Genomic DNA, 280,615 nt, shown 5'->3' on the forward strand with positions numbered 1-280,615 from the left:
CTTCACCCACCAGACCCTCAAAGACCCTCAAAGGGGGGCACGGTGGCACAGTGGTTAGCACTGCTGCCTCTCAGCTCCAGGGACTTGGGTTCGATTCCCAGCTTGGGTCACTGTTTGCACGTTCTCCCCGTGTCTGTATGGGTTTCCTCTGAGTCCTCCGGTTTCCCCCCACAGTCCAACAGACGCGCTGGTTAGGTTGATTGGTCATACTAAATTGCCCCTTAGTGTCCTGGGATGTGTAGGTTAGAGGGATTAGCAGGGTAAATGTGGGGCTACGGGGAAAGGGCCTGGGTGAGATTGTTGTCGGTGCTGACTCAATGGGCCGAATGGCCTCCTTCTGCACTGTAGAGATTCTATGATTCTATGATTCCATCCTATGACTTGATCAGAGTGCAGGCACTCAGCTGGTCCTGTAGCCCGGGAGTGGCTCCGGGAAACACACCAACCTCACAGATCTCACACAACCATTAGTGGGGGACACATGACAATACTCTTTGTCTCAGGGAGACCTTCACATCACCATCATCACATCTATTGTGTTGCTCCCATTCCATCGCTTGGCCTGACTGGAGAGAGCTCACCACACACAGGGGGTGTACAGCTCACACAACCTCTGATCACATGCCTTTCTTTCATCTTTATACAGGCAAAGCTGAAAGGAGGAGCGCAGACCGGAAAGGGACAGCTGACATCTTTGCCCTCCCTGAGTTTGAGGAGGCTGTAGCCAAGTTTGCTGGGGGGAGGATAGGGCTCGCTCCTGTGGGGAAAGGGAGATCAGCCTCTCCCAGTAACTTTGTACAGATCACAGCTCCATCATTTCATCAAATCCTGACCATCACACTCAGTTACAGGCAGTCTTGTATAGTTTATGCTCATCCACTGAAACTCTATTCTCTAGTTTCTAGGCACCAGCAGATTGAGGTCCACAAGGTAGCGATCCGAGCCCCCAGCTTCTCCGCTGTATGGCACTGTGACTCTAATGTGAACCTGAGTTGAACTAGTCACTGCATCCTTGTATGATGTCAGGGAGATAGTTTTCATTCATTGACAGATGTAGGTGTCATTGGCTAGATCAGCATTTATTGCCCATCCCTAATTGCTCGAGAAGATAGTGGTGAGCTGCCTTCTTGAACCACTGCAGTCTCTGAGGTGTAGGTACATCCACATGCTGTTAGGGAGTTCCAGGATTTTGACCCAGCAACAGTGAAAGAACAGCGATATATTTCCAAGTCAGGATGGTGAGTGACTTGAAGGGAACCTCTAGGTGGTGGTGTTCCCAGGTATCTGCTGCTCTTGTCCTTCTAGATGGTAGTGGTTGTGTGTTTAGAAGGTGCTGTTTCAGGGTCTTGGGTGAGTTGCTGCAGTGAATCTTGTAGATGGTACACACGTTTGTTACTGTGCGTCGGTGTTGGAAGCATTGAATGTTTGTGGAAGGGTTGGAATCAAGCCAGCTGCTTTGTCCTGGATGGTGTTGAGTTTCTTGAGTGTTGTTGGAGCTGCACTCATCCAGGCAAATGGAGAGCATTCCAAACTACTCTTGATTTGTGCCTTGTAGGTGGTGGACAGGCTTTGGGGAGTCAGGAGGTCTCTACACCCCAGCTATGACTGTAACAGTGTATTCTGCACTCCTTTCCCTCTCCCCTATGTACTCTATGAATGATATGTTTTGTCTGTATAGTGTGCAAGAAACAACACTTTAAACTGTATACCAATATTTGTGACAATAATAAATTAAATCAAATGAGTTAATCACTACAGAATTCCTCACTCCTGTAGCCATAGTATTTATATGGCTGGTCCAGTTCAGTTTCTGGTCAATGGTAACCCCCCCAGGATGTTGATTGTGGGGGATTCAGCGATGGCAATGCCATTGAATGTCAAGGGGTGATGGTTAGATTCTCTCTCCTTGAAGATGGTCATTGCCTGGCACTCGTATGGCAGGAATGTTAATTGCCACTTGTCAGTCCAAGTGTGGATATTGTCCAGGTCTTGCTGCATTTGGACATGGACTGCTTCAGTCTCTGAGGAGCCGTCAATGGTGCTGAACATTGTGCAGTCACCAGCCCCCACCATCCAATTCCGGAGTCTGTGTGCATCCCTGTCCAGTTAGAAATGTGCTATCGCTTTGACCACCCCTTTTTTTCAGTGTTTTATGCACCTTTGTTGGGCTCCAGCTTCCGACACCCCAGCCTACCCTCTGACTTCTATTGTTCCTCCTCCACTTCCTTGGGGTGGCACGGTGGCACAGTGGTCAGCACTGCTGCTTCATAGCGCCTGGGTCCCAGGTTCGATTCCCGGCTTGGTTCGCTGTCTGTGTGGAGTTTTCATGTTCTCCCCGTGTCTGTGTGGGTTTCCTCCGGTTTCCTCCCACATTCCGAAAGGTGTGTTGGTTAGGGTGCATTGACCCGAACAGGCACCGGACTGTGGCGACTGGGGGAATTTCACAGTAACTTCATTGCAGTGTTAATGTAAGCCTTACTTGTGACTAATAAATAAACTTAACTTTACTTTGCTGCTCCGCTTTCTGCCATAACCGCTTCCCCTCTCACAGCCCATGCACAATCTCCCACTCCCATTGCTCCCTGGTGTTCGGATCAGCCAAAGATGAACCACAACCCCTGTTTACAGAGGCACAGCCCATCCCAAACCTCTTCATACATCGAAACATAGGAGCAGGAAGAGGCCGTTCAGCCCTTCGAGCCTGCTCCACCATTCATCACGATCAAGGCTGATCATCCAACTCAATAGCCCAATCCTGCTCTCTCCCCATAACCTTTGATCCCATTCGCCCCAAGTGCCATATCCAGCCACCTCTTGAATACATTCAGTGTTTTGGCATCAACTACTTCCTGTGATAATGAATTCCACAGGCTCACCACTCTTTGGTGAAGAAGTATCTCCTCATCTCCGTCCTAAATGGTCCACCCCGAATCCTCAGACTGTCACCCCTGGTTCTGGACTCCCCCACCATCGGGAATATCCTCCCTGCATCTACCCTATCTAGACCTGTTAGAATTTTATAAGGCTCTATGAGATCCCCCCTCATTCAGCTGAACTCCAGTGAAAACAATCCTAACCTAGTCAATGCATAAACCATTTAGAATTTTAAAAGCATCATTCTCTTGAACATGTGCTCACCAGCAAGTTTGGCAACTGTGGGCCCACCTGCTGATCTTGGGGTCAATTCCAGTGGGGGGCAGTCTTGAGCCCATGTCCACGGGAATGGCATCTGGAGCTCAGATTCAGCAAAACCCATAAGTCGTGAATCTCGCTGACGAGATAGAGATTTCCAATTTTCATCACCCCTCGCCGGCGACACAATGCCCACATTGGACTGTAACTGATTTCAATATATTTCCATACATTAGCTGTATATTGAGCCAGAGGGGTATTTGTAAACTGTGCCGAGGTGTCGTGAACCTTTGTGGCAATATCCAGTCTGTTTATCACCGGAACCAACACTGCCGTATTTTGATAAGATTTTGCCCTTTGATTGCCTCCTGGGTGAGAAGGCAGTTTGCTCTGAGCTGCACATATGGCTGCACTCTGTTTCCTGACTTACACCGAGCTTCCCTATGGCTCGTTTGGCTAGACATGATGTGGAGATGCCGGTGTTGGACTGGGGTAAGCACGGTAAGAAGTCTCACAACATCAGGTTAAAGTCCAACAGGTTTATTTGGTAACAAAAGCCACTAGCTTTCGGAGCACTGACCCCTCATCAGGTGAGTGGGAGTTCTGTTCACAAACAGGGCATATAAAGGTACAAACTCAATTTACAAGATAATGGTTGGAATGCGAGTCTTTACAGGTAATCAAGTCTTAAAGGTACAGACAATGTGAGTGGAGAGAGAGTTAAGCACAGGTTAAAGAGATGTGTATTGTCTCCAGCCAGGACAGTTAGAGAGATTTTGCAAGCCCAGACAAGTCGTGGGGGCTACAGATAGTGTGATGTGAACTCAAGATCCCGGTTAAGGCCGTCCTCATGTGTGTGGAACCTGGCTATCAGTCTCTGCTCAGCGACTCTGCGTTGTCGTGTGTTGTGAAGGCCGCCTTGGAGAACGCTTACCCGAATATCAGAGGCCGAATGCCCGTGACCGCTGAAGTGTTCCCCAACCGGAAGAGAACACTCTTGCCTGGTGATTGTCGAGCGGTGTTCATTCATCCGTTGTCGTAGCGTTTGCATGGTCTCCCCAATGTACCATGCCTCAGGACATCCTTTCTTGCAGCGTATCAGGTAGACAACGTTGGCCGAGTTGCAAGTGTATGTACCGTGTACCTGGTGGATGGTGTTCTCACGTGAGATGATGGCATCTGTGTCGATGATCCGGCACGTCTTGCAGAGGTTGCTGTGGCAGGGTTGTGTGGTATCATGGTCACTGTTCTCCTGAAGGCTGGGTAGTTTGCTGCGGACAATGGTCTGTTTGAGGTTGTGCGGCTGTTTGAAGGCAAGAAGTGGGGGTGTGGGGATGGCCTTGGCGAGATGTTCGTCTTCATCAATGACATGTTGGAGGCTCCGGAGAAGATGTCGTAGCTTCTCCGCTCCAGGGAAGTACTGGACGACGAAGGGTTCTCTGTCCACTGTGTCCCGTGTTTGTCTTCTGAGGAGGTCAGTGCGGTTTTTCGCTGATGGGACATCGAAACTGTTGATCGACGAGTCTAGCGCCTTATCCTGTTCTTATGAGGGCATCTTTCAGCATCTGGAGGTGTCTGTTGTGATCCTCCTCATCCGAGCAGATCCTGTGTTTACGGAGGGCTTCTTTAGGGGATGGCTTCTTTAATGTGTTTAGGGTGGAAGCTGGAGAAGTGGAGCATCGTGAGGTTATCCGTGGGCTTGCGGTACAGTGAAGTGCTGAAGTGACCGTCCTTGATGGAGATGTGTGTGTCCAAGAATGCAACCGATCCCGGAGAGTAGTCCATGGTGAGTCTGTTGGTGGGATGGAACTTGTTGATGTCATCATAGAGTTGTTTCAGTGATTGTTCACCATGAGTCCAAAGGAAGAAAATGTCATCGATGTATCTAGTGTATAGCATCGGTTGAAGGCCCTGTGCGGTGAAGAAGTCTTGTTCGAACCTGTGCAAGATGATGTTGGTATATTGAGGTGCGAATTTGGTCCCCATGGCTGTTCCGTGTGTCTGGATGAAGAACTGGTTGTTGAAGATGAAGACATTATGGTCCAAGATGAAGCGGATGAGTTGTAAAATTGCATCTGGAGACTGGCAGTTGTCAGCGTTGAGTACTGTGGCAGTTGCAGCAATGCCATTGTCATGGGGGATGCTGGTGTAGATTGCCGAGACATCCATTGTGACGAGGAGTGCTCCTAGTTCAACTGTTCCATGTGGCTGATGGGGACAGTGTAGAGGGAGATTTACTCTGTATCTAACCCCATGCTGTACCCGTCCTGGGGGTGTTTGATGGGGACAGTGTAGACGGAGCTTTACTCTGTATCTAACCGCTTGCTGTACCTGTCCTGGGAGTGCTTGAGGGGACAGTGTAGGGGGAGATTTACGCTGTTTGGCAGCTGGTCTGCGTCCTGAGTGCAAGTTGAGAATATGGACTCTATCTTGGTTTCCAGGATGCGGCGTTTGCAGTGGAGGTGGTGTACGAGGTGGTTGAGGAGTGCGAGAGAGGTGCGACGGCAAAGTCTCTCAGCGTAGTCTGTGTTATAGGTTGACCTGAGTGGGTTCGTGACCTGTCGTACAACCTGTGCTTAACCCTCTCTCCACTCACATTGTCAGTACTTTTAAGACTTGATTACCTGCCAAGACTCGCATTCCAACCATTATTTTGTAAATTGAGTTTGTGTCTTTATATGCCCTGTTTGCGAACAGAACTCCCACTCACCTGATGAAGGAGCAGCGCTCCGAAAGCCAGTGGTTTTTGCTACCAAATAAACCTGTTGGACTTTAACCTGGTGTTGTGAGACGTCTTACTGTAGAATTACACAGCATAGAGGGAGAGCACTTGGCCCATTGGCTCTGCTCCAGTCCTGATTCTGGAGTGTTTCATTACACACGCTCCCACCCCTCCAGCCATGGGTCACTGACGTGTCAAGTAGCCAACACCTTGCTATCATACCCAGAGTCCTTTGCACTCCAGAAACCACTCTACCCACCACCAGCACTAACCGGACGGACCACACAAACACCATAGCCACATTACATTGATAGTGTTGTGATGCTGCACTATTGTGGGAATGGCTGGAACATTTGCACACCGGATATATGGGTTATTTACGTTTCATCATGTGGGGAGCTTTCGAGTGTGCTCTGTACTTGGGATTCAAAATCAACAGATCAGCCTGAATCTGGATTGTGTTCTTTACTCGGATGGATTGCTGCCCTGAACAAAGATCGCCACCTACAGGAGGGGAGTGAGATGCAGCCGGGCATCTTCACCACCTGGGCACAGGATTAAGCAGCGTCCAGAAAGCACGTCTGCAAGACGTCTGCATTTGTGACACAATCTCCGCATGTCCCAAAACATTTCACACACAATAAAGAACTTTTCTTTTTGAAGTGTAGCCTTTGTGATCATTTGGGAAACTCAGCAGCCAACGTAATGCACAGCACGATCCCATAAAGAGCTAATTTTTAAGGGTTGAGGGATAAATATTGAGCATTCCCAGAGGGAATGTTCCTGCCCTCCTTTGAAAGAGAGCAGGTAGCGCCTCCATTTAATGCCTTCTCTGAAATTTACAATGCAGCGCTCTCCCAGTCACGGCACTGGGATTGGCAGTCCGGATTACATGCCCAAACTTGAACCCCGATCTCTGAATTTGAGGTGGGAGTTCCACCCACTGAGTTCACAACTCCATTTAGCTCTAAGCTTAATGGTACACTCCTTGTCTAGATTCTCCCCACTGGAGAAATATATATCCTCTTGTACCTACCCCTTCAATTGTTCTGATCATAGAATCACTACATTGCAGTAGGAGCCATTCAGCCCATCGTCTCTGCATCGCGTCTCCGAAATAGCGTCTTACCAAGGGTCTGCCCCGTAGCATATTTACCTCATTAATCCCCCCAACCTACACATCTTGGGACACTGTGGGGCAATGTATCATGGTCAGTCCACCTAACCTGCACATCTTTGGACTGTCAGAACACCCGGAGGAAACCCACACACACACACAGGGAGAATGTGCAAACTCCACAACAGGCAGTGACCCAACGCTGGAATCAAATCCAGGTCCCTGGCGCTGTGAGGCAGCAGTGCTAACCAGTGTGCCACTCTTACATGCACAGAGATCAGAAGAATCATAGAATCCCTACAGTGCAGAAGGAGGCCATTCGGCCCATCAAGTCTACACCGACCCCAATCGCACCCAGGCCCTCCCCGCAACCCCACATATTTACCCTGCTAATCCCCCTGACACTAAGGGACAATTTAGCATGGCCAATCAACCTAACCCGCACATCTTTGGACTGTGGGAGGAAACCGGAGCACCCGGAGGAAACCCACGCAGACACGGGGAGAATGTGCAGACTCCACACAGACAGTGACCCGAGCCAGGAATTGAACCCGGGTCACTGGCGCTGTGAGGCAGCAATGCTACCTTGCTATGCCACTCTGCACAGAGATCAGAGGTGTTGTGACTAAGTTATAAGTGCGTGAGGAAAGTTGTGAGACGTTGCGCATTGCAATGAAACAAATGCTCCTGGAAACTGGTGAGCGGGAAGTGCCTTGTCCAATCAGAATTACAAAATACATTCGTAAGAAAATGACACATTTAATTTATTTTTTTTAAAAAAAGCTTCAAGCTTGACTTAATACCTGCTGTTAAAACAGCTACACACAAAATGAGAAAAGGAGGTAGGTTAAAAAACAGGAAATTACATAGATCAATCCATGACAACACTCTAATCCGTAATCAGCCATGCCCCGCAGCTATTTAAGGAAAGAATATTCTTCACATCACTCAGGTCAATCAGAACCATTTAGACAGATACACAAGAGGGCTCTATAGAGGAGTAGAACTCATCAGACTCCCAAATAACACACACTACGTTGCCACTTTTGGTTCCTGCCCCTCCCCAACCCCTTCCCACCCCGCTTCATTGGGTGCCCAGAAGGAAAAGCATTGACATTTGGAAATGAAGGGTGCCAGTAAAGCCTGTCCAAACTGGTCTTATCTCCCTTAAAATGCAACTCCAGTATCACTGCTGCTAGTCCAGTTTTGCTGCCTTTTGCCGGGATATGAACATTCCCAACTGCTTTTCCCTCCTGGAATAATTCATGACTAGAAATCAGTTTCTTGTTTTTGGCATCTGCATTTTCGAAACAACCGAAACGCCATCAAAGACGGTTCAAGGCCGGGCACAGGACTGAGTCACGAACATGACCAGCTCCTCGGTGCCAATCTTCAGCCTGCCCTTTGTGCCAGCGATGTGGCCGAGGCTTAACTGTCCTCGGCAATGGCCTAGTGAGCACTCAATTCAAGGGCAACCAGTGGTGGTGGGCAACAATGCTGGCCTTGCCAGCGATGCCCACATCCCATAACACTCGTCTAAAAAGTGTGGGAAATAGCCACACCATCCTGAGGCCATTGGGATAAGTTTAGGATGTGAGCCCTGGGGGTGAGTGGGGAGGGGGGGGTTAGGAGGATAGAGGGCATTCTGGGGAAGATATTTGAAATGCCCCCATTGGTTGGCACTTTTAGCAGCTGTTAAACCTGACACCAACCCTTTCAAATCTTTCACAAAAACTATTCCAGCAAAATAACCCTTCAATACCCTTCTCTTTCTCAACCTTTCTCCTCCCTCTATCCTCTCACTCTCTCCAACCCTTTTCCCTCTCGCGCTCTCCCTCTCTCTAATCCCTCCCAAAATTGATACTTGGTCAAAGGGAAAGGCCCCACTTCCTCATGTTTCCTCACAAAGTGACATTTTGGATTTGTTTGCGACCAGTCAGTTCACCCACAGAGGAAATTCCTTAGATTAAACACCACTGGTCTGGAGGAAACCCATGAACTAACTATCGGCCTGGAACCTAACACTAGTAGTCAAAGTGTAAATTCACTCCCGCGAATTAAGCTGCCCAGCTACAAACTGAGCTTTTCCTCTAAACTAAGGATAGAATTGTTATGCTGTTCCATCAACTTTGAAATTAAGAGTAATTCACCTTTTTACAAATGTCCTTTTCCCTGTTATGAGTAAAAGCTTTACTCCATTGTTAGAATGATCAATATTGACAGCCCCTTCGATCCCACACCAGGTACCTCGCTTTGAATGCTTACAAGGAACCTAAAATTTTTGGAAACAATGGTATGGGTTCATTTGCCCGCTGATACCACCTACACCCAGTGCCCCAGGCTGCTCTCACAGCTCCCTCCCCTACCCTGTATATCAGTAGCACTATACTCTCTCTCTCTCCCTTTCCCTATTCAGTTCTGGTGAGAAGGTGCCTGCGGGAAAACAACCCCACAATCCTCAGGACCTCCTGACGCTAAGAAGTCTTCACAGCTGGTCTCGATGCGGAGGGTTTTCCCTCAGAGACTGTTGCCACGCGCACAAAGTTTACCGGAACGTAAAAAAAAATCATCATCATCATCATCACTATCACCTCAAGAAACGCGACACAGGCTTGTTATATTGCATTAGTCCTTTTATATCCAGAACGTCAAGAGGCATTTTCCTTTGTAAAGGTTAGAAATCACTCTAGGTTGTCGACGTCCGTTGTCTCAGTGCGAGTCTGAACAGGAGGCGTGCTCTCCGTCTCGTTACCAATTCATCATCGAGTTCCTGTTCAGGGTCATGAAGAAGACTTGGCTACTTCCACCCGAACGCACGGATGCAAAGAAGACCTGGGAATGAGAGAGGGTCAGCGTTTGATATACTGAGTGTTAGCAGAATGCATACATATGACTTCCAGGCTGGAATTTAATCAAGAGATTCAGGGATGGGGGTCGAAGGGAGGGTTATTTGCATATAAAATAATAGATTCCCAGGAGTGAGTTTCAGACTGGAATCTAATTGAGGGGTTTGGGGTGGTTTATATATGGAAACCAGATACGCGGGAATGAGTTACAGACTGGAATCTAATCGAGGGGTTCGGAGTAGTTTATATATAGAATAACAGATACCCGGGAGTTACAGACTGGAATCAAATCGAGGGGTTTCGGGGTGGTTTATATTATAGAATAACAGATACCCGGGAGTGAGTTACAGACTGGATTCTAATTGAGAGGTTCAAGTTGGTTTATATATAGAATAACAGATACCCAGGAGTGAGTTACAGACTGGAATCTAACCAAGGGATTCGGGGTGGTTTATATTATAGAATAACATATACCCGGGAGTGAATTACAGACTGGAATCAAATCGAGGGGTTCGGGGAGGTTTATATATAGAATAAGAGATACCCGGGAGTGAGTTACAGACTGGATTCTAATTGAGAGGTTCAGGTTGGTTTATATATAGAATAACAGATACCCAGGAGTGAGTTACAGACTGGAATCTAACCGAGGGATTCGGGGTGGTTTATATTATAGAATAACAGATACCTGGGAGTGAGTTACAGACTGGGATCTAATCGAGGGGTTTCGGGGTGGTTTATATTATAGAATAACATATACCTGGGAGTGAGTTACAGACTGGAATCTAATCGAGTGGTTCGGGGTGGTTTGTATATAGAACAACAGAAACCCGGGAGTGAGTTACAGACTGGAATCTAATCGAGGGGTTCGGGGAGGTTTATATATAGAATAACAGATACCTGGGAGTGAGTTACAGACTGGAATCTAATCGAGGGGTTCGGAGTGGTTTATATATAAAATAACAGATACCCGGGAGTGAGTTACAGACTGGAATCTAATCGAGGGGTTCGGGGTGGTTTATATATAGAATAACAGATACCCGGGAGTGAGTTACAGATTATGACAGTACCTGTGGAGAGAGAATAGAGCCAACAGAAGGGTCATCCAGACTCAAAGTGTTGGCTCTATTCTCTCTCCACAGATGCTGTCAGACTTGCTGAGTTTTCCAGCATTTCCGGATTTGCTACACTCACGTAGACTCACCTGACAGCTATCAGGAGAATCGGACACTGATTCATTCAGGTGTAATTTAACCCAAGTTCAACATAGCCCCCCCCGGGTAAATGCGCGTCCCTCCACTCCTCCCCCACAGGGTGAACGTAGTGCCCCCCCCCCCCCCCCCACCCCCAGGTCAATGCGGTTGATTGCAGTTTAATTTGGAAAACAAAGTTTCTCACCTTGTCATTCCGTTCACAGAGGAATTTCAAGCGTTGAGCTCTCTTGTGCATGAAGACGCCATCGAGGTGTCCCGTCTCCACTGACCGAATCTCAATGGCCTTCTCGCCCCAGCCCATTATCTGGCTGGAATGGATGTAGGCTGTGGTGAATAGACAGAGGCTGCATTATCCAGCTGACCATGAAGGAGGGACAGGGAGACAATTCGAGGAGTTTTCTGTATCCTTACCAACTGATGTGGGCATCTCGCCCCATTGCAGCACAATATCCTTGGTGATTCGCCCATAGGTGTTGACATAGACCCCCTCATCCTCGTAACAGAGCAGCATTTCCATCCCATCAGTTTTGGGGAGAATGATAAGAGCATGAGGTGTGATGTTGGCCTGAATCTGGTTTGAAAAAGTTCAGAAATATTATTAATGGACATGAAAACAGACAGAAGGAAAAACTGACAGAGAGAAAGAGAGTGATAGAGACGGTGCTTCTCCAGATCACTAGGCACTCGTGTACATTGTGCTATTACTTGTCCAGCAATACTAATGTACCAAGCTATAAAGGAGCAATATTAAGGTCTTAAATGTTTGAAGGTCAGAGTTAAGAGCTACTGAGAAGAAATAAAGAGGATGAATATGTTCGAGGCAACTTCGATGAGACTGGAACGAAACACATGACAAGACATTTAGCAAAGGTGGATTTTGTGACCCAGCCCATTCGCTGGTTTGTGTTTCTACCCTCTCGATGCAGAGACTACAGACACTGGGATTGTTCTCTGTATTGTAGAGATGCTTAAGGAGACACTTAAAAGTGTTACAAATTCTGAGGGATTGTGATAAGTAGGGAGCAACTGTTGCCACGGCGGGAGGGTTGGTATGCAGAGGACACAGTGGCACAGTGGTTAGCACTGTCGCCTCACAGCTCCAGGGATCCAGGTTCAATTCCGGCCTTTGGTGACTGGCTGTGCAGAGTTTGCACGTTCTCCCCATGTCTGCGTGGGTTTCCTCCAGGTGCTCAGGTTTCCTCCCACAGTCCGAAAGCTGTGCAGGTTAGGTGGATTGACCATGATCAATGTGTGGGGTTACGGGGTTAGGGTGGAGGATTGGGCCTGAGTGGGGTGCTCTTTTGGAGGGTCGGTGCAGACTCAATGGGCCAAATGGCCTCTTCTGCACTGTAGGGATTCTATGGATAGAGGTTTAGGAACCAGCAGTGAGATTGAAGCAGTGTTTTCTTCCACAGAGTTGTTGTAATCCATGCGCTGTCTGAAAGACATTCCAAAAGGGGACTGGGAAAATATTTGAATTGGAAAGGGAAGGGGAGTGGAAGATGGGCCGATTGGCTCACCTCTATGCTGAATTATTTTAAACTATTACAACACAAAAATTGTAGTCGATATTGAAGGGCTCCCGACCACTGGATACAGAGAATAGGTTAGAAGGCTTCCCTATGGCTGTGTTGGAACAGCTGAACACGACACTTACGTGTGATGGTATATAAATATCATAGACATTCCCTGAATCGACATCAATCACATGGAAACCAGTGTGAGACCCATAGATAACCTTTAACCTTTGCCCCTCTTCCACTGTCAGGTCAACCAATAATGGTCTGTGTTGAAGATCTGCAAAAGACTGTTGAGGGAAGGTCATTATTTTAAACGTTGATGAAATCTTTGAAAAAGAAAAAAAAAAATAGCAAGATTGTGTTGTGTAATGTTTGTACCTTGAAGGCCATGAATTTGTGATAAGGCTTTGGTGCCCAGGCATAAATTTCCACCGCATTCTTCAAAGCGATGACGAGAAACCTAATCCTCTCGTATTTAACTGCAAATTGAAATGAAACAAAACGAGGTGAAGACGTTATTTTCTTTATTTTCCATGGAATGTGGGCATTGCTGGCAAGGCCAGCATTTGTTGCCCATCCCTAGATGCCATGGAAGTGAGTGGCTTGCCAGGCCATTTCAGAGGGTAATTAAGAATCAACGACATTGCTGTGACTCTGGAGCCACTTGTAGGCCAGACCGGGTAAGGACAGCAGATTTCCTTCCCTAAAGGACATTGGTGAACCAGATGGATTTTTAAGACAGACAACAAGAGCAAAAAGGCTGTTTTGAACTTGTGTAAGTATCTTGTTGGGCCTCAACTAGAGCATTGTGCCCAGTTCTAGGCTGTGCACTTTAGGAAGGATGTGAAGGCATTGGAGAGAGTGCAGAAAAGATTCAAGAGAATGGTTCCTGTGATGAGAAACTTTAGTTATGAAAACAGATTGGAGAAATTGCGACTGTTTTCTCCCCTCGCAGGATAATGATTCTGTGGAATTCTTTACTGCAGAGGGCTGTAAAGGCTGGGTTGTTAAGATGTTCATGGCTGAGCTAATCAGATTTTTAATCAGTAAGGGAATCGAGGGTTATGGGGATAAGGTGGAAAAATGGAGTTGAGGATTATCATATCAGATCAGTCATGATCTCATTGAATGGTGGAGCAGACTCGATGGGCCGAATGGCCTACTTCTGCTCCTACACTTTATGGCTGAAGGCTGAGAGGGGATCCGATGTCGTGTGCAGGGTCTGCACAGAATAAATAGGGAGAAATTGTTCCCATTGGTGAAAGGATCAAGAACGAGAGGGCACAGATTTAAAGTAATCTGTTAAAAGAGGAAAAATGATATGTGGAAAAACGATTTCACACAATCAGTGCTCCAGCTCTGGAATGCACTGCCTGAGAGGGTGGTGGAGGCAGGTTCAATCGAAGCACTCAGAAGGAAATTAAACTGTTCTCTGAAAAGGAAGAATGTGCAGGGTGAAGGGGAGAAGGCAGGAGAATGGAAACTCGGGTGACTTGCACATTCGGAGAGCCAGTGCAGGCGCGATGGGCCAAGTGGCCTCCTTCCGCATTGTAACAATTCTGTGATTAGCAACAATCGATGATAGTTTCATGGTCATCATTACTGATGCTATTCATTGAATCTAAATTCCACCAGCTGCTGTGGTTGGATTTGAACCCGTGTCCCTGGGCCTCTGGATTACTGGTCATTAATAGACATTGGTACTCTGTCACCATCTCCAAAGATGTGCGAGTTAGGTGGATTGATCAGGCTAAATTGACCCTTAATGTCAGGGAGATTAGCAGGGTAAATATATGGGGTCATGGGGATAGGGCCTGGGTGGGATTGTGGTTGGTGCAGACTCGATGGGCCAAATGGCCTCCTTCTGCACTGTAGGGATTCTATGATTCTATCTCCCCTGGAGGAATTCGTAAAAGGAACGGGTGAGAGAAGAGATTTTTTTATTGACTCAGTGAGTTATGAGAGGGTTGATGAGGGCAATGCTGTTGATGTGGGCTACACAAACTTCCAAAAGACACTTGATAAAGTGCCACAAAACAGACTTCTAAGCAAAGTTAGAGCTCATGAAATAAAAAGGGTCGTGGCAACATGGATATAAAATTAGCCGAGTTACAGGGAACAAAGAGCATTGGTGAACAGTAGTTTTTCAGGCTGGAGGAAGGTTTATAGTGGGTTCCTCAGGAGCGAGTCTGAGGAATCTGCTCTTCCTGATGTACGTTGATAACCTGGACCTCGGTGTACAGGGAACAGTCTAAATATCTGCAGATGATGTGAAGCTTTGAGGTACTGTGGATAGTGAGGGGGATAGTGTAGACCTTCATAAGGATGTAGACAGCTGGCTGGAATAGGCAGATAATTGGTGGGTGAAATTTAATGCAAGGAAGTGTGAGGTGATTCATTTTGGTAGGAAGGAGGCAGAGAGAGAGAATATAAGTGGGTAAAGTTCAAAGGCCACCCAGACTCGAAACATTGGCTCTATTCTCTCTCCACAGATGCTGCCAGACCTGACGAGAATTTCCAGCATTTTCTGTTTTTGTTTCAGATCCCAATATCTGCAGTGTTTTGCTTTTATCTTGATTGAGATGTATCAAGATTGTGAGGGGTTGGAATAGAGTGGATGGGAAGGACCTATTTACTTTAGCAGAGAGATCAGTGACTGGGGGTATAGCTTAAGTGATTGGTAGAAAGGTTAGAGGGGAGATTAGGAAAATATTTTTCACCCAGCAGGTTGTGTGGATCTGGAACTCACTGCCTGAACAGCTGGTGGATGCAGAAACCTTTGACTCATTTGAAAACTGTCTGGATTTTCAACCTCAAGTGCTGTAACCTGCAGACCAAACACTGGAAAGCGGATAAGGCTGGGTGGCTCCATTTCCAGCCAGTGCAGACAGGATGGGCAGAGTGGCCTCTTCCTCAGACGTAAACTTTCCATCATCCCATGTTTTCCTTGGAGAGGAGAACGCTGAGAGAAGATTTGATAGAGATGTGATTTAGTGGTTTGGATCAGGAATTGGCTAGCTGTAAGAAAACAGAGGGTGGTGGTTGATGGGAAATATTCATCCTGGAGTTCAGTTACTAGTGGTGTACCGCAAGGATCTGTTTTGGGGCCACTGCTGTTTGTCATTTTTATTCATGACCTGGATGAGGGCGTGGAAGGATGGATTAGTAAATTTGCGGATGACACTAAAATCGGTGGAGTTATAGACAGGGCGGAGGGAAGTGGCAGGTTACAGAGGGACATAGATAAGCTGCAGAGCTGGGCTGAGAGGTGGCAAATGGAGTTTAATGCGGTAAAGTGTGAGGTGATTCACTTTGGAAGGAGTAACAGGAATACAGAGTACTGGGCTAATGGTAAGATACTTGGTAATGTGGATGAACAGAGGGATCTGGGTGTCCATGTGCATAGATCCCTGAAAGTTGGCACCCAGGTTGATAGGGTTGTTAAGAAGGCGTACGGTGTGTTAGCTTTTATTGGTAGAGGGATTGAGTTTCAGAGCTAGGAGGTCATGCTGCAACTGTATAAAACTCTGGTGCAGCCGCATCTGGACTATTGCGTACAGTTCTGGTCGCCGCATTATAGGAAAGATGTGGAAATGTTAGAAAGGGTGCAGAAGAGATTTACCAGGATGTTGCCTGGTATGGTGGGAAAATCGTATGAGGAAAGGCTGAGGGGCTTGAGGTTGTTTTCGTTCGCGAGAAGAAGGTTAAGAGGTGACTTAATAGAGGCATACAAGATGATCAGAGGATTAGATAGGGTAGATAGTGAGAGCCTTTTTCCTCGGATGGTGATGGCTAGCATGAGGGGACATAGCTTTAAATTGAGGGGTGATAGATATAGGACAGATGTTAGAGGTAGGTTCTTTACTCAGAGAGTAGTAAGGGCGTGGAATGCCCTGCCTGCAGCAGTAGTGGACTCGTCAACATTAAGAGCATTCAAATGGTTATTGGATAAACATATGGATGATATTGGAATAGTGTAGATTAGAGGGGCTTTAGATTGGTTTCACTGGTCGGCGCAACATCGAGGGCCGAAGGGCCTGTACTGCGCTGTAATGTTCTATGTTCTATGTTCAATGTTCAAAACCATGAGGACTCTGGACAGAGTAAAGAGGGAGAAACTGTTCTCATTGGTGAAAAAAATCAAGAATGCGAGGGCACAGGTTATTGGCAAAAGAAGCAACGGCGGCACGAGGAAAGATACTTCCATGGAGCCAGTGGCATTAACTGGAGTGCGTTGCCTGAGAATGTGGTGGAGGCAGATTCTGTCATTACGTTTGAGAGGGAATTGGATCAAGGTGAGGCAGTGGCATAGTGGTATTGTCACTAGTAACCAAGAGAGCCAGGGTAATGCTCTGGGGACCCCGATTCAAATCCAACCACAGCAGATAAAAATAAAAATCTGGAGTCTAATAATGACCATGAAACCATTGTCTTGAGACCCACAAGAATGTGGTTGACTCTTAACTGTCCTCTGAAATGGCTGAGTGAGACACTCAGTTCAAGAGCAATTAGGGATGGGCAATAAATGAGGGCCTTGCCAGCAATGCCCGCATCCCATGAAAGAATAAAAAAAAATTCAAAAAGGAAAGATTTGCAAGGAAAAGGAAAGTGGTAAAAGTGAATTGTTGCTTCAGAGAGGCAGTACTGACACACTGGGCTGAACGGCCTCCTTCTGACCTATAACCATACTTTGATTATATGATTCCAACTCGATGATTAATTCTCTGTTCTTGCTCTACAATTACTGTGCATTTACAGGTAAAGGGATTGTGATTCACCTACATCTCAAAGAATACAATGATCAAGCAGTGTGTCTCCAATCTGTTACATACCAACTTTGTAGTGTACGCAGCCCTCCAAATCGCCAACAGTGGTCCAGCCCTGCTTCTTTTCTACCTCAGGATCATTGTGCAATATCCTGTTCTTCAGCCAAGACAGGTAATAGACCCTCAATTTATTCTTCTTGCCTGTTCAGTGAGCAAAGTTTAGCAAAATTAAAAGACTGCACATTCCCACAACTCATCTTAAACTGTTTCTTGGGTTTGCAAATGCCGAGGGAAAGCATGATACCGTCAACACTAAAAAAGAACCATAGAATAGAATCTGTACAGTGCAGAAAGAGGACATTCAGCCCATCGAGCCTGCACCAACAACTATCCCACCCAGGTCATATCTCAGTAACCCCATGTTTTTACCCTGCTAATCCCTGGCAATTTAGCATGGCCAATCAACCTAACTCACCCATGTTTGGAGTGTGGAAGGAAACTGGAGCACCCGGAGGAAACCCATGCAGACACGGGGAGAATATGCAAACTCCACATGGACAGTGACCTGAGGCCGGAATCGAACCCGGGTCCCTGGCGCTGACAGGCAGCAGTGCCATTGTGCCACCGGTCCACCCAAAAAGGGCGGGATTTTTCCAATCAATTGACTTTTGGCTACTCTCCAAATTTCCCTTTCCGGCCCACAGTGATTCCTGTCACTGGAGCTTGGAAAGTTCCGGCCAAAGTCGGGAAAATTCAACTGGCAGAAGAAGATAACAAGCAAAGAGCAGTTGAAGGTCAGTGGGCAGCATTGTTGCCTCGGAGTCAGGACATTGTGGATTCATGTCCCACTCCAGAGAATGCAGTGCTCAGTTGAGGCTGGCACTCCTGCACAGTACCCGGTCTTGTACTGTCATTGGTACCAACTTCCAGGTGAGACATTAAAACGCAGCCCCATCTGCCCTCTCAGTTGGTCTCAGAAGATTCCATAATGCAATTTTGAGTTGGAGAGTTACTCCCAGTGTCCTGATCAATATTTATTCCTCAACCAACATCATACAACAAAAAAAAATGATTTGGCTGTTGTGGGATTTTGCTGTGCTCATTTTGGTTGCTGTGTTTCCTACATTATAACAGCGCCTATGCTGCAAAAATTCATCAATTTTGGGATCCGCCGCGATTGCCAAAGTTTCTATAAACATTGGGGGGGCTTAACTGGAACGCTGACTAAAGGTTTCATAACGAAATTCACAAGCAGATGTTTAACCTACATCTGCTCTAGCTGTGGTAACGTCTTGATTTTAACATTCTCATCCTGGTCTTCAAATCCCTGTATCGCTTGACAACAAAAACCAATCTGCGTTTATATAGCACCTTTAATTAAATAAAGGTTGTGATTGAGCAGGGGAATTTATTCCCTTAACCTGGAACGTGCACCTGAAAAGCTGACATTGAACTTGCATAAACGAAATAGTTACAAAATAAAAATAATGCAAACTGGGTCAAAGGGCTCCTGAAGCAGAGAGTAGGATTAACTTCTTAAACTCGGAACTATTAAGCATTCGCCATTCCTTCTGTCACACGCTTTACTAACGGCTGGCCTGGAACATGTGCAGAAGGTGACTCCTTACCCGATATAGTGACGAGGATGTTTAGACCCTCCAGTACGTCCATCTGATGGAAACGTCTGCGATTGATGAGGTTGTAAACCTTTCCCTGGCCACTTCGATCCAATAACATTAAACCATTTTCAGTGCCCACTAATAGGTTCACTCCTGGAAGACAAGCGAAGGCAGGTTTTTATTTATTAGTGTCACAAGTAGGCTTACATTAACACTGCAATGAAGTTACTGTGGAAATCCCCTAGTTGCCGCACTCCGGCCCCTGTTCGGGTACACTGAGGGAGAATTTAGCATGGCCAATGCACCTAACCAGCATGTCTTTCGGACTGTGGGAGGAAACTGGAGCACCTGGAGGAAACACACACAGATATGGGGAGAATGTGCAAACTCCACACAGACAGTGACCCAAGCCAGGAATTGAACCTGGGTTCCTGGCGCTGTGAGGCAGCAGCGCTAACCACCCATACTTCCCCAGCAGTAACACTGCCAACTTGCCCAGTCATGGCACAGATTCTTATCAATTCCCAGATTCCGGGCGAGGATCATCTGGGAGAAGGAGAAACATGGGGAGCAGGACATTGCACTGGCTCTGATGGAGCTCAAGTCCAGGAAGACTCAACTCTTCTTCCAGCACAATAAAACTGGGGCTGAATTCCTGGGTCTGATGTGGATCAAAGCCTTTAACAGACTGCGTATCAAGGATGGAGGGAAAGGTTATGAGTTGGAAGCTAACGCCAGCGTGGACCGATCGCAAAGGAGCAAGATTAAGAGAAAAAGACTCATTGCAAAGAGGTCCTTCAGACAAGTGCTCTAAAAACAGGGATTGTTAGATGCTGGAGCCTGCTGCAAAAAAAACCTCTATTTGCACCAAAAAAAATGCAACTTGCTGGGGAGATGACTATTAATATATTTCGTCTCAGATACATTTGTCTTGTCGTTCTGCTTTTGTGATTTTTTAATTTAATTTTAAACACTAAGAAGTCTCTTTTGGATGACCAATTTTGTTCCGTTAAACTTTATGCATTTCAATAAATTTTGTCATAAAAACTAAATTAGTGTCCTGAGATGCGTAGGTTAGAGGGATTAGCGGGTAAAATATGTAGGATTATGGGGGTAGGGCCTGGGTGGGATTGTGGTCGGTGCAGATGCGATGGGCCGAATGGCCTCTTTCTGCACTGTAGGGTTTCTATGATTTCTATGACTTCTATGATTTCTTATCACAGATTCAAATCAAATCAAATCAAAATCAATGTACAATGGAATTCAGATCAATGTGTGGAGCTAATATGAGATAATGTTACTCAACACATACAGGAGGCCGAGACACCTGGTTAGACCACATAATGTGCTTTCCATCTGGAAATATGCAATAATAGCGCAGACACCCAACCACTCCATACACAGCCACGTAGAATACTGCCCAATTCCTCTGCACCAAATCATCTAACCTCTTGGTATGAGGAGAGCTGTCTGCTGGGAGTTGGTGCGGGATTAGGACTTTGGGCTTTGCCGCACTCTATCCACAGCTGCCTTCTAGGAACCAGAGTGAAGAAATGTATGTGTCAGCTAGGTGGCTAGTCACTCCCCACGAGGAGAACGGGTCTGCTTGCAGCAACTAACTGCTCAGGCCCATCAGTGAGCTGAAGCCTCATGGAGACATGCTAGTTAGCAGGTTGATGCCTCACCCAGCTGAACAATATAGAGCAGCGAGGCCCCAGGCTCATCACCTCAAAGCTCAGTGTGAGGGGGAATGGAACCTGGCAGGGGTCTTACACCATACCCTCCTGCAGACAGCCCAGTGTTTACAAACACAGGTTTAAGGTGGGCTGGGATATGATGCCTCCCATGGCCCAATAGTCTTGCTGCTCACTGTTGATGGCGCCCAAACGATTGATTCTGCTGAGGCCGGGGGGGGGGGGGGGGGGGGGGGGGAGGCAATCGCCAGAGGGAGGGGCTGGGGAAGAGTCAGTGAGGTTCGAGGCTCACCCCACAACGCGGCGCAGAGTATTTCCGAGTTGAATCGCTTCTTGTATTTGCGGATCTCCGGGGTGTCGCTGTGGGGTCGGATGTTTGTGGGGTTCACGTTTACCACGGAGATTTTCCGAACTTCATTCAGCTTGGCCTGTTCCTGTCGCAGCATGTCAGTGGAGAACATCGCTGAAAAAAACACAAGACACAAACTGACTGGAGGATGGTAGACAGGGCACCCAGGAATCTAATTCATCAAACAAGAAGGTAACAGCAATCTCTACATACTCCCTGTGGACTTGCAGGAAATAAGCCCAGTTTTACACTGCAAGATCCCACTGACAGCACTGAAACAACCACCAGATAATCGGGCTTCATGATGTTGCATCATGGCTTCCTATTGGTTGCATTCCGGAGAGTCCTTCCTTAACGTACTGCCTTGGGATTCGTTACTCCTGCTCGAGAGGACAGAGCATCTGGCCCAAAAGACTGCAACTCCGACAGTGTGGCACGCCCTCAGTACTCCATCGTGAGATCAAAGCCCCAAGTTCCTGAAGTAGGACTGGACTTCACCACCTTCTCACTCAGAGTTGAAAGTGTTACGCAACCAATCCTGACATCAATAAACCCTAACTCTGGCGGAGAATGTTCTCCCCTCCCCAAAGACTGCTGACCCTTCAATGGAAGTGTGTGGGGGGGGAGGGCTGTTGCCCAGTTTCTCTCCACTGGAAGAGTGGGGGGGGGTCTCTCTTTATCATTCCTGGAACCCAGCAAAGCAAAAGAATCAAAGAATCCCTGCAGTGCAGAAGAGGCCATTCGGCCAATTGGTTCCGCGCCGACTCTGACAGAGCATCTTACCCAGGCCCTATCCCCGGAATCCCACACATTTACCATGGCTAATCCTGCTAACCTACACATCTTGGTACACCGAGAGCCAATACACCTAAACTGCACATCTTTGGAGTGTGGGAGGAAACCGAAGCACCTGGAGGAAACCCACGCAGACACGGGGAGAACGTGCAAACTCCACAGTCACCCAGGGCCGGAACTGAACTTGGGTCCCCGGTGCTGTGAGGCAGCAGTGCCAACCACTGTGCCACCGTGCCGCCCAGTAAATCAATCTCAACAGATGCCAGTGAAACAATCAGATAGAGATGGACAAAGCCAAAAAGGACCGTTGAATTGTCCAGTAATTGAACAAAGAACAAAGAACAATACAGCACAGGAACAGGCCCTTCGGCCCTCCAAGCCTGCGCCGCTCATGTGCCCAACTAGACCATTCGTTTGTATCCCTCTATTCCCAGTCTGTTCATGTGGCTATCTAGATAAGTCTTAAACGATCCCAGTGTGTCCGCCTCAATCACCTTGCTTGGGAGTGCATTCCAGGCCCCCACCACCCTGTGTAAAATACATCCCCCTGACATCTGTGTTGAACCTTGCCCCCCTTACCTTGAACCCGTGACCCCTTGTGTTCGTCACCTCCGACCTGGGAAAAAGCTTCCCACTGTTCACCCTATCTATGCCCTTCATAATTTTATACACCTCTATTAGGTCGCCCCTCATCCTCCGTCTTTCCAGGGAGAACAACCCCAGTTTACCCAATCTCTCCTCGTAGCTAAGACCCCCCATACCAGGCAACATCCTGGTAAACCTTTTCTGCACTCTCTCCAAAGCCTCCACGTCCTTCTGGTAGTGTGGCGACCAGAACTGGACGCAGTATTCCAAATATGGCCTAACCAACGTTCTATACAACTGCAACATCATATGCCAACTTTTATATTCTATGCCCCGTCCAATAAAGGCAAGCATGCCATATGCCTTCTTCACCATCCTCTCCACCTGTGCTGCCACCTTTAAGGATCTGTGGACTTGTACACCCAGGTCCCTCTGTGTGTCTCTACTCCTGATGGTTCTGCCATTTATTGTATAGCTCCCCCTTACATTAGATCTACCGAAATGCATCACTTCGCATTTATCTGGATTAAATTCCATCTGCCATTTCTCCGCCCAATGTTCCAGCCTATCTATATCCTGCTGTATTCTCTGACAATGTTCATCACTATCTGCAACTCCAGCAATCTTTGTGTCGTCTGCAAACTTACTGATCACACCAGCTACATCTTCCTCCAAATCATTTATATATATCACAAACAACAGAGGTCCCAGTACAGAGCCCTGCGGAACACCACTAGTCACAGACCTCCAACCGGAAAAAGACCCCTCCACTGTTACCCTCTGTCTTCAATGGCTAAGCCAGTTCTCCACCCATCTAGCTAGCTCACCTTTTATCCCATGAGATTTAACCTTTTGCACCAGCCTGCCATGAGGGACCTTGTCAAACGCTTTACTAAAATCCATATAGACGACATCCGCGGCTCTTCCCTCGTCAATCGTTTTTGTCACCTCCTCAAAAAACTCAACCAAATTTGTGAGGCATGACCTCCCTCGTACAAAACCATGTTGGTAATGTCTTTTTGGTAATTGCTTTAACTATTCTGACACCAGGCTTCAATAAAGACAGGGGAGGAAAGATAAAAGGAAGGAAGCAAAGAAATGCACCTCCACAGCTGAAGAAGTATTTTGAAACGTTGCCACTGTTGCCATGTCACTGACATCTCAAAGAAACATGGAAACTAGAAGTAGGAGTGAGCCATTCGGCCCTTCAAGCCTGCTCTGTCATTCATTTTGATCATGGCTGATCATCAAATTCAATATCCTGATCCCCCTTCCCCCAAATCCCTTGATCCCTTTAGCCCCAAGAGCTATATCTAATTCCTTCTTGAAATCACACATTTTGGCCTCAACTACATTCGGCGGTAGTGAATGCCACACATTCACCACCCTCTGGGTGAAAATAATTGCTTCTCACCTCAGTCCTAAAAGGTTTACCCCTTATCCTTAAACTTTGACCCCTTGTTCTGGACATCCCAACATTGGGAACATTCTGTTGGAATCTACTCTGTCTAATCCTGTTAGAATTTTATAAGTTTCTATGAGATCTCCTCTCAGTCTTCTAAACTTCAGTGAATATAATCCTCACCGACTTAGTCTCGCCTCATATGACAGACCTGCCATCCCAGGAATCATCCTGGTAAACCTCCGATGTACTTCCTCTATAGCAAGGACATCCTTCCTCAGATAAAGACACTAAAATTGCACACAATACTCCAGGTGCGGCCTCACCAATGCCCTATACAACCGCAGCAAAACATCCCTATCCCTAGACTCAAATCATCTCGCTATGGAGGCCAACATACCATTTGCCTTCTTTACTGCCTGCTGTACCTGTGCGCTTACTTTCAGCAACTGATGCACAGGGACGCCAAGGTCTCGTTGAGTATCCACCTCTCCCAATTTACACCCATTCAAATAATAATCTATTTTTGCTACCAAAGTGGATAATCTCACATTTATCCACATTATACTGCATCTGCCCAATCATTCAGCCTGTCCAAATCACGCTGAAGCATCTCTGCATCCTCCTCACAGCTCACCCTCCCACCCAACTTTGTATCATCTGCAAATTTGGAGATAATACATTTAGTTCCCTCTTCCAAATCATTAATACATAATGTGAACAGTTGGGGTCCAAGCACAGATCCCTGCGGAACCCCACTAGTCACTGATTGCCAATCAGAAAAAGACCCATTTATGCCGATACTTTGCTTCTTCCAATGTGCTAACCAGCTTTCTCTCCATCTCAAGACATTACCTGCAATCCCATGTGCTTTAACTTTACAGAGCAGTCTGCTGTGTGAGAATTCGTCGAAGCCTTCTGAAAGTCTAAACAGACCACATCCACCTGGTTCTTATTGGTCAATTCTCCAAGGCTTAGGGGTATGGCTTCAGCCCCAGATGTTCTGACAGAGGTCAGAGTGTCAACACTCGAGACCAACACCTCATCATTGTTCTGGAAAGTGGAAGTCTGTGAATCTCTCCTGACAAACTATGACCCCCAAGGTCAAGAGTCATCATTGCCGCTTACCCGCTGCTGATGACTCTTCTTCACTGCCACTTGGTGATGTCTGAAATACTCTTGGGTCCACAAAGGGGGTGAAGGATGACTTTGTGCCCGTACTCCGGCCATACTGCAACACACAAATGCCCCGATTCACTTACATCCTGATGCAGCAGAAATTGCAGCTTACAACAACAACAGTAACAACTTACATTTATGTTACATCCTCAAAAGAATAAAGCATCCCTAGGCATTTCGCAGAAGCATTATTAACCACAATCAGACACTGAGTGACATCGGGAGATATAAGGACAGGTGACCAAACTTTTGGCCAGAGGGATAGGAGGAGGGAGGGAGAGAGAGAGAGCAAAGTTCTCAAATTTCTGTTGTCTTTTGCAATGCATGGTCCCTTTAAGATTGACACATGGTCACACATAGAATCCCTACAGTGCAAAAGGAGGTCATTCAGCTTATCGTATCTGTACTGACTCTCCAAAAGAGCATCTTACCCAGGTCCTTTCCCCTACCCTATCCCATAACCCCACCATGCATTTAGCACGGCCAATCCACCTAACCAGCACGTCTCTCAGACTGTGGGAGGAAACTGGAGCACCCGAGGGAAACCCACGCAGTCACGGGGAGAACGTGCAGACTCCACACAGACGGTGACCCAAGCCGGGAATCGAACCCGGGTCCCTGGTGCTGTGAGGCAGCAGTGCTAACCACTCTGCTCCATGCCACCCTGCTGAGATCCTAAAGAGAACATTGCTTGCACACAACACTGGGCCAGATCATTTTCAACAGTTGCACAGCCAGAAACTCACACAGTTTAGAAGGAACATTGAGAGACGGACAGAGAGATTTAGGGGGAGGATTCTGGAGCTGAGGGTTCAGGAAGCTGAAGGTACACGGACCAATGGCAGAGAGATAGAAATCACGGATTGCAACCAGCCAGAATTGAAAAAGTGTTGGGGTCTCCGCAGGTTGAGGGGAAGAGGTTACAGAGAGAGGGAAGGGTGAGGCAACAGAGGAATGTGAAAGAAAGGGAATTTCACAGTAACTTCATTGCAGTGTTAATGTAAGCCTTACTTGTGACTAATAAATAAACTTTACTTTAACTTTAGGGACCAAGAGTTTTGTGAAGGAGTTTGGTTGTTGTCCAATGTGGATGAGTCACCCAGCACCGTGAGCAAATCAGAAAAACTAAACCACATTGTAGTTTGTGATACATCCAATTAATTAAATTAAGGACAGCAGACAATTGGGGACACTCCATCAGTACTGACCCTCTGACAGTGCGGCACTCCCTCAGTACTGACCCTCTGACAGTGCGGCACTCCCTCAGTACTGACCCTCTGACAGTGCGGCACTCCCTCAGCACTGAGCCTCTGACAGTGCGGCACTCCCTCAGCACTGACCCTCTGACAGTGCGGCACTCCCTCAGCACTGACCGTCTGACAGTACGGCACTCCTTCAGTAGTGACCCACTGACAGTGCGGCACTCCCTCAGCACTGAGCCTCTGACAGTGCGGCACTCCCTCAGCACTGACCGTCTGACAGTACGGCACTCCTTCAGTAGTGACCCACTGACAGTGCGGCAGTCCCTCAGTACTGAGCCTGTGACAGTGCGGTATTCCCTCAGCACTGACCCTCTGACAGTGCGGCACTCCCTCAGCACTGACCCTCTGACAGTGCGCCACTCCCTCAGTACTGACCCTCTGACAGTGCAGCACTCACTCAGTACTGACCCTCTGACAGTGCGGCACTCCCTCAGTACTGACCCTCTGACAGTGCAGCATTCCCTCAGCACTGACCCTCTAACAGTGCGGCACTCCCTCAGTACTGACTCTCTGACAGTGCGGCACTCCCTCAGCACTGACCCTCTGACTGTGCGGCACTCCCTCAGTGCTGCATTGAGAGTGTGGTAATATATTCTGGGCTCAAGGTTGAAATGTTGAACTCAGTGAGGGACATTGCTGAGGTCTCGACCGGATACTGCAGGAGAGAGCGTGTCCTCACCCTTGCTCATGGAGACAGGCTTTATTGCTGGTCAGGGATTTAAGAAACTTTTCCAAAACCGGGGCAAGTGCCTGAAGTTGGTCACCCAAAGTTACTACCCAGTAAAAATGGGAAATCAGAACCCATTGGGAGTGGGGAGCATCTGTGGGCTATTTGATAAAAGAACTGTAAATTCCCCACAGAGTGCAAAGTCTGGCTAAGTATACAATAGGGTTTTCTGTTTTTCTTAGTCACTTGTTTCAGTAACAGTTTGAAAACAGGAACTCATAGGTGGGATAGTCTGGCCCTTCCCCCACCAGCAGAACCTTCCTTTCCCACCAAAGGCCACCACACGGGGCGGATTCCCCGGCATCACTCACACAAAATACCGTAGACTTTGGTGGGAGCAGATGATGCCACTGGCCATTGACGAAGTGTTTGTGCCACTGGAATACTCTCTGGGGGTGGGGGAGACACATGGAAAATCCTGCCCCATTTCATGTTAGCTTTCTTCAACTTGAAACAGAAAGTTTGCTTTTTTTTTGAAGTTACTAGTGTCGACAAAGAGTGTAACATTCTGCACGGCTCAGTTTCTGATTGGTGACCCACTCACCATCTCGGCCACTGGGAGAGGCTCGACAAGTTAAATTAATACTAAATCTTTCAACTCTTGCATTTTAGTCCAGGTCCTTTTGCTGACAGTCAGTATCAGCACTTCGATCTCAATCATAGAATCCCTACAGTGCAGAAGGTGGCCATTCAGCCCATCCAGTCTACACTGACTCTCTCTGAGAGAGTGCCTTATCCAGGCCCTTTTCCCTGCCCTTTCCCTGTAACCCCACACATTTACCATGGCTAACCCCCACATCTTTGGACATGAAGGGGCAACTTAGCATGGCCAATCCACTTAACCTGCACATCTTTGGAGTGTGGGAGGAAACCGGAGCATCTGGAGGAAAGCCATGCAGACACGGGGAGAACATGCAAATTCCACACAAACAGTCACTCAACGCTGGAATCGAACCCAGGTCCCTGGAGCTGCGAGTGAGTCAGCAGTGCGAACCAGTGTGCCACCCATCCAACCCCATTCAACAATGGATTTCTCTGTTGGTACCAGAAAGATTGAAAGGTGTAATCTGCTGCTTTCCCGCACTCTTGTCAACACTCGCAAGGACTAAAGAATGTCTCAGGACATTCCCCCAACCACCAGTTTGCCACAGGACTCACCATGTTCAAAACTGTGAGAGCAACTGACTAACTCAAAGACAGAATTCATCCTCCCCAGGTTTCAACAGCTCTTTGGGAGACAGGGACTGCAGTAGGTTAGTAACCAGGCTGTCAGCGAGTGAGAAAGTTGGGGGGGATCAGAGGACAGGTTGGAATTTAAAAGGAACACCATGTTTTCTAGGCAAGGAGTCAATTTCAAGCAGTTTCCAGTTGGTTTGGACCAGGTTCCAATTCTATGTTCAATTTCAAACTAATGAATGGAATTATTACTGCAGATCCATCAGAAAGGCTTTAGAGAGGGTACAGAAAACATTTACCAGGATGTTGCCTGGTGTGGAGGGTATTAGTTATGAGGAGAGATTGGAGAAACTTGGTTTGTTCTCACTGGAACGACAAAGGTTGAGGGGCGACCTGATAGAAGTCTACAAGATTATGAGGGGCGTGGACAGAGTGGATAGTCAGAAGCTTTTTCCCAGGGTGGAAGAGTACCAGGGGGCACAGGTTTAAGGTGCAAGGGGCAAGGTTTAAAGGAGATGTACGAGGCAAATTTTTTTTACACAGAGGGTGGTGGGTGCCTGGAACTCGCTGCTGGGGAAGGTAGTGGAAGCAGATACGATAGTGAGTTTTAAGGGGCATCTGAACAAATACATGAATAGGATGGGAATAGAGGGATATGGTCCCCGGAAGGGTTTTATTTCAGTCGGGCAGCATGGAGGCTTGGAGGGCCGAAGGGCCTGTTCCTGTGCTGTAATTTTCTTTGTTCTCTGTTCAAAGGAAGCACTGCAGAAAAGAAGGCCATTCAGCCCATTGTAAATGTGCTAGCTCTTTGGAAAGCTATCCACTTAGTCCCATTGTTTGAGTGTTTTAAGTACTTCAGCTGAATTGTTTGTCTGCCAGTGGTGAGCTGTGTGAGAGGACACAGTCCTCCCCACTCTATCGTCCCACCAGCACCTCCACCACCTACCCCAGCTGCTGAGTCCGTTTCCAAAGCGAGTTGAGATGCGGTTCGGCCAATTGCCTCGGTTGGTGTAGTGGCAGGAGACTGGCTTTGCTGCACCAGATCGGGCAGATTGGTGTGGCTGGCAAAACCATTACTGTCAACATGACCAGTCCGCTTTTTGTCACCAGAAGTCTGCAGAGACACAGAGAGACAGATAGATAGATAGATGGATAGATCGACAGGACAGATGGATAGACAGACACAGACAGGAGAAGCACAAACTGCCAGCTTCCATCACCCCAAATCAGCCGGCTTAAATAAAGCCCAAAACCCTGCTCCCACTCCCCTATCCAGCAAAACAAGGGAAGATGGAGGTAAGGATAACATGTAACAGGCTGGGATAATAGCAGGACTGCCAACCCTGGCCAGATGAAAGAAAGAAAGACTTGAATTTGTATAGCGCCTTCCACAGCCACAGGAAATCCAAAAGTACTTTACAGCTTTGAGGTGGAGCCACTCCCACTGTTGTCATGTTGGAAACACGGCATCCACGTTCCACACAGCACACTCCCACAAACAGCAATGTGACAATGAGGCAACAATCTGTTTCTTTATTTAAGAGATAAGTATGAACCCAAGATGGCGAGGAGAACTCCCCGACTGTCCTTCGAAATAAAGGCCATGGAATCTTTTGCACCTGCCTGAAAGGACTTGGGTTTGACAACTCATCTGAAACTCATTTCCAAAAGGCATTTGATAAGGTGCCCCATAAAAGGCTGCTGAAGAAGATTAGGGCACACGGAGTTGGGGGCAGTGTGTTAAAGTGGATTGGGGACTGGCTATCCGACAGGAAGCAAAGAGTCGGAATAAATGGGTGTTTTTCCGGTTGGAGGAAGGTAACTAGTGGCGTGCCGCAGGGATCGGTACTCGGGCCGCAACTGTTTACCATTTATATAGATGATCTGGAGGAGGGGACGGAGTGTAGGGTAACGAAGTTTGCAGACGACACAAAGATAAGTGGAAAAGTGAATCGTGTGGAGGACGGAGAAGATCTGCAGAGAGATTTGGACAGGCTGAGTGAGTGGGCGAGGATATGGCAAATGGAGTATAATGTTGAGAAATGCGAGGTTATACACTTTGGAGGAAATAATAACAAATGGGATTACTATCTCAATGGAAACAAATTAAAACATGCTACCGTGCAAAGGGACCTGGGGGTCCTTGTGCATGAGACGCAAAAGCCCAGTCTGCAGGTACAACAGGTGATCAAGAAGGCAAATGGGATGTTGGCCTATATTGCGAAGGGCATAGAATATAAAAGCAGGGATGTCTTGATGCACCTGTACAGGGCATTGGTGAGGCCGCAGCTGGAATACTGTGTGCAGTATTGGTCCCCTTATATGAGGAAGGATATATTGGCATTGGAGGGAGTGCAGAGAAGGTTCACCAGGTTGATACCGGAGATGAGGGGTTTGGATTATGAGGAGAGGCTGAGGAGATTGGGTTTGTACTCGTTGGAGTTTAGAAGGATGAGGGGGGATCTTATGGAGACTTATAAGATAATGCGGGGGCTGGATAGGGTGGAGGCGGAGAGATTCTTTCCACTTAGTAAGGAAGTTAAAACTAGAGGACACAGCCTCAAAATAAAGGGGGGTCGGTTTAAGACAGAGTTGAGGAGGAACTTCTTCTCCCAGAGGGTGGTGAATCTCTGGAATTCTCTGCCCACTGAGGTGGTGGAGGCTACCTCGCTGAATATGTTTAAAGCGCGGATGGATGGATTCCTGATCGGTAAGGGAATTAAGGGTTATGGGGATCAGGCGGGTAAGTGGTACTGATCCACGTCAGATCAGCCATGATCTTATTGAATGGCGGGGCAGGCTCGAGGGGCTAGATGGCCTACTCCTGCTCCTATTTCTTATGTTCTTATGAAAGACCCCGTGCAGCACTCCCCCAGCACTGTCCTGGGAGTATCGGCTTAGATCTTTTGTGCTCAAGTCCTGGAGTGAGACTTGACCCGATAGTCTCAGAGGTGAGACTGCTGTCCACTGAGCCATAGCTGACCCCTACAACTCTCACCAACTTTTACAGATGCACCATAGAAAGCATTCTTTCTGGTTGTATCACAGCTTGGTATGGCTCCTGCTCTGCCCAAGACCGCAAGAAATTACAAAGGGTCGTGAACGAAGCCCAGTCCATCACGTAAATCAGCCTCTCACCCATTGACTCTGTCTGCACCTCCCTCTGCCTCAGAAAAACAGCTAGCATATCTAAGGAACCCACGCACACTCTCTTCCACCTTCTTCCATCAGAAAAAAGATACAAAAGTCTGAGGTCATGAACCAACCGACTCAAATCCATTTGGCTAAAGGAAGGCAGAGCATCATGGGAATAGGTATGTTGGACAACCAATGATGGGAGTGTGGGGGCAGGACAACTTGACATGTGACAGAAGCTCCAGGAGTTAAGGGTTGATTTGATTTATTATCATCATTTGACATTAATAGGGTGCAGAGCTGGGCCGAAAAATGGCAGATGGAGTTTAACCCTGATAAGTGCGAGGTGATTCATTTTGGGAGGACAAATTTAAATGTGGATTACAGGGTCAACGGCAGGTTTCTGAGGAATGTGGAGGGACAGAGAGATCTTGGGGTTCATATCCACAGATCTCTGAAGGTTGCCACTCAAATGGATAGAGCCGTGAAGGCGGCCAATAGTGTGTTAGCGTTTATTAACAGGGGGTTTGAGTTTAAGAGCCGTGGGGTTATGCTGCAACTGTACAGGTCCTTGGTGAGACCACATTTGGAATATTGTGTGCAGTTCTGGTCACCTCACTATAAGAAGGATGTGGAAGCATTGGAAAGAGTGCAAAGGAGATTTACCAGGATGCTGCCTGGTTTGGAGGGTAGGTCTTATGAGGAAAGGTTGAGGGAGCTAGGGCTTTTCTCTTTCGAGCGGAGGAGGACGAGAGGTGACTTAATAGAGGTTTATAAGATGATGAGGAGGACAGATAGAGTGGACGTTCAGAGACTATTTCCTCGGGTGGATGTAGCTGTTACTAGGGGGCATAGCTATAAGGTTCATGGTGGGAGATATAGGAGGGATGTCCGAGGTAGGTTCTTTACTCAGAGAGTGGTTGGGGTGTGGAATGGACTGCCTGCTGTGATAGTGGAGTCGGACACTTTAGGAACTTTCAAGTGGTTATTGGATAGGCACATGGAGCACACCAGGATGATAGGGAGTGGGATAGCTTGATTTTGGTTTTGGGCAAAGCTCGGCACAACATCGTGGGCCGAAGGGCCTGTACTGTTCTATGTTCTATCACATGTATTAGTATACAGTGAAAAGTATTGTTTCTTGCGCGCTATACAGACAAAGCATACTGTTCATAGAGGAAAGAGTGCAGAATGCAGTATTACAGCCATAGCTAGGGTGTAGAGAAAGATCAACTTAATGCAAGGTAGGTCCATTCAAAAGTCTGACAGCAGCAGGGAAGAAGATGTTCTTGAGTCAGTTGGTACATGATCTCAGACTTTTGTATCTTCTTCCCAATGGAAGAAGGTGGAAGAGAGAATGTCCAGGGTGCGTGGGGTCCTTAATTATGCTGACTGCTTTATCGGAACAGCGGGAAGTGTAGACAGAGTCAATGGATGGGAGGTTGGTTTACGTGATTGATTGGGTTATATTGACGACCTTTTGTAGTTCCTTGCGGTCTTGGGCAGAGCAGGAGCCATACCAAGCTGTGATACAACCAGAAAGAATGCTTTCTATGGTGCATCTGTAAAGGTTGGTGAGAGTCGTAACTGACATGCCAAATTTCCTTAGTCTTCTGAGAAAGTAGAGGTGTTGGTGGGCTTTCTTAACTATAGTGTCGGCATGGGGGGACCAGGACAGGTTGTTGGTGATCTGGACACATAAAAACGTTGTCCCTGTTGATGTAGACAGGGACACGTCCTCCTTTACACTTCCTGAATGGTTCTGGATGGTTCTTGACCATCAGTTACATCACCAGGAAATGTTGAGAATTTTTTGTTTTAGAAATGGTTCTGTGATTTTTGTTTCTCCTGGATTTCCCTGCGAGATTAATCTTCTAATCCCCGGAGACTCCACAACAATCCTGAAGCATGGTAATCCTGAGATAACCAAGGAGCAGAATGCAGCGGGCAGACTGGATTTAAAAACAGTTGCAATCGGATCAGGTGGGTGGCACTCCAAAACCCACAGTGTAGCCAAGAACTTTGGTCCATTTACAGATTTGACTCAGGTGAACCTGTAGATGTTTATCAGCAAATAATTTGCATAAATAACGATAGATGATTGCAGTTTAACATTTGGGAAAGAGCTGGGGGCATCAGTTAAAGTGAGAATGGACAATATATTGGGCAGATTTTCTTTTCCCAGGAAATAGGGGCGGCACGGTGGCCCCGTGGTTAGCACTGCTGCATCACAGCGCCAAGGATCTGGGATCAATTCCGGCCTTGGGTCACTGTCTGTGTGGAGTTTGCACATTCTCCACATGTCTGCGTGGGTTTCCTCCGGGTGCTCTGGTTTCCTCCCATGGAATGTGTGTTAGGTGGATTTGCCATGTTAAATTGTCCCTTAGTGTCAGGGGTAAATGCATGGGGTTACGGGGATAGGGCCTGGGTGGGATTGTGATATGTACAGACTCGATGGGGTGAATGGCCTCCTTCTGGACTGTCGGATTCTATCATTCTAGTGAGTCTCTAGGAATGTGTTCTGGTAACACGTCAGCGCCTTCAGGAGGGCGCTGGATTGTTTCCTAACCGGGACAGAGAGCAGATCCATATGAAAGGTAAGTATTTTTATAGAGAGCATTCTCCTCACCTGGCTTTGATCAGCTGAGGTTATCAGGGAGGGAATATCCAGAGCATGTTTCCCTCCCTGGCCCTGGGGTTCTCTGTCCATCCCAGGGGGTTACATGTTGGGTTGGGTTTGGAAATGTTTAGTCCCATAGTTCTGCCATATGTGGGCAGCAGACCTGATGCTTTTCTCTTGCCCGTACATTTTGTTCTTTGCTAAAATGGCAGCCAAGGCCAGGCACAAGACTATCAAGGGTTTGGGGAAGAGAGTCCGAGGGTCGGGTTCCACCCTTTTTGTCTGGGATTGGTGTCACACAGAATTCACAAACCTGCTCTGTGTGGGGAATGTCACATGGCATCAATTTTCCACAGATAGGCGAATTAGAGTGTGGGCTTGCAATGAAGGATAATGGGTAGGTCAATAGGAGACCTTCCAATGAGCAGTTGCAGGCTGCCTTCCCAGGTAAGAAAGAGAGAGGGTGTCCAAAGTTAGCTCTGATGAAGGGTCATCTAGACTTGAAACATTGGCTCCACTCTCTCTCCACAGATGCTGTCAGACCCGCTGAGACTTTCCAGCATTTTTCTGTTTTTGTTCCAAAGTTAGAGATGTCTTCTCTCCAACTTTTTAAATTCTCAAATTTAAACAATCCCTTTAGCAACCGGGTCACCATCAGGATAGACTGCAGCCCCAGGTAGGTAGGGTAGGCCTCAAAGCCTTTCTGGAACACTGCCACCCACAACACCCTCCCCTCTCACACCCACCACTCCAACCATCAAAACCACACCACAACCTGCAAGTTCCCCTCCAAGTCACTCACCATCCTGACTTGGAAATATATCGCCGTTCCTTCACTGTCGCTGGGTCAACATCCTGGAACTCCCTCCCTAACGGCACTGCGGGTATACCTACACCATATGGACTGCAGCGGTTCAAAAAGACCACTCGCCACCACCTTCCCAAGGGCAATTAGAGATGGGCAATACATTCCAGCCTCACGATGTCCATATCCAAGAACAGATGGTTAAAAATGTTCCTACATTGGTACCTCATGACTCAGCTCTGCTGAACATACTGATATGGTCAAGGCAAGACACTTGGCAGAATGAGTTGGCCAAATGTAGGGGAGAGGTGAAAGGGGAAGGAGATATAAAGAAGGAAAAGCGATAGAATTCACCTCACACCCCAGAGGACAAGAAATCTGACAGCTTTAGAGCCAGGTATTAAGGCCTGTCCTTCGAAAAGGTAACCAATTAAGATGAGGAATGCCTGAGATTTTGGCATCATGCATTCAGTCACAGCAACGTTTCAATGCTACATTTCAAAGCCTCTCTTTGTACATCACCTCCCAACAGAAGGGTATTGTCTTACTACCAACCAGCAAGATCAATCATTGGACAATTTGAGAACCTGGTGCAGTGGCCAGCTGTGGATTGGAGGCTCAAACATTCAGCCTTTGAACATCTGTCAGAAAAGAAACTTTTGTTCATTTCCAATCTGAAGATTTGATGGAAGTGTTCAAAACCAGGAAGGGCCTGACAGGGTAAATGGAGAGAACTTGTTTCCAGCGACTGTGGGGGGTTGGAGGACACAGATTTTAAGGTAAACGTCAAAAGAAGCAGGGGGAGATGAGGAGAATTTTTTTTTTAAACACAGCGAGTTGTTGTGATCTGAAATGTGCTGCCTGAACAGGCAGTGGAAGCAGATTCAATAGGAACCTTCAAAAGAGAATTGGATGAATTCTTAAAGAGGAAATCTTTACAGGCAATGATGAAAGGGAAGGGTAGCAGGACTAATTGGGTAACTCAAGAGCCAGCACACACACAATGGGCCAAAGAGCCTCTTTTTGCACAGAGTCCATCATGTTATGGATATTATCTACATTCCTGAGGTGAAAGGTTGCAACTTACATCATTGCTGTTGGAGCCCAAAATAAGATGAGGGTGGCTTTTACGGTGCCCTGATGAATAAACCCTATAACAGCAGTGACTGTATGGAACCACATTGGAAACTCTACATCTGGCCCATCACATCTCCACTCCATCTGATGAAGGAGCAGCGCTCCGAAAGTTAATGGCATTTGCTACCAAATAAACCTGTTGGACTTTAACCTGGTGTTTTTAAAACTCTTACTGTGTCCACCACATCTGGCCAGGCGCAGTGTCATACTTTTGCCTGTTGTAAAGACAGGCAGGGCCTCCCGCCAAAATGGATATTGCCTGGGTGAACGAATGGTGTTCCCACTGCCAACAACTTGGATTCAGGATGGATGTGATGGATGTGTTCAGGGGATTGCAATCAGCAGAAGCAGTTTTTGCCTCAAACCGTTTTTCCCCACCCACTTCCCACTTCCCTACTCCACTGGACTCATTCTCAAATTCAATCTCATCTCATCCAACTCCATCCAGCCTCAACCAACTTGTTAACTCTATAACTCACTGCTGTCCTGCATTCTGGGCCATGTACCCCTCGCCTAACTTGCTCAATTTCTTCTTAATTACAGACATGAAAAAGTGAAAGGCTGGCTTGTTCTTTTCATACTATATGAAGTCATGTGTTAATGACCTTTTTGTACAACCCTTGCAGTTATGGACTGGATACATACCTCTCGGATAATCAGGGTACCGTCTCCGGAAGTGTTGCTGTAGGGATCAGATGGTAATGCTCCCTCTTGCCTGCCCACCAGTCCCACACCATATTCCTCATTATACTGTTCACTGCTGCCCGCTGTGGAGGTCGGCCTGCAAGGTAAGGACCCAGACTCAAGAGCAGGAAATTAACTTGCAATTCAGTCCATAGCTGCTGAACCAATTCTCCATGAACAACAGAGAAAGGAGAGAGAAAGAGAAAAGAAAGAGAGAGAGGAAAAAAGGAGAGAGAGAAAGAGAGAGACAAAGAGAAGAGAGAGAGAGAACAGAGAGAGAGTAGAAAAAGAGAGTGGAAAGGGAGAGAAAGGAAGGAGAGAAAGTGAGAGAAACAGAAAGGAGAGAAAAAGAGAGAAATGAAGGAGAGAAAGTGAGAGCGAAAAGGAGAGAGAAAGAGAAAGGAGAGAGAGTGAGAAAAGGAGAGAGTGGGAATGGAGAGAAAGGAACCATAGAACCATAGAAAATTACAGCTCAGAAACAGGCCTTTTGGCCCTTCTTGTCTGTGCCGAACCATTTTATGCCTAGTCCCACTGACCTGCACTTATAGAACCATAGAAAATTACAGCTCAGAAACAGGCCAAGAGAAAGTGTGAGAGAGACAGAGAGAGAGAAAGGCTGGAGGGAGAGAAAGGAGTAAAACGAAGAAAACAAGGCTGAAACTTTGATAGTGCCTTTCACAACTTTCCAAAGTGCTTTACAGCAGTTGGAGTATCTTGAAAGAATCATTGTTGTAATGGGGAAACAGAACAATCGATGTATGCACAGCAAGATCCAAATAAAAACAGTAATGTAATAAATGGCCAGATTGTTGTGACGATGGATGGGGTTTCCCAGTCCCCCCTAGCCCCGAGACCAGAAATTCCTGCCCAAGGTCAACGGATCTTTCAACGGTCTGTCAAATCTCCTGTGACAATTCCCGCGGCGGACAAGATTGAGAGATTTACCCCAGGATTTAAGAGTTAAATCTTGGCCATGAAGAACTCCACCGTTCTTCCAAATATGCCGTGGAATTTTCACATCCACCTGACTGGACAGAGAGGGTTATATGCACTAAGACTAAGAATTAGAGATTAGAAGCATAGAAGATGCGTGGCACAGAAGGCCATTCAGCCCATTGTGTCTGTGCTGGGTGATAGTCTAATCCCATTTTCTTCTTGATCTTGATGCTTAGTTCTGTAGGTTGCAGCACCTCAGGTGTTTATGCAGCTGTTTTTCATTTAAATGTGGTGAGGGTTTCTGCCCCTTTCCCCTTTTCAGGCAGAAAATTCCAGACTTTGTGCCTTCTGGGTGAAAGAAATTCTCCTCACTTCATCTCTAATCCTTCTGGGGGTTACTTTAACTCTCGGCCCCCAACTAATGGCCTCCCTTACCCACTCGATCTGAGTCCCTCTTAATTTTCTACACCTCAATTAAAACTCCCCTCAGCTTCCTCGATTCCAATGAAAATAGCCCCAGCCTTTGGAATCTTTCATTGCTGATAAACATCTACATTCCTGGCAACATCTTTATAAATCTCCTCTGTTCCCTCTCCTGTGTGATCACATCCTTACTAACTCCGCACAGACAGTGACCCAATCTGGGAATCGAACCCAGGTCCCTGGCGCTGTATGGCAGTAGTGTGTCCCTTCTGTGGCCCTGCCTTCCCCAAATTGGGATGGGCGGGAATCCAGAGGGAATCCCCTCCACTGCAGTATGGAATTTAAATTCCTCAGCTGCCTTGGTGGGGTTTGAACATGTCTCCAGATCATTGGTCCCAGTCTCTGGATTAGGAATCTGATAACACAACTCTTATACAACCAATCCCAGCTGAAACTTATCCATGACTGAATACTCTTTGTGGACTCTTTAGTTGGATGAAGTGGTAGTTAAGACTTACATTATCCTGGGGATATCACTGACTGGGACGGTCCCATCCTGCGCCTCATTTTCTGCATCTTCTTCCTCCTCTTCCTCCTCCTCCTCGTCCTCGCTGCTTTCCGACTCCTCACTGGACGACGAGTAGTCGGTGACTTTAATCGGAGGCCGGGATGACTCTTCATTACGCAGTTCCCGCAACTCTTTGGCCAAAGCTGTCAAGTCCTAAGGAAATATGGAACAAAAACATACATTAATAAGACTCCTCAAAAGCTGGGAACTCAGCGCACAATCGATAATCACAAGAAACAAAACAAGACAAAGCAAAGCTGTGGCAATCAAAGAGGAAGAACTATTGCTAATTGGATTTTCTTCAGCAAAGGTACAAAGCAAGATATCAGGAAGTGAGCTTGAATTAAGAGTAGAGAGACGTTTCCCCTTCCCTCTTCAGAGGGCCACAAGTTTTAAGCATTCCTCAACACTTTATCCAATTTCCAAGCCCAACTGTTATTTTGGTAGGTATTATTTTGGAAATATTTCTCAGGGGACATTACCGTCTGTCACTGGAGTCATGTTATTTGAATCTTGAATGTCACGTGTATGGGAGGGAACGATGAAGATGAAGATGCAACTGAAATAATTTTCTTTGGGAAAAGATCAGTGATCATGACAGCTACTTGGGAGATCCAGTCAACCAGGGGAGCAATGGGAGAGACAAGTGAAAACGGGCAGAAAACATGGAGCAGGCTACAACTTCTCTATTTGAGCTCTGTGTAACATTCTGTGTCTCGTGTGGGTTAAAAGATAAAAAATGCTCAGTTCCTGACAAACAACCTCCTTCGATGGTACAGTGGTTAGCATTGCTGCCTCACAGCTTCAGGAACCCGGGTTCGATTCTCGGCTTGGGTCACTGTAGACCATAGACCATAAATCCCTACAGTGCAGAAGGAGGCCACTCGGCTCATCGAGTCTGCACCGACCACAATCCCACCCAGGCCTTATCCCCATAACCCCATGCATTTACCCTAGCTCGTCCCCCTGACACTAAGGGTCAATTTCGCATGGCCAATCCACCTAACCTACACATCTTTGGAGTGTGGGAGGAAACCGGAGCACCCGGAGGAAACGTGCAAACTGCACACAGACAGTGACCCAAGCCGGGAATCAAACCCGGGTCCCTGGTGCTGTGAGGCAGTACTGCTAACCACTGTGCCACTGAACTGCCTATGCGGAGTCTGCACGTTCTGCCCGTGTCTGCGTGGGTTTCCTCTGGGCACTCTGATTTCCTCCCACAGTCCAAAAGACGTGCTGGTTAGGGTGCATTGGCCGTGCTAAATTCTCCCTCAGTGTACTCGAACAGGCGCCAGAGTGTGGCGACTAGGGGATTTTCACAGTAACTTCATTGCAGTGTTATTATAAGTCTACTTGTGACACTAATAAATAAACTTTAAAAACTTTAACGTAACCAGTTGCTGATAAAATACATTTTCCCTGCTCACTCTTGTCAGTGTCAGTAGTGGCAGAACTTTAAACCGAGTGCTCACATCACTCTAATGAAATCCACGCCAGAGAAAGCAATGACAACCAACATCGGGGTTTGAAAGGCGTTGGGATTATGCTGTTTGGTTACTCTGTTTCCCACGACCCTCGGGTTACATGCTCCTATGAACACAATTTACCAGTTTAAGCACCGACGTTAGATTCAGAACACCAACTCTACCATGCAAAGTGGAAGGTTCCCTGAGTATTAGCCATGGCCCAAACATTCACATCAAATGCCTGCTAGTTATTTCTTTCATTTTATCCTTTCCTTTCTTGAAGTTGCCTTGATGGGACATTAAAGACTCACTGTTGATCACTGCAGGATATAGTTCTACTCTTGCTGACTGCCCTCCAATACCTTTGATTTTTGATTTGATTTGATTTATTGTCACATGTATTAGTATACAGTGAAAAGTATTGATTCTTGTGCGCTACACAGACAAAGCACACCGTTCATAGAGAAGGAAACGAGAGAGTGCAGAATGTAGTGTTACAGTCACAGCTAGGGTGTAGAGAAAAATCAACTTAATGCACAATAGGCCCATACAAAAGTCTGACAGCTGCAGGGAAGAAGCTGTTCTTGAGTCGGTTGGTACGTGACCTCAGACTTTTGTATCTTTTTCCTGAAGGGAGAAGGTGGAAGAGAGAATGTCCGGGGTGCATGGGGTCCTTAATTATGCTGGCTGCTTTTCCGAGGCAGCGGGAAGTGTAGACAGAGTCAATGGGTGGAAGGCTGATTTATGTGATGGATCTAAAAGGCACTGAGCACATGTGTGAGAGTCAAAACAATGAGCAATGGCAAGCTATTTGACACAGTAAGAGTTTTAACAACACCAGGTTAAAGTCCAACAGGTTTATTTGGTAGCAAATGCCATTAGCTACCAAATAAATCTGTTGGACTTTAACCTGGTGTTGTTAAAACTCTTACTGTGTTTACCCCAGTCCAACACCGGCATCTCCACATCAAAGCTATTTGACTACAGAGGGCATCCTCAAACCACCCCATTTCTGCATCTTTAGTTTCCAGCAATGGTCACTGGATAACAATCATCAGCGGAAATCCTGGATGTTTTTTCCAATGGTTAACCCTGGAGATTCAGATCAATTGCAACATCCTTACGATCAACTGTCTCAACACAGGACAGGAGCTGTATAAATAGAGGGAAATGGTTCAGATTTAATTGCCATTTAGAGACATGAGCTGAATATTGTGGGCGGGTGGGGCAGGGGGCAGGGGTTGGGCCTGTGCGAATGGCACACCCCCTCAATCTCCCAAAGCAATTTAAGCATGGGGCCAACGTGGATTAATGGGGTGGGTTAACGAGGTCCGGGTCCTCCAGACAAATCTCCATCAGTCCCGGCAAAACCAGGAAAGGCATCAGTGGTCACTGCTGGAACTACAAAAGGAAAAGGAGATCAAGATCCACGGATCCATGGAGCAGGAAGTCCAGGGGTCTTGGGCCGGGAGGGTGTGGGTGAGTTTTGGGGGAGGAGCAGGGAGAGGGGGTCCAAAGATGTGCTGGTAAGGTGCATTGGCCATGCAAAATTCTCCCCCGGTGTACCCAAACAGGCGCCGGAGTGTGGTCACTCGGGAATTTTCACAGTAACTTCATTGCAGTGTTCCCGTGTAAGGGAACTGGAGCTGGAGTTGGAGGAACTTAGGATCATTAGGGATGCAGAGATGGCCATAGACAGAAGCTTCAGGGATACAGTTACTCCGCGGAATGAAAATAGATGGGTGACGGTGAGAGGGGCTGGGAAGAAGCAGTCGGTGCAGGGATCCCCTGTGGTCGTTCCCCTTAGCAATAAGTACACATAGAACATAGAACAGTACAGCACAGAACAGGCCCTTCGGCCCACGATGTTGTGCCGACCTTCATCTGAAACCAAGATCAAGCTATCCCACTCCCTACCATCCTGGTGTGCTCCATGTGCCTATCCAATAACCGCTTAAATGTTCCTAAAGTGTCTGGCTCCACTATCACTGCAGGCAGTCCATTCCACACCCCAACCACTCTCTGCGTGAAGAACCTACCTCTGATATCCTTCCTATATCTCCCACCATGAACCCTATAGTTATGCCCCCTTGTAATAGCTCCATCCACCCGAGGAAATAGTCTTTGAACGTTCACTCGATCTATCCCCTTCATCATTTTATAAACCTCTATTAAGTCTCCCCTCAATCTCCTCCGCTCCAGAGAGAACAGCCCCAGCTCCCTCAACCTTTCCTCATAAGACCGACACTCCAAACCAGGCAGCATCCTGGTAAATCTCCTCTGCACTCTTTCCAGCGCTTCCACATCCTTCTTATAGTGTATTCCGCTTTGGATACGGTTGAGGGGGACGACATACCAGTGGTGAGCCGCAGTGAGAGGATCTCCGGCACTGAGTCCGTCCCTGTGGCTCAGGAGGGTAAGGAGGAGAGCGGGAGGGCAATAGTTATTGGGGACTCGTTAGTTAGAGGGATAGATAGGAGGTTCTGTGGCAGCAAAAGAGACTCGAGGATGGTTTGTTGCCTACCGGATGCCAGGGTCCGTGACGTCTCGGACCGTGTTTTCCGGATTCTTAAGGGGGAGGGGAAACAGTCACAAGTCGTGGTACACATTGGTACCAACGACATAGGTAAGAGAAGGGACGGGGATTTAAAACAGGAATTTCGGGAGCTGGGCTGGAAGCTGAGAGCAAAGACAAAACATGTGGTCATCTCTGGTACGCTACCAGTGCCACGTGATAGCGAGTTGAGGAACAGGGAGAGAGTGCACTTAAACATGTGGTTGCAGGGATGGTGCAGGAGGGAGGGTTTCAGATACGTGGATAATTGGAACACGTTCTGGGGAAGGTGGGACCTCTACAAACAGGACGGGGTGCACCTGAACCAGAGGGGCACCAATATCCTCGGAGGGAAATTTGCTACGGCTCTTCAGGGGGATTTAAACTAATTTGTCAGGGGAGTGGGAAAAGGAGTTGTAGTCCGGAAGTCAGTGTTGAAGGTGGTGAGATATTGGGGAAGGTATCAAGGTCAAGGGTGGGTACCGGTAGACAGGAAGATGGGTTGAAGTGTGTCTACTTCAATGCAAGGAGCATCCGGAACAAGGTGGATGAACTTGGGGCATGGATTGCTACTTGGGACTACGATGTTGTGGCCATTATGGAGACGTGGGTAGAACAAGGACAGGAATGGTTGTTGGACGTTCCGGGGTATAGATGTTTCACTAAGTGTAGGGAAGCTGGTAAAAGAGGTGGAGGAGTAGCATTGTTAATCAAGGATAGTTTAACGGCTGCGGAAAAGCACTTTGAGGGGGATATGCACACTGAGGTAATATGGGCTGCAGTTAGAAACAGGAAAGGAGCGGTCACGTTGCTAGGAGTTTACTATAGGCCCCCAAATAGTAATAGAGATGTGGAGGAAGAAATTGCTAAGCAGATTATGGATACGTGTGGGGGTCACAGGGTAGTTGTCATGGGGGACTTTAACTTTCCAAATATTGATTGGAACCTTTGTAGGTCGAATAGTTTGGATGGGGCACTTTTTGTGCAGTGTGTGCAGGAGGGTTTCCTGACACAATATGTGGATAGGCCGACAAGGGGTGAGGCCACATTGGATTTGGTACTGGGAAATGAACCGGGCCAAGTGATAGATTTGGTTGTGGGAGAGAACTTTGGAGATAGTGACCACAATTCGGTGTCTTTTGTTATTGCAATGGAGAGGGATAGGGCCGGACGGCAGGGCAAGGCTTACAATTGGGGGAGAGGTAATTATGATGCGATTAGGCAAGAATTAGGGGGCAAGATGGGAACAGAAACTGTCAGGGAAAGGCACTGATGAAAAGTGGAACTTTTTCAAGGAACAAATACTGGGTGTCCTTGATAGGTATGTCCCTGTCAGGCAGGGAGGAAATGGCCGAGTGAGGGAACCGTGGTTCACAAAAGAGGTGGAATGTCTTGTGAAAAGGAAGAGGGAAGCTTATGTAGGGATGAGGAAACAAGGTTCAGATGGCTCGATTGAGGGTTACAAGTTAGCAAGGAATGAGCTGAAAAAGGGGCTGAGGAGAGCTAGGAGGGGACATGAGAAGTCCTTGGCGGGTCGGATCAAGGAAAACCCCAAGGCTTTTTACTCTTATGTGAGGAATAAAAGAATGACCAGGGTGAGGTTAGGGCCGGTCAAGGACAGTGGTGGGAACTTGTGTATGGAATCAGTAGAGATAGGCGAGGTGATGAATGAATACTTTTCTTCAGTGTTCACTAAGGAGAGGGGCCATGTTTTTCAGGAAGAGAAGGTGTTACAGGCTAATAGGCTGGAGGAAATAGATGTTCGGAGGGAGGATGTATTGGCAGTTTTGAATAAACTGAAGGTCGATAAGTCCCCTGGGCCTGATGAAATGTATCCTAGGATTCTTTGGGAGGCGAGGGATGAGATTGCAGAGCCTTTGGCTTTGATCTTTGGGTCCTCGCTGTCCACGGGGATGGTGCCGGAGGACTGGAGAGTGGCAAATGTTGTTCCTCTGTTTAAGAAAGGGAATAGAAATGACCCTGGTAATTATAGACCGGTTAGTCTGACTTCGGTGGTTGGTAAATTGATGGAAAAGGTCCTTAGGGATGGGATTTACGACCATTTAGAAAGATGCGGATTAATCCGGGATAGTCAGCACGGATTTGTGAAGGGCAAATCGTGCCTCACAAATTTGATAGAATTTTTTGAGGAGGTAACTAGGTGTGTTGATGAAGGTAGGGCGGTTGATGTCATATACATGGATTTTAGTAAGGCGTTTGATAAGGTCCCCCATGGTCGGCTTATGATGAAAGTAAGGAGGTGTGGGATAGAGGGAAAGTTGGCCGATTGGATAGGTAACTGGCTATCTGATCGAAGACAGAGGGTGGTGGTGGATGGAAAATTTTCGGACTGGAGGCAGGTTGCTAGCGGAGTGCCGCAGGGATCGGTGCTTGGTCCTCTGCTCTTTGTGATTTTTATTAATGACTTAGAGGAGGGGGCTGAAGGGTGGATCAGTAAATTTGCTGATGACACCAAGATTGGTGGAGTAGTGGATGAGGTGGAGGGGTGTTGTAGGCTGTAAAGAGACATAGATAGGATGCAAAGCTGGGCTGAAAAATGGCAAATGGAGTTTAACCCTGATAAATGTGAGGTGATTCATTTTGGTAGGACAAATTTAAATGTGGATTACAGGGTCAAAGGTAGGGTTCTGAAGACTGTGGAGGAACAGAGAGATCTTGGGGTCCATATCCACAGATCTCTAAAGGTTGCCACTCAAGTGGATAGAGCTGTGAAGAAGGCATATAGTGTGTTAGCTTTTATTAACAGGGGGTTGGAGTTTAAGAGCCGTGGGGTTATGCTGCAACTGTACAGGACCTTGGTGAGACCGCATTTGGAATATTGCGTGCAGTTCTGGTCACCTCACTATAAGAAGGATGTGGAAGCGCTGGAAAGAGTGCAGAGGAGATTTACCAGGATGCTGCCTGGTTTGGAGTGTCGGTCTTATGAGGAAAGGTTGAGGGAGCTGGGGCTGTTCTCTCTGGAACGGAGGAGATTGAGGGGAGACTTAATAGAGGTTTATAAAATGATGAAGGGGATAGATCGAGTGAACGTTCAAAGACTATTTCCTCGGGTGGATGGAGCTATTACAAGGGGGCATAACTATAGGGTTCATGGTGGGAGATATAGGAAGGATATCAGAGGTAGGTTCTTCACGCAGAGAGTGGTTGGGGTGTGGAATGGACTGCCTGCAGTGATAGTGAAGTCAGACACTTTAGGAACATTTAAGCGGTTATTGGATAGGCACATGGAGCACACCAGGATGGTAGGGAGTGGGATAGCTTGATCTTGGTTTCAGATGAAGGTCGGCACAACATCGTGGGCCGAAGGGCCTGTTCTGTGCTGTACTGTTCTATGTTCTATTAATGTAAGCCTACTTGTGACACTAATAAATAAACTTTAAAAGGAAGGGGAGGCGGTGTTTCAGTATGAGGGACGCCTCACAATTGACAAAAGGCAGCCCCCTAAGACTGGCCCTTCCCTTCTTTCGAACATTAGTTACAAAATGGAGCTCCCCCCCTGTGAAGTGTAGTGGTGTGGGCAACGTATTGGTTTGAGAACAAGCCTGACTGATTCTGAATTATTCATCTGAGATGCTGGGTAAGCTTCAGATTTCAGCGCCCACACGAGCTCCCCCCCTCCCCCAACACCAAAATAAGGTGGTGGAATGGGTGCCACCCTATTTTACATGTGTTCCCCTCCCATCCACCCCGCTGGAAACCTGCAGCACTTGGTTGCAAAGTGACCAAGGTTGGGAACTAAATATTCCAGGGTACGCAATGTTTTGGAACAATAGATGGAATGGCAAGAGAGGAGGGTAGCCCTGATGATAAAAGCTGATATAAGGACATTGGTGAGAAAGGATTTGCCCTTCAAAGATCACGATATAGAATCAGTCTGGGTGGAAATTAGGAATAGTAACGAGTCAGCTGGTGAGAGTAGTTTATAGGCCCCCTAAGAGGAGTTGTACTATTGGATGGAGAATTAAAGAAGAAAATATTGGAGCTTTCAGAAAAGGCAATGGACTTTCATCTTCATATAGACTGGGACAATCACACCAGCAAGAGGGGTCTTGAAGAGAATGTTGTCATGACAATCTCCTGGGCCAATCGGGCTTGTTTCAAATAATTACCCGTTCACCAATCAGGAGGCGTGGGCGTGGTTGTACGATTTGTGGAAGTTTCATTCTGGCTCAGTGGTGCACTCTGGGGTGAGAAAAGAATTCAACAAAGAGTACAGTACTCAGATAAAAGCAAAATACTGGAAATCTGAAACTCAAAACAGAAAAAAGCTGGAAAATCTCAGCAGGTCTGGCAGCATCTGTGGAGAGAGAAAAAGAGTTAACGTTTCGAGTCCAATGTGACTCTTCTTTCGAGTATGATACTCAAACTTTCCTGTGTAATTTGACTGATTCCCACTGAGACAACATGATCACGGTTGGAGCGTCTCTGGGATGAAGGTCAATCATACTGGGCCTGACCTTCCACAGCGTGACAGAGTTCGATTACCACTCCATTCCAAGTCTCCTACCTCGAAATCCATCCAACCCTTTCTTGCCGGACCATCCATCTCAGGCCGAGCCAGCATTGTGGAGGGCAGCAAACCCCTGAGGCCTTCAGCTGAGGTCTGCACAGTCAGAGGTGAGGAGGTCATGACACCCCCCAGTCTTTCTTTTTGTATTACAGCACAACCTGCCATTAAAAACAGGCAAGCTTAAAGGTCCAGTCACCTTCAAGCGGGGAGAGGTAGGTTTGTAAGCCAAGTGGGTTGGATTGGAGGGTGGTTGTGGAGGGAGTGGGAGGAGGGTAGGTCAGGTGGTCAGTGGCAGCCTTGGATTCGGGTGGTCAGGGGGATGTTCAATTAGGGGTCCTGTTCAGATGGAACAGAGGCAGTGGTATTGTCAATGGACCATTAATCCAGAGACCCAAGGTAAGACTCTGTGGTCTGTTTTCAAATCCCGCCACGGCAGTTGGTGAAATTTGAATTCAATAAAAATCTGGAATTAAAAGTAAAAACCCAGCTGTTCACTAATTTTCATTATCTGGTCTGGCCTACATGTGACTCCAGATCCACAGCAATGAGATCTTAGTGAATCTTAGTGAATCTTAGTCAAAGTGAATGTTGGACCCTTGGAAGATGAGAGGGGGGATTTAATAGTGGAAAACGAGGAAATGGCTGAGACTTTAAATAAGTTCTTTGTGTCGGTCTTCACGGTGGAAGACACAAATAGTTTGCCGAATATTAGAGATCGAGAGTTGGTGGGAGGGGAGGTCCTTAATACAATTACTGTTACTAAGGAGGTGGTGCTTGGTAGACTAGTAGGACTGAAGGTAGACAAGTCCCCGGGCCCGGATGGAATGCATCCCAGGGTACTGAAAGAAATGGCTGAGGTAATAGCAGATGCGTTAGTAGTGATTTATCAAAATTCGCTGGACTCTGGGGTAGTGCCGGCTGACTGGAAAACAGCTACTGTTACGCCGCTGTTTAAAAAAGGAAGTAGACAAAAGGTGGGTAACTACAGGCCGGTTAGCTTAACGTCCGTAGTTGGGAAGATGCTAGAGTCCATTATTAAAGAGGAAATAACAGAGCACCTGAATAAGAATAGTTCGATCAAGCAGACGCAGCATGGATTCATGAAGGGAAAGTCGTGTTTGACAAATCTACTGGACTTTTATGAAGATGTCACTAGTGCGGTTGACAGAGGGGAACCGGTGGATGTGGTGTTTTTAGATTTCCAGAAGGCGTTCGATAAGGTGCCTCACAAAAGGTTGCTGCAGAAGATTGGGGTACACGGAGTTAGGGGGAAGGTGTTGGTGTGGATTGGGGATTGGCTATCTAACAGGAAGCAGAGAGTTGGGATAAATGGGTGCTTTTCTGGTTGGCAGTTGGTGACCAGTGGCGTGCCGCAGGGATCGGTGCTGGGGCCTCAATTGTTTACCATTTACATAGATGATCTGGAGGAGGGGACTGAATCTAGGGCATTCAAGTTTGCTGATGACACAAAGGTGAGTGGGAAAGCGAATTGCGTGGAGGACGCGGAAAGTCTGCAGAGAGATTTGGATAGGCTGAGCGAGTGGGCGAGGATCTGGCAGATGGAATATAACGTTAGCAAATGTGAGGTTATCCACTTTGGAAGAAATAATAGTAAATTGGAATATTATTTAAATGGAGAAAAATTACATCGTGCGACTGTGCAGAGGGACCTGGGGGTCCTTGTGCACGAATCGCAAAAACTCAGTCTGCAGGTGCAGCAGGTGATCAAGAAGGCGAATGGAATGTTGGCCTTTATCGCGAAGGGGATAGAGTATAAAAGCAGGGAGGTCTTGCTGCAACTGTACAAGGCACTGGTGAGGCCGCAACTGGAGTACTGTGTGCAGTTTTGGTCCCCTTGTTGGTCCAAGCCCTCCAGTTGGCCTTGGAGGGAGTGCAGAGAAGGTTCACCAGGTTGATACCGGAGATGAGGGGTGTAGCTTATGAGGAGAGATTAAACAGATTGGGTCTGTACTCGTTGGAGTTTAGAAGAATGAGGGGTAATCTTATAGAGACATATAAGATAATGAAGGGGCTGGATAGGGTAGAGGTGGAGAGATTCTTTCCACTTAGGAGGGAAACCAGAACTAGAGGGCACAGCCTCAAAATAAGGGGGGGGCCGGTTCAGAACAGAGTTGAGGGGGAACTTCTTCTCTCAGAGGGTCGTGAATCTCTGGAATTCTCTGCCCATTGAAGTGGTGGAGGCTTCCTTGTTGAATATGTTTAAATCACGGGTAGATAGTTTTCTGATCGATAAGGGAATTAGGGGTTATGGGGAGCAGGCGGGTAAGTGGAACTGATTCGCTTCAGATCAGCCATGATCTTGTTGAATGGCGGGGCAGGCTCGAAGGGCCAGATGGCCTACTCCTGCTCCTATTTCTTATGTTCTTAAATCTAGCATCTTGAATCTAGCATCTTGGACCATCTTAATTAGCCTTGCAGGTCAGTCAGTTCAAGGGCAATTAGGAATTGGCAATAAATGCTGGAAGTGTGTCTTTGGGTAGAGGTCTCAGAGTAACGATTGTCAAATTCTCCCTTGGTGAACAATACAAGTCATGGATCTGGGAATAGGGTACTTGTCCAACTTTACCGCTCTGTTGACAGTCAGTTATTAGTTGCTGCACAGAGGGACGATCCGGTCTCACTTAAGAACTGGGACGATGGGTGCAGCTCACCCAGAAAACCAGACTGACTGAACTATTTCCAGATCCTCCAATCTACACAACTCTGCTTCCAGTTTTCCTGAGGGGGTAAGGCACCGACCAGGTCTTGACGAAGTGAGGTGTTGCCTGGGGATTGATGTGTACTTTAGGGTGAATCTCCTTCAGTTTTCCCATTTCATCCTGAATGTCGTATTTCTTCTGGAATTCGATTGGACTTCAGATTGAATATTTCTCACCAGTCCAATTTTATATTTTGAAGCCAATCTCACACTAAAAGGCTTTGGCCCCTCCCCTTCTGTGACCATCGCAGGGAGCTGAGCTTTCTGCTGTTGGGCGTTGACTGGAACAGCAGCAATGCTCTTGGCACGAATGGGCCCTCTGCTGCAGCTTCTCAGTTTGGCGGACATGCGCTGCACTGTCCTTTCTCCGAGGTATTTGAACATGTGTCCCCAACAACAGCAGCTGAGGCACTGGTGCCCACCTCCATCTGCAGTTGCTTACCATTCACCAGTGCTGTCACTGCAACAGGCACAGATTTAACAGCAGTCACCTGGTACAGGGAGAATGCAGCAGCATCGGCTCGCCAGCTGTCCTCTTTTGTGGCAATAGTTGCCCTCTGCCTCTCTAAATCTGTCTGTGTCCATTCCATGATTCCCTCCACGTCAATAACATGTGTGTATCTTGTCAGGCAAGCTGCAGAGGCAGTGCATCTTGTAGATAGTACACACTGCTATTACTGAGGTGGTGGAGGGATTGAATGTTTGTAGACGTGCTGCCAATCACATTTACAAACATTCACACTGCTTGCATTATTTAGATTTCATTCAGACAATAGGATCACAACTGGCAGACGTTGGAGTGAGTTACCCAACAACCCACCTTGGTTAACATTAAAAATTATTCTAGTCATTGACCGTCAACTGAGATTGATACAGTTGGTGTCACTCCAAATGCGGTCCATTCTCAGGTAGTTGCTGTTCACCTTTTCCCGAATGAAGATCCACAGATCATTGCAACATCTGCAATTTACACTTGATCTCATTGAAGGCTCTATTACCCATGTCCAAACTCCAATCAAGCTCTGTTTAACCATTTCCTCTGTGTGCAAACCTGCACTGGGCTTGACCAGCAAAGCATCCTCACGCTCAGATCACTCCATGGACTTGAACCTTTCTTCCTCTGTAACCTCCTTGAGCCCTGGAGCTCTCCTAGATCCCTGCATCTCTCTGATTCCAGTTTCATACACATCCCAAATTTTCATTGCTCAATCAGAAGCCCCCGAGCTCTGGAATTCCTTCCCTAAACCTCGCTCTCTCTTCACAATGTAACCTAGAATCTAACTCTTTGCTTTACGACACTGTAAGCCGAAGCCCTAATGGGGTGGTACGATTTTTAAACCAGTAAACCTTAGGGTACTGACAGAACTAGCATCATTCAGTTAAATGACTTTTAAAATAAGTTTATGAACTAACAAGAAGCAATTTACACATACGAGATGCAGTAATTGATTTAAATGAATGATTATGATTGTAAAACACATATGCTGATATTTTGAATGTATTATTATTGATTTTAAAGAATATTGTTCACTTTAATCAAAAAGCATTTTCCCGCAAGGCATCATGGTAAAAGTCATTAGGACAAAGCCATATTTCGAGAGAATATTTGGGCCTTGGAAATGTGCAAGTTTTATCAGTAAAGTTTCGGATGGGGGAACATTTAGAACACAATCTTATTTCATGAGCAGGGTTTATTCATTGTCTGGACGAGATGGGACTGGTGTCCAGACGTGATGTCATGAGTTAGTCTGGTTAGATAGTGACCTGTGAGAATGTTTATCTGAACTCTGAGATGAGTGTCTTGGATTACTAGGCAACCAGGGAATGGGGTCAGCGAGGACAGCAGTCAGCTTCCGGACTTCACCGACTTATAAAACACCATTATGCTGAGGGGTGGAATTCGATTGGCTAAAGTATTTGACAGGTATTATTGTTGATTTGTGTATCCTGAAGATGACTGATTTAAAGTTACTGAAAGGCAGGTATGATTGATAAGAAAAAACTATAATTGATCTGTTTTTGATTGTATATATTAGATTCATCAGAGCAGTTTTGCTGCTCTATGTCAGAGCTACTTAACGTTTTGATGAACTCCTGGCGGCAACTGGTTTAAATAAAGTTACGTCTTTAATACAAAGACACTAGCTTTGTGAGTCTTGTCTAAAGTTTGGGCAGTACCGTTTACCCCACCAACAGACACCAATCGTAATTTCCCCTTATGTGGTTTGGTAATGCTCCTATAAAGCACTTTGACTTTACTACCCTAAAGGTGCTATATAAATGCAAATTCTTGTCGTTGCACAAGTCCAGGGCGAACATGCAGGAATTGAAATCCAGGTTTCTGGTCTGATTCATTTCAAAGTCAGTTCAAAAACCTCAATTATTGTCCCAAAGAGTTTCAAATGCAATTCTCCTGTGCAACTCAATGCAAACAGAGCAAAGGCCAGTTGATCATCTTTCATTGTAAACGTCACAGACACACCCAGCATGCACTGCCTTAATGCCAGTGCAGTCGATACAGCACCAGTCAATGAATCATTCACACAACATCAAACAGGGGGTACGGAGGTGAACCCTGGATTGTAATTGGTCCCTTGAGCAGCATCATTAACAAACGGTGTTGCGATTAGCTTTTGAACAATTGCGTGGTTTGGGGGTGGAATTCATGCACAATTTCAGCTCCACAAACACACCCGAAGCGTTAAATGTTAAAGCAGACACAGCCTCATTCAAAGGGAATTGGCCAATCTGTCTCGCACATAAAGCATGCAGATGTTTAGAAGCCAGCATTTGCAAAGCGTTAGTCTTACCATTTCTGCCTACATTAGTGACCGATGGGTCAGCATGGGGAGAGGGTGCAGGGAGAAAGAAACCAGTTGACAAAATGACTACCACAAAACATAGCAAGGGAAAACCTCCAAAGAAACTCAGACAGGCTTATTCTGTACATCTCAATCATCCTACGAATAATCACCAAGTCTCCAGATCAGTGCGACTGTATAATGTCAGACCCCAACAATGAATGATTGTATGACATATGAACTGTGACAGTTAGCCCCAAGAAATTGGGGCATTTAAGATAATGGGGGAAAAAAACCGAAAGGGAGATGGGAAGACTTTTTAAAAAACACAAAGATGGTATAATCTAGAACGTATTGCCTGAAAAAGTGGTGGAAGCAGATTTAATAACGTTCACAAAGGAATTATAATATTTATTTCAATAGGAGAAGTTTGTAGGGTTATGGGAATAGAGTACGGGATTAATTGTTAAAGTTTAATTATTAGTATCACAAGTAGGCTCACATTAACACTGCAATGAAGTTACTGTGAAAATCCCCTAGTCACCACACTCCGGCGCCTGTTCGGGTACACTGAGGGAGAATTTAGCACGGCCAATGCACCCTAACCAGCACGTCTTTGGATTGTGGGAGGAAACTGGAGCACCTAGAGGAAACCCACGCAGACACGGGGAGAATGTGTAGACTCCACACAGATAGTGACCCAAGCTGGGAATTGAACCCGGGTCCCTGGCACTGTGAGACAACAGTGCTAACCACTATGCCGCCCCTGGATTGGACAGGCTGTTCAAAGACAGGTAGGATGCCCTCTGTGCAACATATTCCAAGAACTGATCAGTTCACAGTAATCCTCAAGGTTGTCAGGTTTGACCATAAGATCAACGAGCAGAATTAGGCCATTCGGCCCATCGAGTCAGCTCCACCATTCAATCATGGCTGATATGATTCTCATCTCCATTCTCCTGCCTTCTCCCCATCACCATTGGTCCAAACTGTGGGGACAATCTAAAGGCATTGGAAGGTCACAGAGGTTGACACAATGATGTTGTTGTGTTGTCCAAACTTTACCCAGAAGTCAATGGAAATGTTGTTTGAATTTGAAGATGTCTGCGCCGTTGCTTCAAACCCATGAGGGACAGCTCGATCCCCTCAAATGACCAGAAAGTTGGCTTCTTCAGCAGAATGGTAGGATTGTCACAGCAAAGAAGCAAACTGCCTGATTTACACTTCCCCAAAGGGAGGGCTAAAGACATCTTCAAATTGACTGACAAATCCCAGGCAGAATGGAGATGATGGAGCAATTTTCCCCTTAATTAAACCTGATGTCAGTGCTGCTGTCAAAGACGAGGGTTGAATTTGCGCTGTTACTTTAGAATTACTTCGCTATCCTCCACTCACTGTTTTGCATAGTTTGGTCATGAGTTCAGTTTGCTGCTGTTCTTTGAGACTGTTTACATTCACTCTGCTGATTAATACAGTCTGTTTGTTGTAAAATAGACTTTATATTGTGGATCCTGACAGCAGTGGCTCACCAATTCCAACTCATTGGCTGGCACAATGGTTTCAATTGACTGACCCACATGGAGCTTGAGTCTGGGAGTGGGGCGGTGTTGGATATTGTACAGAACCAGGAGTAATTCTCTGCTCATCGCCAGCGTAGGCTTGAACTTTCCATACTTGGGTCCAGCAGAGTCCAATTCGGTCTTTAGCTGGAAATGTTTCTCTATCCGCGACCCACATCTTTTAATCCGAACCTTATTAAAATGGAGCCTCACCACTGCAGCATGACCTGAAGAGATAGCTAAATATGCCCCAAATGACCACACGGAAGGATTGAAATGTAGACTGAAGCATCATCAATCCAACACAGCTGCAGCTGGGCACAAGTGCTGGCAATATGTTTGATGGATTATGGTTCCCTTTCCAATCAAATAGGATGTGCTGATTGGGTCAGACTACGAGGGGTGGGAGGAGTCTTGTATGGAGCATTGAGGGTGCATCATTCTGTGAATGCTCTGCACTGGGGAAGTGGGTTGGGATGAGAGGGAAGTAACGAGACAAGGTACCTCCTCTCTCATTATCCAAACACCATTTCTGAAAAGTGCAAACGGGGCAGCGCGGTGGCACAGTGGTTAGCACTGCTGCCTCACAGCGCCAGGGATCCGGGTTCGATTCCCAGCTTGGGTCACTGTCTAAGTGGAGTTTGCACATTCTCCCCATGTCCTCCGGGTGCTCCGGGTTCCTCCCACACTCCAAAGATGTGCAGGTTAGGTCGATTGGCCATGCTAAATTGCCCCTTAGTGTCAGGGGGACTAGTAGGGGTTACGCGAATAGGGCCTGGGTGGGATTGGTGTCGATGCAGATTCGATGGGTTGAATGGCCTCCTTCTGCACTGCAGGGATTTTATGATTCTATTCTATGACTGGGACTTTGTGTTTTTCTAACAAAAAATGAACACCCAGGCTTAGGTATGGACAGCGGCCACATGGTGTGAGCAAGGTGCCAATCTCTCCATGGCTGAACTGTCACCAGGGACCCCCTACCCCCACCCCTGAACCCCTGACACCCAACCCAAACCCCTTTACCCAACCTCACCCTCCATCCTCTGTAACACTACCCCCCCCCCCCCCCCACACCTCAGTCTCCTGAGCAACTCTCCCTCACCCCATGAGGAGCGAAACTCTTCACCACCGCACTGGGAAAGAAAGAGAGAGAGAGAGAAGGGAGCTAGTTCCAGGTGGTAAATATTCAAACCGCGGTGGGAGTTTCATTTTCACTCTATGTTTTTCCTGAAAGCTGAGATGAATTAAACACTCGTACGCAATGACCAATTGGAATCTAGAAAAATCTTAAGAATTTTACGGACATTGCACCTTTCAATAATGACAAAGTAAGGAGGCTCACAACACCAGGTTGTGACATAGGAAAATAATGACATCGGAACAGGAGGAGATCCTGTCCACCTCTTAGGCCCATTCTATCATTCAGCTAGATCCTGGCTCATTCCTCACTCCATTTAGTCAACTTGGTTTCCCCATAAACGTCCTCATGCGAGGTCGACTTGCTTTCACTCTCCACAGCAGCTAGCAGGCGTGAGAATTTCCCTGTAATTATGTCAGAATTACAGCCTCTGCTTTGTTCCAAATCCATCAATTTCAATTGACTCCCCCCAACTCAAACATCATCTTTTGGGGAGAGAGTTCCCAGATCCAGATTGTATGAACAAGTCTCCCTGAAGCCACCCCAATCACCCTGGCTATTTTAATGTTTGGCCTCCATGCTCTGGACTAGAGGGAAAAGTTTCTCCACATCTACCTGTTCAATCCTTTCATCATCTTAAACGCCTCAGTTAAATCACCCATAATCCTCTCTCCTCAATGGAATCCAAACAGATTATACAACCTGCCCCATGTCATTTATATTTCTAAATCCAGGAATCATCTTTAGAGAAACAACCAACCAACGACGATCTGAGAAAAATTGCACCATTTGCCTTTCAAAAAATTGCATTAACCCCAGCAATTGCTGACTGCAAAAAGGGACTAAATTTGGCCTGTATTCAGACCTGGATTCCTCTTCCTAAAGTTAAAACATCAATTAATCCAGGATCTGTGGTGACCCCGAGGGGGAACACAACCCATAACAGCAAGCAACATGAATCAAGGGGAGGGGAAGAGTGTGGTGGAATAACTGGGGGCACTCAGCGGTCTACGCAGAGGATAGACGCAGGGGAAACTCAACCCCCAGTGCTGCTGGCAATGTCAACCTTACCCAGAAAGACACCCCCCCACTCTCTCAAATCTCCCACAAACTTTTGCTGGAGATTTACACATTTCTTACAGAACCTCCTCAAAGCAGATGATTGGTTAACATTTAAACCAAAGAAACACTGTTCCTTACACGATACCCTCTAATCCATGCACTATCCATTCCAATCACTACACAGAACACACAGGACGTTGAGTTAGTCAGCCTAGCCCCTCTGCAGGTAGTGTCCACTTTAATCTGTCACACAGGCCAAGGCTCGGTTGAATAATGTTCTCTTACATTGTTACCGAGATCTCTGATGTGCTGTGCTTTGGAAATCTCGACACACACATGTGCACACATGCACAGGAGGGAGACACTGCTCTGGGGCAACCCCTGGAGGCTGTTGTTGGAGTTGCAGTAGCCAAGGCCTGGGACCCAATGAGGGCAGTCACTGTGCACAGAGGGCTAAGCAGGGGGTTGATACACTCCACACGTCAATTCTAGAATATTCCAGGTTGCTCATGCATGACGTCATAACACTGGCTTTCCCAAGCCACCCTCCATTGCCCACTATCCCTCCCACCTCCCCCCACCCTCCTCATCACTTTCACACACACATACACACACACACAGGGAAAGGTTCACACTCACTCACAAAGAAAATCCCTCTTTAAGAAGCACATCGATGAGGTCTTTCAAAAAGTCAACCTGACATTCACACTGGCAACTCCATGGTTGCAGGCAACAGGACAATGAGTGTTCTGCTGCAATTAATGCCCCAGCTCTCAGCTTCATGATGCACTGGTAGTTCTTCCAGGTTAGCAGGTGGGGGGAGTGGGGGGGGGGGCGGTGGTTAGAGAGCAAAGGGATGAGGATGGACAGTTGCATTAATTATTAAAATTAGTGATGCCGTTTCATGAGGTCATGAAAAATCAAACACAGCACTGGCGTTCATTTCTAAAGGGATAGAATTGAAAAGTGGTAAAGTTATGTTAAACCCATGTCGAACATCACTTAGACCACACTCAGAATATTGCAAACAGTTCTGCTCTCTACATTAAGAAGAAGTCTTGCCTACCAGAACAGGTTGAAGGACAGTCGAAGGTTGGATAGTCAGAAGCTTTTTCCCAGGGTGGAAGAGTCAATTACTCGGGTGCGAGGGGCAAGGTTTAAAGGAGATGTATGAGGCAAGTTTTTTACACAGAGGGTGGTGGATGCCTGGAACCCACTGCTGGGAGAGGTAGTGGAAGCAGATATGATAGTGAGGGTTTTAAGGGGTGTCTGGCCAAGTACATGAATGAGATGGGGATAGAAGGATATGGTCCCCGGAAGGGCTTTTAGTTCAGTCGGGTAGCATGGTCGGTGCAGGCTTGGAGGGCCGAAGGGCCTGTTCCTGTGCTGTAATTTTCTTTGTTCTTTGACTGGGATTCTGCTTTAGAAAAGAGAAGCTTGTGGAGAAGATCTTGATAGGAAATAGGAGGCGAAGTGGGCCATTCAGCCCCTCGAGTCTGCTTCGCCATTCAACTAGATCATGGCCGATCTTCTACCTCAATGTCATTACCCACACTCCACCCATATCCCTTAATATCTTTAATAGCTGGAGATCTGTCCATCTCTGCTCTTGATAGAATACCACATTTTCAAAGGGCTAGTAGTCTCCTTATTCCGCCCATCGGAATTTATCACCTCGTGTGTATGTATGACGTATCCGGGAAGTTGAGGCTTAATTACTGGAACTTTCAGAGTACTCCTGGCGGGTTCGTAACCCTAAGGAACCTGAGCTGGATTTGGGAAACCAATACAGCGATGGTGCTGATAATGGGAGGGCTTTACCCTTTCTCTTTTCCTCGGTTTGATTGGATAAATGTCAAGAAGATGTTACCATCTGTGAGTGGGGCAAATCTAGGGGCCCCTGAATATAAAACGATCAGTAATAAATCCAGTTAGGAATTTGGGAGAAACTTCTTTAGCCAGAAAGTAGTAGTGAGAATGTGGAACTCACAGCTAAAGGGGGCAGTCAAGGTGAATAGATGCATTGAAGGGGAAGCTAGATTAACACATGGGAGAAGGGAACTGAAGGATACGCTGATGGGGTGAGATGAAGTAGGATGGGAGGAGGCTCGTGTGGAACATAAACACCAGCACGGACCAACTGGGCCGAATGGCCTGTTTCTGTGCCATACATACTATCCAGTTCCAAGCTGTGATAAGCCAGGGCAAATCACTGTAGGTACACTTAACATTGAGTATTTATTTTGTTGAATATTCAATTTTTTTCCTTGTACAAAACATTGGAGTTGGAAAGGAAAGCTATTCAGGATGACTGAGTGTGGGAGTCACGTAACGAAAACCCTGAGAAACATCTCCAGCCTGGAAGCTAACAATTCAATTTCCTTTCTTCAAAAATAATATTAAAAGCTCACGATGCCATCATGGTTTGTTTCCTGGTTTCACGGTGTTATCTTTCCAAATGATAGATGGCACTAACCTCATCTATTGCTTTCTTATAGCTCTGAGAGGAAGGCAAGGTTAGCCCAGGGTCACAGTCAAAGGGAAGCCGCGAGGGAGAGAGAAACAGAGAGAGAGAGAGAGAGAGAAGATTAAAAGACAAAGGAAGAAAATAGAAATGTTAGTTCAAAGCCATGAATCGGATTAATTTTTAAACAAATTCACACATCAACGCTCTGTATGTTAATTAACTTGAACAAATTGTGCCATTTTGAACTCCACCAGGATTTCACTTGTGGGATGAGGGGCAAAACCGAAATGGTGCCATTGCCAATTCGTGACCCCTACCTCACCTTGCTGGCAGCTGCCCCCTTAGCCAGAGAGGAAGTCAATTTATTCAACATTAACAAGCTGAATACAGATAATGCATCCATGCAGTGTGCGGTTCAGGGACTTGGATTAGGGGTCTTCAGATGGTGGAGGTATCTCACCACATCAGCTAAAGAATCAGCAAGGTTTGCATCCCTCCAATCACAGCAGCCCCGCATTAACTCTCTGGAGAGTGTTAACTGGCTAGAGACAGGGTTTCGGCACGAGCGACGGGTGGAAGTCCCACCTCAGAGACAGCTGTTGGCCAATCAGATTGGCTGGCAGCTCTGTGGTCCCAGCAGTGCCAATGGAAAAAGGAAGTGAGATTAAAAGCAGTCCCCAGGATCTCAATCCCAGAGTCCAGGATCGGGGTTGTGTGCGGGGGAGGGAAGGGGCGAATTTACGCTCACTTAAGGGCCGCATCCTGCTGCTGGTATTTGCCAACCAAATCTGTTGGAGATGCTGATAGGCTCCTGGGGTGGTGGCAGTTTTAAAGGCACTGATTCTCTGTGGAACTGGCAATGAGGGGGTGGGGAGGGTTACCCAATGAGATCCCTTGCCCAAACTGCCAAACCCCCTCAACCTTCTTCTCTTCATGATCCCCCACCCGCCGTCATCACTCACCTGTGTCTGTCTCCATGGCAATCCTGGGTCTTGGCTGGGTGTCTTACCAGTAGCAACCACCACCCCTCTTGGTAATGAGGGCTGCCGGCATCTGATTGGCCAGCAGCTGTAGGTGGGCGGACCTTCTGCCCGCTGCTGCCTAGTGAAATGTCTGATTGACACCTCATTCCACAGGCCGTACTGAACAGAGGTGACATGGGGCAGTCGCCGGCTAGCCAGCTGCTGGCTGGGGCCCTGTCACCTCCATTATGGGCCGCCCTTGGTGCCTGGGTGTGGGTTCAAACATGGGGTTTTCACACCCCCTTTCTGAACGTTTTCAGGATGTATTCATTGAACAAATTAGAGGAACCAAGAAGTTACAAAAAACATGATCCACTTCATTACCCAATATCGGAGCAGGGTGATGATCATACAGCAGAGGATGCCATTCAGCCCATCGTGCCTGTGCCAGCTCTTTGAAAGAAGTATCCAATTAATCCCATTCCATACTCTTTCCCCACAGTTTTCAAATTTAAGCATTTCTCCAGTTTCCTTCTTGAACGTGAGGATCAAATTTGCATCCACTGCCCTCTGAGGCAGCACATTCCAGATCCCGGAGTTCACTCCTAATTGGTTCTTTGCCAATTCTGTTACCAACCCTCCTGTCAATGGAAATAGCTTCTCCCTATCTACTCTGTGAATACTGCTCATGATTTTGAACACCCTCTCCCTGACCTTCTCTGCTCTGAGGAGAACAATCCCAGTTTCTCCAGTCTCTCCACATTCAGTGAAATCTCTCGTCTCTGATACCATTCCACAAAATCTCCTCCACACCCTCTCCAAGACCTAAAGACAGTCATTATGGTGGGAAGGGATAGATCAGCTGTAAAGAAATTGCTGGATAGAGGTAAAAATGGAGAATGTTTTTTTTAAATTCACCTATGGGATGTGGACCTCGTTGGGAAGGGCAGCCATTTATTGCTCATCCCTAATTGCCCTTGAACTGAGTGTCTCACTCAGCCATTTCAGAGGGCAATTAACAGTCAACCACATTGCCGTGGGTCTAGAGTCACATGTAGGCCAGACCGGGTAAGGACGGCAGATTTCCTTCCCTAAAGGAATTAGTGAACCAGATGGATTTTTACGACAATCGACAATGGTTTCATGGTCATTGGTAGACTTTTAATTCCAGATATTTTGTTGAGTTTCCATTCTGCTGTGGTGGGGTTGTTGAAGGTGGTGGGGTGTGGGCAGTGGGTGTGGTGGGGGGGGGGGGGGGGGGGGGGGGCAGTGGTCAAATTAACAGATTGCAGCACAGTACTGAATGCAGCCACTTGAGAGCACTGTGCCCCAAGTGGTCACATAGCCGACAGAGATCACATGACTCAAACAAGCAGCAAACAGAAAGAGATTAGCAAAACGGGGAGACCTCAAGTGGTGGGAAAGCTTTTCAAAACTATAATCCCGAACAAGTGTGGATGCTGAGGAAAGCAGCATTGATTTGTTCAAAGCAAATCATGTTTAACTAACTTGCTGAAGTTTTTTTTTAACTAGAGGTGAGAAAGAGGGTTGATGAGGGTAACATAGTTGATATGATGTATCTGGACTTTCTAAAGTTGTTTGGTAAAATGCTGGGCACAGTGACACAGTAGTTAGCACTGCTGTCTCACAGCGCCAGGGACCGTGGTTCAATTCCGACCTCGAGTGACTGTGTGGAGTTTGCACGTTCTCCCCGTCTCTGTGTGGGTTTCCACCGGATGCTCCAGTTTCCTCCCACAGTCCAAAGATGTGTGGGTTAGGTGCATTGGCCATAGTAAAGTGACCATTAGCGTCACAGAGATTAGTAGGGTAAATGCATGGGGTTACGGGGATAGGGCCTGGGTGGGATTGTGGTCGGTGCAGGCCCGATGGGCCGAATGGCCTCCTTCTGCACTGTAGGATTCTATGACAACAGACTTGCCAGCAAAGTTAGACTCAGGATCCTGGACTTTATAAATAGAGGCGAGAGTACCGTGAACCTTTATAAAACATAGGTTCAGCCTCAACTGGAGTATTGCATCCCGTTCTGAGCACAGGATGTCAGGAAGGAAGGTGCAGAGGATTCACCAGAATGATTCCCGTATGAAGAGGGGATACGAGGGGATCTCACTGAAACCTATAGGATTCTTAAGAGGCTTGACAGGGTAAATGCTGAGAGGATGATTTCCCCCTCATAGAGTCATGGAGGTTTATAGCATGGAAACAGGCCCTTCGGCCCAACCTGTCCATGCCGCCCTTTGTTTTTTAAAACCCCTATGCTAATCCCAATTGCCCGCATTTGGCCCATATCCCCCTATGCCCATCGTACCCATGTAACTACCTAAATGCTTTATAAAAGATAAAATTGTACACGCCTCTACTACTACCTCTGGCAGCTTGTTCCAGACACTCACCACCCTCTGTGAAAAAATAGCCCCTCTGGACACTTTTGTATTTCTCCCCTCTCACCTTAAACCTATGCCCTCTAGTTTTAGGCTCCCCTACCTTTGGGAAAAGATATTGACTATCTAGCTGATCTGTGCAACTCATTATTTTATAGACCTGTATAAGATCATCCCTCAGCCTCTTACACTCCAGGGAAAAAAGTCCCAGCCTATCCAGCCTCTCCTTATAACTCAAACCATCAAGTCCTGGTAGCATCCTAGTAAATCTTTTCTGCACTCTTTCTAGTTTAATAATATCCTTTCTATAACAGGGTGACCAGAATTTCACACAGTATTCCAAGTGTGGCCGTACCAATGTCTTGTACAACTTCAACAAGACATCCCAACTCTTGTATTCAATGTTCTGACCAATGACACCAAGCATGCTGAATGCCTTCTTCACCACTATGTCCACCTGTGACTCCACTTTGAAAGAGTTATGAACATGTACCCCCAGATCTTTTGTTCTGAGAGTCTAGGACCAGAGGGAATAGTCTCAGGATAAAGGGGCACCAATTTAAGACTGAGATGAGGAGGGATTTCTTCTCTCCGAGGATTGAGAGTCTTTGGAACTCCTTGCCCCTCTGTAGGGGTAGAATCCTTCTGTGTATTTGAGGCTGAGATAGATTTTTGATCAGTGAGGGAATCAAGGGTTACAGGGAAAGGTCAGGAAGTGGACGTGAGGAATGTCGGATCAGCCATGATCCTATTGAAATGGCGGAGCAGGCTCAAGGGGCCGAATGGCCTACTCCTGTTCCTGTTTCTTATGGTCCTATAACAGGCATCAGCTACGTGGACTGGTTGGAGAGGCTGGGACATTCTCCTGAGTGAAGACGGAGGTCGAGAGGTGATTTAATCGGGCTGTTCAAAATCATCTGGCCAGAGTGGATCGATAAACTGTTCCCATTGGCAGCTGGATCAAGAACCAGAGATCAGAGACTTATGGAGATCGGCAAAAGAAGCAGCAGTGACATGAGGAAGAATCTTTTAACACAGCGAATGGTCAGGATCTGGAAGGCATGGCCCGAGAACACAGCAGAAGCAGATTCAACTGCAGCATTCCAAAGGGAATGGATAAACACCTGGACAGAAAAAATTGCTGGGCTACAGAGAAAGGGTGGGGAAGCGGCACCAGGTGATTTACGTTTGCATAGATACAACAGGCTGAATGGCCTTCTTCTGTTCTGTAACCATTCTATGATCATATGGAACATTTAAAGAGTATATATTTGAAAAGAAAAATATGTAGCACTATGGAGAGAGAATCGGAAAACAATGGGGGTCTTTCTCAACGAGGCTACAGACACTTTGGGCTGAATGGTCTCCTGTGCTGTAGGTATCAATGATCCATACAGGAATACCGGTGGATAATTAATGACTCATTCTATGAGCAGCACGCATGTCTGAGTAGATATGTCAGTGGGTTTGTGTTTCTGGGTTCCAGTGGTACGTTTGGAATGAGCTCGTGTCGGATACTTACAGCAGGTCTCCCAGGCCGGGTCAATTCGCGCCCCTCTTCCGGTTTCACTCGCGAGCTCTCGTGAGGCAGCACTGGCGATCCTTCAGGCTTCCCTGTTCCTGCAACAACACAAACACTGAAAGCTGCAGAAACAGCGACCTGCATTGATACAGCGCCTTCAACGTAACACAATCTCCCAGGAATCAGCAAACCAACTTGGAGAGGTGCATAACATTTTGGTCAAGAGGTAGGTGTTTAAAGAGTTTAAAGTTTATTTATTAGTGCCACAAGTAGGCTTACATTAACACTGCAATGAAGTTACTGTGAAAATCTCCTAGTCGCCACACTCCGGCGCCTGTTCGGGTACACTGAGGGAGAATTTAGCATGGCCAATGCACCCTAACCAGCACATCTTTTGGACTGTGGGAGGAAACCGGAGCACCCGGAGGAAACCCACGCAGACACGGGGAGAACATGCAGACTCCACACAGTGACCCAAGTCGGGAATCGAACCCGTGTCCCTGGCGCTGTGAGGCAGCAGAGCTAACTGCTGTGCCAGAGAGAGGTGGAGAGGCCAAGGGAGAACATCACCATGTTGGCACTCAGCTGTCCAAGAGATTATTCATTCCGTGGTTTGTTGTGTCCATGCTGATGGACAAAGCTTCACTCAATCACGTTCAGAAGGTCACCTGTGTCTCACTGCTGGACGGAGTAGCAGAGGCTGAGGTGATTTTCCTGTGGCCCACCTCACAGTTTTACACTCAGGCTACCTTCTCCCAGGCCAGCTGGGACGATAAGCAAGCTTTACCATTCCAACTGCCCTGTTCTCCCAGAACAAGAAGGGGGGGGGGGGGGGCAGAACTGGATAACACTTGGCACGGATACAATGGGCCAAATGGCCTCCTGCTGTGCGGTAACATTCGAAGAGTTTCAGGATCTCCAAGGCCATCAGGAGCTCACGATACCATTCCTCATCTCCACAGCAACTGGGGACATTATGCATTATGCACAGGTCACCACTCCACACGGCACCGCCTCCCCTCCCCCACATTTACCTCCCATCCACACCTCATTTACCACCTTGCTGCCAAAGACCTCCCCAAACTTTCCATCCTTTCCCACACTTCCTACAAACAGCACCATTCCCATCCCCCACTCCTTCACCCTGACTCCTCCAACCCCACTCCTCTCCCCCTCCCCTACTCCCCCTCCCCCTCCAATCCTCACTCCTCCTCCAATCCCCCCTCCTCCTCTAATCCCCACTTCCTTATCCTCCTCCAATCCCCACTCCCTGCTTTGTTCCTCCTTACCCCCTCCCCCCCCCCCCCGTGTCCTTCCCCAGTGCTCCTTACCTCGGATTTGGTTGCGTTCGTTGGATCCACTTTGGGATCCGGGCTGGGAGCTGCTCTGGGATCCACTTTGGGATCCGGGCTGGGAGCTGGGAGTACTGGAACTGGACGAACTGCCACTGCTGGTGCGATGTAGGGGCGTCTCCAACAGGTTCTCGTTCTTCCGCAGGTCGGGATTACTGGGGTGAAAGCCAAGGAAGAGTAATCTCAGCACCTTCATTGGAAAATAAACTTCCGGAAACATCCCCACTGACAGACAGCAACTGTCACAGCGACTCCAGCAGAACCCCAGAGAAAATTCCCAGAAAACCCAATCATACCCAAACCCAATCCCAACTATACATCAAACCTGGGCACTACTCACTGACCGAGGGAGATGGCGGGGGGGTGGGGGGTATCCTGGGAGGACGGGAATATTCTGGGAATATGGGTGGTCTGCGTGGATTATTAACTGTTAAAGCAAATATGCGACACATGACCCAGAATACAACCGTAATTCATTTCAGAAGGAATTTGTGTAGCACCTTTCTCATTCCCAGGATGTTGCAAAGGGTTTTACAACCAATGGAACAGTTGTCAAAGCATGGTCACTATGGTGATGCAGGAAACACAGCAGCCTGTTTGTGCACAGCAAGATCCCACAACAGTACTGTGACACTGAGCAAATAATCTGTTTGAGCGATTTTGCTTGAGGGATAAACATTGACCAGGACACCACAGTGAAACCTACTCTTGGGCCTGGCTAAACTTGCCATAAACAGGTCCAGGCAGCAGGCAACCGAGGGGTCATCTGACCCGACTGTCTACCCCTCTACCGTGGCTACATTGGCGGCCAGGTGTCCCTGGAGAGGAAGCATGCGGTGTCCCCGGGCACTATTGAAGGCTTCCGTGCCTGCTGGGCACCGCAGGGGCTGGGGTGTATTATCAACCCCTTTAATCACATTTTAGTTTGATGCTTTAAGTTTCCTTTCCACTTTGTCTTTTGTTTCAGACCGCTCCCTTCTTTTTGGGGGCTGCCCCTTTTAATTTGTCCCTCAGTTCATTTCATTTAGTTTAACTGTTTGGTGAAAAAGATTGACACCATGGTGAATTTTCCTGCTCTTCTGTGAAAAACAGCCATTGGGAGCTGCTACCTCCACCTGAGGGGGGCAAGTAAGGCGTTGTTTACTGTTCCAATCAAAAGACAGCACCTGGGGCAGCACAGCGTTCCCTCAGTACAGCACTGGAGTTGTTGGACTTGGACCTGCAACCTCGGGATACAGAGGTGTTGAGTGAGTGAGTGTTAGCCACCGAACACTTCCATGAAAGCTACTGGTGACGGCGATGCCTTCCCTTTGCACAGTTTTGTTTCAATTCCTTCATGAGTCAACCCTGCAGCTATGAGATTTACTGAGCTAATCTCAAACTCCAGCCCCCAGAACACTCAGCATCACTGTGCTACTGTACCCCCACATCACCCATACTGAAAGCAGCAATTGTAATGCTTTTGTTATGATGCTTCCCAATAGCTTAGAAAGTGAAGTTAAAGTTTACTTATTAGACACAAGTAGGCTTACATTAGCACTGCAACAAAGTTACTGTGAAATTCCCCGAGTCGCCACATTCCGGTGCCTGTTCGGGTACACTGAGGGAGAATTTGGCATGGCCAATGCACCTAATCAGCACGTCTTTGGACTGTGGGAGGAAACCGGAGCACCCGGAGGAAACCCACGCAGACACGGGGAGAATGTGCAAACTCCACACATACCTGGATAGTCACATGAGCAGCCTGGGAATGGAGGGATACAAACGATTGGTCTAGTTGGACCAAGGAGCGGCACAGGCTTGGAGGGCCGAAGGGCCTGTTTCCTGTGCTGTACTGTTCTTTGACAGTGACCCAAGCCGGGAATCGAATCCGGGTCCCTGGTGCTGTGAGGCAGCGGTGTTACTCACTGTGCCACCGTGCCGCCCCAAAACCCAAAGGATTTGCCAGATAGATCCTCCCCTCCTTCCATTACCTTGCTCGTATTAGCTGGGCACTGGGTCTGTTTGCCAATCCACTGCTGTTTCCTGGAGAGTTCTTGCGCCCAGGAGCTGGGGAGATAGATGTTGTCCTTTGAGGAACCTGAGTAAAAAAAATAAGCACCACAATGAGGAATGGAGAGCCAATGGGGGAGGGGGTAATGGTGGGAATAGGAAGAGACAATAATGTGGCTTCTAAATTGGTCATTTAGAGATACATGCTTTGTTTTTTTTTGTTCATTCATGGGACATGAGCGTCGCTGGCTGGGCCAGCATTTGTTGCCCATCCCTAGTTGCCCTTGGAGGGCAGTTGAGAGTCAACCACATTGCTGTGGCTCTGGACCAGGTAAGGACGGCAGATTTCCTTCCCTCAAGGACATTAGTGAACCAGTTGGGTTTTTCCAACAATGGTTTCATGGACATCAGTAGGTTCTTAATTCCAGATTTTTATTTTTATTGAATTCAAATTCCACCATCTGTCAGTGGCAGGATTTGAACCCGGGTCCACAGAACATTAGCTGAGTTTCTGGATTAATGGTCTAGCGATAATACCACTAGGCCATTGCTTCTCCCGTGTGGATCCAATCTTGAGATTGTTGGGTTGAGGGGGTGATCTAATTGAGGATTTTAGAATGCTAAAGGGTGAACTCGGCAGAGATAGAAACTATTTCCTGGGTTGGGTGGAGTTCAGTACAAGTAACGCAACCAGAACGTTTGACCCAGGCCATGAAGGGTGAGGTCAGGAAGCTTTCCCTCACTCGAGGAAACTCACTCTCCTCAAAACAATCTTCGGAACCTGAGGGTCAATTGGAGCTTCCAAAGCTGGGATTAGGCGACCTTAGATTGGGGGATTTGGTGAAAAGGGCAGGTGGAGTCGAGATACAGATTGGCCATGATCTAGTTGAATGGAGGAACAGGCCCGAGGGGCTGAATGGCCTCCTCCTGTTCCTGTCCTATCGCTGAAACTGACTGGAAACAATTTTCCAATATCAGATGGACCAAGCGAGAATATATTTGAATTGAATTTTATACTGGGATGCAGCCTGCTTGGCCTGGACTGATTCATTTTTCCCACGAGGCTGTCCCCAGACTGTAGCTTCAATCATTGAGCGATGTTGAGATGAGACAATATATAGATTTATCTTCACATTACAGCATCTAACCTGCTTCAGAAAGTGCTTCATTCATTTACAGTCAGTCACACTGAAGTACAATAGCTGTTGCTATGCAGGCAGATGCAGCAGCCATTTTGTGCAGAGCAAGATCCCAGAAGCAGCAATGGAATGAACATTTGGTTAACCCGCTTTCTGATGGTGTGGCAGGAGGGGGGAATGTTGGACCTCAGGACAATGACACAACTCCCCCGACTTTGCTAACGGTTTGCGAATGGGATTGGAATTTCTGCTGAAGGCCTTCCACTCTCACTGTAACGTTAACAGTGGACCTCCAGGGAGTCCCAGGGAATAAATATTAATGCCATTTACACAAACTGAACCCCACAGAACAGGCAGAAAGAGCCTGGAGGATTAACATCACGGTGGCTATAAGTTTCTAAACTTTATTTATTAGTCAAAAAGTAGGCTTACATTAACACTGCAATGAAGTTACTGTGAAAATCTCCTAGTCGCCACACTCCAGCGCCTATTCAGGTACACTGAGGGAGAATTTAGCACAGCCAATGCACCTAACTAGCACGTCTTTCGGACTGTGGGAAGAAACCGGAGCACCCGGAGGAAACCACACAGACACGGGGAGAATGTGCAAACTCCACACCAACAGTGACCCAAGCTGGGAATCAAACCCGGGTCCCTGGCGCTGTGAGGCGGCAGCGCTAACCACCAGTCTGCGATAGTGCAGCACTCTGTCACATGGCACTGGAGTGTCAGACTAGATTATGTGCTCACCCTCTGGGGTGGACCCTGAATCCACAACTGTTAACCTCGTACAAGAGTGCCACCTACGGAGCCAAGCCAACATTAACCAGGTTCTACATTAACAGTGGGCAAGCTATCAGGACTGTTGTCGGAGTCATAGAGGTTTACAGCTTGGAAACAAGCCCTTCGGCCCAACTTGCCCATGTCGCCCCTTTCTTTTAACCACTAAGCTAGTCTCAATTGCCCACGTTTGGCCCATATCCCTCTATACCCATCTTCCCCATGTAACTGTCTAAATGCTTTTTAAAAGACAAAATTGTACCCGTCTCTACTACTACCTCTGGCAGCTTGGTCCAGACACTCACCACCCTCTGTAGACCCTTTTGTATCTCTCCCCTTTCATCTTAAACCTATACCCTCTAGTTTTAGATTCCCCTACCTTTGGGAAAAGATATTGACTATCTAGCTGATCTGTGCACCTCATTATTTTATAGACCTGTATAAGATCATCCCTCAGCCTCTTACACTCCAGGGAAAAAAGTCCCAGCCTATCCAGCCTCTCCTTATAACTCAAACCATCAAGTCCCGGTAGCATCCTAGTAAATCTTTTCTGCACTCTTTCCAGTTTAATAATATCCTTTCTATAATAGGGTGACCAGAACTGTACTCAGTATTCCAAGTGTGGCCTTACCAATGCCTTGTACAACTTCAACAAGACATCCCAACTCCTGTATTGTCCTTATGACAATGTCTTCCAGGTAATAGCTGGCTGTTGGTAAAACCTACACAATTACACCCACTTTTTCTATCCTATTTTCTTGAATGGTATCTTCAGCAGCTGGTGGATCCTTCCAGATTGCAGAACACATCTTTCTGAAATTCTGGAATCTCAACAGAGGCTCTCTTTAGGGGCAATTTTAATTGAGATGTTCAGAATCACAGCCTGTTCCTTCTATTCTGAAAAGATGCTGAACTTCAAGTTATCGACTTATTACAGCGCAGGAGGCCATTTGGCCCATCGTGTCTGCACTGGCTCTCCAAACAAGCATCATGACCTAGTGCCATTCCCCTGCCTTTCCCCCGCACATTGTTTCTATTCAAATAATCATCTAATGCCCTCTTGAGTGCCTCGATTGAACCTGCCTCCACTACACTTCCAGGCAGTGCATTCCAGACCCCAAACCACTCACTGTGTGATAACAATTTTTCTCCCATCACATTTGCTTCTTTTACAAATCAAAATCTGTGCCCTCTGGTTCTCGATCCTTTTACCCGCGGGAAGAGTTTCTCCCTACCTACTCTGTCCAGCCCCCTCATGATTTTGAACATCTCTATCAAATTCCTTCTCAACCTTCTTCTCTCCAAAGGAGAACAGACCCAATCTCTCCAATCTAAGTTTCTCATCCCTGGAACCATTCCTGTGAAGTTCTTCTGCACTCTCTCCAATGCATTCACATCCTTCCTTCTGAGCTGTGTGATTCTATAGAGATGACAGCATGGTATAGTCCCCTGAAGGAACAGCTTAAGCAGCCCAAAAAAAACTCATCCAGATTCTGTCAAAGTTGTAGGAGACTGGGTTAACTAAAAATTCAAGGCCCATGTTGTCTTGTTCCTCCCCTGTACAGGCAATTTAGCTCTCGGTGTCTCACTCCTTTAGCTTGTCTGAGTGCCATCCTTACCTCCCACCACTGGATGGTGCTAGAAGAGGATGGTACTGACCAGGTAGCATCACAGTACACAGTAGGTATAGAACCTGTAATGTGTGGTGAATTTCAGACCCTGGCGTACCAAGCCTAGGAACCGAGGAACTTCCCTGGAATCTCCAGGGATTGAAGATTAACCTCCTGGACGCTGTCGCAAGCAACAGTTAAGGAGAAAATAAATGATGGCTTATTTCAAATTCTTCCAACGCTTTCTTTATAAAAATGTTGGAGATGGAGTAGGTGGGCAGGAACCATTTGATTGACAGTCAAGAATGATCTACTTTGGTATGGAAGAATGTATTCACCTTCTAATTAGCTATTGGGCTGTGGGATGGTAGGCATACCGGGAGATGACAGAGTGGAGAGGAGGTGGGTGTGATTGGAGGTTATGTAATGACAGCTCCTGGAATAACATCCAGAGTTGACAGCCCTATTGTTCCCTCCATTGGCCTCAATGCAGCCTTGCAAAGAGACGTGACGCATGACCAGTTGATTACCTTGGGTGGAATGTCCTCCTCTTGCCTGTGCCAGGCGCTGCCCCCAAACTTTTCTTCTCTTGACCCAATGCGGGGAGGGAGGGGCGGGGTTTCTGACGTGGGATCGGAGTTCTGCCGTGGCATTTCGGCGCGATGTGACATTAGCCCCTCTTGTGAATGGAAAGCGCTGGACATACTCTTAGTTGGCTGCTCGTGAAGGGACTGGGAGCCCGTCATGGAGGTGCTGTGGGGTTTCAGAGGAACCAGGTGAGCTACTTGGACCTGCGCAGAAGGAAATTAGAGTTACCTCCCAGATCTGCAAATCTGTACATTACCTCATGGCATCTGCGAGGCCAAACTCAAGGAGTTTGCCGCAAACAGCATGTGACCATCACATGGAACGGAATTTCTGTGCATGAACATAATGGAGTCGCAAACTCTAGAATTATTGACAAATCAGCTGGACACAATGATGATGGAGTGAGTGTGGAGTGGGGAGGGGAAAGTAGGCGCCTTTCCTACCTGTCTTTGAAAGATCTTCTAAAGGTCACTTGCACTTTGACCTTGAATTAAAGTCCTTCCTAACCCCTATCTTACCCGATGCCTCTCCATTCACTTCTCCCATCATCCTGCTCGGAGTTCCTGGGTTCTCCAGGAACCAGCTGCAGTGGATGGGGTGGGCGGGAATAGGATTCCCAGCAGAAGTTGTGCTCGACCTGGGCCGTATCGGACCTCGTGCCTGTAATCTTCAAACTGGTTTTGCACAAGCCCTAGAAACAGCTAGAGGTGCACTGGAGAAAGTGCAAATAGAAGGTACCGGAACCGAAAGCTCGATCCAATCAAGCAAGACCAATCAAACCTGACAGAAGTCTTTAAAATTACACAGGCGCTCAATTTGGTCGAAGCAAAGCAGCTGTTTCCACTTGTTGGCCGGTGGGGGGAATTGACATTCGGGGCCAGAAATATTGTCACCAATAAACCCATTGGAAATTCAGGAGGAAGCTTTTTACCCAGAGAACGGTGAGAATGTGGAACTCACTGCGACAGCGAGTGGTCAAGATGAACAGTATCGATACATTAAAGGGGAAGCTGGATAAACACATGAGGGAGAGAGGAATAGAAGGGTGTGCTCAGAGGATGAAATGGTGTATGATGTGGAGCATGAACGTTAGCATGGACCCGAGTCGCTTTCGGTGTTGTAAAGTTCTACAGAAGCATGCGAAGCAGGCATTGCATCTTCCAGAGACATCATCAAATTTGTAACATTTCAAGCTGCCCCCATGCAAGCAACAGGTGAAGAGTGTAGGAACCTTGGACTCTGCTACCTGGGGCTCTACAGGTCTATGCATTGGTGGCGTTCGTGCAGCTTGTACAGCATTGCTGCTGAATGATTCAGAGCGAGGTGGCATGCTTGGGTCAGACATCCGGTTCCCCATCTTGTGCGGCATCGCCGGGGAGCTCTGACGGTTTAACTTGGAGCGTTCCTCCACCTAAAAGACAAGAGGAGGTGTTGGGGAAGGGTCGTGAGAGAAAAGAAAAGAAATAAGTGTCAGCAACGTCAACAATCCCAAACCCTAAACAGATGCTGGAATCTGAAACAAAAACAGAAAATGTTGGAAAAATTCAGCAGATCTTTGGAGACATAGAGTTAACATTTCAAATCTGTATGACTCTTCTTCAGGACTCTGCGGAGCTTTTCCAGAACTTTCTGTCATTGTTTCACCTTCCAAACCTTGTCTAGCAAACCTCTTTCAACACCCATCTCAACCCAAAGCAGAATACAACATCGGCACGGCAGACAATGGTGAAGAAACCAGAGGGAGGGTGTGGAATTCAGTCCACTTTCTTTCAGATTGGATACTTTCCCTGCAATGACCCAACAAAGCAGATTCTGGATGAGTTGGAGAATAATTGAAATGGGAGGTAATTTTGGTTCATAAAATCAAATCAGTGGATAAAAATACAGAGTTGTCAGGCACCGTACTTTTGACGTCTTTAATGGAATTACGGCAAAATCTCAAATCTTGAGAGACTCTCTAGTCTAAAGTTCCAGGATGTAAGACAGTTGGAATTGTGGATTCTTTTACATTGAAGTCTGAGCACAGACCAAGCATTGTAATGGTTTGAAATATTCTGCTTTTGGTTAAAACGAATGTGCGTCGCCGGCACACGGTTAAAGTTTCCACGCGTTCAAAGATCAATAATGAGACACCAAAACATTGCACACCCAAAGGTCAGGCAAAGTTGATTAATATCTGGTACCAGCTTGTCTGAAGCTTCACCACTCCTGGCATATTTGGAAGTTAACAGACTATAACCAAAAGGCTGCTTGCATTATACCACAAGACTAAAGAACCCTCTGTGACGTTAGCAGAGAATGATTGCCCCATTTGTGGGACAAATCCCCTGTCATCTCAACATTGGTGATATCTACTATTTAAAATGCATTATCATCTCCAATCAAACAGCCAGAGGAGCAGCATGTCAACAAGTTACGTTTTCATCCATTGAGTCACTGCTAGCCTCCCACGTGAAGGGGCTGATAATAATAGAAGGCTACAGTCGAGTGGTATAATTACAATCAGGATAGAACAAAAGGAAATATTAAAAGCAAATCAGAAATTTGAGATCATCTCAGCTTTGGTTACTAATTCCTAATAGCTTCAGGCAAACATTCCCAGATGTTGGGAGATCCAATCAGAGAGAGACCAGCAAATTCCATCAGATCCGCAACCCTCAACAGCCTGAGAGGAGACAGGAATAGGAAAAGGGAAGCTTAAAGATCATAGCTGCACCAGGCGCGACACAAGGACTGTTGTCACTGTTACAAATCGATCCAAATTCAAGAGGAAAACGCTTCCAAACTTGAGGCTCTGGCTTCTAAAAGTGTAAGTTGGTTTCTGAGTGGATCCTTTCAGGTCAAGCTGGGAGGTCCATCAAATCAAGAATCATTCCGGGATAACACAGCAAGCGTCCGGTTATTTCACCATGCATGTTGGGGAGATGCAAGATTCAACTCGGAATGTTTTCTGGATAGTCTTTTGTTTACAGTAGCAAATTCCCAGCAAATCAGTGGCCCCATTGCTCTCAGGAAAGACGAATCTTCATCCAGAAATCACAGCTGAAGAAAGTCGCCTTGCGTCTCCGTTCTTGAAAAGCAGAATAAAGATTTCCCTTTCCATAACCTCACCTAAACAAGCCCCATCATCAGCTTACAGCCCTGCACCCTAAGCCTCTTCACCAGCGGTTAGCCTTACATTCTCTCCACCCGAATTTGACTTTTTAAAATTCTTTCATGGGACGTGGATACAGTTGGCTAGGCCGGCATTTATTGCTCATCCCTAATTGCCCTCGAGAAGGTGGTGGTCAGCAGCCATCTTGAACCACTGCAGTCCACGTGCTGTAGGTACACCTTCAGTGCACTTAGGGAGGGAGCTCCAGGATTTTGACCCAGCGACAGTGAAGGAATGGCAACTTATTTCCAAGTCAGGGTGGTGAGCGACTTGGAGGGGAACCTGCAGGTGGCGGTGTTCCCGTGTTTCTGCTGCCTTTGTCCTTCTAGGTGGAAGTGGTCATGGGTTTGGAAGGTGTTGCCTAAGGAGTCTTGGTGTATTCCTGCAGTGCATCTTGTAGATGATACACACGGCTGCCACTCTATTGGTGGTAGTGGGATTGAATGTTTGTGGAAGGGGTAACAATCAAGCTGGGCTGCTTTGTCCGAGATGGTGTCAAACCTCTTGAGTATTGTTGGAGCTGCACTCATCCAGGCAAGTGGGGAGTATTCCATTATACTCCTGACTTGTGCATTGTAGATGGTGGAGAGGCTTTGGGGAGTCAGCAATCAGTCACTAGATGCTGAATACCCACCGCCAACCTGCTCTTCGAACCAGAGTATTGATATAGCCAGCCCTGTTAAATTTATTCTCAATAATACTCAATCAGGATATCAGTGGTGGAGGATTTGATCATGATAATGCAGCCGAACGAAAAGGGAAGATGTTTAGATTTGTTGGAGATTGTCACTGCCTGGCCCTTGTGTGGTGCGAATGTAATTTGCCACTTGTCAGCCCAAGCCTGGATATTGTCCAGGTCTTGTTGTATTTGGACATGGACTGCTTCAGCATGAGGAGTCGCAAATGATGCTGAACATTGTGCAGTCATCAGCGAACATCCCCACCTCTGACCTTTTGATGGAAGGAAGGTCATTGATGAAGCAGCTGAAGATGGTTGGGCCTGGGACACTCCCCTGAGGAACTCCGGCAGTGATGTCCTGGAGCGGAGATGATTGACCTCCAATCACCACAACCATCTTCCTTTGTGCCGGGTCTGACTCCAACCAGGGGAGAATCCCCCCTCCCACCGCCACCCGGTTCCCATTGACTCCAGTTTTGCTCAGGCTCCTTGATGCCACACTCAGTCAAATGCAGTATTTGACCGAGTATGGCACCAAGGAGCCCTTGAGCAGTGCTAGCCACTGTGGTGCCCAATGCTGGGGCAGCACGGTGGCACAGTGGTTAGCACTGCTGCCTCACAACACTAGGGACCCGGGTTTGATTCCCGACTTGGGTCACCGTCTGTGTGGAGTCTGCACATTCTCCCCGTCCCTGTGTGGGTTTCCTCCGGGTGCTCTGATTTCCTCCCACAGTCCAAAAGACGTGCTGGTTAGGTGCATTGGCCATGCTGAATTCTCCCTCGGTGTACCGGAACAGGCACCGGAGTGTGGCAACTAGGGGATTTTCTCAGTAACTTCATTGCAGTGTTAATGTAAGCCTTACTTGTGACGCTAATAACTAAATAAGTGAAATGATGTCAAGGGCAGTCACTCTCAACTCTGGAATTCAGCTCTTTTGTCCATGTTTGGACCAAGGTTGTAATGAGGTCAGGTGCTGAGTGACCCTGGCAAAATCCAAACTGAGCGCCACGGTGCAGGTTATTGCTGAGCAGGTGCTGCTTGATAGCACTGTTGATGACCCCATCCATCACTTTACTAATGATTGACAATAGACTGGACAATAATTGTTTGGATTGGATTTGTCCTCCTTTTTGAGATGTGAAGATGCCGGCATTGGACTGGGGTGAACACAGTAAGAAGTCTCACAACACCAGGTTAAAGTCCAACAGGTTTATTTGGTAGCAAATGCCACTAGCTTTCGGAGCGCTGCTCCTTCGTTAGGTGAGCTCACCTGACGAAAGAGCAGCGCTCCGAAAGCTAGTGGCGTTTGCTACCAAATAAAGCTGTTGGACTTTAACCTGGTGTTGTGAGACTTTTTACTCCTTTTTGAGGACAGGGCGTATCTCGCCAATTTTATGGGTAGATGATGCTAGTGTTGTAGCTGGACTGGAATAGTCTGGCTGGGCCATGGCTGGTTCTGGTGTACATGTCTTCAGTACTACTGCCATGATGTTGTCAGGGCCCATAGCCTTTGCAGTATCCAGTGCCTCCAGCCATTTATTGATATAATTTGGGGTGTAGCCTGGCATCTATATGCCAGGGACTCAGAATTAGACAGAGATGGATCATTCACTCAGCTGTTTTAACTCACTCCAGAATTCGTGTTTAATATTTAAAAAATGCAGCAAGGAGGAAATTGTTACAAAGTGAGTCAGTTTTAGTTCCAGTACTTTCTGCTCATGCACGGGCTAAGATGACCTTTTTTGGGCCTAGAAATAATCAGGTCGCTTCAGCAGGATAAAGTGGTTTTATGGCTTAGAATTAAAACATTTTCATTTCTTAATCACATCTGTAATGGAAAGCAAAGGTTTAGAGGGATTTGGGCCAAATGCAGGCAAACGGGGTGAGCTTAGATGGGCTTTTTGGTCGGCATGGACCAGTTTGGGCCAAAGGGCCTGTCTCCGTGCCGTAGATTCAAATCCTGGTCTTCCTCTCGCATCTCCATAAAGCTTCCTCCAGCCCTGAAATCTGCCAAGACCTCGGCATGTCTCCAGCTTTGGTCTCTTGTCCTTCCCTAATTTTAATCATTTACGCTCCGGAACTCTCTCCCTCGCCTTTCCACCTTCCTCCCCTCCTTTGGAGGTGAGGCAAATCTATCTCTTTGACTAAGCTTTGGATGCTTGTCTTAATATCCCCTTTACCTGGCTAGGTGTCAGATTTTGACAGTGAAATTCCTTAGGATGTATTACAACGTTAGATGCATTAAAGAATTGGAAAATAGTTATTGAAATGGAAATTGTTTATAATGGATGAAGCTTCTAGATTCACTTCCAGGTCTGATTGAAGGTTTGTATTCAGCTCCATATTAACATGCTGGGAGCGCCATGAAATTCATAGCTCTGACGGCAGATCATCATTCTCAAGTTAGTGTCGCTACTGTTGAAGCACCCAGTGCAGGGGGACTGGTATTAGTACAAAATTAAAAAGGGAAGAGTACAAAGGTGCCATCAGAAATATGTTTATACTGAACAGTCCGAAGATTAGTAGACGTAGATGAGAACTGCGGCAATCTGGGGAAGGTATGTATCACTCGTAACGGAGTTTTTAACAGAATGAAAATAGTGGGGGAAGAAAGTGAATGAGTAATGAAGGGGCCACTGGAACAGTTGCTGAACTAGTGAGGTGAAAATCAATGCAGGCTGCACTCTCGGGTGGGTGTAAGAGATATCTCACTGTATTCGAAGGAGAGCAGGACAGTTCTCACTCATGTCCTGGGACAGTTTTATCCTCAGATGGGGGAGTTCGGTGCGCACACATTGGCTGCCGTACTTCCCCACTTCATAAGGGATTGTCACTTCATAAAGTTCATCATTTGCTGCCAAACACTTTGGGACCTTCTGACATTGTGAAAGGCACAATAAAAGAGCAAGCTTGATCTTTGATGTCCACTTAAGTAGAAACAATGGCAGACAAGGAAGCAGTCGGTGAGGTACCATCAGTTGGCACTTGGCCAAGCATGTCTCGGGTTCAATCTCTATTGTAGCTCAAGTTGGCCAAGGCCACCAATAAGATGCCAAGTAGAACTGGCCTCAGGTGGCCTAGAGATGGAGAGGTGAGGGGTGCGCTCTGCAATGGATCAACATCCAATGGCTTTGATTGGAAGGACCCGCTTGGGCCCGAATGGATTGGGCAGTATACTGGGTGGCGATCCTCAAACACTTTCTGCTTTTACTCGGGGAAAAAGTGAAAGCGAGAGCAATCAGACCAGATTCTCAAAGGAATAATGCCTGATTCAAAGGCCAGTTTGCTCAGTTCCTCTGTCTACTAATCTTCAGATGCCATATTTCTGTTGAATACATCATGTTTTGCAGCAATCTCTGAGTTTCAGGTCAGCCCACACTCTCTTGGGCATCGAAGGGTTTGTGTTGCTGCGCATTTCCACCAATGCTGTTCAATCCCAACCTACTGAATATGAAATAGGTGGAACTCACTACTTTTTCCTACGGGGCTTGGGGGTTTCTTTTGTGACTTAGGAAGTGCTTCGTCCCTCAAGAAAATCTGAAGACTAAGAGTAATTTGTGCTGGTCCAAGTCCGATTATTGCTGATTAATGCAAAGTCTAGGAATATGTATCCTGTGTTATCCTGTTGCATAAACATATTAGAGAGTTTTGAGGAGAGTCGTGTGGTCAGAGAGTGGAGCCGCAGTGATACGGAAGAAAGAAGCACGCAGATGTGATGATGGTGGCACAATGGTTAGCGCTGCTGACTCACAGCGCCAGGGACAGAAGTTCATTCCAGCCTCGGGTCACTGTCTGTGTGGCGTTTGCACATTCTCCCCGTGTCTGCGTGGGTTTCCTCCGGGTGCTCCAGTTTCCTCCCACACTCCAAAGATGTGAGGGTTAGGTTGATTGGCCATGATAAATTGCCCCTTAGTGTCATGGGGATTAGCGGGGTAAATGAGGGTTACGGGAATAGGGCCTGGGTGGGATTGTGGTCAGTACAGACTCAATGGGCCGAATGGCCTCCTTCTGTACTGTAGGGATTCTGTGATTCTATGTCGCTCCACCGCAGCAAGAGAATTATGTCACTTGAGCAGAAGAGCCAATAGAAAGAGGAAAGATCAAAGAACAGAAGCATGTTGTAAAGAGAAATGGGTGGGAATAATCTCACTCTAAATCGAGTCTCTGGTTTCCAATGTGCTCTCCGTGATAGAAGAGGTGAGCCCCAAGGTTTCCTGCTAATATCTGGATTGCTACATCGAAATGGGACACAATAGTGACCAACATTCCAGCCACGGTTTCGGATCTTTGGAGCATTGCAACCAACGGTGAAGTGGGGACACAGGAGAGAAATGTATTCAATCCCATCTCTTCACATCATGCTTCACTGAAATGTGAACACTTACGTCTGGTGTGAGCATTGGAAGGCCAGGGATACGGGGAATGGGCGTCTAGAGCACCAGGAAACACACAAAAGATGGGAAATAATCCTGGGAAGTAATTCATTCCCAAAAATCATCAACATATTTTGGGGGGGGGGGGGGGGGGGGGGGCGGGGCGGGGAGCAAGAAAAGTCATGAGACAGCACATCACATACCCATGGACAACTTGTTTCTTATCCAGGAGTAATATTGAAAAAAGTGCGATCTTGTGAATGCACAGAACATTCAATGTTGGGATTCTACAACAACCCGGGGACTAAAAGGAAGATACCAGAATCCAAAATTTATACTCATAAGTCTGACCAGTGATGGAGAGGTGATGGCGCAGTGGTATTGTCACTGGACTAGCAGTCCAGAGACACAGAGAATGCTCTGGGGACCCGGGTTCGAATCCCACCACAGCAGGTGGAGAAACTTGAATTCAATAAAAATCTGGAATTGAAAGTCTAATGACGACCATGAAACCATTGTCGATTGTCGTTAAAAACCACCTAGATCACGAATGTCCTTCAGGAAAGGAAATCTGTCATCCTTACCCGGTCTGGCCTACATGTGACTCCAGACCCACAGCAACGTGGTTGATTCTGAAATGGCCGAGCAAGTCGTTCAGTTCACGGGCAATTAGAGATGGGCAACAAACGCTGGCCCAGCAGCGATGCCGACATCCCATAAATGAAAAACAAAATGGACTGGAGCCCTCTTCTCTGACCTGATGAAAAGTCTTTAAGATTATGAAGAGGTTTGATGGGGTAAACAGAGAGAAGAGATTTTCATTTGTGTGAGAGTCTAAAAGGAGTGACCATGAATATAAGATAATTACTCATAGCTTCAATCAGAAACTCAGGATAAACTCAATACCACAACGGATTTTTACCACATAGTCAGCGGGAAATTGAGGAGCAAACATGTAAGATTACAGATAGCTCCAAGAAAAATAGGGTTGTAATAGTAGGGAGTTTTAACTTTCCCTGCATTGACTGGGACAGCCATAGTATTAGAGGGTTGGATGGAGAGAAATTTGTTGAGTGTGTTCAGGAGGAATTTCTCATTCAGTATGTGGATGGCCTGACTAGAGAGGAGGCAAAACTTGACCTCCTCTTGGGAACTAAGAAAGTTCAGGTGACAGAAGTGTTAGTGAGGGATCAGTTTGGGACCAGTGACCATAATTCTATTAGTTTTAAGATAGCTATGGAGAATGATAGGTCTGGCCCAAAAGTTAAAATTCTAAATTGGGGCAATGCCAATTTTGATGGTATCAGGGAGGAACTTTCAAAAGTTAATTGGGGGAGTCTGTGGGAAGACAAAGGGATGTCTGGTAAGTGGCACGCTTTCAAAAGTGTGTTAACCAGGGTTCAGGGTAAGCACAATCCTCTTAGAGTGAAAGGCAAGGGCTGGCAGAAGTCGAGAACTCTGGATGACTCAGGATATTGAGGCCCTGGTCAAGAAGAAGAAGGAGGCACATGACATGCATAGGCAGCTGGGATCAAGTGAATCCCTTGAGGAGTATAGGGGGTGTAGGAGTAGAGTTAAGAGAGAAATCAGGAGGGCAAAAAGGGGACACGAGATTGTTTTGGCAGATAAGGCAAAGGAGAATCCAAAGAGTTTCCACAAATACATAAAAGGCAAAGGAATAACAATGGAGAGAGTAGGGCCTCTCAAGGATCAACAAGGTCACCTATGTGCAGATCCACAAGAGATGGGTGAAATCCTAATTGAATATTTCTCATCGGTATTTACTGTTGAGAAAAGCTTGGATGTTAGGGAACTTGGGGAAATAAATAGTGATGTCTTGAGGAGTGTACATATTACAGAGAAAGAGGTACTGGAAGTCTTAAAGCGCATCAAGGTAGATAAATCCCCGGGACCTGATGAAATATATCCCAGGACATTGTGGGAGGCTAGGGAGGAAATTGTGGGTCCCCGAACCGAGATATTTGAATCATCGATAGTCACGGGTGAGGTGCCTGAAGATTGGGGGGTGGCAAATGTTGTGCCTTTGTTTAAAAAGGGCTGCAGGGAAAAGCCTGGGAACTCCAGGCCAATGAGCCTCACATCTGTGGTGGATAAGTTGTTGGAAGGTATTTGGAGACAGGATCTACAGGCATTTAGAGACGCAAGGACTGATTAGGGACAGTCAGCATGGCTTTGTGAGTGGAAAATCATGTCTCACAAATTTGATTGAGTTTTTTGAAGGGGTAACCAAGAAGGATGCTACCAGGACTTGATGGTTTGAGTTATAAGGAGAGGCTGGATAAACTGGGACTTTTTCCTCTGGAGCGTAGGAGGCTGAGGGGTGATCTTACGGAGGTCTGTAAAATAATGAGGGGCATAGATCAGCTAGATAGTCAATATCTTTTCCCAAAGGTAGGGGAGTCTAAAACTAGAGGGCATAGGTTTAAGGTGAGAGGAGAGAGATTCAAAAGTGTCCAGAGGGGCAATTTTTTCACACAGAGGGCGGTGAGTGTCTGGAACAAGCTGCCAGAGGTAGTAGTAGAGGCGGGTACAATTATGTCCTTTAAAAAGCATTTAGACAGTTACATGGTAAGATGAGTATAGAGGGATATGGACCAAATGTGGGCAATTGGGATTAGCTTAGGGGTTTAAAAAAAGGGGGGGGGGCATGGACAAGTTGGGTCGAAGGGTCTGTTTCCTTGCTGTAAACCTCTATGACATGATGGGGCAGTCTATTCTTAGGAACCAGGGAATTCACATTGGGATAGGCCATTGGAAACCATGGGGAAGGGTTTCACTGGCATTACTGAAGACTATCTACCAACTGCTGTGAGCTGGACAGTTTCAGGAGAAAGTGGAAGGTACAAAAAAGTGCAAGTCGGTCTAATTTTGGCTAACATTTGTGTCAGCCAGGGCTCAGTAGGTAACACTCTCATCATTGGCTCAAGATCCACCCCTGAAACTTTTTTTTAATTTTATACATTCATGGGATGTGGGCATCACTGGGCTGGCTAGCATTTATTACCCATCCCCGAGGGCAGTTGAGAGTCAATCACATTGCTGTGGCTCTGGAGTCACATGTAGGCCAGACCAGGTAAGGACAGCAGTTTTCCTTCCTTGAAGGACATTAGTGAACCAGATGGGTTTTTCCAACAATCAACAATGGTTTCATGGTTATTGGTGGATTCTTAATTCCAGATTTTGAATTCAAATTTCACCATCTGCCAAGGCGGGATTCAAACCTGAGTCTCCAGAACATTACCCTGGGTTTCTGGATTACAAATCCAGCAACAATACCACTACGCCACTGCCTCCCCTTGAGTATGTCATCCAGGCTGATACCCCAATGCAGTACTGAGGGGGTTCTGTGCTGCCAGAGATGGGCAGGATTTTGCAGCCCTCCTGTGGCATGTTTTCTGGCAGCAGAGGCACCTTGCCATTGGCCGTTGGCGGAATCTGCCAGTCCCCCTGAAGTTTATAGCGTCGTACGTGGCACACCCGTTCTACCACTAGGGAACCTGCTGCAAGGCTGGGGTCATCTTTGGCGGGACCGGAAGATCCTTACGGGCAGGACTGGAAATCCTGTCCAATGTCTTCCTGATGAGATGTTACACCGAGGCCCTATCGTCTCCCTCAGGTGACGTAACAGTGTACACAATTTTGAAGGAGAGCAGATGTCTTACTCTCCATGCACTGGCCAATATTAATTCCTCACTCAACAGCAGATTATCTGGTCGTTATCACATTGCTGTCTGTGGGATCTTGCTGTGTGCAAGTCGGTTGCCATGTTTTCTACATTGCAATAGCGACTACACTTCCGAAATATGTAATTGGTTGGCTTGAGGCATCCTGAGGCACTATATAAATTCAATTATTTGTTTCTTCCTATTTGGAAAGAATCATCTCTTATGTTGAGTCTTCCCTCTGACCCTAAAAGATTTCATCTCCAAGTCGCAGTTTACAAAACAGGAAACTAGATCTACTTGGCTTTTCTACTCCAGAATACTGAAAGGCCTGGATAGAGCGGACGTGGGGAAGATAGTTTCCATTAGTCGGAGAGACTGGGATCCGAGGGCACAGCCTCAGAGTAAAGGGACAACCCTTTAGAACCCAGTTGAGGAGGAATTTCTTCAGCTAGAGGGTGGTGAATCTGTGGAATTCATTGCCATAAGAAGACTGTGGAGGCCAGGTCATTGAGTGTATTTAAGACAGAGATCTTGATTGGTAAGGGGATCAAAGGTTACAGGGAAAAGGCGGGAGAATGGGGTTGAGAAACATATCAGCCATGATCGAATGACAAGTGTGAAAAGTATCAGATACTCCAGGGTTCCCACGTCAGCGATCATGGAGAAACTTCCTGGGCTCTCTGATCAAAGTAGGAGCTCACCAAGGACAAATATCAGAGCAATCAGAGGGAGAGCCGACACCCGGGTGGGAGAGGTTGTTTAGGAAACTGCAAGTGTCATTATCGAGCGGAGGACAGTCAAACCAGGAGAAAGAGTGCAGGAAGAAACATGAAATAGGGGCAAAGCTCAGAAGAGTTGGCCTTCAGCACAACAAGGCACATTATCAATGGAACTGTGCTGAAACCATTTCGGAGACATTCATGGATATGAGTGAGGGACCAGCAATGTCTGCTTACTCAAAGAGCTGGAAGGCACATGGAGTTAAAGTCTATTTATAGCTCCTGTGTTCAGGAGATCTCTGGGGACACTGAGTTGGGACTTTGAGGCCACTGTTTTCAGAAGCTGAACGGCCGTATCTGGGAGATCCAGTAAGGGACAACTGATGGAAGGTATTCTCTGGACAAGACTGAGAAAAAATGGAAACTGCAGAGTTTTCTGGAGCTCGAGGGCTGGTCCACCAGTCGCCATTCATTGGGTTATCTACCAACTGGGGATATGGATTATATTTTCTCCTCTCTGAGGAATTGTCTGATTCAATTTCCAATCTTAATATTGGAACGTGCCGCATTTCTTCCGTGAGTTCTTTGGGTGCTGGAGATAGAGTTGAGCTATCCATTATTACATGTGGAAATGTGTGTGGCAATTGCTCCAAGGAAGAGTGAATGGCAGAAGCCACGAGTGTGTTGTAATGGTTGGGAAAGCCGTAGGAATGGGAAGACTCTGGGGAATGGCAGGGAGAGCTATTGGAGAAAGCATCATCATGCGGGAAGCTGCCAGGAATGGGAGAGCCACGATGGCGATTGTGTGCGGAATGCATGTCAGCAGAACTTGAGCGATTGAGGTTGGGAGAATCAAGAACAATGGAAGAGGAGGAGCTGAAGTCAGAAAGATCGGGAGCGCTGGCCATCTTTTTTAAAGGCAGCAAGTGTGTGGCCACAGGGACCCTTAGACAGAAGTTGCCCTCACCGGAATTCACTCTGTGAGATGGAAATTGCAACATGCCCGAAAGAAGTGAAGCAGGGGAAGAGCGTGATAGATAGTCCTCGGGAAACTCTGCGGATAGGCTACGAGAAAATGTTGGAGAGAAAAAGACATCAGCAGAAAATGGTGACAATGGTCTAGGCTCTCCCTCATTGGACCATTTATCTACATCAAAATCAGGATCCACTCTGATTCTGGGAGGGTTTGGAACCATGGCTACCATCCCACCTGGCTCCATTCCGAATCTGTAACCTAGGGGTTCTGCAGCTTTATTTGCTGACATCTTGTTCCTTTTCTTAATAACCCCACTTTGACCAAAGGTAAAGATGTATTCATCTGAGTGCACTGGCGGATTCACAACGGAGCTCTTTACATTCTTCTTCACCACTCCATTAGGTCCAAACTCAAAGGTCAGCTCCTGTGACAGCCGCTGTTTGGCCATTAACCGTCCCCGTGATCGTGCCTGCCTGGACTGGTCCTCCAGGGGGGCATCAGTCTTCCGCCCGCCTTCCGCCTGGGTGTGGGCATGGCGTTGATTGGAGTCCTGCAGAGCTTGGTGTGAGCCTCGTCCATTGATCGGGGCGGAGGGAAGGAAACCGGGACAAAGTTGCTGCTGGCGGTGTGCTGGTTGCTGAGCGGGCTGGTTGTCGGAGAGGTCATTGGATGATGGCCACTTAGTGGAATGTGCTCCCTGTTTGGATGGGCGTCGAGGAGAATTACTGAGCGATCGCTTCTGTACCTGGGTTTGGATGACAGAATTATTTGTTCAAAATAACTTCCACCTACCCGAGATAAAAAGCCAGAGTAATGTTAGAACACATCTCCACATATTTCACACTGGTCAGACATGGCTGACACCAAAAACATCACCTGTGATGGGGACACGTTGGTAAACCAGAGGCTTCAAATTGTAAGTAAGAACTCCTTCCCTCCTAACATAGAAGCAATAGGAAGCCATTCAGCCCCTTGAACCTGTTCTACTATGCTAATAGAGCATAACTGTATCTCAATTCCATTTATCACACGGGTTTTAGAGTTCTAAATGCACTTGTGCAACAAAAATCTATAAATCAATCTCAGTCTTGACATTTTCAAGAATTGTAGCCACCAGACTGATACGTTGGTGACCCCAGGGCCATTCTGGGAATTGGTGGGCCCAGGAACTTGTCTGATGAAATGGCCCACAATACTGTCCCATCAGATTTGGGATGACTATCATTCACAGAGGCTCCATATTGGCCTGCTTGCGCTGGGAGCTGCTCACTACTGCTCGTGACATCAGGGACAAGAGAAGGACAATGAGCGATTCAGCTCCTCGAGTCTATTCTACCATCCAATCAGATTATGGCTGCTCTGCACAGCTCCAGATCCCCACCCACTCGTGTCCAGCTGAGATTCTCAGCCTTGGCACGGACCCTCCATTCTTCCTGGCTATGCATCGTCTAAATTCAGATCAACAACTCCACCCATTGATGAAACTTCATCCTCCGTGCTAGGGTTGGTGACCCACCAGGATAAGCCCAGCAGCTCCAAGCATTGAAGACTAACTACCGGGGCAAAAGGGGAATTAATAAAATTAAACATTTTTTGGTATAAACAAGAGTCAGTTTGCTTTCTGATTGGTGGCAGTGCGATTGACATATAAGGTGACTAATGATAGGAGAACACGTTTGTGTATGAGTGTGTGTGAGTGAGTGTGTATGAGTGTGTGTGAGTGAGTGTGTATGAGTGTGTGTGAGTGAGTGAGAGTGAGTGTGTATGAGTGTGTATGAGTGTGTGTGAGTGTGTGTGAGTGTGTGTGAGTGAGTGTGTGAGTGGTGGGGTGTGTGTGAGTGTGTGTGAGTGTGTGTGAGTGTGTGTGAGTGTGTGTGTGTGAGTGAGTGTGTGAGTGGTGGGGTGTGTGTGAGTGTGTGTGAGTGAGTGTGTGAGTGGTGGGGTGTGTGTGAGTGTGTGCATGGGCGGAGGGTTGGTGTGTGTATGTGTGTGTGTGGGGATGTGTGTGTGTGGGGGGGATGTGGGTGTGTGGGGTGAGGGGTGTGTGTGGGTGAGGGGTGTGTGTGTGCGGGTGTGTGTGTGGGGGTGTGTGTGTGTGGGGGGGATGTGTGTGTGTGGGGGGGATGTGTGTGTGTGTATGTGTGTGTGTGGGGGGGATGTGTGTGTGTGGGGGGGATGTGTGTGTGTGGGGGGGTGTGTGGGGTGAGGGGTGTGTGTGGGTGAGGGGTGTGTGCGGGTGTGTGTGTGGGGGTGTGTGTGAGTGTGTGCATGGGTGGGGGGGTTGGTGTGTGTGTATGTGTGGTATGGGGATGTGTGTGTGTGTGGGGAGGGGTGCGTGTGGATCTGTGTGGGGGGCTGTGAGAGTGTGTGTGGTGGGGGTGGGGGTGGTGAGAGATGTGTGGGGACTGTACGAAACAGTTGGAGGTCACGAGATGAAACCTTCTGGAACATATCTAATTAGAATTGACACTGTCCCCCGAGTGAAGAGACGATGATTGTAAAGACACCTTTGCATCTCCAGTCAAAACACATTTAGGACATTTTCTCACCTTCCATCTTTTCCTGAAGCTCCACACGGGCCATCAATCCGCTGGAGGTGGTTGGTTGATGATCAGATGCTGCATTTTGGGTCAATTCCAAAGCTAAAGTGCTCAGGAGAGTTTGAATGTCTGAGTTACAGTAAATAAACTCCCCACACTGGCTCAGGAAGCTTCATTCATAGAGCTACAGACAGCAAGTAAACACAAGCTCAAACTGAGAGCATGAGGGAGAGAGAGCTCAACCCAGTCACTGGGTGGTTCTGGCTCATGGAGAGGGAGGCAGGGGGGGAAGAGAGAGAAAGGAGAGAGGGAGGGTGAGAAATTGAGGGAGGAGGGGAGAGAAAGAGGGAGAGAGACGGAGGAAGGAGGAAGGGAAACTTGGAAGGGGAGGAGAGTGAAGGGGTGGAGGTATGTATGGAGGAAGAGGAGAGAGGGAAGGGGGGAAAGGAGGAGAAAAGGGGGTAAGGGGGAAGAGGGAGAGGGAAGGGAGTGGAAGGGAAGAGAGAGGAAGGAAGGAAGGGAGAGAGAGCGTGGGGGCAGGAGGGTGAAGGCAGGAGAGGGAGATGAATGGGTACAGATAGAATAATGAAAGATTTTGAATGCGAGGAATCAATTTGAATAAAAACCTTCCAAGTTCTGAGAATGTCAGGAAATGCCGATTCCTGACTCAAAAAAATTGGGGGTTCTTTACTGCGATGTAACAAGGTGCCCCTGGGTTCCGGAAAGCTTGTGGTATTTGATTGTGGCTTTATTATCACTGGGTGAATTCTCCCCCCCGAGACCTCATCCACCAAGGGGAATGAAAGGGGCCGAATGGCCCACAGATTGACAACGCAATCAATTCCAATCCCCAGTCCACTGAGCATGCTCATGGAGAAAGTACAGAAAGCACGGACAAACACAGCTCGATCGCAGAGATATCCATCAGGCTGCCTACCTCTTTGGCCCAGGCTGGCTTGTCGGTCGGGTTTAAGCTGTCTTTGTAGTGGTAAAGTGCCTTCTTCTCACCAGCCCTTGGCTCCAGCTGTTGCTGCTGCTGGAGGGAGACTAGGTAAGCGCGTTCTTGCTGTAACTGCCATTGTAGTCGCTCAGCCTGACGCTGTTCCTCCAGCTGCTTCCGTTTGTATTCCTTTCAGATGGAAACCAAACACAAGAGAGAGCATTAAACCTTTGCCACGGTCATTACTGGCAATGGGGGAGGCACTATTTTACAAATGACAGAGACAACCAAACCTTCCAATCTCCTCAAGGCGTGACAATTTCATCCACAATAATCTGGGCAAAGATCAAATGCACACGACAATCTCCTTCACCACTGACAGCGACAGGTCCAACCAGGTTTGGGGCAGTGACTTCAGCGTGAATTAAATTGGAATTTCTATTTCTTTTCTTTCAAAACTGACATTTTACAAAGTTGATTCAAATTTGACAGAAGTTTTGTTAATTTGAACAATCTAAGACACAAAAAAACCACTAAACCCAAACAAATGGCAGCAGCTCAGTGGATTGTAGATTGAGGGAGCGTTTCAGTGTATTGGAAGACAGGGTTAAGCACTGAAGGGATTCATTGGACCACCACATGAATGATGCGGCCTTGACCATCTACTCCCATTGGATAGAAGGGTTAATCCAATATGTCGAGAAGGTTTTCTTGACTCCCCGTCCCGTGGACGATGAGTTTTCAGGTACAGGACAGCCCAGAGTTCCAGGAATGGAGCTTGGTCTCCACTTGCCAGGACATTTCAGAGGCAGAAATGGCCACAGAAGGTTCAGTCTGACATGGTGAAAGAGGATGGTTTACAGGAGGTCCAAGAAGATGTAAAGACGGGGAATAAGCTTGAGGAAGAGTTCAGACATTGAGGGATAAGATGGTTCCACAGTCAACAATAGATTGAAGATGGCAAAACAGGATAAAGCTGGAGTTTCAGTATTTGAGGATAGGCTGTGGTACATTGTTCAAGCAGGTTACAAACTTAGGAGTGAAGATAGCTGTAGGGTTTTTTCTGTACATTCATTCTTGGGATGTGGGCATCAATGGCTAGACCAGCATATATTGCCCATGCTGAATTGCTCCAGAGGTGGTGGTGAGCTGCCTTCTTGAATTGCTGCAGTCCATGTGGTGTAGGTGGACCCATGGTGCTGTTAGGGAGGGAGTTCTAGGATTTTGACCCAGCGACAGTGAAGGAATGGCAATACATTTCCAGGTTAGGCTGGTGAATGACCTGGAGGGGAATTTGGATGGTGTTGCCATGTGTTGGTTGCTCTTGTCCTTCTCGGTGGCTGTGGGTTTGGGAGCAGCTGTTGTAAATGGGGGTAGGGATTTTAAATTCCGTGCATTGGAGGCTGAGGGATGGATAGTCAATACACATCGACAGGGACATGGACTAGGACACAGGGTCAGAATGTGAGTCGCTGGAGATGATATATGGCGGAGTTTCAAAGGCCAATGAGGAGATGTTGAGCCTGGAGACGGACAAGGGTTAATGGGGTCAGGAGGAGGTCAGGCTGGAAACAGGCAATCTTGACAGAACCCATATTAAGATTGAATCATAATAACCCTCCATCTGACTCACTCCAAGATTCTGAATGAGAGTGTTTGACTTTTGATGGAATTAAAAGCAACTGAACAGTCTATTAAATGCAGCAATATTGCCCAGAACGATGCTCATTGCCTGTTGACCTTCCCACAATATTGTTTATTGGCTCTTTTGTCTCATTCCTCCCTATCATTTTGATGTTGTAGCACAGATCAGTATCATCTTCTGTTGGGATAGGCAATGAAAGCAAATCTAAAGTAATGTCCAGCAGCTACATTCTGTCCCCATCAAACATTCCCAGGACAGGTACAGCACGGGGTTAGATACAGAGTAAAGCTCCCTCTACACTGTCCCCATCAAACACTCCCAGGACAGGTACAGCACGGGGTTAGATACAGAGTAAAGCTCCCTCTACACTGTCCCCATCAAACACTCCCAGGACAGGTACAGCACGGGGTTAGATACAGAGTAAAGCTCCCTCTACACTGTCCCCATCAAACACTCCCAGGACAGGTACAGCACGGGGTTAGATACAGAGTAAAGCTCCCTCTACACTGTCCACATCAAACACTCCCAGGACAGGTACAGCACGGTGTTAGATACAGAGTAAAGCTCCCTCTACACTGTCCACATCAAACACTCCCAGGACAGGTACAGCACGGGGTTAGATACAGAGTAAAGCTCCCTCTACACTGTCCACATCAAACACTCCCAGGACAGGTACAGCACGGTGTTAGATACAGAGTAAAGCTTCCTCTACACTGTCCCCATCAAACACTCCCAGGACAGGTACAGCACGGGGTTAGACACAAAAGGAGGACGAGAGCGAGAGAGAGAGGGGACAAAAACAGGAGGAGAGAAGTCATATTCAATCACCTGGTGTAGGCCGCTTTTAACCAGAAATTCTAAATGCATTAAATCAATGCAAGGTCAACACAATGAAAGGATGTGATCCAGTAGAATAAACGTCAATTTGTCTTCCCGCTCCTTTACAAAGCTCCTCCGAGAAGCTAGTGAGGTTTAAGTATTTGGTGATTGCTCTCCAACTGCTCTCAGACAAATATCAAAAAGCACAAACTGTACAACAAAGGAACAACATGAAGCAGGCAGGAGGGTGGAGGTGGGGATGCGGGAGAGGGTTCTGGGTGAGCTTTGCTTTGAATAATATTGGTGATTACCAGTAGGAGGGCCTGTTCCTGCAGCAGCTGTTGTTGCAAGATCTCTAACTGTCTCTGTTCTTCCTCTAACTGTCGCCTTATGTACTCCTGAAGACATCGTGGAGAGAGAGTGGGAGAGACAGAGAGAGAGAGAGAGAGGGGGGGAAAAAAGAGAAAACAGGAACGATTTCAGAAAAGGAGGAGAAAGAGACAGGAAACACCAAGGTTCGATAACCCTGAACCAAACTGAATTTGAGGGTAGTCGCATTGTGCTTTCGTTACTGAACCAGTAATCCATAGCTTGGATTATTAATCAAGAGACACGAGTTCTAATCTCACCATAGCTTCTGGGGAATTTTTAATTCAGAAAATTTGGAAAATAAAGCTCGTCTGATTAATGGTGACTGTGAGACAATCTTTGATGATCAAAATGAATTTCAGAGCAGGCTCAAAGGGCTGAATGGCCTACTCATGTTTCCCATTTATATGATTGTTGTAAAACCCATCTGGTTCACTCATGTCCTTTCGAGAAGGAAATCTGCCGTCCTTACTCGATCTGGCCTACACGTGACTCCAGACCCACAACAACGTGGTTGACTCTCAGCAGCCCATCTGAAATGGCTGAGCGAGACACTCAGTTATACTCACCACCACTTTCTGGAGGGGCAATTAGTGATGGGCAATAAATGTGAATCTTGCCAGCCAAGATTAAGAGAGCCTCCTGTTTGGGTTGCCTTGTGGTGGATTCTGCCAGAAATCCCAATTTCCAAGCTTTGGTTGCCTTGATCTCTCCCTGGGACCATAGAGTCACAGAGTCAGAGGTTTACAGCTTGGAAACAGGCCCTTCGACCCAACTTGTCCATGCCACCCTTTTTTTTAACCACTGAACTAGTCCCAATTGCCCGCATTTGGCCCATTTCCCTCTATACCCATCTTACCCATGTAACTGCTTAAACGCTTTTTAAAAGACAAAATTGTACCCGCCTCTACTACTACCTCTGGCAGCTCGTTCCAGACACTCACCACCCTGTGAAAAATTGCCCCTCCATACCCTTTTGTATCTCTCCCCTCTCACCTTAAACCGATGCCCTCTAGTTTTAGACTCCCCTACCTTTGGGAAAAGATATTGACTATCTCGCTGATCTGTGCCCCTCATTGTTTTATAGACCTCTATAAGATCATCCCTAAGCCACCTACACTGCAGGGCAAAAAGTCCCAGTCTATCCAGCCTCTCCTTATAACTCAAACCATCAAGTCGTGGTAGAGTCCGAGTAAATCTTTTCTGCACTCATTCTAGTTTAATAATATCCTGCAGCCAAGGAGAGGTGTCCTTTCCCAGCGACTGCTGGTGCCATTCCACAGTCGGCCTGCAGGAGGAGGTGCGCACGGTCCCCTCTCCCTCCTGCACTTACCCCCCCAACTATACTGGATGAGGAAACTGGGGTTTGTTTGGGTATTCCAATCACTCTGGCAATGGAAACTGGAAATCCCACTGGAGTCAGGGTCTAATCAACTCCAAAGGATGGCCCCTCACCACTCTGGAGATGAAGGTTTTTTTTTAAACTACTCCCCCTCTTACAAGTAAGACCTCAGTGAATGAATTGATATTTAAACTTTTGGAATTCCCCGCTGAAGACGGTTCTGTTCCAGATGCTGCTCGGGCTGTGTGACCACCTTCAGTTCAGTCTGACTCGGGGCTTCAGTCGCGTGCAACAGCTTTTGTTTTTTTTAAAAAAAACAGGATAATATTTTTTGACAAGCTTTAAAGAATAAAGAGAAATACAACAGACATGATGAGCAGAAATCAAGCCAAAAAAAACTCGATTAACTCCTGTCTAGTGGATTTAATGCAGCATTTGACAATTATGACCCCCTTATCCTGGACAACCTATCACGCAAAGAGTTTTCAGGACAAACCTCAGTGAAAGATATTCAGTAAAGATCAGGAAGCTGTGTGGGGGCAGTGAGGGTTCCATCTTGTCCCAGAGAAAGTCAACTCTGCTCCGCTGCCCAACGGGATATCCCTGGACTGCGGGAGAGATTCACCCCATTTCACCTGCCAAATATTACCACTGACATCAAGTATAAAAAACCTCTGGGTGTGCTGTACAGCTTGATATTCCAACTTTGGGCTTGCACTCACTGGAGTTTAGAAGGATGTGAGGGGATCTGATCAGGGTATATAAATTTCAAAAGCGATTGATATAGTAAATGTAGACCAAATTAGATTCACTAGGTTGATTCCGGAGTTGAGAGGGTTGGCTTATGAGGAGAGACTGAGCAGACTGGGGCTATACTCATTGGAATTCAGAAGAATGAGGGGAGATCTTATAGAAACATATAAGATTATGAAGGGAATAGATAAGATAGAAACAGGGAAGTTGTTTCCATTGGCGGGTGAAACTAGAACCAGGAGGCATGGTCTCAAAATAAGGGGGAGCAGATTTAGGACTGAGTTGAGGAGGAACTTCTACCTGCCAGGTGCAAGACGGTGGGATTAGAAATAGCACCTGGTGTCCTTGGGCTGGCCTGGACAAGATGGGCCGAATGGCCTCCTTCTGTGCTGTAATCTATGGTTCTATGTGGCTTGCTGTCGGGTTTTGCTTGATAATGTATTCATGAAGGGACGTAGTACATTATATAATGTTACAGATACCACACAAATACAGGTTGTTGCCTCAACGGGACACATCAGCTCCGGAACATCTCAACATTTTCGGAAGAGCCACTTTGCCTTTAAGCACCGTTAATGGCTTTCTATTGTGTGACACGTACTTATTAAGGGGAGGTTACTGTGGGGGGGATTATTATGGACATAAATATCTCTTTCACTCTGTACACTGACACTCCCACACAAGTGCACTTCACATTTCCTGTGCTTGGTGGGAGAGATTGTTTAAAATCAAATCTCTGGAATTCGACACACCAGATTTATCCAGCTTGGGTCATGTTGGTTGTCGGGGGGGCGAGGGTGTTCGGGGGGGAGGAATGAGAAGGGGCGGAGTGGTGTGGGTCACAGGACAGTCGGAGGCTCTGGTAAAGTGACAGGAACAGCCCCTTTATCCCTATCGGACTACAGGCCAGCCCACCACACACCTCCGGGAACTAATTTTTTATTAAATTCTCCGTGAACACTTTTGTTCCTTAAAAATCGGACAGGGGAGCAAAATTATATCAGGTTTAGGTACAGCAGACCAGAAAGCAAAGCTGTTCTCATGAGCTGACGGTTCGAGGCCAACATGGACACAGATTTGAGGTTCTGATCAGGAGAATGAGAGGAAGAACATTCTTACCGAGCGTGTGCTAACGGCCTGCAACTTTCCACCTCTGAGGCTGGGAGAAGCAGATGTGATTGATGAGTTTAAAAGAAAATTGGATGGAGGGAAATAAATTTAGTGGGAAGTCTGACAACACCAGGTTAAAGTCCAACAGGTTTATTTGGTAGCACAAGCCACAAGCTTTCGGAACACGGCCTCTTCATCAGGTGAGCGGGAGTTCTGTTCACAAACAGGGATAGAACAGAACTCCTGATGAAGAGGCCGTGCTCCGAAAGCTTGTGGCTTGTGCTACCAAGTAAACCTGTTGGGCTTTAACCTGGTGTTGTGAGACTTCTCACTGTGCTTGTCGCAGTCCAACGCCGGCATCTCCACATCAGGGAAATAAATTTACAGGACAATAGGGAATGGATTGATTGGATTGCTTCACAGAGGGCTGGCACAGACTTGATGGGCCAAAAGGCCTACTGCTGTGCTATGAATGAGGCTCTGAATAGATTATTTGTGACTGTGAAAATCAACCTGAGTGTGATTGAGTCAGCTGTGGGAAGGCAGAGGTTGGCTGCATCAGGTGACCAATGTCGGAGTAGGTGGGAGGGATGATTGTGGGGGGGGGGTGGTGAGAGGTCGCGGGACAAACCACTCAGCACTGGCAGTGGAGACAGTGTGATGTGTGGGCAGAATGGGAACCCTGCTCCTCCACACAGTCTATAGTGTGCCAGTGCCTACTGTTTAAGCTCAAACAAGAAGAGGATGAATATCATTGGATGTGCAATGGAATACAAGATAGGAGGTTAGGGGTTGGATATTAAACAGTCTCTGATTATGCTTAAACTGCGGTCAGTATTTTAGCAATTGGTCTTGGAGGTTGGGGGCATTACGAGGGTTGACAAGTCTAAGATGGCAGATGCTGGGGTCGGGCTGGTTTGAGGCAGGAGGTCACATGATGAGGCCTTTCATTTATTCAGCCATGGGACTTGGGCATCAATGGCTAGTATATATTACCCCTCCCTAACTGCCACTAAGCTGCTGCCAGTGAGCTGCCTTCTTGAATTTCTGCAGTCCATGTGGCGTAGGTACACCCACAGTGCTGTTAGGGAATGAGTTCCAGGGTTTTGGCGCAGCGACAGTAATTTCCAACAGGAAAGTGGGTGAGTTGGAGGGAGGTTGCAGATAGAGATGTTCCCTTACATCTGCTATCATTTTCCTTCAAGATGTTGGAGGCTGTACGTTTGAAAGGCACTGTTCCAGTAGTTGCTACAGAGCAAAATACAGCCACTGTATATCAGTGGTGGAGGGAGTGAGTGTTTGTGGATGGGATACCAATGAAGCGGGCTGCTTTGTCCTGGACGGTATCAAGCTTCGAGTGTTGTTGGAGCTACATCCAGGCAAGTGGGGAGCAATGAATCACACTCCACAATTTAGCCTTGTAGATGGTGGACAGGCTTTGGACGAGATGAGTTACTCTTTGAACAATTCCCAACACTGAGCCATAGTATGAATATGGGGAGTCCCGATAGTTTCTGGTTAATGGTAACCTCCAGGATGCCAATAGTGGGGGATTCAGTCTCGGTAATGCCATTGAATGTCAAGGGGTGGTGGTTAGATTATCTCCAAACAGATTTGGCATTCGAAGACTCAATCTCTCCAAAGAATGTTAGAAATAGGAGATGGAGTCAAACATTCAACACCTCAAACCTGAACCACCAACCTTCATCAGATCGTAGCTAATCTCCTAGCTCAGCTCTTTGGCACTTCCCCATTATCCCTTCATTTCCTTAGTGCCCAAAAATCCTTTACTCTCAGTCTTGAATATATCCAATGGCTGAGCATCCACAACGCTTTGGGGCAGAGTGTTGCAAAGATTCACAACTCTCTGAGTGAAGAAATGTCTCCTCATCTCAGTCCAAAATGGCCGACCCCTCACCCTGATGCTGTGCCCCCCCCCCCCCAACTCCACAGCCAGGGAGAGCAGCCTCTCAACATCTACCCTGTCAAATCCTCAAAGAACTGTGTGCATTTGAATGAGATCACCTCTTATCCTTCTGAACTCTAGAGAATACAGGCCTAGTCTACTCAATCTCTCGGCGTAGGACCACCCTCTCACCCCGGGAAACTATCAAGTGTGTCAGTTATTGAACAACTCTATGCGAGCTCTCGCTGGGCTCCGAGTCCCAGTGACTCATTCCTTTGTTTGAGCTGTCAGAGAAATTCCAATCCATGCTCCTTGGAAAGCTGCTCAGACTTAGTGTCACTCTCACTAATACCCACCCTCAATCTTCCAGCCTCCACGGCCGGGTCGGGGGTGGGGGGGGGGGGGGGGGGGGGGCGGGGGGGCGTGCATGGAAGAGTTGACAATTACAGCTTCTTCTCACCGGAAGAGATGTGTGTATTTTTAACCAAATAAACACTCCTCCCTCGGATTCCTCCTCTCTCAAAAAGAAAGAGACTCCACCCGGAGTAATCATGTTCACATCACCTCAGAGATGGTAATTGTGACAGAGCAGTGGGAGGGGTTGCATCAACGAGATGGCATCAGAGCCAAAAGGGTTAAAATGATGAATCAGAGAATGGGAACAGTTCAGAAGGAGGCCAGTCAGCCCATTATGTCTGTACTGACTCCCTGCAAGGATGATTTAGCTCATGCCACTCCCACCTTTTTCCTGTAGTCCTCCATTTTAGAATCATAGATTTCTACAGCGCAGAAGGAGTCCGCAGCAACCACAATCCCACCCAGGGCCTTTCCTCATAACCCCATGTATTTCCCCTAGTCAGTCCCCCTGACACTAATGGACAATTTAGCATGGCCAATCTACCTAACCTGCACATCTTTGGACTGTGGGAGGAAACCCACGCAGACACGGGGAGAATGTGCAAACTCCACACAGACAGTGACCCAAGCCGGAAATCAAACCCGGGTCCCTGGCGCTGTGAGGCAGCAGTGCTAACCACTGCTAGTGGAAATCTGGAACTCCTCCAAACCTACTCCTAACCCCTACCCCCAACCAAATCTTATCTAAACATATAAGATGGGCGGCATGGTGGCACAGTGGTTAGCACTGCTGCCTCACATCACCAGGGCAGGGACCTGGGTTCTATAGCCGGCTTGGGCTACTGTGTGGAGTTTGCATGTTTTCCTTGTGACTGCGTGGGTTTCCTCCGGGTGCTCCAGTTTCCTCCTACATTCTGAAAGACGTGCTGGTTAGGTGCATTGGCTCGAACAGGCGCCAGACTGTGGCGACTAGGGGAGTTTCACAGTAACTTCATTGCAGTATTAACGTAAGTCTTACTTGTGGCTAATAAATTATGAAGGGAATGGATAAGATAGAAGCAGGGAGGTTGTTCCCACTGGCGGGTGAAACTAGAACTCGGGGGCATAGCCTCAAAATAAGGGGGTGCAGATTTAGGATGGAGTTGAGGAGGAACTTCTTCACACAAAGGGTTGTGAATCTGTGGAATTCCCTGCCCAGTGAAGCAGTTGAGGCTACCTCATTGAATGTTTTTAAGGCAAGGATAGATACATTTTTGAACAGTAAAGGAATTAAGGGTTATGGTGAGCGGGCGGGTAAGTGGAGCTGAGTCCACAAAAAGATTAACCATGATCTTATTGAATGGCGGAGCAGGCTCGAGGGGCCAGATGGCCTACTCCTGCTCCTAGTTCTTATGTTATGTTCAAATGCTGCAGATTCTAGGAGTCAACTGAAGCTTTCAAGATGGTGCTCGATTTGTTGGGTTAGGGTACTGAGGGAAGTGAAGGAAGGACAGGTAAGTGGGGTCCAGGAACAGGTCTGTCCTCAGATTCAAGGTGTGAAAAGGATTTCCTCCTATTTCTCTGACCTGCCCAGGAGATCTTCACAGGAACTTCATTACAGTGTTAACGTAAGCTTACTGTGACGCTAATAAATAAACTTAAACTTCGTGGTACAAAATCCTGATTTCCTGCATCCCAAAGAACACTTACCCGGGGGGTGGGGGGAGGTTTGGCGTTGCTGAAAAATAAGGGAATTACACCTGTGTACAATTCTGGTCATCCTATTATAGAAAGGCTATTATTAAACTAGAAAGAGTGCAGAAAAGATTTACTAGGATGCTACCAGGACCTGATGGTTTGAGATCTAAGGAGAGGCTGGATAGACTGGGACTTTTTTCTCTGGAACATAGAAGGTTGAGGGGTGATCTTATAGAGGTCTATAAAGAAATGAGGGGCACAGATCAGCGAGATAGTCAACATCTTTTCCCAAAGGTAGGGGAGTCTAAAACTAGAGGGCATAGATTTAAGGTGAGAGGGGAGAGATACAAAAGCGTCCAGAGGGGCATTTTTTTCACACAGAGGGTGGTGAGTGTCTGGAACAAGCTGCCAGAGGTAGTAGTGGAGGCGGGTATAATTTTGTCTTTTAAAAAGCATTTAGACAGTTACATGGGTAAGATGGGTATAGAGGGATATGGGCCAAATGCGGGCAATTGGGACTAGCTTAGGGTCTTAAGCAAAAAGGGGCGGCATGGACAAGTTGGGCTGAAGAGCCTGTTCCCATGCTGTAAACCTCTGTGACACTTCATCCCATTAGCCAGGACTCAGAGGTCAACCCTGTTGCACTTAGAGCCATGGCCACTAGGGGGAGGAAGGGAGCAGGGTGCTGTCTTTGTGATGAGGAGGCACAAGCTGGTCTGGGGGGTGACGGAGAACGTGAGTTTAAATCCCACCGGTGGGAGAATTTAAAATTCAGTTTTAAAATGAAAAAAAATGCAGTTTCAGTAAAAATGACCCTGAAGCTGAGAGATTGCTGTGAAACCCAATTGATTCTGTTCCTCTACATCGCTCCAGTCCCACACCAACATCGTTAACTCTTTATCCTCTGATAGGGTCATCCCCATCTCCCCAGGGGGCAACTAGGGATTGGCAATAACTACCAGCCATGCCAGTCACACCCACATCCTGAGAAGGATTTAAGAGACATGTTGGAGGTTTGTTCCCCAGCAATTCCGAGTAATGGGAGATAATACAGATCCTTAAAGTCTTAGCCAATCAGCTTGGAGATCATCAGGGTGACGGGGTTGGGGGGGTGGTCAGGTATCATCTCACCGTTTCCTCACCCACTTCTCCCAACGTAAAGACACTTCCACAGCCCACAGGTTTTCACATGTACAAACCAGTGTCCAATATTGGGCCACACTGTATCATCCAGCCCAGAATGCACTGGGTGAAAATGACAGCCATGGTGACCGAAGGATTGGGAAATACGTGACTCAGCAGACACCGAGTTGAAGAGGCTGTCGCAGAGGATTGCATTCCCCACATTCCTAATTTCTCTGTGAAACACAGGATTTAAATCACACTTACCTGCTCTCGCTCAGCCAGGCGTCTCTCCTCCTCCCGTTTCAGCCTCTCCACCTCCTCGTACCTCCTCCTCTGCTCCCGCTCCTGCTGTTTCCGGTGCTCCCGGTCTCTCCTTTGTTGCTGCAATGCCAGCGAGAGAGAATGATGAAATGTCAGAGGTGCTGGGTTACTGGGCAGGTGTTAACTCTGGCTCAGTCACTGGGTACATTCAAAAAAGAGATTGCTAGATTCCTGGATAGTAAAGGCATCAAGGGATATGGCGAAACATGTGGAAAAATAGCATTGAGGCAGGAGATCAGCGAGGAGGGTGGCGGCGTAGAGGTGTACTCACTGGACTAGTGATCCAGAGACCCAGGGTAATGCTCTGGGAACCCGGGTTCCAATCCTACCATGGCTGATGGTGAAATTTGAATTCAATAAAAATCTGGAATTAAAAGTCTAATGAAACCATTGTCGATTGTTGTAAAAACCCATCTGGTTCACTAATGTCCTTTAAGGAAGGAAATCTGCCGTCCTTACCCAGTCTGGCCTACATATGTCCAGTAAGAAGTCTCACAACACCAGGTTAAAGTCCAACAGGTTTATTTGGTAGCAAATACCATGCTCGGGGGTCGCGTAACTGGTGCATGGCCGTTCTTTGTTGGTGGAGCGATTTGTCTGGTTATTTCCGATAACGAACAAGACTTCTCCGTGCTAAATAGTTACGCGACCCCCGAGCATGGTATTTGCTACCAAATAAACCTGTTGGACTTTAACCTGGTGTTGTGAGACTTCTTACTGTGCTTACCCCAGTCCAACGCCGGCATCTCCACATCATGACTGCATATGTCTCCAGAGCCACAGCAATGTGGTTGACTCTAAGTCCCTCTGAAATGGCCCAGCAAGCTACTCAGTTCAAGGGCAACTGTGGATGGCCAATAAGTGCTGGCCAGCCAGAGATGGCCACATCCCCTCAATGAACAAAAAAATGATCTAACTGAATGGTGAAACAGGCACAAGGGGCTGAATGGCCCACTTCACTTCCTACTGCCCATGTGTCATAAGGTGACAAGGCATCTCGGTTTTTCTGGGACAGTCCCAGGTTTTCATCAAATGTCCTGATGTTCCAACAATGTTCTCAAAATTAGTCAAATTGCTCAAGTTTTCAGATTTTTTTTTAAGGACAACCTTTAAACTATGCCAAAGAGAACAGTGACATAATACGAACTAGGAAGATATAGCAGGCAGGAGGGTGGGTCACGGGTTGGGGGAAAATTGACAGCTGAACCGTGGGAGATGACTCCCAACTGGGTTTGTGTTCTGGGAACTCAGGCAACATCAGTCTGGGCCACCTCCTGAAAGTGGCCATGACAGCGTGTCTCCTAGTAACCAGTAACTCTCTGACAGAGGAGATGTGCAGCTCCAGGTACTCAGATGAGAAAGAGCTCAGTACCACTCTGGAATGGGACACAATCTCACCATCTCCCTTATCCCCCTAACGTGAAACTCAATATTACCCACAGCTGGCTCTCTCTTTCGAAAACCTGGTTATCTGACAGTTAGTGAATTTGATCTGGAAATCCAGCTGTGGGAGACAGTTACAACAACAACTTGTATTTATATAGCTTCTTCAACACAGGAAAACCGTCCCAAGGTGCTTCATGTGATTATCAAACAGAATTTGACACTGAGCCAGATAGAAAGGAATTAGGAAAAAATGACCAGTAACTGTCAGAAATATAGATTTTAAGCAGCAATTTAAAAGGAGAGGGGAGAATTCCAGCGCTTAGGGTCCAGGCAGCTGAAGGCACGGCAGCCAATGATGAAGCAATTAAAATTGGGGATGTGCAAGAGGAGGGCAGGTGATGGCTGAGTGGTATTATCGCTAGATGATTAATCCAGAAACTCAGCTGGGGACCCGGGTTCGAATCCCACCACAGCAGATGGTGGAATTTGAATTCAATAAAAAAATATCTGGAATGAAGAATCCACTGATGACCATGAAACCATTGTCGATTGTCGGAAAAACCCATCTGGGTCACTAATATCCTTTAGGGAAGGAAATCTGCCGTCCTTACCCGGTCTGGCCTACATGTGACTCCAAAGCCACAGCAATGTGGTTGACTCTCAACTGCCCTCTGAACAAGGGCAACTCAGGATGGGCAATAAATGCTGGCCAGCCTGCGACACCCATATATGAATTTAAAACAAGAGGCCAGATTTGGCGGTACACAGAGATCTGGGAGGGTTGTGGGGCTGGAGAAGGTTACAGAGAATGGGAAGGGAAAGGTCATGGAGAAATTTGATAAGATGAGAATGTTAAATTTGTGGTGCTGTTTACAGCCAATGTAATCAGTAAGCACAGGGGTGATGGCTGAGTGGGACTAGACACAGGTTAGCAGAGTTTTGGATGAGCTCAAGTTTACTGCAGGTAACAGATGGAAGGTGGGTCAGGAGAGAACTGAAACTCTTGTACTTTAACTTGAGGGGTTGAATTTAGGGGGCCTGCAAATTTAGGAATAGAGGTGGGTTCATCAAAAATACCAGCGCCTGGCGATGTGCCAACTGCAAATGATCCTGCTGTTGGCAATATTCACCAGGCAGGAGGATGGTGGGACATAAATCCTGCTCCCCTTCCTATTGAGGCTTAAAGGGTCAAGTAAAATATTCGGTTAACTTCCTTATATTTAAGTGATGTAAACAGAAGGGAAGTAGCGTGTCTTTTTAAAAAAGGTAGGATAGTTTATTATTAGTGCTAAGGTTTATTATTTAATAGGTAGGGAAATGGCAGGGCATCTCCATCCTCAAGTGCACATCCTGTAATATGTGGGAACCCCACGATACTGCCCATGTTTTGGATAGCTGTATATGCAGAAAATGTCATCAGATGCAGCAGGTCAAACTCCAGGTTTCAGAGCTGGACCAGCAACTGGCATCTCTACGGCACATTCACGAGAGCTTTCTGAATAGCAATTTTATAAATGTGGTCACCCTACACCTTAAATATATTCAGGGAAAGAAGAAACAGGTGACCACCAGCCTGATGGGCTGAATGGCCTTCTTCTGCGTTCAATGATTCTATTTGACTTGAGGGCACAGGTGCACCAAGAGCTTGGTACAAAGTCTCCAGTTTCTGCTTTCCTCCAATTAGAATTGAACCATGTACTCAAGGGACTGAAGATGTTTCTGGAAAGTCTGGGTGAATGGGCCAATTCTTCGATGCAAACACAATGAGGAATCCACAGTTTACAGGATGGCTGAGAGGAAGAGCACTCAATGTTTTCAAAAATAAGCAAAAGAGAAAAGGGAATAGAAAGATATGTTGAAATGAAGTAGACACAGGAGGAGAGCTGCACAGATGAGTCGGGCTAAATGGTCTGTTTCGGTGCTGCACGTTCTACATAATGTTTTCTGTGGTGTAAATTCTATATAATGCTACATAAATAATATAATGAAATTCTGTTCACTAAAGGTTGAGTGGAATGATAGATCTCCCCTGAGCTCCAGGAGGTAATGGATTCTGGATCAAGAGTTTGATCAAGAGCAACCAATTAATTCTCAGCAAGGGGGCAGCAGCGTACAAGAGTGTACATGTCTTGTTCACTATCTTCCAAACAAACCTCCACCAATCATTTCACCTCTTAACGCATGGGGCGCGATCTTACTACCTGTTTATGCCACGCTCCCACTGCAACGAGGTCAGAGAATTTGGTGGCCAGCGGGATGGGAAAATCCCACCGGCGTGAATGGTGGGAAGGTTCCGGCCATGGTACTTCATTCCATTGTATCCAAAACCAAATATGGGCAGCCATGTTGAAGAAGGCGGCTTTGCAGTTAAGAGTTAAAAATCAACTCATTCCGGTCTCGTTGTCAGAGGGCCTGGAGCAGGGTTGGGGGTGGGGAGGAATTAAACAGCACATGCCTGGCTCTGTTGTGGGTTAGTTGACAGCAATGATCAGTGTCCAATTCCAATTCTCTTCCTGCATCCAGTGGTGCACTGAGCTTTGTGGATAGCAGGTTCATGGATGTGGGTTGGGATTCTCCGATCCTCGCTGGCAGCCAGAACGGAGAATTTGGCGCTCAGCCAAATCTCCATTAACAGCCGTGGGACTGGAGAATCCGAGCCACGGGCGAGGCCGGAGAATTACTTTTGTGGTCACCCTACAGCTCAAATGTATTCAGGGAAAGAAGAAATGGGTGACCCCAGTCTAATGGGGCACACTTTTGTCTGTTTCCATGGCGAGTAATTTCTGGAACCGGTCAGTACTCTGTCGCCAGAGGCTTATAGCTTGAGGCACCACTCCACACCAAGCATGGCGGACCAGGAATCTCTCCCGCTTTTACTGTCAGGCATTGGGGTGTTTGGAAGGATTTACAAGTTGACCCGTCTGACTGCATTATCAATGCACCTTCCTTGATCATCAAGTCCTGGGTTGGGACTTGAACTTCTGGCTCAGAAGCAAGGCCGCTACCCCCTGCATCATAAGTCCTCAGAACTGATTCGTGTAACCTATCCGAAATCTCTATAAGTCACTGGTTAGGCCCTAGCTGGCAGACTGTGGCCAATTCTGGGCGCCACACTTTAGGAAGGACGTTTGGAGATGATGTAGAGACCGACTGACATGGTACCAGGGATGAGGGAGTCCAGTTAATGTGGAGAGGCTGGTGAAGCTGGAGCTCTTCCTCTTGAAACAGCGAAGATTAAATAGATCCCAATAAAATATCGGCAAGATGATGAAGCTGGATCGGGTAATCTGTTCCAAGGGGCGGCAGGATGGCACAATGGTCAGCACTGCTGCCTCACAGCACCAGGGACCCGGGTTCAATTCCCAGCTTGGGTCACTGTCTCTGTGGAGTTTGCACCTTCTCCCCGTGTCTGTGTGGGTTTCCTCCGGGTGCTCCAGTTTCCTCCCACATTCTGAAAGGCATGCTGGTTAGGTTCATTGACCCGAACAGGCGCCGGACTGTGGAGACTAGGGGAATTACATAGTAACTTCATTGCAGTGTTCATGTAAGCCTATTTGTGACTAATAAAATAAACTTTAACTTTAACTTTAGGACGTGGCAGAGGTTCGGTATCCAGAGGACACAAATGAAAGGCAAAAGAGGACCATTGCAAAGAGTTGTGATCTAGAACACACAAAATCAGATTCAATGGTAACTTTCAAAAGGGAATTGGATAAATATTTACAAAGGAAAGTGTAGGGCAGTGAGAATAATTGGGTAAATCTTATAAAGAGCCGGTGCAACAGTGGCACAGTGGTTAGCACTGCTGCTTCACAGCACCAGGGACCCAGGTTCAATTCCAGCCTCGGGTCACTATCTGTGTGGAGTTTGCACGTTCTCCCCGTGTCTGCGTGGGTTTCCTCCGGGTGCTCTGGTTTCTTCCCACACTCCAAAGATCTGTAGGTGAGGTGGATTGGCCATGGTAAATGCGTGGGGTTATGGGGATAGGGCGGGGGGAGGGTCTGGATGGGATGCCCTTTTGGAGACTCTTTTGCAGACTCAAAGGGCCGGATGGCTTCTTTCTGCACCGTAAGGATTCTCTGATGCTAGAGTGCAGGAATGATGGATGAAATGGCCTCCTCCTGTGCAGGTTATAGGATATAAACCTGTTGGACTTTAACCTGGTGTTGTTAAAACTCTTACCAGGTTATAGGAAGCAAGTTAGGTGGACGGTACATGGGTTGAATGTACTCAGAGTTAAGTGGGTCAGAATCTTTGCCCGTGTTCCCAGCGTCGCTTCCACAAGGAGATTTAGTGAAAACAATGAGGACACAAGCTTTGTTTATCCCTGTACACGAGCTACGGGCTTCCCCTGCTCCGGTCTTGGCTGACTCAGCTCCACACATTCACATTCGGACCGAGACAGGAAGCAGCCATTCATTCCCTTCCTGTTAACACAGCCTCATTGAAAACTACAAAACACTTTCCCAAACAAAAGGTAATGTTTCTGTCAAATCCCAAGCCCAGCACCTCACCCGGCTACTCAATCACAACATTCCTTCAGCATCACTGGGGTGTAGAGCACTGACAAGTGCTCAAAACACTCCAATAGGAATACAGGAAATAGCAATAGGAGTAGGCCATTCAGCCCATTGAGCCTGCTTTGCTATTCAAACAGATGATGGCTTATCATCCACCTCTACACACTTTTGCCCCACCATCCCCATATCCTTTGATGTCATCAGTATCCAGAGATCTACCAATGTCCATCTCGAAGATGCTCAATGATTCTGGGACAGAGAATTCCAAAGATTCACCATGAGTCTGACTGCTCCCCACAAACGCCGTTACCTCCTCCAATCTCTGCCGCTGCTCCCTCTGCTCCTCGATGCGCTTCTGCCGTTCGGCCAGCAGTTGGCGCTTGTGCTCCTCGTTCTCCCGCTGCTGCTGCTCCTGGAGTTGTTGCCTTTTGATGGCCTCTGACCTTTCCTTGTTGGCCAATTGGAGCCGCAGGAAGTCCCGGCGAAGGGTTGACTCTCCGGGCAGGTTGACAATGGAGCTGCGGGGCGAGCGGGGGAGAGGGGGGAGGAGAAATGCAATAGTTAAATCTCAAGCCATCAGGGGAGCTGGAAGCAGAGAACCCCGGCGTCACAGAATATTGTGGCTGGATTGTGTTTGGGGGTGAGGCTCAGAACTGAACAACTACCTGTTCCCTGACCTCAGTGACAGAAACATTCTATAAAACTTATGTTGCAATACAATAGGAAAGAATTAGATCTCTACAACCCTGTTTACGAACACCAGACCCCAAAGCTCCTTCCAACAATGAAGTACTTTCTGCAAAGTAGTCACTGTTGTAATGGAGAAACTACGTTAGCCAAATCTGTGCACAGCAAGATCCCGCAGACTGTCATGCAGTAAATGACGAGATCATCAGTTTCAGTGATATGTCTGTCACATGAGGAGAGGATTATATTCACCGGAGTTTAGGAGTGAGATGGCATCTTATAGAAACTTATAAAATTCTAACAGGGTTAGACAGGGCAGATTCAGAAAGAATGTTCCCGATGGTGGGGGAGTCCAGAATTAGGGGTCATAGTTTGAGGATAAGGGGTAAACCTTTTAGAACTGAGGTGAGGAGAAATTTCATCACCCAGAGGGTGGTGAATGCATGGAATTCACTCCCACAGAATGTAGTTGAGGCCAAAATCTTGTCTGATTTCAAGAAGAAATTCGATATAGCTCTTGGGGCTAAAGGGATCAAGGGATATGGGGGAAAGGGGGGATCAAGATATTGAATTTGATGATCAGCCATGATCAAAATGAATGGCAGAGCAGGCTCGAAGGGCCGAATGGCCTCCTCCTGCTTCTAGTTTCAATGTTTCTAATTGAAGGATAAATATTAGCCCCAAGACATTGGGGAGAACTCTCCCACTCTTCCTCAACATATTGGCCACGGAACCTTTTATGTTCACCCAAGGGGGCTGAAAGGGCCTTAACTGCATGTCTCATCTGAAACAAAGCACCTCTGGCAGTGCAGCACTCCCTCAGTACCACACTGTGTGTCATCTTAGATTACTGGCTCAGGTCCTGTAGACGGAAATTAAACTCTCATTCTGACTCAGGTAAGTGCACGTCACCCACTGAACCTCCAAGAGGCCACACACGTTTTCACGTAATTCAACAGAAATTCAAGGAGACAGACTCAAAGTAAGACGTATCCTCCAGTTCCTGGTATTCACTTCTTCCTCGCTTACCTTGGCTCTCCAAATTCGTGGTCCTCCTCCTCTTCCTCGCTCCCACTGTATTCATATTCTGTCTCATCTGAGGAAATCAGATAAGAACATACATTATGTTAGTTCACCAAGGCTCCTTCAGCAGCAACTTCCAAATCCATTGCCTCTACCATCTAGAAGGACAAAAGCAGCAGATACCTGGCAACACCACCACTTGGAGGTTCCTCTCCAAGTCACTCACCAACCTGACTTGGAAATATATCACCTTTCCTTCGCTGTCGCTGGGTCAAAATCCTGGATCTCCCTCCCTAATAGCACTGTGGGTGTACCTACACCACATGGACTGCAGCAGTTCAAGAAGATGGCTCACCACCACCTTCCCAAGGGCAGTTAGGGATGGGCAATAAATGCTGGTCTAGCCAGCGACACACACATCCCATGAAAAAATGAAAAAAGATGCAACATCTTGCATTTATATAGCATCTTTTACATAGTACAATATTCCCAGGTGCATCCACAGCAACATCATTAAGGTTTGACACTGAGGCACGCAAAGAAATTAAAAAGGTTTATTTTAAGGAACCAGGGGAGAGAAGTGGATATAGGATATAGAGTGGTTTCAGAATAGTTTTCCAGAGTTTAGGCAGCTAAAGGCACCACTGCCAATGGTGGAGCCAGGAAAAACTGAGACAAAAGGCCAGAATTAAAGATGATCAGATATGTTTGGGGTCGTAGGGGCTGGAGCAAGTCAGAGAGATAGCGAGGGGTGTAGGGGGTGGAGCAAGTCAGAGACAGGGGTGGATGTAGGGGCTGGAGCAGGTCACAGAGATAGGGAGGGGTGTAAGGGCTAGAGCAAGTCAGAGATGGGGGGGAATGTAGGGGCTGGAGCAAGTCAGAGGCGGTGGGGGGGGGGGCAGGATGTAGAGGCTGGAACAGGTCACAGAGATAGGGAGGGGTGTAGGGGCTGGAGGAGATTACAAAGATAGGGAGGGGGTGTAGGTGCTGGAGGAGATTACAGAGATAGGGAGGTGTGTAGGGGCTGGAGGAGGTTACAGAGATAGGGAGGGGTGTAGTGGCTGGAGGAGGTTAAGGCGATGGCGAGGGGATGTAGGTGCTGAAAGAGGTTTCAGAGATAGGGAGGGATGTAGTGGCTGGAGGAAGTTACAAAATTAGGGAGGAGGGTAGGCGCTAGAGGAGATTACAGAGATAGGGAGGGGTGTAGGGGCTGGAGGAGGTTACAGAGATAGGGAGGGGTGTAGTGGCTGGAGGAGGTTAAGGCGATGGCGAGGGGATGTAGGTGCTGAAAAAGGTTTCAGAGATAGGGAGGGATGTAGTGGCTGGAGGAAGTTACAAAATTAGGGAGGAGGGTAGGCGCTAGAGGAGATTACAGAGATAGGGAGGGGTGTAGGGGCTGGAGGAGGTTGTAGCGTCTGGAGGAGGTTGCAGAGATTGTCAGGCGTGTAGGGACTGGAGGAGGTTATAGATAGGGAGGAGTGTAGAGACTAAAGGAGGTTACAGAAGTAGGGAGTAGTGTAGGTGCTGGAGGACAGATAGGGAGCAGTGTAGAATCTGGGAAAGTTTTGAATATGAGAATGAGGACTTTATATAAAAGAATAGAGACATTGCTAGTTGTAGATATACACTGGGAATAAACAGATATTTGGTACAAAATAGATAAAAGAATAGACTCGTCTCGCTGGTATCACATTACTGGAAGCTGCTTCAAGTTTAGTTTGGACTGTTTTTTTCTGAGGCAATGAGAGCTGTAGCTAGCCTGCAAAGTGGGCCTTGGTCAATCAGATCTCTGCAATATTGGGAGAGTAAGTAGATGGTTACTTAAAAGAATAAAAAGCATACGAAGCTGGCTAAGATTTTCATGAACCTTCTTAAAGATGCTTGCTAAAATGTGAATGTTCATTAGTGCGTTAATGTAGAATAGAAGTGACATTAGTGAACAAGCCTATAGTACAACAGCCTGGTACAGAATTCAACCACTTAAACCAAATAGCCATTTTATACAATTCACCGCCAGGCCTCATGTACAACAGGAATAAATGGTCACAGGTCCAAACAAACAATGCAGCTCCCAAAGTTAGTGCAAGGATGAGATGGGAAGGATTTATAAAAGTCGTCATGGGGAACAGCCTAAGGTGCAATGAGGAAAGATGATGCAGGGGCCCATTGATCCAGGAGGCAAAGCCTCAAGAATCTCCTGGATAACATTAAAGGTGGGCTTTTACCTCATGGTTTAGACAAAGAACATTTTATTGGGAATTTCAGAATAAAATAGATTCACGGTAACAGGTTTGGACACCTGGAGACATTGGGAAGATGTGAGGCACCGAGGGGAAAAGAGAAAGAAGAACAAAAGAGCTGTTTGTTTGAGCTGGCCACTCTGCCCGTTCTAAATCAGGACTCCACTGGCCACATGTTTCTGTTGTGCAACTATTGTGTATATTCCGTCTTAAGCTCTAATTAAACTCTCTATCCCAACACATCAGATAGTTGACAACATCAACAACTTGGAAAAGAGTCAATGGTTACAGCACAGCAGGACAGCGACAGCTGAATGGAACTTGGTGTGAATTACGATACGGACAATGGTTTTAGCATAAAACCAAGAGGTGGAAGGTGGGGGCTGATCTGGAAAGCATTGAAATAGAATCATAGAAACCCTACAGTGCAGAAGGAGGCCATTCGGCCCATCGAGTCTGCACCGACCACAATCCCACCCAGGCCCTACCCCTACATATTTTACCCGCTAATCCCTCCAACCTACGCATCCCAGGACTCTAAGGGGCAATTTTTTTTTTAACCTAGCCAATCAACCTAACCCGCACATCTTTGGACTGTGGGAGGAAACCGGAACACCCGGAGGAAACCCACGCAGACACGAGGAGAATGTGCAAACTCCACACAGACAGTGACCCGAGCCGGGAATCGAACCCGGGACCCTGGAGCTGTGAAGCAGCAGTGCTAACCACTGTGCTATCATGCCGCCATGGTCAATACACAATTCCCGAACCATCCGGGGCATCTGGATTGTTTGTTCGGGGTGCAGCGTTTTGGACATTCCTCCCATCACAATCGAAGCACACATGATGGAAACAAACGGTTGGATCTCCAGCAATGACTGCTCCAAAACTTCACCCACCTTTCTCTCCCCTCTTCTTCTTGGTGCGGTCAATGTGGTCCTTGAGTTGGATGCGGACTTGCCTCTCGTTGAGTTGGTCCCTGATGAAGGGATGCTTCAGCAGCTGGTCGGTAGCTGGCCTTTGCCCATGGTTCTTCACCAAACAGCCCTCGATAAAAGACACAAACTTCTTTGACCTGGGGGAGAGTTAGGGAGAGCATCAAAGAGAGAGAAACCTGGTGAGAGCCCGAGAGTGTCTAACCAGGTGACCACTGTCAACACAACTCGGGTACCACCCAATGCACTTCCCTTTTTAAAGTATATTTTTAATTTTTAAAGTTTATTCTATTAGTCACAAGTAGGCTTACATTAACACTGCAATGAAGTTACTGTGAAAATCCCCTAGTCGCCACTCCGGCACCCGTTCGGGTACAGTGAGGGAGAATTTAGCATGGCCAATGCACCTAACCAACACGTCTTTCAGACTGTGGGAGGAAACCAGAGCACCCGGAGGAAACCCACGCAGACACGGGGAGAATGTGCAGACCCTGCACAGGCAGTGACCCAAGCCAGGAATCGAACCTGGGTCCCTGACGCTGTGAGGCAGCAGCGTTAAACACTGTGCCACCGTGCCACCCCCGGCACTAGGTCATAGGTGGAGGAGGTCCCTATGTTCTGTTTAAATGTCTACCTTGCCTGTCCTGTGGTTTCATCCCTCACCACACTCGATAAATTATCTCGATTGGTCCAGTCAATTTTTCCCATAATCTTGAAATCTTCAATGACAAATCCTCTTTTCCAGAGGCAATAGACCCAACTTGCACCAAGTTGACAGCACAGAAACATGCCAGGTGGTCTATGCTGGTGTTTCTGCTCCACACACCTCACCGCCCAGCAACATAGTTTCTATTCCTTTCTTTGGGTTTATCTGTCTCTCCTCAGATCTCAACCACTCCCTGGGTAAAGAGATTTCTCCTGAATTACCGACTGGATTTATTAGCCATGGTCTTAATTTATCTTCGCAAGTTTTGAACACCTCCACAAATGGAACATCTTCCCTACATCAACTCTGTCAGTCCCCTGGGAATGTTTAAATATCCCATCATTTCACCTTCTCAATGTTCCCTTTTCCAGAGAAAGAATGTCTATTCAATCTATCTGAATATTTATAACCTGGCATCATCCTTTACAAACCCTTTTTGCACCTTCTCCAGTGTCTCCATATTCTTATTATAACATGGAGACAGAACCATTCACTTCAAGTATCGTCACAAGTTTAACTTCTCTATTTTTCCAATTCTGTCACTAAACAGAGAATCTTGCTTCTGCACTCGCCTTTTAATCTGTTTTGTGTATCTGTACTGTCAGATCTCCCTTCTCCTCTCTAAACACGTACATTATTTTCCAAACAGTCTGTGGTTTCCTTATGATCAAAACCCACCACCTCACATTTATCAATATTCAAATACATTTGCCAACACTCATTCTGCAAGTTTATTGCTATGTTCCGATACCTCTTTTATACTCACCACAACTTTCTTTATTTTTTTTATTTTTCATTTTCTAGTTCTTATCATCCCTCACAATTCTGGTGTTTGCCGTAAACTTCGAAATTTCACTTTGAGTCAAAAATCTTTATGTAAATGGAAAACAACAGTATTCCCAACACCACACGGCATTGGTGGCACAGTGGTTAGCGCTGCTGCCTCACAGCGCCAGGGACTGGGGTTCGATTCCCGGCTTGGGTCACTGTCTGTGCAGAGTTTGCACGTTATCCCCCGTGTCTGTGTCGGTTTCCTCTGGGCGCTCCAGTTTCCTCCCACTGTCCAAAGACGTGCTGGTTAGGTATATTGGCCATGCTAAATTCTCCCTCAGTGTACCCGAACAGGCACCGGAGTGTGGCGACTAGAGGATTTTCACAGTAACTTCATTGCAGTGTTAATGTAAGCCAACTTGTGATTAATAAATAAACTTTAAACTTTAATCCCAGTGGAAGTCACTTCCCACCCTTTTAAATGCCCGAGTAACTACCCTTAAACCCTATTTGCTGTTTCCTGCTTTATACATTCCGTCCTTATCCTTTCTCTCGTAACTGATGTCCCGGATTGAATTTTTAAAAAACATTCATGGGATTTGAGCATCAAATGGGCCAACATTTGTTTTCCAAGCCTGGATATTATCCATTGCATTTGGACACGGACTGCTTCAGTATCCAAAGAGTCACGAATGGTGCTGAACATTGTGCAATCTCAGCAAACATCCCCACTTCTGACCTTACGATGGAAGGAGAGTCATTGATGAAGCAGCTGAAGATGGTTGGGACTAGGACACTAACCCTGAGGAATCTGGATAATGATGGAGGCTGCTTCAACGAAGGCATTCAAAGGGGAATTAGAGTGTTATCTGAAAAGGAAGAGTGTGCAGGATTAAGGGGAGGAGGAGGGGAAGGGCATTAAGTGATTTGCTCATTTGGAGTCAGTGAGACACGATGGGCCGAATGACCACCTCCTGTGTTGGAATAATTCTGTGATTTCTCTCAGATTCTGGTGCTTGATAAGTGCGAGGGATTTTGTGTTTGAAGTCGTGATTATTGAGATTTATTGTTGAAAGTGTTTGACAAGGTTACTCATAGGGCAACTAACTGCATTGCAGTGTTAATGCAAACCTACTTGTGACTAATAAATAAATGGAAATAAACAACTCGCTACAAAACTTTGGACAGATGGTTCAAGAGGAAGAGAAGCGCCCTCAGGTTCGACAGATTGCAGGGGAATCTGAATGAGATCGTTCATTAAGTTTGAGTCGGGTAGACAAGAAGAAGTTATTCCCATTGGAGGGAGTTGAATCTTCTTGGAGCCAGTCCATTCCGAAACGCAATGAGGAGGCAGAATGTGCAAGATTAAGGATAATTCTTCACACAAAGATAGTGGCAATCTGGAACTCTCCCCTGCAGAGGTTATGGAAGCTGGGGGACAGTTAGAGCGTTATAGACCAAGAGCAATCTATTTTTGTTGGTGAACATATGGGTAAATGGAGTTGCTGTATGAATGGCAAAATACTCATCACCATTTGCAGACCGATCCTATCGTCACCTCAGAGGATGGCAGCATAGAAATATGGCCCATTCGGCCCATTCAGCTTCCTCCCATCTTTTGTCATCCAAATCCACTATCTTAACCCTCTTCTCCCTCAAAGATCATAGCATTTCTACAGTGCAGAGGGAGGCCATTTGGCCCATCGAGTCAACACCGACCACAATCCTACACAGGCCCTATCCCCATAACATCATGTATTTAGCCTACCTAGACTCCCTGACACTAAGGGTCAATTTAGCATGGCCAATGCACCTAACCAGCACACCTTTGGACTATGGGAGGAAACCAGAGCACCCAGAGGAAACCCACGCAGACACGGGGAGAATGTGCAAACTCCACATAGACAGTGACCCAAGCCGGGAATCAGACCTGGGTCCCTGGCACTGTGAGGCAGCAGTGCTAACCACTGTACCGCACCCCCCACAAATTCTTAGCTAATTTCCCTTTAAATCTATCTCTGCTATTTGCTTCAACCACGCTCGATGGGAGCCGGTTCCACATTCTCACCACTCTCTGTGTAAAAAAGTTTCTTCTGAATTCCCTATTGGATTTCCTGATGACTCTTTTGTACAGATTGCCTCCAGTTATGCCTTTTTCCCACAAGGGGAAACATTCTCTCGGAATCAATTCTGTCACAACCTTTCACACAGTTTTAAGGATCTCTATCAGGTCACCCCCTCAGCCTTCCTTTCCTCAGAGAAGTGACCCAGCCTGACAATTGCGTCCTGGTGATTATCTCTACACATTTCTGGTATTATCATTGCAAATCTGCCCGACACCTTCCCCAGTGCCTCTTTATCCTTTTATAACAGGACAATCATACATGTGCTCAGCCACACACCGTCAGCGGACACCCGGGCCTGCAATACTCACCATTTCTTCGACTTTAGTCGAGGTGGTGGGTTCCTTGGGATGAGAAAGAGTGCTCTCATCGGGTGCATGTCACACAGCGCTAGATAAAGATAGAGAGTGTGTGACTGAGGGAGAACAAGAGGAATCAAGACAATGGGCGGAATTCTCCCAAAAACATTCTCAGTGTCGAATTCGCATGAAAACTTGAGTAACTCACGTTGGTTTTTTCAGTGGGAATTCAGAGGAGAATCTCCTACACTCTGTGCACTGCAGAGGCCACCAGTCTGAATATCATTAAAATCTGAGGGGGGGCTACCCCCACTGGAGAGGCTGAAATCAGTGCCGAGTGGGTCGCTGCGCATGCGCCGATCTGTCAGCACCGAGACCAGTGCATGCGCAGTGGCCCCGCACTGCCGGCCTCTCGATTGCTGGCCAGATTCACGACCCCCGCAATGCTGGCTCTCCGCCAGCCCGATCGTTGGTCCCCCAACCATTCCTGGGCCTAGTCCTGACCCCCCAACTCCCGGTCCACCATGATCTCCAGCGTCCCCCCACTCTGATAACATCCCCCCCGCCCCCGCAGTGTTGACACCCCCAGCAGTGTGACCGCACAACCTTCCTCCCCCCCCCCCCTCAATCGCTGGCCTCCTGCTTCCCTTACCAATCCTGATGCAGAGTGGCAGCGGGACCCCCCCCCCCTACCCTCCAATCACATTGAAATTACATCAAAATGAGCATGTAAATGGTCTTTGTACCTCCCTGTCGATTTCCAGCGCGGAGTAGACACTGCCGGAAATCCAGCGCTGGGAGACGCAAGCGGGGCGCGAATCCCGAGCATCGGCCGACATGAGAATCTCCCGGCCCATTGCACTAATAAATTAGAGCAGCGGGATGGCAGAATCGTGGCCAATTTAAGGGGGGCTTGGGCAAAACAAAAGAAACAGAATATAATTGACCAATTCCTACAGAGGGAAAAGGTACAAAGCTGAGACTTACGTGGAGCTCCTTCTGCCATTTCCATAGCTGTGATCCCCAAAGACCACAAATCACTCTGTTAACACAGATAGAGAGAGCGTAAAACAATGGGGAGCTTTACACAAAAACTCTCTCTGGCAAAATAATTGGCTGCATTTCCTCTGACAGAGAGGGGAAGGTAAAGAGAAAGATTGCAAGCTGTTCATTCAATAGAATCAAAGGAAAGACAGTGACCAAGATTTTCCAGCCTTTCCCAGCAGTGGGATTTTCCAGTCCTGCCAACAGTTGTCCCCCCTCCCCGCTGCGGGTTCCCTGGTGGAGAAGGTTGCAAAATATAGCAAACTCATTGACAGCGGCGGGGCTGGATGATCCCATCACCAGCCAATGGAGGGTCATCTCTACTGCTGCAAAACACACCACAGGTGGTGGGGGCGTTGCAAAAATCCCACCCAGAGTTTGTATTTCCCTCGGGATATTTCCACTGATTGATGTTCCGTGTAAGAATGTGGAACACCCTAAAACAGGTACTATTTTTAAAATTCATTTACGGGATGTGGGCATCACTATCTAGACCAACCTTTATTGCCCATTCTTAATTACCCCTTTAGAAGTTGGTGGTGAGCTGCCTTCTTGAACCGCTGCAGTCTGTATGGTGTAGGTTCCCCCACAGTGCTGCTAGGGAGGGACTTCCAAGATTTTGACCAGTGAAGGAACAGCGATATGTTTCCAAGTCAGGACAGTGAGTGACTTGAAGGGGAACCTCCAGTGATGATGTTCTCCCAGATGGTAATGGTTGTGGGTTTGTAAGGCACTGTTGAAGCAGCCTTGGTGAGTTGCTGCAGTGCATCTTGTAGATGTTACACACCACTGCAACGGTTTGTTGGTGGTGGAGAGATTGAATGTTTATGGAAGGGGTAGCAATCAACTGGGCTGCTTTGTCCTGGATGGTGTCAAGCTTCTTGTGTTGTTGGAGCTGCTCCCATCCAGGCAAGTGGAGAGTATTCCATCACACTCCTGACTTGTGCCTTGGAGATGTTGGACATGCTCTGGCGAGTCAGGAGGTGAGTTACTCACTATAGGGCTCCTAGCCTCTGACCTGCTCTGGTAGCCACAGTAATTATATGGCTAGTCCAGTTCAGTTTTTGGTCAAAGTTTACCTCCAAGATGTTGATAGTGGAGGATTCAGCGATGGTAATGCCATTGAATGTCAAGGGGCGCTGGTTGGATTTTCTCTTGTGGGAGATGGTTATTACCTGGCACTTGTGTGATGTGAATGTTACTTGTCAGCCTGAGCCTGGATTATTGTCCAGGACTTGCTGCATTGGGACACAGACTGCTTCACTATCTGAGGATTCTATCTGTATGTGCTTTCACATAACTAATTCCAAGTTGAATTCGGGGCTTTCCTGCTTCTCTGCAGCCAATGTAAGTGTTGTCCAATGGAGTTGTGAGGTGACAGAGGATACAAAAGGTCAAGTCAAACACAAACCAATCCATTCAGCAGTGTGTTAACACCAGGAACATTAACAATGAAAATGGGTCATTTAAAAAAATAAGCCCAACTAGTTTACAATGTTTAACGGGAAGGAAGGAAACGTCCTGGCTTTGCACAGTCTCATTGTAAAACCAATTACAATCGCATGCACTCTGAATGGTTAAATCTTACTCATGGAAGCTCATCACGATCCTCTCAGAATGTTTCAGATTTGATTTGTCACTTTTAACATACAGTGAAAAGTATTGTTTCTTGCGCGCTATACAGACAAAGCATACTGTTCATAGAGAAGGAAAGGAGAGAGTGCAGAATGTAGTGTTACAGTCATAGCTAGGGTGTAGAGAAAGATCAACTTAATGCAAGATAGGTCCATTCAAAAATCTGACAGCAGCAGGGAAGAAATTGTTTTTGAGTCTGTTGGTGCGTGACCTCAGACTTCTGTATCTTTTTCCCCGACAGAAGAAGGTGGAAGAGAGAATGTCCAGGGTGTGTGGGGTCCTTGATTATGCTGGCTGCTTGAAGTATAGACAATGTTAATGGATGGGATGATGATTTGCGTGATGGACTGGGCTTCGTTCATGATCCTTTGGAGTTCCTTGCGGTCTTGGGCAGAGCAGGAGCCATACCAAGCTGTGATACAACCAGAAAGAATGCTTTCTATGGTGCATCTGTAAAAGTTGGTGAGAGTCGTAGCGGACATGCCAAATTTCTTTAGTCTTCTGAGAAAGTAGAGGCATTGGTGGGGCTTTCTTAACTATAGCATCAGCACGGAGGGAGCAGAACAGGTTATTCGTGATCTGGACGCCTAAAAATTTGAAGCTCTTGACCATTTCTACTTTGTCCCCATTGATGTAGACGGGGGCATGTTCCCCTTTACGCTTCCTGAAGTCAATGACAATCTCCTTCATTTTGTTCACATTGAGAGAGATTATTGTCGCTGCACCAGTTCACCAGATTCTCTATCTCATTCCTGTACTCTGTCTCGTCATTGTTTGAGATCCAACCCACTCCGGTGGTGTCATCAGCAAACTTGAAAATTGAGTTGGAGGGGAATTTGGCCGCACAGTCATAGGTGTATGAGGAGTATAGTAGGGGGCTGAGAACACAGTCTTGTGGGGCACCGGTGTTGAGGATGATCGTGGAGGAGGTGTTGTTGCCTATTCTTACATCTATCAATGGACAATCAATGCCAGCCTTGCCAGTGATTGGTGACTCACTGCAGCCAATCACACTGTGCAGGTACAGCATCTTATAAATAAAAGATTCAACACTCACCTTGAAATCATAAGTGGCATCTGGATTTTCATCACAAGCTATCACTTCAGGTGCCATCCAGTATGGCGTGCCAATGAATGTGTTCCTCCTCCCCACCGTACGATCCAGCTGAGCGCTCACCCCAAAGTCAACTGTGGCAAATCAAAACATACAGAGCATTAATGAATGTTCTTGACTAAGGGAGACATGCCAGTCGCTGTGAGGGCACTGCCAGGGGAAAGGGCAATCTCTTCCTCATTTCCTCCCTCCTCCTTTATCATCATGGTGGCTCTTGGATGAGGATGGTTGGGGTTAGAGATTGCTGGATGCGAGGCTGTTGGCAAGCTTTACCTTTTATCGAACATTCTATAAACCATGTATAGTACCCGGCTAACTCGAGGCTTCGCATAGAACTCTCTCTCAGCATGTTCTGTTGTCATGTGATCTTACAACACTGATGACGTAGATTGTCCATTTACATATTTAACTCTTAGTTTAGAAGGATGAGGAAGGATCTTATTGAAACTTACAGGATACTGTGAGGCCTGGATAGAGTGGACGTGGAGAGGATGTTTCCACTAGTCGGAAAAACTAGAACCAGAGGGCCCAACCTCAGGCTAAAGGGATGATCCTTTAAAACAGAGATGAGGAGGAATTTCTTCAGCCAGAGAGTGGTGAATCTGTGGAACTCTTTGCCGCAGAAGGCTGTGGAGGCCGGGTCATTGAGTGTCTTTAAGACAGAGATAGATAGGTTCTTGATTAATAAGGGGATCAGGGGTTATGGGGAAAAGGCAGGAGAATGGGGATGAGAAAAATATCAGCCATGATTGAATGGCAGAGCAGACTCGATGGGCCGAGTGGCCTAATTCTGCTCCTGTGTCTTATGGTCTTGGATTCTCTTAGAGTTAAAGATTAATCTCCAGCCCCAACCCCGCGGACAAAAAACTGGAGCAATGTTAAAATAGTTTTCTTTAAACTATCAAAGTGTCAGAGATGGGAAAGAAAAGGTTGTTTGATTGACAGACAGGGAGCGTGCAATCTGATAAGCGGAACAGTCTGTCAGCTTTTTGATTCGCTGTGGGAAGGTGGGGTGTCACCAGGAGCAATGTGCTAAACAACCAATGGAGGGACTGTAAGAGTGTGGGAGGAGACGTGATTGGAGATAAGACATCATGTGATGCAATTTCCAGGATTACAACCAGCAAGAGCTGGCAACTCCTGCTCTGCAAGAACAAGCAACACGATGGTTACCGGGTACAGAGATGCCAAAGGCAAGAATAACACAAATCAAGGTTGTCGTGAGCAGCACTAATGGACACCCAGCAGGATCTGCCTCCTCACTAACCCTGCTGATCAATCCATTCTCCTGTCTGCCACTGGAGGTACAACTGGCTCTGCACAGATGTTACAATAAGCCTTGGAAATTTGGAGTGAGAAACAAGCTAAAAGGCAATGGGATCAGTTGGAACTTTGAAGACTTGAGAGTAATGGATCAGAGGTCAGTAAGTGGGGCTGAGTGAATGGGCTGGTCATAATCTGACGGAATAACAGAATGGGCGAACATTCTGGGAGACAAGCTGGACGTTGGAACAATCAAACTTGACCAAACTTATTCATCAAACTCACCCAACTTGACTTCAGCATTCTCTGTCAGCAAAACATTCTGCCCCTTGATATCACGATGAATGACCTTGTGCTGATGAAGGTGAGTTAGGCCCTAGAATCACAAAATGTAGCAGTCACTAAATGCTCAGCAGGAAATTCAAGCTTTAGCTAAACCCAACAGGAGAGGGGTTAGCAGAAGCAATGAATCTGGAATACAAACTTACTGTCAGTAATGGTGGCCACGTAACTCCCAGATTATTGGAAAAAACCCATCTGGTTTACTAATGTCACTGAGGGAAGGAATCTCCCATCCTTGCCTGATCTGGGTACAGATGTGACTACAGATAGACAGCAATGTGGTTGATTCTTAACTGCCCTCTGAGATCACTCAGATGTACCAAATCACAATGACAAACGTATAATATGAAATAGGAGCAGGAGTAGGCCATTCGGCCCTTGAACCTGCTCTGGAATTCAATAAGATTATGGCTGATCTGTTTCTGTTTTGAATTCCACATTTCCATCTAACTCTGATTACCTGCCATTCCCCCAACTAACAAGAATCTGTCTACTGCTGCCGTAAAAATATTCCGTGACCCCACCTCCACCCCCTTCTGAGGCAGAGTCCCAAACTCGCACAAGCCACAGAAAAAAATCTCCTCATCTCGGTCCTAAAATGGTGACCCCCAATTTGAAAACAGTGCCCTCTAATCTGGGCTCACCCACACGAGGAAACATCCTCTCCAAGCCCGCCTTGTTCAGGATTTTATAAACCTCAATCAGGTCACCCCTCACTCTTCTAAACTCCAGTGGGAACAAACCCAGTCTGTCCAACCTTCCCTCAGGAGACAACTCGCTTATTCCACATATCAATCTTGTAAACCTCCTCTGAACCTCCTCAAATGCATTTATATCCTTCCTTAAATAAGGAGACCAAAACTACACAGTATTTGAGATGTGGTCTCACCAACACCCTACATAACTGAAGCATAATATCTTTATTTTTATGTTCAATTCCTTTTGTAATAAATATCATGTTGCATTCGCCATCTTAACTTCTTGTTGTACCTGCGGAGTGTACAAAAGGAGGGGGCATGACCTCAAAATTAGAGCCAGGCAGTTCAGGGTTGATATCAGGAAATCCACACACAGAAAAATCTGGAACTCTGCAGATGGAACTCCGTCCACCTCCATCCCCTTCACCACCAACCCCCCCCCCCCACCCCCCCAAACCTCCATCCCCTCTCCCCCCACCCGATAAAAACTGTTGGGGTCATCGGAAACTTTCAACACATTGCTGAATAGATTCTTGTTGGATAAAGGGTGGGTGGCACGATGGCAGTGGTTAGCGCTGCTGCCTCACAACGCCAGGGACCCGAGTTCGATTCCAGCCTCGGGTGATTGTCTGCGTGGGTTTGCACATTCTCCCGGTGTCTGCGTGGGTTTCCTGCGGGAGTTCCGGTTTCCTCCCACAGTCCAAAGATGTGCAGCTTAGGTTGATTGGCCGTGCTAAATTGTCTCTTAGTGTCAGGGGGATTAGGACTGTAAATATGTGAGGTTACGGGGGTGAGACCTGGATGGGATTGTTGTCGGTGCGGGCTTGATGGGCCAAATGGCCTCCTTCTGCATTGTAGATTCTATGGTTCTTTGGGTGTAGGGAATATGGAGCAATGGTGGGCAGATGGAGCTAAACTGCAGATCAGTCTCAACTGAATGACTGAACAAGCTCCTCCTACTCCTTACTGATCAGTCAGATCACGGTGGAACATGATGGGAGATTCCCATCCCCCTGATCAGGGCTGGATTGAAACACAAATGGTTGAAGGGAATGTGTGTACCCGCAGTATCTCCCTGCAGATATAGGCGATCCACTCTTCCTTCAACGTGTTCCCTTTAGTGTTCTTGATCAAATCTGTGACAGAGCCAGCACCGCAGAATTCCATCACCAACTGCAAAAGACAAGAACAGCATGTTAGTCACCAAGAAACACATGATACACTGCTTCCATTTTACAAAAGCTCTTCCATCAAACTCTCTGCATCAAAACACAATCATCATCCTACAATTAGGGGAGGTGATGGCCTAGTGGTATTATCGCTAGACTATTAATCAAGAAACTCAGCTAATGTTCTGGGGACCCGGATTCGAATCCCACCACGGCAGCTGGTGGGATTTGAATTCAATAAAAATAAATATCTGGAATTAAGAATCTGCTGATGACCATGAAACCATTGTTGATTGTCGCAAAAACCCATCTGGTTCACTAATGTCCTTTAGGGAAGGAAATCTGCCGTCCTTACCTGGTCTGGCCTACATGTGACTCCAGAGCCACAGCAATGTGGTTGACTCTCAACTGCCCTCGGGCAACTAGGGATGGGCAATAAATGCTGACCAGCCAGCAATGCCCATGTCCTATGAATGAATTTTTTGAAAAAAATCATAGAAACACACAGCACGGAAGAAAGCCATTCTAATAGAATCCTTACACTACAGAAAGAGGCCATTAGGCCCATAGGTACCAACAGCAATTCCAGCCAGGCCCTATCCACGCAACTCCACTTATTTACCCTGCTAATCCCCCTGACAGTAAGGGGCAATTGAGTAAGGCCGATCAACCTGTTCAACTTTGGACTGTGGGACTGTCAGGTAGTGGCTTTTAAGGGGCGTCTTGACAAATACATGAATAGGATGGGAATAGAGGGATATGGTCCCCGGAAGGGTAGGGGGTTTTAGTTAAGTCGGGCAGCATGGTCGGTGCAGGCTTGGAGGGCCGAAGGGCCTGTTCCTGTGCTGTAGTTTTCTTTGTTCTTTGAAACCCATGCAGACATAGGGAGAAAGTGCAAACTCCACACAGACTGTTGCCCAAGGCTGGAATTAAACCCCGTGAGGCAGCAGTGCTAACCACTGGGCCACCATGCTGCCCTTCTGTCCACTCTTCTTACGCTGAATCTTTGGGAGAACAATCCAGTCAGTCAAACTGCCTCCTGCCTTCTCTAACCCTGAAACTATGTCCTCGTTAGGTATTTATCCAATTTCAAATTGAAAGCCAATATTGAATCTGCTTCCTGCACCCTTCCAAGTTGGGAATTCCAGACCACAACTTGCTGCGGAAAATAAAAGGTCTTCATATCGACCCTTTGTTTGTTTATCTATTATCTCAAATTATGTCCTCAATCTTCTCTCTCTCTCCTGTCTGTTAAAAACTCCTTGGAATTGCGAGACTTCTTTCTCAAGTTTCAACCTTAAACACTCTTCGACCTGAAGAGTTTTGTTCCAGCTCTAATGCACAAAGGCTTTCACAGTTGGCACAGGTGTTGACAGGGATGGTGCCATTTACATGTGGCATTACCCAGTTGGCAACAACCCCAAACTTCCTGTGTCGACCATCTGGAAACTTACAGCCGATTTATTTCAAACAAAAGTACAAGGTTACCCACGTCAATACTGGGAGAGATCAGCCAGGAGCTGAAGGAGAGGCGAGGGAAGGAGAGAGGTGGGAGTGACTGTGAGTAGGGAGGGTGTGAGCAAGTCAGAAAGGCCAGAGAGAAGGGAGGAAGCAGACAGAGAGAGAAAGAGAGAGAGAGAAGGAAGGGACAGATCCAGAAAAATTCAACTGCATTTATGAGATGGATATAAATAGGATGCATCATCAGAGACACTGGTCGGAATTTTAGCACCTCGCCAGCCCCAGAATCGGAGTGGGCAATGCTCGCAGAACGGCATTCTCCGTTGGCTCAGGCGGGATTTACGAGCCTTGGACGGGCGAGGCGGTAAAATTCCAGCATTGGAGTTGAATTTTTTTCTGTTTGCCTCTCCCCCACACCCTTCCCCACTCTCCTCATTCCACAGATACACACCATATCCTGGAGTTAGATGCTAAAAGCTCTACTTCTTGCAGAACATTTTGCCTGGCCCCCCCACTGAGTTTTCCAACACTTTCAGAGCTGGGAGTCTAACATCCCTCAGAGCAAGAATGGCCTTGTCACTGCAAAGTAACTCTTAAAAGGGAAATGACAATGTGCTTTTAACAAAACCTTTTGTTTCTCCGAGCAGACTGGGCCACGTTGTTGAGCATCACCATGAGGTACCATGACGATTAACACATTGCCCACTCTCACTACCCCAATGTCACCTTACACAACATTGCTGTCCCTTTAATGCTGAGAGTTACATTTCCCTTGATTCTGATTGCTGTTACCCTGCCTGTCCGTCATGCATTATTCAGCCTTCTCATTTCGAGATGTCTCCCACCCTTGCAATTCCGTTCACTCCCACACATGCATTTCTCCCCCTCATGCACCTGACCTCCTCCCCCACTGAAACAGTCATCAGCTTTCTGCTTAATTAATCTGCTCAGATCGTTCTGGATCCCAAGCTGTGACACACAGTTTGGTTGCTCCTTAACTATCTGGTTTCCCAATGATGGAAATGAAAAGCTCAACATTTCGGAGCAGTTCAGATGTTGTAGCGAGCCCCTTTCAGCTGTGAGGTTTCGGGGAGGGGGGGGGCATGTGACCCGATTAGCCAATCGGGTTGAAGAGCGTAAATCCTGGGGGCTAAGCATAGTCTTTCCCAGTCTCTGAGACTGGAGTTGAAGTAATCAGTGGCACATTTCTTGCACTCTGTACATAGTTTATTCATTTCAATAAATACATCAAGATCAACAAAATTGCAGTGTTACATGACTCTTCCCCTTTAAGGCCATAAGAAATAGGAACAGGCGGCGGCCATTCGGCCCCTCGAATATGCTCTGCCATTCAATGGGATCATGGCTGATCCAACATTCCTCACGGCCACTTTCCTGCCCTTTTCCCATAACCCTTGATTCCCTCACTGATCAAAAATCTATCTCAGCCTTAAATACACACAAGGACTCTGCCCCACAGCTCTCTGTGGCAAGGAGTTCCAAAGACTCACAATCCTCTGAGAGAAGAAATTCCTCCTCAACTCAGTCTTAAATTGGTTCCCCTTTATTCTGAGACTCTGCCCTCTGATCCTAGACTCTCCCATGAGGGGAAACATCCTCTCAGCATTTACCCTGTCAAGCCCCTTAAGAATCCTATATGTTTCAATGAGATCCCCTCTCATTCTTCTAAACTCCAATGAATCCCAACCTGTATGACTTTCCTCATAAAACAATCCCTCCATACCGGGGATCATCCGAGTGAACCTTCTCTAAACTGTCTCCAATCTCCTCAAAAAAAGGGACCAAAACTGCTCACAGTGCTCCAGATGTGGTCTCACCTGTACCTTGTACAGTTGCAGCAAGACTTCCCAACTCTTATACTCCAACCCTCTTGAAATAAGAGACAACATTCCATTAGCCATCCTGATTACCTGCTACATCTGTGTGTTAAGATGCATATTTAACCTACCTCAGTAGCCAAGCCATTTGTCCTATATCTCCTTATGTAATCTGATGACAAATTGTGTCGATTAACGCTCGTGAAACTCTCTCGACTTGACTCTTCCACTGCTCTCCTGGATGGTCTCCCATCTTCCAAAACAAGATCATCCCAAACTCGGCTGCCTCGGTTTCAGCTCACGCCAGGCCCTGTTCACCGATCATTACTGTTGCCAACTTCTGATTAAACGTACCTCATCACATGACTGGCCCCCATGCTCCAGCCATTAGTTGGCCAAATCATCCATCCTCGAGACGCGCTGCCTTCCTACACCAAGCGCGATTCAAGAAGGCAGCTCACCACCACCTTCTCAAGGGCAACTAGGGATGGGCAATAAATGCTGGCCCAGTCAGCGACGCCCAACGGGGAATAAAAGAAAAATTGGAAAGCAACAAGACTTATTGGCAATTGGATGATTCTTGGCTGACAGTCAAACTGCACCCCCTACCACCCACACCTACCCCACCCTCCCTCGCTTTTACCCTGCCACTTTCAATATTTTTATATCTGGTAAAGAGAAATGTTCAAAGAAATTGAAAGAAAAAAAGTTTTTTATTGTCCCGATGATTTTTCTCCAGGGTCGCACACAGCAGTGTCCTAGAGATTCATCTTCACTTCCTGGAGACCCCAGGCCAATTCTGGAGGGTTAGCAACACCACCCATCATCCCCTGTGCTTGGTGACCTACATTAACACCTCTGCCCCCCACCGCAAAGCCTCAAATTTTAATATTCTCATCCTACTTTTTGCAGCTGCCCCTCTCTCTGATCGAGCTCTCCCTCATCAGATAATGTTTCTATTTGTGGCTCAGTGTCAAATTCTGATTCATCATCGCTCCTGTGGATGTTTTACAACATCAGGGGTATGATATCAAGTCAAGCTGTTGTCACAAAAAGCTGAAGCAAAATGCAATTTTGAAAAAAAAAGACAAGGGCTGAAATTTTCCAGCTGTTCCTGCCGCCAGGATTAACCAATAAGCACAGAACAAGATCCCGCAGGAGATGGCACCTTCAGAAGAGGGAGGTTCAAAGCGGCCTTAATGAGCCGCCATCATTGGATGCAACACCTGCCCTCCACAAATAGCTCCATCTAAAGTCTGTTTCCCGAACAGCACTGTTACGCGTAGCATGGTGGCACAGTGGTTTTAGCACTGCTGTCTCACTGTGCCAGGAACCAAGGTTCAATTCTGGCCTCAGGTAACTGTCTGTGTGGAGTTCTCCCCGTGTCTGCATGGATTTCCTCCGAGTGCTCCGGTTTCCTCCCACACTCCAAAGATTTCACGTTAGGTTGACTGGCCATGCTAAATTGCCCCTTAGCATCCCAATATGAATACATTAGGAGGATTAGCGGGGCACGTACGTGGGTTACGGGGACAGAGCCTGGATAAGATGCACTGTCAGAGAGTCGGTGCAGGCTCAATGGACTGAATGGCCTCCTCCTGTACCATAGGGATTCTATGATTCTCCTTACACCACATGGACTATAGCGGTTCAACACACATTCTCCAGGGTAATTAGGGACAGGCAATAAGTGCTGGTCTAGCCAGTGTCATTCACATCCCGTGATAAAAATTTAAATAGAGAATTAATATCAGTGCAACAGGAGCGAGCCTCATCTCTTTAATAAAACCGATATCAGTTTACCCAAAGCTGATCATCAACTCCAGGTGGATTCTTTTTGATGAATGCTCCATAATAAGTTGCGATGTTTCGATGGTGCGAATACTTTTTCAGCATATTAATTTCCTGCTTGATCTCTTCCTCTTCATCCTGAGAAAAGAAATGAAGATCTTTGAAAAAGAGTTGGGTGTCTGAAGAGCTAGGTGGTGTTTGGCGCTCTCACTTCAGGAGAACTCCCACGTCTCAGTAACTTAGTCGGAAAACTCAGTGCAAACTTCTGAAGGTGGCAGCACAGTTTAACAAAGCAATTCACAAAGCAAACCCGACCCTGGGACTTGTAAATTGATGCACAGAATAGTAAAATAAGGAAGCAATGCTGAACATTAATTCTGGGCATCTCTTTTGAAGGACAGATTTTTGATTGACAAAGGAGTCAGGGTCCGGGGAGGAGGGGAGGGAGGCGCCATTAAGGCCACAGTCAGATCAGCCATGACCAAAAGGCAAATCAGGCTCAATGGGCCAAATGGCCTGCTCCTATTTCATATGATCTTACATGAAGGCGGCACAGTGGCATCGTGGTTAGCACTGCTGCCTCACAAGTTCGATTCCCGGCTTGGCTCACTGTCTGTGTGTAGTTTGCACGTTCTCCCCGGGTCTGCGTGGGTTTCCCCTGGGTTCTCTGGTTTCCTCCCACACTCCAAAGATGTGCGGGTTAGGTTGATTGGTCATGCTAAATTAGTGTCAGGAATTTAGTAGGGTAAATAAGTAGGTTATAGGGATGGGGCCTGGGTGGGATTGTGGTCGGTGCAGACTCAATGGGCCAAATGGCCTCCTTCTGCACTGTAGGGATTCTATGATTCTATGAAGGCTTTGGAGAGGGTGGAGAAGAATACAATAGTATAATGACTATATTATCGAACCAGCAATTCATTGCCGGTGAAAGGTTGTTGACCTGTCTCTCTCTCTCTCTCTCTCTCTCCATAGATACTGCCAGACATGCTGAGAATTTCCAGCATCTACAGTATTTTGTTTTTGAGCTGTAATAATCTGGAGACCTGGACTAACAATATGCACTTGAAAATCTAGGTGGAATTCTCTGGACTCATTCGCTCTACCACCACTGCCAGAAGAATTTGGCGCTCAGCCAAAACTCCATTCACTGCAGCAGGACTGGAAAATCCCAGCCATGGACAAGGTGAGAGAATTTCCTCCCGAGTGCCTGTTATTGTGGCTGTGAAATTATCAAATTGTTGCAAAGACCCATCTGGTTCACTAATGTCCTTCAGGGAAGGAAATCTGCCATCCTTACCCTGCCTGGCCTACATGTGACTGCAGTTTCACACCTACAGCTCTCAACTTCCCTTTGAAATGGCTCAGCGGATTATGTAATTACACCCAAACCACTGCACACAGACTGCAAATGTTCAAGATGGCGGCTCACCACCACCTCCAGATGGGAAACAAATGCTGACCTTGCCAGCGACGCCCACGTGCCGTGAATGAATAAATTATATTAAGTTTAGAAGAGTGAGAAGGGATCATAGAAACCTATAATATTCTAACAGGATTAGACAGGGTAGATTCAGAAAGAATGTTCCCAATGGTGGGGGTGTCCAGAACTAGGGGTTGTAGTTTGAGGATCAGACCTTTTGGGACTGAGGTGAGGAGAAATTTCTTCACCCAGAGGGTGGTGAATGTGTGGAATTTACTACCACAGAAAGTAGTTGAGGCCAAAATGCGTGATTTCAAGAAGGAATTAGATATAGCTCTTGGGGATAAAGGGATCAAGGGACATGGGAAGAAGTGTGGGGAGGGGGAAAATCAAGATATTGAATTTGATGATCAGCCATGATCAAAATGAATGGTGGAGCAGGTTTGAAGGGCCGAATGGCCTCCTCCTGCTTCTAGTTTCTATGTACAACAAAAGTGATTTTTCAAAAATGGTTCCAGTGATGAAGGATCAGGGTTACGGGGACAGATTGAAGGCAGAGAGTTGGGATAAAAGGTTCTTTCTCAGAATGGCAACCGGTGACAAGTGGTGTCCCGCAGGGTTCAGTGTTGGGGCCACAGCTGTTCTCTTTATATATTAACGATGTAGATGACGGGACTGGGAGCATTCTGGCCAAGTTTGCCGATGATACAAAGATAGGTGGAGGGGCAGGTAGTATTGAGGAGGTGGGGAGGCTGCAGAAAGATTTAGACAGTTTAGGAGAGTGGTCCAAGAAGTGGCTGATGAAATTCAACGTGGGCAAGTGCGAGGTCTTACACTTTGGAAAAAAGAATAGAGGCATGGACTATTTTCTAAACGGTGACAAAATTCATAATGCTAAAGTGCAAAGGGACTTGGGAGCCCTAGTCCAGGATTCTCTAAAGGTAAACTTGCAGGTTGAGTCCGTAATTAAGAAAGCAAATGTAATGTTGTCATTTATCTCAAGAGGCTTGGAATACAAAAGCAGGGATGTACTTCTGAGGCTTTATAAAGCACTGGTTAGGCCCCATTTGGAGTACTGTGAGCAATTTTGGGCCCCACACCTCAGGAAGGACATACTGGCACTGGAGCGGGTCCAGCGGAGATTCACACGGATGATCCCAGGAATGGTAGGCCTGACATACGATGAACGTCTGAGGATCGTGGGATTATATTCATTGGAGTTTAGGAGGTTGAGGGGAGATCTAATAGAAACTTACAAGATAATGAATGGCTTAGATAGGATGGACGTAGGGAAGTTGTTTCCATTAGCAGGGGAGACTAGGACGCGGGGGCACAGCCTTAGAATAAAAGGGAGTCACTTTAGAACAGAGATGAGGAGAAATTTCTTCAGCCAGAGAGTGGTAGGTCTGTGGAATTCATTGCCACAGAGGGCTGTGGAGGCCGAGACGTTGAGCGTCTTCAAGACAGAAATTGATAAATTCTTGATTTCTCGAGGAATTAAGGGCTATGGGGAGAGAGCGGGTAAATGGAGTTGAAATCAACCATGATTGAATGGTGGAGTGGACTCGATGGGCCGAATGGCCTTACTTCCGCTCCTATGTCTTATGGTCTTATGGTCTTAAATGGTGTTGTTCTCCTTAGGGCAGAGCAGGTTTAGCAGAGGTTTACAATGGAGGATCGAGATCGGACAAATAGAGAAACGGATTCTCTGGGCCGAAGAGTGATAACCAGAGAGCACAGACTTGCACGCTTCCAAAAGAACCAGAGACGGCCTCGCTGTGTAACGAGTGGTGAGGATTTGGGGTACAATGTCTGATAGGTTGCCAGACACAGATGCCCTTTGGAAAGGAATTTGGATAAATATTGAGAGAATTGCCGGGTCAAGGGGAAAAGAGCAGGGGAGTGAGACTCATGGATTGTCCTTTGAAAGAGCTTACCATAGGTTTAATTAACTTCTCTGTGTCTTACTATTCCATGACTCGACCCAGTACCAGTCTTGTTTCAAAATGATTCAGAGTGGCTGCCTTAACGTGCAAGAGATTTAATGAATCTTATGAAGGTATTACAACATAAAATCTATTTCCTGTCTTCAAACAAGCAGCCTTCCTGTTTCCCCTCTTCCACCTGGACCCAGCTTCCTGTTGACGTCTCGCATTCACCTCTCGATGCTGCGAGAGAAAATCTATTTCCACTTTGGAAATCAGAGGCGGGTGATTACTATTTGGCAAAGAATCGTTTTTTTTATTTTTTTCACACAGCAGAATGTTTGAGATCTAGAACGTGCTGCGTCTGAAAAGAAGGGTAGAAACAGATTCAAGAATTGTCACTTTTTAAGTGGGAATTAGTTAGGTATTTCGAAAGGAAAGTTTTATTGCACCTGGGGAAAGGAAAGGGAGTGGAGCTAATCGGATAGTCTGTCTGCGCACTTGGATGGATGTAAAAGATCCTGTGGCATTAACTGAAAGACCAAGGAGTTTATCCCCAGAGCTCAAAAGAGAAAATGCTGGAAAATCTCAGCGGGTCTGGCAGTATCTGTAAGGAGAGAAAAGAGCTGACGTTTCGAGAACAGACAACCCTTTGTCAAAGCTAAAAGGCAGAGAAAGTGGGAGATATTTATACAGCAGGGGGAGGGAATGAAGGATGAGTCATAGCCGCAGAAACCAGGGGAAAGGCTGCTGATGGCAGCCCACAGAGAGAATAAAGGGTGTGAATGGCCAAATGGCAGAGAAGCTGCAAGCTGTGACAGATGGAGATGTTGGGGGAGGGGGAAAACATGGGACAGAGGTAGAATGTTGAAAAGGGGAAGCGGGGCGGGGGGGGGGAGAAACGATAAGGGAAGGGGGATGAAGTGGGGCGAAAGGAAAAATGAAGAAAGACAATGAAGAAATAAAAGTTAGAGAACAGTCAAAAATTAAATAGAATGAAAACAAAGGGGTCGAGGTGAGGTGGAGCGAATCATCTGAAGTTGTTGAATTCGATGTTGAGACTGGAAGGCTGTAAAGTGCCGAGCTGGAAGCTGAGATGAGATTCCTCCAGTTTGCGTTGAGTTTCACTGGAACATTGCAGCAGGCCAAGGACAGACATGTGGGCATGGGAGCAGAATCGTGTGTTAAAATGGCAGCAACCGGAAGGTCAGGGTGCTGACTGCGCACAGACCAAAGGTGCTCAACAAAGCGATCACCCAGTCTACGCTTGGTCTCTCCGATATAGAGGAGACCACATTGGGAGCAGCGAATGCAATAGACCAAATTGGAAGAGGTGCAAGTGAAATGCTGCTTAACATGGGATGAGTGTTTTGGGCCTTGGATGGTGAGAATGGAAGAGGTAAAGGGGCAGGTGTTACACCTGCGATTGCATGGGAAGGTGCCATGAGTGATGGGAGAGGTATTGGGTATAGTGGAGGAATGGACTAGGTTGTCCCAGAGGGAACGGTCTCTGCGGAATGCTGACAGAGGGAGTGAAGGGAAGATGTGTTTGGTGGTGGCATCACGCTGGAGTTGGTGAAAATGGCGGAGGATTATGCTTTGCATGGGGAGGCTGGCGGGGTGAAATGTGAGAACAAGGCGGACTCCTTGTTCTGGGAGAGAGGGGAGGGGGGTGAGGGTCGTGGAGATGGACTACATGCTGTTGAGGGCCCTGTCGACAACTAAAGATGGGAATCCACGGTTGAGGAAAAAGGAGCACATATTAGAAACACCACTTTGGAAAGTGGCATCAGCGGAACAAATGCGACGGAGGCGAAGGAGCTGAGAGAAAGGGATGGAGTCTTTACAGGATGTAGGGTGTGAAGGGCTGTAGTCCAGATAGCTGTGGGAGTCAGTGGGCTTGTGATGGATATTGGTAGATAGTCTATTGCCAGAAATGGAAACAGAAAGGTCAAGGAAGGGAAGTGTCTGAGATGGGCCAGGTGAAGGTGATGGAGTTGGAAACTGGAAGCAAAGTTGATTAATTTTGCGAGGTCTGGACGAGAGCATGAAGCGGCAGCAGAATGGTCATTGATGTACCGGTAAAGGAGTTGTGGGAGGGGACCTGGGTAGGCCTGGAACAAGGAATATTCCACATACCCCATAAAAAGACAAGCGTAGCTAGGACCCATGTGTGTATCCATTGCTACTCCTTTGATTTGGAGAAAGTGGGATGAGTTACAGAAGAAGTTGTTGAGAGATAGAACGAGTTCAGCCGGCGGAGGGGAGTGGTGGTGGATGGGAATTGTTCAGGCCTCGTTTCAAGAAAGAAGCGAAGAGCTCTCAGGCCATTCAGGTGTGGGATGGAGGTGTGGAGAGTTTCTATATCCATGGTGAATAGGAGTCGGTGAGGGCCTGCGAACTGGAAACTGTCAATATGACGCAGGGCATCAGAGGAATCCCGGATGCAGGTGGGGATAGCGTGGACCAGGGGAGTGAGGATGGAGTCAAGATAAGGGGAAATAAGTTCAGTGGGGCAGGAGCATGCTGACACATTGGGCCTACCAGGACAGTCCTTTTTGTGGATTTTGGGAAGTAGGTAGAAGTGGGCTGTCCGGGGTTGGGAGACTATGAGGTTGGAAGATCCCCCCACCCCCTCTCCCAACATCTCCATCTGTCACAGCTTACAGCTTCTCTGCCGTTTGGCCATTCACATCCTTTATTCTCTCTATGGGCGGCCATTAGCAGCCTTTCCCCTGGATTCTGTGGCTATGACTCATCTTTCATTCCCCCCTGCAGTATAAATATCTCCCACTTTCTATGTCTTTCAGCTTTGGCAAAGGGTCATCTGGACTTAAAACATCAGCTCTTTTCACTCCTTACAGATGCTGCCTGACCTGCTGAGATTTTCCAACATTTTCTCTCTTGGTTTCAGATTCCAGCATCCGCAGTAATTTGCTTTTATCCCCAGTGCGCTGGTTAGTATTAATCACCAATCATCACTCACCAAGATGAATTCATGATTATTATATTGCTCATAGTGGGAGCTTGCCGTGTGTAAACTGACTGCCGACATTGCAACACTGACTGTACTTCGAACAAAGTAATTCATTCATTGGCTGTTAAAGCTCATTAAGATGTCCTGTGGTGGAGAAAGGCGCTATGGAAATGCAAACGTGTCCTTGTTTATCTTTGTTTAGGGATTCCCAATTATGTAAGCTTAATCGTTGCCATCAGGATAACAACCTCAGGCAACATTGGGGCCCCTTTGATTCGATTGAGATACGCAAGTTATGACCTGGGAAGAGGCGTATGGGATTGGGGGGGGGGGGGTAACCACAGAGCTGCAGATATGGATAATTGCAAACGGAGCAACAACTTACAGTTAAAATTTATTTTGTTTTCAAAAATGTGAACGATCCAGGAGTGAGAGCTGAAATAATTGTAGGAATGTTCCTGAGGTGGATATTGGCAGAGATGTCAAAGCGAGGTCCATCATTAAGGGCTCAGACAGAGCGCTGCTAAACTGTAGGGAGACGACAGCACCATAATCTGCACTCACAACTGTGGCTGCGCTGGAACAATAATGTTTCCGTCATGTGTCGCAGGATTTCTAAAGATGGCTGCAGGGAGGAGACGCTGCTCAAAGGAGAATGTTTTCCCTCCCAGAGCCTGACAGGGGCAAAGTGAGGTGAGGACAGATAAAGCACATACTTGAACTACCCCACGCAAAGCGAGATCGAGTTCTGCAACACTGAGAAACTGAGTGAAGTGGTGAGTAACACATAACACAGCACAATGTATCTACCACATCCCTGCCTCAATACAGCAGCACTGACCCATCCCCACCAGTACTGTACCCCAGTGTTATACAGTGACAGACCCGTTCCCACCAATACTGTACCCCAATGTTATACAGTGACAGACCCGTCCCCACCAATACTGTACCCCAATGTTATACAGTGACAGACCCATCCCCACCAGTACTGTACCCCAGTGTTATACAGTGACAGACCCGTCCCCACCAGTACTGTACCCCAATGTTATACAGTGACAGACCCGTCCCCACCAGTACTGTACCCCAGTGTTATACAGTGACAGACCCGTCCCCACCAGTACTGTACCCCAATGTTATACAGTGACAGACCCGTCCCCACCAGTACTGTACCCCAGTGTTATACAGTGACAGACCCGTCCCCACCAGTACTGTACCCCAATGTTATACAGTGACAGACCCGTCCCCACCAGTACTGTACCCCAATGTTATACAGTGACAGACCCGTCCCCACCAGTACTGTACCCCAGTGTTATACAGTGACTGACCCGTCTCCACCAGCACTGTACCCCAATGTTATACAGCGACAGACCCATCCCCATCAGTACTGTACCCCAATGTTATAGAGTGACAGACCCATCCCCACCAGGACTGTACCCCAGTGTTATACAGCGACAGACCCATCGCCACCAGTACTGTACCCCAATGTTATAGTGACAGACCCATCCCCACCAGTACTGTACCCCAATGTTATACAGTGACAGACCCATTCCCACCAGTACTGTACCCCAGTGTTATACAGTGACAGACCTGTCCCCACCAGTACTGTACCCCAATGTTATACAGCGACAGACCCATCCCCACCAGTACTGTACCCCAGTGTTATACAGCGACAGACCCATCCCCACCAGTACTGTACCCCAGTGTTATGCAGCGACAGACCCGTCCCCACCAGTACTGTACCCCAGTGTTATATAGTGACAGACCCGTCTCCACCAGTACTGTACCCCAGTGTTATACAGTGACAGACCCATCCCCACCAGTACTGTACCCCAGTGTTATACAGTGACAGACTCGTCCCCACCAATACTGTACCCCAGTGTTATACAGTGACAGACCCGTCCCCGCCAGTACTGTACCCCAGTGTTATACAGTGACAGACCCGTCCCCACCAGTACTGTACCCCAATGTTATACAGTGACAGACCCATTCCCACCAGTACTGTACCCCAGTGTTATACAGTGACAGACCTGTCCCCACCAGTACTGTACCCCAATGTTATACAGCGACAGACCCATCCCCACCAGTACTGTACCCCAGTGTTATACAGCGACAGACCCATCCCCACCAGTACTGTACCCCAGTGTTATGCAGCGACAGACCCGTCCCCACCAGTACTGTACCCCAGTGTTATGTAGTGACAGACCCATCCCCACCAGTACTGTACCCCAGTGTTATACAGTGACAGACCCATCCCCACCAATACTGTACCCCAGTGTTATACAGTGACAGGCCCATCCCCACCAATACTGTACCCCAGTGTTATACAGTGACAGGCCCATCTCCACCAGTACTGTACCCCAGTGTTATACAGTGACAGACTCGTCCCCACCAATACTGTACCCCAGTGTTATACAGTGACAGACCCGTCCCCGCCAGTACTGTACCCCAGTGTTATACAGTGACAGACCCGTCCCCACCAGTACTGTACCCCAGTGTTATACAGTGACAGACCCGTCCCCACCAGTACTGTACCCCAGTGTTATACAGTGACAGACCCATCCCCACCAGTACTGTACCCCAGTGTTATATAGTGACAGACCCGTCCCCACCAGTACTGTATCCCAGTGTTATACAGTGACAGACCCGTCCCCACCAGTACTGTACCCCAGTGTTACACAGTGACAGATCTGTCCCCACCTCAACTGTGCTGTGAATCCTCTCCCAAGTCACTGCGTCTGGGACAAAGTGAAAGTCGTGAGCTGCCCCACAAAGTGTAGAACTCCGAATCAGAGAGAAACGAGAGCAGGGAGACATCAAGTCTGGACAAGACTGATTTATAAACCCAGTAAATACCAACTTTTTCCTGTGATGTTGAGAATCATTTGGAACCAGACGGTCAGCATGACTGAGAGTAATTTATCCCTGGCCTGTCGGAGGGTGTCTCTGGGGTATTGGGAAAGCCATGTGTGCATATTGCTCTAACACCATGTTGAGTGGGGTCGACACCCCCAAGGCAGCCCATTCTCAATGAAAAGAGATGTCTCACCCCAGTGACGTCCATGACCTTGATTGCCGCAAGCTGCCCTGTCTTGACATGTCGTCCCTGCAGACAAAGAAAGTACAACAGCGTTAGTGAACTGAATATCAGCCAACCCTGCCTCGCGGCCCCACTGTCACTGAAAAAACATTCGCCAACACAGCTTACAACCCGAAAGCCACAAGATCAACTGAGGGAGTGCCGCACTGTCAGGGGGGTCAGTACTGAGGGAGTGCCGCACTGTCAGGGGGGTCAGTACTGAGGGAGTGCCGCACTGTCAGGGGGGTCAGTACTGAGGGAGTGCCGCACTGTCAGGGGGGTCAGTACTGAGGGAGTGCCGCACTGTCAGGGGGGTCAGTACTGAGGGAGTGCCACACTGTCAGGGGGGGTCAGTACTGAGGGAGTGCCGCACTGTCAGAGGGGTCAGTACTGAGGGAGTGCCGCACTGTCAGAGGGGTCAGTACTGAGGGAGTGCCGCACTGTCACTGTTTAAGGGGAGGGGGGAGAGATACAAAAGATCCAGAGAGGCAATTTTTTCACACAGTGTGGTGAGTGTCTGGAACAAGCTGCCAGAGGTAGTAGTAGAGGCGGGTACAATTTTATCTTTTATAAAGCGTTTAGACAGTTACATGGGTACGATGGGTATAGAGGGATATGGGCCAAATGCGGGCAATTGGGGCTAGCTTAGGGGTTTTAAAAAAAAAGGGCGGCATGGACAAGTTGGGCCAAAGGGCCTGTTTCCATGCTGTAAACCTCTATGACTCTATGTCACAAGATCCATCTTTCGGATGAGATGTTAAGCTGAGGTCCCATCTGCTGAACCAACACTGGGAAAATGTTTCAGAAACACACAATCCTGTATCGCTCTCGATAATTGTTCCTGCTGTGTTTGCTCACAGCAGGGGTGAAGAAGATTAATCTTTAAATAGCTGGAGACACCAGGATGTCCCTGGAGACATGGTAACTCTCGACTGCCACGTTTGGGGTATTGCATTTGGCAGCGGCAGAAGTGTTAATGTGAACACCACACTCAACTTTATTTTCTGCCTGTCTCGGAATGCAGGGATCCTGTTTGAGCTGCCGGCAGGAGAGGGGAAGGGATAATTAGGGAAAGGAAAATGGAAGAGGAAATACCTTGGAGTAGCTTTGCTGAATGTGTTTGCTCTTGGTGGTGTTTGCAGTAACAATATGTACCACATGGGGCTGTGAACATTCTCTAACGATTGGCCCAATCCAACAGAGGCAAAAGCAGCAAGTGGGGAAGAGAGTGCAATCAACGTGTTCCTTTCATATTCTGATCAAGAATATTTGAAATTTGGTTACTTGCTATTAGGTTGTCACACTGACCTCAGAAAGCTGCGGGTTAAAGGCCCCCAAGGACTTCTTTTTTGTAAAGATATACTTTATTCATGAAGGGCAGCACGGTGACACAGTGGTTAGCGCTGCTGCCTCACATTGGACCCGGGTTCAATTCCGGCCTCGGGAAACTGTCTGTGAGGAGTTTGCACATTCTCACCGTGTCTGCGTGGGTTTCCTCTGGGTGCTCTCACAGAATAAAATGTGTAGGTTAGGTGGATTGACCATGGTAAATGCGTGGGGTTCCGGGGTTAGGGCGGAGGGGTGGGCCTCGGTAAGATGCTCTTTTGGAGGGTCAGTGCAGTCTCGATGGGCCAAATGGCCTACTTCTGCACTGTCGGGACTCTATGAATATCTGAAAGAACATTGCAAGCATTCCAAAATAGCCATAGTGTAATAATATTCAGCTTCTTTACATCAAGCTGCACTCTTGAGATGCTCCACAGTCAAAGAAACATTACAGACATTTTACAATGGTCATTGCACAGGTTGCAAAGGCGTTTAGTTTGTCTGCATCGATCAAGTTGCACTGCGAGGTGCTTCAGTACAATTACATGTGATATCCACTGTACACATTGTGAAGCATTCACTCAGAGGGGGTCTATACAATTCCCCTCCCCTCCCTTACTGTGGTTAGACAGTGAACTTCCCCATCGCGTCTCTGTGGTGGCTACCCCAAGCTTCAGTGTGTCCCTCAGCACATAGTCCTGGGCTTTGGAATGTGCCAATCTGCAACACTCAGGTCAAGGACAATTCTTTGCACTGGAAAACCAACAAGTTTCAGACAACCAAAGAGCGTCTTTCACGGAGTTGATGATCCAGCAGCATCTGACTCACTCCATGGACTTGGACCCGTAATCTAGGCTGACACTCCCAGTGCGGCACTGAAAGAGTGCCACACGGTCAGAGGTGTCATCTTTTAAGAGAAACATTAAATGGAGGCTGCTCTCTTTGGTGGGTGTCAAAATCTCATGGAACTGTTTCAAATAAGTTCACCTGGTGTTCAGGCCAATGTTTATCCCTCAGACAATATCAGGATAACAGATTATCTGGTCTTCATAGAAATTATAGAATCCCTACAGTACAGAAGGAGGCCAATCACCCATCGAGTCTGTACCGACAACAATTCCACCCCAGGCCCTATCCACGTAACCCCACATATTTACCCTGCTAATCCCTCGAACCTTCGCATCCCAAAGCACTAACGGTCAATTTAGCCCGACCTGCACATCTTTGGACAATGGGAGGAAACTGGAGCACCCGGAGGAAACCCACGCAGACACGGGGAGAATGTGCAAACTCCACACACAGAGTGACCCAAGCCAGGAATCAAACTCGGGTCCCTGGCGCTGTGAGGCAGCAGTGCTAACCACTGTGCCACCCACGTCTTAATCATATGCTGTTTGTGGGATCTTGCTGTGAACAAAGAACAAAGAACAGTATAGCACAGGAAACAGGCCCTTCGGCCCTCCAAGCCTATGCCGCTCCTTGGCCCAACTAGACCAATCGTTCGTATCCCTCCATTCCCAAGCTGCACATGTGACCATCCAGGTAAGTCTTGAACGATGTCAGCGTGCCTGCCTCCACCACCCTACTTGGCAGTGCATTCCAGGCCCCCACCACCCTCTGTGTAAAAAAACATCCCTCTAATATCTGAGTTATACTTCGCCCCTCTCACCTTGAGTCCATGACCCCCCGTGATCGTCACTTCTGATCTGGGAAAAAGCTTCCCACCGTTCACCCTATCAATCCCCTTCATAATCTTGTACACCTCTATTAGATCTCCCCTCATTCTCCGTCTTTCCAGGGAGAACAAGCCCAGTTTACCCAATCTCTCCTCATAGCTAAGACTCTCCATACCAGGCAACATCCTGGTAAACCTTCTCTGTACTCTGTCTAACGCCTCCACGTCCTTCTGGTAGTGCGGCGACCAGAACTGGACGCAGTACTCCAAATGTGGCCTAACCAGCGTTCTATACAGCTGCACTGTTCTGTGCACTGATTAGTTGTTATGTCTCCCAGGTTCCATCAGTGACTTCACTTCAAAACCACCTCATTGGCTTTGAAGCAATTTGAGGTCATGAAAGGTGGTGTAGAAATACCAATCAGTCTTTACCACTTGCCAAAAAAAACAAAGGGGCTCATTCAGCAGGTTCCAGGAATGGCTGTAACTGGTGAACCTGCACAGAGCTGGATCACTGAGGCCCAGACCCCACCCAGATAGGTCTAATAGGGATACCTGACGCTCAGCAACAGGAGGGGGGAGGGGGAGGGGGAGGGGGAGGGGGCGTAGGGCAGGGGGGCAGGGCAGAAGGAGACAAGAATTCTGGGAAAGTGAAGTGCGCGCTGAACTTTGCAATCCTGTGGGCACGTTGCCAATTTCCGGTTGTAACAGACAAGCAGTCATCATCTCTATTCCAGAAGAGAATGTTCAAAACAAATGCTCCAAAACCATCAGCTACTTTCCATCCATCTGTCTTCACATTGTTACTGCCCCCGGATTCAATTCAGTAACAGGGAAATGACACTCCCACAGTGAGAGGTTACAAAATCACCGTACAACCCCACTGTAATGGCCTTATGACCAAACATTCTTTTTAAAAGGAAAATCACAAGGAAGTACTAAAACAGACATTGGTGATCTAAATGGCCAATCGAAAGTTTCTTGAAGCTTTTAATTCATTCAGTTCCAAGCGATCAACATTAAGTTCTTATCTTGATTTCTCGAGGAATTAAGGGCTATGGGGAGAGAGCGGGTAAATGGAGTTGAAATCAACCATGATTGAATGGTGGAGTGGACTCGATGGGCCGAATGGCCTTACTTCCGCTCCTATGTCTTATGGTCTTATGGTCTAAGTTACATTTATATAGCAGCGACAACACAGTCAAATTCCTGAGGAGCTTCACAGCAGATGTGGCGGTTGGGTGGATTGGCCATGGTAAGTTACCCATTCGTGTCCAAGCTGTGCGGGTTAGGTAGATTGGCTATGGTAAATGTGCAGAGTTAAGGGGATAGGGCGGGGGTCTGGGTAAGATGCTCTTTTGGAGAATCAGTGCAGGCGTGATGGGCCGAATGGCCTCCTTCTTCATGGTAGGGATTCTATGATTCTCTGCCTTCAGTTGCTCAGGCTGGGAGGTCTGGAATTCCCTCCCAATCTCTCGGAAAATACTCCTGAAATTCTCCCCCTTTCACCCAGCTTTGGGTCATGTGTCTCAATGCCTCGCTTAGTTTGGTGTCAAGTTAGCTTTAATAAATATTCCTATGAAATGCCTTGGGATGTTTTACAATGTTAACGACGCTACATAAATACACATCGCGAATGTTGGTCTCAAGGGCAGAATGGAATGAAAATATCAGCACTCTCTGCTGTGTCCACGTTCTGTCCGGAGAACAGGGATAAGTTTTTTTTCCCTCACTATGTTAACACTCATCGTCTCCAATGGAAACTCTGTTGGTCTGTGTAATTATAACTAACGGGTATCGAGCTCACAACTGTGATTCACAATGTCCCGCCTCCAAATGGCATTTTAATCTGCCAAGAGATTGCACAGGACAAGAATTCAACATATAATTAAACTTTCACTGTTTTAATGCTCAGCTTGGAGAGACTGCTGAACCAATGGCAACACAAGCAGGCTCGCTTCCAAAACACAAACTGGAGAAGAATCGCAAAGGTTGCAGCTTTGGTGTTGTGCTGACTTTCTCCTAGTTAGCACAAATCCTCAGGATAACTCAACACTAAATCGAGGAATGGAATGGAACAACTCCAGAACCGTCACATGACATATAGGTGTCCACTTCCTGGAAGCCGTGGAAAGTTTTCCCTGGAACATTCGAGACCAATCCAGCTCAGGTAGCTTCCTGTGACAGCACACACCGAACCTCGCTACATGGCCTTTTGGCTAAGAGCTACGCCAGAACTCTACCACTTCGCCCGAAATCGGAGCGGGGGAGCATCCAACAATGCAAATCTCCGTTGACCTTGGGTGGGAATTTCCGGTCTCGCTCGAGCGAGAAAGTCCCGCCCCAAGCATCAGATCAAGCTCAACATGGGGCGCAATACCCAATTTTGCCAGCTTGGATCTTGTTTGTCTCTCTTGTGGGGACCATGAATTGGATTCAGTTTGAATTTGGTTTTTAGAGCAAGCGAGGAGATGGATTCGGGCTTGCACTTAAGCACATAAGTACAGCAGGCAGTAAAGAAAGCAAATAATATTTTGGCCTTCATAGCGAGAGGACTTGAGTATAGTGATAGGGATGTTTTGCTGCAATTGTATAGGGTGTTGGTGAAACCACACCTGGAGTATTGTGTGCAGTTACGCTGTCCTTGCTATAGAGGGAGTACAGCAAAGGTTTACCAGGCTGATCCCTGGGATGGCAGGTTTGTCATATAAGGAGAGACTAAATCGGTTAGGATTATATTCACTGGAGTTTAGAAGAATGAGAAGGGATCTCATAAAACTAACAGGGTGAGACAGGATAGAAACAAAAAACAGAAAACGCTGGAAAATCTCAGCAGGTCTGACAGCATCTGTGCTGAGCGTCAGAGCTCTGACGAAGGGTCATCTAGACTCGAAACGTTGGCTCGATTCTCTCCCCACAGATGCTGTCAGACCCACCGAGGTTATCCAGCGTTTTCTGTTTTTTTTCACTGGCTGTCAAACCTCATCAAGATGTTTGGAGGAGTGGAATGTAAATGCAAGTTCTTTCCTTCAGACAGATGAAAAGTCCTGTATTTGAAAGAATTTGTTCTTTTTTGCAAAGGGGCTTTGAGGTTTATAGGAAACGTGGGAAGAAGCTTTACGATTTGCAGATTTCCTCCCTGTGAAATTACCATTTACAAATTCCAATCTCGTCTTTCACACTGACATTGTCACGGTATACAATAAAAGTTCCAAAATGCTGCTTTTCCAGGAATAAAGGCTGCTCTTATCTTTCTGGATGTTTCATGCTTGCGGCATGTATTGCTGTTCGAAGGAAAATTTCTCTTTTCCAGGGAGAAGACTCTCTTTAAACTGCCAGGAATTTCTCGCAGCAAATTTCACAACTGAAGCACAACACAGAGGAGCAAAACCATAACACTGCACTTAATGGGTGACACTTGGCGGACGGCACTTGGTGGACGGCAGACACAGAAAACCGCCAGGGGGAGTTTCTCTTTTCTTTGATGTGGATGTCACTGCCGAGGCCAACATTTCTTGTCCATCCCTCAATCCCTGAAATAAAGGTCAACCACATTGCCATGGATCTGGACTGGCAGGTAGGCCAGGCTAGGTAACGTTACAGCAGGTTTCCTTCCCTAACTGGACATTATGTGGGAATACAACAGCAGGAGTAGGCCATTTGAAGTTCATTTATTAGTATCACAAGTAGGCTTACATTAACACCGCAATAAGGCTGCTGTGAAAATCCCCTAGTCACCACACTCCGGAGCCTGTTCGGGTACACTGAGGGAGAATTCAGCATGGCCAATGCATCTAACCAGCATGTCTTTCGAACCTGGGTCCCAGGCACTGAGAGTCACCAGTGCTAACCACTGTGCCACCATACCGCCCCTGTGTATGCGTGGGTTTCCTCCGGGTGTTCCGGTTTCCTGCCACAGTCCAAAGATGTGCAGGTTAAGTGGATTGACCACGCTAAATTGGACCTTGGTGTCAGGGGACTAGTTAAGGTAAATGCATGGGGTTAAGGGGATAGGGCCTGGGTGGGATTGTGGTTGGTGCAGACTCGATGGGCTGAATACCCTCCTTCTGCACTGTAGGCATTCTATGATTCTATGTACATGCAGATTCCGCACAGACAGTGACCCAAGCCGGGAATTGAAGTCAGGTCCTTGGCGCTGTGAGGCAGCAGTGCTAACCACTGTGCCACCGTGCCGCCCATTGGGCCCATCAAGCCTGCTCTGCCATTCATGTATCTCAGTGCCACTTTCCCATGCTATTCCCACATCCCTAGTTGAAATGATAAACCAGGTAAGTTTTTATGACAATTAGTGATAGTGTCATGATCAATACTGAGACGAGCTTCATGTTCCACATCAAGTTAAATTCCACTAACTGCTGCGGTGGAATTTGAACCCCATTTCCCTGGAGCAATAGCCTGGGCCTTTGGATCAATTGTCCAGTGACATTACCACAATACCAGCATCTTGTGTGTAGAACTTACAAACTTTTGTATGAGAAATTCCTGGTAGTTTAAAGAGATCTTTGTCTATTCCTTAGAACAGAGATACATGCCAAAAGCACGTAGGCACCCAGAAAGATAAGAGCAGCCTTTATTCCTGGAAAAACAGCACTTTGAAACTTTTATCGTAAACCCTGACAATGTCAACATGGAAGACAAGATTGGAATTTGAAAATGGTGATTATGCAGGAAGGAAGGATGCATTGGAAAGCTTCTTCCCACATTTCCTATATTTAACCCATGCTGCATCTGCCCTGGGAGTGTTCGATGGGGACAGTGTAGAGGGAGCTTTACTCTGTATCTAACCCCATGCTGTACCTGTCCTGGGAGTGTTTGATGGGGACAGTGTAGAGGGAGCTTTACTCTGTATCTAACCCCATGCTGTACCTGTCCTGGGAGTGTTTGATGGGGACAGTGTAGAGGGAGCTTTACTCTGTATCTAACCCCGTGCTGTACCTGTCCTGGGAGTGTTTGATGGGGACAGTGGAGAGGGAGCTTTACTCTGTATCTAACCCCGTGCTGTACCTGTCCTGGGAGTGTTTGATGGGGACAGTGTAGAGGGAGCTTTACTCTGTATCTAACCCCATGCTGTACCTGTCCTGGGAGTGTTTGATGGGGACAGTGTAGAGGGAGCTTTACTCTGTATCTAACCCCGTGCTGTACCTGTCCTGGGAGTGTTTGATGGGGACAGTGTAGAGGGAGCTTTACTCTGTATCGAACCCCGTGCTGTACCTGTCCTGGGAGTGTTTGATGGGGACAGTGTAGAGGGAGCTTTACTCTGTATCTAACCCCGTGCTGTACCTGTTTTGGGAGTATTTGATGGGGACAGAGTAGAGAGAGATTTACTCAGTGTCTAACAGAGATAGGAAGGGTTGTATGGAGTTGCAGGAGTTAACAGAGATGGGGCGGGGCGCAGGAGGTTACAGAGATTGGGGGATTGCAGGGTCTGAAGCGAGCGAGTGAAAATCAACTTCTTTCCTAGCTGTTGCAAACTCCACAAATATTTTTAGTTCTAAATTGTTGTGGATCTTCACCCCTACCCTTTGGGGAATGCTTCACTAGATTGAAGAATATTGGTTGTTTGCTGTCGATGCCCTGACACAAAAGCACCGAGACCCTGGCTGCTCGACTGAGAGGAGGTTGTGGCCTTTGTAAATACCAACCTGCAACACCCTTCCCCCAAAACATCCCACAACCAGCCCTGCCACACAGCTCTGGCTAACCATGAGCCAATGGGCAATCACCAGGCAACACACACACGCAAAATAGCACACACGCACCATAGCACACACGCACAACACAACACATCCTGCATCCACAAAATCTCAAACACAAAAGAGGAGTGCATTAGGCTACCAGAGTCTTCCATTTAAATGGATAATTCATCAGAAGAACAGAGACTGATTGATCGTCGCTCCATCATTCTGCTGCAGAGAGAAAGCAACAAAACAAAGTGGAGTTATGTCTCTCCCTGTCAGGATTCACTGAATTCCAGTATGTTCTATATTTAGTGTTGAAGTAACGGATGAACTATTCCGAGGTTATATGGAGTGTAATGAACCCTTTTTGAAAGGCAAACAGCGGCGAGGCCTGTTCAGCCTTCTCTTTAAACACATACGTATTTCATTTTCCCTTCTAATGATCCGACCATTGTGTGGCTTTTAGGTTAAGAATTTATGAACTGTAACATCAATAGATTCGGAAAAGAAAGAGAAGGCATTTAATCTGAAATCGAGCCTTGGGGCCACACTGGACTCAAAGGCCGGCCTTCAGTTGATTGGTACAATGAAAAACTCCATGAAAAGCTTTATTGACCACATCTCTCTCCTGTCACCAAACCCCCCTCCCACCGCCCCCAACCCCCTCCCCACCCCCCGGGGCAGACCAGGGTGTGAACGCGCGATTGTATTCCATACCAAACCACAAAGACAAGTGAATATCGCTCGGAATGGAGTGGATGAAGGGGTGATCTGACGGAGGTGTTCACTTCAGTGAAGAGATGGAGGTGGGAGTTACAGACTCTGATCCCTCTGGAGGAATCCAATAATTCCACCCCCCCTCCTCCAGGGAGGATTATGCATTTGCAAGGCCCAAAAATAAATCCAAAAGTCTATTTTTCTTAATTAGAATTTCACAATAAGTTTCAGATTTTAAAGCAACATTAAAACAATGACCACTAGGAAAGTTGCTTTCTCTCTCTCCAGATCCTATAGGAAGGATGTGGAAGCGCTGGAAGGAGTGCAGAGGAGATTTACCAGGATGCTGCCTGGTTTGGAGGGTAGGTCATATGAGGAAAGGTTGAGGGAGCTGGGGCTATTCTCTCTGGAGCGGAGGAGGCTGAGGGGAGACTTAATAGAGGTGTATAAAATGATGAAGGGGATAGATAGAGTGAACGTTCAAAGACTATTTCCTCGGGTGGATGGAGCTATTACAAGGGGGCATAACTATAGGGTTCGTGGTGGGAGATACAGGACGGATATCAGAGGTAGGTTCTTTACACAGAGAGTGGTTGGGGTGTGGAATGGACTGCCTGCAGTGATAGTGGAGTCAGACACTTTAGAAACATTTAAGCGGTTATTGGACAGGCACATGGAGCACACCAGGATGATAGGGAGTGGGATAGCTTGATCTTGGTTTCAGATAAAGCTCGGCACAACATCGTGGGCTGAAGGGCCTGTTCTGTGCTGTACTGTTCTATCTATGTTCTAGATGCTGCCTGACTGATCAAGCATTTCCAACAGTTGTAGTTTTAAAACAACAATAAGTACATTTGTTTCTAAAACACTTTAATACAGTCAAAGCAGCCCAAGGCACTTCACAAGGGTGTATGTAACAGCAAGGTAGCATTAAAGAAGGTTGAATTAAACAGAAACTGCTGAATAAACACAGCAGGACTGTCAGTTTCTGTCAAGAGAGAAACAGGGTTCACGTTTTGAGTCCTATGATTCTTAAAGTTTATGTATCAGTGTCACAAATAGGCTTGCATTAACACTGCAATGAAGTTACTGTGAAAATCCCCGAGTCGCCACACTTCGACGCCTGTTTGGGTACACTGAGGGAGAATTTGGCATGGTCAATGCACCCTAACCAGCACGTCATTCGGACTGTGGGAGGAAACCCACGCAGACACGGGGAGAACGTGCAGACTCCGCACTGACAGTGACCCAAGCCGGGAATCGAACCCGGGTCCCTGGCACTGTGAAGCAGCAGTGCTAACCACTGTGCCATCGTGCCGACCAATTCTTCTTCAGACTTTGGATGTAGAGAATCCCACCTGCCGAGGCTGCCAGCCAATCATATGAATTTACAAATTCAGAGCAGGAAGAGGCCACTTGGCCCCTCGAGCCTGCTCCTGAAAATGGTAATGCATCCACCAGAGGCCAAGGTTCAATGAGAATGGGATGGGGCTCTCACTGTGAGATTGCTTTCTGAAGTAGAACCACCACCCCCTCTCCCCCCAGAATGGAAAAATAGTTATTGGGCTCTGAGCGAGACTATCAGGATAGATCTACCAAAGAGGCAAGGTCTTGTGGTACAATGGGTTGTGTCCCGGTCTCAGAGTCAGGGCTCTGGGTTCAAGTCCCATAAGGCCACAGCAAGATGTCAATGTGCAAATCCTTCCATCACACGCCAATGGCAGGCAGTGAGAGCAGAAGAAAGAACATTGCAGCCTTTACCATCACTGTCCATTGGGCCCCACTATAACATCCACGTCAAAGTGAATTGTAACACAAAGATATGATGGTGGGCCAAAACTCTCCTTCTGCACCATGTCAGTCTGAGAGATTGACTTTTAACGAAAGTTCCAAATGAGGAAAGGTCTACAAGGTTTAGTACCCAAGAAAATGGCACTAAAAATCTTCTCAAACCTGTGCCCATCTTCAATATCAATGCAGCAAGCCTCCAAAATACCAAACAATAAATTCCACATCATTAATTTCATAATCCCCTTTCAATTTGGAAAATGATGGTATAATCCACAACCCATTACTGAACTAACAACAGAAAAGCTTTTTGTTCAATTACCCCGTAGCAAGTGACTCACCCACTTGAAGAAACGAATAAAAAGGTGTCTCTCTCGAAAGCTTTTCAAACTATTTATTGGAAGCTCAAACACATCATTTCAAGGTAAATCCATTTTATTGCAGCAATAAAAACACTCAGGAACAGGCAGTGTTCGCTTTCTTTGCTCTGAACTTGCGACTCCAGGTTATATGGAGCTGTAAGTAGATGAGGGCTGTTGGAATGAAAGAGTACAGAATGTTTCGGAACAGATACCCTTCAAGTAGCTAATCAGTGTGGGTTTCCTCCGGGTGCTCCGGTTTCCTTCCACACAAATAAAAGGGATGGCACAGTGGTTAGCACTACTGCCTCAAGTGCCAGGGACCCGGCTTCAATTCCTGGCATGGTTCACTGTCTGTGCGTTTCCTACACATGCTCTGGTTTCCTCCCACAGTCTGAAAGACGTGCTGGTTAGGGTGCATTGGCCATACTAAATTCTCCCTCAGCGTACCCGAACAGGCGCCGGAGTGTGGCGACTAGGGGATTTCCACAGTAACTTCATTGCAGTGTTAATGTAAGCCTACTTTGAGACGCGTAAATAAACTTTTTACTTTATTTCCTTTCCACGCAATCTCTCGGATACTTCGCTGTACCAACAGAACCTCACCGCTGCACACTCTCATATTAACAAGTCACCAGTCAACCGGTCACTTGGATCATTGGATTATCACAAACTCACTTCGCTTTCCACCTACTTTTTGCAGCATCTCTCTGCTCCTTGTTCTGAACTTCATGGAATAGAACCTTTCTCCCAGATTCCTGTTCTTTGTTACTTTGAGCAGAAAGTCTACTTGGAACTTGCTTCTATCCCTCTCCCCAGTTTTTGGGGTTTTCTTCAGTTCCTGGGACAAGTTTTCTGTCCCTGTGCATTGTCCTGCCTGTTCTGTCAGGTTTTATGGAATATTGCTTCCTTCTGGGTCACCTTGTTCCAACTGAACACAAACTGCTCTTGCTGGCTCTGTCTGGGCCCCTGGTTGCTAGGCAACAACCCAGTTTTTGTACCCTGTGTTTGTTTTAGAGTTTTATAACCATTTTTAAATGCAGGCATCTAAACAAACTCACAGACTTACAGGCAACTTTTAAAAATGGAACTAAAATTAAAACTCCTAACACACTCACAAATGCAAATATATATCTCTAGTTCCTAACACTTGATGTTGTCGATGTGCTTGGATTACCCGAGCTTGAGTCGGAGTGTGAACTGTTTGCCTTGAACACAAAACTTAGAATCATAGAATCCCCACAGTGCAGAAAGAGGCCATTCAGCCCATCAATCTGCAATGACCCTCTGACAAAGCATCTTTCCCAGGACCACCCTATCCCGAAACCCCACACATTTACCCAACTAATCCACTAACTACATATCTTGGGGCACTAAGGGGCAATTTAACGTGGCCAATCCACCTAACCTGCACATCTTTGGAATTTTTTTTGTTTATTTATTGGTGTCGCAATGTTAACACTGCAATGAAGTTACTGTGAAAATCCCCTAGTCGCCACACTCCGGCGCCTGCTCGGATACATCGAGGGAGAATTTAGCACGGCCAATACACCTAACCAGCATGTCTTTGGATTGTGGGAGGAAACCGGAGAACACGGAGGAAACCCATGCAGACACGGGGCGAAGATGCAGACTCCGCACAGACAGTGACCCAAGCCGGGCATCGAACCCGGATCCCTAACACTGTGAGACAGCAGTGTTAACCACTGTGCTGCCATGCCGCCCATGTTCTTGCCCACTCACTGGGGCTGTCTGAATCCCCCTGAAGCCTCTTTGCATCCTCTTCATATTTTGAAGTAGAGCAGGCAGGTTGCCCTCGGTAACCTGGGTTAATATCTAGCTCAGAATGGACATCTGTAAAACATATTAACTGGTTATTACATTGCTGTTTGTGGGATCTTGCTGTGCACAATTGGCTACGGTGTTCACCTACATTTAAATGTTCAAAAAACAAGGGCTTCATTGGCTGCAAAACACTTGGGGATGCCCAGAGATTGTGAATATTGCTATATAAATGCAAGCCTTTTGTTGATATATTTTGTTTATATAGCACCTTGCTATTCACAAGTCGACCAGTCGCAAGCACTCACTCCAAGGTGTTGTTGTTAAACAGAAGCTGAAAGTTTACTTAAAGCTCCCAACTACAGGAGGCACAGTCAGATTTTGGTGAGGTTTGGGCATTGTTTTTGTAAACTTGTACGTTGCAAAGAATCAATTATATTCAATAAACAACCGTGTCTGAATCTAACAGTTATCAACGTGAAAACTTCTCAAAGTTGAAAGACGCGAGGCAAAGGAATAGATTGGGTGATAGAAGTGGCAGAGAGAAATCCACCCTCCAAGTGACTGAGCTGTGAAATGAGACATCATCGAGGAAACTCAATCTAATTGCTCTGGAAAAGAGATTTAAAGCAAGCAAGAATCACCTTTCCCGCACAATAATGGAAATCGCTCTGATGGATGTGCAGAGAACTGTTGTTGAAAACCAGGGTGAAGGAATCACATAAATAAAAATCTCCGGCTGTAGAGAAGCAGCAGAGGAGTTTCCGGGATACAACACTGCAGCTTCAGCCCAGCTCCCACAGTACAGATGCTGCCAGCAGCCGCCACTCTTTAGATTGGGCTCCAGTTAAGTTTCAGCTAACTCGCCTCTCATCTTGTATCCACCAAGACATCCAAACAGCCTGTATTCCGGGTCACACCAAGTTCCGGTCATCATTACCCCCTGTGCTCAACAACACCCACTGACACTCCATCAGGATTCAATAGAAAATCTCTCATCCCTGGTTTGAAATCTCTCCATTACTTCCCCCCCTCCCCCCCCCACTCCCTATCTTTTTAACCCCCTCCAGCCCCCTACACCCCTCCCTATCTCTGTAACCTCCTCCAAACCCGACAACCCTCCCTATCTCTGTAACCCCCTCCAGCCCCCTACATCCCTCCCTATCCCTGTAACCTCCTCCAGCTCTTACACCCTTTCCTATCTCTGTAACTGCCTCCAGCCCCACACCCCTCCCTATCTCTGTAACCTCCTCCAAACCCGACAACGCTCCCTATCTCTGCAACCGCCTCCAGCCCCTACACCCCCTCCCTATCTCTGTAACCTCCTCCAGCCCCTACACCCCTCCCTATCTCTGTAACCTCCTCCAGCCCCTACACCCCCTCCCTATCTCTGTAACCTCGTCCAGCCCCTACACTCCTCCCTATCTCTGTAACCTCCTCCAGCCCCTACACCCCCTCCCTATCTCTGTAACCTCCTCCAGCCCCTGCACCCCCTCCCTGTCTCTGTAACCTCCTCCAGCCCCTACATCCCCTCCCTATCTCTGTAACCTCCTCCAGCCTCACCTCATCCAGCCCCTACACCCCACCCTATCTCTGTAACCTCCTCCAGCCCCTACACCCCCTCCCTATCTCTGTAACCTCCTCCAGCCCCAACAATGCTCCCTATCTCTATAACCTCCTCCGGTCCCTATAATCCTCCCTATCTCTGTAACTCGCTCCAGACCCTACATTCCTCCCCATCTCTAACCTCCTCCAGCCCCTACAACCATCCCTCTCTGTCACCTCCTCCAGCCCCTACACCCCTCCCTATCTCTGTGACCTCCTCCAGCCCCTACACCCCCTCCCTATCTCTGTGACCTCCTCCAGCCCCTACACCCCCTCCCTATCTCTGTAACCTCTTCCAGTCCCTATAACCCACTAAGTTCTCTTCAATCGTCTATTGCTTTTTGCACCAGTTATAATCACTTTACCAATGTCAGTCACCCATTCAGCTGTCTCCATAACTCTTTCCAGCTCTCTACATCCCTCCTCCTTCCTCAAGGTGGTCCACAAAATCTTCCTCTTTATCCAAGCTTTTGGACACTTGAGCCAAACTTTCCTGATGCAACGCAGTGCCAAGTTGTTACATATTTAAGTGGCTGCATGATTGCTTTAAGAGCTAGTCACATGATTTGATGGTGATGTCATTAGTGTGTTGCATGGGCTGCTGTTTTAGTTTCTGTTCTGTGCAGGGAACATCCCTTTGAATAAGCTTGTGTGTTACTTTGAATCTACTTTTTCTCCAGAGGCCTGACTTCTAACAGAGTTAGGACATCCCACAAGTTTTGCTTGATAAACAGCCGTGGGAATCTTTACTGCAGGAGGGATGCTATATAAATGCAAATTGTTATTGTTGACAAAAAAAATCAGTCACCGTGGCTACAAAGACACAGGGTGTTTAACCGGACAAAGGTCAGAGTTTCCTGCGATGTCTCGCAGTCTGACTCGTCCTAAACCCCTGGGACGGGGGACCCAACGACCAGAGAAAAAGTGCCCAGTAACGAGACAGCACATTCAGTGAAGGAGGGAGGGGTGCTGCGGGGGGGGGGGGGGGGGGGGGTTGTGGGGGGGTGGGGGGGGGTGGTTGGCTACTCAGAAACTTCCGAATGTAATAAGTTGAAGAAACCACTAATTACATGCTGTTTTAAGGAAACATTTAGAAAGTCAATGCCTTATCAGACAGCCAGCAACCCACTGAGTTAATTAGCAACTCAGGAGCCGTACTTACATCCGAGAGATTGATTCCTGACGGAGCTTGTTGAATGGGCAGAATGAGGACTACAATTTTTACAACTTTTACAGATACACCATAGAAAGCATTCTTTCTGGTCGTATCACAGCTTGGTCTGGGCTCCTGCTCTGCCCAAGACCACAAGGAACTACAAAAGGCCGTGAATGTAGCCCAATCCACTACACAAACCAGCCTCCCATCCATTGACTCGGTCTCGGTCTACATTTCCCACTGCCTCGGCAAAGCAGCTAATTAAGGACCCCACGTATCCCAGGCATTCCCTCTTCCACCTTCTTCCGTCGGGAAAAAGATACAAAATTCTGAGGTCACATACCAACCAACTCAAGGACAGCTTCTTCCCTGCTGCTGTCAGACTTTTGAATGGACTTACCTTGCATTAAGTTGATCTTTCTCTACACCCGAGCTTTGACTGTAACACTACATTCTGCACTCTCTCCTTTCCTTCTCTATGAACGGTATGCTTTGTCTGTACAGCGCGCAAGAAACAATACTTTTCACTGTATGTTAATACATGTGACAATAATAAATCAAATCAAATAATGCCCCAACATACACCCAAGGCATTTTGCACCAATTTAATGCTTTGGAGTGAAGTTATCATTTTTAACATCTGAAATATAACAGCAAATATCCACACAGTACGGTCCCAAAAATAACATGACAACATCAACATGAGGAATTCCTGATTAAATGCATTGATAAACAGGAGAGAAGCTTTCAGGCCGAGTCCACTTGATCTGTTAAAATACAAGGCGCTGCTCACAATCTTTGACAACCGTGGGACGGCACGGTAGCACAGTGGTTAGCACTGCTGCTTCACAGCTCCAGGGACCTGGGTTCGATTCCCGGCTTGGGTCACTGTCTGTGTGGAGTTTGCACATTCTCCTCGTGTCTGCGTGGGTTTCCTCCGGGTGCTCCGGTTTCCTCCCACAGTCCAAAGATGTGCGGGTTAGGTTGATTGGCCATGCTAAAATTGCCCCTTAGTGTCCTGAGATGCGTAGGTTAGAGGGATTAGTGGGTAAATATGTAGGAATATGGGGTTAGGGCCTGGGTGGGATTGTGGTCAGTGCAGACTCAATGGGCCGAATGGCCTCCTTCTGCACTGTAGGGATTCTGTCAGAAGATTTTGGAGCTGCTTGGACAGTCTAGGATATTCACAACTCTGCCCGCATTCCCTCTGTCAACACAGACGCAGCAGTGACCCCGGAATGGTGAGCAGCAAGCGCCTCATGTCTTCGGCAGCAAAACAGAACACAAGAGCTGCCAACTGCAACTGTTGATGCCCCTATATTGCCCATCCCAAATGAGATCAGCTGATGCGGAAATCAGTGCACCATTGACATCACAACAGCAACTTGCATCTGAGCATGTCGTTCAGTGAAATACCTCAGCACAGTTCATGACAGAGAGTAATAAACACCATTTGACACCAAGCCATATATGGGTGCAATTGGGCATCGCATCAAAAACCTGGCCAAGGAGATCAGAGTTTAAGAAACGTCATAAAGAAGGAAAACGAGAGCTGGAGAGGCTTCAGGAGGGAATTCTGCACGGTAGCACAGTGGTTAGCACTGCTGCCTCACAGCGCCAGAGACCTGGGTTCGATTCCCGGCTTGGGTCACTGTCTGTGTGGAGTTTGCATGTTCTCCCCGTGTCTGCGTGGGTTTCCTCCGGGTGCTCCGGTTTCCTCCCACACTCTGAAAGACGTGCTGGTTAGGTGCATTGACCTGAACAGGCGCCAGAGTGTGGCGACTAGGGGGATTTCACAGTAACTTCATTGCAGCGTTAATGTAAGCCTACTTGGGACTAATAAATAAACTTTAAATTCCAGAACGTGGGCCTCGGCAAAGGAAGTCCTGGCCACCAATGGTGGCACGATTGAATTCCAAGTGGCCAGAGAGAGGAGTGCAGAGATCACAAAGTGGGTCTGGCGGGAGTTCCAGTGATAGAGAGGACCGAGGCCTGGAAGGGGTTTGAAAACAAACGATGAGTAATTGAAGGAAAATGCATTGTTGGTCAGTGAACACAGGAGGTGATAGGTCAAGGGGACTTGACGCAACTTAGGATACAGGCAGTAGAATTTTGGATTTACACAATTTTACAGAGAGTAGAAGATTGATATTTGGCCAGAGAACCAAGGGGTAGAGAAATTAAAAGGAATGACTTATTAGGTTTTTAGGTGTCCAGATCACCAACAACCTGTCCTGGTCCCCCCATGCCGACACTATAGTTAAGAAAGCCCACCAACACCTCTACTATCTCAGAAGACTAAGGAAATTTGGCATGTCAGCTACAACTCTCACCAACTTTTACAGATGCACCATAGAAAGCATTCTTTCTGGTTGTATCACAGCTTGGTATGGCTCCTACTCTGTTCAAGATCGCAAGGAACTACAAAAGGTCGTGAATGTAACCCAATCCATCACGCAAACCAGCCTCCCATCCATTGACTCTGTCTACACTTCCCGCTGCCTCAGCAAAGTAGCCAACATAATTAATCCCGTATTTCAGACATACTCTCTTCCAGCTTTTTCCATCAGGAAAAATATACAAAGTCTGAGGTCACATACCAACCGACTCAAGAACAGCTTCTTCCCTGCTCCTGCCAGACTTTTGAATGGACCTACCTCGCATTAAGTTGATCTTTCTCTACACCCTAGCTATGATTGTAACATTCTGCACTCTCTCCTTTCCTTCTCTATAAACGGTATGCCTTGTCTGTAACGCGCGCAGGAAACAATACTTTTCACTGTATACTAATACATGTGACAAGAATAAATCAAATCAAAAACTTGGGCACAATGGAGAGTGGGCTGAATGAGGCATTTAAGAGAGTATTTTACAATGCTTTTTGAATGCAGGCTGTGCGTTTAACAGGGAGTTAGTGTACTTCATATCTCCTTGCCCACCCTCCTCTGCTGGAAATTCTGTCTGCGCTCTGGGTTATAGTGTCAGAAGGCAGGAGTCAGGGAGAGAGTGTCGTCCAGATTCAGGAACAAGAGAAGATTCCATTGCAAACAATGGAAAAGGCTGCTTGCCAGATCCCAGGTTCCCAGCTCTGCAGCAACTGCTCAGTTTAACAAAGTACATTCCTGAGTGACTCCAGCAAACATTCATCAACTTGCTTTGGCACTAATTTACTGAATAGCCTCCGGGTAAAAACTGCTGCCTGAACAATGATTCACCATTATCAGCGGCAGGTGTGGCAAACCCGAGGCAATATTTCTTTTCAAATCAGCAGAAACATTCACCAGTTTCCAGATCAATACATCAATAGCCTTAATAATCCTACTCTTACCACACTTGAGATTTTGAGCAGTTCCAGGAAAGATTCTGTCTAAAGTAATTGTCTGTCTACTGAATTCTTGTCGCGATAAGGTAACATTTGTTTACAAATTTATTTTGGGCTGCAGAATTCTCAGGTACAGCGAACTTGTGATGTTTCAACAGCAAGGTAATAGAGACTTCTTATTTCTGTTCATTAACAACAATCATGAGGAGTAACAGGACGGAAAGTAGCTCACAGTACACCAATAATTTCATAAACTTACACCTGGAAGAGGATGAGAAAGGAAAAGGAAGAAAGCCCAAAAGAAAAGAAAATTAACAACAACCAAGGGTCAGAAACATGGAAAACAGGAGCAGGGGGTGGTCACTGGGGCTTACTCCACCATTCAACATGATCATAGCTGACCCTCTATCTCAACCCCATTCTCCTGCTCTCTCCCCGGACCCCTCAAAACCTTTAGAGTCCCGAATTCTATCTATTTCATTCTGTGGGGTTGTAGATAGTCTGGAGGGATGTCAGAAGTTACAGAGGGACATAGATAGGATGCAAGACTGGGCGGAGAAGTGGCAGATGGACTTCAACCCAGATAAATGCGTCGTGGTCCATTTTGGCAGGTCAAATGGGATGAAGGAGTACAATATTAAGGGAAAGACTCTTAGTACTGTAGAGGATCAGAAGGACCTTGGGGTCCAGGTCCATAGGACTCTAAAATCGGCCCCGCAGGTGGAGGAGGTGGTTAAGAAGGCGTATGGTGTGCTGGCCTTTATCAATCGAGGGATTGAGTTTAGGAGTCTGGGGATAATGATGCAGCTATATAAGACCCTCGTCAGACCCCACTTGGAGTACTGTGCTCAGTTCTAGTCGCCTCATTACAGGGAGGATATGGAAAAGATTGAAAGGGTGCAGAGGAGATTTACAAGGATGTTGCCTGGATTGAGTGGCATGCCTTATGAGGATAGGCTGAGGGAGCTCGGCCTTTTCTCCTTGGAGAGACGTAGGATGCGAGGAGACCTAATAGAGGTATATAAGATGGTGGGAGGCATAGATCGGGTGGACTCTCAGAGGCTTTTTCCCAGGGTGGAAATGTCTGCTAGGAGAGAACACAGGTTTAAGGTGCTGGGGGGTAGGTACAAGGGAAATGTTAGGGGGAAGCTTTTCACACAGAGGGTGGTGGGCGAGTGGAATCGGCTGCCGTCAGTGGTGGTGGAGGCAAACTCAATAGGGTCTTTTAAGAGACTCCTGGATGAGTACATGGGACTTAATAGGATGGAGGGTTATAGGTAGGCCTAAAAGGTAGGGATATGTTCGGCACAACTTGTGGGGCCGAAGGGCCTGTTTGTGCTGTAGTTTTTCTATGTTTCTAAATATATTCAGTGACTTGGCCTCTACAACTTTCTGTGGTCGAGAATTCCACAGGTTCGTCATCCTCTGAGGGAAGAAATTTCTCCTCATCTCAGTCTTAAATGGCCCACCCCATATCCGGAGATTGTGACCCCTTGTACTAGACCCCCTCCAACCCAGGGGAAGCAGCAACCCTGCATCCAGTCTGTCCAGCCCCGTCAGAATTTGAAAAGTTTCAGCAGAGCTCGGTAGTCCCTTAAAATAACCTAGCAAAGGTTGCCAAGCTACATAAACTCCATCAGCGAAGCCTCTTATAGCGTAGCTTATTTTCTCAAGGATGAGATTTTGCATATGTTCGCTTATCCAATCAGTAACAGAGGGTGGGGCAGGCGGCTTCCAATTTATTCGAATAATGAGTCTAGCCAATAATGTTGAAAAGGAAGGTCCATCAATCTGAATTCTTGTAAGAGGGGTTGATGGTTGTTGCCACTTAGTTCCACTCCAAAGAGAATCATAAAATCCCTGCAGTGCAGAAGGAGCCATTCAGCCTATCGAGCCTGCACCGACTACAATCCCCACCCAGGCCCTATTCCTGTAACCTCACATTTGCCTTGTTAATCCTCTGGCACTAAGGGTCAAGTTAGCACGGCCTATCAACCTTACCCGCACATCTTTAGACTCTGGGAGGAAACCGGAGCACCCGGAGGAAACCCACGCAGACACAGGGAGAACGTGTAAACTCCACACAGACAGTGACCCAAGGCCGGAATCGGATCAGGGTCCCTGGCGCTGTGAGAACATAAGAACATAAGTGAGGCAACAGTGCTGACCACTGTGCCATCATACTACTAAAAATGTGAAAGTGATGTATAAACGTTTGTCCATTTAGGACACGGCTAGTACACAGTGTGTCATGTGAGTGACACACAGACCAGCAAACACACAGCTTCTCACTCAATAACCAACATTGCCCTGGCACTGCCCAGCACTCTTCCCCCATCAGCGCCATCCTTTATACAAGTCACATCGATTGCCATCCATTCTCCTCTGAGCTTTACAAAACTGGGAAAGTACCATCCCTTTCCTCACCCCCACCGCAATACTGCCCACCCTTTACCACCCACCCCAACGTGCCCCCTCCCCCACAACCCCCCTCTCTTCCCACCCCACCCAACAACCCACCCACTCCGAGAACTCGCCCTGCCAAACTGATGTCACAATCTCAGATACAGATGAAGGAGCAGCAGCCACTTCCATTTATACAGTGCCCAGAATAAAACATCCCAGGTATATCACCAGGAGTGTTCCCAAACAAAACGTGAGGAAAGATTAAGACAATAATCAAAATCTTGCTCGAAGAGCTTCAAGGAGCTTCATCAAGTAGGAGGGATAGAGGTTTAGAGAAAGATTTCCAGGGATTTGCACCCGTATAGCTGAAGGGAAAGAAATTCAATGGTGGAACGATGGAAATCGGGGATGTAGCAGCAGCTAGGGTCAGAGGAGGGCAGAGATCACAAAGAATTGCAGAGCTGGAGGAGGTTACAAAGATAACTGCTTTAAAATATGCATGAACATTCACAATTCCAAATCCTGTAAAGCACATTTTAAAGTTTAAAGTTTTTAAGTTTGGTTAAAAGTCACAAGTAGGTTTACATTAACACTGCAATGGAGTTACTGGGAAAATTCCCTAGTTGCCACACTTCGGCGCCTGTTCGGGTACATGGATTTAGCATGGCCAATGCACCCAACCAACACGTCTTTCAGACTGTGGGAGGAAACCCACGCAGACACGGGGAGAACGTGCAGACTCTGCACAGACAGTGACCCAAGCCAGGAATCGGACCTGGGTCCCTGACACTTTGAGGCAGCAGTGCTATCCACTGTGCCACTGTGTGTGGATGTCCTGAAGTTATAAAGGTCATCACAGGATGAATAACACAAGGGGAAAGTTGAGAGCCAGGAGGAGGCCTGAACCATTGCCGGCAGTGGACAGCAGGACAAGAAAAATGACAAACAGAATAGGAGAGAATTTACAAAGAAGAACAATTATGAAGGCAGAGGAACCCGGAAATTGGATTATCAAGAAACACAAAGCTGTAAAATATTTTACAGGTGTGTAAATAAGAAAAGAGAAACCGATATGGAAATAGGATCACCGAGGCATTATTAAAACGGCAGGAATTTGGCATGTCCGCTACGACTCTCACCAACGTTTACAGATGCACCATAGAAAGCATTCTTTCCGGTTGTATCACAGCTTGGTATGGCTCCTACTCTGCCAAAGACCGCAAGGAACTACAAACGGTCGTGAATGTAACCCAATCCATCACGCAAACCAGCCTCCCATCCATTGACTCTGTCTACACTTCCCGCTGCCTCAGCAAAGCATAATTAAGGACCCCACACATCTCAGACAGACATTCTCTCTTCCACCTTCTTCCATCAGGAAAAAGATACAAAAGTGTGAGGACATGTACCAACCGACTCAAGAACAGCTTCTTCCCTGCTGCTGTCAGACTTTTGAATGGACCTACCTTGCACTAAGTTGATCTTTCTCTACACCCTAGCTATGACTGTAACACTACATTCTGCACTCTCTCATTTCCTTCTCTATGTAAGGTATGCTTTGTCTGTATAGCGCTCAAGAAACAATACTTTTCACTGTTTGTTAATACATGTGACAATAATAAATCAAATCAAAGCTTTGTCTGGGTAGCGCACAAGAAACAATACTTTTCACTGTATATTATTACCTGTGACAATAATAAATCAAATCAGACAGTAACCCGCGGCCAGAATTGAACCTGGGTCCCTGGCGCTGTGAGGCAACAGTGCTAACCACTGTGCCATCGTGCCTGTGGTTTGGGTCTGGAATGCACTGCCTGAGTATGAGGTGAAGGCAGTGTCAATCGAGGAAGGTAACATTCAGGTTTACAGGGAGAATGGCACCAGGTGAAATGTTAATTTTGTGATTAGTAGCGGGTATGGTAATTCCAAGGAAATATTTCTGTTCAAGCTGAACTATTCACCAGCTTCCAGATAAATACAAGATTGGGCTAAAGCTCGCATGCTTGGCCTGCATGAGACGATTGTGGCAGAAGTAATCACTCCTGTCAGTCTATTGAATTGCTATTGTCTTGATTGGGCAAATTAGCTTAATATTTGTGACCCTATTGCACAGAATTCCCAGGTAAAGGGGATTTGCCTTTCTTTAGTCAACAACAACATCATTAATCATTTTTTCTTTTACTCTTTCATAGGTTGCGGACATTCCTGGCAAGGGCAGCATTTGTTCCTCATCCCCAATTACCTGGAAATGTCAGAGGGGTCGTTAAGGGTCAACCACATTGTTATGAGTCTGGCAACGCAGGTCAGGATGGCAGATCCCCTTTCCGGCAGAGCATCAGTGAACCAGATGGGTTTTTACGACAATCGATGATAGTTTCATGGTCACCATTACTGACTGAGACTTATTAACATATTTATTAATTGAATTTAAATCCTACCAACTGCCCATGTCTCCAGGTCATTATCCTGAATCCCCAAATGACTCACCCAATGACATTACCATGACATAATTACCCCATATAGTGACTTTAACGCAATACAACATCTCACAGGAGTAGAGAAAGTCAGACACTGAAATGACCAAAGCTCAGTCAAACAAGCTGACAATGAAAAAAGTATCTTAAATTGAGGAGAGAGTGAGAGAAAGACTGAGTTAGACAGGAGTGGCTCAGTGAAAAACACACTCATACTCCAAAGACTTCAAGCCCCAGGCCTGAATCGTGAGCAGAAAACTTAGGTGGACACTCCCAGTACAATACTGAGGGAGTGCTGCACTGTCAGTGGTGCCATCTTTCAGAAACAATTGTGAACAGAGGTCACATCTGTATTTCCATGATATTAAATTCAGGGCACTCTCTTGGGCAACATTCCTCCCCAGCCATCTGCACCAAAATAACAGAGTTGTTTAGAAAGAAACAAGCAGAGTGCAAGCAAAAGAGCCTGCAATAAAACAGGCAGCGAGGGGAGGACAAACACAACTGGGAAGAGAATCTCACGTGGATTTATTAAATATGATTTAGTAAACAATGACCCTGCTTTGGTACTCTACTAAATTCTCTGTGGAGACAGAGTAGGCAAGGGTAATGTAGTAGATGTAATATACCTGGACTTCCAAATGGCCTTCGATTGTGTACCACATAGTCAACAAATAAATAAGGGAGTATGTGAAGTCAGGGGAGAAGTAACAAAATTAATCTCAAATTGGCTACAGGATGAATAAAGTAGAGGTGGGGGTAGGATAAGGTAAAGTTTATTTATTGACAACAAGTAGGCTTACGTTAACACTGCAATGAAGTTACTGTGAAATTCCCCTCGTTGCCACACTCCAGCACCTGTTCGGGCCAATGCACCCAACTAGCACGTCTTTCAAACTGTGGGAGGAAACCAGAGCACCCAAAGGAAACCCAAACAGACATAGTGCAGACTCCACACAGACAGTGACCCAAGCTGGGAATCGAACTCGGGTCCCTGGTGCTGTGAAGCAGCAGTGCTACCGTGCCGCCCCTGTCACACTAACTACCGTGCCGGTAGTTAGCGTGACAGAGGGTGGAAAATGCTAGCACCACTACTGTTCACCAATTATATTAATAATTCAGACCCTGGAATCAGGTCGCAATTTCTAAACTGGCAGATGACACAAATAGGAAGCAGAATCAATGCTCAGCATTGAAACAAGATGACATTAATAAATTTGTAGATGGATATAGAACTGGAAAATTCATCTCAGAGTGAAGTGTGAAATGTCGCATTCTGTTACGAAATGCAAGGCAGTCACATATTATTTGGAAAATGAGAATGTCCATAGAATAGAGGACAGAATTCTGGTGTGCAGAATGACCAAAGATAATGACACAGCTAAACCAAACATTCAGGCTTATTTCTAAAGGGATAGAATTGAGAAGTAGCAAAGTAATGCTGGTTTTTTTACCTAAACCTTGGTTAAGCGAGACTTGGAATACCGTGTATAGATTTGGATATCACAATATGAAAGGGATTATAGAAGCACTGAAGGTGCAGAAGAAGGTTTTGAAGGAGGATCCCAGAATTGGAGGGGTATACCTGTCAAGAAAGGGCGCTCATTGTGATGGCGACCTTTCAGTACAGCCGCATCAGGCTGTGCAAAGACACTGAGAAGAGATTGGGAAGTAGGTTCGCCTCCAATCCCCCTCCGAGGAGAATTTCACAGTAACTTCATTGCAGTGTTAATACAAGACTTATTGTGACTAATGAATAACCTTTACAATGATGAACTCCTTCAGGAGAGATCCGCACTGCGATTTTCCAATCTATTTTTGGTGAAGTTAAATGGTCTGGTGACCGTAACTACATAACTATCAAGACCACCACAAGAAACAGGAACAGGAGGAGGCCATTTGGACCCTCAAACCTGCTCTGCCATTCAGTAGGATCATGCCTGATCCGACATTCCTCACGTCCACTTTCCTGCTCTTACCCGGTAACTCTCGATTCCCTCACTGATCAAAAATCTATCTCAGCCTTAAATAGACACAAGGACTCTGCCCCACAGCTCTCTGACGCGAGGAGTTCCAAAGACTCATAACCCTCCGAGAAGAAATTCTTCCTCATCTCAGTCTTACATTGGCACCACTTTATTCTGAGACTGTGCCCTCTGTCCTAGACTCTCCTGGGAACGTTTAAGACTTATCTAGACAGCCATATGAACGGAGTGGGAATGGAGGGATACAAAAGAATGGTCTAGTTTGGACCAGGGAGCGTCACGGGCTTGGAGGGCCGAAGGGCCTGTTGCTGTGCTGTATTGTTCTTTGTTGTCCATGAGGGGAAATATCCTCTCAGCATTTATCCTGTCAAGCCCCTTAGAGAAATTCTATATGTTTCAATGAGATCGCCCCTCATTCCTCTAAAATGCAATGAGTTAAACCTTTCCGCATAAGACTGGGATTTGAGGGGTTGAGTAATCCCCGGTTCTTTTGTAAGTTTTCTCTGAATAGCTGGTGATTGTCGCTGAGCTGGGGAATGGTGTTCAGACACTTTATTTGGGGACAAGATCAGGCAAGGATTCCGGTCTGGAGCTGAGCCAGCATTCCGAACAAACTGGGTGGATTAGCGGAAGGGGGGATAAAAGGTTTGACATTTAAACTCCAGTCTTAAAGAAAGCCCAAAGTCGTCTGCAGTGAATGTCTACATTTCCCAGCAGTGTTTGCTCATATAAAAGAGTTACCATTTTCTGGGGAGTGTTTGTAACCTGTTTGCCCTGTTGTCAGGTACAGGGTGATGATGTCATCGGCGTCTAGTAAAAATGAGCTTGTTGGAAGACAGACAGTTAATGCAAGCCATTATCTGAATGGCTATAAATTGAGAGAGGGGGGAATGTGTAATGAGACGAATGAGGGGAGATCTCAGACTTATAAAATTCTAACAGATCTGGACAGGGTAGATGCAGGGAGGATGTTCCCAATGGTGGGGGAGTCCAGAACCAGGGGCCACGGTCTGAGGATTCGGGGTAGACCATTTAAGACGGAGGTGAGGAGACATTTCTTCACCCAAAGAGTGGTGAGCCTGTGGAATTCATTACCACGGGACTAGTTGATGCCAAAACACTGAATGTATTCAAGAGGCGGCTGGATATAGCGCTTGGGGCGAATGGGATCAAAGGTTATGGGGAGAAAGCAGGATTAGGCTATTGAGTTGGACAATCAGCCATGATCGTGATGAATGGCGGAGCAAGCTCGAAGGGCCGAATGGCCTCCTCCTGCTCCTATTTTCTATCTTTCTATGAGACCTGGGTGTCCTTGTGCACCAGTCCCTGAAGGTAAGCATGCAGGTGCAGCAGGCGGTAAAGAAGGCAAATGGTATGTTGGTCTTCATAGCGAGATGATTTGAGAACAGGAGCAGGGATGTCTCAATGCAATTATACAGGGAAAGATATCGGATTGGGAATTCAAGGGAAACATCTTTACCCAGAGAGTGGAACTCACGATCACAGGGGGTGGTAGAAGTCATAGAGGTTTACGGCATGGAAACAGGCCCTTCGGCCCAACTTGTCCATACTACCCTTCTTTTTTAAACATCTAAGCTAATCCCAATTGCCCATATCCCTCTATACCCAAGGTACCCATGTAACTCTCTAAACGCTTTTCAAAAGACAAAATTGTACCCGCCTCTACTACTACCTCTGGCAGCTTGTTCCAGACACTCACCACCCTCTGTGTGAAAGAATTGCCCCTCTGGACCCTTTTGTATCTCTCCCCCCTCACCTTTAACCTATGCCCTCTAGTTTTAGACTCCCCTACCTTTGGGAAAAGATATCTAATTGTGAATTGTTTCGATATGTTATGGAGAAAATAGGCCAACAGACGAGGAAAGAGGGGAGAGAGGGTTATACTGATCAATTGACATGAGGAAGGAAGGAAGGAAGGAAGGGAGGGGTCCTGGGTGGATATAATAGAAACTCAAATCTTCAAATTACACATTGTTCCCCCTCCTGGGCTGTTCAAGAGCAATTTTGAAAACCCAGCTCATGGTTTTGGGATTTCCTCCAGCTCCTCCTCCTCGGTTTGATTTATTGTCACATGTATTAGTATACAGTGAAAAGTATTGTTTTTTGCGCGTTATACATACCAAGCATACCGTTCATAGAGAAGGAGAGAGTGCAGAATGTAGTATTACAGTCATAGCTTGGGTGCAGAGAAAGATCAACTTAATGCAAGTCCATTCAAAAGTCTGACAGCAGCAGGGAAGAAGCTGGTCTTGAGTCGGTTGGTACGTGACTTCAGACTTTTGTATCTTTTTCCCCGATGGAAGAGAGAATGTCCAGGGTGTGTGGAGTCCTTAATTATGCTAGCTGCTTTTCTGAGGCAGTGGGAAGTGTAGACAGAGTCAATGGATGGGAGGCTGGTTTGCGTGATGGATTGGGCTTCGTTCACGACCTTTTGCAGTTTCTTGCAGACTTGGGCAGAGCAGGAGCCCATACCAAGCTGTGATACAACCAGAAAGAATGCTTTCTATGGTGCATCTGTCAAGGTTGGTGAGAGTCATTGCAGACACGCCAAATTTCCTTAGTCTTCTGAGAAAGTAGAGGCGTTTGCGGGCTTTCTTAATAATAGCATTAGCATTGGAGAGACCAGGACAGATCTGGACACCTATAAACTTCAACCATTTCCACTTCATCCCGATTGATGTAGACAGGGGCATGTTCTCCACTATGCTCCCTGAAGTCGATGACTATCTCCTTCATTTTGCTGACATTGAGGGAGAGATTATTGTCGCTGCACCAGTTCACCAGATTCTCTATCTCATTCCTGTACTCTGTCTCGTCATTGTTGGAGATCCGACCCACTATGGTGGTGTCATCAACAAACTTGAAAATCGAGTTGGAGGGGATTTTGGCCGCACAGTCATAGGTGTATAAGGAGTATAGTAGGGGGCTAAGGACACAGTTTTGCGGGGCACCAGTGTTGAGGACGATCGTGGAGCAGGCATTGTTGCCTATCCTTACTGATTGTGGTCTGTGAGTTAGGAAGTTCAGGATCCAGTCACAGAGGGATGTGCCAAGGCCCAGGCCATGGAGTTTGGAGATTAGTTTCATGGGAATAATGGTGTTGAAGGCTGAGCTGTGGTCAATAAATATGAGTCTGACATGGGTGTCTTTGTTATCTAGGTGTTCCAGAATTGAGTGCAGAGCCAGAGAGATGGCGTCTGCTGTGGACCTGTTGCGGCGGTAGACGAACTGTAGTGGATCCAGGTAATCCGGGAGGCTGGGATTGATTCGTGCCATGACTAGCCTTTCGAAGTATTGCATAATGATGGATGTCAGAGCCACCAGATCATAGTCATTAAGGCACCCTGCTTGGCTTTTCTTTGGTACTGAGATGATGGTCGTCTTCTTGAAGCAGATAGGGACCTCAGATTGGTGTAAAGAGAGGTTAAAGATGTCTGTGAATACTCCTGCCAGCTGATCCGTGCAGGATCTGACTGCTTGTCCGGGTATCCCATCCGGGCCAGTCGCTTTCCTTGGGTTGACTTCCGAGAAAGCTGATCTGATGTCTGTGATAATGACTTTGGATACGAGTTCAGCCAAGGCTTCCAGGTGGAGGGCCGCCCTCTTGCTCAAAGCTGGCATAGAATGCATCCTCACCCTCCTGCCCACTACTCCACTCACACCCTTCCTCCCTCCTTGTCTCTGGGACACGAGTCTACATGCAGATTCCTGGTTTGTTGACTTGCAGTGGAGGCCAGTGAATTCAGCCCAAACCAGGGAAAAAAGCTGGGAAACGCTCACTCCATCCGGGAATATCCCGGGAAGGAAAGCTAGTTATCAGCAGTGAGTTTCTTCAAATGTTGAACCAATGGAGTTCTCGCAACCCATGATCTAATTCAATGGGATGGGACAACAGGCTCGAGGGGCTGAATGGTCTCACCCTGTTTCACCAAGCACATTATCACTAGATGCTGGTAACATTATCATTATCCTTTACCTGATGCCAGGGAAACAGGTTACAAACACTTCCAAGAAATGAGCTAACTCTGCTGGAAAATGTAGACATTCACAAGCTTTCTCTAATTCTGGTTCCACCTCCGTTCCACTAATCCACCCAGTTTGTTCGGAATGCTGACTCAGCTCCAGACCAGAATCCTTGCCTGATCTTGTCCCCAAACAAGGAGTCTGAACACCATTCCCCAGCTCAGCGACAATCACCAGTTTGTCAGAGGAAACTTACAAAAGAATTGTGGATTATTCAGCCCCTTCAGCCTATTCAACTATCCAATCAATCATGGCCAATCTGGATGTTAAGTCCATCTGTTTTTAAGTTTATTTATGAGTGTCACAAGTCGTCTTACATTAACACTGCATTGAAGTTACTGTGAAAATCCCCTAGTCACCACACACGGGGTACACAGAGAGAATTTAGCACAGCCAAAGCACCCTAACCAGCATGTCTTTCAGACTATGGGAGGAAACCCACGCAGACATGGGAAGAACACACAGACTCCACACGGAAAGTGACCCACGACTGGAATTAAACCCAAATCCCTGGCGTTGTGAGGCAGCAGAGCTAACCACTGTGCCACCGTGTTTATCATGGTTCTGGAACCATTTATATCCTTAGCTAACAAAACTACCCATCAGTGGTTAAACTCGCGATAGACTGACAATGCAACAGGTACAGGTAGGCAATACAAGGCCTCCTGGGCAAACAGGAAGGCTCCGTGGCATGACCAAATCCTCTCATTGCAATTAACCTAATAAGCGGACAAAGGTGGCACCAGGTATTGAACAAAGAAGAACAAAGAATACAGCACAGGAACAGGCCCTTCGGCCCTCCAAGCCTGCGCCGTTCATGTGCCCAACTAGACCATTCGTTTGTATCCCTCTATTCCCAGTCTGTTCATGTGGCTATCTGGATAAGTCTCAAACGATCCCAGCAAGTTCGCCTCAATCACCTTGCTTGGCAGTGCATTCCAGGCCCCTACCACCCTCTGTGTAAAATACGTCCCCCTGACATCTGTGTTGAACCTTGCCCCCCTCACCTTGAACCTGTGACCCCTTGTGTTCGTCACCTCCGACCTGGGAAAAAGCTTCCCACTGTTCACCCTATCTATGCCCTTCATAATTTTATACACCTCTATCAGGTTGCCCCTCATCCTCTGTCTTTCCAGGGAGAACAACCCCAGTTTACCCAATCTCTCCTCATAGCTAAGACCCTCCATACCAGGCAACATCCTGGTAAACCTTCTCTGTACTCTCTCCAAAGCCTCCACGTCCTTCTGGTAGTGTGGTGACCAGAACTGGATGCAGTACTCCAAATGAGGCCTAACCAACGTCCTATACAGCTGCAACATCATATGCCAACTTTTATATTCTATGCCCCGTCCAATAAAGGCAAGGTCCCTCTCTGTGTCTCTACTCCTGATGGTTCTACCATTTATTGTATAGCTCCCCCTTACATTAGATCTACCGAAATGCATCACTTCGCATTTATCTGGATTAAATTCCATCTGCCATTTCTCTGCCCAATGTTCCAGCCTATCTATATCCTGCTGAATTCTCTGACAATGTTCATCACTATCCGCAACTCCAGCAATCTTTGTGTCATCCGCAAACTTACTGATCACACCAGCTACATCTTCCTCCAAATCATTTATATATATCACAAAGAGCAGAGGTCCCAGTACAGAGCCCAGCGGAACTCCACTAGTCACAGACCTCCAACCAGAAAAAGACCCCTCCACTGTTACCCTCTGTCTTCTATGGCTAAGCCAGTTCTCCACCCATCTAGCTCGCCATTTATCCCGTGAGATTCAACCTTTTGCACCAGCCTGCCATGAGGGACCTTGTCAAACGCTTTACTAAAATCCATATACACGACATCCACGGCCCTTCCCTCGTCAATCGTTTTTGTCACCTCCTCAAAAAACTCAACCAAATTTGTGAGGCATGACCTCCCTCGTACAAAACCATGCTGTCTATCGCTAATGAGATTATTCAGTTCTAAATGCGCATATATCCTATCTCTAAGAATCTTCTCCAACAATTTCCCTACCACGGACGTCAAGCTCACCGGCCTATAATTACCCGGGTTATCCTTGCTACCCTTCTTAAATAACGGGACCACATTTGCTATCTTCCAATCCTCTGGGACCTCACCTGTGTCCAGCGAAGAGACAAAGATTTCTGTTAGAGGCCCAGCAATTTCATCTCTTGCCTCCCTGAGGAGTCTAGGATAGATGCCATCTGGCCCTGGGGATTTGTCTGTTCAGGGTTCGCTTGTAAATGTTTCACTTTATTTGTTTCACTTTGTTCATCTGTGACTCATTGTGAATTATTGAAACTCACTTAGTCACAGAGCCAAGTGTATTCACACACCTCATGTTTGGGACATTTCTTCATTGTGTAAAAACAATGTTGTCTTTTTGCATTCTGTGAAATTTGGCATGGCTGCTATGACGCTTATGAACTTTTACAGATGCACGATAGAAAGCATTCTTTCTGGTTGTATCACAGCTTGGTATGGCTCCTGCTCTGCCCAAGACCACAAGGAACTACAAAAGCTCGTGAATGTAGCCCAATCCATCATGCAAACCAGCCATTGACTCTGCCCACACTTCCTGCTGCCTCGGCAAAGCAGCCAGCATAATTAAGGACCCCACGCACCCCAGACATTCTCTCTTCCACCTTCTTCAGTCGGGAGAAAGATACAAAAGTCTGAGGTCACGGACCAACCGACTCAAGAACAGCTTCTTCCCTGCTGCTGTCAGACTTTTGAATGGACCTACCTCGCATTAAGGTGATCTTTCTCTACACCCTAGCTATGACTGTAACACTACATTCTGCACTCTCTCCTTTCCTTCTCTATGAACGGTATGCTTTGTCTGTATAGCGCGCAAGGAACAATACTTTTCACTGTCTGTTAATACATGTGACAATAATAAATCAAATCAAAGCCAGTCACTCTTTACTGAATGGCCATGTTAGTGTCCGTGTTGTACTCGTATGAACTCGGAGCAGGTGTCAGCCACTCGGCCCTTCAAGCCTGCGCCACCATTCAACAAGATGGCGGCTGATGTGATTGCAATTTCAACCCCACATTCGCACCCACAGGTCAGTATGACCCTGACACACTGAGGACACACTGCCGACTACATCTCAAAACAGCCATCAGGAAATCAAAATTTCCCATCCTGTCAAATTTACCCAACGCGCACACCAGATTTCCCACCCTTCAGGTTTCCATAGAAACTGCCCCAAAGAGCAGTGGGAGCGAGTCAGACCAAGTCAGCCAGTTGGTGTGGGATTGGAGTCACACAGAGGCCCAGATCCGGATATCACTCACTCAAGGACATTAATGCTGGAGTTTTGTAAAAATCCAATCATCCAGTCACTTTCACAGGTATTTTAAAATGATTTCAAATTCTCCAACTGCTGAGGTGGCACCTGAACTCATATTCTCCAGTAACATGAGAACTGCCTGTGGGTTTGTTGGTATTCTCATTGTTTCTGGGAGAGTTTGGTGAGGAAATGCACCATCAAGTGAGTTACACTCGGAAAGGCAGTCTGCGATTTGCACTAAGGCCCACGTTGTGTTAGCCCACCTCAGTCACAACTGAAGTTCATCGACTTAGTGACCTTTGATTTGGAAATGTGCACATCATTGAAAACCAGAGGAGGAGGGGGTCCGAGCCCTTTTGCACGCCTCTCAGGGTTGACTAGACCACCACAATATTGCCGCCATGGCGCACACAGGAAGAATAGTAGTTTGGGTCGGAGGTGGAACACTACCAGATCCCCGAAAGCATTCAGCACCTTCAGGACAATAAAGAACGTGGAACTGGTGCAGAGTGGGCAGGGAGAGAGAAAGCAGGAGAAATTGCTCCAAAACTTTTACAGCATACGTTTGAAAAATAACTCAACCAATTCACTTGTGAGTCAGTGAGAACACGAGGATCAGTCAGCATATCAGTCTTGGCAGATTAACATCCATGGTTACAAACAAAAACAACTTGTATCATCATAGCTCAATAACAAAGAAAAATATCCCAAGGCCATTTTCAAAAGCAGAAAACGTCAAAACCAAACCAGAGGAAAATTTTGATAGGCCAGTTGTTCAAACGTGCATTCAAAGAGTTCGATTTTGAAGGAGAGACAGAGAGAGAGGAGGAGGGGTTTCGGGAGGGAATTCCAGAGCTTAGGGCCCGGGTAGCTGAAGGCACGGGAATGTTTAGGAGGCCAGAATTGGAGAGGTGCGGGATTCAGAGGGTTATGGGACTGGAGGAAGTTAGAGTTAGGGAGGCTATGGAGGGATTTGAAAACACAAATGAGAATTTGGAAGTTGCGGGGTGGGATATTGCAGCCTCACTCGCCCTGAAACCGTAAAGTCCCACTCGAGGTCAACAGACCGTTCCATTGTCCGCCCCTCGCCTGCTTCGATTCCCGTGGTAAAATTCCGGGCCGAGGTGTGACAGGACCAGGAGGGGGACCAGGGGTTTGGAGTGAAAAGGATTCGGTGGAGTTAAGATTGGAACAGAAGAGTTTTGCATTAGAAAAAGGGCAGAGTCCTCCCAAAAGAAAGCATTGTCCCAACAGGGAAACTGGTGAGATTCCCGCTGGGTGGTTTGGTGCCATTTAGTTCACAGTTCATCCACATTTAGAATATATTTTTGGAGTAGGGAGCTGAAGATGCTGGCAAGGCCAGCTCCTTGGGGATTTTTAAAATGGGTCATTAATCTCCAGACAATCCTACAAAACATCCTCTCCCACTAACTGCCAGCTCAGAGCCCCTCCACCCCCCCTCACTGGTTCCAGCAATCAACACCTCCCCCCGCCTCCCAGCGGACGACATGTCGCTATGGGGTCACCAAATGCCCCCTCTGCCCCGCTTCAGCCTGTCCCTTTCAGGAGCCACCCCATGCCCACCCCTTCAGGTCATCCTCCCCCCTTTGGCACTGCCAATCTGGCAAAAGTGCAAATGCATGATGCAGCCATTTTTCCAATCACCTGGAGGCATCAATGCCCTCTCCCCGGCGTGGCCATCAGGACTGGACTCCGTTTGTGCAAACCAGTAGTGATTGGCGCCAGGTTCCCACTGCGCCCGAGGGTCGGAGAATTACAGAAGTTGGAAGAATCCGGTTCCAAACCCAACCTCCGTATTTCAATATGTTAATCTGATTCATAGAGGGGCTGGGTGAATCCCAAAAGGGGTTCTCATCGGCCACGCTATTGTCCCTCCACCCAGGATTCCCCAGCCCGGATGTGATTTGTGCATAAGTACACGGGGACTGGAGAATCATGGCCAAAGTTTCTGCAGGGTGAAGGTTAGAGAGAGGCAGAGGAGATTCACCAGGATGCTGCCTGGGATGGAACATTTAAGTTATGAAGAGAGCTTGGGTTGTTTTCGTTGGAGCAGAGAAGACTGAGGGGTGACCTGATTGAGGTGTTCAAGATTATGAAGGGTATGGAGAGGGTGGATAGGGAGCAGCTCTTCTCCTTAGTTGAAGGGTCAGTTACGAGGGGGACACAAGTTAAAAGTGAGGGGTGGGAGGTTTAGGGGGGATTTGAGGAAAATCCTTTTAATAGTCTGGAATGCGCTGCCTGGGAGGGTGGTGGAGGCAGGTTGTCTCACATCCTTTAAAAAGTACCTGGATCAGTACTTGGCACATTATAACATTCAGGGCTATGGGCCAAGTGCTGGCAAGTGGGATTAGGCGGGCAGGTCAGGGCCTTTCATGCATCAGTGCAGATTTAATGGGTCGAAGGGCCTCTTCTGCATTGTGGGATTCTGAGATGATGTCCAAGACAGCATCAAAATAATCAACAGCAATTCTGCTGATGTGGAACTAGATTCAAATCGCATTCAACATTGATTGTGTCCGCAATGTGGAGTTTGGAAATACTGAGAGAGAGTGTGTGTTCCCCGTTCCTCCCCCACTGACCAGCTACTTGATTTAACGAGACTTGTGTCAGCCCAGGAACAATATTAGCAAAATAAAACCAACAAAGGTAATATGTTAAAGCATGTTGCATCTGGATCTAAATTCATTCAGTTCAATCCGCCCCCCCTCTCTCTCAGGACAGGTTCCAGTTGAGAATTCGTACAAAGCAGAGATTAAAATTGTTGCTGAACTTTTCTCAAAAAGCTTTTGTTCGGGGCCCCGAGGTGGAGCAGGGAGAGGCCGAGGGCAGAACGGAGCAGTGGGGGAGGAATAAAGATTTCAATCACCCTCTCACCCATTCAAGCTTCCATATTTTCCCAGTGGGGATGAGGAGGTGGATTTATGAGGAGAGATTTGTTTGACTGGTCCTGTATTCACTGGAGTTTAGGATGAGAGGAGATCTGATTGAAACGTATAAAACTCTAAGAGGGCCGGACAGACTGGATGCAGGATGTTTTCCCTGGGTGTGGAATCTAGAGCCAGGGACACAGTCTCAGGATACGGGGTAGACCATTTAGGACTGAGATTGGGAAAATGTCTTCACTCAGAGGGTGGTGAAGCTGTGGAATTCGCTACCACAGAAAGCTGTGGAGGCCACGTCACTGAATATATCCTAGAAAGATTATGTTTTAGATTTTGACGGCATCAAGGGTTACGGGGAGAAAGGTGGAAAGTGGCACGGAGATTGAGAGGCCGCCATATTCATACTGAATAGTGCGGCAGGCTCAAAGGGCCAAATGGTCTATAGCTGCTCCAAGTTTTGATGTCTTTATGTTTTTGCCATTTGTTCCCTAGTCTAAGCTGTGAGAAATGGCCAGGAGGTGAGGTGAGGCCGAGGGAGCACACCCTTGTGTGACAGAACTCAGAAGGAGGGGGAGGGCAAAGAAATTACCGATCTTAAAGGAGGCAGTCATGTTCCTTCACAGCTTTCCTGCGATTTCAGAAATAGTTTACACCATGGCTCAGAATAGTACCAACAGAGACTAATTAACCAACATGCAACTCACACCCACACTGCAATCCCGCACGTTGTGTTGCAACTTAAAAGTGACAGAATAACGTTTGCTAATGTCATGCGAGAGTCTACGTGAGCGTGTTTGTCTCTTGCTGTGCGTGTTGTGACTCTGCTCTGTCAAGTTCTGTACACGCAGTCTGTCAACTGTGTCAGAGTGTTCCGCTCTGACTCTGCACGTGTGTCAAGTCCTGGAGACTTTTCCGAGGATACAGTGGGTGGGGGAATTCCTCAGGGTGATCCGCTGTGTCTCACACGCTGCTGTGTAGCCAGCAGCCTAGGTCACTGCTTCCTCATAACAATGGGAAATGGCTGAGGCAAAGGCTCAGTCACTGGAACAAGGCCAAATCAGTGAGAAACTTCCTCCTCTTGAAATTAAACCATTCAAAAAAAAAAGACAAGACACAAAGGAAACAAACAGAACCCACTGATGAGACGGTTGGGATTCCCCAAACTGGAGTTGACAGGAACAGCCCAGGGACAATGATGCCCACGTGCAGGTTTTTGTCAAGACCCAAGCTCAGTGGTGCCAACTCTTGGCATTGCCAACCCAATTGGACTATGCTGAAATCTTCAAAGATTAAAGTCTAAACTCCAAGAGACTCCTGCCAATTAAAGCAATAGGGCATCTTGAATTATTTTCTCCAAACACAATCTGTTGTAAAAACAGCGGCGCTGTGGGGAAAAGGATCAGCTGTTTGATTAGGTGGGTCAGCGGGAGATGGAAGGCCATGTGATTGAAATCTCCAACGATACAGTCAATCAGAGATGGCACCCCTGGTCTGCCCACAAGCACAAAGTTTACAACCCAGTCAAATCAAAAATAAAAATTCTGTTCAATTGTTACCGGAGTCTGGTTAGCGGGGGCGAGGCATATTAATCCAAGATTCAACAAAAACATTATCAATGTGATCATTTTAAAAGAGCTGTTTTCCAAAATTGGATTGCACCTGGTGAGGATAAAACACTAGGATACAGTACTGGTGGGGACAGATCTGTCACTTTATAACACTGGGGTACAGTACTGATGGGGACGGATCTGTCACTGTATAACACTGGTATACAGTACTGGTGGGGATGGGTCTGTCACTGTATAACACTGGGATACAGTACTGGTGGGGACGGGGTCTGTCACTGTATAACACTGGGGTACAGTACTGGTGGGAACAGGTCTGTCACTGTATAACACTGGGGTACAGTACTGGTAGGGACAGATCTGTCACTGTACAACACTGGGGTACAGTACTGGTGGGAACGGGTCTGTCACTGTATAACACTGGGGTACAGTACTGGTAGGGACAGATCTGTCACTGTACAACACTGGGGTACAGTACTGGTGGGAACAGGTCTGTCACTGTATAACACTGCGGTACAGTACTGGTGGGAACGGGTCAGTCACTGTATAACACTGGGGTACAGTACTGGTGGGAACGGGTCTGTCACTGTATAACACTGGGGTACAGTACTGGTGGAAACGGGTCTGTCACTGTACAACACTGGGGTACAGTACTGGTGGGAACGGGTCTGTCACTGTACAACACTGGGGTACAGTACTGGTGGAGATGGGTCTGTCACTGTATAACACTGGGGTACAGTACTGGTGGGAACGGGTCTGTCACTGTATAACACTGGGGTACAGTATTGGTGGGAACGGGTCTGTCACTGTATAACACTGGGGTACAGTACTGGTGGGGACAGGTCTGGCACTTGCAAGGGTGGGAGAAGTGGGAGTTTTGAGGTGAGAGAGTGAATAATATATGAGCTGTGCTCAGTGTTTTTTCATAGAATACTGTGTAAAGCCCAGGGACAACACACTGTGCGCACCGCCGTATGGATCTTAACCCAGTTAGATGCACATAACCACATTCAGTTCAATCTATAAGGTAAGCCACCATTTCCTGTCAGTGAGTTACAGGCAGCTTCCTATCTGGGTCACTGGCTGTACATCACCTTCTCCAGAACAATCTAACCAGACTTCACAAAGACAACGTGCATTTCCTAATTTAGGGATGAAAATTGAAGCGATTACCTGCCAATGAAGCTTTTTGAAAAGGTTGTGATGTAGAAAATGATATAGTGAAATAATGCAACAGGAAGCTCCCACAAAGAGTGATCCAATAATCAGCATAACATTGATGTTTGATGGTCTATTCATCACGAGAGATCCCCCTACTCTTCTTCACAATCATGTAAGCTTCCCCATTCACCTTGGGTCAATATTAATCCCTCAGCCAAGACCACAAAGCATATGACTGGTTATTATCCCATTGCTTTGTTTCCGACATTGTAAGAGTAATTATACTTCAATAAGTACCCCTTTTGCTATGAAGTTTATGGAAGATGGATTTACTAAAGAAATGCAAACCCTTTATTGCTTACAAAAGGACAAAAGACATTGATCGGAGGAGTTCATTTTGAGAACTTGTTGCAACGCAGGTGGGTCTGATGGGGAGAAAGACCTTGGACCACACAGCAAAAACTGAAAGCTACAAGTTCAGGATTTTTAAACAAGGTTTAAACATTATTCAACAATCATTGCAGCCCCATGGATTGCAGGTCGATATTTCTGTGCACAGTGTCAGAGTTTCTACAATGTTTACTTTCACCTTCCTTCTTTGATGGCTCAGATCTTCCCATTAGCTTTAGAGAGATTGCGATCACCCGCCAACTGCAATTTAATCTGCCCACTGTGAAAAGCTACAGCCTTTGCAGCTTCCGAATATCAGCTTCAGCAGCGATGAACAATTATCCAGCATCATTCCGGCGCAGACACCCACCTTTCAAGGTCATGAACCGAAGAAATTGCCTTTAAGGTCTGGCTGGCCACTGTGTTAAAATGGAGTTCTCAAGCCCAGCACAATGTCCCCTCACCAACACTGAATGGCAAATGCCACACCTACCCACCATCCCCTGCCACTCAACCCAAATCAACACCGGTAGTAAACCAGCCCCAGAAGGTAGAGGAAGAATAGAGAGATCAGGGTAGGAATGTTTGCCCGGGACCCACAAGGAAAGCTTAGGATAGATCAGCGATTTACCATACACATTGTATACACAATCCTGCAGCCCATCCCCCAGAACACAGTCACAACCCCTCCCTCAGACTGGGGGGGGGGGGGGGTGGGGGGAGGCAGAGGGTGACTGGTGGGATGTAAACAAGGCCCAAGAGTTAAAATAGCACAGACTGCCTTTCAGGAGCAGAGGGAGTCTCACAACGCCCCTTTGGCACCCATCCAAACCCACCAGAGTTTAAATTCTCATCCTTGTTTCCAACTCCCCCCAAGGTCTGGCCCGTCTCCACCAGCCCTACAACCCTCTGACGTATCAGTGATCTTCTAATTCTGGCCTCTTGTACATCCCGGATTTCTATCACTGTACCATCGCCGGCCACGCTTTCAGTTGCCTGGATCCAAACTCTGGAAATTCTTCCCCAAATCTCTCCACCTCTCAAATGCTTCTTAAAACCTGTCTTTCCCTATATAACCTTATGGCTCTCCATGTCCTTTTCTTATCCCGATGACATTCCTGTGAAGCACTCGGAACATTTTACTGTGATAATGATACCATGAACCTGCATTTAGTCATTGGAAGTCAGGCCTGATTCCTCTATTTTTCAAGTTGCCTTTGGCTGTGTTATTTATCTGTAAATGATATATCTCTTTTATTCTTTCATGGGATGTGGGTGTCGCTGGCTGGACCAGCATTTATTGCCCATCCCTAATTGTCCTTGGAAAGGTGGTGGTGAGCCGCCTTCTTGAACCTCTACAGTCCAAGGTGTAGGTACGCCCACAGTGCTGTTAGGGAGGCAAATCCAGGGTTTGACCCAGCGACAAGGAATGGTGATACATTTCTAAGTCAAGATGGTGAGTGGCTTGGAGGGGAACTTGCATGTGGTGGGGTTCCCCATGTATCTGCTCCCTCACCCTTCTCCATGGTAATGGTCGTGGATTTGGAAGGTGCTGTCGAAGGTGATTTGCTGCAGGGCATCTTGTTGATGGTACACATTCTGAAATGTCCCCTTAAATCTTTGCCACTGCATCTCTACTCACCCACCCCTTAACCTAATTTGCTAATTCACTTTAACCAACTCACTTCCATGACCTTCTAATTGCCTTTATTTAAGTTTAAAACCATTGTCTCAGACCCACTCCTCTTGTCCCTCAAACTGGATGTGAAATTCAGTCAGATTATGGTTGCTGTTGCCTAAGGAAGCCTTCACTCGGAGATAATTAATGAATCCCTTTTCATTGCACAATACCAGGTTGAGTACAGCCTGCTCTCAGCCATTCAATGTACTCCTCATCAAGGCAACCTTTGCCCATCTGATTTTCACACTCTGTCAACAGCAACAACTTGAATAAGAAACCTGATAAAATAAGGTGGCATTTACCTTGTAAACCTGCCCATAGGTGCCATTGCCAACGAGTTCCACCAACTCAAATATACCAGCAGGATCCTGCAATCAGAAGAGAGAGAGTGTTACAAGTTGTCACTGAATGCAAATTATTTAAATGACAATCACGACAAAATAGCCAGTGGCATCCGCAAGTTAAACCATCTGATGTGTCCTTAGCTTTTCGTGCACCGGGTGTTCCTCCCACAGTCGAAAGATGTGCGGGTTAGGTTGGCCATGCTAAATTAACCCTAGTGTCAGGGGGATTAGCAGGGTAAATATGTGCGGTTTGGGTGGGATTGTTGTCGGTGCAGGCTTGATGGGCTGAATGGCCTCCTTCTGTACTGTAGAGATTCGATGATTTTAGAAACAGGAGGAGGCCATTCAGCCCCTTTGGCCTGTTCGATCATTGAATTATTGTGGTTAATCTGTACCTAAATTCTATTAATCTGCTTTGGTTCCATAACATTTAATAGTCCTTCCTAACAAAAAAAATGAAAATCTCATTTTGCAACGTTAGAAACGGGGCAGGCGAGATGCCACCAGTCCGGATTGACACACCGTCGTATTTTAAGATGATGTCCCTTTATACTACTCTCCCACCATCAGTTCCATCAAATCCTTTAACCATCTTAAACACCTCGATGGGATCATCCTTCAACCGTGTAAGTTCAAGGGAATACAACCAGTTCTCAGAAAGGCTCCCGCTAACATGAAGCCATCGACACAACAGATAAAACAAAAACACAGGCACGCCTACTGTTCCAGGAAGGAATGTTCCGACCAACATTCACCAGCACAAAGCAGACTAACTGCAAACAAAGGCTGGTGCAAAATCTCAGCAGGTTACACAGCATCTGTGGAGAGAGAATAGAGCCAACGTTGCAAGTCACATCTTGACTCAAAACATTGGCTCCATTCTCTCTCCACAGATGCTATCAGACCGGCTGAGATTTTCTGTTTTTGTTTCACATTCCAGCACCTCCACCCACTGCCTACATTCACGACAGAAGCATTGCACTTGGAAAAGTACTCCATTGGCCTCAGAGCATTCTGGGATGTCCCAAGGTCAACTCCATCTTTCTTTAAAATGACTTTAAAAAGAGGCAAGAGAGAGAAATCATTTCCTCTGGTGGGGAAGTTCAGAACAAGGAGTCAAAACATCAAATTAGCACCAGGTCATTTCTGCGTATGAAGAGATTTGGGAATCTGGAACTCGCCCTAAAATCTGTTGAAGCTAGGATTAAACATTTCAAAACCAAAGTTTGTAGACATTTGCTTGCTAAGAGAATTAAGGGATATGAAACCAAGCTGGATAGAGAAAACTTACCGATCAGTCAAGTCTTAATAGAATGGCAAAATTGAGGGGCAGAATGGCCTCCTCCTGTTCCTGGGTCCACAGAGTAAGGGGAGAATGTTGATCCTGGCCCTTGCTGGCAGCTAGTTACCAGATTATGGGCTGGATTCTCTGAGCCCTTCTAAGGCTGGAATTCTCCAGTCCCGCTGCAGTGAGCGGAGAATTGGCTGAGCGCCAAATTCTCCGTTCCTGCTGGCAGCAGCAGGATGTGAATGACTGGAGAATTCCGACCCCGTATTGTTAACTAGCAAGTAATGAATGACTTTGCAGGGGACAGAATGGAATAGTGGAGTCAGAATCACTTCAGAATGTGACAACTCAGCACATCGTGTGATGGCGTTTTTAATAAGCAAGAAAAAGACTTTATTACACAAAAGCTTTTTCAGGCAGACAAGACCAATGTCACTTCCATTTATAACTACGATCAGCTGTGTGCGTGCGGACTCTTGACAACCAAGTTGATTCGGTCAGAAATCTTGCTGGGATTTTCCAACCTCACCTGTGGCTGGGATTCTCCAGTCCCGCTGCAGTGAACTGAGTTTTGGCTGAGTGCCAAATCCTCTGTTTCGCTGGCGTTGGGGGCGAACGAGATTGGGGAATCATCTAGCTTAGTTCCTGACATTGCCGCCACCTCTGACCTGATGTCGAGGCTAAACGGATACAGCTGCACACACGCACATGTGTGCACACATACAGCGCCTACTCCTCTTCCTAACCCCTCATCTACAGCTTGATGAGATTCCCCCCCTTCAACGCAGGAGCTGCTTTTCAAATTCACTCGCATCTGATGAACAGAACCTTGTGTTGCCCTTAATCCCATTTCCACAAAGGACTTTCCCTATCCACCTTCCCTCCTTCCTGATTGGATGCCAGCTTCCCAGCCCTTTCTCCCTCACTGCCTCACCCAATGGGCCACGTAAGCTATTTGACTGCATTGGCCATCACACTCCAGGCAAGTCCTTTCCCAGTTTGCAAACATCCCTGCGGAAGTGTCACTGGTTATTCCCCCATTCAAATTCAGAGGACACAAACAAAGATGACAACAACAACTCCATATATTTACCCTCCTAATCTCCCTGACACTAAGAGGCAATTTAACATGGCCAATCCATAAGACCATAGGACATAGGAGCAGAATTAGGCCACTCAGCCCATCGAGTCTGCTCCACCATTCAATCATGGCTGATATTTTTCTCATCCCCATTCCCCTGCCTTTTTCCCATAACCCCTGATCCCCTTATTAATCAAGAGCCTATCTATCTCTGTCTTAAAGACACTCAATGACCCGGCCTCCAGAGTTTTCTGTGGCAAAGAGTTCACAGATTCACCACTCTCTGACTGAAGAAATTCCTCCTCATCTCTGTTTTAAAGAATCGTCCCTTTAGCCTGAGGTTGTGCCCTCTGGTTCTAGTTTTCCCTACGAATGGAAACATCCTCTCCACGTCCACTCTATCCAGGCCTCGCAGTATCCTGTAAGTTTCAACAAGATCCACTCTCATCTTTCTAAACTCCAATGAGTACAGACCCAGAGTCCTCAACCGTTCCTCATACAACATTCATTCCAGGGATCATTCTTGTGAACCTCCTCTGGATCCTTTCCAAGGCCAGCACATCCTTCCTTAGGTACGGGGCCCAAAACTGCTCACAATACTCCAAATGGGGTCTGCCTTCTGCCAGTCAACAAATCCTCTATCCATGCCAGGATCTTACCCTTAACACCATTTTAACTTATTTAACAGTCTCCTATGCGGCACCTTGTCAAAGGCCTTCTGGAAGTCTAAATAAATCACATCCATTGGTTCTCCTTTATCTAACTTGCTTGTTACCTCCTCAAAGAACTCTAACAGATTTGTCAGACATGACCGTCCCTTGACAAAGCCATGCTGACTCAGTCCTACTTTATCATGCACTTCCAAGTACTCCGCGATCTCATCTTTAATAATGGACTCTAAAATCTTGTAAGAGTTTTAACAACACCAGGTTAAAGTCCAACAGGTTTATTTGGTAGCAAATACCATAAGCTTTCGGAGCGCTGCTCCCTTGTCAGATGGAGTGGAAATGTGCTCTCAAACATTTCCACTCCATCTGACGAAGGAGCAGCGTTCCGAAAGCTAATGGTATTTGCCTCCTAATAAACCTGTTGGACTTTAACCTGGTGTTGTTAAAACTCTTACTGTGTTTACCCCAGTCCAACGCCGGCATCTCCGCACCACCTCTAAAATCTTGCCAATGACTGAAGTCAGGCTAACCAGCCTATAGTTTTCCCGTCTGCTGCCTCCCTCCCTTCTTAAATAATGATGTTAAATTTAGGTACTTTTCAGTCCTCTGGGACCCTCCCTGCCTCCAGTGATTGCTGAAAGATCGCCACCAATGCCTCCACAATTTCCTCAGCTATCTCTTTTAGAACCCTGGGGTGTAGTCCATCCGGTCCAGGTGATTTGTCCACCTTCAGACATTTCAGTTTCCCCAGAACCTTCTCCTTAGTGATGGCCACTGCACTCACCTGTGCCCCCTGACTATTCTGGAGCTCTGGCATCCCACCTAACCCGCACATCTTTGGAGTGTGGGAGGAAACCGGAGCAAACGGACAACGGACAACTCCACAAACCGCTACCCAAGCCAGGAATCGAACCCAGATTCCTGGCACTGTGAGGCAGCAGTGCCACCCCCAAGATGTCTTAATACATTTGTCCAGCACTCTTCATGTAAGTTGTTGTGGACACTTCTCAATTAATCACATACTGAATGATTGCAAGAGCTAAATGCCAATCACAGCAAACACTGGAACACAAACTCCGCCAACAACGTATCGCACTTTAAAGACAATTTGTACAGTGAACTGTTTCAGGGCAGTCTCGTTTCCAGCCCAGCTAACCTCCAATCCATGATGAGAAATCATAAACAGAGACCTCCCATCCCCCACAATGCACCATTTTAAAACACCTTGCATAGTTGTCTTTTGGACATCACGGGCGTCGCTGGCTGGGCCAGCATTTATTGCCCACCCCTCGTTGCCCTTGAGAAGGTGGTGGTGAGCTGCCTTCTTGAATCGCTGCAATCCACGTGCTATGGGTTGACCCACAATGCCGGTAGGGAGGGAATTCCAGGATTTCGACCCAGCGCCTGCAAAGGAACAGCCTATATATTTCCAAGTCAGGATGGTGGGTGGCTTGGAGGGGAACCTCCAGGTAGTGGTGTTCCCAGGTATCTGCTACTCTTGTCTGCTATGTATGCAGGGAGTAGCAGGGACAGGTGACCCAGAGGGTGAAGTAACCTGTCCGGGAAACTGCCCCTTCAGTCACTCGAGGGCTGGAGCGCAAGTTGTACTGATCTTCAGATAAACCCTACTGTTCCTGTGGCTTGCCTTTGGTGTGTGATTTCTTTGGAGCTACCTCCCTGGTCGTTACAACCTAGGTCCCAATTGTGAGAGAAGAATGAGAATTTCCGTTTTTCTCCACACCAGACCAGTGAAGGGCCCAGGGCAGGTACACTGCTTCAACGGGGGACATTCAGGACCGTGTGGCAACCAGAGTAAGCATCAGACAGACAGTAGGGGAAGGAAACAAGTACTTGGACTCAGGTACAGCGACGAAACTACCGATCGCTGGGCGAGTGAGGAGTGCAGCGGGTTTCAGGGAACCGCATTCGGCAGCCAGGAGTCAGTGCAGAGGAACAGGCTTTGGGCCGAGCTGAGTGAAGCTGGGAAACCAACGGAGAGTCAGCGTGGGAGGAACAGGCTTCGTTCGGGCCTAGCTGTGCGAAGATTGCGAACTAGCCGAGAGTCAGCATGGGAAGAACAGGCTTTGGGCCCAGCCGGGTGAATGTGGTAAATCAGTCAAGAGTCAGTGCGGGAGGAACAGGCTTTGGGCCTGGTTGCGCTGAGGCAGGAAACATTGCTGCAGCCTAAATGGCGGGAATGTTCAGGACCATTGCAGAGTTCCACGAGGAGACCAAGGCTGCCTGACACAGCGAGATTCAGCATTTTCATTACAGTGAACAGGATTGATGGCCTCCTTGTCCCAGTATTCTTGAGCATAGTGGGCAGTAAAGCATTCGGAGTCAGTAGGAACATAGTGCAGCCAGAGAAACCACTCCTGGAGTTGTACAAGTTATTGACAGGACACTTCGTGCCACAACTACTGAAAATTGCAGAACGGGAAGGTTTTACAAGCGGGACCAACTGGAGGGCAAAAACATTTGTCAAAGCTCTCAAAAGCGTGGTAGAATTTAGTGATTTTGGAGCTTTCCCACAGGAAGCGCTGCAGGACCGCCTTGTTTGTGGGTTACTGCAGAAAGAAATTAGGCAAAGGCTGTTAACAGAGGAGTATTTCAATTTCAAAAAGAATTTTGAGCTTGCAGTATCCATGGAACGGGCTGCCATGGAAGCCTCACACTTAGGCACACGAGAGCAACAGTATACAAGATGGTAAACACCACAGGAAGTTAATCGAGGCCGAGGAGGGTTGTCAGTGTGGTAACAAGGGCCACACAGAGACTGATGAGAGGAGCTGTGTGTTGGAACTGTGGGAGAACGGGGCAATTTGCCCACGATTGTAAAGCATCAGGATCCCAGGAAGAAGCAAATCAAAAGCAACCGGGCCCCACAACCAGGAGGAAGTGTTGAGTAGGCACTGTTGAAGGGGACAGGGAATCAGCAGGAATCGCGGACAAAGAGAAGCTGATGGAGAGATTGAAATTTAAAGTGAATGTGCTGTCAATCCATGGAGACCATGATGTGGAGATGCCGGCATTGGACTGGGGTGGACACAGTAAGAAGTCTCACAACACCAGGTTAAAGTCCAACAGGTTTATTTGGCAGCACAAGCTTTCGGAGTCTCAAGCTCCTTCATCAGGTGAGTGAGGACTTGTGTTCACAAACAGGGCATATAAAGACACAAACTCAATTTACAAGGTAATGGTTGGAATGCGAGTCTTTACAGGTAATCAAGTCTTAAAGGTACAGACGATGTGAGTCGAGAGAAGGTTAAGTAGAGGTTAAAGAAATGTGTATTATCTCCAGCCAGGGTAGTTAGTGAGATTTTGCAAGCCCAGGCAAGTTGTGGGGGTTACAGATAGTGTGACCTGAACCCAAGATCCCAGTTGATGCTGTCCTCATGTGTGCGGAACTTGGCTATCAGTCTCTGCTCAGCGGTTCTGCGTTGTCATGTGTCGTGAAGGCCGCCTTGGAGACCGCTTACCCGAAGATCAGAGGCCGAATGCCCGTGACTGCTGAAGTGTTCCCCAACAGGAAGAGAATACTGCTGCCTGGTGATTGTCGAATGGTGTTCATTCATTCGTTGTCGTAGAGTCTGCATGGTTTCCCCAATGTACCCACATTCCTCGGGACATCCTTTCCTGCAGTGTATCAGGTAGAAACCATAGAAACCCTACAGTGCAGAAGGAGGCCATTCAGCCCATCGAGTCTGCACCGACCACAATCCCACCCAGGCCCCACCCAGGTAGACAACGTTGGCTGAGTTGCAAGAGTATGTACAGTGTACCTGGTGGATGGTGTTCTCACGTGAGATGATGGCATCCGTGTCAATGATCCGGCACGTCTTGCAGCGGTTGCTGTAGCGGGGCTGTGTGGTGTCGTGGTCACTGTTCTCCTGAAGGCTGGGTAGTTTGCTGTGGACAATGGTCTGTTTGAGGTTGTAGCAACCTCAAACCTAGGTTTGCGGTGCAGCAACCGAAGAGGAAAGAGTCGAATTGGACTCCTCCGGAAGGCCGCTGCCCTCGACCCGACATGTATGCCCAAGCCATCAGGAGGTGCATCAATGCCAGATTCATTAGCCACACTCACAAGACAGCCCCGAACGTCACCCAAGCACAACGCAACGCCACTCGCGCTCCCAAGACCAACCGCAACATTGTCATCAAACCAGCAAAGGAGAGGCCACCGTCATACTGAACAGAACGGATTACTGCAAAGAAGCGTACCGACAACTGAACAACCAGGAACACGACAGACGGTTACCCGCAGATCCGACCAAAGAACACACCCACCAACTCAGACTGATCAAGACCTTTGATCCGGACCTTCAGAGCACTCTCCGTGCTCTCAACCCACGTACTCCCCGCGTTGGAGATCTCTACTGCCTCCCAAAGATGCACAAGGCCAAAGCACCCAGCCGTCCCATCGTATCGGGCAATGGGACCCTGGGTGAGAACCCCTCCGAATATGTCGAGGGCATCCTGAAACACATTGTACAAGGAACCCCCAGCTTTTGTCGTGACACTGCGGACTTCCTACAGAAACTCAGCAAACATGGAGCAGTTGAACCAGGAGCACTCCTCGTTACAATGGATGTCTCGGCACTCTACACCAGCATCCCCCACGATGATGGCATTGCTGCAACGGCCTCAGTACTCAACGCCGACAACTGCCAATCTCCAGATGCAATTTTACAACTCATCCGCTTCATCCTGGACCACAATGTCTTCACCTTCAACAACCAGTTCTTCATCCAGACACACGGAACAGCCATGGGGACCAAATTCGCACCTCAATATGCCAACATCTTTATGCACAGATTCGAACAAGACTTCTTCACCGCACAGGACCTTCAACCGATGCTATACACTAGATACATTGATGACATTTACTTCCTTTGGACTCATGGCGAACAATCATTGAAACAACTACATGATGACATCAACAAGTTCCATTCCACCATCAGACTCACCATGGACTACTCTCCAGAATCGGTTGCATTCTTGGACACACACATCTCCATTAAGGATGGTCACCTTAGCACCTCACTGTACCGCAAGCCCACGGATAACCTCACGATGCTCCACTTCTCCAGCTTCCACCCTAAACACATTAAAGAAGCCATCCCCTACGGACAAACCCTCCGTATACACAAGATCTGCTCAGATGAGGAGGATCGCAACAGACACCTCCAGACGCCCTCATAAGAACAGGATATAGAACATAGAACATAGAACATAGAACATTACAGCGCAGAACAGGCCCTTCGGCCCACGATGTTGCACCGACCAGTTAAAAAAAAACTGTGACCCTCCAACCTAAACCAATTTCTTTTCGTCCATGAACCTATCTACGGATCTCTTAAACGCCCCCAAACTAGGCGCATTTACTACTGATGCTGGCAGGGCATTCCAATCCCTCACCACCCTCTGGGTAAAGAACCTACCCCTGACATCGGTTCTATAACTACCCCCCCTCAATTTAAAGCCATGCCCCCTCGTGCTGGATTTCTCCATCAGAGGAAAAAGGCTATCACTATCCACCCTATCTAAACCTCTAATCATCTTATATGTTTCAATAAGATCCCCTCTTAGCCGCCGCCTTTCCAGCGAAAACAATCCCAAATCCCTCAGCCTCTCCTCATAGGATCTCCCCTCCATACCAGGCAACATCCTGGTAAACCTCCTCTGCACCCTCTCCAAAGCCTCCACATCCTTCCTGTAATGTGGGGACCAGAACTGCACACAGTACTCCAAGTGCGGCCGCACCAGAGTTGTGTACAGTTGCAACATAACGCTACGACTCCTAAATTCAATCCCCCTACCAATAAACGCCAAGACACCATATGCCTTCTTAACAACCTTATCTACTTGATTCCCAACTTTCAGGGATCTATGCACACATACACCTAGATCCCTCTGCTCCTCCACACTATTCAAAGTCCTCCCGTTAGCCCTATACTCAACACATCTGTTATTCCTACCAAAGTGAATTACCTCACACTTCTCCGCATTAAACTCCATCCGCCACCTCTCGGCCCAACTTTGCAACCTGTCTAAGTCTTCCTGCAAACTACGACACCCTTCCTCACTGTCTACCACACCACCGACTTTGGTGTCATCAGCAAATTTGCTAATCCACCCAACTATACCCTCATCCAGATCATTAATAAATATTACAAACAGCAGTGGCCCCAAAACAGATCCTTGAGGTACACCACTTGTAACCGCACTCCATGATGAATATTTACTATCAACCACCACCCTCTGTTTCCTATCCGCTAGCCAATTCCTGATCCAATTTCCTAGATCACCCCCAATCCCATACATCTGCATTTTCTGCAGAAGCCTACCATGGTGAACCTTATCAAACGCCTTACTAAAATCCATATATACCACGTCCACTGCCTTGCCCCCATCCACCTCCTTGGTCACTTTCTCAAAAAACTCAATAAGGTTAGTAAGGCACGACCTACCTGCCACAAAACCATGCTGACTATCACCTATCAATTCATTACTCTCCAAATAACTATAAATCCTATCCCTTATAATTTTTTCCAACATCTTGCCGACAACAGAAGTGAGACTCACCGGTCTATAATTCCCGGGGAAGTCTCTGTTCCCCTTCTTAAACAATGGGACAACATTCGCTAACCTCCAATCTTCTGGTACTATACCAGAGGCCAACGACGACCTGAAGATCAGAGCCAGAGGCTCTGCAATCACTTCTCTTGCCTCCCAGAGAATCCTTGGATAAATCCCATCCGGACCAGGGGATTTATCTATTTTCAGACCCTCCAGAATATCCTGCACATCCTCCTTATCAACTGTAATACTGTCTATTCTACTCCCTTGCAACCCAGTGTCCTCCTCAGCTATATTCATGTCCCGACTCATCGATCGACAATTCCGACGTGCCACAGCAAAAACCCGCACCGACCTCCTCAAAAGACAAACACGGGACACAGCGGACAGAGTATCCTTCGTCGTCCAGGACTTCCCTGGAGCAGAGAAGCTACGACATCTCCTCCGGAGCCTTCAACATGTCATCGATGAAGACGAACATCTCGCCAAAGCCATTCCTACACCCCCACCTCTTGCCTTCAAACAACCGCACAACCTCAAACAGACCATTGTCCACAGCAAACAACCCAGCCTTGAGGAGAACAGTGACCACGACACCACACAACCCTGCCACAGCAACCTCTGCAAGACGTGCAGGATCAGACACGGATGCCATCATCTCACGTGAGAACACCATCCACCAGGTACACGGTACATACTCTTGCCAATCAACCAACGTTGTCTACCTGATACACTGCAGGAAAGGATGTCCTGAGGCATGGTACATTGGGGAGACCATGCAGACGCTACGACAACGGATGAATGAACACCGCTCGACAATCACCAGGCAGGAGTGTTCTCTTCCTGTTGGGGAACACTTCAGCGGTCACGGGCATTCAGCCTCTGATCTTCAGGTAAGGGTTCTCCAAGGCGGCCTTCACGACACACGACAGCACAGAGTCGCTGAGCAGAGACTGATAGCCAAGTTCCGCACACATGAGGACGGCCTCAACCGGGATCTTGGGTTCATGTCACACTATCTGTAACCCCCACGACTTGCCTGGGCTTGCAAAATCTCACTAACTGTCCCGGCTGGAGACAATACACACCTCTTTAACCTGTGTTTAACCCTCTCTCCACTGACATTGTCTGTACCTTTAAGACTTGATTACCTGTAAAGACTCGCATTCCAACCATTATCTTGTAAATTGAGTTTGTGTCTTTCTATGCCCTGTTTGTGAACACAACTCCCACTCACCTGATGAAGGAACCTGAGACTCCGAAAGCTCGTGCTGTCAAATAAACCTGTTGGACTTTAACCTGGTGTTGTGAGACTTCTTACAGTCCATGAAGATGACGAGGACGGAGGCCGACACGGGGACGGCGGCGGCCGACACAGGGATGGTGGCGGCCGACACGGGGACGGCGGCGAGGACGGAGGCGGCCGACACGGGGACGGCGGCGAGGACGGAGGCGGCCGACACGGGGACGGCGGTGAGGACGGCGGCGGCCGACACGGGGACGGCGGCGAGGACGGCGGCGGCCGACACGGGGACGGCGGCGGCCGACACGGGGACGGCGGCGAGGACGGAGGCGGCGAGGACGGAGGCGGCCGACACGGGGACGGCGGCGAGGACGGCGGCGGCCGACACGGGGACGGCGGCGAGGACGGCGGCGGCCGACACGGGGACGGCGGCGAGGACGGCGGCGGCCGACACGGGGACGGCGGCGAGGACGGCGGCGGCCGACACGGGGACGGCGGCGAGGACGGCGGCGGCCGACACGGGGACGGCGGCGAGGACGGAGGCGGCCGACACGGGGACGGCGGCGACCGACACGAGGACGGAGGCGGCGAGGACGGAGGCGGCGAGGACGGAGGCGGCGAGGACGGAGGCGGCGAGGACGGAGGCGGCGAGGACGGAGGCGGCGAGGACGGAGGCGGCGAGGACGGAGGCGGCGAGGACGGAGGCGGCGAGGACGGAGGCGGCGAGGACGGCGGCGGCGAGGACGGCGGCGGCGAGGACGGAGGCGGCGAGGACGGAGGCGGCGAGGACGGAGGCGGCGAGGACGGAGGCGGCGAGGACGGAGGCGGCGAGGACGGAGGCGGCGAGGACGGAGGCGGCGAGGACGGGGACCGACACGGGGATGGCAGCGTTGTTGATTCTGGAATCCACAAAGAGAAACTGAATCATCTTCCCTTGAAACCTGTGAATGTTGTTCTGAGAACATTTACAGATCAGGTGATGCCTTTGAAGGGTTATGTATCCACCATGGTGCAGCTGAGGGACCAGCGTGCACGTCTTGTTGGTCGGAAAAGGGAATTCCCCTGCATTGTTTGGAAGGGCTTGGATGAAGAAATTGAAACTAAATTGGGAAGTACTAAACAGACTCTCAGAAGCTCATTGGGGCCTGGATGAAATATTGGGCCGGTACCAGGAGGTGTTCAGTGGAACCCTGGGGGAGATGCAAGGTGTGAATGTGAAGCTACGGGTGATCACATCTATTTAATGTCAAATGAATTTTATTACTGTCTGTAATGTGTAAATACTTAATTAATATTGTTATGGTTCAGGTCAGAAACTCCAAAGTGTTGTATGGAACTCGCCTGAATCATAGGTTTTGCATCTTGAATTTGGCTTGGATAAGCACGATAGGTTTCACTTTGGGTATGATTCAAATGACCCACTAGGGAGCTTTTATCAAACAATGTTTATTTACAAATATAGTTAACATGTATAGTAAGAAAATTAGCAAGAACTCTTATCAGTTACAAACAAGAAACAGAACAGCCACTATAATGTATAACCCTTAACAAATAAATCAAATGTGTTCCAATTAAAGACCCTTTTCACAGGTTTAACACAGCAAAGACTAATGCTCACGTATTACTGGACTTGGGTCCTTTGGATGAAGTTTGCAGGTTTCTGGATAGACTCAGAACAGTTTGAAGTCAGAACAGCTTCTCAAAACACCAGGGACTCTCGGCAAGCCACCGACAGCAGATTTCCCCCTACAGAAAGTCAAGACCTTGCTTTCAGATGATCAGCAGAATTTCCAAAACCAGGGAGAGTGAGACTTCATTTCAGCTTGATGCCCCTTCTAAAACTAAAACTCAAACTGCCGCTCCAAACTGAAAACAAAATAACTCCTGTCACCTGACCTGCCAACCAGGTTTTCTCCTAACAATGCAGAGTCATAAACAGCCCAGTTAATATAAACAAACCCCCATTTAAACAGCAACAAAAAGACTCCCGTAGACAGCCCGGCAACAATGAAAAAAACAAACTGGGAAAAGTTTGCTTACAACCGCAGGGTACTTAATTTTTTTTACAAAACCACTACCAAAAGGTACATTAATGCCACACCTCCAGCCTTATGAAAAAAATGAACCATCAACATTTAAAGATGGCTTCATTTTTCAAACCTTTCAGTTTCCTTTGTTTGCTCTGGATCCGCACCAGTACTTTCTGCACTCTCTTTGGTAAAGACACACAGCAGATTGCCTTCCTTGGTGTTAGAATCCATTTTGACCATGGTCCCACAAAACACTGCGGCAGTTACACTGATGTGAAAACCATTATAATTGACTCGAACACCAGCTGTGTGCAGTATGATTTCACTGGACATCCACATCGCTGCTCACAGTACAGGATCATTGTGCCAGCAGCTTATTTTAGATGGTGGTACATTTTTGGCAAACAGTCTGATCTCAAGTTGTTGTCCTTTCCTTTGATCCACACCAGTACAATAATCATAGAAACCCTACAGTGCAGAAGGAGGCCATTCGGCCCATCGAGTCTGCACCGACCACAATCCCACCCAGGCCCAACCCACATATTTACCCACTAATCCCTCTCACCTACGCATCTCAGGACTCTAAGGGACAATTTTTAACCTGGCCAATCAACCTAACCTGCACATCTTTGGACTGTGGGAGGAAACCGGAGCACCCGGAGGAAACCCACGCAGACACGAGGAGAATGTGCAAACTCCACACAGACAGTGACCCGAGCCGGGAATCGAACCCGGGACCCTGGAGCTGTGAAGCAGCAGTGCTAACCACTGTGCTACCGTGCCGCCACGTTTTAAAGTTCACCTACCACTAGTAGCATAATTCCACTCCTCAAACTCCTTTTTGAGATCACACATAACTGTTAATTCACCCACACTTTCCTTTGCATCGATGAAGAGCTGCTTTTCCTGCAATTTATGTTCAGGCAATTTGAACAACTCAGGAACAAGTTCCAAAACAGTCAACTTGACTTGTGTCTGTCTCCACACCTGTTCTCTTTCTTTGTTCACATCATTGTTCAGTAACTGGTTCTCTTCCTCCACCTCCACCAGTTTTATTGATCAATCGAAACTTGCATCTCAGACTGAATAAATATCAGCTTTTCCATCTGAACCTGTGCCAACTTGAAACGGTCATGTTTACAAGGATGTTGTTTAATTGGAACAGTATTTCCCATATTTATCTTACTCCCAATTATCTTAACACTTCCCAGTATATTTCCACATACTTGTCCATTTGATATTAATAACTCTTTCAGGTCAGTTCTATTTTCTTCTGGAAGGTCATTCAGTAATTTACCCCAATTTTTAATAATGTGCTCATTACCCAATTTAATTTGAGGAATGTTAAATTCAGAGTCATCTGGATTCGGTTCTTCCCTCTGAGTTATAACCACTAAAACATTCTCCTTCTGTTTTCCTTCCCTATCAAAATAACTTTTAAGCATATTCACATGACATACTGAGTTTTTCTTCTATCTGGCGTTCTAATCAATAATTCACCTAACTCAATTTCCTTTCAATCTGATAAGGCCCACTAAACCTTGCTTTTAAAGTTCACCTACCACTAGTAGCATTACCAAGACTTTATAACCACTAGCAAAACTATGAATTTTTGATTTCTTATCTACTTCCTGTTTCATCACATGCTGTGCCGCTTTTAAATGTTGTCTAACCAATTCACCTCCTCTCTTCAACCTTTCCCTAAAGTTTGGTACAAAGTCCAATAAAGTAATCTCAGAATGCTCGCTCACCAACTTCTCCTGAATCAATTTAAGTGGTCCCCTTACCTCATGACTAAAAATAAATTCAAATGGATTGAATTTGATTGACTCATTAGATGTATCCCTAATTGCAAAGAGCACAATCCTCTGGATAATCTTGACAATAAACCCTCAACATGGTCTTTAAAGTTTAATGCCACCTCTCTGATGCTCCTTGCGATTCTGGATGGTACGCAGTTGATTTAAATTGTTTTATTCCTGTTAGATCCAGAACCACAGTAAGAAGTCTCACAACACCAGGTTAAAGTCCAACAGGTTTATTTGGTAGCAAAAGCCACTAGCTTTCGGAGTGCTGCCCCTTCGAAAGCTCCAAAAGCTAGTGGCTTTTGCTACCAAATAAACCTGTTGGACTTTAACCTGGTGTTGTGAGACTTCTTACTGTGTTTACCCCAGTCCAAAGCTGGCATCTCCACATCATATCCATGACCACCATGAATAACTTTGATGTAAAATTTGATCCTTGATCTGATTGTATTTCTGTGGGTAGTCCATATCTAGTAAAAATTTGAAGTAGCTCCTCTACAATCATTTTAGCTGTAATATGATGGAATGGAATGGCCTCTGGAAACCTAGTAGACACATCCATTATGGTCAATAGATATTGATTCCCAATTTTTGTTTTAGGGAAGGTTCCTATGCAATCAATTAAGACCCTTGTAAAAGTTTCCGCAAATGCTGGAATGGGTATTAAGGTGCTGGTTTTATCACCGCTAAGGTTTCCCTATCACTTGACACGTGTGACAAGACCAACAGAATTTAACTACATCTTCATGCAGTCCAGGCCAATAAGAATGTTTTTGTATTTTAACTTGAGTTTCCTTAACCCCAAATGATCTCCTACTGGTGCCTCATGTGTTTGTGCCTCATGTGTACTCGCAACACCTCCTTTCTATACCCTACTGGCAATACCACTTGATGAATTTCTGCCCATGTTTCATCCGCCTGAATATGTAAAGGTCTCCATTTCCTCATTAAGACATCATTTATAAGGTAATAACATCCTGGTATACACTCAGATTCCATGTACACTTCCCGATACAACTGTTTGATTTCTATATCTTTCTGTTGTAACTCTGCCAATGTTTCGGAACTAAAAATATCTACCTCATCCTCCACCTGTTCTTGTTCTTTTCCGACCATCTGATCAAAAATCATTTCTGATAATTGAACTTCAACTTTCTTATCTTCACTCTTTGATTTCTCCTCTTGTCTTAACCTGTGACTTTGTGACCTTGTTACCAAACAATCAGGAAAAATCCCAGGATACGCGTCCTTCAACAACTCAGTTGTTTGATTTTCCACTGGCTTTTCAACCACAGTCGGCATCACTCCCATCTGTGATTCAACTATATCATTACCCAAGACAAACTGTATTCCTGGACAAGACACTTTCTCTATTACTCCTACTACCACTTCGCCACTCTTCACTGGACGCTCCAACCTCACCTTACATAATGGAACACTACTCTTCTCACCCTGAATTCCACATATTACCACATTTTCTGGCAATACTCCTTCCAAACTACATAACTCCTCACCTCTTAGCATCAAAGGTAAATAGGGTGGTGAAAAAGGCATAAGGCACACTCGCCTTTATCAATCGGGGTATAGATTACAAAAGCAGAGAGGTCATGATGGAGTTGTATAGGACTTTGGTGAGGCCACAGCTGGAGCACTGTGTGCAGTTCTGGTTGCCACATTATAGGAAGGATGTGATTGCACTGGAGGGGGTGCAGAGGAGATTCACCAGGATGCTGCCTGGGATGGAACATTTAAGTTATGCAGAGAGGTTAGATAGGCTTGGGTTGTTTTCATTGGAGCAAAGAAGACTGAGGGGCAACCTAATTGAGATGTACAAGATTATGAGGGGCATGGGCAGGGTGGATAGGGAGCAGCTGTTCCCCTTAGCTAAACGGTCAGTTACGAGGGGGCACAAGTTAGAAGTGAGGGGTGGGAGGTTTAGAGGGGTTTTGAGGAAATACTTTTTTACTCAGAGGGTGGTGAGGGTCTGGAATGCGCTGCCTGGGAGGGTGGTGGAGGCGGGATGCCTCACATCCTTTAAAAGGTACCTGGATGAACACTTGGCACACCATAACATTCAGGGCAATGGGCCAAGTGCTGATAAGTGGGATTAGGTGGGCAGGTCAGACTCGATGGGCCAAAGGGCCTATACTGCACTGTAGTATTCTGTGACTCCATGAAAGATTGGCTTGCTCTCATATCTCTTCAAATTTTAACTTCTTTACCTACCCCTCATGAGTAAACTTTACCCACACAAATAAATTCTTTCCAGGAATCTGGCATCTTCTTATCAATCAACTCCTGACCAGGCTGTACATTCTTTTTGCTTCAATTGGACTTTCCTTTACCACTTTAACAAACCGCACTGGCTTCTCCTGTTTTACCATGTCAATCTTCCCAGTGCTTTTCTTAAACCCCCAACACTACAACTTTACACAGCCTAATTTATTATGGTAAAAATATTTAAGGCTTTTCATTTCTCTTCCACCTCCCGGATTTCCCTTTTAACCTGAGATACACTGTCTGTATCACCTCCCACGAGATCTCCTTTACCTTTACCTCCTGTTGATTTCTCTTTTGCCCAGTTTCTATCCATCACAGGCTGAAACTGATGTCAGAAAGCAAACTTTGATTTATGAACTAATTCATAATCATCTGCTGCTGGCCTCGCAGTTTTACACATTTGCACTTCTAACGTTAAGTTCAAATCGTCTTTCCAGTGTCTGAAGTTCTAATTCTCTCTATTTTTCTTCTGCCTGGGCTATCCTTTCCATTTCTTTTTGTAATTCAAATTGTCTCAATTCTTTTTGCTTGCTGTTCCTCCCTTTCTTTTGCTTTTTCTGCTGCAATTGCATCCCTTTCTTTGGCTTTCGCTACTTTCTCTCTTTCCTTTACTTCAACTTCAAGCTGCTTTAATTCTTTTTCATGTTCAAGCTGTTTTGTCTGTAATTGAATTCTAGCCATTTCCAATGATTCTGACTGTGTTTCTGGCCATTTTAACTGCCGAGCTATCGCCATAATTATCTCCCCTTTCCTTCAGGTGTTAGGCAATGTCAACTGCAATGTTTTTGCCAATTCCACAAGCTTTGCTTTAGTCACCTTTCGTAAATCACCCTGTGTAACTTCCTCTACGCCCAAGGACTTCTTAGCCTCTGAAAGAGGCATTATTCCACAAGGCACTCCCTATTTAAAGCCGAATACAACACCTGAAAAGAGAACACCAATATGCCCACCACTCGCTGAGTTCAATAATCCCAAATCAAGAAATATAGATTTTAATCCCGTAAGAGAGAGCTGATGATTGTCATGGTTCAGGTCAGAGACTTCAGTGTTTTATGGAACCCGCCTGGATCATAAGTTTTTCACCTTGAATTTGGTTAGGATACGCATGATAGGTTTCACTTCGGGTATGATTCAAAAGACCCACTTGGGAGCTTTTATCAAATTAAGTTTATTTAAGAATATAGTTAACATGTATCGTAAGAAAATTAGCACGAACTTTTATCAATTACAAAGAAACAGAATAACCACTATAATGTATAACCCTTAACAAATATATCGAATGTGTTCCAATCAAATCAAACCCATAGACAAAAGACACTTTTCACAGATTTAGTACAGCAAAGACTAATGTCCACGTAATACTAGACTTGGATCCTTTGGATGAAATCTGCAGTTCTCTAGATAGACTCAGAACAGCTTCCCAAAACACCAGGGACTCTAGGCAATCCACCAACAACCGATTTCCCCCTTTAGAAAGGCAAGGCCTTGCTTTCAGATGACCAGCAGAATTTCCAAAACCAGGGAGAGAGAGACTTCTATTCAGAAGATCTGCAGAGAGATTTGGACAGGCTGAGTGAGTGGGCGAGGATATGGCAAATGGAGTATAACGTTGAGAAATGCAAGGTTATACACTTTGGAGGAAATAATAACAAATGGGATTACTATCTCAATGGAAACAAATTAAAACATGCTACCGTGCAAAGGGACCTGGGGGTCCTTGTGCATGAGACGCAAAAGCCCAGTCTGCAGGTACAACAGGTGATCAAGAAGGCAAATGGGATGTTGGCCTATATTGCGAGGGGGATAGAATATAAAAGCAGGGATGTCTTGATGCACCTGTACAGGGCATTGGTGAGGCCGCAGCTGGAATACTGTGTGCAGTATTGGTCCCCTTATATGAGGAAGGATATATTGGCATTGGAGGGAGTGCAGAGAAGGTTCACCAGGTTGATACCGGAGATGAGGGGTTTGGATTATGAGGAGAGGCTGAGGAGATTGGGTTTGTACTCGTTGGAGTTTAGAAGGATGAGGGGGGATCTTATGGAGACTTATAAGATAATGCGGGGGCTGGATAGGGTGGAGGCGGAGAGATTCTTTCCACTTAGTAAGGAAGTTAAAACTAGAGGACACAGCCTCAAAATAAAGGGGGGTCGGTTTAAGACAGAGTTGAGGAGGAACTTCTTCTCCCAGAGGGTGGTGAATCTCTGGAATTCTCTGCCCACTGAGGTGGTGGAGGCTACCTCGCTGAATATGTTTAAAGCGCGGATGGATGGATTCCTGATCGGTAAGGGAATTAAGGGTTATGGGGATCAGGCGGGTAAGTGGTACTGATCCACGTCAGATCAGCCATGATCTTATTGAATGGCGGGGCAGGCTCGAGGGGCTAGATGGCCTACTCCTGCTCCTATTTCTTATGTTCTTATGTTCTTATGTTCAGCTTGATGCCCCTTCTAAAACGAAAACTCAAACTGCTAACTCCAAACTGAAAACAAAAAAACTCTTGTCATCTGACCTGCAAACCAGGTTCTCTCTGAACAATGTAGAGTCAAAAACACCCCAGTAAAAATAAACAAACCCCCGTTTAAGCAGCAATAAAAAGTCTCTCGTAAACAGCCCGGCAACAATGAAAGCAACAAACTGAAAAAAGTTTGTTTGCAACTGCAGAGTACATGATTAAAAAAACACTTCTTAAAAGGTACACTAACGTCACAGTATTCCTGGGTGGGGTTTGCTATTTTGACCATGTATGTAAATTGTTTATTGTGATGGGGATTGCTATTTAGAAGGGAGAAGTGTTATGTATGTAGGATGTAGCCCTTTTAAGAGGATAGGTCAGGTGACCTGCTTGGGAAACCGCCCCTACATCACTCGAGGGTTGGAGCGCGAGTTGTACAGACCTTCAAATAAACCTACTGTTTCTGTAGCTTGCCTTTGGTGTGACTTCTCTGAAGTGACCTCCCCAGTAGTTATAGTTAACATTGTCCTTCTAGGTGGAAGTGGTCATGGATTCAGAAGGTGCTGTCTAAAGATCTTTGGTGAATTGCTGCAGTGCATCTTGTAGATGGTACACACTGCTGCGACTGAGCATCGGTGGTGGAGGGAGTGGATGTGGTGCCAATCAAACGGGCTGCTTTGTCCTGGATGGTGTTGAGCTTCTTGAAGGTTGTTGGAACTGCACCCATCCAGGCAAGTGGAGAATATTCCATCACACTCCTGACTTGTGCCTTGTAGATGGTGGACAGACTTTGGGGCGTCAGGAGGTCAGCTACTCGCAGTATTAAATTTTGATTTCTAAAGGCTGATATCAAATTGTCCCCCTCGAAGAAAGCTCAAAAAGGCTCGTTGTTCGAGAATAGTTAGAGGATTCTGTCCACATCTAACATCACTGATGCAGCACACATGATCCACACTCTCCACACCCCAGAACACAAAATTCAAGCTGACACTCCCAGTGCGATAGGGAGGGCGGAGTCGGACTTTCGATGGGGCCATCTTTTTGAAGTGACATTAAACCCAGTCTATCCTTCCAGTGGACACCAAAGACTCTGTGACTACTCTTAGAAGGAACTGCTCTGTGGTTTCCTGACAATGTTTATCCTTCAACCCAGAACAGGAGATGTTCTGTATGTAGTTTGGCTGCCAGATTTCCTTAGATAGAATCTCTACAGTTCAGGAAGAGGTAATTCGGCCCATCGAGGCTGCACTGACTCTCCAACAGAGCATCTTACCCAGGCCCTATCCCTGTAACTCCACACATTTGTCCTGCTAATCCACCACCAACCGCCCCCCAACACCCCCCCATAGCAGAGCAGACTCGATGGATCGAATGTCCTAATTCTGCTCCTATATCTTATGGTCTTATGGACCCAATAAAATGCAAACCTTTCCAACTGGTCCTGCTTGGGAAACCACCCGTGGTCCAGTATCCTTACAGAATGCGCACTTTGCTGACATTCCCATAGTCCCTCCATTTCATTTCTAAGTCAAAGAACTGGCATCTTCATTTTCTCCTTATAAAAAAGGGGGCAGAAAGAGGCCATTCAGCCCCTCAAGTCTGCTCTGCCATTCAGCTGCATTGACTTCCCTACTTCCATATTCCATTCCCCTTGCAATAAATGCCAACATTCCATTTGCCTTTGCATACTGACGTTTTGTGATATACTCCAATGAATAGAGGCCCAACCTATCCTCATTAAGACAACCCCTTTAACTGTTCTCTGAACTACCTCCGGAGGCCAAATCTTTGCACAAGACTTCAGTTCCAGTCTCACTGATGCCCTATTTTTATATTCCAACCCCCTTGCAATAAATGCCAAAATTCCATCTCTCTTTCCAATTTCCTGCTGTGCCTGTCAGCTAATGTTGTAACTCTGCCAAATCTTTCTTCAGTCACAATCCATCCCGCTTTACAGACTCTTGGTATCCTCCTCACAACTTGCTTTCCAACCTGTACTTGTATCAACAGAAAACCATGCTGCAACACAGTCAGTTCCTTCACCCAAGCCATTGAATCTACAATGCAGAAGGAGGCCATTTGGCCCATCGAGTCTGCACCGACATCAATCCCACCCAGGTCCTATTCCGTAACCCCACATATTCCCCCTGACACTAAGGGGAAATTTATCATGGCCAATCAACCTGACCCGCATATCCTTGGTCATTCAGGGTGAGCATAAATAAGTGAAGCCCGTGGCACTCCACCAGTTACAATGTGCCGACCTGAAAATTACTCATTTATGGCGACTCTCTCTCTCTCGCTTCCTTGTTCTTTAACCAATGCTGTATCCATGCTAATATATCACCCCCAATACCAATTGCTCATGTTTCGTGCATTAGCCATTCCTGTAGCATCTGAGCAAATGCTTTTTTAGAAGTCCAAATTCAGTACATCAACCAGTTCCTCTTTACCCACCCTGTCTGTTACATCCTCAAAGAAATCGATCAAATTCATTAAACACGATTTCCCTTCCATAAAGTCCCGCTACTTCTAACAGCGACTCCTACTGCTGAAATTCTAACATTACAAGACAAGATGTTCTCAATGGTGAGGGGGTCCAGAATCAGGGGTCATAGTCTAAGGATACGAGGTAAACCTTTTAGGACAGAGATGAGGAGAAATTTCTTCACCCAGTTAGCCTGTGAAATTCAGTCCCACAGAAAGCAGTTGAAACCAAAACATTGTAGGTTTTCAAGAAGGAATTAGATGTAGCTCTTGGGGTGAAGGGGGTCTGCGGACATGGAAAAGTGGGGCGGGGGGGGAGGCAAATGATGAGATCAGGCTATTGAATTGGATGATCAGCCATGATCATAATGAACGGCAGAGCAGGCTCAATGGGCTGAATGGCCTCCTCCTGCTTTTATTTTCAATGTTCTTAACAATGTATTCTAGCCAATGGCAGATGTTACGCTAACTGGCCTGTGGCTTCGTGCCTTCCATTTCCTCCAGTGTCACATTTGTGGTTGGAACCATTCCAGAATGTAGAGAATTTGGGAGGGCTACAACCAATGGATTTACTATCTTAGGTGTCATTTCCTTTAAGACCCAAAGATGCAGACAGCAGGTCCGGGGACTCTCAGCCTTTAGCCCATTGTCTTTCTGGTAACTTTACTCCAGTGAAATAATTTCCTCCCTGCCTCGTGCTCCCTGCCTTTCCATTGTCTTAGAGATGCTTTTCATGTCGTCTACCCTGAGGACAGATACAAAATACTTGTTCTAAGTCTCTGCCATTTCCTTGCTTCCCATTATTAATTTCCCAGTCTCTAAGGGAACAAACTAAATATTTATACACTTGCAGAAGCTTGAACATTTCCTCCCAGAAATCAAAAAATAAGAGAGAGAAATTGAAGTATAGAATCCCGACAGTGCAGAAGGAGACCATTGGGCCCATTGACTCTCCGAAGGAACTCCTGACCCAGGCTCATCCCATAACTCTACATATTTAGCATGGCCAATTCACCTAACTTGCACATCTGTGGACTTTGCTGGTTGATAAAGTTTTCCTGATTTTCTGGGCTGTCACTTATCTTTACAACATTCTTCACCTGCACTTTTAATGTTATACCATCCTCAACTTCCTTACTTCGCCATGGAGAGTACATCCTTCTTAGAGTATTTTTTTCTCAATCAAATAGATCTTTCTGGACGGATATGAAATATTTCCTTAAATGCTGTCTTACCTTTTTCCACATTCCATTTTAGCCAACTTTGTCCTCATTCCCATCTACTAGTCTTTTCATTAAGTTTAAAACACTAGTTTCAGACTCACATTTCACACCCTCAAGCTGAACATGAAATTTTACCGTGCCCCATGATCACCCTTACCTAGAGGATCTTTTATTATGAAGTGATTAATTCATCCCAATTCATGACATACTGGGAGCCCAGGATCGAATTTCACCATGGGAGATGGGGAAACTTGAATTCAATAAATGTCTGGAATGAAAAGTCCAATGATGACCATGAAACCTGGACAATGTGGCAGGAGCAAAGCCTGAACAGTTCTAGCAGAGATACTGAACCTCCGGAGGTGGTGACCCAGTGACCAGTTCACCATATAGAAGGTTTTGGGTTTCCACCTTCACAATCTCAGACCACGGTCAGCATTTCTTGGCAGGACAAGGTTCTTGGGACTAATTCCCTCAACCAACACTGCAAAGCCAACAACATTTGCACTAGCTTAGCCATGTTCACCGCAAACCCAAAACCTTCTGTGTGGTGAACTGGCCACTGGATCACCACCTCCAAGGTTTCAGTACCTCTACTAGAAGGACACCTACAAGTGAAGCAAGAAGGTGGCGGACATTCATAGAAATCTTACAGTACAGAAAGAGGCCATTCGGCCCATCGAGTCTGCACCGACCACAATCCCACCCAGGCCCTACCCCCATATCCCTACATATTTACACACTAATCCCTCTAACCTATGCATCTCAGGACACTAAGGGCAATTTTTAGCATGGCCAATCAACCTAACCCGCACATCTTTGGAGATATTCACAGAGAACTTGGAGGCAGTTGATGATGGCTGTGATGTCGGGAAGGACATTGGAGGAGATGAGCAGAATGAAATGCTTAGCTCACAGATAGGAAGACACAAAGGTCAGCAAATTGTGCACCTCTCAGCCCACCGTCTTCCTCTGCAGAAACTGCCAATGCCAGAGTAGGGTCCCCGAGTCACCCAGATATGTTTTTAAAAATACATTTTATGGGATGTGGACATTTCTTGCTAGGCCAGCATTTATTGCCCATCCCTAATTGCTCTCAAGAAGGTGGTGGTGCCCTCTTGAACCGCTGCAGTCCCGGAGGTGTAGGTACACCAACAGTGCTGTTAGGGAGGGAGTTCCAAGATTTTGATCCAGCGACGGTGAAGAAACAGCAAATTATTTCCAAGTCAGGATGGGGAGTAACTTGGAGGGAAACTTTAAGGTATCAGCTGCTCTTGTCCTGCTAGATGGTAGTGGTCGTGGGTTTGGAAGGTCCTCTCTAAGGACCTTGGTGAGTTCCTGCAGTTCATCTTGTAGATAGTATACATGGCTGTCACTGTGCATCGGAGATGGAGGGAGCGAATGTTTGTGGAACGGGTAGCAATCAAGCTGGCAGTTGTGTCCTGGATGATGTTGAGCTTCTTGAGTGTTGTTGGAGCTGCACCCATCCAGGCAAGTGGAGAGTATTCCATCACACTCCTGACTTGTGCCTTGTAGATGGTGGACAGGCTTTGGGGAGTTACTCACTGCAGGGTTCCTAGCTTCAGACCAGCTCTTGTAGCCACAATATTTATATGGCTAGTTCAGTTCAGTTTCAGTTCAGTTTCTGGCCAATTGTAACCCCCAGGATGTTGACAGTGGGGAATTCAGTGATATGATGCCATTGAATGTCAAAGGTGATGGTTAGATTCTCTCTTGTTGGAGATGGTCATTGCCTGGCACTTGTGTGGCACGAATGTTATTTGCCACTTGTCAGCTTGAGCTGCATTTGGACATGGACTCGATCAGTATTTGAGGAGTTGTGAATGGTGAACATCTCCACATCTGACCTTATGATAGAGGGAAGGTCATTGATGAAGCAGCTGAAGATGGTTGGGCCTGGGACACTAACCCTGAGGAACTCCTGCAGTGATTTCCTGGAGCTGAGATGATTGACCTCCAATCACGCAATCATCTTTCTTTGTGCCAGGTACGAGTCCAACCAGTGGAGAGATTTCCCCGATTCCCAATGACTCCAGGTTTGCTGGGGCTCCTTGATGCCACACTCGGTCAAATGCTGCATTGATGTCAAGGATGGTCACTCTTACCTCACCTCTGGCATTCATCTCTTTTGTCCATTTTTGAACCAAGACAGTAGATCATAGAATCCCTAAGGTGCAGAAGGAGACCATTCGGCCCATCGAGTCTGCACTGACCACAATCCCACTCAGGCCCTAGTTCCATAACTCCACATATTTAACCTGCTAATCCCCCTGACACCAGTGACAATTTTGCATGGCCAATCAACCTAACCCGCACAGCTTTGGAGTGTGGGAGGAAACCGGAGCACCCGGAGGAAACCCACGCAGACACGGGGAAAACATGCAGACGCCACACAGGCAGTGACCTGAGGCCGGAATCGAAGCCGGATCCCTGATGCTGTGAGGCAGCAGTAATGATGTCAGGAACTGAGTGACTCTGGCAGAACCCAAACTGAGTATCAGTGAGCAGGTTATTGCTGAGTGAGTGTCGCTTAATGGCATTGTTGCGAAAACTTTGGTCTTATTTTTTGCTCTGAGGTGTACTGGGCTCCTCCATCATGGAGGATGGGGATATTTTGATTTGATTTATTATTGTCACATGTATTAATATACAGTGAAAAGTATTGTTTCTTGCACGTTATACAGACAAAGCATACCGTTCATAGAGAAGGAAAGGAGAGAGTGGAGAATGTAGTGTTACAGTCATAGCTAGGGTGTAGAGAAAGATCAACTTAATGCAAGGTAAGTCCATTCAAAAGTCTGACATCAGCAGAGAAGAAGATGTTCTTGAGTTGGTTGGTACGCGACCTCAGATTTCTGTATCTTTTTCCCAAAGGAAGAAGGTGGAAGAGAGAATGTCCGTGGGGTCCTTAATTATGCTGGCTGCTTTGACGAGGCAGCGGGAAGTATAGGGGCAATGGATGGGAGGCTGGTATTTGTGGAGCCTCCTCCTGCAGGGAGTTGTTTAATTGTCCACCACCATTCACGACTGGATAGGACAGCCTTCCATCACTTTACTGATGAGTAGACTGATGGGGCGGTAATTGGCCAGATTGGACTTGTCCTGTTTCTTGTGTAAAGGAGATACCTGGGCAATTTTCCACATTGCCGGGTAGATGTCAGTGCTGTAACTGTACTAGAACAGCATGACTAAGGCCCAGCTAATTCTGGAGCACAAGTCTTCAGGACTATTGCTGGAGTATTGTCAGGGTCCATTGTCATTGCAGTATCCAGTGCCTTCAGCCGTTTCTTGATATCACGTGGAGTGAATCAAATTGGCTGAAGACTGACATCTGAGATGCTGGGGACCACTGGAGGAGGCCGAGAAGGATCATCCACTCGGCACTTCTGGCTGAAGATTGTTGTGAAAGCTTAAGCCTTATTTTTTGCTCTGATGTGCTGGGCTCCTCCATCATTGAGGATGGGGATATTTGTGGAGCCTCCTCCTCCTGCGAGTTGTTTAATTGTCCACCACCCAGGCTGGATGTGGCAGGGCTGCAGAACTTGGATATCAACACAAAATTGATCACCAGGCTGCAAACCATGGTTGTAACAGACAGAAGGCCACCTTAAATAGAAGCAAATTCTTCAACCTGCATGCTTCACACTGAATTCAAATGACCACTTCCGCTCCAAGCTGCTATCACTTTCTATTTCCTTTTCCTTTGTGCCTGCGTCTGGTTTCTGTTTAAATGCATCAGGACTCTGCTTCAACCACTACATTCTGCGTAAAGAAATTGCTCTTAAATTCTTTATTTGATGTCAGTAACTATCTTATATTTACGGCCTCTTCAGTTCAGCACTTTCAGATCATAACCACTGCTCCCGTTTCTCCTGATGTGGAGATGCCGGCGTTAGACGGGGGTGAACACAGTAAGAAGTCTCACAACACCAGGCTAAAGTCCAACAGGTTTATTTGGTAGCAAATACCATAAGCTTTCGGAGCGCTGCTCCTTCGTCAGATGGAGTGGAAATGTGCTCTCAAACAGTGCACAGAGACACAACATCAAGTTACAGAATACTGATTAGAATGCGAATCCCTAAAGCCAGCCAGGTCTTAAAGGTACAGACAATGTGGGTGGAGGGAGCATTAAACACAGGTTAAAGAGATGTGTATTGTCTCCAGACAGGACAGCTAGTGAGATTCTGCAAGCCCAGGAGGCAAGCTGTGGGGGTTACTGATAATGTGACATAAATCCAACATCCCGGTTTAGGCCGTCCTGTGTGCGGAACTTGTCCCGTTTCTCCTGACAGTCGCTGTCACCATTTCCAGATCCGCCAGACCCAGCTTTTGCTTGGTCTCTTTACTAATCCCACAATGATGTCTCTTTGCCTCGGTGTTAGCGTAGCTCAGTGATTAACGCTCTCACCTCTGAGTCAGTAGGTTGCGGGTTCAAGCCCCACTGCAGCACAGGAACACAAGCCCACACTCCAGTGCAGTGCTGCACTGTCAGAGATGCCGTCTCTCTGCAGAATGGAGAAAATCCCCAGGTACTAGCTCAAAGAAGAGCTGAGGATTTATCCCCAATGCCCTGGTTAAAACCTACCCCTCACACAAAGAAAAGATCATGATCACATTGCTGTTTGTGGAAGCTTGTTTTGCACAAGTTGCTTCTGTGTTACCTACAATTCAAATACTGGCCTTACCAGCCAAGAGAAAACAGCAAATCAGAGAGAAAAGGCCCTTTGGCCCATCCTGTCTGCGCCAGCCAAAAATAAACCATTTAACTATTCTTCTCATTTTCCACCACTTGCAAGTGCACATCCGAATACTGATTAATATTATGAGGGCCTCGGCTTCCACCACCCTCTCAGGCAGTGAGTTCCAGACTCCCAGCATCCTCTGGGTGAAAAAGTTTTTCTTCACATCCCCTCTAAACCTCCTGCCCCTTCCATTAAATCTATACCCCCTGGTCATTGATCCCTCTCTGAAGGGGAAAAGTCTACTCTATGCCCCTCATAATTTTATACATCTCCTCTATGCTTCCCCCCCCGCCCCGCCCCCCCGCCCCACTCCCCCCACCCCACCCCACCCCCACCCCCCACCCACCCAGTCTCCTCTGCTCCAAGGAAAACAACCTCAGTTTATCCAATTTCTCTTCATCACTAAAACTCCCCAGACCAGGCAACATCCTGGTGAATCTCCTCTGCACCCTTTCCAATGCATCAACATCCTTCCTTTGGTTAGGTCACTTTTGGAGTATTGTACGCAATACTCCAAACGTGACCTAACCAAAATTTTAGATAGTTCAGATTGCAAATACTACTTCATCAGGTTGTCCAGCATTTCAGGATGGCCCGCGATCATCAGGTGCTATTGAAATGCAAGTCTTTAGTTTTACTTGTACCATCATCCCTTTTCAAATCTCACCCAATCACAGAAACCTTTTCTGACCCTTGCACTTGGTAAAATCTCTGGTGTCTCCCAGTTCCGGGGAAAGGTTATTAGCTGGGAATATTAATTCTCTCCCTCTCGAGATGCCGCAGGACCTTTTGAACATTCTCAACATTTTCTGTTGTTTTACTCCTGATTTCCCGCACCCCCATTGTTTTTCATCATAGTTCTGGACTCACCCCGAGGTTTCTCCACATTCCACGATGGCAAACTCCTTCCTCAAAATCAGCTCAGCTCCCAAGAGAAAAGGTACCCAGTTTCCTCAACCTTTCCTGAGACCTCCATCCCCTCAGTTCCTGCAGGTCTGCTTGCTCGCTCTTTCCAATTCGCAGCCAGGCACCGAGTTAGCGCAACACAGGAGCTCAGAGGAGGAGAACGTCCAATCCACTCCTCGATTGTCTCACCAGGGATATTACATTACAAATACTGGCTGCTGCCAAATGCACAGAATTCAGGTTACCTGGACTAAAGCAAGTTTCAATGGGGAGCGAGGGGATGACATCAGTCAACTCCTGAAGATCACACACTGTGCCTTCTGATGCAGGAACAGGCCATATGCTGCCACTGCATGCCAAAACCTTCAATAGAAATATTGGCTGACAAACTTAGTCTGTCATCATGAAAGGGTTTGGATGGCAACAATGTGCACTTATACAGTGCTTTAAAAGGCATTTAAATGTCCCAAGGTTCTTCACCGTGGGGATCATCATTGACCAGAAACTGAACTGGATTAGCCATAAAAATACTGTGGCTACCAGAGCAGGTCAGAGACTGGGAATCCTGCAGAGAGTAACTCACCTCCTGACTCCCCAAAGCCTATCCACCATCTACAAGGCACAAGTCAGGAGTGTGATGGAATGGTCCGCACTTGCCTGGATGGGTGCAGCTCCAACAACACTCACAAAGCTCAACACCATCCAGGACAAAGCAGCCCCGCTTGATTGGAACCCCTTCCACCGCAGTAAACATTCGCACCCTCCACCATCGATGCTCAGTGTGTACCATCTGCAGCCACTCAGAATCCCTACAGTGCAGAAGGAGGCAGTTCGGCCCATCGAGTCTGCACCGACCACAATCCCACCCAGGCCCAATTCCCATAACCCCATGCAATTACCCTAGCTAATCCCATGGCACTAAGGGGCAATTTAGCATGTCCAATCCACCTAACCCACACATCTTCAGACTGTGGGAGGAAACCGGAGCACCCGGAGGAAACCCATGCAGACACGGGGAGAACGTGCAAACTCCACACAGTCAGTGACCCAAGCCGGGAATCGAACCCGGGTCCCTGGCGCTGTGAGGCAGCAGTGCTAAGCACTGTGACACCGTGCAACTCCATTGGCCCCACTCAATGCTCCTTCAACAGCATCTTCCCAACCCCCAATCTCCACCACCTCGAAGAACGCGTGCTAAAAACAGATAGAAACACTACCCCCTGCAGTCCCCCCTCCCCAAGTCACCCCCTTCTCTTCATCATTGCTGGGTCAAAATTCTGCCCCAACAGCTGTACACCACACAGACTGTAGTCAGTGACTCATCTGCACTCTGAAGGACAAGGACTGGCAGCATTCACTGCAACACCCACATCCCATGAATTAAAAATATCAGATCACCATGTCTCGCTCCAGCAAACAAGCCCATCCAGTTCAATCGTTCCTGACAGACAGAATCTCTCCATTCCAGTACCACCTGAATAAATAACTCTTTTTATGAGCAACGAAACCAGGAACCAGTTTTCCACACAAAGGATTGTAGAAATCCAGATCGCGTTGGCCCTTCCTGCTGTCAACAGAAATTTTCACGACTGAGATTTTTCTTGCGCAAGAAAATGGAACAAAGGTTTCAAAGTCAAGATCTGCCATGATCCAATTGAAATGGTGGGCTAGAATCGGAGAGCTAAATGTCCTCTTCCTGATCCCACACTCTCACAATTAGTCAGGCTGCTTTCTCTCCTACACCATCTCTAGCTGCAAACGCTATCCTCTGCTGACTTCCTTATCCCCATAAGACGGGAATGGTAATAATCGATCAAGAATCTAACAAGCCTTCAGAAAGGATCAGCCAAGACAAAACGGGCAAATTGCAGCTTCATTCATTAATGGAAACTTTATTCTGCTGAATAAAATGCAGGCAATGCAATTTGGATTCAAATGGACCACAGCCACACGAGGAAGCCATTCAGCCCCTCAAGACTGTTCTAATTCTAGCTCTAATTTTAATATCATGCCTGGACATTTTCCCCACCATCCCCAAGGAAATAGTTTCTCCCATATCAATGCAATTAGGTCACCCCATAATATTCTACACTCAAGGGAAACCTAGTACATTCAACATGACAATATAATTTTCACAGTAACTTCATTGCAGTGTTGATGTAAGCCGACTTGTGACAATAATAAATAAACTTAAAACTTAATTTGGCACAATGATTAGCACTGCTGTCTCACAGTGCCAGGGACCCGGGTTCAATTCCCGGCTTGGGTCACTGTCTGTGCGGAGTCTGTACATTCTCCCCATGTCTGCATGGGTTTCCTCTGGATGCTCTGGTTTCCTCCCACAGTCTGAAAGACGTGCTGGTTATGTGCATTGGCCGTGCTAAATTCTCCCTCAGTGTACCTGAACAGGTGCCGAAGAGTGGCGACTCGGGGATTTTCACAGTAATTTCATTGCAGTGTAAGCCTTACTTGTGACTAATAAACAAACATTTTTTTAAAAATTACTCTTTCAGCCTCAGAGTCAACTATGGCACTTTCCGTCACCTCCAACTCTCCCATTGTGGCCTATTGTTTGTGTTTGTTTATGTGCCTCTCTGCTCACTACTCAGCCTAGCTCCTTGAAAGGTGCCGCACACTGAAGGTTTTTATGAGTGGCTGTTGTTCAAACAACAAAGAACATTCCTCAAAATGGGTCCATTGTCAGCAACAAGTTGGGTCTCAGCCATTACGCACATATTGATTGCAATAGTTTACCAGCATTGCACACAAACCACTCAGATACAACAGGGTGTCTTTGCTACCAGATCTACATCCAGCAGTCACAACAAGCAAATTGGTTCCTAATTACTCTTCCCTTTCAACAACCTGCGTGGCCAATCCTGCAGGTTTATTCTGGAGGCAGTACTGAAAGCAAAAACCCAGGAGACTTCATTCCTCCCCTGCCCCACACCTTTGTTTATCTCTTATTTATCTGTTGATAAATTATTGGCAAGACGGCCAGCCGCGCTGGTTACAGACGGCCAGCCGCGCTGGTTACAGACGGCCAGCCGCGCTGGTTACAGACGGCCAGCCGCGCTGGTTACAGACGGCCAGCCGCGCTGGTTACAGACGGCCAGCCGTGCTGAAATTTCCAAGAATGCATCAAAACCAGAGTTGGCAGCTCAAGGCAAACTCCAAAACCTATGCACAGTCAAACCAAATTCTGAACCAGAGACTTGTCACTATCCAGGTCTGGCCTCCTATATTCGAAAAATTCTTCCACGAGACTGTGGGCGTCACTGGCTGGGCCAGCGTTTGCCAATCCCTTGAGCGGATTGGCTTACCGGGCCGCTTCGGAGAACAGTTAAGAGTCATCCACATTGCTGTGGCTCTGGAGTCACATGTAGGACAGACCGGGCAAGGCCAGCAGATTTCCTTCCCTAAAGGACATCAGTGAACCAGGTGGGTTTTTGACAGTCGTCAATAGACTTTTAATTTCACCATCTGCTGTGGCGGGATTTGAACACAGGGCCTCAAAACTTTACCCTGGGTATGTGGATTACTCATCCAGCAATAATACTACTCAGCTCCGCCTCCACTGCAATCTTGACTTCAAATCTCTCTACAGCTGGAGTCTAGACTACAGTTGATAACTGTGATTAAACGTATCCCTGGAGCTTTCATCAGGACTTGCCCCCATGTTCTAGTCGGTCAACACACCCATCCTCGTGACACGCTGCCTTCCTACACCAACTGGAAAGCAAGACTCATCATCCAATTGGATGACGCTCGGCTGTCTGCCAAACAACCTTTTTCCTCCATTTTTATGTACAGAGAAATAGTCAAAGGAAGTGACAAAATAAAACCATCTTTTGTTAGTTCCGGAGCACTCCAGGAAGGCTGGCAATCCTGGTATAGACAGTGTTTTTTTATTCAATCGTGGGACATGGGCGTCGCTGACTGGCCAGCATTTATTGCCCATCCCTAGTTGCCCTTGAGAAGGTGGTGGTGAGCTGCCTTCTTGAATCGCTGCAGTCCATGTTTTGTGGGTTGACCCACAATGCCGTTAGGGAGGGAATTCCAGGATTTTGACCTAGCGACTGTGAAGGAATGGTGATATATTTCCAAGTCAGGATGATGAGTGACTTGGAGGGGAACCTGCAGATGGTGGTGTTCCCATGTATCTGCTGACCTTGTCCTTCTGGATGGAAGTGGTCGGGGATTTGGAAGGCGCTGTCTAAGGATCTCTGGTGAATTGCTGCACTGCATCTTGTAGATGGTACACACTGCTGCTACTGAGCGTTGGTGGTGGAGGGATTGAATGCTTGTAGATGTGGTGCCAATCAAGTGGGCTGCTTTGTCCTGGATGGTGTTGAGCTTCATCCATCCTCCCAGCTCCTCACCTTGTATCACTCTTTTAGCCAATTGGAATGCTCAGGTCTGTCAAATCAAACTACTCTGGTTAAGTCTAACTCTGATATTTAAACAAATAAGTGACTAAACACCCTTCAGCTGATCTGAGGGAGCCAGCACGGAGGTATACAGGATAGGTCATACCTTGTAAACCTGCAGGGGACCACAGTAACAGGGAAATGTCGGTAGATCTTATTTACATGGACTTTGAGAAGACAACTGATAACATTCGGCATAAGCGACTGTTAGTTCAAGATGAAGCTCATGCAATTGAAGGCAAATTGCTGCCCTCAACAGGAACCTTGTCGGGAAGAAGATACAAAAGTCTGAGGTCACGTACCAACCGACTCAGAACAGCTTCTTCCCTGCTGCCATCAGACTTTTGAATGGACTTACCTTGCATTAAATGATTCTTTCTCTACACCCTAGCTATGACTGTAACACTACATTCTGCAGTCTCTCTTTTCCTTCTCTATGAATGGTATGCTTTGTGTAGCACACAAGAAACAATACTTTTCATTGTATGTTAATACATGTGACAATAATAAATTAAATCAAATCAGCAGGAGACAGAGTTGGGATAATTGACAGGGACTCCCATTGGCAGAATGCAACCTGTGGCAGCCCACATAGCTCAGTCGGTAGAGCATCAGACTTTTAATCTGAGGGTCCAGGCTTCCAACCCCTATCAGGGAGCTGCTTGTTACAAAAAGTATTTGAATTCTTGTAAAAAAAACCACAAAATGTGCGCAATTTGCTTGGAATTCTCCTGCTCCTGAATGTAAGCAATGGGGAGGTTTCTTCAAATTCCCAGGATCTGTGTTGAGGCCTTAACAATTCATCCTATTTATTACCAAGTTAGCTAATAGTAATGAAAGCCACATACTCAACCCTGCCAATGATGCAGGATGGGCTGCATTGGGAGCAGTGTAGATCGGAGCTTCACGTGACAAAGACACATTGATAGATGTGGAAGATGGATCTCACTGAAGACAAATGTGAGGTCTTCCACTTCTAACCCAAAAAGGACAGAAGAGGACACTTTCCAAATGGCAAAAAGCAAGAAACAGAAATTGTCCAAAGAGACTTGGGGGTCCTGGTAAAAAGATTAAAAAGGCATGATGAGGGAGATGAATGGAGTGCTGGCCGATACAAGCAATGGATTTGAACACAAGGAGGTACAAGAGCTGCTTCAGCCACATAAAGCCCTGGTTAGACCACACCTGAAATAATGTGAACTGGTCTAGACACCGCACCTTACGAAAGATAGACGGGCCTTGGAGAGAGTGCAGCATAGATTTCCATGAAACTTGGACTCCAAGGATTAATTCATGAGAAGGGATCACAAACTCGGGATGTGGCCACTGGAATTAGGAAAGTCGAAGGGTAATTTGAGCAACATGTAAGGTATCAAGGGGAACAGATAAAGATGGAAAGTCGGAGACTGGGACTTTCTCCAATATTGGCAGAGTCTGGTGTTGGATGGGAAGAGCAGCTGCCGATGGCAATGGTGAGTTTTTAACCATATAGCGTGGCACTTGGTTAAAACAAATAAAAAATAGGCAGCCTCGGATTCGCGCACCCCACCATCACCTCAGCACTTTGAGCCGGGTGCTGTATTAAGCTATGAGGAGAGATTGGGTAAACTGGGGTTGTTCTCCCTGGAAAGACGGAGAATGAGGGGAGATCTAATAGAGGGGTACAAGATTATGAAGGGTATAGATAGGGTGAACAGTGGGAAGCTTTTTCCCAGGTCGGAGGTGACGATCACGAGGGGTCACGGGCTCAAGATGAGAGGGGCGAAGTATAACTCAGATATCAGAGGGACGTTTTTTTTACACAGAGGGTGGTGGGGGCCTGGAATGCGCTGCCAAGTAGGGTGGTGGAGGCAGGCACGCTGACATCGTTTAAGACTTACCTGGATAGTCACATGAGCAGCCTAGGAATGGAGGGATACAAACGATTGGTCTAGTTGGACCAAGGAGCAGCACAGGCTTGGAGGGCCAAAGGGCCTGTTTCCTGTGCTGTACTGTTCTTTGTTCTTTAAAGGGCAGTCCTGCCCACAGCAGCACAGAGTTCACCTGAAAGTTATGGTCGCCAGACCCTGGAAACATTCTTCACCCGCGTTTATCTTCTGACACCTCTCTCTCTGGTGTCTCTCAGACATCACATCAACATGGATGCGTTATTTGCCAAGCAGGGTGGAGGGGGGGGGGGGGGGGGTAGGGGGTGAGGGGGGAGTGGGGGTTGCGGTTCGGATTCCGGTGTGTGGGCCCGATAATGACACACCCATTTACTACAATGAAGTTTCCAATGTTGAACAGTGGGTTATGCGGCCCACCACTGATGGGAGGCAGGAGGGGGTCACATCCTGCAGTTACAGCGACGGGAAACATCACCTTGGCCTTCTCGTGATATTTTCCATTCTCGCCGGCAAATCTGCCCAACGTGAACGGGAGCGGAAAATCCCAGCCTGGGAAGGGGTGTGATCTAAACATTAGAGGCAGATCTTTCAGGAATGAAATTGGGAAAAATCCTTTTACATGCAAAGGCTGATCAATGTTTGGGAATCTTCACTGGAAAAGACAATCGATCCTCGATCAGTTGTCAGTTTTAAATCTGGGATTGATTCATATTTTGATTTTAAAATTCACATCCTCATTTTCAAATCCCTTCATGTCTCACCCCCTCCCCCAACCCCAAAATCCCTCTGCCATAATCGTATTTCCAATCACATTGCTCCACCATTGGCGGCCGTGTCTTTAGTTGCCTCGGCTCCAGGCTGTTCAATTTCCTCACCACATCTCTCCATCTCACTTTCCTCCTTTAAACACTTCTTTAACCCAAGGATCTCCTTATGGAGCTCAGTGCCGCACTTTTAGTTTTGTAATGCTCTTGTGAAGCGCCTTGGGATGGCTCATCACGTGAAAAGGTGCTATATAAATACAAGTTGTTGTTGTTGTTGCTAGATTTGGTGTTCACCAGAGGTATTAAGCGATACAGGGGTAAGAGCGAGATGAGTTGGGTCTTCAAGCAGCCATGTTCTCAGTGAATCATTGAGCTGGCTCGAGAGACTCCATGACCTCTTCCTATGCCTACATTATCAAAGGACACAAGAATAGGGAACCAGAAGTGACCTTCAGTCCTTCAAGCCTACTCCAACATTCAATGAGAACATAGTTGATCTAATAGTGTCCTAACCTGCACTTTCCAGTGTGACCTCTCCCAGACCCTCGACTCACTGACTGATTAACAATCTAACTCAGCCTTGGACATATTCAATGACCCATTGTCCACTGCCATCTGGGGAAGAGAATTTCACAGACTCCACCGTATCCCCACGCAATTACCATGGCCAATCCACCTAACCCATACATTTTTGGACACCAAGGGGCAATGTAGCATGGCCAATCCACCGAAACTGCACATCTTTGGTCTGTGGGAGAAAACCGAAGCTCCCAGAGGAAACCCACGCAGACATGGAAAGAACATGCAAACTCCACACAATCTCCCAAGGCCGGAATCTAACCTGGGTCCTTGGCACTATGAGGCAGCAGTGCTAACCACTATACCACCCATGAGTTCTTATTTGTGAAGTGACCTTTGATGTGGCATCCTGTCAATCCAAAGCAATCTGGAAATTCAAGTTTCCCACATCTACAGATTCCCCTTTGTACTTAATGTGAATAAATTAGTCAAACATGATTTCCCTTTCATCAAACCATGTTGACTCTGCCAGATTGTATTATAATTTTCTAAATGCCTTGCTATTAGCTCCTTAATAACCGATTCTAGCATTTTTCCTGACAGAAGCCAGGCTAACTGGCCTGGAGTTCCCCGCTTTCTTGAATAGAGGCAATGCATTAGTGACTTTCCAATCCAATCTTCTGTGGGATCTTGGAAAGTCAGAACCAATGCATCGACTCTCTCTGCAGCCAATAGGGTGAAGGCTGTTGGTTCCAGTGGACAGTTTTCCCAGTACCTTTCCTCCAGTAGCTAAGAAAGTCATACAAATCTTGAAAGCCCGCTGATTATTCTGCCTAGTTTGTTTGCAGCAGTGTCTAGGAGATTAATCTTGTACTCTGCAGTTCTAGTCCCCCTAATTATAAAAAGGATATAACTCATAGCAGAAATGAAAGGATATAACTATTAGGTAGGACTGAATAGGCTCTTTTCTTTAAGAAACAGGAGATGGAGGGAGTGACCTGATCTTTTAGAATTGTGCAAGAGCTCAATGGAGTAACGACAGGATGGGCTCAAAACTATTGGCCATAAAAATACGATAGTCACGAATAAATACATCAGGGAATTCATGAGAAACTTTGCTTTCAAGCAGAGAGCAGTCAGAATGTGAACTTTATTATAACAAGAGCAGCTGCAGTGAAGAGGATAGATACATTTAAGGGGAAGCTGGATAGACACAGGAAAAAGAAAAGAATAGAAGGATATTGTCACCGGGCAAAAGAAGGTTGGAAGAGGTTTGTGTTGATCTTAAACACTGGTACAGAGCAGTTGGGTCAAACAGTTGCATCATTCATCCTGGTGTCCCCCAAGGATCCATCCTCGACCCCTTCCTATTTCTCATCTACATGATACCCTCGGCAACGTCATCTGAGAACACAGTAATAGTTTCCACATTTGATTTATTATTGTCACATGTATTGGTATACAGTGAAAAGTATTGCTTCTTGCACGCTATACAGACAAAACATACTGTTCATAGAGTACATGGGGAGAAGGAAAAGAGACAGTGCAGAATATAGTGTTGCAGGTACAGATAGGGTGAAGAGAAAGATCAACTGAATATATGGTAGGTCCATTCAAAAGTCTGATGGCAGCAGGGAAGAAGCTGTTCTTGTGTCGGTTGGTGTGTGACCTCAGACTTTTGTATCTTTTTTCCCCAACAGAAGAAGGTGGAAGAGAGAATGTCCGGGGTGAGTGGGGTCCTTGATTATGCTGGCTGCTTTGCTGAGGCAGCAGGAAGTGTGGACAGAGTCAATGGTTGGGAGGCTGGTTTGCATGATGGACTGGGCTTCATTCATGACCCTTTGTAGTTTCTTGTAGTCTTGGACAGAGCAGGAACCATACCAAACTGAGATACATCTGGAAACGATGCTTTCTATGGTGCATCTGTAAATATTAGTGAAAGTCATAGTGGACAGGCCAAAGTTCCTTAGCCTCCTGAGAAAGTAGAGGCATTGGTGGGCTTCCATAACTTTAGCGTCGGCGTGCAAGGAGCAAGACAGATTGTTGGTGATCTGGACACCTAGAAACTTGAACATTTACACTGAGAACATCCAACTCGGTCTCAACACCACCACTTCGGTCAAACCTTCCACTTGCTCCAAATGATCAGGCTGCTTGTCCAGTATCCAGTGCTGGAGGAGCAGAAATTTTCTCCAAATATTGGGAAGATTTTTGCCATGCTTTTCAGTCCCTGCAAAAAAACTCTTCTCCCAACAACCATGGCCCTCCCTGACACAGATTAACCAGACGGCTCACAACTGCGGTGCCATATTTGACCCCAAGATGAGCTTCCAGTTACCTATCTTCACCTTGTAACATCGCCTGCCTTCACACCTGTCTTGGCCTATCTACTGCTGAAACATTCAGTTGCGTTTTTGTTACCTGACACATGTTCATTCCAGCTCATTCCTGGCTTGGCTCCACATTCCACCCTTTGCAATCTTGCACGCTTCCCTGTGATAAAGGGTGCTACATTCATGCATGGTTCAGTTGTCCCTGCCCCACGACCAGTCAAGCTGATGCTAATATTTGCAACATCACCACATTGGCAGAGAGCAGCTACCCAAGGAGCCTGAACTAGTAACCTGGAGAATGAGATTTCTAATCCCAACCTGATATAAAAACTTAAATTCGGTTATAAATCCGTAAATAAAAAAGCTCATATCAGTTAACCTGACCACAAAGCTGCTCAATTGCTTCAAAACCCAGCTGGTTCACGAATATCCTTTAGTCAAGGGAATTAATCTGTCATCCTTACCCAGTCTGGTCTATATCTGACTCCCCCACATCCATGATATTGCGATTGCTCATTAACTACTCTGACAAGCCACCCAGTTGTATCAAAAACACCTACAGGGCTCAAACATCTGGAATTCCCTTCCTAACAGCAATGTGGATGTACCTACACTACACACACTACAACAGTTCAAGAATGCAGCGCTCCACCACCTTCTCAAGGGACAATTAGGGATGTACAATGTCGGTTTTGTTAGTGTCAACCACACCCCATGAAGGAGTGAAGAAAGCCACAGGAACAACAATGCACACATGCTACAGACAGAACGCTTCACAGAAACAAATTCACTCGTCACCTCACAAAATAAAGAGTCAACGCAATTTCCAGTCCTTAGCGTGAATTAATGGATCAGGAGGTGGTGAAGCAATAGGTTTCCCCGTGATGAAAAGGAAGCCACAACTCACCAAAAAAATGCATGTGTGTCACATTATAATGAGTCAACGTCTGGCTAACATAATCACCCTCAATACCAAACAGAAAGTCAGTCAACTGACTCAGTAGCAACCGATGGCTTTGTGCTATTGTATCTAACGACAGCACCATTATTGAAGTTAGGACACAGAAATAGACTCGCGTCTTTGGACCAGTTAGAAAACCTGGGTCAATATCACCTATTGGCTGATCATTATCACATTGTTTTGTGGGATCTTGCTGTGCACAAATTGGGTGCTACGTTTTCTACATGACAACAGTGACTACACTTCAATAATATTGAACTGACTGTAAAAAACTGGTGAGTGCCAAACTCATGAAAGATGCTCGAGCAATGCAAGTTCTTCCTTTGGACATCCTCATGCATGCACACTGGACTGCGATCCGGTGTGGGAACACTGATATTTTCCCTTCCACCCACCAGCCCATGACTGCAGTGGCACATGGGCCAATGGACTGTGCCTTTAGCTCGACCATTCCCGTCTCTGAGTTAGCAGGTCCCAGGGTGTGAAGACTAAACGCTCTGACACAGAAATCCAGGGTGAAACCCGATGGCTGTGGGTGACTGCACCCATCACTCCTTGTATGGGTTGTGAGATTTCAGAAAACCCTCCCAATTGTAGACGGCCAACAGGCCCCACCATCAGCTGCAAGGAAAATAGTCAAAGCCATGGAAAGAACATTCATTGTTAGTCTGTCAGACTAGTCTCTCAGAGGACAAGTGTGATGATACCCAAAACACTAGGGCGAGACCAACGAATAAAACATAGGCCGCAAGAACACAAGAGATAGGAGGGGTAGACTACACCACATGTCACATTTACTCCGCCATCCAACACGATCATGATTCAACATGAGACTTCAACTCCACCCACCACTCCCCATATCCTCAATTCCCTGAGCCACCAAAACATTTCATAGAATCCCTACAGTGGAGAAGGAGACCATTTGGCTCATCGATTCTGCACCGACCACAATCCCACCCAGTCCCTATTCCCGTAGCCCCACATATCTACCCTGCTAACCCCCTAACATTAAGGGTCAATTTAGCATGGCCAATCAACCTAACTCGCACACCTTTGGACTGAGGGAGGAAACCGGAGCACCCAGAGGAAACCCACTCAGACACAAGGAGAACATGCAAACTCCACACAGTGACCTGAGGCTGGAATTGAACCCAGGTCTCTGGCGCTGTGAGGCCGCAGTGCTAACCACTGTGTCTATCTTAGCCTTAAATGTGTTCAACAATGGATACCCACAGCCCTCTGGGTAGAGAATTGTAAGGATTGACAGAGTGAAGTGATTTCTCCTCATCTCAGTCCTCAACCACTGACCCCTAATCCCGAGACTGTGTTCACTCTAAATCAAACCAGGGTCCCCGCTTGATCCACATGCTCTTTGTATTGACCCTGTTAGGCCACTGATTGATTTATTTTTGATCGTTTGGAATATGGGGGATTTGCAACTGGTTTCTTTCTTCTTTCCACACAGCATCTGACTAATCTGCAAGGAAGGACAGGCAGAGACTTGCTCCCAGGTTCCACCGTCGCTTCATAACAAGGAGAACAGATTTCAATTCCCATTCCACCCACACATTCAAAACAAGTTCGAACAGAGTACGGCAACTCCAACCATGGAGGACTTTGGCCATGTAATTTTCACATTCCGAGGCACACAGCCAATCTCAGATACAGTATCAAATAGCATTCCATGACATTACTGCCTTCTTCCAAACAACTTGAACATGCTGGCAAGCCTTGAGAAATGGGATGGGATAGTTCTGCAGTCAGGAACAGTTATACTCCCCCATTCCATCCAACAAGCCAAAATTCACATGCAGACTTGGGCAGGCTACATGGGCCAACATGCATCACCCCCAATTAGTCTTGACCAGACATCTCGACACACCGGTCACAACACTGAAACAGGCCAAGTGGCCCAACCAGACTGCGTTGACATTTACCCTCCGGATGAGCAAACAGCTCCAATCATATTTATCCAGTCTGTCACTGCAGCCCTTTAACAATCATCTCAATCTAACTTTGAATGTCTGAACCACTAGCCTCGACACACTGACATTGGGGAATGAACAACATTGTAAATTTATGTAGCCACCTTTCATCGAGTTAAACATCCCAAGGCATCATTCACAGAAGTGCTTACCCAACAATCTTTGACACTCAGCCACAATAGGACAGGCGACCAAAAGCTTGGTCAAAAAGGTGTTTTTTTTAAAGGAAGAAAGGGGGGAGAGGGAGGTGGGGAGGGTTAGTGAGGGAAAAGACCCTGGCGGCTGAAGGCATGGCTGCTGATGGTGGAGCATTTAAAATGCACAGGAGGCAAGAATTGGGGGAAGCAGTGAGATCTCTTATTCTGATTCATTCGTGGGACATGGGTGTTGCTGGCTGGCCGGCATTTATTAGTTGCCATCCCTAGTTGCCCTTGAGAAGATGCTGGTGAGCTGCCTTCTTGAACAACTGAGTGGCTTGCTAGGCAATTTCAGAGTCAACCACATTGCTGTGGCTCTGGAATCACACGTAGGCCAGACCAGGTAAGGACGGCAGATTTCCCACCCTAAAGGACATTAATGAACCAGATGGGTTTTTCCGACAATGGTTCCACGGTCATCAGTGGATTATTAATTCAAGATTTTTTTTAAATTGAATTCAAATTCCATCATCTGGCATGGTGGGATTCGAACCCGGGTCCCCAGAACATTAGCAGAGTTTCTGGATTAATAGTAGGGCGATAATACCACTTGGCCATTGCCTCTCAGAGGGTTGAAGGAGGTTACAAGGATAAGGAGAGGAAGGGCTTGAAAACAAAGATGAGAAATTATTTTTGGCATGGAATGACAAACCGCAGATCTGCTAAAAGCCTTCACAAAAGTGCTTTGCGTGAACCTGTGCCTCAACATTCTTGTGTACAGGATTGCTGGCTCTACACAAAAAGACTTGCCACAAGAAGCATTTGGGAGAGGGCACTGAACCCATCTCTCCCCCTCCCCCTCTCACATGCGCATTGACACTGTTCAAAAATGCTACAGAGCAGAACTGTGCAGACCTGCTAGCAAATCAAGAGATAATTAGCAGAATAGCCCTTTCGCAGACTCGTAACAAAAGCCCTACGTTAAGGAAGTGCCTCCACATGAGATTTTTTTGATAAGCAGACACACACTAAACAAAGGCAGTCTCACCATTGCAAAAAAAATTCTACAACAACTGGCACGCCAGGGACTGTCAACATCTCCTTACCACCATCACTCGTTCCCCACCCAACCCCAGCACTCTGTCCAACTCTCTCCCCCCATCGCTTCCTGGTCATTCCCTACCACCCCCCCCCCCCCAAACCCCCACTCCTTTCTCCTGTAATTCTGCCCCAGACACACCCGAGCAGGGTGATACACAATCAACAAGGTTGAATAAGAGAGGTCACAGCAGGTTATTTAAAATGACTATCCCTCCCTGGTAACTCTCCAATGTCCCAAGTTTTGACAGACCCGTGGGTTCACTGAAATAGTGATTTTTACCTGAGTGACACATTGCCTTCAAAGCTTTATATTAATGAGTGTCTTTCACTAATAACAGTTCCTGTAGCCATTAACTAAGAGTCCTGGGCTTCTGATCCAGATAAACACATCTCTCATCTGAAAGCTTTTTTTAAAAATGAAACAGTTCCTCCTGAACAATTCACCTCCACAAATGTAAATGGATTTTGTTAGGGTCGAATTAAACAGCACAATATCGCTGGCCCAGTTTCTCTACCCTCCCCCTTCTACACAGCTGTATTTTTCTGTACTGTGCTTGCTGAGGCTCCCCCCACCCCCCCCCCGGTCTCTAACCAGCCATCTCAAATTCAGGGGATTCTTTACCGAAGCAGCAATTAATGTTCGAGAGAGGGGCAATTATTAAACGCAACATCCTAACGGAGACCCCGCAAAAGATGTAATGAAACGCTGTGCAGATTTAGGAAGACACACACACACACACACAGAGGAAAGGCGTCTCAACCAGAAACTGCCTTGAATTGAAAACAATTGGCATTGCACTGCAGGAATGGGAGAATGAGAGGGGGATTCAATGAATGAATGGAAGACTGTTTAAAATGAGGCAGATGCAATTTCTACCCCACTCATTGTGACATCGGTGTAGTAGTAAGCTTGTCAGAATGGGCTTAACACATACACATTAACACACAACCCGAAAAATGTGTCATTTTCCCTTTCTTACCTTGCTCATGTACAATAGTGGGATACGATGGAATATTTGTACATTGCGGGTACATACAGCTGCTAGTTGGGAGAGTATTATATTGTGACAGTGCTACAGGAGGGGGAAACAATGTATCTCCGGGAATCAAGGAATGTCTCGACTCGTACAAGGAATGCCCTGCTCTGGGTTACTCACCCTCAGTGCCGAGAGGTCGATTTCATCCAAGCTTCTCGCCGGAGAGTCGCTCGCCATGTTAATTTCACTAGAAACTGACACAGTGGCTCAGTCTCGTCTCTCTCTCTCTGCTCTCGCCTCTCTCTTCACTGCTTAGCTTGTAGCGATTTAAAACATATCCTTCCGCTCAGTGACAAACAATCAATCGGACAGGTCTTTTATACTTTGCAAAAAAAACAAGGAAGAGAGGGAATTATTTTAATTTGTTCTCATTTCTGCTTGGGGGGGGGGGGGGCACAGGAGAGAGGGGGTAAAAAAAATACTGCAATCTTATTCTGTGATCTGTCCTTCTCAGAACAACTGCTCTCTACAAAAGCGCCCACACAATATAAAGCACACACATACACAGCAGGCTCTGCAGAACCTGCCAATCTCAGTATCCGGGGAGGAGATAGGCAACAACACGCGTGTCCTTCTCCGGAGAAAAACCTGCCCCGTCTTAAAGCGACTTCAGCCAGTTTTATCAGAGCGGATTATCAGCGGGGAAACACCCACCCACACAGAAACAGCACCACCCTCCCTGAGGAGGGACCTCTTGCCCACCTGGCTGCGACACTTGACCCGTCATCTGGGGCCACATTCAGAAGCTTGCATTGTGAGCAGAGAGGTTGCGGACACCAGGCTTGCGGTCCTGTTCAGCACATAGACTGTGGCTTGTCTGGCCACTTTACAAGCAACCACATTGCTGTGAGTCTGGAGTCACATGGAGGTCAGATTGGGTAGGGACGGCAGATTTCCTTCCCTCAAGGAACCAAATGGGTTTTCTACCACAGTCATCAATGGTTTTATAGTCAGCTTTACTGAGAGTAACTTTTAATTCCAGATCCATTAATTAGTTGAATTAAATTCCACCAGCTGTCAGGGTGGAATTTGAACCCATGTCTCAGAATCTACGGCACCAAGACAGGCCCTTCGGCCCAAACTGGTCCATGCTGACCAAAAAGCCTATCTCAGCTAACACCGTTTGCCTGCATTTGGCCCATATCCCTCTAAACCTCTCCCATCCATGTATCTGTCCAAATGCCTTTTAAATGTTGTCAATGGCCCTGCCTCACCCATTCAATTTACAAGATAATGGTTGGAAATGTGAGTCTCTCTCCACTCACATTGTTCCGCTAAGACTTGATTACCTGTAAGGATTCACATTCCAACCATTATCTTGTAAATTGAGTTTGTGTCTATATATGCCCTGTTTGCGAACACAACTCCCACTCACCTGATGAAGGGGCAGCGCTCCGAAAGCTTGTGCTACCAACTAAACCTGTTGGACTTTAACCTGGTGTTGTGAGACTTCTCACAGCATTTATTGCCCATGCCCTTGTCCAGGGGGCAGTTGAGAGTGAACCACATTGCTTTGGTTCTGGAGTCACATGTAGGCCAGACCAGGCAAGGATGGCAAATTTCCGACAATGGTTTCATGGTCATCAGTAGATTCTTAATTCCAGATTTTTTATTGAATTCAAACTCCACTATCTGCCGTGGTGGGATTCGAACCCGGGTCCCCAGAACATTAGTTGAGTTTCTGGATTAATAGTCTAGTGATAATACCACTAGGCCATCTCCTCCCATAATCAGCTCCCATTATCAATGTGATGATTGGAATTTAGAAGAATAAAGAACAAAGAAAAGTACAGCACAGGAACAGGCCCTTCGGCCCTCCAAGTCTGTGCTGATCATGATGCCCTGAACTAAAAAAAACCCTTCTGCCCTTACTTGGTCCGTATCCCTCTATTCCCTCCCTATTCATGTACCCATCCAGATGCACATTAAATGTTGCTAATGTGTCTGCTTCCACCACCTCCTCTGGCAACATGTTCGAGGCACCTACCACTCTCTGTGTGAAAGACTTCCCCACCTCATCTCCCGTAAACTTTGCCCCTCTCACCTTGAACCTGTGCCCCCCTTGTAATTGACACTTCCACCCTGGGGAAAAAGTCTCTGACTATCACCCTGTCTGTGCCTCTCATCATTTTGTTGACCTCTATCAGGTCTCCCCTCAGCCTCTCTCCTTCCAGTAAAAACAATCCTAGTTTATTTAACCTCTCCTCATAACCAACACAAAATCACAGAATACTACAGTGCAGAAGAGGCTGTTCAGCCCATTGAGTCTACACTGACGCATGACCTGCCCACTTAATCCCACTTGCCAGCTCTTGGCCATAGCCTTGAATGTTATGCCGTGCCAAGTATTCATCCAGATACTTTTTAAAGGATGTGAGGCAACCCACCTCCACGATCCTCCGAGGCAGCGCATTCCAGACCATTATCACCCTCTGGGTTAAAAGGTTTTTCCTCAAATCCCCCCTTAACCTCCTACCTCTCACTTTTAACTTGTGTCCCCTCATGACTGACCCTTCAACTGAGGGGAACAGCTGCTCCCTATCCACCCTGTCCATGCCCCTGATAATCTTGTACACCTCGATCAGGTCACCCCTCAGTCTTCTCTGGTCCAGAGAAAACAACCCAAGCCTATCCAACCTCTCTTCATAACTTAAATGCTCCATCCCAGGCAGCATCCTGGTGAATCTCCTCTGCAGCCCCTCCAGCGCAATCACATTCTCCCTATAATGTGGCGCCCAGAACTGCACACAGTACTCCAGCTGTGGCCTTACCAAAGTTCTATACAACTCCAACATGACTTCCCTGCTTTTGTAATCTATGCCACAGTTGATGAAGGCGAGTGTGCCATATGCCTTTTTCACCACACGATTAACCTGCCTTTCTGCTTTCAGAGATCTATGGACAAACACGTCGAGGTCCCTTTGTTATTCTGAACTTCCCAGTGTATAGTATAGTATTCTATACTTTCAAAGTATACTTCCTTGTCAAATTACTCCTTCCAAAGTGTATCACACCACACTTTCGAGGGTTAAATTCCATCTGCCATTTATCTGCCCATTAGACCATCTCACCTATATCTTCCTGTAACCCAAGACGCTCAACCTCACTGTTAACCACCCAGCCAATCTTTGTGTCATCGGCAAACCTACTGATCCTATGCCTCACATAGTCATCCATGCCATTTATATAAATGATGAACAATAGGGGGCCCAGCACGGATCCCTGTGGTACGCCACTGGACACTGGCCTCCAGTCACTGAAGCAGCCATCTGTCACCACCCTCTGTCTCCAACGCTAAGCCAATTATGAATCCACCTTGTCAGATCACCCTGTATCCCATGTGTATTAGCCTTCTTAATACGTCGCCCATGTGGGACTTCGTCAAAGGCTTCGCTGAAATCCATGTAAACTACATCAACCGCACTACCCTCATCTACACACTTGGTTACATGCTCAAAAAATTCAATCAAGTTTGTTAGGCATGACCTCCCTCTGACAAAACCATGCTGACTATCCCTGATCAAATCTTGCTTCTCCAAATGGAGATAGATTCTCTCATTCAGAATCTTCTCCAGTAGTTTCCCAATCACAGACATGGGACTCACTGGTCTGTAGTTGCCTGGCTTGTCTCTACACCCTTGAGACCAGGCAACATTCTGGCGAGCCTTCTTTGCACGTGGTCCAGAGCTTCCACGTCCTTCTGATAGTGTGGTGACCAGAACTGTACGCAATACTCCAAATGCGGCCTAACCAAGGTTTTATATAGCTGCAACATGATTTCCCAACTCTTGTACTCAATGTCCCAGCCGATGAAGGCAAGCATGCCATTGCCTTCTTAATCACCCTGGCCACCTGTGTTGCCACTTTTAGGGAACTGTGGACCTGCACACCCAGATCCCTCTGTATGTTAATGGCAGGGAGTAGGATGTCGCAAAGTGCTGGTCGCCTCATTACAGGAAGGATGTGGAAAAGATTGAAAGGGTGCAGAGGAGATTTACAAGGATGTTGCCTGGATTAAGTGGCATGCCTTATGAGGATAGGCTGAGGGAGCTCGGTCTTTTCTCCTTGGAGAGACGTAGGATGAGAGGAGACCTAATAGAGGTATATAAGATGTTGAGAGGCATAGATCGGGTGGACTCTCAGAGGCTTTTTCCCAGGGTGGAAATGGCTGCTACAAGAGGACACAGGTTTAAGGTGCTGGGGGGTAGGTACAGGGGAAATGTTAGGGGGAAGTTTTTCACACAGAGGGTGGTGGGCGAGTGGAATCGGCTGCCATCAGTGGTGGTGGAGGCAAACTCAATAGGGTCTTTTAAGAGACTCCTGGATGAGTACATGGGACTTAATAGGATGGAGGGTTATAGGTAGGCCTAAAAGGTAGGGATATGTTCGGCACAACTTGTGAAGGGCCTGTTTTGTGCTGTAGTTTTTCTATGTTTCTAAACCAAGAAAGTACCTTCAAAATGCCATCGTTGTTGTTATACAACAGTATATTTAGCCACACTGTATGGAACAAGATGCCACAAACAGTGATGGTTTATGGTAACTGGTGCTAATTGAGGGATAAATGTTGGTCCAAGATGTTGGAGACAACTTCCCTGCTCACCTTCAATGCAGCCATGTGGGGTTTTTTGCATTGACCTGAGAGGCAGACAGGGTTCAATGTTTATTCTCATAAAAGGAATCTTATTCCAGATTCTGGCAGACTTTTTCCAATAAGAAACCCCTGAAAGTTCTTTGTGTGAATGTTTTAATGGCAAGTATTCGACGCACAATTCCTTCTCGGTAACTGAAATGTCCGTGATCAGCATTTAATATGCTAATGCCAGCTCAAAATTTCATAGAATCATAGAATCCCTACAGTGCAGAAGAGGCTGTTTGGCCCATTGAGTTTGCATCGAGTATCTTACCCAGTCCCTCTGCCCATCCCTATCCCTGTAACCCCACACATTTACCATGGCTGATCCACCTAACCTACACATCTTGGACACTAAGGGACAATTTTGCATGGCCAATCCACCTTATTTAAATGCAGGTTAAACTCTGGAAAGAAAACATTAGTATTAGTAAATGCAACCATACCGAAGATAAAAGCAAAATACTGCGGATGCTGGAATCTGAAACAAAAGCAGAAAAATGCTGGAAAATCTCAGCAGGCCTGACAGCATCTGTAGAGAGAGAGAATAAAGCCAATGTTTTGAGTCTAGATTACCTCTGGTTCTGACCAAGGGTCATCAAGACTCGAAACGTTGGCTCCATTCTCTCTCCACGGAAGTTGTCAGACCTGCTAAGATTTTCCAGCATTTTCTATTTTTGTGGCATCCTTACCTGGTCTGGACCTGAATATAACTCCAGTTTCAGACCAGAGGGGTTTATCCCTAACTGCCCTCTGTAGTTTCTGAGTATTTGGTTGTGTCAAATCTCAGGCAACTCGGATGGGGGTTGGGGGGAGGAGGGGGGTGGGGGTGTAAATGCCAGGCATGTCAGCGAAGACTTCATCCAAGAGTGTACATAAAAGTGTCTAAAAAAACAAAACGTTATACATTTTGTCTCGGCACGATGACATTGTCCTTTTTTTATTGACTTTATGACTACTTTAATGTGCAACTTATGTACACATTGGTTTTTCGGAATATCACTTATTTGATCAGAGTGTGTGTTTGATATTTGCCAAGTTGAGAAAAGAAATGCAAAGCAATCTCTTTTTGCCCTTTGCTTGTTGTTGTTGGCTTCTTGCTGGGAACAGGGTTCCTGAAAGTTTGTGACAGACACCACCCAGCATCAAGCTAAGAGATTGAAAGATAGACAGAGGTGAGAAAGGCCATCCCACTCAATCTTGTTCATGCAGGAAGTCTGTAATATCTTAACAGTTCCTGCGTCCCAGAGCATTCACCTTCTCTGGTGATTCAGAGAATGTTCCACATACTGACCATTCTGTGGGATAAGGTCAACAGCAGAAGATATTTGTCTCGCTGCATGTTACATATCCCCGCTTGATTTGAATTTCCATTTGTCCATTTTACATTATTGTTAACAGCCTTCTGTGTGAAGCAGAACTCCCTGATCCCAATCCCTGATTCCCATTTATCTGACTTGTACCTTTATCCTCTCCCATCACTGAAATTGGGATTTGGATTGGCTCCATCCCATCCAAGTCCCCTCACACTCAAATAAATTAAAGCAAAATACTGCCAGTGCTGGAAGTCTGAAATAAAAACAGAAAATATTTGAAATATTCAGCATCTGTGGAGAGAGAAACAGAGTTAACTTTCCGAATCGAACATGACTTCTTCAGAACTGAAGGAATGTAGAAATGTCATGAGTAATTATCTCACTGGGCATGGTTGGGGGGGGGGGGAAATGTGCTACCAGGGGGCTGGAGGCATTTCAAGGGCTTTTGATAAGCACATGATTATGCCACGAATAGAGATATGGACCAAGGGTAGGCTGAAGGGATTAGCTTAATTTGGCATCATGTGCGGCACAACATTGTGGGCCGAAGGGCCTGTTCCTGTGCTGTACTGTACTATGTTCTAAGGAAGAATGAAAGAGTAGAACTGGGATAGGGCAGAGGGCGGGAGAGATGGCCTAGTGGTATTATTGCTGGACTATTAATCCAGAAACTCAGCTAATGTTCTGCGGAGCCGGGTTCGAATCCTGCCGTGGCAGGTAGTGGAATTTGAATTTAGGAAACCAATTCTGGAATTAAGAATCTACTAACAAAGAACAGTACAGCACAGGAAACAGGCCCTTCGGTCCTCCAAGCCTGTGCCGCTCATTGGTCCAACTAGACCATTCGTTTGTATCCCTCCACTCCCAGGCTGCTCATGTGACTATCCAGGTAAGTCTTAAACGATGTCAGCGTGTCTGCCTCCACCACCCTACTTGGCAGCGCATTCCAGGCCCCCACCACTCTCTGTGTAAAATAAGTCCCTCTGATATCTGAGTTATACCTCGCCCCTCTCACCTTGAGCCCGTGACCCTTCGTGATCGTCACCTCCGACCTGTGAAAAAGCTTCCCACTGTTCACCCTATCTATACCCGTCATAATTTTGTACCCCTCTATTAGGTCTCCCCTCATTCTCCGTCTTTCCAGGGAGAACAAGCCCAGTTTACCCAATCTCTCCTCATAGCTAAGACCCTCCATACCAGGAAATATCCTGGTAAACCTTCTCTGCGCTCTCTCTAAAGCCTCCACGTCCTTCTGGTAGTGCGGCGACCAGAGCTGGACGCAGTACTCCAAATGTGGCCTAACCAGCGTTCTATACAGCTGCAACATCAGACTCCAGCTTTTATACTCTATACCCCGTCCTATAAAGGCAAGCATACCATATGCCTTCTTCACCACCTTCTCCACCTGTGCTGCCACCTTCAAGGATTTGTGGACTTGCACTCCTAGGTCCCTCTGTGTTTCTATACTCTTGATGACTCTGCCATTTATTTATTTACTGATGACCATGAAACCATTGTCGATTGTTGGAAAAACCCATCTGGTTCACTAATGTCCTTTAGGGAAGGAAATCTACTGTCCTTACCCGGTCTGACTTAATGTGACTCCAGACCCACAGCAATGTGGTTGACTCTCAACTGCCCTCCAAAGGCAGCGAGAGATGGGCAATAAATGCTCGCCAGCCAGCGATGCCCATGTCCCATGAATGAATTTTTTTAAATGACACAGATGTAATGGAACAGAAAGTAGATGGAGTGGTTTTGGCTCTCGTAAAGGAACAAATTGATGGTCCACAGTGAACGTGAATGAGAGAATAATGAACAGCTCTGTCTGAAAGCAAAAACATGGAAAACAAGATTCAGACTGACACCTGGCCAAAGGAAACATCAACAATGGGAAAGAGTTGATGATCTGAAGTTGTTGAACTCCATGTTGAGTTCAGAAGGCTGTAAGGTGCTGAATGGGAAGATGAGCTGCTGTTCCTCAAGCTTGCCTATGCGTCACTGGACCACTGCACCAAGCTGAGGACAAGAAACGTGAGCATGAAAGCAAAGTGGTGATGGTGAGCAACCAGACCCCTGGGACCACGGTTGTGGACACAGCGGAGGTGATTCACAAAGTGATCACCTGATCTGCTGATAATCTCCAGAGGATGCTATCATTGGCTGCTCACTCACTGAGCACAGGAGGAACCTGGAATCAGTCCTTCATTAAAACAGGTTTATTCAGAGAAGACAGGCACAGACTCACATTTCCTCATCCCCAACTCACAGGTTGAAACTAGTCCATATATATTTAAGAATAATTCCTTAAATTTGCCCCAGTTAACAACAGCTGCTCTCACTTATAACTAGTGCGTACACTTCGTTGTGACAGGATTGCAACGGAAAAAGAGGAGATCACATCGTGAATAGTGAATACAATTGAAAGAAATAATCTCAGTTTCATCATAGAATCATACAGTGCAGAAGGAGGCCATTCAGCACATCGGGTCTGCACCGACCACAATCTCACCCAGGCCCTATACCCACAACCCCATGCATTTACTCTAGCTCGTCCCCCTGGCACTAAGGGGCAATTTAGCAGGGCCAATCCACCTAACCCGCACATCTTTGGACTGTGGGAGGAAACCAGAGCACCCGGAGGAAACCCACACAGACACGGGGAGAACGTGCAAACTCCACACAGACAGTGGCCCAAGCCAGGAATTGAACCCGAGTCCCTGGCGCTGTGAGGCAGCAGTGCTAACCACTGCGCCACCGTGCTGCCCAATCTGGAAGTAGTGTTTGGGGCCTGGGAGGCTGAGCAGAGAGGAGGTAAAGGGGCACATGTTCCTCCTCCTGAGATCTCCTGGGAAGGTCCCATGAGAAGGGGATGAGGTGTTGGGGCTGAAAGAAAAGTGGACCAGGATTTTGCAGAGGGAATGGTCCCTTTGGAATGTTAACAGGGGGTGAGGGGGGATAGTTGATGGTGGTATCATGTTGGTGATGATAGAAATAGCAGCGGATAATCTGTTGGATGCAGAGGCTGATGGGGTGGAAGGTGAGAACAGGAGGAACCCTATCACGGTTCGGGGGAGAGGGGAAGGGGGGTGCAGCCAAAGTGTGGGAAGTGGGTTGGACAGGGTTGAGGGCGAAACCTCAGTTGCGGATAAAGGAAGGCTTCTTGTCAGAAAGACTTGTGTGGCAGTTACATCAACACTTCAGGCGCAACGCAGATGGAGAAACTGAAAGAATTAAATGGAATCCTTACAGGGGGAAGGGTTTGAGGAAGTGGGAGTCAGCGGGCTTACAGTGAATATTAGTATCTTCAGAAATGGAGACAGAGGTGAAGGGAGGTGTTGGAGACACTGTGAAACAGAGAAGGGTGGAAGTTGGAAGCGAAGCTGATAAGGATTTCCAATTCCAGAGGAGAGTGTGAAAGGCAGTCATCAATTTACCAGAAAAAGAATTGGTGGAGGGCCCGTCATTTACTTCCCATTCAACCCCAACAATTCGAGTTACACCTCAGCGTCTGAATGTGAATTGCTGTTGGAAATTACACCTGCCTCTAACACAAACTGCCCCTCCATTGATTCCAGAATACCGTACTTTCCACTCGCCATTTCAGATCATTGTTTTTCTGGAGAGAAAATTGTGAGTCATTAATGTCAGCTGTGGTTCAGTGGGTAGCACTCACGTCTCTGAGTCAGAAGGTTCGAGAATGCAGTTCCACTCCATAGACTTGAACAGAAAGTTTTGGGTAACGCTTGCTGTGTGCAGCGCTGAGGAAATGCTGCACTGTCGGAGATGCTGTCTTTGGGAAGCTTTCGCAGGTGGTTGATTGCAGGACACATTGCAGTCTTTCAGAAGAGCAGGACATTTCCCCCACGATACTGTGCAATATTTATCCCTCTATACCCTCACTAAAGCAGACAGTGAGCTTGTTAATCACGTTATTATTGTTCCTGTTTTTGCTGAGATATGCAAATTGGCTGCTGTGTCTCTTATTTTGGAACAGTGGCTACACTTTGAACACACGTCACTAGCTGTCAAACACTTTGGAAGTGCTGAGGTTGCAACAGGCGATATAGAAATTGAAGCTTTTCATCTTTCCAATGATAATTGCTGAGTGTTAAACTCAGATTTCCCATATGTGTTCCTGTGTACAGGAAGAATACCTTATCAACATCATGATATTCCACCTGCCCGATAACTGCCCCCTAGACTAAAGGAGATACCTTCCTCTAACCTAGACGCTGCACTCACTCTGGTTGATGCAGATGCCACAATCTCCCAGTGCACCAGGGGATCTCCTGACATACACACACCACATACACACATAGGGCCCGATTTTACCAACAATTTGCGCCCATTTTCGGGCGCGCAATCGTGGTAAAGTCGGGTGTGAGGCCTTTATCGCGATCTGCACCCGCGTCCGCACAGATCGCCACTTTACCGAGACCCACGAATGGCGGGGATCCGTTCCGCTCCCAAATCGGGCGCAACAACGATTTAAATGTATTTGCATGCATTTAAACCGAATTAATGAACTGCCCGCCCAACTCTATCAGCATTTCCCTCTTTACCACCGCGTTTACCAATCCGGAACCGCACTTTTAGGGACCTGCTGAATAAAAGTCTGAATCAGGCGTTTCCTCAGCGAGGGTTGGCGAGGGGGTAGGTGCATGGCGTCCGAATGCTCTCCGTTACTCACGGGTGTCCTGTTGTTGCGGCCATTTCGCTGTCTCGGGTGGGTGGCAGCTCTGCGAGTGTGTAGGGGGGAGGGGGGTGCTGTTGCTGTGCACAATCTCCGATGTTTGTCTGGCAGCACGGACCCAGGTCTCAGCACTGACCTCGGGTCCTGCAGTGCTGCTGGGTCCCAGCACCGCAGCTCACTTCAGGCTGAAGTTTGTGCAGAAAGCCCTTGCAGACAGCACTGCTGCAGCCTCTCAATGTTACCAGGGGCTGTGACTGTGTGGAGCATGTGGCCTGGGGGGATTGGGGGGGCTGTGACTGTGTGGAGCATGTGGCTGGGGGGATTGGGGGGCATGGGGGGGCTATGATTGTCGGTGTGCTAGAGGCAAGCAGTGTTACACGACTCCAACATTTGTTAGTCTCCACCTCCCCTCCCCCCCACCTCCCCCCGCGCCCCCCCCCCCCCCCCCCCCGCAATCCACCCCCCCCCCCCCCCCCCCCCCACCCCCCGCCTTTCAGAGTGACGAGATGGCTTTTGCAATGCAACCAATCGATCTTGCTGTTCTTCTGGTTGCTGCTGGAGCTGAGGAGGAGGAACTGGAGGAAGGACTGCGGGCCCAGGAGGCCCGGGCCGTACCACTTGCAGGACAGGAGGGAGACAACCATCAGAGGCAGGTGGTGGCCGCCATTCACCCAGAGCGAGGGCTTCGGAGAAGGAGGGAGCAGAGACCCCGGCAGTTCCGGGCACGAGTGCCCTTCGAGGAAATGTCGGACACCCGTATGCCGCCGACGTCTCCGACTCCGAAAGGATACCATGCGACACCTGTGCGACCTGTTGCAGGACCTGGCGCGGGGCGGGGGGTGGGGGGGGGCACCCACTCTCAGTGGCTGTCAGATTGACGGCTGCTCTGAACATCTATGCGACTGGCACCTTCCAGAGCCCGAGCGGAGATGTCTGTGGCATCTCCCAGTCTTCAGTCCTCACCCTGTGTCAAGCAGGTCACTGAAGCCCTGTCTGCCCGGGCTGGGCAGTACTTCAAATTCAACCTGGACCAGGCCCATCAGGAAGCCCGGGCTGCGGGGTTCGCTGCAATTGCGGGGATGCCGAATGTGCAGGGGGCGGTCGACTGCACCCATGTCGCCCTCAAGGGCCCCCCTGCAGAATCCACGACGATTTGTTAATTGAGCTCCTTAAGATGCGATTCCGGTGCCTGGACCGATCCGGAGGGGCCCTCCAGTACAGCCCCCTGATCTCCTCCCGCATAGTGGTGGTGTGCTGTGCCCTGCACAATCTGGCTCCGCAGCGAGGTGACCTCCTGGAGGAGGAAGAGGATGTGAAGGATGACCAGCCGGACGGCACTGGAGAGGATGACCAGCAGGAGGAGGAGGAAGGGGAGGAGGAGGAAGAGGAGGGTGAGAGCACCGTGGAACACCTGTCAGGTGGTGCAGGGCTGGCATCACAGCTGAGGCATGTGAGGGTGGCTAGGGAGGCTCTGATAACCAGGCGGTTCAGTCGCTAGGGGATGGTGATTGTGGGTTCCATTCCCCACCCACCCCCGAAAAATGCCTTCCATTTATCCTGCACATTGTCACAGCAGAGTGCTGGGCCTGGGCACTCTGGGCTCGCGATATTTTTTCCAGGCAGGAGGGTGGTGACGATTCGCTGAGCACCATTCTGATGATGCCCTGGTGCAAACCAGTCTGACTGCTGCCTGAGATCCACATGCACGCTGGCACCTGGGCCCACGCCTGTCCAGTGGGTAAGGGATCCGAATCCCCCAGACAGGGCCCTGGGGCGGGTGGGTTGGGGGACGAAAGGTCATTGCTCGTGGGGTATGAGAGACCAATGGCTTCCTTTTCTCAGTGACACCGCATTGAGGGGCCGCCCCAACTGATCTCACCATGAGGCATCCATCGGGTGATCGTCAATGGGACAGGGATCCTATTCGAAACAACCTCTTCGCAGGTGGTTGTGGAGAAAAAACATTTATTTACAATAAAGACGTTCAGATAAGCTGGAGAAACACAAACTTGTGAAAACAAAACACTAAGGTGCCGACAGTCCTTTCTAACTAATGTAGCCCTTCACCTGTGCCATCTCAGTGCAACGAAAACTTCCTAACCTTACGCAGCCTAGCACTACGTCTCAGTGACTCCCCAGAATGTACATCAGAGGTGGAGGGGGCCAGCTACTGACCTTGCCCCGTGGCCTGTGATGTGCATGGCCGGCGTCCTCTGGAGGCCCTGGACCTTGAGGGCCCTGGCCGGCTTCCAGGTGTCTGGGATGTTTCCATGACACCCTCTTCATCCCGCTGCCCCTGAGATGCCCCAGTGTCAGGAAGGGGGGAGTCAGAAGGTGTTGCCATAGCCACAGTCTCCTTGCTGGAAGGCACCGGCATGGGCTCGCACCCTTCCTCCTCCCTTGGGATCCCTTTTGGCCCCTGGGTGACTCCATGGGACATTGGTACTTCTGCAGTGATCTCCAGAAGCTCCGGCGTCACCTGGCACTGCCAGTCCTGGAGGACCACCTGCGTCTTACCCATGGTGGTCGACCCCTCCGCGATGGCCACTTGAGTCGTGTGCCATCTCTCAATGGCCGCAGCAAGTGCCCTGTGGGACTGGGCCATGCTCTGCAAGCCCTCAGCCGTGGCCCTCTGAGACTGGGTCACCTTCTCAAGGGTTGCTGCCATTGCCCGCTGTGTCTCAGTGCTGTCCCTCTGAGTCTCCTGCAAGTTCTTGAGCCTCTCAGCCATGGGCCACAGAATCTCAAGAAGCCTGTTCAGTCCCTCCGCTGTGGCCTGCTGTGAATCGGCCATTGCTTGGAGCCTGCCACCCATGGTGAGGATCCCCTGCCCCAGGCTTTCCACTGCAGACGCCACCCTTGCAATGTTGACATTGGAAGCACGCATGACAGGCAATAGCTGGTCCACCTGAAAGCTTTGGGACTCCTCCCAGCAGCCTCGCAGTTGGTCCAGTGTGGCCGTCAGCCCCTCCTGCATTCCCTGGCTCTGTTGCTGCATCTCCAGCAGCTGAGGGAGAAGTGATCTCAGAGGCCCAGCATGTAGCCTGGGGCCAGCTGAGTCCTCACCTCCAGCAGGCCCTCGCATGCCAGAGGGCTCGGACGTTCCCTCCTCCACCCGATGTACATCAGCAGATGTGTCGTGCTCACTGGATTGTGACCCAGAAGCCTCAACACTAACCGGACCCACCGACGTGTCTGTTTCTGCGATGGTGATTTGTGAGGTAGAAGCTGACGGATAAACGGTGCCTCCCTCGGAGGTCCCTTCACCCATATCCTCCGGGGACTCGTCCGAGCTATCGTTCCCAGGATGGATGGGAGCTGTAGCTGGGGCCTGCGGTCCAGAAGGCCCTGGGGCGTCAGGATCTGTCCCTGAAATACAGGACATGAGGTTAAGTGCAAGGGAGGGAGAGGAATCCGGGATGCCAAACACATGAATCACATGTCTCCCTTGAACATAGAACACTGAACCCAGACAATTACATCACAGGGACAGGCCCTTCAGACATCCAACCCTGTAGCGACCAGGCTGCCCATCTGATTTGTTTGCCCCCATATGCCTCTGTCCTCATCCCATTCAGATAGCTGTAGAGATACCCCTTAAATGTCCCGATAGTTTCCGCTTCCACGACCTCCCCGGGCAGTGAGTTCCAGGCACCCACTATCCTCTCAATGCAAATACAATGCCTCAGACACCTCCTTTACACCTTGCCCCTTGCACCCGAAACCCGTGCCCCCAAGAAGTTGCCTCAAAGTGAGTGTAGGAACGACAGGTGCTCATGTCTGGACGGCAGCCCGACCATGCTATCACTGACAGCCCGCGTCTCCCCTTCTCTGGTGAGCTCCAGCGCCCACTCCTCGAAGGGGGTGAGGACCTGGAGGTCTGGCTCACCACCCCCTGTCTTCACCCTCTCACGGGCGTTGTGCTCGGTCGTCTTCTGTGGAGACAGAAGGAACCATGAAATAAATGGTGGCATGACTCATGCAGAAAATCAGATGGTGATCCTTGGAGGGCAAACACAGTGAGGCTCATTGGGGGGAAAGGACGGAGGTGCTTGGGGGTCAGGAGCTGGAAGCATGCAGAGTGCTGGGAATAGGGGGATCTGGGGGAGATATGGGGGAGCATGCTGAATGGGGTTCAGCACTCACCCTTGCGGCACGGATGAGGTCACTGATTTTTTTCCAGCACTGCCTCGCGGTTTGGGGGGCCAGTGCCCTGGCACTGACCGAGGCAGCGACTGCCTCCCAGGCCGCATGGCCATTAGCCCCCCTGGGTCTGCGTCCTCCTGGGAGGAAGAGGGTGGCCTGCCTCGCCTCTGCTGCATTCAGCAGCCTCCCCAAGTCGTCCTCAGAAAATCGGGGGGCTTGTCCTGTACTGCCTGCCTGTCCATTCTGGAGTTTTTTATGGAGCTGCCCCTCGTTAGGGCAGATCAGCTGCAGGCAGTTTGACAGAACATTCCGGCAAGTTCCATGCAGTTTGCTTGTTAGCATTGAGGGGAAGACAAGTGAGCACTTGCAGGTGTGCTGCTGGGGAGGGGGACGGGGGGGGGGGGGGGGGGGGGGCGGTGGTGGTGGATGAGTGCCTCAATGATTAGCGACAGGGGAGAGAGAGGGGGGTGTCACACAGCCATCAGAGTGTAAGTGGGATGGGGCCTTGTGCGGGATTAACCGGCCCGGCAGTGATGTGACGGGCACGCTTTTTCGATGTTTTTTCAAAATGCGCATGTGCAGTTCAGAGCTCCGATCGTTCCATCAGCGCCAAGCCCCGCCCACAGCGCGAATCAGACTGGAGATGGCTGAGAGCGTATGGGGGCGCCTGAAAGCAGATTTCTAAGTCGGATCTGTACTGCGCCCAGATTTGGCACTCAGAATGAAAATGGTAAAATCGGGCCCACACACTCACACACACACACACACACACTCACACCCACACACACTCACACCCACACACCCACACACACACTCACACCCACACACACTCACACCCACACACCCACACACTCACACCCACACACCCACACACACTCACACACACACCCACACACACACACACTCACACCCACACACCCACACACACACACTCACACACACACCCACACGCACTCACACCACCCCCCAGCCGATCATACCCCCATCTGCAGAATTAACACCCTTACAACCAATCACCACCCCTGCAGGGATCTCACAGAAATTTATAACATTCTAACAGGGTAGATTCAGAAAGAATGTTCCCGGTGGTGGGGGAGTCCAGAACAAGGGGGTCATAGTTTGTGGATAAGGGGTAAACCTTTTAGAACCGAGGTGAGGAGAAATTTTTTCACCCAGAGAGTGGTGAATGTGTGGAATTCACTCCCACAGGAAGTAGTTGAGGCCAAAACATTGTCTAATTTTAAGAAGAAATTAAATATCGCTCTTGGGGCTAAAGGGATCAAGGGATATGGGGGGAAGGGGGGGGATCAGGATATTGAATTTGATGATCGGCCATGATCAAAATGAATGGCAGCGCAGGCTTGAAGGGCCGAAAGGCGTACTCATGCTTCTAGTTTCTATGTTTCTTTGTGCCAGGGTGTGCAATGGGCAGTGCAGGGTGCCAGGTGGGCAGTGTCAGGCTGTCACTGCTCAATGGGCATTGCCCAGCTTTCGGGAGGGAATTCCAGATGTTAGGACCCAGGCAACTGAAGCCCCCACCACCTGAGGGTTTCAATGTCCTCCTATCTACCCAACAAAGTCTCCCAGGCCCCAAAACCCTCCTTTCGGATGAAGCAGAGATTTGCTGTTACTTCTTTCAATTGTATTCATTATTCACAATGTGATAGCCTCTGTTGATGTTGCAATCCTGTCACAATGAAGTGTACACACTAGTTGTAAGTGAGAGCAGCTGTTGTTCGTTGGGGCAAATTTATGGACTAATTATTAAATATATATGGACTAGTTTCAACCTGTGGGGTGGAGGTGAGGAATTGTGAGTCTGTGCCTGTGTTCTCTGAATAAAACTATAGAGTCATAGAGGTTTACAGCATGGAAACAGGCCCTTCAGCCCAACTTGTCCATGCCACCCTTTTTTTTAAAAAACCCCTAAGCTAATCCCAATTGCCCGCATTTGGCCCATATCCCTCTATACCCATCGTACCCATGTAACTATCTAAATGCTTTTTAAAATATAAAATTGTACCCGCCTCTACTACTATCTCTGGCAGCTTGTTCCACACACTCACCTCCGTCTGTGAAAAAATTGCCCCTCTGGACACTTTTGTATCTCTCCCCTCTCACCTTAAACCTATGCCCTCTAGTTTTAGACTCCCCTACCTTTGGGAAAAGATATTGACTCTCGAGCTGATCTGTGCCCCTCATTATTTTATAGACCTCTATAAGATCACCCCTCAATGCGAATGAAGGACTGACTCCAGTTTCTTCCTGTGCTCAGTGAGTGAGCAGCCAATGATAGCATCCTCTGGAGATTATCAGCAGATCAGGTGATCACTTTGTGAATCACCTCCGCTGTGTCCACTGCCATGGTCTCACGGGTCTGGTTGGCTGCCGTCACCACGTTGCTCTCATGCTCACATTTCTTGTCCTCAGCTTGGTGCAGTGGTCCACGATGGAGACCATTTATGATTCTCGCCAGTAGGAAGCTCGACCTTGAAAAGGTGATGAGCTGAACGGGTAAATTCACCCCCAAGCCACAAAAAGAAATATTAGGACAATAGATAAAAACTTGGTTAAAGCGATAGGTTTTTGGGGAGCATCTTAAAGGAGGAGACCGAGGTGGAGATAGGGTGAGGTTCAGGGAGGGAATTCCAGATGTCAGGGCCCAGGCAACTGAAGGCATGTCTGCAAGTGGTGGAGCAATGGAAACTGTGGATGCCTAAGAGGTTAAAACTGGAGTAGTGGCAAGTAGGAGACCAAGCAGCCACATCATGGTATATTCATGGATAGATCCCGAATTAACTCATAACCCATTGATAACCCATAACCTATTAGTTGCTACCTTTCCGTTATACCACTATTTGCACCTTCTTTAGTCTTTAACACTACCGTTAGCACTCCCTTTGTTTTGTGTCCATGACATGTTTGTCAACCTCTCCTGTGCTCCCACCTCTGTGATCTTCAATTCTGCTCTGTCTTCTCCACCCACCTCTCCAACCATGTAATCTATCATATTTCTACCCATCTCTGAAGAAGTCACACGCACTTGAAACATTAACTTAGTTTCTCTTCTCACAGATGCTGCCAGACCTGCTGAATTTTACTGGCATTCTCTGTTTTTAACTCATAACCTATTGTGAGTTTACAATTTCACCCTGGTTGTTTGAAAATTTGAATATTATTCAAATAATCTTGGAATAAAAAGCTGGTGTCAGGAAACGTGACCATGAAACTGCCATGAAAAGCCAACTGGGTCAGTAATGTCCTTTAGTGAAAGAATCTGCTGTCCTGACCTGGTCTGGACCTCCATGTGACTCCAGTCCAAAACAACATGGTTAGCTCTTTACTGCCCTCTGAAGTAGCCCAGCACAGTTACTCAACCATCTGAACGTTCACTGCCACCACCTACTCATGGTCAACAAATGGGCAGCAACACGCATACCTTTGGCAGGAGTGACCACTGACACTTCCTTTGTAAAGTACAGATGACACGCTGTTCCAGCTCTCGGAGACAGTGAGGAAAATGCTCCAGATGACCTTCTGCCGAGATCGCTCCTCACTCTCCACCTCCCTTTAGGGGCAGCTCAGCCCCTCGAGCCAACTTCTTACCAACAATAACTCCACCCAGGCCCTATCCCCTTAACCTCACGCATTTACCCTGCTAGTTCCCCTGATACTAAAGGACGATATAGCTTGGCCAATCAACCTAACTTGCACATGGGGCAGCATGGTGGTTACCACTACTGCCTCACAGCACCAGGGACCCAGGTTCGATTCCTGGCTTGGGTCACTGTCTGCGTAGAGTCTGCACTTTCTCCCCGTGTCTGCGTGGGTTTCCTCCGGGTGCTCCAGTTTCCCCCCACAGTCTGAAATACATGCTGGTTAGGTGCATTGGCCATGCTTAATTCTCCCTCAGTGTACTTGAACAGGTGCCGGAGTGTGGCGACTAGGGGATTTTCACAGTAACTTCAATGCAGTGTTAATGTAAGCCGACTTCTGACACTAATAAATAAACTTTTAAAAGAATCTTTGGACTGGTAGGAAACCATAGCATCTGGAGGAAACCCAGGCAGACAGAGGGAGAACGTGCAGACTCCACACAGACAGACCGGGTTTGATTCCCCGTGTAGAATCTGCATGTTCTCCCCATGTCTGCGTGGGTTTTCTCCGGGTGCTTCAGTTTCCTCCCACAGTCTGAAAGACGTGCTGGTTAGGTGCATTGGCCATGCTAAATTCTCCCTCAGTGTACCCGAACAGGCACCAGAGTTCAGTTTATTAATTTATTTATTAGTGTCACAAGTAAGGCTTACATTAACACTGCAATGAAGTTACTGTGAAAATCCCCTAGTTGCCACAATCTGGTGCCTGTTCGGTCCCTGGTGCTGTGAGGCAGCAATGCTAACCACTGTGTCACCGTGTCACCAAGTTTGGCGGAGTGTGGCGACTAGGGGATTTTCACAGTAACTTCATTGCAGTGTGAATGTAAGCCTACTTGTGACACTAATAACTAAATAAACAAACCTGAAGTTGGTATTGAACCCGGGTTTCTGGCACTGTGAGGCAGCAGTGTTAACCATTGTGCTGCCCATTTCCCTCTGATGCTGCATTCAGAGGAGTCTGCAATGCTGGCACTGCTGACTGGGATGAAGCGGCCAGAGCAGAAAGCCTGCAGTCAGAACCTTGGCATGCACCATGTGCAGCACCATCCCCTTCAAGAATGTTAACCAACTCATTGAGCACTTCCACAAAGCCTCAGCAATAGAATTATAGAACCATGGAATCCCGCCATTTGGCCTTCTTCACAGGTAGATAGGGTCGTAAAGAGTGCTTTTGGTAAATTGGCCTTTGTAAATCAAAGTATTGAATATAAGAGTTGGAATGTTATGGTGAGGTTGTATAAGACATTGGTGAGGCCGAATTCAGAGTACTGTGTGCAGTTTTGGTCACCTAATTACAGGAAGGATATTAATAAGGTTGAAAGAGTGCAGAGAAGGTTTACAAGGATGTTGCCGGGACTTGAGAAACTGAGTTACAGAGAAAGGTTGAATAGGTTAGGACTTTATTCCCTGGAACGTAGAAGAATGAGGGGAGACTTGATAGAGGTGTATAAAATTATGATGGGTACAGATAGAGTGAATGCAAGCAGGCTTTTTCCACTGAGGCTAGGGGAGAAAAAATCTAGAGGACATGGGTTAAGGGTGAAGGGGGAAAAGTTTAAAGGGAATATTAGCGGAGGCCTTCTTTAAACAGAGAGTGGTGGGAGTGTGGAATGAGCTGCCAGATGAAGTGGTGAATGCGGGCTCACTATTAACATTTAAGAAAAACTTGGACAGGTACATGGATGAGAGGGGTGTGGAGGGATATGGTCCAGGTGCAGGTCAGTGGGACTAGGCAGAAAAATGGTTCGGCACAGCCAAGAAGGGCCAAAAGGCCTGTTTCTGTGCTGTAATGTTCTATGGTTCTATGACTCTATGGCCCATCGAGTGGGATGCTGGTTATTTGGTGGGGGGGATGGGGGAGAGGGGTGGGTGCTTCCATTCTGCTGATTGAAGTTTTGGCTGGGTGTGTTTGAGGAGGGTGTACGCTGGAAGAGGCATGGTGCAAAGCGACAGCTCTGGTGTCAGATTGGTTATATATTTCAAAATCAAGATCTGCCCACTCCGCATCCTGCCAGCACACACCCCTAATGTCCACACAACACCCTCATCAAAATGGTATTTAACATGGGCTAAGCCAGAACTGCAGCGTGACCACTGTTCTGGAACCAAAACAACACCCACAGTGCCAAAACTGCATGGGGTGAAGGTTTTTATTCTCAGTTTCAGGATGTGGACATTGTTAATAATGACACCATTTATCACCCATTCCCAGCTGTCACGATGTTTCTTGATATAACTGAGAGGCTGGTTAGCGTTAGAGTCAGCCATGCCTGGATTGGGGGGCATGCCTTATGAGGATAGGTTGAGGGAGCTTGGTCTCTTCTCCCTGGAGAGACGAAGGATGAGAGGTGACCTGATAGAGGTTTACAAGATGTTGAGAGGTCTGGATAGGGTAGACTCTCAGAGGCTATTTCCAAGGGCTGAAATGGTTGCTACGAGAGGACACAGGTTTAAGGTGCTGGGGGGTAGGTACAGAGGTGATGTCAGGGGTAAGTTTTTCACTCAGAGGGTGGTGGGTGAGTGGAATCGGCTGACGTCGGTGGTGGTGGAGGCAAACTCGTTGGGGTCTTTTAAGAGACTTCTGGATGAGTACATGGGATTTAATGGGATTGAGGGCTATAGATAGGCCTAGAGGTGGGGATATGATCAGCGCAACTTGTGGGCCGAAGGGCCTGTTTGTGCTGTGGCTTTCTATGTTCTATGTTGGTGCAAGCCATTTTATTAAACTAGAAAGAGTGCAGAAAAGATTTACCAGGATGCTACCGGGACTTGATGGATTGAGTTATAAGGAGAGGCTGAATAGACTGGGACTTTTTTCTCTGGAGAATAGGAGGCTGAGGGGTGACCTTATAGAGGTCTATAAAATAATGAGGGGCACAGATAAGGTGGATAGTCAATATCTTTTCCCAAAGGTAAGGGAGTCTAAAACTAGAGGGCAAAGGTTTAAGGTGAGAGGAGCAATTTTTTCACACAGCGGATGGTGAGTGTCTGGAACGAGCTGCCAGAGGTAGTTGTAGAGGCGGGTACAATTTTATCTTTTAAAAAGCATTTAGACAGTTACATGGGTACGATGGGTATAGAGGGATATGGGCCAAATGTGGGCAATTGGGATTAGCTTAGGGGTTTGAAAAATAAAGGGGCGGCATGGACAAGTTGGGCCGAAGGGCCTGTTTCCATGCTGTGAACCTCTATGACTCGAAGTCCTAAGCCACATATAGGCCCAAGCCGGATCAGGATGGCAAGCTTCCCTTCAACCTTGGTCAACCTTGCAGGGGAGGCTGTGGCGTAGTGGTATTGTCACCAGACGAGTAATCCAGAGACTCAGGGTAATACTCTGGGGACCCGGGTTCAAATCCCACCACGGCAGATGGTGAAATTTGAATTCAATAAAAAATCTGGAATTAAAACTCTAATGATGACCATGAAACCATTGTCGATTGCCGGAAAAACCTATCTGGTTCGCTAATGTCCTTTAGGGAATGAAACTCTTACCCAGTCTGGCCTACATGTGACTCCAGAGCCACAGCAATGTGGTTGACTCTCAACTGCCCTCTGAAATGGCGTCGCAGAGCACTCAGTTCCAGGGCAGTTAGGGATAGGCAATAAACGCTGGTCTTCCGACAACACCCACATCCCCTGAACAAATAAAAAAAAACTGCAGTTTTCATGATAAGCAGACAGTGTGAAAGTCAGATTTTGGACGTGGTACTGGGGAATGAGCCCGGTCAGGTCTTCAAAGTTTTGGTTGGGGAACATGTGGCAAATAGTGACCACAATTCTGTTAGCTTTAGGATAGTGATGGAAAAGGATGAGTGGTGTCCCAAGGGTAAGGTGTTGGATTGGGGGAAGGCTAACTTTATTGGGATAAGGCAGAAATTGGCAGCTCTTGATTGGGAGAGGCTGTTTGAGGGTAAATCCACATCTGGTATGTGGCAGTCTTTTAAGGAACGGTTGTTAGGGCTACAGGACAAGCATGTGCCTGTAAAAAAGAAGGATAGGAAGGGTAGGATTAGGGAACCGTGGATAACCAGGGAAATTGAGGGACTGGTCAAAAGGAAAAGAGAGGCGTATGTTAGGTCCAATCAGCTAAAAACGGAGGGAGCTCTGGAGGAGTACAATGAAAGTAGGAAAATACTCAAACGGGGAATTAGAAGAGCAAAAAGGGGTCACGAAATGTTCTTGGCAGACAGGATTAAGGAGAATCCCAAGGCATTTTATTCATACGTTAGGAACAAAAGGGTTGTTAGGGAAAAAATCGGACCTCTCAGGGACAAAAGTGGGGACTTATGCTTGGAGCCCAAAGAGGTAGGGGAGATCCTAAATGAATACTTTGCGTCGGTATTCACAAAGGAGAGGGATGTGTTGACTGGGAGTGTCTCGGAGGGGAGTGTTGAACCGTTGGAGAAAATCTCCATTACAAAGGAGGAAGTGTTAGGTTTGTTAGAGAATATAAAGACTGACAAATCCCCAGGGCCTGATGGAATCTATCCAAGGCTGCTCAGGGAGACGAGAGGTGAAATCGTTGGGCCTCTGACGCAAATCTTTGTCTCGTCACTGGACACAGGTGAGGTCCCAGAGGATTGGAGGATAGCCAATGTGGTCCCGTTATTTAAGAAGGGTAGGAAGGATAACCCGGGTAATTATAGGCCGGTGAGCTTGACGTCCGTGGTGGGGAAGTTGTTGGAGAAGATTCTTAAAGATAGGATGTATGCGCATTTAGAAAGGAATAAACTCATTAACGATAGTCAACATGGTTTTGTGAGAGGGAGGTCATGCCTCACTAACCTGGTGGTGTTTTTTGAAGAAGTGACCAAAATGGTTGACGAAGGAAGGGCCGTGGATGTTGTCTATATGGACTTTAGTGAAGCGTTTGACAAAGTCCCTCATGGTAGGCTAGTGAAAAAGGTTGGATCCCATGGGATAAAGGGGGAGGTGGCTAGATGGGTGGAGAACTGGCTTGGTCACAGAAGACAAAGGGTGGTAGTGGAAGGGTCTTTTTCCGGCTGGAGGCCTGTGACTAGTGGTGTACCGCAGGGCTCTGTATTGGGACCTCTGCTGTTTGTGATTTATATAAATGATCTGGAAGAAGGAGTAACTGGGGTGATCAGTAAGTTTGCGGACGACACAAAACTGGCAGGACTTGCAGATAGTGAGGAACATTGTCAGAGGCTACAGAAGGATATAGATAGGCTGGAAATTTGGGCAAGGAAATGGCAGATGGAGTTCAATCCTGATAAATGCGAAGTGATGCATTTTGGTGGGAATAATGTAAGGAGGAGCTACACGATAAATGGAAGAACCATAAAGGGTGTAGAGACGCAGAGGGACCTGGGTGTGCAAGTCCACAGATCTTTGAAGGTGACGTCACAGGTGGAGAAGGTGGTGAAGAAGGCATATGGCATGCTTGCCTTTATAGGACGGGGCATAGAGTATAAAAGTTGGGGTCTGATGTTGCAGATGTATAGAACGTTGGTTCGGCCGCATTTGGAATACTGCGTCCAGTTCTGGTCGCCACACTACCAGAAGGACGTGGAGGCTTTGGAGAGAGTACAGAGGAGGTTTACCAGGATGTTGCCTGGTATGGAGGGGCTTGGTTATGAGGAGAGATTGGGGAAGCTGGGGTTGTTCTCCTTGGAAAGACGGAGGATGAGGGGAGACTTAATAGAGGTGTATAAGATTATGAAAGGCATAGATAGGGTGAACGGTGGGAAGCTTTTCCCCGGGTCGGTGGTGACGTTCACGAGGGGTCATAGGTTCAAGGTGAAGGGGGGGAGGTTTAACACAGATATCAGAAGGACATATTTCACACAGAGGGTCGTGGGGGCCTGGAATGTGTTGCCGGGCAGGGTGGTGGAGGCGGACACACTGGGAACGTTTAAGACTTATCTAGACAGCTATATGAACGGAGTGGGAATGGAGGGATACGAAAGAGTGGTCTAGTTTGGACCAGGGAGCGGCGCGGGCTAATTGTTCCTTGTTTCTCGTGGAAGTGGAAATGACTAGGGTTGGGAAGCATTTTCCGATCAGGGCCATTGTGATCTCCTGGACTCGTTTCGATCGCCTCAGGGGGTCGGAGAGGAACTTCCCAGATTTTTTTTTCCCCATATTGGCCCTGGGGTTTTTCACTCTGGGTTTTCGCCTCTCCCTGGAGATCACATGGTCTGGAATGGGGGGGGTGGGGGTGAGTTAATAGGTTGTAATGAACAAAGCATCGTAGCTGTGAGGGACAGCTCGGTGGATAGGATATTGGTATGTAGATAGGCTGGAAAATTGGGCGGGGATCCTGGATTCAGGATTCAATCCTGGACCGGGGAGCGGCGCGGGCTTGGAGGGCCGAAGGGCCTGTTCCTGTGCTGTATTGTTCTTTGTTCTTTGTCACTTTCATTAAGAACAGACATTTTTTTACAATTCCCCATGTTTATCAAAGTTTGCAAGCAGCGACGGTGAGATTCGAGCTGGACTGCACTGGAGGAACAGCAAGACAACTTACTGTGGTCTGTTCCCACGCGGAGGGACGGTGGGTGCAGCTTCGGGCTATTTTTCTGAGCATCATGTGCGACTGAACGGAGTAACTGAGAGGGGGACAGGCAGTGAACAACTGGATCGCACCTGCCCTGAAATGGAATCAGTTCTGCGCGATGCAGCAGAATGCTAATTACACAGGGAAGGCTAGGAATTTGCCAGCAGCTTGTGAAAGTGCCAACCATTACATTCCTCAAGACAAAGTCCACAGCGAGATCAGTTACCAGCTCCCAGACTAATAACACGACCAAAAGAAAATGTGTGAGCCCCTAGATCTGTGTTAAATTAGTTATCGTCTTCCACTTGTTACAACATATTTGAGAAGATTATTTTATTTATTCATGGAATTTGGCAACACTAGCAAGGCTGGTGCTTATTGTCCATCCCTTGAGAAAGTGGTGGCAAACCACTCTTGATCTGATTTGATTTGATTTATTATTGTCACATGTATTGGGATACAGTGAAAAGTATTGTTTCTTGCGCGTTATACAGACAAAGCATACCGTTCATAGAGAAAGAAAAGAGAGAGTGCAGAATTCAGTGTCACAGTCATAGCTAGTATGTAGAGAAAGATCAACTTAATGCAAGGTAGGTCCATTCAAAAGTCTGACAGCAGCAGGGAAGAAGCTGTTCTTGAGTTGGTTGGTACGTGACCTCAGACTTTTGCATCTTTTCGCCCGATGGAAGAAGGAAGAGTATATCATGGTGCGTGGGGTCCTTAATTATGCTGGCTGCTTTGCCGAGGCAGCGGGAAGTGTAGACAGACTCAATGGATGGGAGGCTGGTTTGCGTGATGGATTGGGCTACCTTCATGACCCTTTGTAGTTTTTTGCAGTCTTGGGCAGAGCAGGAGCCATACCAAGCTGTGATACAACCAGAAAGAATGCTTTCTATCGCGCATCTGTAAATGTTGGTGAGAGTCGTAGCTGACTTGCCAAATTTCCTTAGTCTTCTGAAAATGTAGAGGCATTGGTGGGCTTTCTTAACTATAGTGTCAGCATGGGGGGGACCAGGGCAGGTTGCTGGTGATCTGGATTCCTAAAAATTTGAAGCTCTCGACACTTCCTATTTCATCCCTGTTGATGTAGACAGGGGCATGTTCTCCTGAAGTCGATGACTATCTCCTTCATTTTCAGATGACTACAGTCCATGTGGTCGGCAGGGAGCAGAGTCTGCCCTGCCATTAGGGAAACATAGAAAAACTACAGCACAAAACAGGCCCTTCGGCCCCACAAGTTGTGCTGAACATATCCCTACCTTTTAGGCCTATCTATAACCCTCCATCCTATTAAGTCCCATGTACTCATCCAGGAGTCTCTTAAAAGACCCTATTGAGTTTGCCTCCACCACCACTGACAGCAGCCGATTCCACTCGCCCACCACCCTCTGTGTGAGAAACTTCCCCCTAACATCTCCCCTGTACCTACCCCCCAACACCTTAAACCTGTGTCCTCTCGTAGCAGCCATTTGCATCCTGGGAAAAAGCCTCTGAGAGTTCACCCAATCTATGCCTCTCAACATCTTATATACTTCTATTAGGTCTCCTCTCATCCTACGTCTCTCCAAGGAGAAAAGACTGAGCTCCCTCAGCCTATCCTCATAAGGCATGCCACTCAATCCAGGCAACATCTTTGTAAATCTCCTCTGCACCCTTTCAATCTTTTCCACATCCTTCCTGTAATGAGGCGACCAGAACTGAGCACAGTACTCCAAGTGGGGTCTGACGAGGGTCTTATACAGCTGCATCATTATCCCCGGACTCCTAAACTCAACCCCTCGATTGATAAAGGCCCGCACACCATATGCCTGCACCCCTGGGCAAAATTGTATTTGTTCCATTCTTTCATGGGATGTTGGCATCATCAGCATTCATTGCCCATCCTTAACTGCCCTTGGACTGAGCAGCTTGTTAGTGACATTCAAGTGTCAATCTGTGGGTCTGAAGGCACATGTAGGCTGACCAGATAAGGATGGCATTTCCTTCACATTCGTGAACCAGATAGTTTTTTTGAAGGAAATTTGACAATGGTTACATGGTCATCATCAGACTTTTAATCAAATTCAAATTTTGCTATCTGCCATGGTGGGATTCGAACCCAGGTCCCCAGAGCATTACCCAGGGTCTCTGTGTGACGAGTCCAGTGACAATGCCATTCTGCTGCTTTGTCTTGGATGGAGTCGAGGGTTTGTTTAAGCATCTTTTGTTTTAAATTTAAATTTGTGTTATTATTAATGAAAAGAAAGCCTACGCTTAAATATCTCGACCCTCTGTCATGGAATACAAACAGGTTTCAACTACAACTAACTGCGAACAAATGATTCATTAATTAGTTATCTTATTAAAACTCTCCTTCCTTGAACGAGGCTCAGTAAAGCTCTGGCCTTTGACCACAGGTGTTCTTTTGTTTATTTTACGGGCTAATTGGTTTATTTCGAAGCCTGTGTGAATTAGTCTAGTGCCCAGCAACATCCTTGGTAACTGTGGTTCTGCCCAGCAGTCACCCTCCGCACTCCTCTGTGCACCTTCCTCTCAGTGAGGCAGCTAGCCCACCCTAGTGTGTCGATCACCTACCGCACCCCCCCCCCCCCCCACCCCGCCACCCCACCACCCCACCCCGCCAGCTCCCATCTCTCAGCTCAGAGCAGGCCGCCGTCCACTGCTGGTGGACATTGCCAATGGGAGAGCTGGTTCGTCCACTCTTGACCGTTAACCACATGTAGTAGCGAGCCCTTTAAGGAGCAAGGTTGCGGAGGGTCATGTGACCCTTCAGCCAATCGGGCCAGAGTGTGTGGATCCTAGGCTGAGCTCGGGCTTTCCCGGGCAGTTTAGACACTGGAGTCGGAGTAATTGGGAGCATCTCTCTCACTCTCCAGACATGGTTATTCCTGTTAATAAATAGTTCTTCAGTTACTCCTCCACCTGGTGGTCGCCACTCTTTCCAAGATATTACACCACACAAACCGGACGCTCAGTCCTGCAGCTCCTTATAGAAGGATTTGAGCTATGGGGAGTGATTGTGCTTTGACTCAGTTTGGTAACTGAGCAACTCAACTGCTAAATCCACCAAGGATCGATGTCAAAAAGAAATTACTGAAATGTTTTCCATTTTTTCACCATCGCTTTGGAGTTTTCCACCATGTCACCTTTTGCCACAAGACAATGGCAAACTGGGTGTTGTCCCGTACTGAGGTGTTGCATCTGTAAAAGTTGCTGGGGTAAAAGAAATAGCATTTGACTTATTTCCTGTTGTCTGGATTGATTGTTATCTGGATTATCTGTTATCTTGGTTTTGGAAAAGGTTCGGCACAACATCGGGTCGAAGGGCCTGTACTGTGCTGTACTGTTCTGTGTTCTATACTCTATGAAATCTTTCCAATCTTTTTGTTCAAAGTTTAGTTCAGTTTTTGCTGAATAAACATTTGATTCTTGTGTTGCCAGTATAATGGCGGACTGGTGTGAATTTCTTCAGTAACTGACCTTCACGGTTTCTACAAAAGCAAAACTTGGATCTATGAAGCCAGGTTTCACACTGGAATCTGAATTGTGCTGTGCTAATATCAGCTGTGATCATAGCAGCAACCGCAAAGCAGCAAGACATAGCTAACATTCATGCTTGCTTGGATAAGTGGCAAGTAACATTCCATTACGAGGGTAATGCAGGAAGGTCTCCTGCGATCCATAGATACACTTCCTGATGGGGTACTGACTTCCACAGGTTCAATACCCAGGCTGGGCTGGCGTAACCAATCTGAGTCAGGACTGTAAGGAGGGTGATAAAATCGATCTCAGTTAGTTATTATCAAAGCAGACTGCTTAGATCAATAATGGGCAACTTCTAGAGTATAAAAGCTGGAGTCTGATGATGCAGCTGTATAGAACGCTGGTTAGGCCACATTTGGAGTACTGCGTCCAGTTCTGGTCGCCGCACTACCAGAAGGACGTGGAGGCATTGGAGAGAGTGCAGAGAAGGTTTACCAGGATGTTGCCTGGTATGGAGGGTCTTAGCTATGAGGAGAGATTGGGTAGACTGGGGTTGTTCTCCTTGGAAAGACGGAGAATGAGGGGAGATCTAATAGAGGTATACAAGATTATGAAGGGTATAGATAGGGTGAACAGTGGGAAGCTTTTTCCCAGGTTGGAGGTGACGATCACGAGGGGTCACGGGCTCAAGGTGAGAGGGGCGAAGTATAACTCAGACATCAGAGGGATGTTTTTTACACAGAGGGTGGTGGGGGCCTGGAATGCGCTGCCAAGTAGGGTGGTGGAGGCAGGCACGCTGACATCGTTTAAGACTTACCTGGATAGTCACATGAGCAGCCTGGGAATGGAGGGATACAAACGATTGGTCTAGTTGGACCAAGGAGCGGCACAGGCTTGGAGGGCCGAAGGGCCTGTTTCCTGTGCTGTACTGTTCTTTGTTCTTTGTTCTTGTTCTTGTTCTTAAACCAGTAATTGGGCTGCAGGAGTGACCCTCCTTCACCTCAGTGGCTGCAAGATTGAAATCGGGCTTGGTCACTAACCATGACCCCATGAATAAGGTTAAATACATTTAATAAATGGCAAATATTTCATAATGAGTAATAAAAAGTGCTTAATCATTTATTAGTAGAACTGTTATCATTTTTGTTATTCATTCGTGGGACACGGGCATCGCTGGCTGGGCCAGCATTTATTGCCCATCTCTATTTGCCCTTGAGAAGGTGGTGGTGAGCTGCCTTCTTCAATCGCTGCAGACCATGTGCTGTGGGCTCACCCACAATGCCGTTAGGGAGGAAGTTCCAGGATTTTGACCCAGCGCCTGCGAAGGAACGGCGATATATTTCCAAGTCAGGACAGTGACTTCAATGGTAAAAATGAAAGAGATATTTACACCTTGGACCCAGAGGCCGTGCACGGCTCTCGCAGTCAGTGTTGTGCGCAATCAGCACGCACCTCACTTCACTTGCCCTTGCTTTACGTGCGAAGGTAGGAAAATGACGACGTGGATCAAAATCAGCGGAACGTGGCAACCCTGCGCAAGGTCAATGGTCAGTGAAGGTCATCAACAATTCCATCCTTCCCCAGCTCAGTGCGGCTGCCCGCCAGCAGCAGGTAGAATTCAGAAAATAAATGGCGTTCTCACTGACCACACCTGCTGGGATGAGAGTGGATTGTGGGAATGATGGAAGCTCGAGGAGCCAGACACCATCTGTGGAAAAGTTGCTGACTTGCTGCTGAATGGCAGCTCCCCAGTGGACAGCTTGGCTGCGCTTTTCCAGCGTTTTCAATTTTGATTGCTCAGTTAGATAGATAGTTAGAAATCAATAATAATCAAGAGTTATAGATAATAATGGTAGATTGTGAGAAATATCAGTCAACACATGGATGAATGGATGGATAAGGAGCTATAGATAAATTAATATAGAGTGCGATCAATAAAGAGATGATAGAGATAAATAGACATTTAGTGAAATAAAGCAATTGACATGCAGACAACTGGACAGAGACATAAATTGTGTGATAGCAGATAAATAGACAAACGGGTAGTTTTCTCACACAATGCTATGGTATTTATCATGTGTGGTCAGTGTTGTTAGGGCTTCAGTCAGCATGGTCTGCACTTTCCACTTCACAAATGTAAATCTGGCTGGAAACACTCCACAGACCTCTCCGAGGTGAGGTAGCTGAGGAGCGACACATTGAACATCTCACCAGCTGCCACAGATTTGGACAATCCCCAACAATTCCATCCTTCCCCAGCTCAGTGCGGCTGCCTGCCAGCAACAGGTGGACTTCAGAAAATGGCGTTCTCACTGACCACACCTGCTAGAATGAGAGTGGATTGTGGGAATGATGGAAGCTCGAGGAGCCAGACACCATCTGTGGAAATGACTTGCTGCTGAATGGCAGCTCCCCAGTGGACAGCTTGGACATTCTACTGTGGCTGGTGATGATTCACTGTACATGGGCTGGGGGAGTCGATTTAATGGGTGACCATCTATATAAAATAGTCACTACAATAAATCCAATCAGCAAGTTAAGGCGGCACGGTGGCACAGTGATTAGCACATCTGCCTCACAGTACCAGGGACCCGGGTTTGATTCCTGGCTTAGGTCACTGTCTGTGCAGTCTGCACATTCTCCCCATGTCTGCGTGGGTTTCCTCCGGGTGCTCTGGTTTCCTCCCACAGTCCGAAAGACGTGCTGGTTAGGTGCATTGGCCATGCTAAATTTTCCCTCAGTGTACCCGAACAGGCGACGGAGTGTGGCAACTAGGGGATTTTCACAGTAAATTCATTGCAGTGTTAATGTCAACCTACTTGTGACAAAAATAAATAAACTTAAACTGAGGAGAAACTTCTTGACCAGGGTGGAGACAACATGGAACTTGCTGAAGTTGTTTGGGGAGATGGTAGTGTCGTGGTGATGTTAGTGGATTAGTAATCCAGTGGCCCAGGCTAATGGTCTGGGGGACTCAGGTTCAAACCCCGCCTCAGCAACAGGTGGAATTTAAATTCAATTAATAGATATGGAATATAAAGCTAGTCTCAGTGATGGTGACCATGACAACTATCATTGATTGTTGTTAAAAACCCATGTCACTTATGTCCTTTAGGGAAGGAAATCTGCCATCCTTACCTGGTCTGGCCTGCATGTGACTCCAGACCCAAGGCAAGGTGATTGATTATTAACAGCCATTGAATCTCTACAGAGCAGAAAAAGGCCATTCGGCCCATTGGGTTTGCACTGACTCTCCAAAAGAGAATCCCACCCAGACCCTCTCCTCTGCCCTATCCCCATAACCCTGTGCATTTACCATGGCTAAACCACCTCACCTACACATTTGATTTGATTAGATTTGATTTGATTTATTATTGTCACATGTATTAACATACAGTGAAAGGTATGGTTTCTTATGTGCTATACGGACAAAGCATACTGTTCATTGAGAAGGAAAGGAGAGAGTGCAAAATGTAGTGTTACAGTCATAGCTAGGGTGTAGAGAAAGATCAGTTTAATGTGAGGTAGGTCCATTCAAAAGTCTGACAGCAGCAGGGAAGAAGCTGTTCTTGAGTCGGTGGGTATGTGATCTCAGACTTTTGTATCTTTTTCCTATGTAGGAAGGTGGAAGAGAGAATGTCCAGGGTGCGTGGGGTCCTTGATTATGCTGGCTGCTTTTCCAAGACAGTGGGAAGTGTAGACAGAATCAATAGATGGGAGGCTGGTTTGAGTGATGGATTGGGCTTTTAGTTTATTGCGGTTTTGGGCAGAGCAGGAGCCATACCAAACTGTGATACAACCAGAAAGAATGCTTTCTATAGAAGTTGGTGACAGTTGTAGCGGACATGCCAAATTTCCTTAGTCTTCTGAGAAAGTGGAGGCATTGGTGAGCTTTCTTAACTATAGTGTCTGCATGGAGGGACTAGTAAGAAGTCTCACAACACCAGGCTAAAGTCCAACCGGTTTATTTGGCAGCATAAGCTTTCGGAGCGCTGCTCCTTCATCAGGTGAGTGAGGACTTGTGTTCACAAACAGGGCATGTGAACACAAGTCCTCACTCACCTGATGAAGGAGCGGCGCTCCAAAAGCTTGTGCTGCCAAATAAACCTGTTGGACTTTAACCTGGTGTCGTGAGACTTCTTACTGTGCTTAACCCAGTCCAATGCTGGCATCTCCACATCATGGAGGGACTAGGACAGGTTGTTGGTGACCTGGACACCTAAAAACTTGAAGCTCTTGACCCTTGCTACTCCATCCGCATTGATGTAGACAGGGGCGTGCCCTCAACTGCGCTTCCTGAAGTCGATGACAATCTCCTTCATTTTGATGACATTGAGGGAGGGATTATTGTTGCCGCACCAGTTCACCAGATTCTCTATCTCTTTCCTGTACTCTGTCTCATTGTTTGAGATCCGACCCACTACAGTTGTGTCATCAGTAAACTTGAAAATCGAATTGGAGGGGAATTGGAGCTGGAGTGTGGCGACTAGGGGATTTTCACAGTAACTTCATTGCAGTGTTAATGTAAGCCTACTTGTGACAATAATAAATAAACTTTACTTTCAATTTGGCCACACAGTCATAGGTGTATAAGGAGTATAGTAAGGGGCTGAGGACACAGCCTTGTAGGGCACCGGTGTTGAGGATGATCGTGGAGGTGGTGTTGTTGCCTATCCTTACTGATTGTGGTCTGTGGGTTTGGAAGTTCAGAAATCCAGCCACAGAGGGAGGAGCCAAGCCCCAGGCCATGAAGTTTGGAGGTGAGTCTCGTAGGAATAATAGAACTGAAGGCTGAGCTGTAATCAATAAATAGGAGTCTGACATAGATGTCCTTGTTATCTAGGTGTTCCAGGGTTGAGTGCAGGGCCAGGGACATGGTGTCTGCTGTGGACCTGTTGCGGTGGTAGGTAAACTGTAGTGGATCCAGATAGTCCGGGAGGCTGGAATTGATTCATGCCGTGATTAACCTTTTGAAGCACTTCATAATGATGGATGTGAGAGCCACTGGACTATAGTCATTAAGGCACGCTGCTTGGCTTTTCTTTGGTACCGGGATGATGGTCATCTTCTTGAAGCCTCAGATTGTTGTAAAGAGAGGTTGAAGATGTCTGCGAATACCCCCTGCCAGCTGATCCACGCAGGATCTGAGTGCTCGTCCGGGTACCCCATCCGGGCCAGTCGCCTTCCATGGGTTGACCTTCGAGAAAGCTGCTCTGACGTCGGTAATGGTGACCTTGGATACAAGTTCGTCCGAGGCTTCCGGGATGGAGGGGGTGCTCTCGCTGACCTCTTGCTCAAAGCGTTCAGTTCATTGGGAAGAGGTGCATTGGAGCCGGCGATTTTACATGACTTCATTTGGTAGCCTGTTATGTCTTGCAGACCATGCCATAGTCGACAGGGGTCCGTGTGGCTAGCCTGGGACTCGAGCCTGGTCCGGTACTGTCTTTTGGCATCCTTAATAGATCTTTGTAGATCGTATCTGGCTTTCTTGTATAGGTCAGGTTCGCCTGACTTGAACGCCTCAGATCTAAACTTCGGCAAGCAGTGGATATCCCTGTTCATCCATGTCTTAGTTGGGACACTAAGGGGCAATTTAGCAATGGCCAATCCAGCCAACCTGCACACCTTTGGACTGTGGGAGGAAACCCGGAGGAAACCCATGCAGACACGGGGAGAACATGCAAACCCCACACAGACAGTGACCCAAGGCTGGAATTGAACCCGAATCCCTGGCGCTGTGAGGCAGCAATGCTAACCACTGTGCCACCTTGCTGCCGAGCATGCCCCTCAGTTTAGGGGTAATCAGGGACAGGCAATGAATGTTGGCTTTGCCAGTGATGCCCCCTCCCCATGACATAGAGCATAGAACATTACAGCGCAGTACAGGCCCTTCGGCCCTCGATGTTGCGCCGACCTGTGAATCCAATCTAAAGCCCATCTAACCTACACTATTCCAATATCATCCATATGTTTATCCAATGACCATTTAAATGCCCTTAATGTTGGCGAGTCCACTACTGTTGCAGGCAGGGCATTCCACGCCCTTACCACTCTCTGAGTAAAGAATCTACCTCTGACATCTGTCCTATATCTATCACCCCTCAATTTAAAGCTATGTCCCCTCGTGCTAGCTATCACCATCCGAGGAAAAAGGCTCTCACTGTCCACCCTATCTAATCGTCTGATCATCTCATCCGTGTGGCTAGCCGGGGACTCTAGCTTGGTCCGGTAGTGTCTTTTGGCATCCTTAATGGATCTCAGTAGATCGTATCTGGCAGACAGATTGGCCTTTACTTGATGGAATTGTGTGAATGAAGTTAAAGTGTTTGGAGGAGTGTTGGGAGGAGATACCACGGGGATAATGCAAATTGACCCGAAAATAAGTTGAAACGATTAAGTTCTGGGGAACAGGCAGCAAAGTGGAGGTAAAACTACATCAGATTATTGCCACCCTTGTTGAGTGGCAGAATGTTCCTATTTCTCCTGATGTTCTGGCCTTTGATCTTATGGGGACATGTCGCATGAATTGGTTTGTATAGAAGATTAAGGGTGTTTTATTAATTCTTCCATGGGGCATGAGTGCTGTTAACAAGCTCAGCATTTATTGCCAACCCCTAATGTCCCTTCAGAAGGTGGTGGTGAGCTGCCTTCTTGAACCGCTGCTGTTCATTTGGTGCAGGTAAACCATGTGGTGGTAGCGAGAGAATTCAGGAGTTTGGCCCAAGTCAGGATGGTGAGTGTCTTGGAGCGGAACCTGCAGGTGGTGGTGTTCCCATGTATCTGCTACCTTTGTCTTTCTAGATTGTAGGCGTCGTGGGTTTGGAAGATGCTGTCAAAGGAGCCTTGGTGAGTTGCTGCGGTGCACCTTGTAGATGGTACACACAGCTGCTACTGTGTGTCAGCGGTGGAGGGGGTAGATGCTTAAGGAAGACAGTTGTGATAACACTCACAAAGTCCATGGGGAATCACTGATTGACCTCATAGAGTCATAGAGGTTTACAGCATGCAAACAGGCCCTTCGGCCCAACTTGTCCATGCCGCCCCTTTTTTCTAACCACTAAGCTTGTCCCAATTGCCCTGTGGGGTTCGTTGAGTATGAGTTCCCCTGGTAACAGGCAGTGGATGCCGAACTGGAGCTGATTACCTGGGCCTTTTATAAGGCAGGCCCAGGACTGGGCCTGCTGAACTGCAGTTACAAGCTGAGGCTAGTGTGTGTACACCACGGTAGTGGTTTCACTTTTCATTCTCTAATAAACTATGTTTTCATCCAATCAGGTTTCCTGAGTCATTACCACAGTCCTGTCAACTACCCCCTGTCCTGATTCTGGGTCATGAACAGAGGAAATGTCTGTACTTTTCAAACAGTTTGGTCTTTTATTTCAGACAGGGTCGAGGTTCTGCAAAGACTGTTTAGGAATCAGCCCCATCTACTGGACCACAGTGAGAATTACACATCCTCATCATTCCAAAGCGGTCCTGCCAACATGCACAATCCAGCAGTGGGACTTTATGAGCAGAATCTTACCACCATTGAAGATTTCTGCAGGTCAGGACCAGATTGTGATCTGGTTGGCGGTGCCTGGCTGCCCACTTCCACCATTTTACCGCAGGCCACCGATTAAGACACCTCCAGAGAGGGCATCACTGTCCAATTACAGACAGGGCATGCACCTGGCTTCCCCAATGGGAGGGCAAACAGAGCAGCCCCACGGTGGCAGGTAGGAGATTACGAGGGCAGCCTGAGATGGGCACACCTTTGGAAAACATGTCGTATTATTAAAATTATTTGTAGCCACAGTAATCACTGTTGAGGGAGGGGCCCTGTCCACCGGGTGGCCTGTGCCTGAAGCTGTGATCCTGTGACAGAGGGAAGTAGTAAATGAGGTTTGATTGGTTCCCCTCGAGGGATTTGCCAGGCTTCATCTGCAGACTGAGGCCTGTGAGCTGCCAATAGGATCCTGGCTGTATTCTCAAGCTGGCCACAAGAGGCCAGATAACGGCCAATAATAATCTCACAGCTGCTACTGCTGGGCGGACAGCTGCCCCTGAGGCTCATCTACCCCCAGGGAGATCACTTGAAGGAGGGAGCACCCCCCCCCCCCCCCACCCCCCACCCCCCCAGCATTTCACTCCCACTTCCACTAAGACCCTCAGCGTTTGTCAATAATGCCTCAACTCTCACAGGAAACACTGAAGCACAGGAAGAATTATCAATGAGGGTGCTAACCTCAGCCTAGTGGGCAGGACCTACATCCTGCTGTTATAAAGTCAGATGTTCAAGTGACACTGACGATGGTTGAGCCCTGACCCTGCGGTACTGAGCAACGCTGCAACATTGGTGCATCGCCCTCCAAATGCAATGTTAAAGTGAGACCCTGACAGATGATGGTGAAAGATTCAATCGCATTCTTCAAAGGAGTGATGCTGGGACTGTCTAAGACACCGGTTAGGTCACAGCTGGAGTACTGCCTGCTGCTCCGGTCAATGCACTGCAGCAAAGATGTGTGGCCGGGATTCTCCAAACCCGCCGCAGCTGGGATTTTCCAGTCCCGCTGCAGTGAAGTGGAGCTTTGGCCAAATTCTCCGTTCTCGCTGGCAGCAGCAGCAGGGCGTGAACGGCCGGAGAATTCCGGCCGGTGATTGCGTTAGAGAAGAGACTGATGAGGCCTGGACTGGAGAATTTTAGTTATGAAGGCAGATTGGTTAGATGTGTATGGTTTATTCTGGATCCGAGGAGGCTGAGTTGAGACCTCATTTAAATGGATAATTTATGAGGGGTATACAGTGAATAAGAAGCGACTATTCCCCTGGGTTAAGGGTCTCTAACCAGATGGAATATATCTAGGAAAAGTAAAGAAACTCACCAAAGCTCCTTCAACAGCACCTTCCAAACCCATGACCTGTACCATCTTGAAGGACAAAAACAGTCAAAGCCTGGGAACACCATCCCTGGCAAGTTCCCCTCCAAAGCATACACGATCCTAACTTGGAAATATCATAAAATCATAGAACCATCCAACACAGAAGAGGCCCTTCAGCCCATCGAGTGCTTGCCGACATATTAGAAACACCTGAATTCCCACCTAATCCCGTCTGCCAGCACTTGGCCCATAGCCCTGAATGTTATGGTGTGCCAAGTGTTCATCCAGGTACTTTTTAAAGGATGTGAGGCAACCCACCTCGAGCACCCTCTCAGGCAGCGCATTCCAGATTGTCACCACCCTCGGGGTAAAAAAAGATTTTCCTCATATCCCCACTAAACCGCCTGCCTCTCACCTTGAACCTGTGTCCCCACGTAACTGACCCTTTAACTGAGGAGAACAGCTGCTCCTTACTTATCCACTCTGTCCATGTCTCTCATAATCTTGTACACCTCGATCAGGTCGCCCCTCAGTCGCCTTTGTTCCAACGAAAACAACCCAAGCCTATCCAACCTCTCTTCATAACTTAAATGTTCCATCCCAGGCAGCATCCTGGTGAATCTCCTCTGCACCCCCTCCAGCGCAATCACATCCTTCCTACAATGTGGTGACCAGAACTGCACACAGTACTCCAGCTGTGGCCTCACCAAAGTTCTATACAACTCCAACATGACTTCCCTGCTTTTGTAATCTATGCCTCGATTGATAAAAGCAAGTGTCCCACCCTACTAATGCCTTTCCACTTTCAGAGATCTGTGGACAAACACGCCAAGAACCCCTTGTTCTACAGACGTTCCTAGTGTCCTACCATTCATTGAGTGCTTTCTTGTCAAAATACTCCTTCCAAAGTGTATCACCTCACACTTTTCAGGGTTAAATTCCATCTGCCACTTATCTGCACATTTGACCATTCCATCTATATCGTCTTGTAGCCCAGGACACCCATCCAATCTTTGTGTCATCCGCAAACTTACTAATCCTACCCCCACATAGTTATCAATGTCTTTTATATAAATGGTAAATAATAGGGGGGCCCAGCACAGATCCCTGTGGTACACCACTGGACACTGGCTTCCAGTCACTGATGCAGCCTTCTGTCATCACCCTCTGTCTCCTACAACTGAGACAATTTTAAATCCACTTTATCAAATTACCCTGTATCCCATGTAAATATCACCTCTCATTGTTCTGAACTCCAAGGAGTACAGGCCCAACCTGTTTAATCTTTCCTCATATGGCAGTCCCTCCATACCCAGGATCAGCCTGGTAAACCTCCTCTGTACTGCCTCTAGTGAGAATATGTCTCCTTAAATAAGTTAGATCCTGATCTGTATCTCAACTCAAATAAATGATGAATAATAGGGGGCCCAAAACAGATCCCTGTGGTACGCCGCTGGACACTGGCTTCCAGTTACTAAAGCATCCTTCTGTCATCACCCTCTGTCTCCTACAACTCAGCCAATTTTTGCCATTGTATCGCCGTTCCTTCGCTGTCACTGGGTCCCAATCCTGGAACTCCCTCCCTAACAGCACTGTAGATGTACCTACACCACATGGACTGCAGTAGTTCAGGAAGGCAGCTCACCACCACCTTCTCAAGGGGAATTAGGGATGGACAATAAATGCTGACCTAGCCAGCGACACCCACATCCCACAAAATAATATATATATATTTAAAAGATGATGTTTAACATAGCGGAGTAAATGGACAGGGAGGGAGGGCATTCACGGTAATCAGCAAGAGGTTTCCTTTTACAGATTTTGACCTGAGATTATATCGAGTCAGGAGTCAGCGATTAGGACTCCCAGGGCCACTCCTTCCTGACTGCAGATCAGTGTGCATCACCACCTCTGTTGGGCCTGTCCTGCTGTTAGATATACCCGGGAATGGAGACGGAGGATTCGGAGACAGCAACTATCAGTGTGATTCAGTAACTATGACTTTGACAGTTTGCATGGCAGGAACATATCGGTGGCAGAAAGTCAGTCAGCAGAGGACACAGATATAAGCTCATTGACAAAGGAACCATGGAGGGGGGCTGAGGAGGTTATTGTTTTACTCATTGGATTGTGGTGATCCAGAATGGATGACCTGGTATTAGAGTGGAAATAGATTGCCTCCAACCTTTGCAAAGGAATTGGATTGATATTTGCTGGAGAAAATCTTGCAGGACTATGAAGGAAAGGGAAGGGGAGTGGGACCACAGAAGCCAGAGAATCCCTACAGTGTAGAAGAGGCCATTTGGCCCATCAAGTATGCACCAATTCTCTGACAACCCCCGCCCTTTACCTGTAACTCCACGCATTTAGCATGGCCAATCCACCTAACCTGCAGTGGGAGGAAACCGGAGCACCCGGAGGAAACCCACGCAGACACGGGGAGAACATGCAAACTCCGCACAGACAGTGACCCAAGCCGGGAATCGAACACAGGTCCCTGGTGCTGTGACGCAGCAGTGCTAACCAACTGTGCCACCGTGCCACCCCTAATGGAATAACTGTTTTAATAGGGCAGTACAGTCACCATGGGCCAAATGGCCCCCTTTGTCTACTTACTTCCTGAAAGGCTCAGAATCACATGAGCTAAATTCCAACATTTAGCTGAGTGACGCCTCACTGATTCATTCAGCTTTCAACCTCAGAAATTCCTCTCATCAAATATACCATTCAATACAAATCCAGCAACGTGAATACTGGCCTCATAAACTGTGGCTTAGTGGATAGCACAGTCACTCTGAATCACACAGTCAGAGGTTCAAATCCCCTCTCTGAATATTCAGCCCCTAATCCAGGTTAACACTGGGTGCACAGTACTGAGAGAGTGCTGCACTGTCCAATGAGCCATCGTTCAGATATGATGTTAAACAGAGGCCTGCCTACTCCGATATTGGTTGAAGGATGAATATTGGATGAAGACACTGGGGAGAGCTCCTTGCTCTGTAAGCAATGCTGTGTGATCTGTTACACTTATCAGACAGAGCAAGTGGGTTCACTGACAGTGCAGCACTCCCACAAACAGCTTGGATTGTGGGCTCAAATCTCTGGAACGGGATTCAAATCCTTCACATTCTGGCTCAGAGGCAAAAATGTTATCGTCTGAGCCACCATGACCCCAGGCCCCGCATTCCATCCTGCAGTTAGATTAAAAATCTGATTGCTTTCTGTAGGATCTAACTCTGCTGAAGAAGGCTGGCAGCCTGTGTTTACCTGCATATCAAAGACTATCTACACTTCAAAGTGCTGTGGGATGTATCTGAGAGATGTGCGGAAGCAATGTTGTAACCTCAGAAGATTTGTCCCCTGCATCTCACATCCTGTGCGTGAGCCTCTCGCTGTTAAATGAGGCTGTGAATAGTGCTGGTTTGATACAATCAAGGTTCAGTGAGGTGATATGCCTGAGTGGTGTTGGTATTAATAATTAGCCGAACCTGAAGGGGGGACTCACACAGAATGAGCCACACAGAATGACAGCACCATCAAACAGGGACAGGCACTATCCACTGAGTCTGGGAACAAAGACGGCAGAGAGAGAGAAACAGGTGGGTAAGGGGCTCTGAAGAAGTGTAAAGGTCAATGGGATAGAAAGAGACAAGGGGCTTGACAACATCCTCCATTTATATAGCACCTTGAACATCCAAAAACACCCACCGACACTTTGACAGGAGCAATAACAGACTTTTATACCAAACTGCATAATGCACAATTGGACCAAAAGCTTGGTTAATGAGGTCAGTTTTAAGGAGCAAATTGGAGAGAGGTTTAGGGAGGGAATTCCAGAGCTTAGGCATGGTTGCCAGTGGGGGGGCGGGGGGGGGGGGGGGGGGGGGGTGGGTCGATTAACATCAGGATGCGCAAGAGGCCAAAATGACGGAAAGCAGAGATCCCGGAGGGATGTAGGTGCGGAGGTGGTCACAGAGATAGGAGCGAGGTCAGGGAGGCAGGTGTTCCTGTGTCAGATTGTCACAACGGGGCAGGGGGAAGGTATTTACAATGAAAGAAAAATGTTGAGAAGACAAAAGGGGAACAAAGGACTGAGAAAGAACCAGGCAGAGAAAAGCAGGAAGGAGGAAACGTAAAAGGAGAGAAAGTGAAAGATCAGTGAGGGGGAACAGAGAGAGTGTGGGGGATGGGGAGAGGTTTTCACTATCTTGGAATGCACACATTGCGTGGGTGATTGAACTAACCTCAGCTAACGATGAACAAATGTTTACTCAATACAGTGAGTGTAAAGTTACTGATGCTGTGGATGGTGCAATTTTTCAGTGAAAGTTAATTTCAGTTTGTCTCCTGTTAAGCAGTTATTGAACAGGAAGCCGCTTCGCTTAATTAATATTTCTCCTGTGTGTAAGTTAGATGTTTTAAGTCCCCATATTGTCATAGAGAGAGTGCAATGGTAGTTCACCAGCTTGTTCCGGGGATGGTGGGAGTGTCTAATGAAGGTAGATTGGGCAAACTGGGCCTGTAATCTCTAGAATTTCGAAGAATGAGAGGTAATCTCATTGACAACTTCGAAATACTTTTTGGAATAGACAGGGTGGACATGGATAAGATGTTCCCCTTGGTTGGGGATCTAGAACCAGGAACACAATTTCAAGATAAGGGGGAAGCTACTTAGATGAGGAGAAATTATTTTGACAGAGGGTTGTGAATCTTTGGAATTTTCTACCACAGAGGGATGTGGAAGCTTAGTCACTGAGTATGTTTAAAGCAGAGATTGACAGATCTCTGACTAATAATAATGGAAATGGTTATGGGGATAATGGGCTGCTTCAGTATCTGAGGAATCGTGAATGGTGGACATTGTGCAGTCATCAGCGAACATCCCCACCTCTGACCTTATGATGGAGGGAAGGTCATTGATGAAGCAGCTGAAGATGGATGGACCTAGGACACTAACCCTGAGGAACTCCTGCAGAGATAGTCTGGATCTGAGATGATTGACCTCCAACCATCTGCCTTTGTGCCAGGTATCACTCCAACCAGTGGATAGGTTTTTTTCCCCTTCTTCCCATTGCATCCATCGAATCATAGTATCATAGAATCCCTACAGTGCAGAAGAAGGCTATTTGGCCCATTGAGCCTGCACCTACCCCAATACTACCCAGGCCCCATTCCTGTAAACCCACGTATTTACCCTGCTCATCCCCCCTGACAGTAGGGGGCAATTTAGCACGGCCAATCAACCTAGCCCGTTCATCTCTGGAGTATGGGAGGAAACTGGAGCACCCAGAGGAAATCCACACAGACACAGGGAGACCATGCAAACTCCACACAGTCACCAAAAATCCAGGAATACTAGGGCTCTTTGATGCCATACTTGGTCAAATGCTGCCTTGATATCAGAGGCTGTCACTGTCACCTCACCTCTGGAATTCAGCTCTTTTGTCCATGTTTTGAACCAAGGTTGTAATGAGGTCAGGAGCTGAGTGACCCTGGCGAAACCCAAACTGGGCGTCACTGAGCAGGTTATTGCTGAGCAGGTGCTGCCTGATAACATTGTCGATGACCCCTTCCATCACTTTACTGATGATCGAGAATAGACTGATTGGGCGGTAATTAGCCGGGTTGGATTTGTTTGGTTTCTTGTGCACAGTTTTCCACATTCCTGTGTAGGTGCCAGCTGCACTGGGACATCTTGGCTAGGGGTGCGGCAGGTTCTGGAGCACAGGTCTTCAGGACTATTGCTGAATATTGTCAGGACCCATTGTCATTACAGTATCCAGTGCCTCCAACTATTTCTTGATCACGTAGAGTGAATTGAATTGAAGATTGATGGGACCTCTGGAGGAGGCCGAGATGTATCATCCACTTGGCACTTCTGGCTGAAGATTGCTGTGAATACTTCAGCCTTATCTTTTGCTCTGATGTGCTAGGCTCCTCCATCATTGAGGATGGGGATATTTGTGGAGCCTCCTCCTCCAGTGAGTTGTTTAATTGTCCACCACCATTCACGACTGGAGACTGCAGAGCTTAGATCTGATCCGTTGGTGTGGGATCGCTTAGCTCTGTCTATCACTTGCTGTTTTTGCCATTTGGCATGTAATAGTCCTGTGTTGTAGTTTCACCAGATTGACACCTCATTTTTAGGTATGTTTGGTTGCTCCTCCACTCTCCATTGAACCAGGGTTGACCCCCTGGCTTGGCAGTAATGGTAGAGTGGGGGTTATGCTGGGCCATGAGATTACAGATTGGGGTTGGGTACAATTCTGCTGCTGTTGATGGCCCACTGCGCCTCATGGATCTCCAGTCTTGAGTTGCTGGATCTATTTAGCACGGTGATAGTGCCACACAACACGTTGAGGTTATTCTCAATGTGAAAACGGGACTTTGTTTACACGACGACTATGTGATGGTCACTCTAACCGATACCGTCCTGGACAGATGCATCTGTGGCAGGCAGGTTGATGAGGATGAGGTCAAATATGTTTTTCTCTCTTGTTGATTCCCTCACCACCTGCCTCAGTCCCAGTCTAACAGCGATGTCCTTTAGGACCCAGCCAGCTCAGTCTGTGGTGGTAATACCAAGCCACTCCTGGTGATGGATGTTGAAGTCTCCCATCTAGTGTACATTCTGTGCACTTGCCACCCTCAGTGCTTCCTCCAAGTAGTGTTCAACATGGAGGAATACTGATTCAGCAGCTGAAGGAGGAATAGTACACGTGACTCCAGTCCCACCCCATGTGCTAATACTCACTGAAGTGGCTGAACAGCAGAAGCCATCTATCCTTGCAGGCATCTGGGGACGAGCAACAAATATATAATTGCCAGCATAACTCAACTTTCTGTCAGTAAACTTGTTTTACAAAACTCACAATATCAGCATGTGTCAATCAGTGCAGTGGGACTGACATTGCAACAGTGACCTCTGTGGTTAAATGGGAAAGGACACACAGTGACTTCATTCCAACACCAAGAACGGCTCCAAGATTGGTACCTGAGGGCAGCTGTTGGTACCCTAACCCAGTAAAACTCAACGGCAATTGTGAAATCAAACTGGGTTGGATCTATTTACAACAGAGTATAAAGTGGATCAGAGGTGTTCCTGGGGTAGATTAAGGATTCAGTGGGTGGATAATGTGTGTGATTGCACCAGAGAGGGTGCAGGGGAGATTCACCAGGATGCTGCCTGGGCTGGAGCGTGTTCTCCTTAGAGCAGAGAAGGCTGAGGGGGGAGGGGGGGGGGGGGGCTGATCGAGGTGTACAAAGTTATGAAGGCTATTGATAGGGTAGATAGGAAGAAACCTTTCTCCTCAGTAGAGGGGTCAATAACCAGGGACATGGATTTAAGGTAAGGAGCAGGATATTTAGAGGGGATTTGAGGAATATTATTTTCACCCAGAGGATGATGGGAGTCTGGAAGGGTGGTAGAGACGGGAACACTTGCAACATTTGAGAAGAATTTAGATGAAAAGCCACAGTGTACAAAGCTATGGGCCAGGTACTGGAAAATGGAATCAGAATAGACGGCTTGATGGCTGGTGCAAACACGATGGGCCGAAGGGCCTCTTTCTGTGCTGTAAAACTCTATGGCCGGACCTTTACCGTCCCACCCGCCACGGGAATCGGAGCGGGCGAGGGGCGGACCATGGAAAGATCCGTTGACCTCAGGCGAAATGTTAAGGTTTCAGGATGAGTGAAGCTGTAAAATGCCATGACTCTATTGGGTAGAGCATATGTGGTCTGACAAAAATGAACTTGCCCAATTGGGCCGAATATTCTCCCTTTTCTCAAAGTTTTGCTGTGCTGTCACTAATAATAACATAAATGGTTTCTGTCCCACAGCTGGTGTGTCACAGCAGGCAGTTCAACCCTTGGGTTTCTGACACATGGTTCCTGTGACACCGCAGCTGCAGTAATGGATTCGGGAGGCCAGTCACCGAGCCTGGCAGGATTGAAGATGGCAGTGGGAGATTTCCTGGATTCACTGGGTGAAATGTTAAGCAGTGATTGCCAGCAGCTGACTTGCAGAGCTCCACAACTCCTCCAGAGAATCAGAGAAACGGTGAATGGAACAAAACCCAATGTGACTTAGACAAACCGTCCAGGGGGAATCCTTAACTGCATTCCCTCTGTGGGTTGAACCAATCTCAACCTGGGATGTTGGTGGGGGGGTGAACAGAGTAACAGAAAGAGGCCATTCAGTCCATCAAGCCTATTCCGCCATTCAGTGAGATCACAGCTGATCTGTATCTTAACTCCATTTCCCCATTTTTATCCTTAGCCAACAGAAATCCACCCATCCCACTTTGACATTTTCAGTTGCCCCTCCCCCTCCCGCCCCCTCCCCCCCCCAATTCAACAATTGGGGGTAGAGTTTGAGATTACACTCCCATTTACGTGGCAAAGGGTCTCCTAACAAGCTCAACTAATGTTCTGGGGACCTGGGTTTGAATCCTGCCACGGCAGATAGTAGAATTTGAATTCAATAAAAAATATTTAGAATTAGGAATCCACTGATGACCATGAAACCACTGCCGATTGTCGGAAAAACCCATCTGGTTCACTAATGTCCTTTAGGGAAGGAAATCTGCCGTCCTTACTGGTCTGGCCTACATGTGATTCCAGACTCACAGCAATGTGGTTGACTCTCAACTGCCCTCCAAGGACAACTAGGGATGGGCAATAAATGCTGCCCAGCCAGTAACACACATGTCCCACGAATGAATAGAAAAAAGGAATAATTCCAGCACCTTGGTGGCAAAGACTGATATTTCATGAGATTTTCAATAATTTTGTTAGATTTGTCGACTAGATTTAGGTTATTTTCATACTTGAACTCCTAAATCTCTCTGTTCTTCCACAGTTCCTTTCCTCTTCATTTAGAAAATGCTGCAATCGATCTTTCTCAAGTCCAAAATGGATGACTTCACTCTGCAATGACCTTAGTTGTCCCATAATTTGCCTCAGTACCTCAGGGAAGGGGTGGGAGGTCATGAGCGAGGGTGAAGGAGGCAGGATTTCCCCCTCAGCTGAATTTTACAGCCCATGGGGGAGGTTATAGAGTCATGGAGGTTTACAGCATGGAAACAGGCCCTTCGGCCCAACTTGTCCATGCCACCCCTTTTTTTAACTTCTAATGATCTGGATGAGGGTATAGTTGGGTGGATTAGCAAATTTGCTGATGACACCAAAGTCGGTGGTGTGGTAGACAGTGAGGAAGGGTGTCGTAGTTTGCAGGAAGACTTAGACAGGTTGCAAAGTTGGGCCGAGAGGTGGCGGATGGAGTTTAATGCGGAGAAGTGTGAGGTAATTCACTTTGGTAGGAATAACAGATGTGTTGAGTATAGGGCTAACGGGAGGACTTTGAATAGTGTGGAGGAGCAGAGGGATCTAGGTGTATGTGTGCATAGATCCCTGAAAGTTGGGAATCAAGTAGATAAGGTTGTTAAGAAGGCATATGGTGTCTTGGCGTTTATTGGTAGGGGGATTGAATTTAGGAGTCGTAGCGTTATGTTGCAACTGTACACAACTCTGGTGCGGCCGCACTTGGAGTACTGTGTGCAGTTCTGGTCCCCACATTACAGGAAGGATGTGGAGGCTTTGGAGAGGGTGCAGAGGAGGTTTACCAGGATGTTGCCTGGTATGGAGGGGAGATCCTATGAGGAGAGGCTGAGGGATTTGGGATTGTTTTCGCTGGAAAGGCGGCGGCTAAGAGGGGATCTTATTGAAACATATAAGATGATGAGAGGTTTAGATAGGGTGGATAGTGATAGCCTTTTTCCTCTGATGGAGAAATCCAGCACGAGGGGGCATGGCTTTAAATTGAGGGGGGGTAGTTATAGAACCGATGTCAGGGGTAGGTTCTTTACCCAGAGGGTGGTGAGGGATTGGAATGCCCTGCCAGCATCAGTAGTAAATGCGCCTAGTTTGGGGGCGTTTAAGAGATCCGTAGATAGGTTCATGGATGAAAAGAAATTGGTTTAGGTTGGAGGGTCACAGTTTTTTTTTAACTGGTCGGAGCAACATCGTGGGCCGAAGGGCCTGTTCTGCGCTGTAATGTTCTAAGCTAGTCCCAATTGCCCATATCCCTCTATACCCATCTTACCCATGTAACTATCTAAACACTTTTTAAAAGACAAAATTGTACCCGCCTCCACTACTACCTCTGGCAGCTCGTTCCAGACACTCACCACCCTCTGTGTGAAAACATTGCCCCTCTGGACACTTTTGTATCTCTCCCCTCTCACCTTAAACCTATGCCCTCTAGTTTTAGACTCCCCTACTTTGGGAAAAGATATTGACGATCTAGCTGTTCTAGTGGTTTTCGTGGGTGGATAGCCCAATAGAAATGTCGAGGGCATCATTATCATGGGCATCATTAATGGCCACTTACGGGCCTCATCGACAAATCCAACAAAATTACTGAAAATCTCGTGAAATGTCAGTCTTTACCTCCAAGGTGCTGGAATATGAAAGCATTGAGTATTTTTCAGACAGAGATAGGTAGGTTCTTGATTAATAAGGGGATCAAGGGTTATGGGGAAAAGGCAGGAGAATGGGGAAGAGAAAAATAATCAGCCATGATTGAATGGTGGAGCAGACTCGATGGGCCAAGTGGCCTAATTCTGCTCCTATGTCTTATGGTCTTATGGTCTCACTGCAGTTCCCGAGACCAGAGGCCCACATTTCTCCTCCCTTCTTTCCTGTGTATTTCAGCCACCCACACCCTTTGCTCGACCCCCTTGCAGCACTCTGCCAGCCTGGCACTGCCCCTCAGATCCTCCACTCCCCAACCCCCACTATCCCTTGCCTTGATGGAACCTCATCTTGGGGAACTGGCCGCAGTCCCAGCAGTGGCCACTGACCCTGAGTGTCACTGCTGAGACCAGAAAGCTGCAGGCCATTTCATTGGCCGACAGCTCTTGGAGGCAGCAGAATAGCCTGGCAGCTGTTAAATGATGACAGGACAACACCACAACACGGGGCTGGGATCGGCCGCAAGATTTTCACTGAGGTGGAGGGTATTCCAGTGTCCCAGAAAATCCAGCCCCTCCGCTGGGGCCTGGTATGGTGCGGGGAATATTGTAACAACATCACAGGGTCCAATACCGCCTCTCCCATCTACACCTGGCATAATATGTGACTGGCAATCTATCTATCCCCCTAGTACTTAACTTTTCTATCCTAGGAAAGAGCATCTGACTATCCACTCTGTCCACGCCACTCATAATCTTGTAGACCTCTATCAGGTCACCCCTCAATCTCCATCGTTCCAGTGAGAACAAACCAAGTTTCTCCAACCTCTCCCCATAGCTAATGCCCTCCAGACCAGGCAACATCCTGGTAAATCTTTTCTGTAACCTCTCCAAAGCTTCCACATGCTTCTGGTAGTGTGGCGACCAGAACTATACACAATATTCCAAATGAGGCCGAACTAAGTGTAGCCATTTGCTCCGAAACTGAGCCAGCAAGGCTGAGAATATTTTGGCCTTATTGTTGACACCGATGTACCTGGTCTGGTGAAGGGGGGGCAACATTGGAAAGTCTATCAGTTTTAGAATATCAGTGAGGAGCAGAATACTTTCCCTCATGGTAGAATAGCCTGCTGCCACTTAGCAGGAACCTGCGCTCCTCAAACATCACCTAGCCCAGTGGTGTTCAGGAGAGACAGCATTCAGTGGGGAGGGCGGAAGTGGCTGGAGTTAAAAATGAGCCACAGTCATTGAGTAAAGTCTTCAGGGGAAGAATATTAAAGGCAGCATGGTCCCCGATCCTCAGTGTAACAATCTGCGTGCGAGACTGCCCTCGCCAGGCAGCTGGACTGGAATGACCTTCCCTTTATTCTTTCTTGCAGCATTTCCAGCCCTCGGAAAGCAGCTCAGTGCTTCTTCAGCAGCTGATCAGCAAGCTGGAGGAATGTCAGAAAGAAGTCTGTAAAAATCTTCAAGTGAGTTCCACAGAGAATCCAAAGCAGGAGCGAGAACAGGAAAAATAATGATCGTATGTGGAAAATCATCCCTGTGCTATACCTGTCCTGGGAGTGTTTGATGGGGACAGTGTAGAGGGAGCTTTACTCTGTATCTAACCCCGTGCTGTACCTGTCCTGGGAGTGTTTGATGGGGACAGTGTAGAGGGAGCGTTACTCTGTATCTAACCCCGTGCTGTACCTGTCCTGGGAGTGTTTGATGGGGACAGTGTAGAGGGAGCTTTACTCTATATCTAACCCCGTGCTGTACCTGTCCTGGGAGTGTTTGATGGGGACAGTGTAGAGGGAGCTTTACTCTGTATCTAACCCTGTGCTGTACCTGTCCTGGGAGTGTTTGATGGGGACAGTGTAGAGGGAGCTTTACTCTGTATCTAACCCCGTGCTGTACCTGTCCTGGGAGTGTTTGATGGGGACAGTGTAGAGGGAGCTTTACTCTGTATCTAACCCCATGCTGTACCTGTCCTGGGAATGTTTGATGGGGACAGTGTAGAGGGAGCGTTACTCTGTATCTAAGTCCGTGCTGTACCTGTCCTGGGAGTGTTTGATGGGGACAGTGTAGAGGGAGCTTTACTCTGTATCTAACCCCGTGCTGTACCTGTCCTGGGAATGTTTGATGGGGACAGTGTAGAGGGAGCGTTACTCTGTATCTAAGTCCGTGCTGTACCTGTCCTGGGAGTGTTTGATGGGGACAGTGTAGAGGGAGCTTTACTCTGTATCTAACCCCGTGCTGTACCTGTCCTGGGAATGTTTGATGGGGACAGTGTAGAGGGAGCGTTACTCTGTATCTAAGTCCGTGCTGTACCTGTCCTGGGAGTGTTTGATGGGGACAGTGTAGAGGGAGCTTTACTCTGTATCTAACCCCGTGCTGTACCTGTCCTGGGAATGTTTGATGGGGACAGTGTAGAGGGAGCGTTACTCTGTATCTAAGTCCGTGCTGTACCTGTCCTGGGAGTGTTTGATGGGGACAGTGTAGAGGGAGCTTTACTCTGTATCTAACCCCGTGCTGTACCTGCCCTGGGAGTGTTTGATGGGGACAGTGTAGAGGGAGCTTTACTCTGTATCTAACCCCGTGCTGTACCTGTCCTGGGAGTGTTTGATGGGGACAGTGTAGAGGGAGCGTTACTCTGTATCTAAGTCCGTGCTGTACCTGTCCTGGGAGTGTTTGATGGGGACAGTGTAGAGGGAGCTTTACTCTGTATCTAAACCCATGCTTTACATCTCCTGAGAGTGTTTAGAGTCATAGAGGTTTAGAGCTTGGAAACAGGCCCTTTGTCCCAACTTGTCCATGCCGCCCTTTTTTTAACCACCAAGCTAGTCCCAATTGCCCGCATTTGGCCCATATCCCTCTATACCCATCTTACCCATGTAACTGTCTAAATTCTTTTTAAAAGACAAAATTGTACCCGCCTCTACTACTACCTCTGGCAGCTCGTTCCAGACACTCACCACCCTCTGTGTGAAAAAATTGCCCCTCTGGACACTTTTTCATCTCTCCCCTCTTACCTTAAACCAATGCCCTCTACCTTTAGACTCTCCTACTTTTGGGAAAAGATATTGACTATCTAGCTGATCTATGTCCCTCATTATTTTATAGATCTCTACAAGATCACCCCTAAGCCTCCTCCGCTCCAGAGAAAAAAGTCCCAGTCTATCCAGCCTCTCCTTGTAACGCAAACCATCAAGTCCCAGTAGAATCCTAGTAAATCTTTACTGCACTTATTCTAGTTTAATAATATCCTTTCTATAATAGGGTGACCAGAACTGTACACAGTATTTCAAGTGTGGCCTTACCAATGTCTTGTACAAGTTCAACAAGGCGTCCCAAGTTCTGTATCCAATGTTCTAACCAATGAAACCAAGCATGCCGAATGCCTTCTTCACCACTCTGTCCACCTGTGACTCCGCCTTCAAGGAGCTATGAACATGTACCCCGAGATCTCTTTGTTCTATAACTCTCCCCAATGCCCTCCCATTAACTGAGTAAGTCCTGCCCTGGTTCAATCTACCAAAATGCATCACCTCGCATTTATCTAAATTAAACTCCATCTGCCATTCGTCAGCCCACTGGCCCAATTGATCAAGATCGCTTTGCAATCCAAGATAACCTTCTTCACTGTCCACAATGCCACCAATCTTGGTGTCATCTTGGTGTCAATAAAACAAGATAATTTCTGGAGAAAGTTGAATTGAGTGGAGGATAGTTATGTTATACAAATTATGCAAAAACATCTATCCCAGTGACTGGGGTATTGTTTCCATTCTGGCTAAGTTGTGTGTTCTGTCACTACATATTAAAATTACTGGTGATATTCCATAACTCTCAGCAACAATTTATCCTCTTGAGAAAGAAAGACTCTGAGAAGGATGAATCGACCGGGGCTAAAGCGGGAAATTAACAGTGGTAACAAAAAGCAACATTACCATTCTGTGAAGATTAAAGTCAGGTCAGAAAATTGGAAAAAATTTAGGAACCAGCAAAGAATAACCAAAACGCAGGAGAAGTAAGTGGAAGATGGCTAAAAATCTAAAAACAGACAGGAAATGTTTCTACAAGTATTTAACTAGGAAATAGTGAAGTGAGTGTTGGTCCTCTAGAGAGAGAGTCCGAGGAATTTTCAATTCCCCAAAACTTCCCAATGATGATTAAAAATCAGGAAGTGAAAATAATCATTGAAGCAGAATTGGGTTTCTATCACTGGTGATGAAGCACTAACAATGGTCGATGTTTATTGACAGCGACTGAGCAGCTTCTACATGCTGTGTCTTGCTCTGGGAAATCTCTCGCTCTCCTGACCCGTGACCCCTTCAGTAGCCACATCAACCCAACATGCATGTGACCACTTGGTCCACAATCACCATCACCAGGGTAATGGCTCACACCTCCCCAGGTCCTGACGGCCGGCGTCCAAGAATCTTAAAAGAATTGGCTGCAGAGACAGTCGGTACATTACTCGTAATCTTCCAAACTTCCTTAGATTCTGGAAGGGTCACAGGAGGTTTGAAAGGATGGAGGCAGTAAGCAGTAATCGAAGGCCAATTAGCCTAACATCTCTCACAGGACAATTGCTAGAATCCATTATTAAGGAGTTTATGGCCGAATAAGTAGAAAATCATAATGGAATTCGGCAGAGTTAATACAAAAGGGAAATTGTGTTTAGCTAATTTACAAAGGGCAAAGAACAAAGAAAGATACAACACAGGAACAGGTCATAGAATCATAGAATCATAGAATCCCTACAGTACAGAAAGAGGCCATTCGGCTCATCGAGCCTGTACTGACCACAATCACACCCAGGCCCTCAGTCCTCCATGCCTGTGCCCATCATGATGCCCTAACTTTAAAAAAACCTTCTGCTCTTACACTGTCCGTATCCCTCTAATCCCTCCCTATTCATATATCCATCCAGATGCCTCTTAAATGTTGCTAATGTGTCTGCTTCCACCACCTCCTCTGGCAGCACGTTCCAGGCACCCGCCACTCTCTGTGTGAAAACCTTCCCCCGCTCATCTCCCTTGAACTTTCCCCCCTCACCTTGAACCTGAGCCCCTTGTAATTGACACTTCCACCCTGGGAAAAAGCCTCTGACTATCCACCCTGTCTGTGTCTCTCATAATTTAGTATTCCTCTATCAGGTCCCCCCTCAGCCTCCGTCTTTCCTGTGAAAACAATCCTAGTTCCTTCAACCTCTCCTTATAGTCAACACCCTTGAGACCAGGCAACATCCTGGTGAACCTTCTTCACATCGTCTCCAAAACTTCCATGTCCTCATGGCGGCACGGTAGCACAGTGGTTAGCACTGCTGCTTCACAGCTCCAGGGACCTGGGTTCGATTCCCGGCTTGGGTCACTGTCTGTGTGGAGTTTGCACATTCTCCTCGTGACTGCGTGGGTTTCCTCCGGGTGCTCCGGTTTCCTCCCACAGTCCAAAGATGTGCGGGTTATGGTTGATTGGCCATGCTAAAATTGCCCCTTGGGGTCCTGAGATGTGTAGGTTAGAACGATTAGCGTGTAAAATATGTAGGGATATGGGAGTAGGGCCTGGGTGGGATTGTGGTCGGTGCAGACTCGATGGGCTGAATGGCCTCTTCCTGCACTGTCAGGTTTCTATTTCTTCTATGATTCCTGGCAGTGTGGTGGCCAGAACTGCACACAATACTCTAAATGCGGCCTAATCAAGGTTTTATATAGCTGCAACGTGATTTTCCAACTCCTGTACTCAATACCTCGGCTGATGAAGGCAAGTATGCCTTCTTAATCACCTTGGACATCTGTGTTGCCATTTTTAGGGAACTGTGGACCTGCACGCCCAGATCCCTCTGTATGTTAATGTTCCTAAGGGTTCTGCCATTTACAGTATAATTCAAAGCTAAATTTGATCCTCCAAAATGCAACACCTCGTATTTGTCCGGATTAAACTCCATCTGCCATTTCTGTGCCCAAGTCTCCAATCTATCTATATCCCGTTGCATCCTCTGACAATCCCCGGCACTATCAGCAACTCCACCAATCTTCGTGTCATCCGCAAACTTACTAATCAGACTACCACATTTTCCTCCAGAACATTTATATATACCACAAACAACAGAGGTCCCAGCACTGATCCCTGTGGAAGACCGCTAACTACACATCTCCATTCTGAAAAATACCCATCCACCGCTACTCTCTATCTTCTATAACCAAGTAAGAAGTCTCACAACACCAGGTTAAAGTCCAACAGGTTTATTTGGTAGCAAATACCATAAGCTACCAAATGTACACATTTCCACTCCATCTGATGAAGGAGCAGCGCTCCGAAAGCTTATGGTATTTGCTACCAAATAAACCTGTTGGACTTTAACCTGGTGTTGTGAGACTTCTTACTGTGTTCACCCCAGTCCAATGCCGGCATCTCCACATCATGGCTTCTATAACCAAGCCAGTTCTATATCCATCTAACCAGCCGGCCCCGAATCCCATGTGATTTTAGTTTTTGCACCAGTCTGCCATGTGAGACCTTGTCAAACGCCTTACTAAAATCCATATAAACTACATCCACAGCCCTTCCCTCATCAATTTTCTTTGGCACCTCTACAAAAAACTCAATCAAGTTGGTGAGACATGACCCTCCACGTACAAAACCATGCTGCCTGTCACTAACATTTTCCTCCAAATGTGCAGATATCCTGTCCCTCAGTATCTTCTCCAAAAGCTTCCCCACCACTGATGTCAGGCTCATCGGCCTATAATTTGCTGGATTACCCCTGCTTCCTTTCTTAAACAAGGGAACAACACTGGCTATTCTTCAGTCCTCTGGAACCTTGCCTGTGGTCAAAGAGGATGTGGAGATATCTGTTAAAACCCCAGCTATTTCTCCCCTTGCCTCCCGCAGTAACCCGGTATGGATCCCATCTGGCCCCGGGGACTTGTCCACCTGATTGTCTTCGAACTTGTTGAGGAAGTAATAAGCAAGGTGGATAAAGAGTTGTGGTGTATGTGGAATGCCAAGAGGAATTTGATAAGGTGCCACATTAAAGGTTACAGCAATAAACAAGAGCTCGTTGTGTAACATATTAACATGGATCAAGGATTGGTTAGCCAACAGGAAGCACAGAATCAGAGTAAATGGGTCATTTTTGTGTTTGGAAGCTATAGGGAGTGCCACAGGAATCAGTGCTAGGGCCTCAAATATTTACAATCTACATCAATAACCGGATATATATTAACTAAATTTATCAATGACACAAAGGTAGGTAGAGTAATTTGTCAAGAGAAGTTGCGGGGGGTGATTTTCTGACCTTGCCGCGCCTGGCACAGATCACGCCGATTCTGGAATGCGGGCATGCGGGCCCAAAAATCGGTTCCACGCCTGGCGCCAATGGTTTGCAATCGCTCCAGTCCTTTTCCGATGGCACAAAATGGATCACACCCAGAAAGGGCATGAGGCTGATGTAGCTTTTAAATATGCATAACCCTTTTGACACTGGATTCCCCCAGATCCCGGGATCTTCCAGCCTTCAGGCGCGGTGTGAGAATGGCGAGAGTCAGAACTGGTCTCCATTAGCGGAGACGAGGCGCGGTGACCATGCCGGGGGGCTTGGAGGCCATTGATGCCCCGGGCTGGGCGGGGGTTGGCAACTGCCAGTGTGCTGGGGCAGTGCCAAGGAGGGAGGACCTGAGAGGGGCTATGATGGATTGATGGGGGGTGGGGGGGTCGGGGGGGTGGCGGGGGGGTGTTGTTTGGGGAGACAGGAAAGTGGCGTTGAGATCGCAACCAAGTTTGGCATGATCTTAAAAAATGGCAGGGCGGGCTCAAGGGGAGAATGGCCTCTCCTGCTCCTAAGTGCGATGTTCCTTTGTTCCTAGCTCTGCAGCCTGCAGGTTTGAAATAGCAATGGGGCAGCGTCACAGTTGGAACAATAATTAACCATTCTTTTGTTTTCCTTCATTCAGAACAGGAAGTTCAAAGAACCCAGCATGACAACGCAAATGGCAAAGATGCTTGGTAATGCCCTTCTCATTCACAAGAAAAAATCATCAGCTCAGTCTTTTGGGGTCAGAGGCCGCAAAACGTGCCTTGGTAGCTATGGTAATTATGGTGCTATGTGGGCTGGTTTAGGAGAAACATAGCGCCTGCTCCATCCCTGACACTGCAGGCAGTGGTGAGTGCCATTTTGGTGCAGGGGCAGATACAGACGATACGTGGGTACGCCGGAAATATGCCGAGTAGATAGGTCACGGTGTTCAGCAGTGTCTAACGCTGGCTACACATTCAGACCTGCCATCTCCGACTTTGCCGCTATTGTGAAACATCCAGAGCTGAGTATACACACAGCTGAGGCTCCCTGTAATGACCCCAACTAGGATCATGAGGTGGGCCTCGAGGAGTATGAGCTCCCTGATTGAGGTAATGATTGCCTGCCCAATCAGGGAGCCTCAGCTGTGTGTATAATGAGGAGTGTCAGGTTTACTGAAGCTCCAGGTTCTGACTCAGTACCTGAAGCACTCTTAGGACTGGAGATAAGTTTGTAAATAAAGGGAATCTGGTGAAAGGACACTTCACCGGAGGAGCTATTTCACCCTCCCTCGAGGGGTTATTTCATCCCCAGGGATCTGTTCTGGGACCCTTGCTCTTTGTGATTTTTATAAATGACCTGGATGAGGAAGTGGAAGGATGGGTTGGCAAGTTTGCTGATGACACAAAGGTTGGTGGTGTTGTGGATAGTGTAGAGGGATGTCAGCAATTGCAACGAGACATAGGTAAGATGCAAGACTGGGCAGAGAAGTGGCAGATGGACTTCAACCCAGATAAGTGTGTGGTGGTTCATTCTGGCAGTTTGAATAGGATGAAAGAATATAATATTAAGGGTAAGACGCTTGGCAGTGTGGAAGATCAGAAGGATCTTGGGGTCCGGGTTCATAGGACGCTCAAAGCAGCGTCGCATGTGGAGGCTGTGGTTAAGAAGGCGTATGGAATACTGGCCTTCATCAAAGGAGGAATTGAGTTTAGAAATCGGGAGATAATGCTGCAGCTGTATAGGACCCTGGTCAGACCCCACTTGGAGTACTGTGCCCAGTTCTGGTCGCCTCATTACAGAAAGGATGTGGAAGCCATAGAAAGGGTGCAGAGGAGATTTACAAGGACGTTGCCTGGATTAGGTGGCATGCCTTATGAGGATAGGTTGAGAGAGCTAGGCCTTTTCTCCTTGGAGAGGCGAAGGATGAGAGGTGACCTGATAGAGGTGTATAAGATGTTGAGGGTAATTGATAGAGTGGATTCTCAGAGGCTTTTACCCAGGGCTGAAATGGTTGCCACAAGAGGTCACAGGTTTAGGGTGCTGGGGAGGAGGTACAGAGGAGATGTTAGGGGTAAGTTTTTCACTCAGAGGGTGGTGGGTGCGTGGAATCGGCTGCCGGTAGTGGTGGTGGAGGCGGATTCGATAGGGTCTTTTAAGAGACTTTTGGATAAGTTCATGGAAGTTCGTAAGATAGAGGGTTATAGGTAAGCCTAGTAGGCAGGGACATGTTCGGCGCAACTTGTGGGCCGAAGGGCCTGTTTGTGCTGTAGCTTTTCTATGTTCTATGTATCTGCTGGCTCTCGTTAACTAGGTACAAGGATTGGGTGATTGGAGGAGTTCAGAAGTTGCTGATATCTGATAATAGGATCCAAACAAGCTGCCACAACCAACACAGAGCTTTATCTTATTGAGAGAGTTTATTAACTTACTCAGTCTCACACCTCTCCTCCCACACAACCCAGTGTCCTAGCTATCCTCTTTGAATATACGCTCAGTTAATATCCATTGCCTGTTTCTTCTCACCTTAACAATTTAACCAACAAATCTTGGCAATGTTATTTGACAAGAATGGGCAGCACGATGGCACAGTGATTAGCACTGCTGCCTTACAGCGACAGGGGCTCAGGTTCGATTTCCGGCTCAGGACACTGTCTGTGTGCAGTTTGCGCATTCTTCCCATATCTGCGTGGGTTTCCTCCGGGTGCTCCGGTTTCCTCCCACAATCCATAGATGTGTGAATTAGGCCAGGATTGATCATGCGAAGTTGCCCCTTAGTGTCCCAGGATGTGTGGGTTTGGGGATTTAGTGAGGCAAATATGTGAGGTTATGGAGATAGGGGCTGGGTAGGATTCTCTGTCAAGAGTCAGTGCAGACTTGATGGGCCAAATGACCTCCTTCTGCACCGTAGGGATTCTATGATTCAGTCACAGGCTCCACACACAGTCATTGTGTGTGTGTTGATAACTACTGTGCGGTAGCTTGGGCGTCGGACCCTTTAAGGGTGCAGCATCGAGGGGGAGTGGGTCAGAGACAACAAAGAAAGGGCAATACAGAGATCAGAGATCTGGGTGGATTTGCGGAATGGACAGATGGTTGTCAAATCTAGTTTATTGTAAAAAATAAAAGAAAATTACTGCGGATGCTGGAATCTGAAACCAAAGGAGAAAATGCTGGAAAATCTCAGCAGGTCTGGCAGCATCTGTCAGGAGAGAAAAGGGCTGACGTTTTGAGTCCAGATGAGCTTTGACAAAGGGTCGTCCGGACTCAAAACGTCAGCTCTTTTCTCTCCTTACAGATGCTGCCAGACCTGCTGAGATTTTCCAGCATTTTCTCTTTTAGTTTATTGTAAATATTTGTGATATATCTTTCAAGAGAAAGCAAGGAATAAGAGTGTATATTAAATGGTGTAAATGCCTTTTTATAGACTGCATAGATTCACCAGCGTGAGACCAGGGAGGGAAAGTCTGCTTATGAGGCTTGAGAAACTAGAACTCTTCCCACCAAGATTAATAAAGGAAATTAGCAACACAAATTGGCGAATGTGAACAAGGAGCAAGTATTTCCTCTGGGTGCAGTTCAAGGTCCATTGAGATACATTAATGGGGAGCAGGTATTGAGGGCGATCAGGAGATGATAGTTATATAGAGTTCAGATCTTTGAAATAGGAACAGGCCTTTTAGCTCTGATGAAGAACTAGATGCACTCAAAACATTAACTCTGTTTCTCTCTCCACAGATGCTACCAGACTCGCTGAGTTTTTTCCAGCATTTTCTGTTTGGGTGGACCTGGGCAAGATGCTCTTTCAGAGGGCTGATGCTGGCTCGATGGGCTGAATGGCCTCCCTCTGCACTGTCAGGATTCTGTGGTTGGGCTTATTGAGTTTAGTTCTTCAAAACTCCTGGTGTCATC

At 47.2% G+C, this 280,615-nt stretch overlaps 1 protein-coding gene across 4 annotated transcripts; it reads right to left on the reverse strand.

The window, feature by feature from the left end:
• Positions 1-7,712: 7,712 nt before the first annotated feature.
• Positions 7,713-222,093, reverse strand: LOC144486337 (traf2 and NCK-interacting protein kinase-like). Of its 4 annotated transcripts, XM_078204389.1 has the most exons (33): positions 221,756-222,093; positions 177,633-177,698; positions 135,957-136,013; positions 126,601-126,726; positions 121,392-121,502; positions 119,575-119,665; positions 117,970-118,100; positions 115,221-115,275; positions 114,246-114,324; positions 110,299-110,474; positions 107,166-107,232; positions 105,760-105,967; positions 99,487-99,603; positions 90,895-90,981; positions 88,117-88,308; positions 85,019-85,384; positions 72,298-72,462; positions 70,994-71,254; positions 66,916-67,022; positions 64,922-65,097; positions 63,591-63,688; positions 38,361-38,563; positions 36,445-36,580; positions 29,049-29,216; positions 24,887-24,989; positions 20,920-21,090; positions 18,943-19,086; positions 17,381-17,515; positions 12,927-13,027; positions 12,686-12,835; positions 11,440-11,599; positions 11,213-11,352; positions 7,713-9,803 (listed from the first exon to the last, which is right to left on the reverse strand). In XM_078204389.1, exons 1-33 carry the CDS (start codon positions 221,810-221,812, stop codon positions 9,720-9,722), a joined length of 4,488 nt encoding a protein of 1,495 aa, XP_078060515.1. In that variant the 5' UTR covers positions 221,813-222,093; the 3' UTR covers positions 7,713-9,719. The 4 variants fall into 4 exon arrangements, with proteins under 4 accessions (XP_078060515.1, XP_078060492.1, XP_078060509.1 ...); XM_078204366.1 differs by lacking the exon at positions 90,895-90,981; XM_078204383.1 differs by lacking the exons at positions 85,019-85,384; positions 90,895-90,981.
• Positions 222,094-280,615: the final 58,522 nt, after the last annotated feature.

This window comes from Mustelus asterias, chromosome 3 (assembly GCF_964213995.1).
Source record: "Mustelus asterias chromosome 3, sMusAst1.hap1.1, whole genome shotgun sequence".
Lineage (NCBI taxonomy): Eukaryota > Metazoa > Chordata > Chondrichthyes > Carcharhiniformes > Triakidae > Mustelus > Mustelus asterias.

Excerpts from the sequence above, each read along its gene's own strand:
- LOC144486337 (XM_078204389.1), bottom strand. The coding sequence starts at position 221,812 with ATGGCGAGCGACTCTCCGGCGAGAAGCTTGGATGAAATCGACCTCTCG. Across the intron at positions 136,014-177,632 it reads CCTATGGGCAGGTTTACAAG|GGACGACATGTCAAGACAGG; the intron begins GTAAATGCCACC and ends CTTTGTCTGCAG. Across the intron at positions 11,353-11,439 it reads CGAGATGCCCACATCAGTTG|CCTACATCCATTCCAGCCAG; the intron begins GTAAGGATACAG and ends TATTCACCACAG.